The sequence below is a fragment of the Mesoplodon mirus genome (genome assembly GCF_964341445.2).
Source record: "Mesoplodon mirus genome assembly, chromosome: 7".
Taxonomy (NCBI): domain Eukaryota; kingdom Metazoa; phylum Chordata; class Mammalia; order Artiodactyla; family Ziphiidae; genus Mesoplodon; species Mesoplodon mirus.
The window spans coordinates 75,385,868-75,607,283 of record NC_138983.1 but is presented as its reverse complement, the minus strand read 5'-3'; the positions used below and the strand labels follow the sequence as shown (position 1 = coordinate 75,607,283).

Below are 221,416 nucleotides of genomic sequence, written 5' to 3'. Positions count from 1 at the left end.
ACAAGCTCTTTACAGGTAGCACCTAGATGTTTTCTACGATCCACCTTATGAGTTCAATCATTGTAATTATTCTCATTTTTCACATACAAAAATGAAGACTTAGAGAGATTAAGTAATTTGTTCAAATCTTGGTGTGTGCCCTTTCAACTCCATGCTCTGTACCTCTGTGCTTAACAGGCTAGGATGATTTGCCCATATTAAGGGCTCAGATATTGGTTGATAAGTATAATAATCTCATAAAAGGTAAAGTGAAGTAATCTGCTTTGATGTTTATGATGCAGTTTGGTGAATGCACTTAAGTGCCAATAGATGAATAATAAAAGTTAGAAACACACAAAACATAGAGAATAAAAATTCATATATGTATGTCTGTTGGGAACAAAAAATCCTCTTGAATGTCTAACTTCTTAGTAAATATCAGGATATCACATACACATCATTAGGCAGCATCAATGGAGTATCCTCTGTACCCTGCAAGAGGGCACTGTTACAGATGCACAGAAAGAAAATTCATATTTCCTGCACATTATAAATAAGGACATACTATGATCACTCTTTAAGAATGAAGTAATTTGAATTTTTAACTTTTCCTTATCAATTGGTGTATATGAATCATGTTAGGTGAAGAATTATTGGTTGATTGGACATTTTATGTTTTAATTCTTTTCAGAAAACAGTAAACAAATCCCTTTAGGATCAAAATATCACATTCAGCAAATGAGCTATTATACTGAAGAAAGTGATGAATTCAGTAAAGTGTCTGCCATCTAAAATATTGTTATAGAAGAAGTAATTGAAGGAACTGGGAATAGATGACATGAAGCAAGACCAGGAGAGAAGTAGGTGGTCGCTCTAAACTGTTTTAGGAGTTGTCCTATGAAAAAGGGTTTAGACTGTCCCACACTGAAGATTTTAGACCAAGTAGACAGGTTTAGGTTGATAAAAGGATGAATATTTTGACAAGTAGAACCTTTCAACTCTAAAATGGACCGACTGCATTTTAAACTCAAGAACTCCCTGTTACTGAAGTGCTTTAACAGAGGTTGAAGTTAAGCAGTTGGAAAAGGAAGAGCCTTTACAGTGAGAAAATTCTATGATTCTATGGTTTTCAACTCATAAATTTGTGTAGTTCATCCATTTTATTCATTGTATACACTTAAGTATATTGTTCCTTGAAATGGCCATTCAAAGTTGTTTCCTGTGCCACACACTATGAATGCTAAGGTTGGTCCTGTGTAAATCTTACCCCCATTGAATTAGTATTAACCCTAAACAAGCAGCTTTCTTCCATAAGGAAACAAGAAAAGAGGTTCAGAAATGTCCAAACTAAGTTTCTATAAAACGGTGTTATCAAATCTTATTTATCAAAAAACTTCAAACAGGGGCTTCCCTGGTGGCGCAGTGGTTGAAAGTCCACCTGCCGATGCAGGGGACACGGGTTCGTGCCCTGGTCCGGGAAGATCCCACATGCCGCGGAGCGGCTGGGCCCGTGAGCCATGGCCGCTGAGCCTGCACGTCCGGAGCTTGTGCTCCACAACGGAAGAGGCCACAACAGTGAGAGGCCCGCGTACCGCAAAAAAAAAAAAAAAAAAAAAAAAAAAGGGAAGATGCAGACCTGTATGCTTCAGGATTTTCTCACCAAAACCCCACACAATTTCTTTACTATTCCAGCCAAGTATGGCCTAGCCCTACCCTCATCCCTGTTTTTCTTGGTTTAGTAATAAAGAAAGAGATGGAAATAAAGAAGAGATATTAGGTAGAAAGATATAAAATAGTGGGGAAAATAATATAAGTGAAGTCATGTACCACCACCATTTACTAGAAGTGAACTTTCAGCACCAACATTAATATTTTTCCTGTTATATCTGTAAATGATAATAACTAATATGTGCATAACAATTTTCAATTTAATCAAATCTCATTTTTATAACTAACTACTTCGCAACAAGTAACACGCTAACGCAACATCAATAGATGAAAAAAGGTAGTCCCTGGCCCCAAGGAATGTTGCCCAGGAGAACACAGAGATATGTAAAAAATACAATCACAATACAGTGTAGCGAGTGCAACAACCAGGAATGAAGAAATGCAAGGGTAGCAAAAAGGAGCGTGTGATTACAACACTCAAAAGAAGACTGCACAAAAGACATAATATGTAAACTGAGGTTTGAAAAATGAAGTGGGTTGCCCAGGTACCCCATAGGGAGAAAGGAATTCTTGGAGGAGGGAAAAGCATAAATGAAGACAGTGAATTGTTCATATAATCCAGAAGTGAAGTAGGCAATGGCAGGAGAAATGATTGGACACAGGCGTCATGAATACTTGCAGGTCTGCATTTTAGCAAGTCCATTCTAAAGGAAACTTTGAGGATCAACTCGGGGGTGGGGGGCCGCGGTGGGGACAGAACTAGTCATTCCTGCAAGAAACACTGGAACCAGTTTCTACCAACCCACCAATAGAACGACTTCAAAGGCAACATGGTATCACAGAAAGGGTTTGTTTTTTTTTTTTTTTTTTTTTTTTTTAAATTTAATTTAATTTTATTTTTTTGCTTTATAACAAATTTAATCAGTTATACATATACATATGTTTCCATATCCCCTCCCTTTTGCGTCTCCCTCCCACCCTCCCTATCCCACCCCTCCAGGCGGTCACAAAGTACCGAGCTGATCTCCCTGTGCTATGCGGCTGCTTCCCACTAGCTATCTACCTCACGTTTGGTAGTGTATATATGTCCATGCCGCTCTTTCACTTTGTCACAGCTTACCCTTCCCCCTCCCCATATCCTCAAGTCCATTCTCTAGTAGGTCTGTCTTATTCCTGTCTTACCCCTATGTTCTTCATGACATTTTTTTTTTCTTAAATTCCATATATATGTGTTAGCATACAGTATTTGTCTTTCTCTTTCTGACTTACTTCACTCTGTATGACAGACTCTAGGTCTATCCACCTCATTACAAATAGCTCAATTTCGTTTCTTTTTATGGCTGAGTAATATTCCATTGTATATATGTGCCACATCTTCTTTATCCATTCATCCTATGATGGACACTTAGGTTGTTTCCATCTCCGGGCTATTGTAAATAGGGCTGCTATGAACATTTTGGTACATGTCTCTTTTTGAATTATGGTTTTCTCAGGGTATATGCCCAGTAGTGGGATTGCTGGGTCATATGGTAGTTCTATTTGTAGTTTTTTAAGGAACCTCCATACCGTTCTCCATAGCGGCTGTACCAATTCACATTCCCACCAACAGTGCAAGAGTGTTCCCTTTTTTCCACACCCTCTCCAGCATTTATTGTTTCTAGATTTTTTGATGATGGCCATTCTGACTGGTGTGAGATGATATCTCATTGTAGTTTTGATTTGCATTTCTCTAATGAGTAAAGATGTTGAGCATCCTTTCATGTGTTTGTTGGCAGTCTGTATATCTTCTGTGGAGAAATGTCTATTTAGGTCTTCTGCCCATTTTTGGATTGGGTTGTTTGTTTTTTTGTTATTGAGCTGCATGAGCTGCTTATAAATTTTGGAGATTAATCCTTTGTCAGTTGCTTCATTTGCAAATATTTTCTCCCATTCTGAGGGTTGTCTTTTGGTCTTGTTTATGGTTTCCTTTGCTGTGCAAAAGCTTTTAAGTTTCATTAGGTCCCATGTGTTTATTTTTGTCTTTATTTCCATTTCTCTAGGAGGTGGGTCCAAAAGGATCTTGCTGTGATTTATGTCATAGAGTGTTCTGCCTATGTTTTCCTCTAAGAGTTTGATAGTGTCTGGCCTTACATTTAGGTCTTTAATCCATTTTGAGCTTATTTTTGTGTATGGTGTTAGGGAGTGATCTAATCTCATACTTTTACATGTCCCTATCCAGTTTTCCCAGCACCACTTATTGAAGAGACTGTCCTTTCTCCACTGTACATTCCTGCCTCCTTTATCAAAGATAAGGTGACCATATGTCCGTGCGTTTAACTCTGGGCTTTCTATCCTGTTCCATTGATCTATCTTTCTGTTTTTGTGCCAGTAAGAAAGGGTTTGTTTTTTTGTTTGTTTGTTTTTAGTTCATTAGGCCTCACTTAAAATTCTGATTCCACAATGCGTTTGCTTTGGGATCTTGAACAACACTCATAACCTCTGCAAGTCTCAGTGTAGTAAGTTTATGTGATTACCTTCATCTGTAATATCTCTGCGATGCAATTTTAATGGAAACTCAAGTTCAGGTCAAAGACAAGTTTCTCTGTGACTTCTCCTCTGAATTGATTCAAAAGCCGTCTCTCCCGTCCTCATTTGGCTTCTCTTATGGAATCTCATAAAAACTTCTATGACCTCTTTCGGGTTTTTTTGTTGTTGTTGTCTGTTTGTTTGTTTTTTAATTTAAGTATAGTTGATTTACAATGTTGTGTTACTTTCAGGTGTACAGCACAGTGATTCCTTTTTTCACATTCTTTTCCCTTATAAGTTATTACAAAATATTGAGTAGAGTTCCCTGTGCCATAGAGGAGATCCTTGTTGTATCTATTCTATGCCTTCTTTGAATGACCGTAGCACTTGTTGTCTGTATCATTTTTATGTCTCTGGTTGCTTTGTGACTGAAAATGAAAAATTTCTATTTGTTAATGTCCTGCCCTTCCTTAAAAATCTGTTCATTTATGTATTTCATATTTATTGACTACATCTTAGACACCGTGTTAACTGCTGGTTCTAGATGTTAGTAAAATATAGACCTTCCTGCTCAAAAGGTCACAGTATTTGTGGGAAAACAAAAAAATGAACAACCTATGTCTCAAAGAGCTTTGTACTTCCCAAAGAGAACACACCTAGTAGGTACAATAAATACATGTATCATACATAAATGTATAAATAGTTAATGGGATTAAAAACTAGAGATAACTGCTTTTCGATTCTGAGGAAATGATGATTATATTTCACCAGGAGCTCAACACCACTCTGAGAATGAGGGCTTAACCCCCGTCCTGACTCACTGCATCGCTTTTCTGTATAAAAACACACAAGTCTGTACATACGCTCTAGAAACAGGCTTATCTGGCATGAATTTCAGATAGCAAGAAGAAAACTTCAAGAGGTTCAGAGAAGCATCCAGAAGCTCAGATGATTGGCACTAATACAACTTGCTTGACAGGAAAATAGAGCTGTAAATCTCACAAAATTAGATCATCTTTGAAGAATTTCAAAACCTCCTGCTATTAATTGGAAATCCTAGAAGAACCGCTTCTTTTAAAGCACACTGATAATATGCTTTACAGCTTAGTATTCAGAAGCCTATGTTTTGGCTAAGTGAGCTTCAGGAAAGAAGGAAACTTGAGGTTCAGTTCCGTCTACTCTGGAACCTCTGGCCAAGACATCTACTTCTGTGCTCAGCCATCTTATCACCTGTAAAATGGAGGCAACTCTAAGAACACATAGTTACACAGATGCTGCACAGTTTCACGTGTCATTGTCCTCATTTGTTTCAGAAAAACCAGTAACATCTAAGCTACGACTGCAAAGAGTGCAGTGTTCCTTGGGGTCATCTAGTGCAGCTCTGTCAAAGGAAAGAAAAGGAAAGGGGCCTAGAATAACTATAATTTTCCCAAGAGGACACTATTATTTTATGGTAAATCTGAGTCAAGAACCCTGATCTCTTTGATGACATTCCATTGTTCTTTCGTTGGGTTCTGAACAACCCAGAGAAAGAAAGAGAAATAAAACTCGTATGTGCTGTGTCACTGGTACAGGATGTGGCAAGATTGGAATTGGAGAACTACATATTAACAGGTATTTGGGAAATTCTTCAAACTAATTAAGATATATACCAGGTCCATAAAAAACAGTATGTTTTCTCAAGATGATTCTGTGGAATGAACAGAACTGGTAACTGAAGGTGTCTGTGTGCTGCAGTTCCAAACAAGATGGGTGAATGCTTGTCTTCTGGCACCTTGAAGACTCCACCCCAACATACACATTAAAATAAAATTAACCTTTCAACTGGGTCATAGTTAATTCTGCATGTTCTTGTAAGTCAGCAAAATATTTCATATATCATTTAAGTTGTCACTCAGTTTTTTTTTTTGTGGTACGCGGGCCTCTCAGTGTTGTGGCCTCTCCCGCTGTGGAGCACAGGCTCCGGACGTGCAGGCTTAGCGGCCATGGCTCACTGGCCTAGCCGCTCCGTGGCATGTGGGATCTTCCCGGACCGGGGCACGAACCCGTGTCCCCTGCATCGGCAGGCAGACTCTCAACCACTGCGCCACCAGGGAAGCCCCTATCCATTCTTCTCTTGATGACACTTAGGTTGCTTCCATATCTGGGTAATTGTAAATAATGACGCTCTGAACATTGGGGTGCATGTATCTTTTCAAATACATGTTTTTGAAAACACGTGTTTTTGTTTTTTTCGGATTTATACCCAGGAGTTGAGTTTCGAGGTCATATGGTAGTTCTATTTTTAGTTTTCTGAGAACCCTCCATACTGTTTTCCACAGTGGCTGTGCCAGTTTACATTCCTACCAACACTGTACCAGGGTTCCATTTTCTCTAAAAATTGTAAATTTTCTTCCTAGGTGTAATTGAGATGGTAGTTCAATAATAACATAAGATCAGGTGAAGTCTAAAGAAATTTTAGAAAACCTGGATAAAGTAAGAAAACATCTGTTTGCTGGCATCTGAATGTTAGAGAGACACCAAGACATGTGGGCCAAGTTCTGGAGAGAAGGGAAACACAGACGCAAGCTTGACATTTGGTGCAGCTTTTCTCCTTGGGGCATTTGCGGATTCAAATCTTACAGCCTAGGAGCTGAAAAGCCAAGGAGTTCAAAAGACTAACCACAGAAGCTGCTGGCATCCCTTGACTTGTAGGTGCAGCACTCTAGTCCTGCCTCTGTGGTCACTGCCTCCGCCTCTTCTTTGTATATAATCTCCTCCTGTCTCTCACTTATAAGTACACTTACAGATGGCACTTAGGGCGAGGATAGTCTCAACTCAAAATCCTTATATCTGCAAAACTTTACCTTGTAAGGTAACATTCTCAGGTCCCAGGGATTAGAGCCTGAGATCTTTGGGGCCACCAGTCAGCCCACTGTAAGCCCTAAACGTCTTCTCTCCTGAGGAAGGTCTAGGCTGGGCAGAAACCCCGACAGACATCTACCAGAGGCCAGATTGAGAGCCCTTTTAGAAGGTCAATTCTCAGCTCATTTGGAACCTTGCTATTGCCCTTTTTTTTTTCTTTTCTTTTCGGTACGTGGGTCTCTCACTGTTGCGGCCTCTACCGCTGCGGAGCACAGGCTCTGGACGCACAGGCTCAGCAGCCATGGCTCACGGGCCCAGCCGCTCGGTGGCATGTGGGATCCTCCCGGACTGGAGCACGAACCCGTGTCCCCTGCACTGGCAGGCGGACTCTCAACCACTGCGCCACCAAGGAAGCCCTGCCCTTTCTTTTTTCCTCCTGTTTGTCCTCAACAGGGGGAAGCATTAAGAGTAAATGAGGGGCTTCCCTGGTGGTGCAGTGGTTAAGAATCCGCCTGCCAATGCAGGGGACACAGGCTCGAGCCCTGGTCCAGGAAGATCCCACATGCCGCGGAGCAACTAAGCCCGTGCGCCACAACTACTGAGCCTGCGTTCTTGAGCCTGCGAGCCACAACTACTGAAGCCTCCATGCCTAGAGCCTGTGCTCCGCAACAAGAGAAGGCCATGGAATGAGAAGCCCGCGCAATGCAACAAACAGTAGCCCCTGCTCGACACAACTAGAGAAAGCCCGGGCGCAGCAACGAAGACCCAATGCAGCCATAAATTTAAAAAAATATATAATAATAATAAAATAAATGCATTAGCAGATTTTGGGTTTCCTCTCATCGTTAGTGTATTGCTTTCATTCCTAAGACGCTAAAAAATTGGAAACCACTCCACTTACCAGGAACACACTTTGCAACACGGATCCAGGGGAAGCTGTTTTCTTCCGTAGACACTTCATGACCCCGGTTTCCACAACAGCAGGCACTGCTGGCTCTGCCAAGTTGCTGGAGAAGGGCACCTTATCTGCAAAGTCACGAATCCAAATGGGCCCCCCTTGGCAAGGGTGGAAGGAAGTTGTTTGGCTTAGCTTCTTGGGGGATCAGAAGATTGGGAGTTCTGGTGGGGGGACTGCAGGTACCTTGCTGTCCCTTGGTACAACGTCAGGGGAAAGAAAGGTCGCTGGTAGCTTCTCAGAGCTACCAGTTGGGGCTGTGCAGAGCGTCTTAGTAAATGCCATTTTGGTTGCAAATAACAGAAACTCAAACCGGCTGAAGCAAAAAAGGGGACATCTACGGGGAAGAAAAGATGGCTCCTGCCTGTCCAGACTCCTCAGCTTTGCTTGCCCGTTGATTCTCTAACCTTCCGCATTTCCTTTCAGTAAACTCCTTTTCTGTTTAAGTTAGCCACAGGAGATTTCTGTTGGTTGCAACCAGAGAATCTTGAGTGATACAAAAAGTCCTAGTGGAACCCAAGGGCAGGCATTAGAATGGGCCTTTCCAAGGAAAGAAACCAAGAACCAGAAAGTCATCAGGAATCAGGGCAACTTTCTGCATCAGTTGGAATGCCTTCAGCTTTTTTTTTTTTTTTTTTCCTTCATGGAGCTCATAATCCATTCATTTATTCAATAAGCAATTATTGAGTGTCTACCCTGTGCCAGGCACCCTGCTAGGTCTTAGAGTTCCATACAGGTGTAAAATATGCCAAGACCCCTGCCCTCAAGTAGCTCACATTCTAGTGAAGATAAGACATGTGAGCACATAGAGTATATTCACAACACAGAATAAGAAGAGCTATGCCATGGACACATATACACCAGCAAACCTAAAATAGATAGCTAGTGGGAAGCAGCCGCACAGCACAGGGAGATCAGCTCGACGCCCCGCGACCACCTAGAGGTTTGGGACAGGGAGGGCGGGAGGGAGGGAGACGCAGGAGGGAAGAGACATGGGAACACATGCACATGCATAACTGATTCACCCTGCCACAAAGCAGAAACCGACACACCATTGTAAAGCAACTACACTCCAACAAAGATGCAAAAAAAAAAAAAAAACAAGAGCTATGCCAGAGGGATGAAGCATGACTGTCTTCATAGACCTAGAAAGCACAGATGCAATTATCCTGGTAGAGAGGGCCTGGGCAGAGAATCGCAGGTAGGTGAACCTGTGTGCACAGAGAACATGGTGTGTATGAGAAGCTGAAAGTTTGCAACATCCGTGGAGCAAAAGAGTTCTTGCAAAAGTAGTGGGAGACATGGCTGAAGAAATTGGTTGAGGATGAAGCATAAAAAACCCACTGAAGTGTGATCTTTTTTTCCTGAGGAGGCATGGGGGAGCCATGGAAGACTTTTAAGCTGTTTGAGGACATGGTCAATTCTCTGGGTTTCAGAAAAGTCCCTCTGGAGTCTGGAATGTGGTGAAAGCTGGGCTGGACCTTTCACCAGCGGGCATGCTCAGTCGCTCAGGAAAGGTTTTTGCTCTGCCTTGGGAAAATTTTCACGCCGCTCTGGTAGCGGAGCTCGCCCCGCCCACGGCTTCTCCTCACTGGATTGGTTGAACTCAGGGAGGCTACCAGGAGGCCCAGTTGACCTCCCAACTCCACACCCCCGCCCCCGCCCGTTAACGCTCTGGGCGGGCGCTGCCTTCAGCTTTAAATAACAGAAACCTGGATGTGGGTAGATGGTAAAAATTTGGAGCCCCTCCCAAATGAACTCTAGCCATGTGGCTTGCTTTGTCTGATGAGATGTTGGCAAACACATGGCAGGTGGAGACTTGAAAAGTGTGCTTTGGGGCTTTCTCTCTCCTCTTGCTCTTGGAAACCTGTACCCACCACACGTGGCCTGGTCTGGCCTGCTGAGTGATGAGGGACCACACCAGGCAGAATCAGACGTCCCAGATGAGGCCTTTCTAGACCAGGGTTTCTCATTCTCGGTACTATTGACATATTGGATCAAATAAGTCTTGGTTGTGGGCAGCTGTTCTGTGCACTGCAGGATGTTTAGCAGCATCCCTGCCCTCTACCCCGAGATGATAGTATCACCCCCACCCCAGTTTAACAACCAAAGTGTGTCCAGACATTGCCAAATGCCCCCTGGGAGGCAAAATGCCCCCAGTTGAGAACCACTGTCCTAACCCAGCTTGCCTGGCAATGACCAGGCAGGCATGTACGAAGCCACCCTAAACTAGCCCCAGCCAAACCAACCAGACCAGTACAAGTGGCCAGCTTGACGCCTGGAATCATGAGAACCAATAGTCGCCATTTTAAGTCACTAACTTTTGAGTGATTTGCTCCACAGCACAAACAGGTACATCTGACTACAGTGGCTGAAACTGATAGGATTGATTTATTTCTACAACAGGATGTACAGAGGTAGGCAGTTCAGGTACAGTGCAGAGCACAGTGATGCCACTAGGCTCCCACCCAGGCTTTTCATGTCTTTCCACTCCACTGTCCTTTGAGGTGGGCTTTGGTCTCTGGCTTGTTACCTGGTGATCCCCAACATGGCTGCTCCAGCTCCAAGTCCGAGCTCCAGGAGAGGAAAAGGAGACAAGGCAAAGGGACAAAGAGAAAAACTTTCTCCTAGCAAAGCCTTGCCTTTAATTCCAGAAGGGAAGCCCTGCCCAGGGCCTTCACCTGCATGTCACTGGCCAGAACTGAACAACACAGCCAGGTCTAGCTGCAAGGGAGGCTGGGAAATGAGGGCATTTCGCGTGCTGCTTATACAGTAGAGGGAGGCAATGACTAAGGGGCTTGTAGTGTCTGCTGCACTGTCTCACTGGGGGTCGTCTTGGTTTCTTCTTCTTTTTTTTTTTTTTTGCCACACGGTGTGGCTTATGGGATCCTAGCTCCCTGATCAGGGATTGAGTCCGGGCCCTTGGCAGTGAAAGCGCAGGGTGGACTGCCAGGGAATTCCCTGGGTCTTGGTTTCTTGTCTCTACCTGTTGCTTATCTATCCTGGCCATCTCTTTCTAAGACTGGCTTTGTTTCTCCAAACACAGTGGGAGAAATGGCCACCCCAGCTGGGAACTGCATCAAGACTTTTAGCTCCGGGCCATTAATGACCTGTGTGGTAACTCCATGTCCCACTTCCAAATATCAAGGGCACAGGTGCTGATTGGCCCAGCTTGGGTTAGAAGAGAAACCTGATTGGTCTGGCTTGGGTAAAATATCTACTGATCAGCCAGTCAGGTGTGGTCAAGAGAGCAGCAGTAGGTAGGGTAAACCTGGTTGGGGAATGTGCATTCTCAGAGAAAGCGGTGTGTGGCTGAGGAGACACCTAAAGAACCATCTAGTTCAAGGAGTGAAGAAAGGACATTGCCATTGTGGGTTGCAATGTTGATATGATAAAGATGAACACGTCCTTTGAAAGACCTCAAATACAGTGGAGCCACATAGGCATTACATTTAGCTTATGCAAATTCAAATATTTGTATTCAACCAAAATATTTTTTTCCCACACAATTTGGCTTCCAAACATGAGCCAGCTACTTAACTACTGCCTGACCAAGTGATCTTTTCTGGTGCTGGAGATTGCTGTTTTGGATTTTGGGGATATGGTACAGTATAAGTAATATGTTCTTTATGGAAAACTGCTGGGATTTTCAAGATTATTTTTAAGGTCAGGTGATGCTCCCCCTTCTCACTGTGTAAGAAGTACCTTTAGTGGAAGATCATGCAAATCATTTTTCCCATTTCCTTCTAGTTTTAATCAGTATAAAGAATGCATTTGGTTTTAAAATATCAAAATACTTTTATTGTGCCTTTTTAAAAATAAAAAATAAATGATATTCATGTCTTCTGGCTCTTCTTCCTGTTTTATTTGGTGGTCTCTGGCCGTATAAGAAAGGCAGGGAGAGAACAGATGGCTGGAGAGAAGGCAAAAATGAGGGTCTCTTCAAACACCACGGGAAAGGGGTGTGTCCACCTGGGCAGTGTGTGTTCTTTGATGACTGGATACTTGGTCTGTCCTGATGGCCTGGGACTTGACCTACTGGGCTGTCTTGGTGCGGCAGAATGGGCAGCGTGAGATGGAGGTAAGAAACCTGGGTTCCAGACCCAATTCTTGAATTTACTAGCTGTGTGACTTTAGACGGGCCATTTAACCTCTCTGGGCCTCAGCTTCCTCCTTTGTAAAATGGGGAACATAATGCTATTTACCTCCCAGGGCTTGAGAGAGGATTAGACGAGAAGTGTTTTGAACACCGCAGAGCGCCATATAAACATGACTCACTGTTATGGAAGCGATAAAACTGGTTGCTGTTCACATTTATTATAATCAATTCAGATATAAATGCACTATACCATGGCCCCAACAGCCCTGAGGTTACCATTCTGTCCTGTGGCCCCAGTACACGCCCTGGGTTTTCTCAACTGCGGGCTTCTCAGAGCTCCTTGGAGGTGTGACATTTGGGTTTGTCACTACCCAAACACATAATTGTATCTACCAGGCCTAGGAGTCTGAATTTCAAACTTATTCTTCATATGCCTGTGTATGTTTACATTCATAATATCTGTGAAAAGAACCCCTCCCCTCACACACTCCAAAATACAGTATTGTGCAAAATACCAGTCTAGGAAGCAACACACTAGGGTAACAACCTTTAATGTCCTAACAAAGCATCTTAGTAGTTGGACGCAGAAGAGTTACACTGACTCACGGAGGATCACGCGAGGCCCAGCGGGACGACGTTTCTAGTTCCTTCCACCAGGTTTAGAAAACAGAAGGCTCTGGCTGGATTTGCTGGACATTTCTCTCTTCAGCATCTCCCTTCCTTGGTCCATCTTTGGGGTGCCTTTTCTGGCTCCAACCTACAACAAGCAAGAGCAACAAATGCCCAAACTCTATAATTGTAGGGAGATCCCCAAATATTTCTCAAATGGCATTTTTTTTTACTGAAAATAAAATCTTTGTTGTAAAAAATATTTATATATACACATAGACGTGAGCAAAACGAAGGTAAAATGATCCACCATTATCACACTACCCACAGGTAACCTTATTCACATTTTGGTGTACACTCTTCCAGATACACAGATAACGTTTTCTTCTGACATTTGCATCTTTTTTTGAACCAGGAGTTTCTGATGATAGGCAATTTCATTGGGATGGACTTTCTCTCGAAAAGCTGTTACTGAACTGAATGCCTTATGTCTCTGATGTCTTAGGAGGGTAAAATGCAGCATACTCTAGGGGGTCTGTCTAATCCTTTTCTGAGCACTACTCCTGGATCCAGGCAGCCATGTGTGTGACTCTGTCCCTGGTCATAGCTGATCGGGCACTTGGCACAGGCTGGGCTTTTAAGATGGTCACTCCCAGGATTTGGGTTATGGGTTCTAAGATGCTACTTGCTTCCTGGGCTGGTCCTTTGAACTGGGGGACCATGAGGTCATTCCTTCCTGTCACATGACTGGAGAGAGCAGAAATCAGGGGAGACACACAGAGACACAGAGAGGAGATACGGCCTGTGTGTGCGTGTGCGCACGCTTGTGTGTGTGTAAAAGAGATGATGCCTGAGATCTGATGGCTTACCAGTTCTATTTCGAGGCCAGTCTCTCTTTCAGCTCCCAGTTTTTATGAGGCACTCACCCCTATATCCTTAAAAAAGCCCCCTCCACCCCCCTTTTTTTTTTGCGGTACACGGGCCTCTCAGTGTTGTGGCCTCTCCCGTTGCGGAGCACAGGCTCCGGACGTGCAGGCTCAGCGGCCATGGCTCACAGGCCCAGCCGCTCCGCGGCATGTGGGATCTTCCCAGACCGGGGCATGAACCCGTGTCCCCTGCATCGGCAGGCGGACTCTCAAACACTGCGCCACCAGGGAAGCCCAAGGCCCACTCTTGGGGAAGGAGTCGCCCAAGTTACACTTGGCAAGGAACCTGGAGGAAACCTTTCTGTACTGAGGAGATCTTAGACACCAAACTTCTAAGCTCAGGCTGGAGGGCAGGGAGAATGGGAAGCTGGCTCTTTGCTCTTAGCCGAAGCACCATCTGCCCCGCTTCTGTTAAAGCCAGAGGCAGCGTGAAGTTCCAGGGGGTCTCACATCTCAGAGAAGCACAATGTTCCCACAACATCCGGGGCCCATCCCAATATCTCCTCTGCCATTTCACATCCGCAGGTGGTCCTCAGACAAAACCTAGATGTAGGGCAGTTTCTGCCTCCTCCCAGCTCAGTCATATATGTGAGTGAATAAGTAACAAACTTCCAGTCGTTTCCACTTTGCAGGGTGGCAAACGTCTCAGATCAAGTGGGGCCCTCAGGATGCTCTCTATCCTCTTAACATCCTGCTCTGGGGAGTAACCACCTTCTGGTCTTTGCACAAGGATGCTGGTTGAGAAGCTTCTATTTTTCAAATATATCCCTCACCTAGAATATCTTCGTTTCTTCCCATGATAATTTGGTTGCCTCAGCATGACTGTGGCCTTTTATCAAACTTGAATGTCTCCTATCTCATATTCAACCAAAATGTGTTTGGCTTTCTAGCTTCCTGAGAGCTCGCCTCTACTGTCTGCAAAGTGGGAACGTGGACTGGCTTAATTCCAGTTCCAGGGCTGATTTGTCAATGGCAATGTTTCAACATGTTCAAGATTTCATAGTCTTAATTCTCAACTTTGAAGAGAATTCTAGAGGATGCTTCCTTGAAATTTCAGAGAAATGCCACTGGAAATGTATCAGGTTTATTACCTGGAGGTTTATAACCTAAAGGAGGAAAAGCTAGCACTCACCTGGGTGTCAGATCTGCACTGATTCCCAGCTCTCCTACTGAGCTGTGTGGCTCTGGACAAAGAAAGTCTCTGAGCCTCAGACACCTCATCTGTAAATTGGGTATAATAACAACACCCACCCCATAGGGTTGTTGTGAAGCTTAAAAGAGATACTGCACGTCGAGTGTTTGGCTCTGTGCCCGGCACATGCCAAATGCTCAGTACATAATAGATGTGGGATAACTGTCAACTGGGCTTCCTGCTGACGTTCTAGGGTTTTCTCTCTTCTCTCTTCTGGCTCACCTGGAAATGTGAGTTCTGCATCTTTGAGTTCTTCATCAGCTCTCCAAACATTCGTCTCTTTAACACAGAAAGAATATTGACAAAATTTAGCGTATGTTCTTCTTTGCCTTTTGCATCAGAGAAAAATGGATTTTTCTCAACTTTCAGATGCTACCCATTTGGATGGAATGTTGAGCCTTCCTAGGTGAGGAGGTGAGGATAGAGGTCTGCAGAAGGGGGTGTGGCTTTGGGGCAACGCTACACTGTCCTGCTGCACCTTTTAGGGAATCTCTGTTCCAGATTCCAGCAGAGAAGGAGGTGGTCAACCAAGAAGGCTATGAAGGATACTGTATTCTTCTTGGAGGACAGATCTGCTTTAGCTGGAAGCAGAGCCTCCTAGATCAGTGGAAGAGGCTGTAGATGTCCAGTGGCTTTCCACCCAGTGGAAATGTTGAAAGCTCCAGTGGCTAACCTCCCTGGCAGGGACTACAGGGGCCTGTTGGGAAGCCAGCATCACTGAAAACCTGGAGCTTGCCGCTCCCCTGGGGTTTGATTACTATTGCTGACCCTGATCTGCTCAAGACCCTGCACCTCAGGGGCAGCTCATCAAAGAAAGAGCATCCCCTAGGCACTGGAGACACAAAAGTGAGAGGGAACTGGGGTCTCCCTTGCAGACTGACACTCCGCAGGTGAATGTGCAGTGGTGTCAGGAAGGAGACGTTCTCCTAGAGCCCTGAGCATCCACTGGGGTCGCCAACCTGATTCCTACAGCGGCCAGGAAAGTAAAAGAAGTGGGTGAAGTGAGCTGGGGTGGTGGTGGACAGCAGCAAACACATGAGCCCAGGGCCTTTCTAAGGGGCCTGGAAGATGGAGGCTTGTGATGGTGGCTTGTGGGTCTGTGGGCCTAGGGTCGCCAGATCTTCCAAGTTTCCCAGAGAAGCTGGAAATCCAGAGTATTCCAGGAAACTGCCCTATTTTGAAATGTAACTTCAAAAAAAATCCCATGAGCCAAATGGAATATATCTGTGGGCTGCCATCTTGCGACACCTGGTTCAGAACCTCCCTGCTTGGTGTCTAGTTGGTGCTCAGTAAATGTTGGAGGGGTTGCCAGATAAAATACAGGATGCCCAGTTAAATCTGAATTCCAGAATGAAGCCAACAAATTTGTGAGTGTGAATATGCCCCGTGTAATATTTAGGACATTTATACTGAATAGCTTTTGTTGTTTATCTGAAATTAAAATTTAACTGGGCATCGTGTTTTTGGTTTGTTTGTTTTCCCCTAAATCTGGCAACCCTACCGGGTAGTCACAAAACTCAGGGAGGAAATAAGGCTGTCTTTTGGGACAGGGCATAGGTGCTTACAAGACTCTTCCATTCTCCCAGAAGGATGCTAACTCTACCCTCAGAGGACTGTCTGTGAAGGCTGATGGGCCCGTATTGAACTGACAGTTGCCCTCCAGGCATTTTCCGTGGAGAAGACCTCGAGCCTGCAGCCACTCAGTATTTATCACAAACTCAGTTGAGACAATCACTATCCAAATTCCCAGATATTATAAAGCAGGGGTTAGTTTTAAACCAACAGCCTTCTTCTCTCCCACCCCATCCCCCGCCTTTTTTTTTTGCAGAACCGTTTATCCAAGCAAAATCCCATGAGGAACTTGGGGTATAAGATAATGGAGAGCTTCTCTGGCGGGAGAAAGGTGTGTGTGCTTTGAGAGTCACACCTTTCCATGGCACCCAAAGGCTCCAGGGAACCCCAGTTTGAACATTGCTGCAAAATTCCTTCCTGGATTAAGTTCCGTCAGTGGGCAACTGGGCACTGAAGGGCAGAGCCTGGCCCCTGTGCACCTGCTTTTCCTGAACTTTACTGAACACACTGGGATGTGATGAAGGGGGTGCGGGAGGGTCTTCTTCTTTAGCCTTCTTCTATCCGTATGCTGCATAGGCCTGGCCACATGGTTCTACTTCATCATTGTGGGTGGAAGAGTACCACCCCAAGCCCCTCCCATCCCACGCTCCTCCTACACAACATCTACCAATTGTGGGGCTTCCCTGGTGGCGCAGAGGTTGAGAGTCCGCCTGCCGACGCAGGGCACACGGGTTCGTGTCCCGGTCAAGGAGGATCCCACATGCCGCGGAGCGGCTGGGCCCGTGAGCCATGGCCGCTGAGCCTGCGCGTCTGGAGCCTGTGCTCCACAACGGGAGAGGCCACAACAGTGAGAGGCCTGCGTACCGCAAAAACAAACAAACAAACAAAACACACAAGTGGCACGGAGGAAGCCAGAATCTTGAGAATACCTGGGCCCAAGGAAATCTTGGAAGATAGTGAGTTAAAGAGAATAGTGAGGATAATGACGATGGTAGGAGAGGGTGAATGCTTTGTGGTCCTATGTGCTAAGGCTTTTGTATACAAGCTCCCATTGGGAAGGCTACGAGCTAGGTGCCATTTTTATTCTCATCTTAAAGAAGAGGGATCTGAGCTAATTAAGCAGAGGGAAGGTTAGGGGCTTTTCCTGGCTGAGACCACAAGGCAAAGCGGTGGTCACGCCCCCTAGCCAGGACTTGATTGGCTGGAGATTTGATTGGCAGGAGAGCTGAGCGGCTTCTCCTGTCAGAAGCAGCCGGTGCCCTTCAGCCTTTCTTCCACTTCAAGCCCTAAGAAAGGGCTTGCGTGCTTCCCAAGTGGCAACTTCTGTGCATTTAAAAATTTCCTCTTGAAAATCCCAGCCTTAGCCCTTTCACAAAAGGTATCTGGGTCCTTTCTTGGCCGTGGCCTAGTCGTATTCACCAAAGAGAAGAGCGCGTCCCATAAGAGCTGGCGGCTTTGGGAGGACCGGGGAAGGCGTCAGCTGGCAGGAAGCTCCCTGAAAGAAATAGAGGAATCCCCACCCATCCATGAGCTGCCTATTCCTCCCCCTTAGAAACGGGGCTTGTGATGTGCCAGGCACTGCAGGCATTTTGCCATTTAACCCTCCCACTCCCCCACGGAGTAGGCCCCTTGCTAACAGTTTTGGTTGCTTTTGTTGAGGAACCTGGGATACAGAGGTCAAGCCACTTACTCAGGGTCATTCGGGGCAGCGGTGGGGCTTGACCCCTATTTGTTTGACTCCAAATCTGGCCTCTGAACTCTGAGAGACACTGCCGGCTTCTCGAGTGATGTGGGAAGTGGATTCGAGTGAGCACGGCCTGGGCCGCGGTTCCCGTCCCTCTGCCACATGGACAGAGCCACAGACCCAGTTCGCTGTGAAGGCCCAGCATCTTATACCAAGTCTCATTTTCACAGCCAGAGATATTAGTGTGGAAATAGGACTTTTGATTCTTGAAAGGTCTGCTTGGTGAAGAGATGGTCAAACATTAAAACTACAAACTCCATTTTTTTGGGGGGGCAATTCTGAGGCTAAAGATGTGTAATTTCATCTCAGTGCTTCAACACTGCCACCTCTGTGAACGGGTGAAGAGTTTAAAAGTTTCATACAGGAGGCTAAAAAACTAAGGCTCCTTGTGAAAATACTAAGTGTAAAACTTAGAAAAGAGGAATTCTACTTTCTGTTCATTTCTGCTTAAAGACAACGAAGATATACTCCCTGGAAGGAACGGATGCCAAGACAGATGTATACAAGTGCCCTTTAGGATCCAGCAAAACTTTAAAATGTATTATTGTTTTCTTCCTGACAAACAGGCTGGCCTGTCCCTTGCACTGTGTATGAATGAGGCAGCCCATGAATAATGCATGTGAAGCCTGATTATGTAAATCCTCAGGTTTTCAGTACATGACAATGGCTTTTTTTGGGCCCTTCTCTGTCCCATTCTGTGGTCTGGTGTCTCTGCTTTGGGGCCTAGTCTGCCAAGCCCGGGGGGCGGGGGCGGCATTTCGGGGAGGGGTGAGCTCTCCAGAGGGCACATCAAAGGGAAAGTCACAACTCTGTCACTGGCCCAGCTCTCCCTGGCATTGCTTGGTGTGAAAGGAAACTGTCCTCTGCCTGAGGCAGCCCGATGACACATGCAGACTAAGGCCTGTGATGTTTAATTCACAGCAGTGAGCACTGGAAACACCGCATCCAGGCTCCCTCAGAGCAGGACAGCCACTTTTCATTTCTGGGGCTCTAAGCCAGAGAGCCTGCTGTCTGGAAACCTATTGCCTGGAAGGTTCGCAGGATGGAGGGCAGGCTTCTGCAAGGAACTATCTGACCATCACCTCCTGGTTGAGGAGAAGGGCACCCTTCTATGACCTTGGCCTCCTTAGAGCTCATGCAGGCAACAAACATGCACATGCAAATACACACACATGCAAACACACAGCACATACTCACATGTACACAGATACACGCAAGCATGCGTGTACCAATACACAGCCCCAAGTCAGAAAGACTGGAGTACTATTCTGGCTACTCAGAATAGCAAACCCAAATCTTTATTCTCAGAGAGCTTATTCCTCGGTGTATCCCTGGCACCTGGCAGAACAATGAAAATCACAAGCGCCGCCTTTAAAAACACTCGGGCTGTTCACTCAACTGATTGTGGTCATCATTGCAGGAGGCAGGGAAGTCAGATCATGATGCTGGACACCCTTAAGCTCAGTACAGTGCTGTGTGTCAATTATGTCTCAATAAAACTGGTAGAAAAAAGAGTTATCTGGATAGAAAGAACATGATAAAATACACGAATTATCAAAAGTTAAAAAAATACAGACGAGCTAGACTATGAGTCTCAGAAAGCACTGTTCACAACAGCCAGGACATGGAAGCAGCGTAAATGTCGATGGAGGAGTGGATAAAGAAGATGTGGTACAAATATACAGTGGAATACTACTCAGCCATAAAAAAGAGTGAAGTAATGCCATTTGCAGCAACATGGATGGACCTAGAGACTATCATACTATGTGAAGTAAGTCAGACAAAGACAAATATCATATTATATCACTTATATGTGGAATCTAAAAAAAATGATACAAATGAGCTTAGTTACAAAACAGAAAGAGACTCACAAACTTTGAAAACAAACTTATGGTTACCAAAGTGGAAATGTGGTGGGGAGGGATAAATTAGGAGTTTGGGTTTAACATATACACACTATTATATATAAAATATATAATCAACAAGGACCTACTGTATAGCACAGGGAACTCTACTCAATATTCTGTAATAACTTATATGGGAAAAGAATCTGAAAAAGAATAGATATATGTGTATGTATAACTGAATCACTTTGCTGTACACCTGAAACTAACACAACACTGTAAATCAACTATACTCCAATATAAAATAAAAATTAACTTAAAAAAAAAGAAAGTTTAAAAAAATAGAGGCAAGCTAGACTATGAGTCTCAGAGAGGTTAAGCTGACATATATCTATAGAATCTAAAAAAAAAAAATGTTGTGATGAACCTAGGGGCAGGCCAGGAATAAAGACACAGATGTAGAGAATGGACTTGAGGACATGGGGAGGGGGAAGGGTAAGCTGGGACGAAGTGAGAGAGTGGCATGGACATATATACACTACCAAATGTAAAACAGATAGCTAGTGGGAAGCAGCTGCATGGCACAGGGAGATCAGCTCAGTGCTTTGCGACCATCTAGAGGGGTGGGATAAGGAGGGTGTGAGGGAGACACAAGAGGGAGGGATGTGAGGATATACATATGCATATAGCTGATTCACTTTGTTATACAGCAGAAACGAACACCACACTGTAAAGCAATTATACTCCAATAAAGATGTTAAAAAAAAAAGCTGCCTGAAGCCACACAGTAAATGGCAGAACAAGAGTCTAAACCTAAGTCTGCCTAACGCTAAAGCTATTCTGCCACCTTCCTTTGCAATGAGCGAATGCATTCTGTGCTGCCTGGATCCCACTGGGACCTCAGTTGGCTGTTTCTAAAGGGAGCTGAGGGGCAGCCTCAGAGGCTCTGCTCCGAGCAGGGACCTCTCACCTTCTGCTGCCTGATCGCCCTGGTGACCCTCTTCTCCTGGTGCAGCCGCTCTTCCATGTGCGCCAGGGCCTCCTTCAGCGGCGCCTTTTCTTCGGCCTCTCTGAAGATGTCCTTCAGCTTTGCCACCTGTGACTGGTACATCTGAACCGACACTTTGCTCTGCCTGAGCACACAGGAGAGACAAAGTCTCTTTTCTCCTCAGCTTTCTCACTCACCACCAATGCTCCCGACCTGGGAGATCCTCAGAACACTTCCATATATGCCTGGCTTCGCGGTTTCCTTACAAGTGGGGGGGAAGGCTGAAGATGTGGGGACTAGAGGGCAGAATAAATAGCCCATTGGCTGTGGACGTGCAGCATGAAGGGGGCACAGGTTATGCTACCAGCCCCTCCCAATTTCCCAGAGAGGGTGGGGGAACGGATACCACTGAAAATACGATGGAATTATGAAAAGCACACACATGGTGAAACATCAGACACATTTATAAAAGGTGCACCTTATTCCTTAACAGCAGGGTACTTTAACTGTTGCTTTCTTGCCCAGAGACTTGGGTCCATCAGGCCCTGAGTCACCATCCCGCCTCCCCACTCCACACCCAGGCCTCTGTCCTCTTGTCCTGGTCCCTACGGGTCTGCAGCTGCCCCGAGGTTTAGCCTGGAGAATGGAGGCCTGGGCCTTTTGCCGGGGACACGGGCCATACTTGAGCTGTTCAATGTCCTTCTCGTATCGTCTCAAAAGCTCTTCTTTTCTCTGCAGCTGGTTCTTGAGTAGGGTGATCTTATCAAACACCAGGTACAGGTCTCTTTGTCGAAGCTGGTGGACTCTCTCCCTCTCTTTTGGGGAGAGGTGTTTCATGGACACGTGACCTGACATATCTTTGATGTTCAGCATAGTCCCGAGGGTTTTGCTCATATCCAAGTACTACGAGAAAGCATTTCGCAGGTAAGAGGCCTGGCCCAAGACCGCTGGTGGCCCCTTTGAGGAGGCAAACGCCTAATTCTGTTTCATTCATTTTCTGCAGTTGCAGAGAAGAAACACATGCTTTGCAAATGAGTGCATTTGGGGTTTTTAGTACGACTTTCATTTTCCCCCGCATCCATTTACACTATGCCTTTTTGAGAATTGGGGGGAGGGGTGGAGGGGGAATGACAACAGACATAAACATTCATTCTTACTACCCAGTCTTGCAAGGAATTGGGCTCTGCAATTTCCAGCCCATGCTGGGATAGGAGATGGGTCTCGTGGAGCTACTGTAACAACTAAAATGTATGTGGAGTTGATGTTTAAACTACCTGCAGGGCACGCAGGTTTGGACAGGAGGGGACTGATGCTGGGTATACCTACCAGCTTTTCACTAAGATCTAAAGCCTCAGCCACATCCGTTTTCCCTATCTTCTCAGTGGCCATGATGGACCCTGGGCTGGAAAGGCCATTTTGAGGCTGAAATTAAAAAAAAGAAGAAAAACTCTCTTGGCATTCCATTATGATTTTCTACATCCAGAAGAATAACCCAAAGAATAATGGAAGAACTGGAAAGATACTAAAGAATAATTTGAGAGAGTTAATTTTTTTAACATCTTTATTGGAGTATAATTGCTTTACAATGGTGTGTTAGTTTCTGCTGTATCAAAAAGTGAATCAGCTATAGGTATGCATATATCCCCATATCCCCTGCCTCTTGCGTCTCCCTCCCACCCTCCCTATCCCACCCCTCTAGGTAGACACACAGCACCGACCTGCTCTCCCTGTGCGATGCAGCTGCTTCCCACGAGCTATCTATTTTACCTTTGGTAGCGTGTGTGTGTATATATGTCCATGCCAAGAGAGTTGGTTTTAAATCCAGTCTGACTCTGTGAACTGCTTTCTATATGACTGTGTTCCTACCACTTCAGAGCACGACTGCCTTTGAAATGATGCATCACTTATGCCATTCTTTGGCCACCGTCTCGCCTGTCTTCCCTTTAGGCCAGTGGTTCTCAACCGGGGGTGACTCTGTCCACCCTACCCCCTCCAGGACATTTAGCAATGCCTGGACACATTGGTGGTTGTCATAATTGCTGCTGGCGTCTAGTGGGTAGAGGACAAGGATGCTGCTAAACACCCCACGATGCATAGGGCAGTCTCCCAAACAAAGAGTTACCTGGCTCAAAAAATCAGTACCGCTGATGTTGAGAAGACAAGCTCCAGAAAAATGGGGACCATGCGGCTTTTGCTCACTATCTCCCTCCTTGTGCCCAGCATGGCACCTGGCACCGAGTGGTGCATAGTGGGCATGTTTGTTGAATGAACGAATGAAGGTTAAGTGGAAAATAGCCTCCCTCCTTTTTATTAAAGGAATCTCATTTCTGTGCAGCAGAAACCATACCCTCACAAAATTTGGCCCAACCTTCTCCTAGTTCTGGAACCTGGTGGGTGAGCATCACTTCAGACCCTTTCCAGAGACAATGCAGATAGTGTCTGCAGCTGCATCTCCCTAAGACCCCAACCAGCCAGCTGGCTGCTGGAAGCCCAAATGACTGCATGGAATGGCCACCAGTCTGAATAGGTTACCCGATCTGAACGACTACAAATAACCCTAATAAGCCTCCTTAAAAAATAAATTGGCTTTTAATGCTTGCCATGAGCATCTCTTAGCCCTAGCATTTGTTGGCACTACCCTGAAAACCTCTGAGATTAAAAACAAAACAACTAAAAAACTATAATGGCCCCCAAAGTGACTGTGATAGATAAGAGTGGACATATTTGTCTATGTATCTATGGAGATGAGAATAAAAGAGGGTATCTGAAGATGACAATAAACCGGGCAGATCTGCTGCAAAAAGAACCTGAGATGCTGCTCAGTGTCTTCAGCTACCCTGAGCTGCATCCTCTGTACCTCTCCAGACGCCCCCTCTTTTCCTGAGGGGAGGGTCACTAAGGAACAGCCTGGGCTACAGGATCCAAGCACACAGTCCCCACCCGGTCTCTGCAGGCTAGCAGACACACCACCAGGGACACACCCCTGGTGTGTCTTCAATCATTATTCTGTGACCTTGGGTGAGGTACTTGACCTCCTGAAGCCTTACTTTTTCTTATCTGTTAAATGGGGACAATAATAGTAACTATGACACAAGGCTGCTACGATGGTTCAATGACATAAGGCATGGAGCCGGCTGAGCTCAACGCCTGGCACACAGTAAGCAGTTCACAGATGTCAGCTGTTCTTCCTCCTGCTCTTTCCTTTAATTACTGCCAACCTTGGAGGATTGAGAGTTGGGAGGTTTCCTGCTCTGTGGTGTCAGTGGTGGGATGAGGGCTTGTTGCCAAGGGGAAGGTCAATCTTGGAAGCAGGACCATCAGGACGTGAGATCCAGCTGAGCTCCCCACCTGGAGACGGTCCCTCTACTCCCAACCTCAGAGAAGGAAGGTTCGATTTTATCAGGAAGACCAACACGTTTCTGAAGACTCACACCTCTAGACGTGTGAGCAAATGTCTAGAAAAATTGTAGGAGAAAATGCTGGTACAGATAGGATGGCTTTATTATGTTTTCCCAAACCTGGTTTAGACCAGCTGCCACAGCAAGCCACGCTGACCTGAGCTGTCCATTGTCATGTGTCAGTCAAACACCCGATCAAACATCCATTTAGGATACAGGGCACCTTCAACCTAAGAATCAAATTACTTCTGAAAATCCTGGAAAACACAAACTATGCTCCCTAAGAAAGGAAGGTTGTCTTGGATAATACTCTTTAAATACTGTTTGACAATAATAACTATCATCTATTAAAGTGCTCGCTATGAGCTAGGCACTGGGATAAGCACTTTACATAATGATCTCCTTTAATTTTTCCATCATCATTTTACAGCTGGGAAATTGAAGTCCCAGAAAGGTTAGGAGGCTGCCCAAGGTCACCGAGCTTGCAGAGCTGGGATTAGGACACAGGTCTCTGATTCTAGAACTTGTGTCTTCTTAATCATCATGGCTCCCTTTGGCTGCCCTTTATGTGTTCATGTTTTTCAGTTTATAGCAAAAAGCAAATGTTAGGCAAGCTCATGACATACTGTTGTACATTAGCTTGTTGGATATTTTCTGCAGAATATAACATGTGATGTGAAAAGGAGGGCCCAGAGATTGACCTGGCCAGCATCAGTGCAATGCTATATCATGCTGTACATGATGGCAAGCCGCCTTTCTATTCAAACATTGGATTGCTGGTACGGCCAGGCACCGATCAGTCCATACAGGTGCCAGCCCATCAGGGAGGACCTGGCCTCGAACCAATGATGTATACAGTGGTGCCAGGGCACACGGCTCGTGTCTGTCCTCATGCCCACCCTCCCCACGTGTCAGTCAATGCAGAGACAAAGTTTCTTTGGTTACCGTTCCGATCTCTACTCTTGAAAAAGTTGGCAAGTCAGGTTTTACATCCAATATTTTCCGAACATTTTTTTCCATGCCGAGGGTCTTTAAGTTTAGAAATGATCCATCCATGTGGTCCTTGTGATCTATAAAAGAAATAATTTACACTCAAAAGAAAGGCTCAGGAAGAAGTTACTGCATGTAAAAGTCACAGCTGCTATTTACTGGACACTTACCACAGGCCAGTACTAATGAGCTCACCATCCTCCCTTGGCAGGTGAGGCATCGAGGCCCAGAGAGGTGAAATGACTTGTCCAAGGCCACACAGCTCATATGAGGCTGCAGCCTCCCAGGGCGGGGGCACTGAGGGGGAACCTTCGGCCACAGGTGTGAGGATGGACTTGAACCCAGGCTTCTGTGTCCTAGCCCAGGGCTCCACCCAGCAGCAAGCTTGGTTTCTTGAAAGCCCTATTCCCTCTAAACAGGGTATTTATCCTGGGAAGTTCCCCAAGGTTGGTCCTTGCACAGCATCCGTCTATGAAAAAGTCCCAGGGGAGGCACCATCATTCATCTGGTGTGATCACTGCTTGGCTGAGGCCCCACTGGGCGTGGGCACGCATGGGTATGCAGAGTTGGAGGGGATGGCGTGTCAGAATGGAAGAGGTGGTTGGGTGAATGATGCCTCCCCCCCAAAGATGTCTGGGTCCTAATCCTTAGAGCCTATGAACATTACCTGACAGGGCAGAAGGACCTTTGCAGATGTGATGAAGGTAAGGATCTTGAGATGCGGGCTTATCCTGGATTAGCTGGGGGGACCCAATATAGGCGCATGGGTTCTTACAAGAAGCAGACACAGGGAGTCTGACTACAGACAGACAGAGACGGTGATGTGACAGAAGCAGAGAGTTGAAGGTGCTCCTCTGCCGTGAGCCAAGGAAAGCGGGGAATTTTTATTTCCTCGCCTTTTCCAGTCTAGAGACTAGAAAAGGCAAGGAAACGGATTCTTTCCTAGAGCCTCCAGAAGGAACCAGCCCCTTGCCTTTACCTTAGCGAAACTGATTTTGGACCTTTGGCCTCCAGAACTGTAAAAGAATAAATATGAGTTGTGTTAAGCCCCTCAGTTTGTGGTAATTTGTTAGAACAGCCATAGGAAACTAATATGGGGGGTGAAGGCAGGAGGTAGGATGAGAGGTGGGGAAATGCAGTGCATGTTCTGGAAGAGCTTAATTGGGTTAGAGCAGATGATGGGGGAGGGGAGGAGTAGAGGGAAGAGTTGGGATGGAAAGCTGAGTTCAGTTTGTGGCCAGCCTAGAACAGTAGCCTAAAGAGTATAAACTTGATTTAAACATCACTGAAATGTCACGAGTGTGACCTGTGTGCCCGGCCCTCTGCCAAGCAATCAACGCATCACCCCACTGTATTGTCCCGCCATCGCCTCCTTTTACACATGAGGCGGTCGGGCTCTGAGACCTGTGGCTGCTGGACGCCACACAGCTGGCAAATGGCTGAGCCAGGGCTTGGGATCACAGTGGTGTGACTCCAGGGTCTGAGTCACTGCTATTTCAGCTTCTGATGGAGCAGTGAGTTGGCTTAATGAAGGGTGATTTTTTTTTTCAGAAAAATAACCGGGATGTATCAGAGACGAAGGAGCCAGCAGCATTTCTCAGCTGCAGCATCTCGACGTGTTGGGCGGGACAGTCCTCGTCGTGGGAGCCGTCCTGGGCACCGTAGGACGTTTAGCAGCATCCCTGGCCTCCACCTACTGGCTGCCAGGAGCATCACCCACCCAAGCTGTAATTATGAAAGATGAGAGGGTTTCAAGAAAGCAAACCGAGAGGGTTGGGTAGGCCAGAGAGAACATGGCGGGGGGAGCAAGCTGGGGCTTCAGTGCAGGGGGGCCACGTCAGTTGCCAAAGAGGCAAAGACAATGTGGGAAGTTGGTGGTGAGCACACAGGGTGTAATGCACTTCAAGGTCTTAGTGGGACAGGAGTACAAGCAGTAGAAAAGGAGCTAAAGAAGCAGTGGTCCCAGTGAAGATACACCAGCTTGAAGTGCATGTTTGATGACGAGGGAGAAAGATGGAGTGGGAGGCTGTAGACGCTGAAGAAGGAGGTCGTGATTCAGGAGCTTGTGCACAAGGTGGTCTGGGAGGGAGAGAGAAGGGGAGACTCAGGGAGGGAAGAGCTGCATTTGGAAAGAGAACGTAGTGAGGGAAGATGGAGGGAAAGGAGGAAAGGTGGGTGTGGAGAGAGACAGGAGGGGAGCTGAATAGGCTCGTGCCTGGGCCCTTGACCTCTGACAATGCCACTTGCTGAGAATTTCCAGCTTGGAAGAGTGAGAATAATAATATTATAATAATAGCTATTCAGTATTAACCACTTGCCGTGTGCCAGGCACCATGCCAGAAGTTTAACACGTGATATTTTCTGATCATTACAAACAGCCCAGCAAGGAAATGTGTTTGCATTTATAGGTGAGACACAGACGCCCAGCAAGGTTCAGCTATGGAGCTGGTAAGCAGTAGGATCAGAATTCAGACCTAGGTCTCTCATTCTCTTTTTAGAGAGACTAGAGGCTGGAGAGTGAAGGGCTGGGCTGGCTGATGTGAAGGATGCGTGAGGAGAGGGGCACTGGGTGGATCCCGAGATGGCAGAGAAGGGTGATGCAGACTTGGGCTGTTGGAAAGAGGGATTTTCTTCTCTGGGAGAAGCAGCAATTCTTGATTATAGTTCTGGTTACAAAATTTACACATGCCTGTTACACAAATCCAAACAGGGCAGAAACCCATAAAGTGGAAAGTGTCCCCCCGCTGTATCCTCAGTGGCCGGCACACAGTAGGGCTGCAATAAATAGTTGTTGAACGACTGAGGGAAAGTCAAGGCTCACACAGTCTTATCATGCTGGGATAATACTCTCAACACTTTTATGTCTTTTCCTCCAGATTTCTCCTGTGGTTGGATATTGGCATTTGAAAAAAAAAAAAAAAAGAAAAAAAAGGGGAGAACACTGTGCATATTGTATTACAACTTTCTTTTTTTTCACATAAAAATACTGCATATCTTGGATATCTGAGAAAGAGCGATTTTCTATGTATGCAGGGAATCCTTTTATTTGCAACAAAGTCTTGCAGAAATAGACACAATCAACTGAGCTTGCAAAGATAAATGTAAAAAGTCCTTTCTTTCCCTTATCAAAAGAAGCTGAGAAACCAGGCAGGAGGAGAGGGGAGCTGACTTTTAATGTCCTCCTTAGATGTTTCCTGTCTTCCAGTGGGACCACACAGTAATCCTTCACCAATTAGACTTTTTTTTTTTAGGTCGCAGCTTTTTTATTTTTTAATTGAGATATAGTCAATGTAAAATATTGTATGTTTCAGGTGTACAGCATAGTGATTCACAATTTTTAAAGGTTATATTCCATTTATAGTTATTATAAAATATTGGCTATGGGCTTCCCTGGTGGCACAGTGGTTGAGAGTCTGCCTGCTAATGCAGGGGACACGGGTTCGGGCCCTGGTCTGGGAGGATCCCACATGCCGCGGAGCGACTAGGACCGTGAGCCGCAACTACTGAGCCTGCGCGTCTGGAGCCTGTGTTCCGCAACGAGAGAGGCCGCGATAGTGAGAGGCCAGCACACCACAATGAGGAGTGGCCCCCGCTTGCCACAACTAGAGAAAGCCCTCGCAGAGAAACGAAGACCCAAGACAGCCAAAAAAATAAATAAATAAACAAATGTGGGGTTTAAAAAAAAAAAAAGAAAAGAATTAAAAAAAATTAGGAAAAAGTGAAATTAAAAAAAATATATTGGCTATATTCCCTGTGCTGTAAAATATATCATTGTAGCTTATTTATTTTATACATAGTAGTTTGTACCTCTTTTTTTTAAATTGGAGTATAGCTGCTTTACGATGTTGTGTTAGTTTCAACTGTACAGCAACGTGAATCAGCTCTATGTATTCATATATCCCCTCTTTTTTGAATTTCCTTCCCATTCTGGTCACAAAAGGATGGAACGCTTCATGAATTTCCGTGTCATCCTTGCACAGGGGCCATGCTAATCTTCTCTGTATTGTTCCAATTTTAGTATATGTGCTGCTGAAGTGAGCACGGTAGTTTGTTCCTCTTATTTCCCTACCTCTAACTTGTCCCTCCCCCTTTCCCGCTCCCCACTGGTAACCACTAGTTTGTTTTCTATATCTGTGAGTCTATTTCTTTTTTTCTTATATTCACTAGTTTTATTTTTTAGATTCCACATAAAAGTCATATCATACAGTATTTGTCCTTTTCTATCTGACTTATTTCACTAAGCATAGTACCCTCCAAGTCCATCCATGTTGCTGCAAATGGCAAAATTGCATTCTTTTTTATGGCTGTGTAGTATTCCACTGCATATATATATAGATATATATATATATAGATATAGATATAGATATACATATACATATACATATACATATACATATAGATATATCACATCTATTTTTGGGGGGTGGCCACACCATGCAGCTTGTGGGATCTTAGTTCCCCAACCAGGGACTGAACCTGGGCCGTAGCAGTGAAAGCGTCAACTCCTATCCACTGGACCGCCAGGGAATTCCCTACTGCATCTTCTTTATCCACTCATCTGTGGATGGGCACTTAGGTTGCTTTCATGTCTTGGCTATTGTAACTAATGCTGCTATGAACATTGGGGTGCATGTATCTTTTTGAATTAGTGTTTTCCATTTTAGGGGAATAAATACCCAGGAGTGGAATTGCTGGATCATGTGGTAGTTCTATTTTTAGTGTTTTGAGAAACCTTCAAACTGTTTTCCGTAGTGGCCACACCAATTTACATTTCCACCAACAGTGTACAAGGGTTCCCTTTTCTCCATATCCTCGCCAACAGTTGTTATTTGTGTTCTTTTTGGTGACGGCCATTCTGACAGGTGTTAGGTGATATCTTAACCAATCAGATCTTTAGTAGTGACCCCAATCTCCTGGGCTGCTCATGACATGATCCAACAATAGTTACTCAACCTGGATTTCCCTGAGGGATTTATTCCAGGATTTTACAGACCTAGCTCGTTACGTGTGTTTTATCCCTTAGGACAATATTTTAAAAGGCAGGTAGTATGGTGGTTCAGAGCAGGGGCTTTGAGGTCAGAGGGACCTGGATGGAGTCCCAGCTTTACCACTCGGCAGCTAGGAAATGCAGCCCATTGTCAAGAGCCGAGGAAGAAGGCCTGGGAAGAGAACTGAGTGCTCACGGCTAAGAAAATCTGACTAGCTGTCAAATAGAGATGCGGCAGGGGTCACAGGTAAAGGCACCTCGGCGTGAGTAAATCAAGCTGCCCTACCTGTGTGCATACCCATCTGCTTGCCATCCACATTTAGTTCACATTAAATCAACAAGTATTCAAGGCTGATGCGGATGGCAGCTACCGTTTCCTAAGGCTTATGTGTGACCCCATGATTTGGGTACCACGTCGTTTAATCCTCACAACTACCTGGTGAGATCTTAACCCCATTTTATAACCAAGTAAACAGAGGCACACAGAAGTCGAGACCTGCTCACACAATGAGTAAGCGCACACTTGAGAGTCACACCTTAGCAGCTGGTCTCCAAAGCCTGAACTCAGAATTATTCCCTCTAATGCAAATGGGGCTTTGCTGGGGCGAGGCCCGCGGCGCGCATCAGACACCCTTCACTCCAGAGAATGAAACTCTCAGGTTTGTCTCTGTTCAAGTTAACGACAGAACCTGTCCTCTAGGAACTGGGCATGTACCTGGTACCCCTCTGGATCTTCGGAGGGCGTGTGGGGTCACAGAAAAAGCACAAGTGCCAGGATCACAACGACCTCAGTTTGAGTCCTGACCCTACCATGTACCAGCTGTGTGACTCTGAGCAAGTTCCTTAATGTTATTGATACTCAGTTTCCTTACTTGCAAAATAAAGACGACAATAGTACCTGGCTCATTGGGCTGTTGGAAGATGAAAGTACACAGTACACGTAAAACAACTAACACAGTGACAAGTACCGAGGAGGAGTTAAACAAACCATGGTTCCTACCCTCCTCTTAGGAACTGTGAACACACAAGGCTCTTAGGACTGCTTGTGTATGGTGATGAGTGACTGGGGATCCCCTGCTGGCCTCAGTAATGGGAAGTACCTTGAATCACTTATCATGGTGGACTAACACATAAAGAGTTTTTGAGCCAGCTTCTTTTTTTTTTTTTTTTTTTAGTGGTACGTGGGCCTCTCACTGTTGTGGCCTCTCCTGTTGCGGAGCACAGGCTCCGGATGCACAGGTTCAGCGGCCATGGCTCACGGGCCCAGCTGCTCCGCGGCATGTGGGATCTTCCCGGACCGGGGCACGAACCCGTGTCCCCTGCATCGGCAGGCGGACTCTCAACCACTGTGCCACCAGGGAAGCCCCTGATGGCTTAATTTCGCAACCCATGTTTCTTTACGGGAATGTAAGACTAGATTTAGAGACAGAGGCTTCAGTGACTCCTGAAGCCTGGGGAGGGGACAGTGCACACATTGCTTGGCCCCGCTGTTACTAGGATAGAGATCATGGTCTTTCCTTGTTTTAGTTCTGATTTTGAAGAACAGCTAGAACCGTGGGCCACATCTCTCTTGGTTTCACGCACACTCAGACTCTGCCGTGATTACAACGACAGTAATACGGGGGTTGGGGAGGGGTTGGGTTGCCGGGAGCAATGCAGCGCCCCTGTTCTCTACGCTATCGGTGAGGGGCAGGCACTTACAGAAAAGTTCATCTGGATTTTGCCTCTTTTTTTTTTCTTAAACCCCACATTTGTTTATTTATTTATTTTTTTGGCTGTCTTGGGTCTTCGTTTCTGTGAGAGGGCTTTCTCTAGTTGCGACAAGCAGGGGCCACTCTTCATCCCGGTGCGCGGGCCTCTCACTATCGCGGCCTCTCGTTGCGGAGCACAGGCTGCAGACGCGCTGGCTCAGTAGTTGTGGCTCACGGGCCTAGCTGCTCCGCGGCATGTGGGATCCTCCCAGACCAGGGCTCGAACCCGTGTCCCCTGCATTAGCAGGCAGACTCCCAACCACTGTGCCACCAGGGAAGCCTTGCCTTTCTTTTTAAACACGTTTAAAAGAAATTCACACCACCTTCTGGATTACCTTAGACATATCCTGGCTGGGGTTGCTTAATCACCAGAGTTGAAAATCACTCCTCTATTGTCATTCATTATTGTAAGAATGTCAAATTTGCGCAGCCTCTCTGGAGAGCGCTTTGGCAAGTAGTATCAAGGATAAATGTTGGAGTTTCCCAGGTGTGGCCCTGGGCTCTCCCTTCTCATTCAATACTTTCTTCCTAGTGATACCATTCACACGTATGGCTTTAATCACCATCCATCCATCCACCCGTCCATCCATCCCATCTGACTAAGCACCCGCTATGTGGCACATGTTCTTCTGGGTTCCGGGGCCACATCACTGATACGGTTGGATATCCAGGGTGACAGCTGCGTCCTTGGCACCTCACTTTGGATGTCTACAGGCACCTCACACTCATCTTCCCTCTCAAACCTGGTCCTCCTGTGGCATTCTTTACTCTGGATTTTAGTGAAGGAACCACATCTGTACTTTTAACACAAGCCAGAAACCTGGAGACCTGTAGCCCCCTTTCTCTCCATCACTTCCCTTCTAGCCATATCTAACTCCATCACTGAGGCCTGTTGATTCATCTCTTAAATGCCCCTGGAATCTTCTCTCTTGCTCCGTCCCCTCCATTGCCACAGTGAGGGCCACCATCGTGTCTTGTGACAGCCTCCTAACTGCTCTCCCGGGGTTCTGTGCTGGCCACCTTCCTGTACATTTTCCACTCGTGGCCAAGATGACTGTCTCCAAATGCAAGCCTGTTCCATCAGTTCCTTACTTAAAACCTTTCGTGGGCTTCTCTCTGCTCTCAGGTTAAAGCAGAGCTTCTTACCAGTGCTCTGCAAGCCCCCGGCCACACCATGATACAGCCCCTGTGGACCTCCTTCACCAGTCCCTGCCCTCCGCCTCCATTTCTTTTAGTCCCGTGAGTTTTCCATGCTTCCTGCGATCCCACCACGCTGCTCCCTGCACCCAGAATGCCCTCCCCTCCCCTCTTTGGCAAATAACTCCTATGCACCCTGCAGGTGCCCTGCCGTCCCTGACCAGGTCAGAGCCCTGCACTTCTCCTTCAAAGCAACTGTCATGATTAAAGTTTTACATGTGAGTGATTTTTCAGTTAATGCCCCACCCCTATTCCTCCCTGAGACCCTAAGATCTACAAGCGCAGGGAGAGTGCCTGTTAGTTCCCCAATATTTTATTATGAAAGATTTCAAATGTACAGTGAAGAGGGAGGAATTTTACAGCCAACATCCATATACCCCATAACCTGAATTCTACCTGTTTCTGACCCCATTATATTTCCAACCTGCACTGTGCCTGGTATCTAGGAGGCCTGCGATAAATCTTTGTTGAATGAAAGTGGTTCATATCCTTCCACATCTAGGATGATAAAGATAAGATGAACAGGTATGTGTGAATAATATTTATGTCAGCCTCATCTATTAAGTGTGAAAAACTGGAAGCAACTTAAATGCCCATTATAGAGGACTGGCTAAATAAATTACGGTACACCCTTCAGAATGGGGTTCCTTGCCATCAGTGACAGCGATGATGTAGATCTGTGTGTATTGACATGGAAGGGTGCTCCAGATGTACTGTTAGGAATGAAACTAAAGGAAATTGGGTATAATATGACATTATTCTTTTGTAAAGTTAAAAAATCAATACACGTGGATAGGTAGTGCCTATTTTATGCCAGGTACTATTTTAAGTACTTTACATGTATCAATGCATTTTAATCCTCACAAAAATCCTAAGGGGTGAGTATTCCCTATTATCCCCATTTTACAGGTAAAGAAACAGGCACAGAGAGGGGAAGTAACTTGCCTAGAATCACACAGCTCTTTCCATGGGAAAATGCCCTGGAAGTTCCACACAAAATATGATCGTAGTGACGATACCAAACGCTAGCGAGGATGTGAAGCAACAGGAACTCTCATTCATTGTTGGCGGGAACGCAAAACAGCCACTTTGGAAAAGAGTTTTGTGGTTTTCTTAAAAACTAAACGTACTCTACGGACTTCCCTGGTGGCCTAGTGGTTAAGAATCCGCCTGCCAATGCAAGGGACACAGGTTCAAGCCCTGGTCTGGGAAGATCCCACATGCCACGGAGCAACTAAGCCTGTGTGCCACAACTACTGAGCCTGTGCTCTAGAGCCCGTGAGCCACAACTACTGAGCCCGCGTGCCACAACTACTGAAGCCTGCGCACCTAGAGCCCATGCAACGCAACAAGAGAAGCCACTGCAATGAGAAGCCCGTGCACCACAAGGAAGAGTAGCCCCCGCTTGCCGTAACTAGAGAAAGCCCGTGCGCAGCAATGAAGACCCAATGCAGCCAAAAATAAATAAAATAAAATAAATTAATTAAAAAAAAAAACTAAATGTACTCTAACCACATGATTCAGCAACCGCGCCCTTGGTATTTACTCAAAGAAGTTGAAAACATGTCCACACAAAACCCTGCATGTGGACGTTTATGGCAGCTTTATTCATAACTGCCAAAACTTGGAAGCCACCAGGATGTCCTTCAGTAGGTGAATGGATAATGGAATATTATTGGGCACTTAAAAAGAAAAAAAGAGCTATCAAGCCATGAAAAGACTTGGAGGAAATGAAAATGCATATTACTAAATAAAAAAAACTAATCTGAAAAGTTGTATGATTCCAACTACATGATATCCTGGAAAAGGCAAAAACTATGGCGACGGTAAAAAGATCTGTGGTTGCCAGGGGCTGCGGGGGGGCTGGGAGGGAGCACAGAGGATTTTCAGGGCAGTGAAACTATTCTTTTTTTGGGGGGGGATAGGTTCTTTTATTTGGAATAAAAATGTCCAGTTTTGAAAAGAAAAGACGTTATCTTAAAAACTTAAGTCCTCAAACCACAGGTTTCCCCATGACGAGTTGAATTCCTGAACACTGCAGAGGGATTACTGGAGATGTTGATTACTTAAGGCACTAATAGGAAGGCACTGAAGAACAGCAGGGCCAGGCTTCAATCAGACAAACATGCGCTGCCATGGAGGAATTGCATAGGCTGGCTCTGAAGTTGGCTTCTCCTTTGCTTCTTTTTATTTTGTTAAACTTGTAGCTTTACTTTCCTCAGTTTCTAGAATATCAGTTTCTAGATATTTGGGTTTATGGGTTATCATCATTTTGCTTTATTACCACGTCCCTGATCTGTAACTTCACCCACCCCACTTCCCCTCTATGGACTCCACAGGTGGCTTTTAATGAATTCTGCGTACTTTCTATTACTGTGTAGTTACAGAGTGACCTGAGAAGTGAAACTCATAAATCGAGTTGACCTAATACCAGGGCTTTGTGCACAGAATCCACCAATCTGCTCAGAGATGGCCTGATCTGAACCACATCCCCCGCCGTGCTCCCTGGCTTCTGCTTAGGGCAGTAGATTTGGGATCAAAGGCACCTTCAGGACTGGACCATCTTCCCGGTGGAGCATTGTGATTTACAGGGCCTCTGGGTCCTCCCCGGGGTGGGCCTCATTATTGGTGGACCTGCTGGTCTCAGGACTTAATGAAGCTCAGGTTGTTGATGTCTCATCGCAGAAAGAATTCAGTGAGAGACAAAGTGATAGGTAAGACGTGGACTTATTTAGAGAGAAACACACTCCACAGACAGAGCGTGGGCCATCTCAGAAGGCGAGAAAGGCCAGGGCAGTGAAACGATTCTGTATGATATTATAATGGTGGATACATGTCATCACACATTTGTCCAAGTCCAAACCCATAGGATGTACAACACCAAGAGTGACCCCTACACAGCATTGTAAATCAACTACACTCCAATAAAATTAAAATGAAAAAGAGTGAACCCTAATATAAACCATGGACTTTGGGTGATTAGGATGTGTCAATGTAGGTTCATCAGTCCTGACAACTGTACCTCTCTGGTGCTGATGCTGATAAATGGGGGAGGCTGTGTATGAGTGGGGACAGGGGGTACCTGGGAAATCTCTGTATCATCCTCTCAATTTTGCCATGAACATAAAACTGCTCTAAAAAACGTCTCTACTCTATATATGTATATATATGGTTACTTCTGAGAGAGAAGATTTAGCATAATTTCGATTTTTCCTTTTGCCACTGTCACGTCTCATTTTTCTCCAGTAATCACGTCTCACTTGTGTACTTTTTTCCAGGAACACTGCTTCTCAAGTGGTGAAGCAAAGTGAAGTCTGGAGAAGGGAACACTTGGCCACATACCTAAGAAGCCTCCCTCAATAGATGTCCCATCGTGATCAGATTCAACGCAATATTTCAGTCATGTAACTATGTGAGAAAAGAGTTTCAATCACCTTTGTCGGAGCTGGAGAACTGGATCCCCACCTCGTGGAGGAGATGCTCCGTTTCCTCCAGCCAGGACAGTGACAGGCGCAAGATGTCCAGTGCCACCTTCTGGAGCCCTGAGACAGGTGGGCTCACCTGCAGGTGCTGTAGGAGGTCGACCTCCTTCTTCAGCTCATTGCTAGAGCAAGACATTGTCATGCACGCCTGGAAAGAGATGAGGTCGTGAGGAGCCCGGGCACCATCGCCAGAAATACCACCTGACGGTTGTGACCCACACAGAGCAGTGTTCTTGACAGGCCCGTGAAGCAGGCAGAGCCGTATGTTGGCCGCCCTGTGACGGCCCAGTTTTACTTCCCTTTTTCGGGGGGCGGAAGGAAGGAGGCAGCTTTTATTTCACGTGCACTCTAACTGGGACTCTGGATGGACAAATAGACCCTTTGTTTAGGTATAGGCAATTCCAAAGCCAAATTGCCAAGGACGATTTGGCTGAAAGGAGAAGCAAATTTGGTTACAGAATTCCTGCTGAGATCAACACACAAGCTGGTCATAAAGTGCGGTTTCCTGATTTGAAAGAGTGCTGACAAGCCAACATTTGCCCAGACTCCCCAAATAGTAGCTGCATATTTCCAGAGAAAGCAGAAGCAGCTGCCTGATGTGATAAGCTGGATCCCTGCGTGGGGGCCATGAAGTGGGGGCTCTGCCAGACCCTCTGGTCCAATAAGGGTAAGAGCAGCCTTCCACTGCTGGGACAGAAAAGAAAACTGCAAATAAAGAGCAGAAGGTTTCTTTGGTTTCTCTGGAAATAACACGGGGCTGTTTTTTTTCCCCCGGGGTCTGGGGCCTCCCAAAGGCAGTACTTGGAGTGTGTCGGGCAGCTTCTCCTTGGCCACACCAAGTTCACCTGGGAGGCATTTCTGGAGGTCCTTTGTTTTCTGATCTCAAACAGATTTCTCCAACAAGAGAAAAGGTGGACTAAAAGCAGAGCTGGACAATTTCCTGAACAAGGAGCACAGAAATGAGACACAGGGGACATTTGAGGAATGGAGAAGGGGGCACCTGGCAACTGTCTAAGGATGTCTTCAGCTTCTTGATGTTCTGGGTGATTTCCTCCTCTTTGCAGCTGCTGAGCTGGGTCTCCTTCTGCAGGGTCCACTTTTGCTGCCAAACGTTGCTATTGTCCTCTGTGACCCTGCTGCTCTTTTCTGGTAACTGGTGAGAAAAAGAAAAAAAAAAGATTTAAAATGCAGGGTGGGGCTTCCCTGGTGGCGCGGTGGTTGGGAGTCTGCCTGCCGATGCAGGGGATGCGGGTTCAAGCCCTGGTCGGGGAAGATCCCACATGCCGCGGAGCAACTGGGCCTGTGAGCCACAACTACTGAGCCTGCGCGTCTGGAGCCTGTGCTCCGCAACAAGAGAGGCCGCGATAGTGAGAGGCCCGCGCACCGCGATGAAGGGTGGCCCCTGCTCGCCGCAACTGGAGAAAGCCCTCGCACAGAAACGAAGACCCAACCCAGCAAAAATTAATTAATTAATTAATTAAAATGCAGGGTGGCTCTGGGGGGAGGGGACCTGGAGGGCTTCAGCTTAAGCTCGGAGGAGGGAGGTCCTGGCGTGTTTTGGGGTTGGCTCTGGAGCGTGGATATTGGCTCTGTCACCGGGGCATGTTTCCCAGGATCAGAGATGGTGTTTTAAGAGCCAAAGGCCTGTCATGTGGCCACGAGTGTGTTCTAGATTCTTCTGCATTCTGGGAGGGATTCATCACGCTGAGCCTGATGCTGTGGGCTCCTAAAAAGGAGGTCGTCCGAGAGAAGCCCGTGGTATGATCTTGTGACCCGCGCGCTGACACCCAGGATTGGAGAGGATAAACGGAAGGATAATAAGGCATCGTTACAGCCAGAGGCCCACCCTCACTGCCATCCGCCACTTCAGGAGGAACGAGCGAGCGAGGACGCACCGTCCATGCTGAGGCCGCTCCTTTCCTCGAGGGGCTAACGGAGGTACACCGTGCGGGTCTGCCGACCAGACACAGTCCTGGGTGGTTTAATTTGATTTTCACAGAAACACTGCAAGGGAGTTTAACTGGCTTTTACTTGAAAAGCCAGGAAATCCCAGAAAATCAAAACAAATCTTTATGGTGTAGCAACAGTGTGAAAATTATGTGCCACCAACAAAAAACAGGAACATATGCTCCCAGTGTCTGGAGCCCCGGGTCCCTGAAGGAGAAAGTGGGGAAGAGAGACGAGCCTGCTGATTGGAGACGGGTTTGTCCTGGAACGGTTTCACGCGTCCGCAGGTGGCCTTGAGGACCTGACCTCTGAAAAGCTCCAGCTGCAGCACAAAGAAAGGGAAGGGGATGAGGTGAGGGGCGCAGCTGCAGCGGCACGGCTGGGGGAGGCGCCTCCGTCGCTGGGTCTGGGAGAAATCGGTGAGAAGGCTCTGCACGCCTTCAGTGGTCACTATGGGTAATTAACACCTTCACCTCTCACCGGAAGGGGCAGTGCCCACACAAGAGAGGGGGACAGCAGGTTTTAATGACTTTTCAGGTGTGCCCGCCTAACCTAGCCGACGCACACGGTCGGCACACACACGTCTCGGGCTCTCGGAAGAGCCACTTGCTGCCAATTATCCAGTGGGAAGTCCAGGGCCGGGAGCGCTCTTCCGTAATTGCTACGTTGGCACCAGGCTGTGAGATAAACATTGAGGCTGTCAGCCCGGGTAACTCGTGTCATCAGCAAGGGCGCCTGGGGAGAGAAGGAGGAGCTGCCTGCTGCCGTTTTGTGCCTTAGACCTTGTGTCCTGAAGACGACGTCTCCTGTACTCCTCTCCAGGTCCCCGGAGCCTGGTGCAGCGCCTGGCACACAGCAGGCACTCAATAAACGTTCATCGAATGCTTAGAACAGAAACACCTGTCAAGTCAGATGTTCAAAGTCCTCTCCTTCAGTTCAGCCAGTTTTTACTGAGTGCCTCCCTGATGCTGGTGTCTTCATATTACGGATGATGAAACAACGCAGTTAAATTAAGTCAGGGCTTCTAGAATGACGAGTTCAAGATGCCCCAGGCTCATGAGACTTGAACGGCAAAGAAGCCCAAGTTTCTCTGGAAATTTCCCAACGTGATGGCCCTTGGCCTGGGTTTTTGGCTCACTGGCAAAATGTGGTCATGAAAGGCTCTAAAACAGAGCCCTGAAGGACCACAAGGGCCACAGAATCAATGAGAACGTGAACAGGTCCTAAGACACAGGAGTCTGCTGCACACCAGGGAGCTCTGGGAAGCCAAGTAGAGGAATTGTGACTCTCCTAAGGACACCTCTGCAGTCATCCTGCCAGAAGCCAGCTGGGTGATTGGAGGGACTCTGGGTCGTCTGCTGGTTTCATGGCCAAGGGAGGGTCCTAGCTCACCCGAGGAAGAGGTTATGCAGAGGGCCCTGTGGGCAATGGCCCGTGTTATCACCATAGGCGCCCTACAGGACTGCTTGGTGGGGGGTGGGGGTGGGGAGGGACAGGTCCTGCTGGATGGTGGGCTGAGTCCTGTGGTCACTGGCCTGGGGAAGGGCAGGACCTCAGGCCGGGAGCGGGCTGTGGAGACAAGGGGGTGAAGCAGCAAGGCCCAGGCAGCGCAGAGAAGCCTTGTTCGTCCTTTCTCTCTCGAGTCTAGACCTGGAGGAATCTCAGTGTCTCTGAGGGTCTTCCTGCATGACCCCTGGCCAGAGCCATGACCAGGCGCTCGGCAAGTGGCGCAGATCATGCCCTCAAGGCGGGTGTTCGCCGTGGGTGCAGAGTGCCAGCAAGGTGAGGGGTAGCCCAGGTGCACGGAGGGAAGCCCAGGCTGGCGGGCTCTCTGCCTTGCTAAGGGGTCGGCACCCTGCAGGAGAAAGGACACCGGGGGTGATGGTGTGGAAGTTGGTTGAAGAGGCTTTCAAACCTGCCTGAGGGTCAGCATCATCATTTAACTTGTGGGTGCCTCTGAAGTTCAGCGCGTGGGACAAATTCCGGTCACACTGATGGTTCAGGCTTGGATGCTACCAAACTCAAGGGCTTTGGGAGCTGGGCTGGGTGGGACGGAGGGCTCCTTTAAGGATCGTGGTTCTTAACCTTTTTTGGTGGTTTACAAATCCTTCTGAGCATCCAATGAGTGACGAGGTGGACTCACTCTCCCAGAAAAAGAAAAGCACAAACACATACATGCAAAACGTTCTTGGTCCCCCTGGAGCCGTGGCTGCCAGGAGAGGATGCCTTGTGGAGGGGGTCCAAGATGGGCTGCCCTTGGTGGGCTGTGTTCTGGAGGGCCAGTGCCCCGTCTTGGGTTCTCGTTTGCTCTCCCTTAGCCTTTGGTGAAGGCTCGTTTGCATGTTCTGGCCCTCATGTCTGTGCCACGTGTCAGAGGAAGGGCCACTGGGCCATCTTGGGTCAGAGGCCTGGGAAATGGCCCTCTCCCCACCCTGCCCACCTCCACCTGGCATAAGCTGTGGTATTCTGGGTTTTACTTTATTAAGAAAAGTGGCAGGACTTCCCTGGCGCTCCAGTGGTTAAGACTCCATGCAGCCATTGCAGGGGGCACGGGTTCCATCCCTGGTCGGGGAACTAAAATCCTGCAAGCCACGCGGTTCGGCCAAACAAAACAAACAAACAAACAGAAATGTGGCAATTCCCTGGGGACACTGACTGTAGCATCTCTTTGGGGGCCCAGAGGAAGAAAGATCGCTCTAAATGTCAGGACAAAAAATGTGAAGGAGAAAGTGCTAGAAACACCACCGAGGTCAAGAGCTCAAACCCTTCCCAAGAGGGAACTGCACAGCTGGTTCACTGGGGTGGGCCTTGAGCTGGGACTGGCTGCTTGGTCAGGGTCTCAGGCAACAGCAAACACTGGAGTGGGCAGCTTCCCAGAAGGAAAAGCCTCTTTAGTGAAATCCACGGGGACGCGGAAGCCGCACAAAGCCCTGCCCCTGAGATAAGCGGGTGAACTAAGGCAGGCTGTCTTCCTCCTCATTCATCCCTGCCGGCCCCTTGGGTGCGGGATTCCGTGGAGAGCACGGGCCCGTGAAGGGGCTCTGCAGCACGCCTACCTGACCTACTGCCCTTTCCAAATTGGCTTTAATGAGGTTTTCTCTGTTCCTCATTTCTTTCAGCTGAAGCAATTTCCTTCTGGAATCCTGCCGAAGCTTCTCTTCCACCTGAAAGGATGATGAAAGCGTGGGCTTGCTGCTAATGTGATCATCATGCCCTCTGGGGAAACTCTTCTGGGTGGGCTAATGGCAGTGGGGGAGTCCCTGAGGGGTAGGGACAGCTGCAGCCCAGCAGCAGGGGTCACAGGCATGCACAGGGTGGAGGCAAACTCACAGGGAGTTGCCCCCTACGGGAAAGGGCCGAGCTCTGCACCCGGGGCTCAACTATGTTCTACCGCACACACCCATCCCAGCTCGGTCCCTAACAAGCCGTACGACACTCGGAAAGTTATTTCACTGCTCCGTGACTCAGTGTCCTCATCTGTCAAATGGGGATGATGATACTAGTATCACTGCATAGAGTCATTGTGGGGATTCGATGTGTGGAATAGTGCTTAAGGGCTCTGTGAGCGTGTTAAGTACTGTTGTAACCTATGAAAGGTGGACGGGAATGTCCGCCGTGCAGTCTCGTTCTAATAACTCGTGATGGGTACTTGGACATGTTATGATTGGGTTTATTATCATAACTGTTTGTCGTTACCACTTGGAGCACACTCACTGGTGGTAACCTCTCTGGAGGCTTGCCAAAGCAATGTCTATTAAGAACTGCAGCCTGCAAAGGAAGGCGTTTAAAGTGGAGAAGCTTGCCTACTTTTACCCCCTTGCTTGGGTAACAGTCAACGCACGGTAAGCTTGGGCGTGCTCCACGCTACCCTTGGCTGGCCAGTGTAGGCCTCGCAGCTGCTCAATTCTTGGATGCACCTGCTGAGCCCTGGGCCCTGGCACTAACAGGAAATGAGGCAAACACTCGTAAATAAATGGAAAGTTTTTGTGCTGAAACAAATTCACAGGCTGTGTTTTTAGGGATCTGAAGAGGGGGATCACAGGGATTTAATAAAAGACCCAGAAAAGCCCTTAAGAGCTTTCTTCTGAGTCGTGTGGCCCAGTGGAAGAGCCTCTACCCAGCTCCGTTACCTTGGAAAAGTCATCTAAGCTCTCTGGGCCTTAGTTTTCTCCCAGGTCTAAACATGCTCTGACTTCTATTTCAGCAGCCTGTTTCATATGCTGCAAAAGTCAAGTCCAGCCTTGGACTCTGCCCCTGTTTGTGTTCTGCATGAACAGCCCCCGTTCCTGTCCCCAAGCCTCAGAGTCACCTTCAGCAGCTGCCCTGCTCCCTCTCTCACACTCGGGGGTCTCACGCCTGTCCTCCAACCCCTCTCAAATGCAAGCTGGACTGTGACAACTGGCCTCCTCGCCTCAAGTTTAGTTTCTTCCAGTGCAATCTTAACGGTACTGTGAGAGTTACCCTGCTATAAGGCAGCTCTGTCCACCAGAACTTTCTGCAACGGTACAGGTACTCTGAGCGAGGCTGTGTTGTCTAATACGGCAGCCACCAGCCACATCTGGGGATCAAGCACTCGAAATGGGGCTGGTGTGGCGGAGGAACTGAATTAAAATTTTATTTAATTTTCATTAATTTCAGTGTAAACAGTAGCATGTGGCTGTTTGCTATGCCAGGGTAACTGAAGTCAGACAAACCTGGAGTCAGACAAAACCGACTGTGCCATTGGGCTAGTTACTTTACTAGTAACTAGTAGCCTTGACTTTCTCATCTGTAAAATGGAGAGGATGATTTCTAGATCACAGCGCTGTTGTAAAGATTAAGAGGTGAAAAGTTCAGGGTAACGCCTAGTACATGAGAAATTGTAACTCTCATTTTCACCCTAATTACTGTCCACGAATGTCATTGCATCAGTCACTTGTTCAGGAGGCTTAGTAGCTCCCCACTGCCTGTGTGGTACAGAGCCCAAGCGCCTGAACTAAGGCAAAACACCAAGCCAGAGATTCAAGAAGCCCCTACGAACTCTGTACGAGGTAAATAAAACTGGATCCACACCTAGATAAACCATAATAAAACTGCTGGAAATCAAGGAAAAAGACAATCTTAAAAGCAACCGGAGAAAAAGACAGATTATGCAAAGGTACAACAGTTAGGCTTACAGATGACTTCTAAATAGAAATAATAGGAGCCACAAGACAATAGTGACATATCTAATGCTGTATCTAATGTGCTGAAAGAAAAGAATTGCCATTGTAGAATTCAATACGCAGTCAAATGTGTTTTAAGAATGAAGGTTAAATATACATCTCCAGACAGACACACAGGCACATTTGAGAATTTGTCATCAGCAGAGCCACAATGAGGGAAAACATTAAAGGGTATTCTTCAGACACAAGAAAAATGAACCCAGGTGGGTGATCAGAGATGCAGAAAAGACAAGCAACAGTAAGGGTAATGTGTGGATATGATACTGACTATAGAAAAACACTAATAATGTCTTGTGGGGTTTTAACTATCAAGAGGAGTTTAGAAAATGACAGTAATGGCTTATAAATCTGGAGGGGGTAAGTGAAGTTAAGGTGTTTGAAACTCATTGCACTGTCAAGGAGAAGGGCATCATTATCAACTACTATTGCCTCTTGGTAAGTTAAGAATGCAGGGCTTCCCTGGTGGCGCAGCGGTTGAGAGTCTGCCTGCCGATGCAGGGGACATGGGTTCGTGTCCTGGTCCAGGAGGATCCCACATGCCGCAGAGCGGCTGGGCCTGTGAGCCATGGCCACTGAGCCTGTGCGTCCAGAGCCTGTGCTCCACAACGGAAGAGGCCATAACAGTGAGAGGCCCGCGTACCGAAAAAAAAAAAAAAAGAATGCACTTTATAGTCTTCAGGATGACTACTAAGAGAATAGTAGAAGAGTGAAAAACTTAATTAATGTGTGATTTTGGTGAGTCAAGGGTGAATGCTATTGTCTTACTATGACTAAAAGAATAGTAAAAAAGTGAAATATTTCCAAGCTAATAGAGGGGGAAAGTGGAATAAGAGAAAACCATCCACTCAGAAGGAGGCAAGAAAGGAGAGAAGAAGGAACATACCACAGATGGTACATCTGGTATTGAGCAAGAAGGTAGATTTAAACCCCAGTACACGAGTAATTACATAATATAAATGGACTAAAAGTCAAAGATGGTCAAACTGTATTTTGTAAAAATGATACGCTATTTGAAGGCATATGTCTAAAACTTAAGACAAAAATTGACAGAGAACGTATGAAAAAGATAAGGTATGAAAACTCTAACCAACAGAAAGCCAGTGGTGAAGCTAAATGACAAAGGAGACGTTAAGGGAGAAACACTACTAGAGATGAAAAGGGACATTTCATGATGATCTAAAGTTTTGCTCTACAGGAAGTATTAGGATCCTAAATTTATATGCACCTAGTAACACAGCCTCAAAATATATAAAGCAAAAATCGTTCATATTAATATAAGAAACACACAAATTACAAACATGTTGAGATTTTTAAAAACATTCTCAATGATGGAACAAAAAGACAAAAAAAATCAATATGAGAATTTAAGTTGGAACAACATCATTGGCAAACTTGATTTAATGGATCAATTCTTTCTTAGATAATTTCACAATTAAGATTTGAAGGCAGTCTAGGGTAGTGGTTACACACAGGAGCTTTGGAGTCAGGCAGACCTGGATTCAAGTTCTGCCACAACTACTTTATGCAAGTGAACTTGGATAACTTCCTTCACCTCTGTGAGCCTCAGTTTTCCCGACTGTAAAGTGGGGATAATACCAGTATAGACCGCATGGGGTCATTGTGAGGATGAACAGAGATGATGCAGGTGGAGTGCTGGCCCCAGAGTGGTTCCCAGGCCGACCTGTCCCTGCCATACCTTGCTCTTTTCCCGCAGCGTCATAGAGATCAGGCTCTGCTCGGTACTGCTCCTTTTCAGCTCCACCCTGAGCTTCCTCATTTCTTTTTCCATGTCATGGATTTGCTGAAAGAGTTCCAACAACAGGGAAGTCAACTTCACAACTCATTTCATCCGGTTCATTAAGGCAGAAACCTAGTCTGGGATTCGCTTCATTCCTTCCCTTGGGGGACAATTCCACATCTTTGAGGCAAAGTAGACTTTCTTTCAACGGATGCAATGAAAGGGCTGGGTGAGGGAAAATTTGAGTTTCTTTTGAAGATCAGCATGGATCCTGGATTAAACAGTACAAGATACCTATCCACTCATTAGAATCTCTTTCCTTGGGGTATATTTTTGAATTCAATCTAAATAAGGGCTGTTTGGAAGACACAATGGGCACAGTTTGGAAGAAAAGAACAATGACATTTTTCTTTTTTCTCATTTGAGGCAGAGAAGTGTGCTCCTGACAGAGAGAAGAACACACGTCTCCTCCCCCTGTCCCAGGCACCGGGCTTCCCAATGGATGGAAAACGTATGCCTGGTGATGTGCATGAGGGTTCGGGCTGGTACAGGGGGTGAACATTTACATTGAGTGGTCATCTTTTCATTGTATTCATTTTTATGTTCACCTTCCATACAAGGCCAGTGATACATTTGCTTTTTATTTTGTTTTTATGAATTGTTGTAAAATTGAATGTATTTAAGTAAAAATACTTCAAGAAGAGTTGTGTTAATAACAGTGCTCAGGGCCGTGATAAAACTTGTGACAGTGGATCATGAAAGTCTGGGCATCACAAGTCCAGGGGTAGGGACCACGGTGAATTTCTAGCAGCATATGGTGGCCACCTCCTGTCCCTTTCCCCAGGGGAAACCTGATGACGGGCCTTGAGCCAACTGCCCAGAAAATCTGGGGAGAGTGTGTTTTCCATGGTCTTTTCACCCATCTCTTTGAGGCTAGCAAATCAAAGCATTAACACACAAACACCCAGAAAGCCCCAGAGCTTGTGCTAGCTAATGGGCCAAGGAACCCCTCCAAAACCCTCAAGGCCCCAATCTAGGCTTTCAGTGGACACCTAGGGGTCAGGAGGTTCAACGCACGGTTTTGCAGAGTTTTAACTCTTTCTCTTGGGCTTCCCACTTCTCCTTCTGGGCATCTTCCTTCTGTAACTCTTCTTTCAGCACTGAGCACTGTGGAGAAAAAGGACAAGGCCACGGGGGCTTGGCTGGGGGTCCCAAGTAATTGTGTTCACGCGCAGGAGTGTTTCCTGCTGTATAACGCAATCACACCTCTGAATTCTGAGAGGCGAGACCATTTGTGTGATGGGAGCATGGGATCCTGCAGTCGTTCCCAGTTCACCCCTCTCATGAGTTCTGAGGAATAGAGCGTCTAAATTCCTCTTCAAAAGCCAGCAAACTTCACTGCAGGGGAAATCCAGCTTTGTAGAGTCTGGGTACTTAGGGTGCAGGAATTGGGATGTTTTCACGCTGTGAACGGTGAGGGTGGAGGGGGCCGAGGCAGTGAGCTGGGGTCCATCTTAGGGCTCTTGTGCAGGTTGCATCTCAAAGACACAACTGCCCCGACTGGTGTGGAGGGGTAAACGGAGCTGTCTTGCCTGAGGGCGGCTTGGCAACAGGCATTAAGGGCGTAAGCATGGATGTGCCTTCTTTTGACCCAGCAATTCCCACTTTAGGAATGTACCTTAAGGACAATGACTGGAGAAATAAGTAAATCTGTATTTTCAAGGATGCTCTTCACAGAATTGTCAGTATTAGTGGAAGAAAAAAAAAAGAGGAAACAACCCAAGTGTTGTTTAGAACAGCAGACCACTTTATAACACTGGGTACATCCAGGAGAAAGTATGTAGCTTTTAAGACGAATGATAAGAGCGTTGATTTATTAGAATGGAAAAATAATAAGTATTTAAAAATTAAAAAAATGTGCATAGTATAAATTCACTATAAAATGATTGATTGATTGATTTCTAGGCAATATATAGAAACAAGACTGGAAGAACATACATGAAAATATTAACACTGATTTCTCAAGGTAGCATTTCCTCTCCTCTCTTTTTATTTTTTCTTCTCAATGTCATCTACTTATTTTTCTAAAATTAACACACATGATATATGTCATTAAAAAAAAGGCATCTCAAATGTTCACAAGAGCAGTATCCTTGGTGGTGACGAGCCCTTGTGCTATTGGCCAGCACAGTCTAGAGGAGAAGGGACCTCATTCCAAGGTCAACGAGGAAGGGGAAATGGGGACATAAATCATCCAAATGCACTTCAGGAGGTAGAAGAGCCAAGCAGGTGCTGTCTTTGCAGATTCCTTGTACTTAGCACCAGCTCTGCATCCCCTTCCCATCCCCAACACACACACACACACACACACACACACACACACACACACACACATTAAACAGCTATAGCACATGCCTGGGAAGACACTCTGCTTGGGAGAAACGAATGCAGAGGGCTTGGCCAGGCAGCCAACCCAGGGCAGAGGCAGAAGAGCACAACTAAAACCAGCCTCCCACTTCTTGGAAAACGATTTTGTCATCCCCATTTCACACATGGGGAAATGGAGGCCAAATAAGTTACAATAAAAGAAAGCTCTGGGATGGGACCCTGGTCTGTCTGATCCCAAAGCTCGTGCAGTGCCTTTCACCAGCTCCAAACTGGGTATGGTACTACGTACCAGGTATTACTTACTGTGCCTTTTCCTTGGAACCTCAAGACCTGTTCTCACCCCACCCCCATGCAGACCTAGCTATCGGGTAGCCTCTGGGAATCTCTGAGTTGCCACATGAGATGAAAGCTTTGAGGTTTTACCTTGACTCACAGAAACAGGCACATCATGCAAATACTGAGAAATCTTATCCTATAGGGGCAGGATTCTCAAGTTAGCATTGAAGGCAAGATTTGCAAAGGGTCAAAGTTACATGTAAAAAGCTCTTTGCTTGCCTACCACGTTCATCTTCCATAGAGACATTCTACACACTAAAGTCTAAGGAAGAAATGAGCGTCTGCGTGTTTGCATCTGGATCTTCAGACGTTCTGCTGTGAAGACAGTTATGAGAACCAGCGGTGCTGGGGCCACGATGCAGCCGTGTGGTCATCCTTGCTCACAGAGAGATCGTATTCTGTTTAATGTTAAACTTTGCAATGGCAGTATATGCTCATAGGTGGGTTTGTTGCTGGGATTAAACAAACTCATTTATAATAGGGGTTAGAAAATGTTTGCTGGATTTGAAAATCTATTATGCTTCTTCTGAGCCACATACACGCTGTCCTTTGAAAGGCTTCAGAGAAGTTGGCCACCTGCCCAGCAGCTACCCTCCCTGTGTCCTTGGGCACTGGCCTCATCTCACCACCGTGTGTCATGTGACTCCACTGTGTCTGCTTTTTGCAGCTACAATTTGCTGATGACCCGACACTCACTCTGGAGCTGAGGGCTTCGAGCTGGTGATCCTTTTCTTTGTTCTCACTTTTCAGTTGATTCACCTCCTGTTGTAGTTGTTGAACTTGACCATCCTTTACTAACACGTCTCTTTGCAAAGATGACACCATCTCTGTAAAAGAACCAAACCAAACCAAAACAAAAGACTCATGGAGGTGAAAGAGGCAGGAAGGATTATTGGCAACACCATGGCTGTCAGCCAACGTTTGGACAAGACTTTCCAAGCCCGGGCCACCACCGGTGCCCTCCTAGGACTGGGGAGGCTTTTTGCAAGGGTCACAGAGCAGGAATGGGAATGAGAGCAAAGTCCACGGAACAGTGTTTGAGGCTTCAGTGAGAATAAGGGGCAGTCAGCACCAGCGAGAGGAGAAGCCTTTGGGGGCCCCTGTGGGCACAGGCCAGGCAAAGCTGGGAGGAGAGGCCACACCATGGACCTGGGGAACAAAGTCCCAGCACAGGGAAGTTCTAGGAATTCTTCTCCAGAGGCCAGGAGACGGGCGTGTGCCAGAGGGCACTGCTGGACACTATTGATGGGGTGGTTGGTTTCACAGTCCTCTGAGTTTGGAACCCTCTCTACCACTTATTAGCTTGGTGGTCTTGGACAAGCTATTTCACCTCCCACCGTCTGTCCCACACAGAGTTATTGTAAGGGTCAAATGAGACGGTATGCCCCAAGAACACAAAGTGGCTAAATTATGTTTGTTCCATGGCGCCTATTATTTTTCTCAGCAGCCAGCTTCCAAAATGGCCCCAATGATCCCTACCACCTAGAATTCATGCCCCGTGTAGCCCCTCCCACCGTGAATAGGGCTGCCATGGGTCACCAATATGATACTGTGGAAATGACGGACTGTTTCCTCTCAGGCTGGGTCATAAAAGACACTGTGGCCTCCTCTTTGCTCTCTCTCCAATCACTCACTCTGGGGGAAGCCAACTGCTGTGTCGTGACGACACTCAAGCAGCCCTAGAGAGAAGCATGTGTGCTGAGGGACTAAGGCCTCCAGCCAATAGCCACATGAGCAGCCATTCTGAAGGGGGATCCTCCGGCTCCCCCCGAGGCTTTAGATGACATGACTGATGCCCCAGCCGACATCTTGCCTGCAACTCATGAGAACTAAGTCACCCCCCGCTCAAATTCCTGAACTACAGAAACTGGGGGAGATAATAAATATTGGTTGGGGTTTTATCCATTACATTTTGGGGTAACTTGTTATGCAGCAATAGATAACTCCTCCATTACTGTAGTATCATTTTTTTAAAACATCTTTATTGGAGTATAATTGCTTTACAATGGTGTTTTAGTTTCTGCTTTATAACCAAGTGAATCAGTTATGCATATACATATCTCCCCATATCTCTTCCCTCTTGCATTGTAGTATCATTTTGAATAAAAGTGGGAAGAAGGGTGCATAAATGCAGTGGTATTGGGTTATCTCCTACGGTTCTTTTCTTGAAAGAACATCAGGCCCAGTTTTAGTGGTAGGTTTCAATCAAGAATGTCTATGAAATAAAGCACAAAATGCTCCAGAATTTCATTTTAAAAATGAGCTTTGCCTCCAGGACAGAGTTCAGTTACTTGGAAATCCCTCTGGGGCTTGCCACACTTTGAGTGGGTCCAGCCCATCTCAAGCGTTATCCCAACCCAGGCCTGTCCGACTCCCTGATCGGAGAAGGTGGGATCTGAGACAGGCTTGATGCTTGGATGAGGTTTCACTGGCCGACATACGGGAGGAAGGTGAGGACCAGCGAGTTCATCCTTCCATTCCTGGTGCCCAGAACAGCACCTAGCCTGGGGGAGGTGCTCAGAAAATATCTGAGGACATCCCAAGTGAGGGAGGAGAATAAGCAGAGACCTGGGGGCAGCAGGGGGTGGGTGTGGGTGTGATTAAGTTGAAGAGTGAGGCAGAAGAAAAGCACAGATTCATACAGAGATGGGGATTCACGTGCGACTCAATGCTATGCCTGGCTTCTACAGCTGTGGGCATGTTTCCTGCTACGCACTGGCTGCTTTCAGAGTGATGTGCCCCTGCGAGGCTCACTGCCTCCTCCCTGTCACCTGCTTCTCTCTCTCCCCTCGTCTGTGAGTGGCCCCAACCTCTTCAGGTCTCTAGACATGTCAGTTTCTGCTTAAAAACCTCCACTGGATTCCCAACACCCTTGGAATAAAAACCCAGACCCCCCCGACCCTGCCCAGCCCCACAATCCCCTGTTCACTCCACGCAGGCTCGCTTGCCCTTGGCTTGTCCTTGCCCACCTGAAACAGGTCCTCTCTAAAAGAAGGACATAGCGGTGGAGGATACAACATGAACTGGTTAGAATCGGCTAGGTCCAAGGGGGCGTAAGATTCAACTTCCAGGGGAACTGGAGCCCCATTACAGGCTCATTGTAACACATGAGCGAAATGACACACCCATCAGCACCAGGACTGTTCCGAGTCTGACCATAAAGGTCAAAAAGTGGGTGGTGGGGCTTCCCTGGTGGCGCGGTGGTTGAGAGTCCGCCTGCCGATGCAGGGGACACGGGTTCGTGCCCCGGTCCGGGAATATCCCACATGCCGCGTAGCGGCTGGGCCCGTGAGCCATGGCTGCTGAGCCTGCATGTCCGGAGCCTGTGCTCCGCAATGGGAGAGGCCACAACTGTGAGAGGCCCGCGTACAGGAAAAAAAAAAAAAAAGTGGGTGTTGGCCCAATTCCTGGAAATCCCCGCCCCTTCCCCAAAATATTAGAGTTATCCCAATCCTCCCACTCATTAGCCTATAAAATTACCCAGCCCATAAAAACTAACTGCCCCATATTTGGGGGTCTCTAGCCTTCTGAAATGGCCCACACTCTGTCTGTGGAGTGTGTTTCTCTCTAAAGAAATCCACTTCTTACTTTGTCTCTCACTGAATTCTTTCTGCATGAGACATAAAGAACCTGAGCTTTATTAAGTCCCGAGACCAGATGCGTGATCTCGATTAAAAGATAGTGGGTTCTGAGTGGGTTCGTGTCCCAGCCCACGGGTTCAAGTCCCACCTGAGTTCCATGGTTGCACACCCACTAAGCTGGTCCCCCTTGGCCTCCCCCCTTGAAGCGCTGGCCACCACGACACACAGTTTATTTTCTCCACAGCAGCACTGCTCTCTGAAGTGGGCTTGTTTATTCATCCCTTTACTTTTATTGTCTGTAAACCCCTCCCAAATCTGTGAGTACAGGAATCTGACTGTCTTTTTTGGCTCTCCCTCCCCGGAGCCTGGAACGGGGCCTGACACCTAGTAGGAGCTCAAGAAACATGTGGAAGCAATGAAGGAATCCAGGGAATCAAAGCTCAGCCACAGCTGTGCGTTGGCTGCCCCTCTCCCAACCCAAGCCCTTTATCAGGGAACCACCTCTGATCAAATTAGAAAATGGTTTCCCTTGGGCCCAGGTGCACTCGGCTGAAATGGGTGAGACCATGGGTGCCTTAAAGGAGTGACCCCATTTTGTCCACGCTCTAGTTTGCACTCAGGCTGCTTTGTGGAACCACCCAAGCCACAAGGCGACCTGTGTTCTCCCTGGTGGGGCCAGTGCTCAGGAGACCTTGTAGCCAAGAGATACCATTCTCTCAAATATTTACCAGGCCCTGCCCTCGGAACTGGGTGGCAAGAAACCTCCACTGAGGGAGAACTCTAATGCACCGACACGGGTGATCCCTGAGGCTGCACCCAGGTCACGGGCACAGGTGTGCTGGTTGACTGGTGATGTCTGCAGGGGGAGGGCAGAAGCTCTGGGGCCTGAATGCACAAGGGCCTCACCTGACGTGATGGCGGTCTCCCTCCTTAAGTTCTCAGCCTCGTGCTTCAGGGAGGTGATTTCTAAGTTTCTCTCAGACAGGGTCTGGCACAGCACCTGGTTGTAGCCTTGCTGTAGGGCACTGATCTGTGGAAGGAGGCAACACACAGTCAGAGGGGGCCAGCCAGGCCTGCAGGACACGCCGGTACTTCTCCAACGTTGGGCAAAGAGTCGGGTTGATCTTGGATCGGGGTGTTGGGGAAACCAAGGTTTTCCGTTGTCACTAGTGGAAGGGGCAGGAGGGGGCCTGTTCCTTCAGTGACCACCATGTCATCGGTCCTCGAGACACGGACCTTATCTTTGTGGCCACCCAGGGGCTCGGGTGCTGCTGTCTTCCTATGACCTGTGGGTTTTCAGCCATAAATAGACCAGCTGTTGGTTCCAGATCATCCAGCACTGACTGGATGCACAGCAAAGTTCAAAAGCCAGGAGCAGGTTATGAAATGAATTCCCTCTAATGAGAATAGAGGGTAGTTTATACCTCACAGAACACTCCAGAGTTTACAAAGCCCGTTCACACATGCTACACTGATACTCGTCACAGCGTTGCTGAAGGCTGACGTTCCCATTAATGTGCCCATTTTGCAAGGGAGCCAGGTTGAGACTCAGAGAGGCGAGGCCCCCTGCTTGGGATCACGCGGCTGGTCAGACGTGGAGTCTGATTCAAACCCAGTCTTTAGTTGCCTGGTTCCTCCTTCCCAGGTGGCTCTAGGAATGAGCGTGAGAAGTTGGAGGCTGTAAAGCAAGGCATGGACTCGGGAGCCGGACTGTGGCCTTCAAGTCCTGTCTCTGCCAGTTAACGGGCTTTGGGAACACAAGCAGGACACCATATTCTGTTTCCTTTTGTTCAGTCTGCACGCGGGGTGATGGTAGTCCCAACCTGATAGGATTGTGAGAAGTATTTTAATAAGTTAACATGTGTACAAGTGCTCAGATCATGCCTGGCACACGGCACAGGGGGATGAGCTGTGACTGTCCTCTCCTCTACCTACCACGGGGTGTTTTTTTTGTTTTCTTTTCTTTTTTTTTTTTTTTTTTTTGCGGCACGCGGGCCTCTCACTGTTGTGGCCTCTCCCTTTGTGGAGCACAGGCTCCGGACGCGCAGGCTCAGCAGCCATGGCTCACGGGCCCAGCCGCTCCATGGCATGGGGGATCTTCCCGGACCGGGGCACGAACCCATGTCCCCTGCATCGGCAGGCGGACTCTCAACCACTGCGCCACCAGGTAAGCCCTCACGGGGTGTTTTAGCTTCAGCTTCCCTCGTGCGTCTCTGGGGAAGATAGTTGGTAATCTTTTTTTTTTTTTTTTTTTTTCTTTTTGCGGTATGCGGGCCTCTCACTGCCGTGGACTCTCCCGTTGCGGAGCACAGGCTCCGGACGCGCAGGCCCAGCGGCCATGGCTCACGGGCCCAGCTGCTCCGCGGCATATGGGATCCTCCCAGACCGGGGCACGAACCCGTATCCCCTGCATCGGCAGGCGGACTCTCAACCACTGCGCCACCAGGGAGGCCCCGATAGTTGGTAATCTTTATGTGTGCATTTGTAAGCCTTGCCAGGCTCACTTAAACGCCAGTGTGGTTGTTATTAAGAGGAAATACAAGGGCTTCCTTGGTGGTGCAGTGGTTGAGAGTCTGCCTGCCAATGCAGGGGACACGTGTTCATGTCCCGGTCCGGGAAGATCCCACATGCTGCGGAGCGGCTGGGCCCGTAGCCATGGCCCCTGAGCCTGCGCGTCCGAAGCCTGTGCTCCGCACTGGGAGAGACCACAACAGTGAGAGGCATGCGTACCACAAAAAGAAAAAAAAAAAAAAAAAGAGGAAATACAGGAATCGTGGGTGGGAGCACCACAGGCCGGCTCTATCTATGGCTGCTGTGAGCACCCTCTAAATCCATGGATCAGAGCCCCCTCAAGGGCCGGTCCCTCTCCAGGGGTCTAGGTCTACACGTGGGGTGCGGAAGGCTCTCCATCAAATGCAACGTTGGTAAGGGCCCGAAAGTAGCTGCCAGGCCTCGGCCTCCACAGAGCAGGTACCCGAGAGGCCGGGAAAGAGAGCTGGGCCCAGAACCCCCTCCCTCTCGGTCTGATGTGGCCAGACTGCTTGTTCTGAGTGGCCAGGACTTTCCCACTTCAAGGTGCACTGTGGGCCTTTGCCCTGTGATTTTTCAGATGTCAGGCCTCAGTACTCCCACAGGGACCCGTTTACTGGGGCATAAATGCCACGCAATCCGTAGACAGGACAAGAGCTAGCTTGTTTTGCTTTTTTTTTTTTTTTGCTGTACGCGGGCCTCTCACTGTTGTGGCCTCTCCCGTTGTGGGGCACAGGCTCCGGACGCACAGGCTCAGCGGCCATGGCCCACGGGCCCAGCCGCTCTGCGGCATGTGGGATCTTCCCGAACCGGGGCACGAACCTGCGTCCCCTGCATCGGCAAGCGGACTCTCAACCACTGCACCACAAGGGAAGCCCCACTAGCTTATTCTGATAGATCAAAATGGAAGTGACAAGGAGAAGGGTGCAATTTCTTTTCTTTTTTTAAAAATAAATTTATTTATTTTTGGTTGCGTTGGGTCTTTGTTGCGGTGCACAGGCTTATTGCAGCGCCTTCTCTTGTTGCAGAGCATGGGCTCTAAGCACACGGGCTTCAGTAGTTGTGGCACGAGGGACTCAGTAGTTGTGGCGCACGGGCTTAGATGCTCCGCGGCATGTGGGATCTTCCCGGACCAGGGCTCGAGCCCGTGTCCCCTGCACTGGCAGGCGGATTCCTAACCACTGTGCCACCAGGGAAGTCCTGGGTGCAATTTCTTTGTTCTCCTAAGGTAAGGTTGCCAGATTTAGGGGAGGAAAAAAGGATGTTCACTTAAAATAGGATTTCAGATAATGAATAATATTTTAGTGCAAATGTGTCCCATGCAATATTTGGGACACACACTAAATCGAAATTCTAAAATTCAAATTTAACTGGGTGTCCTTACTTTATCTAGCAACCCCACCCGAAGAGAGTTCCTAAACTTCAGTCATTCATATACCACTTTCACTATTTTTCCCATGTCTCTTGGCTAGCCCCACTATAATTTCTTAGCATTTTTCGTAGAAGCAGCTCCCTTTTTAAACTTAAAAACGTGCATTAAACTAAAAATAACTGTTATAAGAGTAAATAGAGACTCAGTATCTTAAATAAAAATAATCCCTCCAAAAGAAGAAATACAGGAATTTCCCTGTTTACCATCAGACCAGGTTGCGGGCATCACACTAAAAAAAAAAAAAAAAAAAGATTGGGGGGAGGTGGTGGGCATGCCCAGGTAATGGAGTTCGGGCGTGCTGATATGGCCACCAGATGGCGCTCACAGCCTTTGGTCTTGGTTTGTGTCCTTGGAAATCTTGTCATTATTACTCTGGTAGAATTAACAGATACGTCAAGGTCTCACAAGTTTTCTGACTCGTTTCATGCACCATCATGGTTCAGAGTCTAGGACATTTGGGGCAGTTACACTTACTTTTTCCCTGGGGCACCTGAGACATTATTGGGGGGGGTCTATGCTAGAAGTTGCGGGGACACAGGTCACTCTGACCCCCACTCTCCCCAAAGCTATACTTTTGCATGTTTGTGCTTTGGAAACTTTGAGTGAAAAAATTCTTTCACATCTTACTTTTCTCTGTTGGGGGGAAATACAACTTTTCCATAAAAGGTCCTTGGAACACTGAAAGTGTTTGTAAGCTCTTCTCAGCTTAATGCTTTTATTTGCATGATACCAGAGATAGAACACACAGAGACAAACTTCCAGAAGGGAAAACATACGTTCCCCTCTAAGACTCCAGTGGTTTTGACAGATTGAAAATATTTCAATCTGAGTGTCAGAGTTTTAGGATTTCGGATTGCTGGAAAACTCCAAAGAGTCTTCAAACCTCTTTGATACTTTTACTATCAAAGTAAATATCCATATTGTTTGTAATGGCATAAATTCCAAGATGTTTAATGTCTGTTAAGCTGTGTAATAAAATGGGCACTGAATCATAAGAAAGTTAAGAGTGCTAGGAGGAGTGATTGTTTCAGGATGATAATTTGGCTTCTAATTAGCACAGGCGTATAAGAGCACATGGAGGTAAGAATTTTCTAGTGATATTGTAGCGGATCGAAGATCTCTGAGAGCAAATCATTATGCACACACCTTCGGGGACCAGGGAAAACACATAAAGTAATCAGAACCATAAATCAACCTGCCATGTGGCTTACACTTCTGGTGGAATGCTCTGCAGGCAGTAGAATACTTAAGAAACTAAAATGTCAGTGGATGAAACTCGATTTGAGTTCAAACCAATGGAGCCTCTGGTTCATATATGCCTTGCTATAAAATATTCTTCTTCAGTTATAAGTGAAGCTCCAGGGGTAGGGGCGGCAACAGCATGATGCATCAGTGTAATTATTTCTAGATAATTTCTTTGTAAAAAAACATTTTTTCCCCCAGATATCGGCAGCCACTTTAAATAAAACTCAAATTGGGACCGGCTGATATTCAAAGATATGTGGAAATTATATAATATTCTATGTCAAATATATTTCAATTATTTAAAAAAAGGTATGTGGGGAATTCCCTGGCAGTCCAGTGGTTAGGACTCTGTGCTTCCACTGCTGGAGGCCTGGGTTTGATCCCTGGTCAGGGAACTAAGATCCTGCAAGGTGCGTGGTACGGCCAAAAATAAAAAAAAAGGTATGTGGGAATAATTCAGCCTCGTACATGTACCTGAAAAAGACATGTCATTTTCTCAGGAAAGCTCTGAAATGGGAGAATAACTGAAAGGAATATTTCAGCAAAATTGGGTTCAGTTCAAGAAAAAGATGCTCATTAATGTGTCAGCTACATGTCAAGGTAGCTGTTTGCACTAATAATTCCTACAGGACCTGTTACTTTCATTGTTTTTTCAAAACCAGGTTTGAAGGAGAGTCATTAGTTCATTTAAATATTAGAGCATGTATTTGTTGACTTGTTTATTCTGTCTCCCTCACTAGAGCATAACAGGGGGAAGGATCATGTCTGTCTTGTTCTCTGCTGAATTCTCAGAGCCTGGAAGAGGGCATGGCACAGGATAGGCCCCCCAAAATATTTCTTTGGATTAATGGACGGATGGATGGATGGATGAATAAAGAACAAACAAACAGCCACAGTCCTAACAGAGTTCTAGAAGGTTACTGCGCCCAACCTTTGCCTTCATGGAGCTTACAGTTTCCTGCTAGAATCTCCTAGGTTCAGCATACACAATCTGTGTCCTTTCTAGAGCACCATTTCTAGGACTGAAACTGTGTACCTAGAATCGGTTACAGAAGGGAAAGACAGTAAACAGAGCACAAGAGAACAAAGGCCCCCAAGCACTGACTACGGTTTTTTTTTCTCTCTCTCTCTTTTTTTAAAATGTTTATTTATTTATTTATACTTTTCTTATTAGTCACCCATTTTATACACATCAGTGTATACATGTAAATCCCAATCTCTCAATTCATCATACCACCATCCCCACCCCCTGCCGTTTTCCCCCCTTGGTGTCCATACGTTTGTTCTCTACATGTGTGTCTCCATTTCTGTTCTGCAAACTGGTTCATCTTTACCATTTTTCTAGGTTCCAAATATATGTGTTAATATATGATATTTGTTCTTCTCTTTCTGACTTACTTCACTCTGTATGGCAGTCTCTAGATGCATCCACGTCTCTACAAATAACCCAATTTTGTTCCTTTTTATGGCTGAGTAATATTCCATTGTACATATGTACCATTTCCTCTTTAACCATTCGTCTGTTGATGGGCATTTAGGTTGCTTCCATGATCTGGCTATTGTAAATAGTACTGCAATGAACATTGGGGTGCATGTGGCTTTTTGAATTATGGTTTTCACTGGGTATATGCCCAGTAGTGGGATTGCTGGGTCCTATGGTAATTCTATTTTTAGTTTTTTAAGGAACCTCCATACTGTTCTCCATAGTGGCTGTATCAATTTACATTCCCACCAACAGTGCAAGACGGTCCCCTTTTCTCCACACCTTCTCCAGCATTTGTTGTTTGTAGATTTTCTGATGATGCCCATTCTAACTGGTGTGAGGTGATACCTCATTGTAGTTTTGATTTGCATTTCTCTAATAATTAATGATGTTGAGCAGCTTTTCATGTGCTTCTTGGCCAGCGGTATATCTTCTTTGGAGAAATGTCTATTTAGGTTTTCTGCCCATTTTTGGATTGGGTTGTTTGTTTTTTTAATATTGAGCTGCATGAGCTCTTTATATATTTTGGAAATTAATCATTTGTCAGTTGCTTCCTTTGCAAATATTTTCTCCCATTCTGAGGGTTGTCTTTTCATCTTGTTTATGGTTTCCTTTGCTGTGCAAAAGCTTTGAAGTTTCATTAGGTCCCATTTGTTTATTTTGGTATTTATTTCCATTACTCTAGGAAGTGGATCAAAAAATATCTTGCTGTGATTTATGTCGAAGAGTGTTCTTCCTATGTTTTCCTCTAAGAATTTTATAGTGTCTGGTCTTACATTTAGGTCTCTAATCCATTTTGAGTTTATTTTTGTGTATGGCATTAGGGAGTGTTCTAATTTCATTCTTTTACATGTAGCTGTCCAGTTTTCCCAGCACCACTTATTGAAGAGACTGTCTTTTCTCCACTGTATATCCTTGCCTCCTTTGTCATAGATTAGTTGACCATAGGTGCGTGGGTTTATCTCTGGGCTTTCTATCCAGTTCCATTGACCTATATTTCTGTTTTTGTGCCAGTACCATATTGTCTTGATTACTGTGGCTTTGTAGTATAGGCTGAATTTAGGGAGTCTGATTCCTCCATCTCCGTTTTTTCCCCTCAAGACTGATTTGGCTATTCGGGGTCTTTTGTGTCTCCACACAAATTTTAAGCTTTTTTGTTCCAGTTCTGTAAAAAATGCCATTGGTAATTTGATAGGGATTGCATTGAATCTGTAGATTGCTTTGGGTAGTATAGCCATTTTCATAATATTGATTCTTCCAATCCAAGAACGTGGTATATCTCTCCATCTGTTGCTATCATCTTTAATTTCTTTCATCAGTGTCTTACAGTTTTCTGCATACAGGTCTTTGTCTTCCTAGGTAGGTTTATTCCTAGCTATTGTATTTTTTGGTTGCAGTGGTACATGGGAGTGTTTCCTTAATTTCTCTTTCAGATTTTTCATCATTAGTGTATAGGAATGCAAGAGATTTCTGTGCATTCATTTTGTGTCCTGCAACTTGACCAAGTTCATTGATTAGCTCTAGTAGATTTCTGGTGGCATCTTTAGGATTCTCTCTGTAGAGTATCCTGTCATCTGCAAACAGTGACAGTTTTACTTCTTCTTTTTCAATTTGGATTCCTTTTATTGCTTTTTCTTCACTGATTGCTGTGGCTAGGACTTCCAAAACTATGTTGAAGAATAGTAGTGAGAGTGGACATCCTTGTCTTGTTCCTGATCTTAGAGGAAATGCTTTCAGTTTTTCACCATTGAGAATGATGTTTGCTGTGGCTTTGTCATATATGGCCTTTAGAATGTTGAAGTAGGCCCTCTATGCCCACTTTCTGGAGAGTTTTTATCATAAATCAGTGTTGAATTTTGTCAAAAGTGTTTTCTGCATCCATTGAGATGATCATATGGTTTTTCTTTTTCAATTTGTTAATATCGTGTATCACATTGATTGATTTGCATATATTGAAGAATCCTTGCCTCTCTGGGATAAATCCCACTTGATCATGGTGTATGATCCTTTTCATGTGTTGTTGGATTCTGTTTGCTAGTATTTTGTTGAGGATTTTTGCATCTATATTCATCAGTGATATTGGTCTGTAATTTTCTTTTTTTGTAGTATCTTTGTCTGGTTTTGGTATCAGGGTGATGGTGGCCTCAGAGAATGAGTTTGGGAGTGTTCCTTCCTCTGCAATTTTTTGGAAGAGTTTGAGAAGGATGGGTGTTAGCTCGTCTCTAAATGTTTGATAGAATTCACCTGTGAAGCCTTCTGGTCCTGGACTTCTGTTTGTTGGAAGATTTTTAATCACACTTTCAATTCCATTACTTGTGATTGGTCTGTTCATATTTTCTATTTCTTCCTGGCTCAGTCTTGAAAGGTTATAACTTTCTAAGAATTTGTTCATGTCTTCTAGGTTGTCCATTTTATTGGCATAGAGTTGCTTGTAGTTGTCTCTTAGGATGCTTTGTATTTCTGCGGTGTCTGTTGTAACTTCTTTTTCCTTTCTAATTTTATTGATTTGAGTCCTCTCCCTCTTTTTCTTGATGAGTCTGGATAATGGTTTATCAATTTTGTTTAACTTCTCAAAGAACCAGCTTTTAGTTTTATTGATCTTTGCTATTGTTTTCTTTGTTTCTATTTCATTTATTTCTGCTCTGATCTTTATGATTTCTTTCCTTCTGCTCACTTTGGGTTTTGTTTGTTCTTCTTTCTCTAGTTCCTTTAGGTGTAACGTTAGATTGTTTATTTGAGATTTTTCTTGTTTCTTGAGGTGGGCTTGTATAGCTATAAACTTCCCTCTAAAACTATGGGATGCTTTTGCTGCATCCCATAGGTTTTGGATCGTCGTGTTTTCATTGTCATTTGTCTCAAGGTATTTTTTGATTTCCTCTTTGATTTCTTCAGTGATCTCTTGGTTATTTAGTAACGTACTGTTTAGCCTCCGTGTGTTTGTGTTTTTTACAGGTTTTTCCCTGTAATTCATTTCTAATCTCATAGCGTTGTGGTCAGAAAAGATGCTTGATATGATTTTAATTTTCTTAAATTTCCTGAGGCTTGATTTTTGACCCAAGACGTGATCTATCCTGGAAAATGTTCCATGCGCACTTGAGAAGAAAGTGCAATCCGCTGTTTTTGGACGGAATGTCCTACAAATATCAATTAAATCTATCTGGTCTATTGTGTCATTTAAAGCTTGTGTTTCCTTATTAATTTTCTCTTTGGATGATCTGTCCATTGGTGTAAGTGAGGTGTTCAAGTCCCCCACTATTATTGTGTTACTGTTGATTTCCTCTTTTAGAGCTGTTAGCAGTTGCCTTATGTATTGAGGTGCTCCTATGCTGGGTGCATATATATTTATAATTGTTATATCTTCTTCTTGGATTGATCCCTTGATCATTACGTAGTGTCCTTCCTTGTCTCTTGTAACATTCTTTATTTTAAAGTCTAATTTATCTGATATGAGTATTGCTACTCCAGCTTTCCTTTGATTTCCATTTGCATGGAATATCTTTTTCCATCCCCTCACTTTCAGTCTGTATGTGTCCCTAGGTCTGAAGTGGGTCTCCTGTAGACAGCATATAGATGGTTCTTGTTTTTGTATCCTTTCAGCAACCCTGTGTCTTTTGGTTGGAGCATTTAATCCATTCGCGTTTAAGGTAATTATCGATATGTATGTTCCTATGACCATTTTCTTAATTGTTTTGGGTTTGTTTTTGTAGGTCCTTTTCTTCTCTTGTGTTTCCCACTTACAGAAGTTCCTTTAACATTTGTTGTAGAGCTGGTTTGGTGGTGCTCAATTCTCTTAGCTTTTGCTTGTCTGTCAAGCTTTTGATTTCTCCATCGAATCTGAATGAGATCCTTGCTGGGTAGAGTAATCTTGGTTGTAGGTTCTTCCCTTTCATCACTTTAAGTATATCATGCCACTCCCTTCTGGCTTGTAGACTTTCTGCTGAGAAATCAGCTGGTAACCTTCTGGGAGTTCCCTTGTATGTTATTTGTCATTTTTCCCTTGCTGCTGTCAATAATTTTTCTTTAATTTTTGCCAAGTTGATTACTATGTGTCTCGGTGTGTTTCTCCTTGGGTTTCTCCTGTATGGGACTCTCTGTGCTTCCTGGACTTGGGTGGCTATTTCCTTTCCGATGTTAGGGAAGTTTTTGACTATAATCTCTTCAATATCTTCTCGGGTCCTGTCTTTCTCTCTTCTCCTTCTGGGACCCGTATAATGTGAATGTTGTTGTGTTTAATGTTGTCCCCGAGGTCTCTTAAGCTGTCTTCATTTCTTTTCATTCTTTTATCTTTATTCTGTTCCGCAGCAGTGAATTCCACCATTCTGTATTCCAGGTCACTTATCCGTTCTTTTGCCCCAGTTATTCTATTGATTCCTTCTAGTGTATTTTTTTTTCAGTTATTGTATTCTTCATCTCTGTTTGTTTGTTCTTGAATTCTTCTAGATCTTTGTTAAACATTTCTTGCATCTTCTGGATCTTTGCCTCCATTCTTTTTCTGAGGTCCAGGATCATCTTCACTATCATTATTCTGAATTCTTTTTCTGGAAGATTGCCTCTCTCCATTTCATTTAGTTGTTTTTCTGGGGTTTTATCTTGTTCCTTCATCTGTTACATAGTCCTCTGCCTTTTCATCTTCGCTGTCTTTCTGTGGATATGGTTTTTGTTCCACAGGCTGCAGGATTGTAGTTCTTCTTGCTGCTGCTGTCTGCCCTCTGGTGGATGAGGCTATCTAAGAGGCTTGTGGAAGTTTCCTGATGGGAGGGACTGGTGCTGGGTAGAGCTGGCTCTTGCAATGGTGGGCAGAGCTCAGTAAAACTTTAATCTGCTTGTCTGCTGATGGGTGGGTTGGTTTCCCTCCCTGTTAGTTATTTGGCCTGAGGTGACCCAACACTGGAGTCTATCCGGGCTCTTTGGTGGGGTTAATGGCATACTCTGGGAGGGCTCATGCCAAGGAATACTTCCCAGAACTTCTGCTGCCAGTGTCCTTGTCCCTTGGTGAGCCACAGCTGCCCCCCGCCTCTGCAGGAGACCCTCCAACACTAGCAGGTAGGTCTGGTTCAGTCTCCTATGGGGGTCACTGCTCCTTCCCCTGGGTCCCAATGCACACACTACTTTGTGTGTGCCCTCCAAGAGTGGAATCTCTCTTTCCCCCAGTCCTGCCGAAGTCCTGCAATCAAATCCCACTAGGCTTCAAAGTCTGATTCTCTAGGAATTCCTCCTCCCATTGCCAGACCTCCAGGTTGGGAAGCCCGATGTTGAGCTCAGAACCTTCACTCCAGTGGGTGGACTTCTGTGGTATAAGTGTTCTCCAGTTTGTGAGTCACCCACCCAGCAGTTATGGGATTTGATTTTATTGGGATTGCGCCCCTCCTACTGTCTCTTTGCGCCTTCTCCTTTGTCTTTGCATGTGGGGTATCTTTTTGGTGAGCTCCAGTGTCTTCCTGTTGATGATTGTTCAGCAGTTAGTTGTGATTCCAGTGTTCTCGAAAGAGGGAGTGAGAACATGTCCTTCTACTCCGCCATGTTGAACCAAATCTGACTACGGTTTTAAGCAGAATTATGCACTGAGGCCAAAATTCATCAATGACCAATTGCTTTTTTATCAACTTTGTTGAGATATAATTTATGAACAAGATCAGTGGCCAATTTTAAAGTAGTTCTTTAAAACTTAAAATTTTTTTTTTTTGGATTTAGTTTCAGGAGGAAGGAAGTTGACTGGTAAATCCAAACATTCTGGGTGGAGAATTTTTGGTGAAATTCCCTATAAATGAACCAGCAGCTGCCTTCAGGGTTTGATAAAGGCCTCAGTGTTTGGAACACTGTGGGGTTCCTTCTCCCCATCTCCAGCTCTTTCTGGCTGGGTCCGGGTGGGTGTGAGAAGTGGTCACTGAAGCGACAGGAGTTGGGTGGAAATGCAAAGTGGGTGTGAAAGCATGAGGTGTACAAGGTGGCAGAGCTGAGCCCAAATCACATCACTGTCTCTCACTTGCTGTGCAAGCTGTAACAAGCTCCTGGGCATCTCTGAGCGTGCCTCAGTCTCCTCATCTGTAGAATGGCATCTGCCAGAAGACTGAAGTTTAAATAGCTAATGAGGGGACTTCCCTCATGGTGCAGTGTTTAAGAATCCCCCTGCCAATGCAGGGGACAGGAGTTCGAGCCCTGGTCCAGGAAGATCCCACATGCTGTGGAGAAACTATGCCCGTGGGCCACAACTACTGAGCCTGCACTCTAGAGTCCATGAGCCACAGCTACTGAAGCCCTCATGCTGCAACTACTGAAGCCCACGTGCCTAGAGCCCATGGTCTGCAGCAAGAGAAGCCACTGAAATGAGAAGCCCACGCACCGCAGTGAAGAGTAGCCCCTGCTCACTGCAACTAGAGAAAGCCCGTGCACAGCAACGAAGACCCAATGCAGCCATAAATAAATACATTAAATAAGTAAATAAATAAATAAATAAGCTAATGCACCCAAAGCACCTGCACCGGGGCCTGAACATGGTAGGCACTTAATCAAATCTAATATTGTTCTTACAAGGCTAGAAACTTGCCAACCCTCCACTCCCTGGATCTGCACTCTTCACCATGCTGTGCTCACTGCCCATTTCTAACTACCCGGGTGGCTCGCCCCAGGCTCTACCTGAGAGCTGTCACCCTGTGTTGTGACCCCAAGGCCCCGACCCACTTGTCTCTGAGCCCTACCTGGTTTTTCAAGCTCTGGATCTCTCTCTGTTGGGCATCGTCCTCTTCATGCAGAACCTGAAACTTGGGCGGGATCACCCTCTCCTTCTGCCTGGAGGTGGCTGTTTCCAACAGCTTCTGCCTCAGGTTGGCCACTTGGTTCTGCAGGCTTGCTATCACGGTGTCTTTGTATTTAGATTCAAGTTCAAAATCGGAGAGACGGCTGACTTCTTTTCCCAGCAGCAGAATTATTTCATCCTGGGTGGAGGACAGATGGGAAATTTACTAGGTGTGGGTCTGGATGTAAGGCTGAGCCCATTTAAAGAAAGACAGGAAAAATATGGTATCATTCTTTGGGAAGGTGAGGGCAGGCAGGGAGGGAAAAAGCAGACTTTCAAGGCTATCTCTGTCACTTGGAAAATCTCATAGAGACAAGAATTGGGTTAAAATGATGTACTTGTATATAGACTCCTGTAATGGATGTCTGTACCTCACAGGTACGGAAACTTTCCTTTCCCCGAGAATTAGACTTTCATATTAAGAACAACCATCCCACTTGGGAACATTTGTTGCTAGAAAGTTTACTTAGAATGATTTCATTTATAATATACAGCCTAGCACACTGGGGACCTAGGAAAGGTACTTAGGAAAACAACATTCTGTTTGACCACTTTCTGCCTATAATGAGGGTTATTTGTTTTAACTTAAAACATTCTGAACTATTTGTTTTCCCTTTCCTCTCTTCTAATATTTCCTGCCTCTTTTGGCTATTCATGTATGAATTTTTTCCAGGTAACTCAATCTGGAAAGTAAATGAGACAGGAATAGTGATTTATTTGCATGGGCTCATGTAAACTTTCGGCTGGAAAAACAAAATTGCTGGTAGACTTTACCCACAGGTATAATTAACCCTGTCCTCCATCTCTCCAGTGAAAAAGCTCTGCAGCCAAAGAATTGGTTAGGTTTTCCAAAAAAGGAAAAAAAAATTCCCCCAAACTTCTCACCAGACGTTATCAATAAAATGTCAGAAAAACTGAAGAAGAAGAAGAAGAAGAAAAAATTCCCCAGAGGCCTTTTCCAAAGCAGTCACAGGAGGAGGTAAACGGGCAATTTCTGGGCCAGCTCATTCCCAGGAGAGCCGTCCAGTCAGCCTCACGACCTGCTAGCTCCGTGACCGGGGGAAGGACAGGGTCTCGCTCATGAGAAAGCCTGTCTGACATTGCCAGCTGCTGCCAGGGGCCTTCCTTTGGGTCCTTGTGAAAGTTGGTGGCAAAACTTCAAGAGAGAGCATCAGACATATTCCCTACTCCTGGGCAGTTTCCCCTGTTTCACCCTGTTATGATCAGCCAGGTGCTTATTCATTTTTCATGCAACAAACATTCATAGGGCAGCAACTAAGTGCCAGGCCCCGTGCCAGTGCTGGAATATAAGAAGTTTGCAGAGGGCAGTGGACAGCTGTGGGTTCTGCTTTCCTGCTGAGGGTCCCTTTGCCCTTCTGGAGGGAGCGTTCCTCCTTCCATGGGGTCTGGGTAGGATTGTCAGTCATGTGCCCTGCTCCTTCCTGTCCCACCTCCCCATGTGCATGTGGCCCAAGCTGGTCAATCAGAGATTTCACACATCGATTACAGAGGGAGAGGATCTTGCCTTCTTTTGGATCATAAACTTTAAATATGTAGGCTTGTTTGCCTGAGTTTGTCTTTTCTGACGCACAAAGCCAGCCTTATGTAGAAAGCCAGACTCTGAGGGAAACAGAGGGGAGAGGTTGGTAGTGGGGAGGTGTTCTGATGACATTATTCAAGCTCCTGGATCTAGCCATACCTGAAGCTAGTGGCCCTTTAAATTTTCCAATAAGTTGAGCTAATCGATGCTCCCCCTCAAGCTAATTTGTTTATTGTCACTTGAAGGAGTCCTGGCAAGTCAGGGTATAAACGACTTATAAAGAGAAAGAATTCTTTCTATTATAAATAGAAAAAATGATAAATGGCTTATAAACATTTTCTATAAATAGAAAAAATTATAGTGGTTGCACTATATTTCCGAGTTAAAATTGAGGCAGGTTGAAAGATGGCAACAAATACTTTGCAGTTTTGCCATCCAGTCTATTTCCCCACCCTCTAGTCTGGGCTGGCCCCGTGACTTGCTTTAACCAATGGAATGGAGTGGAAGTGATGCTGCATGATCTCCAGGCAAGTTCTTACAGGCTGTGCAGCTTCTGCTCTGGCCCCCTGGGAACCCCGAGACCACCGTGCTGTGATGAAAAACCACATGCACAAAGGGGCGCACCAGTCCAGGCGTCCTGGCTGAGGCCCTAGATGTGGGAAGGAGGCCAATGGAGACCGACCACCAAACTGGCCAAGCCAGCGGCTGACTGAGGCCGCATGAGTGAGGCCAGGGGACGCGAGCAAAGGAACCTTCCAGGTCAACCCATAGATTCGGGGAATAATGAATTGCTGTTTGAAGCCGCTAAGTTTTGGGATGGCTTGTTACACAGTGATAAATACAGAATCTGAGTGTGGCTTCTCGCCTTTCTGCAACATTTTTCAGAGTCTGGTCCCAGGATGCCTGGGTTGGAACCCCCTGCCTCCTGAAGGTTTGGATTTCCATGTCTGACAAGAACCCCAGGTAGGTCTGCTCCTCACAAACTCTGAGAATTGCTGCAGGAGCAGGCCCTGGCCCTGAAGGAAAGCGAGATATTATAGACTGCTTCTTTTAGAGTAACTTTCGAGTCGTGTCTAAGTGGGGAGAAATTGACCTGGGCCCTTCCCAGGATGGCTTGAATCCACCTGTTCTGCTCGCATCCCTGCTTTAAACCTCTCTGGTTCTTTAACGAGTCTCTTGGCCCAGGCCTCCCTGACTTCAGGGCTCAATTCCTCCTGCTAGGAACGTGTTTTTGCGTCACTGTTCCATCACTGAAGGTTGACCAAGTGATTACTGTGTGGGAGTTAGAAGTACCCGCTGAGAAGCTAACCAGACCTCGCTTTGAATCCTAACACTGCTCCTTGCATTGGGCAGCCGTGAACACATCACTGAACCTCTCTGAGCTTCAGTTTCCTCATCTGCAAAGTGAGGCTGATAAAATCTATTTTGAAGTTGGTGAAGATTAACGAGCTAATAAATGTCAAGTGCACAGGACATGGCCCAGCACACAGTAGGTGCTCAGTACCTTGTAGTTGTAGATGTTATTTGGGATAAAATGAGCAGTGGCCAAACCTGGCTGAATGTCTTGGGAGGAAGAGGTGGTTTCTTGGAAGTAGGAAAAAGGGACAGTCCTTGAGACACAGAGAACAAGAGGCAGTGGCAATCTCTCCATGGTCCCTCTTGCTGCTGTAGCTCTGTGCTTCCCCGAGACCCCTCACCTTATCATACTGGGCCAGGTCCTGGTCCACAAAAATTTCTCTGTAGGGCTCTGCCCCAGGAATTTCCTCAGCCACTGATTGTTCCGACAGTTCCGCCGCGTTGGTCCACACTAACACACAAGATCAACAGAGAATGCAGAGGAGACTGTGAGTTTCCCCAAAGTCTTAAAAAATATTTTCAGATTAACCTTCACATTCATGAGACTTATGCACTGAAAGCATTACAGGAGGACTGGAAAGGGTAAGAGCTGCCTCATTTCTCTTCCCCAGCATTAACTGCACTGATGCACTGTGGTGTGTCTCTTTCCAGACATTTTTCTATGCTGCATAAGAGCTGAGGACCTTGGGCAAGTCATTTGCTCTCTCTAAGCCTTCGTTTCCACATACATAATTTAGGATCACTGATAGTCTCTGCTATAAAGGGCTATCTGGAGATTAAATAGAATAATTATATAGAGCAGGGGTTGGCAAACTATGGCCCTGCGGCCAAATCTGGCCTTCTGCCTATTTTTGTAAATAAAGTTTTATTGCAACACAGCCACAGTGATTGATTTACATATTATTTATGGCTGCTTCCCAGCTACAAAGGCAGAGCTGACTAGTTGCAGCACAGACCATGTGACCCACAAATCCTAAAGTATTTACTATCTGGCTCTTTACAGGAAAAGTTTGCTGACCCCTCAAGTAGAGCATTTAGCACTAAACATTAGCTATATATTTTTTATTGCAGTCATATCTTTTCAAAAAACAAAAATGCATTTACATGTCAGAGATTCTTATCCAGCTTACTTTTCAGCTAACAATATGAAAAACATCTTCCCATGTCAGTGTTTGAGGCTGTACTGGGTTCTTTTCAAGGGTAGCATTGTGGTCCATTGTCCAAGTGTGCCAAACGTGCTTAACTAGGATCCACTTGATAGACATTTAAGCTTTCCTAATTTTTTTCTTATTTACCCCAATATTACAAGGCCTGTTTATATGACTTTCGGGGAGTATGGCATTGTGTTTGGGGGCCCCACTCTGTATCACATCAGACATCTCGCAATTCACTCACATCAACACTGAATGGTGTAGAAACCATTTTCTTGGTGTAGAAACGTTTGTAAAGATTTCTATAATTCTACTTGTGAAACCACTTGGGCCCAAGCAGCGTATTTTAAATTTCCAAGTGACTATGGTTTCTGGACAGTCACTGCACATTCTTATCTTCCTGTGAAGTGAGAAGCTGAACAAATTGTTTTCAGTAGTGATGAAACTTTAATGAGTATTAACATTAATGATGAATGAAGCACGCACTATCATGTTTGTGGACATTCATCATTTATTCATTTTGCTTCTGCCTTTTTTATTTATGCATTTTAGAATCAAAGATTCCTGCCCCCCAGCCAGGTCTCAAACCTGTTTGTGGACCCCAGAACCTCTAGTGGACATAGCTGATGGCCTGTGGTGCCCAGAGAATACACAGCCTTGCGTGTTGAATGAGCAGCCCTGGCCACAGTGTTTCCTGGGGCACGAGGAACAGAAGGGCCTGGAACTTCAGCAGCTGCCCATTTTCTCTCCCTCCACCTCCCCAACTAGGTCCATGATTAGAAAACTTTTACTTGAAGCTCACTGCCCCCATCTGACTCTCTTGGATCCTGAGCAGCTAAGTCCTAACTGACTATAGCAGCAGTGCCTGATAGAGAAATAAAGGGAGCTACAGAATGCAATTTTCAATTTTCTAGTAGTCGCATTAAAAAGGTAAAAAGGAGAGATGAATTTTTTAATGATCAATTTGATTTAACCCAATACATTAAAAAAACATCATTTCAACACGTAATCAACAAAAAATATGGAGATATTTTATATTCTTTTCCTTCGAGGCATGAAGCCTTTGAAATCTGGGGTTTATTTTACACTGATTGTGTATCTCAATTTGGAAACTGAATTTTCAGGAGGAAGACTTGATCTGTTTTCAGATTCCTCAAGAAATCGGCTCCCACTGGAGGAAGGTACTGCCTGGCCTGTGTCCCCAGGGAGGGCCACGGGGTCTGACCCTAAATGGGCCCCTGTCCAGTCTCAGCTTAGAGTTCTGGCGTCTGATGCCATCTCTAGGGGTGACTCCGGCTGCCTCTACGACCCTGTCGTGGCTGTCTTGAGGGACGCTTCCCTGCAAGATGATGGCCGGAGGGGGGACTTCATCAAACTTACAGAACAGGCTGATCGATGGGGTCCCTTTATTAGGGAAGGTGTGTTTACCGAAAGTCTTTGTGGGGCTAGAATTTGCTCTGAGACTCGCTTTCCTTACACCCAGGCAGGGAGGTGCGGGAGCAGTTACCCCTCACCTGCCCCAAACTTCTTTACCGGCTACTGTTATTTATCAAAAAGAACCTAAGGGCCATGTATGACCAAACCGGCTTAACTCTAGATGCTGGATCCTTCGGAGGTCCCAGTGGGGAGAAGCCCCAGGGAGAGTCGGGAGGGCTGGGGCGGTGGGACGGTGGATATGGGGACGCAGGCACTTTAAGAATTTTCGGGCATGAGCTGTTGGCCAAAGGGCAGGGAAGTTACTTTAATATTTTAACAACCCCCAGCTGTCCTGGTGCGCTCCAATAATCACCAGTCTGCAGCAGGGGCAGTATGTGTGCACCTTAACTGTGTCTTTCAGACATTGTAAGTTGTAAATAAAAGTTAAATAACAATCATGGTTAGGTAATAACTTAATTTTTAAATTTTAATATTTAAAATTTAAATATTAAAATTATTAAAATATTAAAATTTAAATATTAAAATATTAAATATTTTAATATTTACTGAATGTTCGCTATGCACCTGGCGCTGTGCTCAGCACTTACATGCAGGATACGATTTCATCTTCATAACAACCCAGTGAGATAGGCATTATTATTCCCATCTCCATTTTATACGTGAGAGGTATGAGGCACAGAGACGTCAAGTCATCTGCTCAAGGACACACAGCTGGTAAGTGGTAGAGTCAAGGGATGAACCTAAGTTTGTTGGATTCAGAGCCTATGCTTTTAACCACTATGCAGTCAATGTATTGAAGTGGGAAGATGTTTATGATATATTATTGAATTTTAAAAATCAGGTAGGGGGCCTCCCTGGTGGCGCAGTGGTTGAGAGTCCGCCTGCCGATGCAGGGGATACGGGTTCGTGCCCCGGTCTGGGAGGATCCCATATGCCGCGGAGCGGCTGGGCCCGTGAGCCATGGCCGCTGGGCCTGCGCGTCCGGAGCCTGTGCTCCGCAACGGGAGAGGCCACAACGGTGAGAGGCCCGCATACCGCAAAAAGAAAAAAAAAAAAAAAAAAAAAAAAAAATCAGGTAGGGAATTCTTTGGCAGTCCAGTGGTTAGGATTCTGTGCTTCCACTGCAGGGGGCACAGGTTCCATCCCTGGCTGGGGAACAAAGATCCTGCAAGCTGAGCGGCACGGCCAAAAAAAGAAAAAAAAAGAAGGTTACCTATGTTAGGTTCATATGATCCCATTATTGGGAAAAAAAATATATATATATATGAATCAAGATGCTATTTTAATAAGTCGCTCCACATATTTTCTTTTCTCAGTAATTCTTCCCCACCTCCCATGAGCTCTTGCCATTAAGATTTGGCCTTGGAGCTGACGTTTTATTGCCTTGTGGTACAGGAAGGATGAGTATTAACTAGAACAGGGTGAGTTTCCCCCAGGCAAAATGACGTTTTCATTTTTGACAATGTCTGGAGACATTTTTGAGAACCACAGTTAGGGGGGGTGGTGGTGGTGTTGCTACTGGTATCTCTGGTGGGTAGGAGTCAGGGATGCTGCTAAACACTCTACAGTGGACAGGACAGATCCTTCAACAAGGAGTTATGCGACCCACCTGTCACTGTGCCAAGATTGAGAAACCCTGACCTGATCTGCAGTAAATAAATCCTTGGCTTTGGGTTTTCAAATAGAATTTTTCAAGTCTAAAGCAAGGTGACAGTCTAACAGTAAACCAATTTAATTGGAAGAGCCCAGCTTTGCTAAGAGAGGAAAGAGCTTTCTCGGAACCCTTAAAAAGAGGTGTTTTCTGTCAAGAGACAGCATGGAGGACTGGAGCACAGAGTTTTCTCTGAAGCGTGGAGTAGAGAGGCCCAGACAGAAAGGAACTCCCCATGACACGGGAAGATGAAAGTCCTTTTCTGAGGATGGGGAGAGAGTCAGGGGAATGAGGGCAAACGTTTGGAAACATGAGACCTGGCTGAGAGGCTGAGGAGATAGAGCCCAGGTAGATGTGAGGGACTCTAAGCCATACGACTCTTCCTTCATTTCTCCAGGGGGAATCCAAGTCCTTTAGAGAAGCCCCAAATTCAACATGGCACTGGAGAAACCGGTGATTACAGTGGAAAAATTTAAATGGCGGAGTGAAAAAAAGAAAAGAAACAGCCCATGTGCCATGTGTCCAAAGGACGCATTAAAAAAAAAAACCCAAAAACCCTGTATATATGTTCATAAGACAGAACATGATGCATACAACAAAATGAATGAATCTCAGAAATACTATGCTGAGTGAAAAAAGCCTTCCACAAAGGAACATGTACTACATGGTTCTGTGTACTTGAGATTCTAGAACAGGAATATCTAATCCATGGCGGGAAAAGAATTCAGAAGAGTGGGTGCCTCTGGGGCCTGGGGCTGGGAATTGACTGGGGAGGGACATGAGGGAACTTTCTGGGGTGATGGTAATGTTCTATATCTTGATAGGAATTTGGGTTACATAGTTGTGCACGACTGGCAAAACTCAGTGAGCACATTCAAGATCTACACCTTTCAGTGTGTGGTAGGCAGTCTCCAAGATGGCCCCACTGATTCTTGTCTCTTGGTATTCAGACCCCTGCATCATCCTCTGCAATACTGGATGGACTTTATGTTAGTTAGCTTGGGCTGCCATAACAAAACACCACAGGAGGTCTTAACAAAAGAAATTCATTTTCTCACAGTTCTGGAGGCTGGAAGTCCAAGATCAAGGTGTGGGCAGGGTTAGGCCTCTCTCCTTGGCTTGCAGACGGCCACCTTCCTGCTGTGTCCTCACATGCCCTTTTCTCTGTGCACGTGCATCCCTGGCGTCTCTCTCTCTCTTCTTACAAGGACACCAGCCCTTGGATTAGGGCCCACCCAATCATCTCATTTGAACTTACTCATCTATTTCAATACACTATCTCCAAATATGGTCACATTCTGTGATATTGGGATTGAGGCCTCAGCATATGCATTTTGGGGGAATGCAATTCAGTCCGTAACAAAGCTTCTCTATGTAACCAAGGATATTGCAGAAATGACACAGTTTGATTCCTGAGGTTAGATCATAAAAGACATTGCAGCTTCTTCCTCACTCTCTAGGACCACTTGTCTGGAGGAGCTGGCAGCTTGAGGATACTCAAGCAACGTATGGAGAGGTGCACTTAGTGAAGAACTGAGGCCTCTTACCAAAAGCCATGTGAGTGAACCATTCTAGAGGTGGGTCCTCCAGCCCCAGACAAGCCTCCAGAGGACCACAGCCCCAGCCAACACCATTACTGCAACTTCATGAAAAATCCTGAGCAAGAATCCCCCAGCTAAGCCATTCCCAACTTCCTGACGCAGAGAAACTATGAGATAATAAATGTTTACTGTTGTTTTAGGCCATTACATCCTGCAGTAATTTGTTATGCAACAATAAGTAGCAAATACAGGTTTGGGCACCAGGAGTGGTGGAAAATTTAACAAAAACCCTACAATGTGGAGTGGTTTGGGATGGAACAGTGGCCAGAAGCTGGAGGACTTTGGCCAAGAGTCTTTGAGAAAGCCTGAATAGTCTTAGTAGAAGCCCGATGGCCTTTGAGGAGGCAGTGAGGGAAGGGTTCCAGGAAAGTGAGGAAAATGTTACTGGGGTTAAGGGATCCTTGTCAGGTGGTGGCAGAAGGTTTCCTAACACGTTGCCTGTGGTCATGAGGAAGGTAGAAAATGTTTGTGATGAGGCTGAATGGTCTAGCTAGAGAGAGTCCCAGACAGAGTCTTGGAAGGTGCTGCCTGGTTACTTCTTGCTACTTATAGTGAAATGTGAGGGGGAGAGACAGTTAAAGGAAGGGCTGTTAAACCAGGGCAGTGCTCTGGGCTTGAAAATTCCCTGCCTCTCCCGGTGGCAAATGAAATGTAAGAAACAGGTTCTGGGCAAAGATCAAATCAAGGGCACTCTCAAGAAAACACAGTCCAGAGAAGAAGCTGAGGGTGTGGTTGTAAAATCCTTTGTTAAGAATACAGATCCAGGGCAGTGTCCAGGAGAACCCTTCGGTCAAAGAACTGGGCTTCTAAGAAGCTTCTGTCCTTTGTCAGTCTTTGCAGAAGTCCATGGTGGAAGGGCTTGTGACAAAAAAGTCTGTGGGCGTGGTTTTTGCCTAATAGGATGAACCCCAATAAGAAGCACTGCCAACTCAGACTGACAGAGACCCACAAAAGTCAAAGAAGCGTCTGGACAACCAAGCTTCTACAGGCAGGAAGCAGGCTATAAAACTATGCAGCCACATCCATGGGACACCTTTCATAGGAAAGGGAGGACGACTCAGAAGGCGGAACTCAGGGACCTGGGGGCAGAGCCCAGAGCCCTGGAAAGTCATTTCTGGACAAGAGTTGGACTGAAGCCCAATCAAGGAACTGCCGATATTTTCCCAGCTGGACTTCAGAACTGCTTTGGGCCAGGGACTCCTGTGTGTTTCCTGTTTTTCTTCTTTTGGAACAAGAGGAGTGTATGTAGCAGTTATGCTATGTCTGTCCCACCAATATATGCTGGGTGTGTGAGGGACAGACCCTTTGTTCAGAGGTCTTCAGATTTCTGGAAGTAGTACTTGATGAGCTGAATGTAAGGTACTACACCCATGAGCCCCATCTGTACCTGGACTTGATTTAGACGAGATTCTGGAATTTGAGCCGATGCTGTTACTGGGGTGAGATTTTGGGGGGCCTCGGGAGAGAGGAGGAGGAGTGTGAATCATTGAGGACCCGAGGGCAGGCTGTGGTAGCCGGCCTCCAAGATGACTGCTGATAATCCCCACCTCCTGGTCTTCAGGCCCATGTGTAGTCTTCTCCCACACTGGAGGGTGACGCCCTGTGTAACCAGCAGGATATTGCAGCAATGACAGAGCATGACTTCTGAGGCTTAGTCACAAGAGATGTTGCCACTTCCATCTTGTCCTCCAGGATCACTTGCTCAGGAGGAGCAGCTGCTGTGTCATGGGAATGCTCGAGCCACTCTCTGGGGAGGCCCATGTGGTGAGGAGCCGGGGCCTCCTGCTGACAGCCATGTGAGCACACCATCTTGGAAGTGGATCCTGCGGCCCAGGTCAAGCCTTCAGATGACTGCAGCCTTACGAGGGACCCTGAGCCACAGCCATCCTGCTAAGCTGCTGCCAAATTCCTGACCCACAGAAACCGTATAGATGATAACACATGTTTGATTTTTGCTTTAGGCTGCTACGTTTGGGGAGAATTTGTTATGCAATCATGATAACTAATACACATTGTGTGTTCATTTTACATGAAGGAGACAAAAATGTTGAATTCTAGTTAATGGTATATGTGCTAAAGCATTTAGGGGGAGGACTACAGATGTGTGCTATTTATTTTGAAATGCATCCAAAAAATAAGATGGATTAATGCAGGACAAGAAGGATGGGTAGACAGAAATGTAATAAAGAGTACAGCAAAGTGTTAGCGGTAGAATTAGGAGGAGAGCTGTCTCTGTAAAATTCTTTTTGCTTTGCTGTGTGTTTGAAAGTTTTCACATTAAAATGCTGGGGGGAAATGGCTGAGTAATTTCTTAACTTGGGTCGTAGGTACATGAGCATTCCTTAGATGATGATGATGATTATGTAAACTGCAGAGATACCTTTCATTTGCCCCTTAGTCTGTATATTTCAGAATAATAACTATTATTTGAATGGCTGAGGGAAGTGACTAGGTGAGTGGTCCTGAGTGAGACCAGGGAAGGGTGTGGAGGCATCGAGAGACCTGGGGACTCAGAGGGGTCTGGGGCTGGGACGCAGAAAACAGAGAATGGGACCTTCACACCAGTGGCCACAGAAGAAACCTGCGAATCATGCCAGGGACTAAGTCGAGCCAGCTACTCTGCCAGTAAGGCTGGCAAGGCCGAGAGGATGGTGACAGACAGGAAGTCTCCTCCCCAAATGCCATGAGGCCTTCTCGGGGGGAGGGGGGAGAAGGAAACCCTGATGGCTGTGTGTCCCCAAAGTGACCAGGCTGTGAGTGACAGTCACTGAGATAACCAGCCTTAAATTTGACTGAAAAGCGTTAGATTAGATTAGATTGAATACATAACCTCCAGAGAAGTAATTTTCTCCATAAGCCTCAGTCTCCTCTTACCTGTAAAATGGTAATAAAATATTTAAAAACCTCTTAAGGCAAGAGGGATTTCAGTTACCAATACGTCTGTACATCTGAGTCGAAGTATATAAATTTAGATTCTGATACACATTCATATATATTCATATATACGTACAAAAACACACACACACACACACACACACACACTCACCACAGAGGTACCGATGTGTGCAGATGGGCAGACCACAGTCTTGGAGGAGTTTGTACCAAAAAGTCAACAGGGAGAATTCTGGTGATAAGGGTGACAGCTTATCTTTTACTGTTTTCTAACTTTCTGCTTATCCCAATTTTTTCACATTTGATTATGTTCTACTTCAGAACCAGAGAACATAAGCAAAAGCCAGAGAAAGACAAATATCATACCATATTGCTTATATGTGGAATCTAAAAAAAGGTACAAATGAACTTATCTACAAAACAGAGATAGAGTTACAGATGTAGAAAATAAACTTATGGTTACCGGGAATAAGAGGGGGGAGGGATAAATTGGAAGAGAGGGATTGACATACACAATACTATACATAAAGGAGATAACTAAGGACGACCTACTGGATAGCACAGGGAACTCTCCTCAATACTCTGTAATGGTCTATATGGGAAAAGAATCTAAAAAAGAGTGGATACATGTATATGTTGAACAGATTCAGTGTGCTGCATACCTGAAACTAACACAACACTGTAAATCAACTGCACCTCAATAAAAATTTTTAAAAAAAGGGGAAAGCAGAAACTGAGACCCATCCTCCTAGCAAAAGCCCCTCCCCTAAGCCACCAAGGAAGCGCCCATGAGTACCTTGCCTGATGATGGGAACGCTGTGGGCGGCTCTGTCCACCTCGAAGGAGAACATCTTCTTGCTGGCACTCATGGGCTGCCTGTGGGAGGCTGGTGGGACCATGGGGGGCTCGGGGGACCCCTGCGACCAGCTCCTCTGCACTGGCGCTGTCCAGATGCCCGGGTAGAAGGGGGTCTGTGTTGGTGAGGGTGACTGGTTCAGTTGCTGGGTGGCCCAAGGTGGCTGTGGCCTTGGCCAAGGTGCTGGGCCCCTCACCCATGGGAAGGAGACCTGCAGGGGCAGACAAGAGGGTCAGGGGAGGTTACGAGCAGCTGGGGTGGTCTTCACCTTTCTGTCCCGGCGACATAATTGCTGCCCTAGATTTCGGCGTATAAGTCACTTCTCCCAGGAAGCCCTCCCAGACTCCCCAAATTTGGGATGGTGGTCCCCACCATAGGTCACCTTGCACACTATCGCACCACCATTTATTGGGTGCAGCCTTCGTGCCAGGCACCCAGTCAAGAGATTCACATGCATTACCTCATTTAATACCCCTGATGCTCTGTGACGAGCCCGAGGCTGAGCAAGACCTAGTGACTTTCCCAGGATCACAGATTTGGCAGTGAGCGTCTGAGCTGGTACAACGCCACCTCTGAGCTCTGAGAGGCTGACAGCTTTTTGTCTACCTTGCTCAGCACCGTATCCTCAGCTCCTAGAATAAACCCTTGGCACATACACAGTAGGTCCTTAAATACTGGTTGAAAGAATGAATGAACACATCTCCGAGATTCAAGCCCAGCTCTCCAGGACACACACATCCACACTGTGTGTCTCCCTGGCACTCCCATTCCACCTGTTCCCCGAAGCCGAGAGCTCTGGGGTGGCAGGCACCCCAACTGGCTCGCACCCCAACTGGCTCATTAACCTGTGATCCTCAACATCTGCCACATCTGATTCTTGCCAGACGCTCCATAAATATCTATCAAGGGAACCTCTTTTCATCTGATCCAGCGGAAGATGTCTGTAGCTACTTTCATTAGAGAGCACATCAAAATCCATCTATACCGGGAGAAGCAAATGCTGAGAGGTGCTGACACCTGGCTTTGTCTTGGTTAATGCTGTTGTGGCCATCCCTCCCCGAGCCTAGTGGTTAAACCGTGACATCGTGAATGCTACCATTTATTGTAATTACTCACCGATTTCTCGCGATAGCCCTGAAGGGGAGAAGCTCTCCTTATTCCTAGCTTACAAATGAGGCTTGGAGAGGTTAAGGACTTCACCAAGCTCAGGTGGTGGTGGAGAGGGTGGTGGGACTGGGGTTCTGGAAAGCTCTTTCCCTCTCTGTCTCTCTCTCCCTTCTCTGCCCCGCCCCCAGTCTCTTGGCAGAAAAAAACACACTTTTCAAGGAAGAAGCTAAGTTCAAAGGTTTGCCGCCTGTGGCGGTCACGTTTCTCTTTCTGCAGACTGCAGACATGTAATGAGAAACAGGACAGAATGCTTCCAAAATAGGAGCACTGGCAGACAGAACTTCCTATAGCTCCAGCTGGATTGTATTCAAGAGGAAGGTTCTCCACTCACTCAGGTTCCCAAACCAGTCTTTTAGCTACAGTCTTTCCCAGCCAAGTCAAGAATCCGGTGAATTCCCCTGAAGACTTTTTTGGAGTCAGGGAGAACACTGTTCGGGAAAATCAAACTCCAATTGCCTGGTGACACCTGGCCCAGCATCTATGATGACACTGGCCCCGTTGAAACCTTTTTCAGGAACGGACTTGGCAGTGTTCCAGAACTCTGTTACCGTATATGAAGATCCGAATTTCTCTCCACTGTGGGCACCTCGGTCTCCACCTAAGCTTTCTTCCTTTCTCTCCTTTCAGAAGCTGAGGTGTCCTGCTCCTGCCTTGCACTCACTTCTCCATCCATCCGATCCCTTCCCGTCCTCTCCTCTGGGGCTGTCTTGCCTCAATCATTCCTACAACCTTTCCTCATCGATTTAATAAAGATTTATCGAATGAAAGGGCTGAAGGTGGGAAGGGGGAAATTTGAATATGTTTTACCCCCGCCTGATAGAAAACAAATCGAGAGACCACGGGTAGTGTGGAGGAATTCCCTTTTGTGCTGGGATGCTCAGGTAGATGTGCCTCACTGCCCACTAACTGCCAGGGTGCTAAAGGGAGTGCTCATATCTCATGCCTCAAGTGGTTCACTGCCGTAGTGGACAGGCCGCAACCCACCTGGCTCTTCTGGAAATTCCAGGAATCTCCCTCCCAATCTGTTGGCCCATTGCTGTGGGTGGGGCTAAGCAATCAACCAATCACACTCCCTGGACATACTGATTGGTTCAGTGGTGGGACAAGTGATCCAATCAGAGCCAAGGAGACCCAAGAAGACTTGGCTGGACACCAGGATCTGGAGTGACCTGGTGGGACTTCACAATGCAGCCAGCATGAGGGAGTGGAGCCCAGACATGGAGAGAGGGAAGCTGTTTATTTATTTTTCAGATTGTGGTAAATAACCTGCAACATAAAATTTATCATCTTAGCCATTTTAAAGTAAATAGTTCAGTGGTGTTAAGTATTTTCACATTTCTGTGAGATGGATCTCTAGAACTTTTTTGTTTTGCAAAACGTAAACTCTATTAACGATTAGACAACAACTCCCCCTTCCCTCCGCAACCCAGCCCGTGGTGACCAACATTCTGTCTCTATGAATTGGACTACTCTAAGTACCAAGTACCTCAAATAAGTGAAATCACATGGTACTTGTCTTTTTGTGACTGGCGTATTTCACTTAGCATAATGTCCTCAAGGTTCATCCATGTCAGAATTTCCTTCATTTTTAAGGCTAAACAATATTCCATCATACAGTTTAGAGTGTATTTTGTTTATCCATTAAGCGTCACGGACATTTGGATGGTTTCTACCTCTTGGCTATTGTAACTATGCTGCTGTGAACATGGTGGGGAAAATAAGGAAGCTGGTTTTGAGCCTTGGCTCGGGTGCTACCCTGAAGTGCTCCATCCCTGAGGCCGGCTAGAGCTGGTTTCTGTCGCTTGCAGCACACAGAGCCCGAACGATAGGGCCCCTATGGGGAAGGAGCCAAAGATGTGTAAATGCAGCAGACTCCAAGCTCTTCGGGTTTAAAAATTAAAAAATAAAGTGTTTTTTTTTTCTCTGAAGAGTGTTGGTTGAGGGTAGCTTTAGTTGGATGGTTAAAGTGGGTTTTCTCTAGTTTACCAGCTTGCTCTATCACAGGGACGGTCAAGGTTTTCTCAGAAATTGCTGATGGTAACTACAATGAAACAGGCAGGGAGAAAAGCAAACATAAGAAAAAGACTCACATTAAAAGCTAGCTCTGGGCTGTACAGGAAGCATGGGGTCAATGTCAGTTATCAACAAGTCTGTTTTTATTATTTTTTTAGTTTAGATTTAATTTTATTTATTTTTGGCGGTGTTGGGTTTTCGTTGCTATGTGCAGGCTTTCTTTAGTTGCGGCGAGCAGGGGCTACTCCTCGTTGTGGTGCATGGGCTTCTCCTTGCGGTGGCTTCTCTTGTTTCGGAGTGTGGGCTCTAGGCACATGGGCTGCAGTAGCTGGGGCACATGGGCTCAGTAGTTGTGGCTCGTGGGCTCTAGAGCGCAGGCTCAGTAGTTGTGGTGCACGGGCTGTTACTCTGCAACATGTGGGATCTTCCCGGACCAGGGCTCGAACCTGTGTCCCCTGCATTGGCAGGTGGGTTCTTATCCACTGTGTCACCGGGGAAGTCCCCAAGTCTGTTTTTAGAAACTTTAGTTTAAAAATACACGCTAATGGGCCTCCCTGGTGGCGCAGTGGTTGAGAGTCCGCCTGCCGATGCAGGGGATACGGGTTCGTGCCCCGGTCTGGGAGGATCCCATATGCCGCGGAGCGGCTGGGCCCGTGAGCCATGGCCGCTGGGCCTGAGCATCCGGAGCCTGTGCTCCGCAATGGGGGAGGCCACAACAGTGAGAGGCCCGCATACCGCAAAAAAAAAAAAAAAAAATACACGCTAATGCCTTTTCTCTTTCTTTGTGTCTGTTCTCTGACCATATGGTATGTTGCCATGGTTGTTTTTTTTGTTTTGTTTTTGAGATAGCATATGTGATACTCCTGATTTCTTTTCCATACTACCTTTAAAATAGCAAGTTGTCAACCACCTGGATTAACCACGACCACACCACGACTGAATTTATATTAGCTTTAAAAAACACGGGTCAATGATTTACTCAAGAAGTCACTATCCATTTTCTTTCAAATTATCTACTTGTTCTTTGTGTTATTTCTCCAATATCTGCTTCTAACCCTGTAAAGAGTATAAGTTGAACGGGAGACCCTAAAAAAAATTCGAAGTAGTTTGCACATCGAGTGCCTACAGTACACATGAATTCTGCCAGGAAGCCCTGGAGCCTGCAGAGAAGGTGGAAACTTAGACCTTGCCCTTGGAGAGCTTGTTATGTGCTCTGCCATTTGTAAGTCATTGTGGACAATACAACGGCTATGAGCCACTGTGTAGAGAAGCCACAGATGTGCCACAGACTGTGCTGGGCACTTAATGCACGTTATCTCATCTGATCTCCAGAATAATCTTGCAGGAGGCATTTTACCCCTCATTGTGTGGATTAAGAAACTGAAGCTCAGAGAGGTTAAATGACTTGCCCAAGGTCTCACAGCCAGGAAGTGGTGACACTATTGGACTCCAATACCTGTGCTCTTAGGACTTCTAGGTTACTCGAAGTCATGATTTATTACCTGCCTTCCATACTCACAAACGGATCTTAGATGATTGGTTAGTGAATGATAGGATATTTTCCGAGTTAAAAAAAGGAAATGAACATTAGATGGTGTGAAAAACCACAAGACATCACATGGGCTACTTAGAAATGGGATTTTCTAGGAACACTGACAACTGTCTTATGGAAGTGTTATTCATCTGGTACATGCCACGCCCTGGAAGCAGCTCAGAGGACCCCAGCCTCAATCTGGGAAGACCTGTGGTATGTTTACTGCTGTACCAGAGGAGTCCTGGGGTCAGCTGGTACCCGCCCACGAGAACCGATTGTTAAATGTCCAGGAATTTTGCCAACTGGTTGATAAACATAGCCATTAATAAGAATTAACTTACATAAATTTACAATTAAATTATATCAGAAACAAAGGTGATACAAACTTAAAACTCACCCCTTCCTAATTATTTTACTCTATTTTATTATTACCTATGCTCTTGAGGTTATTTCACTCTACTATATGTGTCTGTTGGAAATGCTACACAGTGATGTGTTACCACACCTCTCTTTCCATCTCTGTATTCAGGGATGTGTCATTGGGAGCTTGAAATTGACCGTGGAGGGCGTATTACACGATAGAAATCAGGAAATGCTAGAAATCAGGGCTTGATTTTTAAAAATTATATAAATAGGTTTAATAATGTTGGTTCATGTAGAGTTTGATTTTGTTTCTTTGTTTGTTTTGTTGATTGCCTAGACTTAAGATGGTAATGGAGAAAATGTTAACAATGCAGATTATACAAAAGCATGTTGTGTCTTAGCCATTATGTTATGAATAGAAAAAAAAATTGAGGAAACGTTCTTCGAGTATTTGAAAATTATTATCTGATGCAGCAACAAAGTCACTCATGTCACTGATGAACATGTGAAGTTCTAACGTCTTTCTTTTTTCACTTGTATTATTCATAAATCCAAAATATCCAAAAATACCCACGAGTGCTCAGGTTGGGAACTCTCTCATTCGTCAACTGCAATGAGAAATTGGCTATGGATACAAGAGTTCGGCTAAAGTCAATGAAAGCATTCTGTGAGACTCAGCTGGCTATATAGAATTTACAAGAAAGAGTACTGCATTTCTTGTTACATGGAAAGACTGTGCTACACATACTTTATATCAGTAAACCTTATGCTATGCATCCATGTACTTTACTTTTCCCAGAGAGCTGGTCATTAAATATTTACCAGCCAATCGCTGGCTGTGCTGGCACCCAGCAGAGTGCCTACTACTCATGGTAGGTGTTCGCTGACTGAGCTGAACAGTTGGCAAATATAGTGTAAATAAAAAGCACTTTGATTCTGGGGCTGGGATGGGGAAAATACATGATAAGCCTGGCACATCTTGTAACAGCAGAGAGTAAGGAAGTGCCCAAAATGAAAAGGTGGGGAGATGCTCAAGGACACAGCAACCAAACTGAAAGAGCCCCCAGTGGCCAAGGCTGGAAGAATTTGAGCAAAGTAATAGTTAATGAGTATTGGATTATAACTCAAAGTGTAAAATCAGTATACATGGGTCCATACTGACATAGATACATTAGTGAGTAAATACATAAAGGAGGGAGAAGAGACCGGCTTCCTTACAGAAGAATTTAACATACATAGATGTGGAGCTTAATTCCCACAGTATGGAAGGGCCTGGGGGGTAGGGGTGATGGTGGCGAGCAGGCACACTGACCGCAGCATGGAGGAGCCATGGACCTGGAAAGGCAGAATGGAGACTAGAAAACATGGCCAGTAGAACTCAGAAGCCAGGAGAGGGGGCTACATGGTGCCAGGACAAATGGCCTTTATCTCAACAAGTCCCGGGATGTCACCGTAACTCAGAGACGGATAATAATTCTATGTCCCCAAGAAAAGGGTAAATCATGTACGGGGTTTCAGTGTGAGAAATCAGGGTTATACATTTAGAACACAGAACCGCCAAGTTATACATTATTTTTAGGTTTTGGAACTTAAAAGAATTAAGTCCCTTTGAGCTGTTCAGAAAAGCCATTCGTTTGGGGTTTTCCCAGCTGTGTTAAAGGAGATCTGGCCCATCTAATTTTCCCATTTTCTTGTAAATCTTCAATCTTATGGTTTTTCCTTTCCTTTCAAGTTCTAATCAGCTTCCTGGTCAGTCCATAAAATGGGAAATAGAATCTAATGAGAAAACAGCCGGATTTTTGCAAATAGCTTTTGCTACCCGTAGACTTGGCCTGCTTCAATTCGGTCTTGCCAGATAGAGAGACGGAATGAATGAATGAATGAATGAATGATCATCAACTAAGTTCAGAGAAGGAGCAACGTGGTTCTGATTTGGTAACAAAGGGTGTGGTCTGCCAGAGGAAGCAGGACGTGGCCCGGTTCCTGGCCGGGTCCGGGTTCTGTCTCAGCAGGATGCTAAGGGTTCAGCCCGCGCTCCCGTCTCCACCTCCCCCGATGTCATCTGCATCGCCTGTAGACATCTGGTGACAACACAGCCTCAGGGGTCCTTTTGTGTGAGTTTTTGCTGCGGAGGCCGAGCCTGAGGCTGCCTGCTGCCCCGTGCCCTCCACTTCACTGGTCTCGGGAAATCGCCTTTAATATAAAACACCCAGCCTCAGGAGTTCTCATCACATCAGTAAGTCCCCACAGGACCTGTAAGAGCACAGGGTAGAGGAAATCCTATAAGGTCAGGTAGGAGATGACAAAGCTTGACAAGAAACAGGTTTTGTTCTGAAGGGCACCATGCTCTCTGGTCATTCACTCCGTTGCCGGCTCCTCAAACCCCGGTACAGTAAAGCCACATCCTCCTCAACAACGGGCCCTATTCAGAGGTCCCAGGAATGTGGAAACACCACCCTTCTTGGGGATGGACTACTAAGGCCCCGACTCTGAGCTTCTCATCACACCTGTTCACCACAGGAGAGAAATGAGCAACTCTGCTTCCTTGGAGACTGGCCTGGGACTTTTCCAATGGAAAAGTGGATTATTCGTCATTTTCCTCCCCCCCACATCCCTAGTAGCAAATCCCGTTCGGAAGGCTCCACTTAGGCAATAGGAATGCTTCCTAATGTCATGGACATCTTCTTTGTTTTTGCCTCCCCCGCATCCATTTCTTCCATCTTCTGGATGGGCACCTTAATTTTTTTGCAGGGAAGACACCCTTTCCCTGACAATCCTGAGTCCATAGAATTCTGACCCTTCCACCCCAGGGGTGAGACCATAACCCAGGCCTGGCCAATCAGAGCATTCCTGGCCCCTGGCCTCAGTGATTGGTTCAGGGGAAGCCACGTGATCCAAGCCACTGCCAATGAAGATGCTGGCTCTTTCCCTGGAACTGCTACTTTGTAGGATGCTGGGGCTGCTGGTGGCTACTTTCCTACAGGTGAGGCAAGAGTCTGTCTGAGATTGGGAAGCTAACAGGGAAGAAAGAGTCAGATTCCTGACCATGATTTGGGCGCCTGGATCCAGCTGGGCCTAAGCTGCAGCTTTTGCCCTTTTCAGTTCCATGAGCTTTTTTTTTTTTTTTTTTTTTTGCCTAGGCTAGTTTTAGTTGGTTTTCTGATACTTGCAAACAATCAAATTTCCTGGACAGTATGCTTACTGAGACTTTAGCATAAGCATCACTATGTACTCAGAGTGAAAGTTGTTTTAAAGGTTATGACATGCTCAAATAAAACCCACCAGACTGTCATCATGCACCAAATTTACCTTTCAACTTATAAAAGTAAAGCAGCATCTCCAGAGAAGAATGATTTAAGACCAAGGAATCAATCATAAGACAAGTAGTAAAACGCTGCTTAGAGAAACTTTGATAGATAAATAGTTCTCTAGCTACAGCAGGCTTCAGACTACAAATCCCAAATTTCTGCTTCAAAAGTGACTCAGGGAAGACATTCCATAGTTTTATTTATTTAGCTTTTTGGCCTCGCCGTGCACTTGTGGGATCTTAGTTACCTGACCAGAAATTGAACCCAGGCCCTCAGCAGTGAGAGCACTGAGAGCACTGAGTCCTAACCACTGGACCACCAGGGAATTCCCAACAGTCCACAGTTTTAAAAGAAAACTTTCCAGTTGAAGAAACAGGCAAAATTTGTAATATGCATCCGTTGTATATATAATATGTTAATGTCTAGTATATTTATCAGATCCATGTCAATGTAATTATATTATTACTATATTTGCAAATGCATATATATGTGTATGTATATTTAGAACCACATATTTCCAGCTCTTTTTTAAAGAGGTATTGAAAAGACTGTTAAAAGTTTAGTTTTCCAGCTTGTCTGTTTCTTCTTATTCCTCAGTAAACTTAAGCAATTAACCAGCACATTTCCTGGCACACAGTAAGGCTCAATCTGAGTGAGTTCTTTCTCCCCAGCTCCCCCCTCTATTTTAAGTCCTTCTTTTAGAAACCAAGTCAAATGAAAGAGGCAGTACTGCATAATGTTACAAGCAGAGGCTGGTAAACGTTTTCTGTAGAGCCAGACAGTAAGCATTTCCAGCCCTGTGGGCCATAGGATCTGCCCAGCTTACTCTGCCGTTGTAGCCGACAACACAGGCAATACTGAAATGAATGGGATGGCTGTGTTCCCAGGAAACTTTACAAAAGCAGGCGATGGCCCGCATTGGCCTTGGGCCATAACGTGCCGACCTCGGGTTAAGACCTTGGGATCCGGCGTCACACAGACTCTGGTCCGGCTCCCGGCTCTGCTCCGTCTCTGGGACCCTGACGAGTGTGTCATTTCTGTGCCTTGTCTGTAAGACACAGGGATACCAACAACCATTTCTTAGTCTGTGAGAAGTGGGTGAGATAGTGCACGTGAAATGCTGGGAACACTTCCTGGTCCATAATAAATGAGCATAAAACATTAGCCACCAGGTGTGATCACCATCGTCAAAAAAGGAGAAGAAAGGGCGCAACTGAATTTGTCCAGGAACGGCAGCAATATCCCTGGTAAAGAGTTAGTGGGTGGACTTCCCTGGGGGCGCAGTGGTTAAGAATCCGCCTGCCAATGCAGGGGACAGGGATTCGAGCCCTGGTCCAGGAAGATCCCACATGCCGCGGAGCAACTAAGCCCATGGGCCACAACTACTGAGCCTGTGCTCTAGAGCCCGCGAGCCACAACTACTGAGCCCGCGTGCCACAACTACTGAAGCCCACGCACCTAGAGCCGATGCTCCGCAACAAGAGAAGCCACCGCAAAGAGAAACTCGCGCACTGCAAAGAAGGGTAGCCCCCGCTCGCCGCAACTAGAGAAAGCCCGTGCGCATCAACGAAGACCCAACGCAGCCAAAAATAAATAAATAAAATAAAGAAAATAATTAAAGAAAAAAAGTTAGTGGAGCCAGGGACTTCCCTGGCCGTCCAGTGGTTAAGACTCCACGCTTCCAATGCAGGGGGTGCAGGTTTGATCCCCGGTTGAGGAACTAAGATCCTGCATTGGTATAGCCAAAAAAAAAGTTAGTGGAGCCAAACAAGCAAGGAAGCCAGATAACTGAAAATGCAGTTTCTCCTATTATCAGTGGCTTTCGTTTTTACCCACATAATGAATCATCCCCTGTCAGCGTGTGAAATTGCAGGTTGGACTGGGAAATGCAAGACCTTCCTTAACCGCTGGGCAGTGAAGGACCTGCCTGGGCTCTCACGGCCCCACGATGCTTCGTGCTATTAGGAAAAGGCTCCAAGGGACTCAGGAGAGCCGGCTTTTAATCCTGCCTCTGGATCTATATGACTGATGCCTAACCTCGGGGAAGTCACTGAAACTCTCTGAGCCTCAGTTTATGCCATGATAGGGGTGGTCCCAGGGACCTCTATAAAAACAACTGAAGGGGGAAAGGGGACCTGGGATTAATGAGTAGCTCCTTGGCAGAAATTGGAAATTGAAGCTCAGAAAGGTAAAGCCAGTTGCAGCTGGCATTTCAACTTGGGTCCACCCAACTCCAAAGCCCTTGCTTTCTCGATTGTGTTCTGCAGAGCTTCCCCATTAAAGCAGCAAGGAATATTGGCCGACAGAGGGCGCTCTTCTCGCAAGACAGGACGTCATGACATTGCAGGGACAGAAGACAGTATCCAGGAGCCACGTGGGAGAGTCTGGCTGGACTGGGAACAGGGCAGAGCAGGCTACAGGGAAGGCCAGACACAGGCAGTCATGGGGATGGGGGCTGCCGACAAGGAGCTGTCAACCCCCTCATGGAACAACTCGGCACGTCATTTGTGGCGCCTGGCTTCCTTTTTCATTCTGGCCATTTCCATCAGTTTTGCCGTATTTCAGAACAGAGAAAGACATGATTGATACATACGGGTGACGTGGGTTTCCTTACTCAGCTGCCTTGTAAGAACGGCGCCACTGTGACTAGCACAGCTTGTTTCCACACCTCCTTTCCCAGAGCTCAGAAAGCACGAGTAAAGGCAACAACCAACAAAACCCACAACACGGCAGCACACCTGACTCTGGGACTTCAATTTCCCACGCCTGGTGCCAAGACTCTATGGGATTAATCAACGGTTTCTTCAGGGCATTGCAGATGGCCCTGCGGGTTATGTCCTGCACAGTTTAAGTGGGCGCCATCCACATGGACTACGTTGTGAATGGTGACCCTGGAGTTGTGCAATATGGCAGCCCTAGGTTATACTTTGATGAGAGAGGTATAATTTACAAAGTATGGTCCTGGGGGCTTCCCTGGTGGCGCAGTGGTTGAGAGTCCACCTGCCGATGCAGGGGACACGGGTTTGGGCCCCGGTCCGGGAAGATCCCACATGCCGCGGAGCGGCTGGGCCTGTGAGCCATGGCCGATGAGCCTGCACGTCCGGAGCCTGTGCTCTGCAACGGGAGAAGCCACAACAGTGAGACGCCCGTGACCACAAAAAAAAAAAAAAAAAAGGATGGTCCTGGGCACAACCTGGCTGCCAATGCACTTTGTCAAACAAGAGTTTTTCTTTATATTTTTCCATCTTGTATGTTATTCTATGGGTAATTTATCTGCAAATGTATTATCTGCTAGCGGGGGCAGGTCTTGGGAGGTTTCCCTGTCCAAAAGGACACTTACAAAGGAGGCATCTTGGCTGCTCCATGCTGGTTTGCTTGACTCTAAAGCTGAGGGTTATCATGTGCTTATTAGGTGCCAGACGCTGGACTAAGCAATTTACGCACTTTGCCCACTTAATACCACAGTCACTCAAGGTGGTAGGAACTATTGTTACAGGAGTGGGGACCGAGGCCCTGAGAGGTAGATGATTTGTGCACGTCCAGTATAAAAGCCGGTCAAGAGCAGGGCTGGGACGGCGCTGGAGTCAGCCTGACCTCAGGGCATGTGCTCTAACCACTGAGATATCTGCACACACATCTGGATTCCTAAGCGCCCCACACCTCACCCCCCTCCCCCAGTAAAATGCTGTCACACCCTCCTCTATTGGTTAGGGTCACCACAAAACCTGAACTAAATGCTTTCATTTGGGAACTCTTTGTCGGGAGAAGAACAGTTCTCATCATACTTAATCTGTATGATATCAGGGCAGTCCTCCGTGGAAACTCCATCCAAGGAGGAAACACAGCGCCCTCACCAGGGACCCCAAAATCAATTGGAAACAAGAATAGGCCGGAAGCAAGATGGCCACGAATTTTTTAGAAAAACTGGGCTTCAAAATATTTGATGAGAGATGCTCTTCAATACCTCTCCCTTTTTCCCCTCTTCCTTTCTCTTCTTTTAAACAGCCAGCAGGTTGGAGTCATCAGGAAGTGGAATTTGTAGGAAGGTGTCAGTCAGTCCACAGGCCGCCCTCACACGGACGCTGCAAAGGACCCCTCCATGAATATGAGCGTCATGGATGGAAGCTTCTCAAGCTGGGGACGCCCCGGCAGACAGCGCTTTTGAGAAGATGGGGCTGTGGAGAGTCCTGTAAAGTGCCCTGGGCACAGGCCAGGGGAACACTTGTGCAGCTGCCTGCAGTCAACCGAGGAATGAAGCAAGGTGCAAGTGCGTGTAGGAATAAGAATTGAAAAAATCCGTGCATATTCGAGTGACCGTGAGAGTATGCTTTCCTCGGTGTGAAAACCAGTCAAGGCTACTGCTCCAGCTAGCATCAGACTAAATGGTTTTCTCCCCTCCTTTTTCCGCAAGTGGGGATAGTGTTTAATTTGCACTGACAAGCTGTGTGGCCCTGGGGAAATTACTTAACCTCTCTAAGTTTCGGATTCCTTGTCTGTCAAATGGGGATCATGGGAGGACCCATCTCATAGGTTGCTATGAGCGTGAAATAAGGGAGAGCAGGTGAATTGCTTAGCACAGTGCTGTTCACGTCAGTGATTCCTCCTGCTGCTCTCCTGGTTTCTCTTCTTACAAAACATCTTCTTCCGTCTTATCTACTCAAGGTTAGAGGTCGTCATCACTTTTTCCCACAATTATATAAGAAGCACCTTGTAAAATAAAGTCCCCATTCCATAGTTGTACACCCGTGTTCATAACAAACTTACTCAAAATGGCCAAAAGGTGGAAGCAACCCAAGTGGCCATGGATGGATGAACAGGTAAACAAAATGTGGTGAATCCATACAATGAAATATTCAACTGGAATGAACCATGAGGATATCATACTAAGTGAAATAAGATGGTCACAAAAGGACAAACAATGTAAGGTTCCATTTATATGAGGAACCTAGAATAGTCCAATTCACAGACACAGAAAGCATGGTGGGAGGGGAGGAAGGAAGCAGGGGGTTTGATGTGTTGGGCTTAGAGTTTCAGTTTGGGAAGATGAACAAAGTTCTGAAGATGGATGGGGGTGATGGCTGCACAACAGTGTGAATAGATTTAATGCCACTGTGAACTGTACACTGAAACATGGTTAAGATGGTAAATTTTATGTGTATTTTACCATAATTTTGAAAATTAAAAGTTAAAAACAAACCCCAAAATGAAATACCTCCAAGGTTTCTCCGAGGTTTGGGGTGATAGAAATGGAGGAAAATGTTCTGAGAGCAGGTTGTGGTGATGGCTGCACAACTCCATCAATATATTCAAATTGATTGAATTGGACACTTAAAATGGGTGAAGTTTCTGTTATGTAAATTGTACTTCAGTGAAGCTGTTAAGAGCAAGCAAGCAAACAAACACATGCTGTGATCCGGAGGAAACTTTGGAGGATGAAGGAGCTGTTCACTGTCTTGATTGTGGCTATGGTTTCACAGGTGTACCCATATGTCAAAGCCCATCCACTTACAGACTTTAAACATGTGCTGTTTATTGCATGTCAATTATATCTCAAGAAAGCTGTGTTTTAAAAAGGCAGAAGAGTATTCCATATATAACGAACTCCTTATAATATATTAAACTCCTTAGAATATATTAAACAATATAATTTATTAAACAATGCCCCCTTTGGATGGAAATTTAGGTTTCAAATTTTATGCCCCTATCAATAATATTTCAATAAATATCTTTGTAGGAAAAAAGAAGAAAAAAATGCAGATATTGTTTGCTGCTCCCCCTCTTCTTCTCCCCACGGGCAAGCCACAAAGTCAGAATTTCCCAGGGAGGGGGCCTGGGAACCTGTAATTTTACTGAACATTCCTGAAAATTTCTTGGAATCAGACATGTTGGGGCACATTGAATCAAACTTCATGAACTTGGATTTTCAGGCTTGGGAGTGTGAAATCCCCTTTTCTTTGATCCCTAAAAAATTCTGTAAGTGTTCCATACAGATGATTCTAAATTTCGGTTTCCCTCCTATTGGCGGTGCATCAGAATCATCAGGGAGCTTGTGAGAATGCATATTCCCAGGCCCTACTCCCAGGGAGGATGTGTATGGTTGCCAGATTTCGCATAAATAAAGAAATGAATAAATCAATATATAATAAACTATAGGGTGTCCGTTAAATCTGAATTTCAGATAAACACCAAATAATTTTTTTAGCATAAGTGGTTCCTTGCAATAGTTGGGCCACACCTGTACATAACAATGATTTGTTGCTTCTCTGAAATTCAGATTTAACTGCGTGTCCTGTATTTCATCTGGGAATCCTAAGTATGAGTCCTCAGGCCTGGGGTGAAGCCCAGATCTGCACTGTGGGTCTGCTCCCCACGTGCTTCTCACGAGGGGGATCCTTAGAACCCATGTTGAGAACCCCTGATCAGGTCAACACCTTCTATGTCAGGAGCCCCTCCTCAGGGCGGCCAGTGGATCCCAGTGCATCCCACAAGTGAGCACACTTTAATGTTGGCCCAAGGAGGAAAAGGGGGCTGAGAAGCAGCAGGACAAAACTGCCCCAGGTTTTCAAAGCCAAACGTGGTGGATGCGGTGTCACGGGCCCTGCAGCCTGAGGGACGGTGCTCATCTTCTCTGAGTGAGTATTTAGGGCTGCCTAGGGGACCCACACCCCAGAATTCTGTCTAGATTCTCTAAACTTTATTTATTTATACCCAGCCTCGTCCCAGAAAGGACTTTAAGCCTCGGAGGTCTCAGTCCATGCAGGGTTCTTGGTGCTGGGGAGTGAGGTTAACACGCCGTCTCTCTGGGACACACACGACAGGTATTAATTGTGTGCTCACCACGAATGGGCATTATTCTGGGAGTTTTACAATTAGAACCATCTCATTTAGCCCTCGAGATAAGCCTGCAAGGTCATTGCTGTCGTTGGCCCCATTTTGTAGATGAGGAAACCGAGGTTCAGAGGGGTCCAATGGCTTGTGCAAGAGCGCACCGAGTAGGCCAGTGGCAGAGCTGGGGTTCTGACCCAGGACTGTGTTGCTAACCAGCCCCCATCCTGCCTCCCTACTGAACCAGATACTTCTGGTCACTGAGCTTTGCTGGGCGAATTTTGGGTTACGTTCCGCTTAACCTGGGGCCATACTTTAGGTCCTGATCCCGGGAACATTTCTGATCCGGTGTGATAACAGCTGGCAGGCCTTGAGCGTCTACTCCGGCCAGAGACTTTGACTTTTTATACATAGATACTCTCTCAACGCCCTGCACCGCTGAGAAGACCCAGACCCAGGCATACAGAGAAGCCTGGCCGAGGTCACAAAGCTAGGAAGTTGCAGAGCACTGATCTGTCTAAAAAGGAAGCATCCATCTCTGCATCTTCAAAAGCACACACCTGCTTTCCACCTCCCCTCGCCAAGCTTCACTTTTCAGGAAAATGCTCTCCCTCGGGGCTGGTCCCTAGACAACTCTTGCATGTAATTCCACGAAATGCCCAGAAGAGGGCGCGAGGACTCGCTCTCCCCGGGCACCCACGCGATGGGGCTGAACTTCGCAGAATCGCGAAAGGAAGAGTGACGCGCTCCAGACGAACTCCACCTGTGGCCGTACCCGAGCCCTAGGCTGCACGGAAGGTGACACAACACGGCACCTCTGCACCCCGCCCTCCCCCCCCGCCCCCGCAGGGCCTGGACTCACCGAGGCTGGGTTTTCGATGACCAGTTCGTAGGTCAGCCCTCTGGACCCAAACCTCAGGATGTCTCCGGGTAGGAGCTTCACAGCCACGTTCTGAATGTGGCACTCATTGACGAACGTGCCGTTGCAGGAATTGAAGTCGTGGAGAACAAAGCTGCTTTCGGCCTCATTATATTCAATGAGTGCGTGATGGTTGTCGACGTCTGCAGACTGAAATGCAGAAGGGGGACAGTCAGAGCCAGGAATATCAGGAATAACAAGGAATAACTAGTGCCACTGACACTGGGGGCCCCAATGTGCTAATCACTTCATCTGGCTGGACAGTCACTGCAATCCTCATTTTAAGAGGAGGATGCTGAGGGTCAGAGAGGTTAAGTGACTTGCCTAAGGCCACACAGCTAGTGAGTGGAGGGTCACCAGACCCTGACAGCAGACCCAGACTAGATGCCCAGTTTTGGGGTAGGGCGTCAGGCAACACAGAGGCAAGAGGGAACTCGGGGGGAACTGGCCAGGAATTGGCCACTTGATAGTTCTCTGATCCCATGCAAGTATCCTTTTGGTTGTCCCGAGTGGCAAGACAGCAGAAATGGCCCAACACAAACCAGAAAGGTCAGTTGGCAAGTGACAACTGTCCATTTACTGCAAGTGTTAAAGTGAAGGGGAGGTTTTGTAATAATTGTTGTTTGTTCTATTCATTTTTAAAATAACATGTTTTTTGTAATAATGCAGAAAATGAGAACTAGAGAAAAACACAAAGAAGACATTAAAATCACTTAGACTCCCGTCCCCCAGAGGCAGGCACCGAGAACACGGTGGTTCACATCCTTCCAGTCTTTTCTCTATGCTTACAATCTTTTTAAAAAGTTTAAACACAATTGAGCTCACACCACAAAACATAGTTTTATAACTACCTTTTAAAAGCCTTGGTGTACAATGAAGGTTTTTCCCATGTGCTTAATTATTACTGTTGCTTCTTAAAAGCTAATCAGAATTTATCTAACCAAAGATGATCTATTTTTCAATAGGGGCCCTGGTGTGACCACATTTCCCTCAAAAGAGAGAGACCCCAGACAGTGATTTGTCAGTGGCGTCAGAAACCTCCTGTGTAACCACTTTAATAAGAAGAATGAGCAAAACTCGGCACCAAGGAGGAAATATCACATCCCCCCCGGCCCCGGCGCCCTGGACTATGGGCTGCAGGGCATGCGCGAAGTCTTCTGTCTCCTCAGGACACTGCCTATGAGCCATCCACTCCAGCCTGAGACTTTGCAACTATTTTCTAAGTCACTCTTCTCAGAGTGCCTCATCCAACTTTCATAGAGAGTACTTGGACTTAGAAATCTATACTAATGTCCCACAATATAATTATAACCAATAGCTTTTATTAATAATAGCTTATAGTATATGAATAGATAATAATATAACTGCATATATTAGTAGAATATATTAATGACACATTATGTGTAATTACACAAATGCCAGGAAATTTGCTAAGTGCTTTACTGCATTATCCCGTTTCATCTTCACAATAATTCAAAGGGATACTTCCTCATTTAAAACAAAAATTAATTTTTTATTGAAGTCTAGTTGATTTACAATGTTGTGTTAGTTTCAGGTGTACAGCAAAGTGATTCAGTTATACATATATATAATATCTATTCTTTTTCAGGTTCTTTTCTATCACAGGTTACTGCAAGATATTGAATATAGTTCCCTGTGCTGTACAGTAGGTCCGATAGTTACTCATTTCTTAGATGAGGAAACTGAGGCATAGAACGATTAAGTGTGCCCACAGTCAGCCACTTTGACTCGCTTGGCTTGTTCCCAGGTTTGCCTGATTCAAATGACTGTGCCTTTACCCACTTTTCAAATTCCTACCAAACACTTTGGCACTTAAAATACTGAAACACAAGAAGAAAGCAGGAGTAGCTCTATTAATTTCAGGCAGAGCCAACTTCAGAGGAAGGAAAGTTATCAGGGATAAAGAGAGGCGATACATAGTGATAAAGGGGTCGATTCTCCAAGCAGACATAACAGTCCTTCATTGTATGTACCCAACAATAAAGCATCAAAGTATGGAAGGCAAAAACTGATAGGACTGCAAGGAGAAGCAGATGAATCCATCATGGTAGCTGGAGAGCTCAACAGCCCTCTGTCAGTGACGGGCAGACCCACCAGGCAGAAAATTAGTAAGAATGAAGTTGAACTGAACAGCACTACCATCATCTGGATCTAACTGGCAATCACACAGCTTCATCCCACAGCAACAAAACACACATCCTTCTCAAGCTCCCATGGAACATTCACCAAGCAGACCACATTCCAGGCCACAAAATATACCTCAACAAATGTAAAAGAATAGAAATTATGCAAAGTACGTTTTCAGAACACAATGGAATTAGGCTAGAAACCAATACCAGAAAGACAGCTGGAAAATACCCAAATATTTTCAGATTAAACAACACACCTCTAAATAACAGATGGGTCAAGGAGGGAGTCTCATGGGAAATAAAAATTTATCTTGAGCTAAATGAAAATGAAAATACAACCTATGAAAATTTGCAAGATGCAGTGAAAGCAGTGCTTGGAGGGAAGTTTATGGCATTGAAGGCATACATTTGAAAAGATCTAAGCTTCCACCTTATGAAACTAGAGAAAGAAGAGCAATATAAGCCTACCACAAGCACAAGACAAGAAGCAATGAATGAAATAAAAAGCAGGAAAACAATAGAGAAAAGTCAGCAAAATAAAGAGCTGTTTGGTTTTTTTTTTTTTTTTTTTTGTAAAGATCAATAAAATTGACAAACCTCTAGCAGGATAACCAAGAAAAAAAGAGAGAAGATACAAATTACTCAAATCAGAAATGAAAGCGATGGCATCACTACTGATCTCATGGACACTGAAGGGATAATAAAGGAATATTATGAATAATTCTATGCCCACAGATTTTATAACTTAATGAAGTGGACCATTTCCTTGAAAGACACAATCTACTGAAACTCACACAAGGAGAAATAAATACTCTGAATAGACTCATATCTAGTAAAGAATTTGAATCAATAATGAATAACCTTCCAAAATGGAAAGCACCAGGCCTGGATGGGTTCACTGGTCAATTCTATCAAACATTAAGGAAAGAATGATATCAGTTCTAAATAATCTCTTCCAGAAAATAGAAGAAGAGAGAACACTTCCCAGCTCATTCTGTGAGGCCAAGCTTATTCTAATAGCAAAACCAGATAAAGATATTGCAAAACAGGAAAATTGCAGACCAATACCTCCCATGAACATAGATGCAAAATCCTCAACAAAATATTAGCAAATTGAATCCAGTGATGTATAAAAAGACTTCTACACCACAGTCAAGTGGGATTTATTCCAGGTATGCAAGGCTGGTTCAACATTTGGAAATCAATTAATGTAATCCATCACATCAACAGCGTAGAGAAGAGAAATCGCATTATCATAACAGTAGATGCAAAAAGAGCATTTGACAAAATTAAACACCATCCATGATAAACTAACAAACCACCGAACCACCACAACAACTCTGGGCAAATTAGGGATGGAGGGGAACTTCCTCAACCTGATAAAGTACATCTATAAAAACCCTAAAGCTAACGTCATATTTAATGGTGAGAAACTAGAAACTTTCCAATTAAGATCAGGAATAAGGTGAAGATGTCCCCTTTCACCACTCATTTTCAACATTGTACTGTATGTCCTAGCTAATGCAACAAGGCAAGAAAAGAGAATAAAAGATAGATTGGGAAGGAAAAAGAAATCTTCTTTGGTGAGGTGTTTGTTCAGATCTTTTGCCCATTTTGCAGATGGCATGATTGTCTATGCAGAAAATCCCAAAGAACCGACAGAAAGCCCTCCTGGAACTAATGAGCAATTGTACCCAGGTTGCAGAATACATGATTAATATACAAAAGTCAATTGCTTTCCTATATACCAACAATGAACAAGTGGAATATGAAATTAAAAACACAACACCATTTACATTAGCACCAAAAAAAAAAAATGAAGTACTTAGGAATAAATCTAACAAAATACTTAGCTATATGAAGAGGTATATGAAGAAAACTACAAAATGTTGATGAAAGAAATCAAAGTAGTCTAAATAAATGAAGAGATATTTCATGTTTATTTGAAATTCCTTAATGATATATGATGTTTAACATCTTTTCATATGCTTATTTGACATCTGTAGATTTTCTTTGGTGAGGTGTCTGTTGAGCTCTTTTGCCCATTTTTAAGTTGGGTTGTTTGGTTTCTTATTGTTGATTTTTAAGACTCATTTATATTGTTTATTTATTTATTTTATTGAAATGTAGTCGATTTACAATGTTGTATTAATTTCTGCTGTACAGCAAAGTGATTCAGTTATACATATATATACATTCTTTTTAAAATATTCTTTTCCATTATGCTTTATCACAGGATATTGAATATAGTTCCCTGTGCTCTACAGTAGGACCTTGTTGTTTCTCCATCCTGGATGTAACAGCTCACATCTGCTAACCTCAACCCCCCACTCCATCTCTCCCTCAACCCCCTCCCCCTTGGCAACCACAGTCTGTTCTCTATATCCATGAAGACTCATTGATTTTGGATACATGCTTACAGCATCTTTCTTCATAACTGCCAAAAACTGGAAGCAACCAAGATGTCCTTTAAAAGGTAAATGGATAGACAAATTGTGGTACATCCATACAATGAAATACTAGTGATAAAAATAAATGAGTTATCAAATAACAAAAAAGACATGGAGGAATCTTCAATGCATATTGCTTAGTGAAAGAACCTAGTCTGAAAAGGTTACATACCATATGATTCCAACTGTATGAAATTCTGGAAAAAGTAAAACTATAAGGAGAGTAAAAGATCAGTGCTTGCCAGGGGCACAGGGGCTCTGGGGCTCAGAATGAAGAGGAGGGGCACAGGGGATTTCAGGGCAGTGAAAATATTTTTTATGATACTGTAATGGTGGATACTTGTCACTATACATTTGTCAAAAGGAAAGAACGTACAACGCAAAGAGTGAACCCTAATGTAAACTATGGACTTAGTTAATAATAGCATATCAATATTGGTTCATCAGTTGTAACAAATGTACCGCACTAATGCATGATGTTAATAATAGGGGAAACTGTGTGTATTGGAGGGGTGGATATATGGGAACTCTCTGTATTCTCTGCTCAATTTCCTGTAAACCTAAAACTGTTCAAAAAATAAAGTATTTAAAAAAATGAAAACACATTAGTTCTTTGGAAAATGTCACCCACATCATCTTCATCATCATTGCCATTGATCTTTGTGTCCTTTGAACCTTTGATAACCCATGAATGAGAGAAATTCTGTGTTACATTTTGTTTGTCTCTTGCCAGGCTTCACTGCTTTCAGTTCCTCAAAAACTGTCAAGCCATTATTAAGAAATCAAAGCAAGCAGGAAGTTTTAAATGACTCCACAAATTCGGGTGAGCCTCTACCACATGTTAGGCCAGGAGACAGCTTCCTAGTTTGGCCCTATAATATCACTCGCTCCCTTTACTTGGAAAATTGCTAAATGCTGCTACTGGACAGACGCCCTGCTGCTAATACAGACTGACTCTATAAGCCCCAGCCTACTGAGCTGTCCAACTATGAGATGAACTGTTATTTATTTATTATTATTTTTATTATTATCCTTATCATCCTCTAACATATTTTGAGGGCTTCCTGTGAACTGGGCCCTGCTGAAGCATTTTGTGTGCATTTTTATCATTTAATCTGCATGACAGCCCTAAACAGGGACTCTATTATTATCTCCATCTTAGAGATGAAGAAGCTGAGACTCAAAAGGCGAAGTGAGAGGACAGCATTACCTTGATACCAAACCCAGACAAAGACACTACAAGAAAACTACAGACCAATATCTCTTATGAACACTGATACCACAATCCTCAACAAAATAGGAGGAAACCAAATTCAACAGCACATTAAAAGGATCATACACTATGACCAAGTGGGATTTACTCTTGGAATGCAGACTTGATGGTTCAACATATGAAAATTTATCCATGTAATACATCACATTAACAGAAAGAAGGAAAAAAATGATCATCTCGATTGATGTACAAAAAGCATTTGACAAAATGCAACACTCTTTCATGATAAAAGCACTCAACAAATAGGGAATAGAGGGAAATTACCTCAACATAATAAAGGTCAAATATGAAAGGCCCACAGGTAGCATCATACTCAAAGGTGAAAGACTGAAAGCTTTTCCTCTAATTTCAAGAATAAGATAAGGATACCTGCTTTTGCCACTTCTATTCAACAAAGTGCTGGAAGTCCTAGCCAGAGCAATTAGGCAAGAAAAAGAAATAAAGGCATCCAAATTCGAAAGGAAGAAGTAAAATTATCTCTGTTCACAGGCAACATGATCTTACATGTACAAAATCCTAAAGAGTCCATGAAAAACCACAACCCTCTTAGAACTAAAAAATAACATTCACTAGCAAAATCATAGGACACAAAATCAACACACAAACATCAGCTGTGTTTCTATATGCTCACAATGAACAATCTGAAAAGGAAGTTAAGAAAATAATTTCATTTACAATAGCATCAAAATGAATAACATATTTTGGGATAAATTTAACCAAGGTGGTAAAAGATGTGTACACTGAAAACTACAAAGTGCTGCTGAAAGAAATTAAAGACACAAATAAATGGAAAGACACCCTGTATTCGTGGGTTGGAAGACTTAATATTGTTAAGATGTCATTACTACACAGCAGGATCTACAGATTCAAAATCCCAACAGCAGTTTTGGCAGAAATAGAAAAATCCATCCTAAAATTCATATGGAATCTCAGTGGACCCCAAATAGCCAAAATACTATTGAGAAGGAAAAGCAAAGTTGGAGGTCTCACACTTCCTGATTTCAAAACTTACTGCATACAAAGGTACAGTAATCAAAACAGTGTGATACTGACATAAGGTCAGGCACATAGGCCAATAGAATAGAATAGAGAGCACAGAAATAAAACTTTGCATATATGGTCCAATGATTTTTGACAAGGGTGCCAAGATTATTCAATGGGGAAAGAGCAGTATTTTCAACAAATGATGCTGGGAAAGACTGCAAAAGAATTAAGTTGAACTCTTACCTTACACCATGTATAAAAATTAACTCAAAGTGGATCAAAGACTTAAACAGAGTCTAAAACTATAAAACTTTTAGAGGAAAGCACAGGAGGAAAGCTTTATGACATTGGATTTGGCAATGCATTTTTGGATATGATACCAAAAGCATAGGCAGCAAAAGTAAAAATAGATAAATTCAACTATATCAAAAATTAAAACTTCTGTGAATCAAAGGACACAATAAACAGGGTGAAAGGCCATCTAGAGAATGGGAGAAAATAGTTGCAAAACACAAATCTGAAAAAGGGTTAATATGAAGAATATATAGAGAACTATAACTCAACAACAACAACAAAAAAGAACCCCCAAATAACCTGATCAAATATGGGCAAAGAACTGGAATAGACATTTCTCCAAAGAAGATATATAAATGTCCAACAAGCATATAAAAAGATGCTCAACATTACTAGTCATTAGGGAAATGCAAATCAAAACCACAGTGAGATACCACCTCATACCCATTAGGATGGCTACTATCAAAAACAAACAAACAGCAACAGAAAATAACAAGTGTTGGCAAGGATGTAGAGTAGGGGAACACTTATGCACTGCTGAGAATGTAAAATGGTGCAGCTGATATGGAAAACAGTAGAGCGGCTTCTCAAACAATTTAGAATAAAATTATCATATGATCCAGCAAGTCCACTTCTGGGTATATACCCCAAAGAATTGAAAGCAGGAACTTAAAGAGTTATTTGTACACTCATGTTTATAGTAGCATTATTCACAATTGCCAAAAGGTGGAAGCCACCCAAGTGCCCACTGACTGATGATTGGATAAGCAAAATGTGGTCCATCCATACAGTGGAATATTATTCAGTGTAGGAGGAAGGAAATTCTGACACATGCTACAACATGGATGAACCGTGAGGACATTATGTGAAGTAAGTGTCACAAAAAAGCAAATTTTGTATGATTCCACTGTGTGAGGTACATAAAGTAGTCAAGCTCATAGAAACAAAATAGAACGGGGGTTGCCAGGAGCTGGGGAAGGGGAAACGGGGAATTGTTCTTTAATGGGTACAGTTTCAGTTTTGCAAGATGAAAAATTCTGAGGCTGGTTGCACAACAATGTGAATAACTTACAACTACTGATCTGTACACTTAAAAGTGGTTAAGACGGTAAACTTTATAGGTATTTTACCATGATTTAAAAAATGGCTAAGATGAAGGGACTCACTCAACATCAGGATGCTGGCCCAGGGCAATGTCAGGGTTTGAACCCAAGGCTAATTCCAAAACTTGTACCTTTGATTTGTACCCTGTGATTTTCAGAGTAGAGAGTGATTTAATAATGAGAGAGGAGACAGGCAGGACCTAATATAGAAAACAAGTGCATTTTTTAAGGCTCCTGCATTGAAAATGTCTTTAAAAAGTATATAGTGAGTCCATAAAATATTGAGACGTTTAAACTTCTATTAACAATGACCATCTGCTCTGACGACCCCTGTGCTTTAAGGAAGCCTCCTCGGGAAGCTGACTTAGTTATGACATTGCCCTGAGGTTCACTGACATTGTCGCTGAGGTTCGACGTGTACCTGGAACCGTCCTTTGGAGCTAGGTTTCAACCTTGCATCACCTGGCACTGGGAAGCCCCATCTCAGACCATAACCTCCCACTCCCGGCCTTCCTTATCCTCTGTCTCGTCCTCTCCTTGAGTCACGTAGCCTTTGCTCCCTGTTTGCTCCCTATGGGTAATGCCCTATGCTCACCCAGCCTGGGCCCTGCTCAAGCTCACCAGCTCCTTCAAGTCCATCCTGGCCCCCAAACCCTCCTGCCACCCTCACACTTCTGTCCTGAGGCTGGCCCAGTGCCCTTTGGGCCCCCCAGCCAGCAGGTCCCTGCTCTCAGGCTTTTCATTCTACTTTGACAACAGCCTCCTAGGTCTTCACCTCCTGCACCTGCCTGCATCCTCCGTCTGCTTCTCCCGACCCTCCTCCATCCCTTTACACGGCGCCCTCTGCCCAGCAGGCCCACCTGTGCGGCTACATCCATGGGCTGATGGGCTCCTTGTGTCTGGTTTCTGGTTGGGTTTGGCCAATGGGGGGGTTAGAGATCAGAGCAGGGAGGAGAGAGCTTGGGGTACTTACTCCCCTGGCTTCCATTCTCTGGGGCCACACAGCTTCCCTCAGAGGACTCTACCCAGCCCTCGGGGTCTCCGGGTCCCAGGAAATGCCCCTGCCCCTCACCCCTCAGCTCTGGGGGTGGGAACAGTCCTCACTCATACTAGCTCTGGGCACTGCACTATCCTTTGTGGTTTCTCTGAGCCCTGCCCACTCCCTATGGAGTCCCTTCAGGAAACTCCCCTCCATCACTCCACACCCCTGTGAATGTGCCTTCAGCTCCCTGCCAGGACCTGGACTTCCCAGGCATGGAGAAGCTCCTAGATGGGAACCTCAAGGCTTCTCCTAGCTGCCAAGGGCCTCCGGGTGGTCCTGCCTTCATCCCACCCTGGTCTGGTCCCTCTCCTCAACCATCTCCTCTTCTGCATCCTCACCTTGACAGTGTAACTTCCGTCTAACCTGTGAACGTGCTCACCACCCCCTCGGCCTGGAAATGCCGCCCCTTCCCCCTTCCTTTCCTTTATTGTCAAATGGCTTCAAGAGGTTCCTCTCCCGCTGGGTCCTCAACCCACTGCCATTGCCCTCGGGGGCCTCCTCGGGCTCTCGGCCTCCCTGTGACATGTGACACAGTTGTCAGAGAGAGGCACGTGGCCTGGTGGTTCAGGGGTTGGGGGAGCAGGGCAACGTGGTGGTTATTAGACTGGGCTCGAGTCCAGCTCTCCTACTTCCTAGCAGGGTGACCTTGGGCAAGTGATACCTCAGCTTCCTCATCTGTAAGGTAACAAAAGGACAGTCTTATAAGCTACTGGTGACGTATAAATGATATAATACATACTAAAGCACTTAGAAGAGAACATAGGGCAAATGGGAAATGTTCTCTATTATGAGCAAGAGGATGGGCTCTGGAGTTAGAAAGCCTTGAGTTCAAGTCCCACCTCTGCTACCTTCCAGCTGTGCAGCCTGGGGCATGGTTCTTTGCTTCTCTTTGGTTGCTCCCTGAGCAGCAAAAATGAGTTTGATAAGCTGGGCTTCGTAGGATTGACAAAAGGTACTGCTTGGTGACATGTTCAAAGGAGTGGGATAACATTTTTGAAATTAACTTGTGTGTGTGTGTTTGTGTGTGTGTGTGTGTGTTTTATCTATTTCTTTTAACCTTTTGGTTCTAGGCTATCCCATCCCCCAGCCCCATCTCCCCACTGCCTCCAGAAAGGGATGTAGTGCAGAAATAGTAAAAAAAAAAAAAAATGGGGTTTTCAAAAGAATAAGGATATGAGGAAACGGCCAGGCGCTGGTGAGACGACGGGTCTGGGATTGGAAGGAAAGAAGAAGCTTCTCTGCTTCCCCGTCAGCTGGATCCTTCCTCCCCGGTCTCCCCGGGAGAGCCCTGTGGACCGGCAAGGCCTCAGGAGAGGCTGGTCCTGAAATCAGACTGCCTGAGCGTGGTGCCCAGTGCCCCAGCCTCCCTCTGTGACCTCAGGCAGGATAATCAGCCTATCTGTGCCTCAACGCCCTCATCTGTAAAGTGGGGCAAACAACACTAACCTCCTAAGGATGAAATGAGTTAATACACTCGAAAGTGCCCAGAACAGTACCTGGCACAAAGCAAGCTGTCTCTGTGATGAATACCCTCAGCCTGGCAGCAGCTCTCTGGCTCCCTCACCTCTCTGACTGCTTCCAGGTCTCCACGCCGGGCTCCTCTCCCCTCAGATGTCCGTTTCCTCCTCACTCTGTCCATGGGCTGGGGCCACTGTGCCACCCCCTCGATTCGCAGGTGTGTATTTCCAACCCCTGGTTCATCTCCAGGCCCCAAACTGCCTGGCCGCTTCCGGGATGTTCAGGTGCTCACTCAACCAGTCCTGCTTCCTGCCCTCTTGGTAACGGGATTATCACCTGCCAGCTCATCCAGCCATCTTTCTCCGTGGCCTGTGGCATTGATCCTACTGATTCTTCCAGAAAGCTCTCAGACCAGTCCCAAAGCAACGGTCCAGTCAAGTGGTAGTATTAATGTGCTGGGCAGAATGGTCTCCCAAAGATGCCCATGCCCTGATCCCCAGAACCTGGGAATATGCTCCATGACGTGGCCAAAGGGACTGTGATGATGTCAAGGTTACTAATCAGTGCTCTTAAAAGAGGGAGACTAAGGACTTTCCTGGTGTTGCAGTGGTTAAGAATCCGCCTGCCAATGCAAGAGACACGGGTTCGAGCCCTGGTCCGGGAAGATCCCACATGCCATGGAGCAACAAAGCCCGTGTGCCACAACTACCGAGCCTGCGCTCCAGAGCCCACGAGCCACAACTACTGAATCTGCGTGCCTAGAGCCCGTGCTCCACAACAAGAGAAGCCACTGCAATGAGAAGCCCGTGCACCGCAACAAAGAGTAACCCTCGCTCGCTGCAACTAGAGAAAGCCTGTGCTCAGCAACGAAGACCAAACCCAGCCAAAAACTTTTAAAAAAATTTTTAAAAAGTGGGAGACTATCCTGGGTTATCCAGGTGGGACTAATTGAACTCCACCAGTCCTTATAAGCAGAGGACTTACTCTGGCTGTATTGGAGAGATAAGTGGTGTTTCTTGCTGGGCCCCCATTTAACAGCCCCAATGCTCCTCTTCCTGGGAAAGCACCAGGTCAACGTTTCCTCTTTACCCAAATCCCCCCCTAGATGGCAACACCTCAGTCTGTTGCATGAATGAGGATCACAAGAACATTCATCTCACATTTCACTGACAACCCCATTCTCGATTCCACAGAGTGGAATTTCCCTAGCTTAGTCAATTATCTTGTTATCTCAGTTAACTGAGAATTTCCGATTTAGATATTAGATGTTCCCAAAGCTAAATTTACACTCAAAAAGTGAAGCTTCTGTTTTTAGAAGCTTGAGTCAGCTCAGTCTGAAACTCAGCCCCACCTCCCCCGTCTAGCTGTGTGATTTGGGCCAGTTCCTTAACCTTTCTGAGTCCCATGTCCATGTCATCAAATGAGGATAATAATGATAATAGTAGTTCTCACCTTCACAGGATTTGTTTTGTGGATATAATTCTATAAATATATATACAGAACATACATAGATGATGTATAAAGCCATGTGAGATACAGTAAGTAGTCCATAAATGTATGCTGTAGCTGTTTGTATTATGTATGCTATTCAAAAGATTATGATCTTTCTTTCATATCACATCCATCAGAATGGCTACTATTAAAAAAAAAAGGGAAATAACAAGTGTTGGTGAGGACGCAGGGAAAGTGGAACCCTTGTGCCCTGTTGTGAGAATGTAACTTGGTGCAGCCACTATGGAAAACAGCATGGCAGTTCCTCAAACAATTAAAAATAAAATTATCATATGATCCAGCAAGTCTACTTTTGGGTATATATCCCAAAGAACTGAAAGCAGGGCCTTGAAGAGATATTTATACACCCATGTTCATAGCATTGTTTGCAACAGCCAAAAGGTGGAAACAACCCAAGTGTCCATCAGTAGATGAATGAATAAACAAAATGTGGTGAATCCACACAATGGAATATTATTCAGCCTTAAAAAAGGAAGGAAATTTGGACACATGCTACAGCATGGATGAACATGGAAATTATACTCAGTGAAAGAAGCCAGTCATGAAAAGACAAATACTGTTATGATTCTACTTATATGAGATACCCAGAGTAGCCAAGGTCATAGAGACAGAAAGCAGAACGGTGGTTGCTGGGGGCTGGGATTGGGGGATAAGGGGAGTTGTTGTTTCATGGGTGCAGTTTCAGTTCTGCAAGATTCAAACAGTTCTGGAGATGGATGGGGGTGATGGCTGCACAACAGTGTGAATATATTTAATGCCACTGAACTGCACACTTAATAAAAGTGGTTAAGATGGTAAATTTTATGTTATGCATATCTTACCACAATAAAAAAAAAAAAGAAAAATGAGATCACGATCTAGCCCTTTCCTCTGAACGTTTCCTCTTGGAAGCCCTCCATCTGCTGGTGAGAAACTAGTCCCATCAATTGCTGTGGTGGGTACTGACCAATGAAATCAGCCGCCAGTTCCCAAACAGGGGACAAAACATTCCCTGAGGACTGGTGAGACCAAACAGGTGAACCCCCAGAGCAAGGAGCACTTGGGGAGAAGCCAGGGGTGAGGTGGGGGCGAGGGGGGAGGATGGGAGCACGACCCAGGCAGGAGGACAAGCGTGATGCAGATGGGGAGCCAGCAAGTGCACCCTCCCAGGCCTGTTTCATTCCGTGGATTTCCCCACAGAGAGTCCACCTGTCACCTTATGTCTCAAAATGCAGGTGTTCGCTTAGAATAACAGAAATGTGAATTACACAGGTACCATACTTCACCCCGTAGATCAGTGAACATCCAATGGGGGGTCAGCACCCTAGGCTGGGGAGGGAGTGGGAGATGGGCGTCCACTGCTGGCAGGACACCACATCCGGAAACCTCTGGTGGGAAATTTGGCCATGCCCATCAGAGCTACAGCTGTGTGTGTCCTTTGACAGAGCAGACATACCTGCATGTCCGTGAAATTATGCAAATAATAGGAGAATCCCAGCAGCCTTGTTTAATAATAATAAACAAGATTATGGTGTAGGCTCTGGTTCTTTCCTGAGAGGCAGCCCAGAACTGGCAGGGGCCAGGAAAAGGGACGAGAGTCATCCGGCTGGATGGGATCTGGGGTATGTGTATGAGATCAGTCTGGCTTCACGACCCTCAGATCCCACGCGAGAAGGGCTGACACAGGCTGGAGAGATGGCTAAACCCATGAGAAAGGAGATGCCTGGCAGGACACTGATCACCGAGGGTGAGGTGTGGACACCAGCATTTCATCCCCCTGTCATGTCTGTTCTTTCTTTTTCTCTTCCATCTCCACCTTCCTAGCTGCAGCCCTGCACTGACTTGGGCTGTCCTAGAGCTCAGTCTTCTAGGGATCCTGGGACTTCCCCAGGGTGGGACTGGGGGAGTCCCTGGGGAGGGGGGAGGGTCAGTCAGCCCTTCATTGTTTACCCTTCGCTTCTCTTTTCCTCAAAACAAAGTTTATTGAAAGAATACACACACACACACACACACACACACACACACACAAAGCAGGAGCTCTGCTGATCAAGAACGGAGAGGGAGGGAGCACTGATGGTGGGGTTCTCAAAGTGTGGTCCTGGAACCAACTCCAGGGACTCCATTCCCCCCACCTGAACCTGGGGAGCATATAAATGTGAAGATTCCTGGGCCTTACCCCAAACCCACTGGGTCAGAATGCCTAGGAGTTCATGTTGAACAACCACTCTTAAACATGCGGAAAATCCAACAACCACTGGCTTTGGTGTTTCTTCATTCTGGAAGAACTGAGTCCCTTTCTCAGCACAGTTTAAATAACAGCCACATCCAACTCTAAAGATTACAGTTTACAAGGCACATCAAATCATATAAATTATAACTTGCAAGGTTTAGCTGTGAAATGAGCAAGGCTGAGGCTTTTGAGCCATGTAAAATGGGAGAGGGGAGATTGTGAATAGAGCTCCTGATGGCTCGCCTGCACACAGTAGCTGGGATGTTCACTGGCAGGTCTCCCCCTTGTTTACAATCCTTCAAGCCTTCTTCCCACTGCTTTTCAGATAAAGATCAAAACCCTTATGGTGACATGAAGGAGGCCGACTTGTCCCTTAGCCCTCCTCCTTCCCACTCTGACTTCTGGACGCCCTGGTTTTCTCTCAGTCCCTTGGGTTCACAATATGCTCTTCCACCCCAGGGCCCTTGCACATGCCATTCCCTTCTCCTATTGTCTAGTTAAGTCCTCCTTGTCTTCCATATTCCTTTCCTTTACAGCCCCAATGTTGGAATGGAATTAGTCACACCTTTGTGGGATCATTTGACTTATTTCTCTCTCTCCTGGCAGCTTCCTGATGTCAGGGACCATGTCCAGTTCTGCCATCACTGTACCCCTAGACTTGGCTCGGTGCTGAGGCTCTGGGTAAATACTGTGCAATGAATGAGTGATAGCAACAGTTATCACTGTTGACTATAAACAGTTCTCACTAGCCTGGCTATAAACAGGCTTCCTATTGCCTTAGGGAACCAAACTCCTTACAGGATATAGAAAAAAGTCTGGAGGGTAAAACCCTGCAAATATCAATATTGATATTTCCTTGAGCCAAATGATTACAAGTGACCTTTATTTTCTTCCTTATATTTTCCTTTCTCCCAATTTTTAAAAACAAGAAGCATGTAACTACCTTCCATTATCGGAAAGAGTAAATGATGTCGAAATACTATGATACCAATAGTCAAACAACATGTCAGCCTTGCTGATGAGTAGAAATCTTTAGAAGCATGACTGCCTATTCTTTAGGATTGATCCAAGCAAATAAACAATCTTTTTTATTTGCTAGATGTAACCTCTGGGTAAATGCAATGATGACTTTTTAGTAATATAAATCCCTGAATTTTTTTTTTTTTTTTTTTTTTTTTTTTTTGCGGTACGCGGGCCTCTCACTATTGTGGCCTCTCACGTTGCAGAGCTCAGGCTCCAGACACGCTGGCTCAGCGGCCATGGCTCACGGGCCCAGCCGCTCCGCGGCATGTGGGATATTCCCGGACCGGGCACGAACCCGTGTCCCTTGCATCGGCAGGCGGACTCTCAACCACTTCGCCACCAGGGAAGCCTAGTGACGTATTTCTTAAGCTAAGTCCGAGGAGCAGTAAGCAGTGAATTATTTATATACAATGAATGCAACTCAATTTCTGTCTAGTTAATAACTGTCCTCATTAGTTCCCTTTTCCAAATGGCTTATTAATGTCAGTGGATCCTCATCTCAACCCTGTGCACCTCTGAGGATTCTTCTCAGTCTCTGTTTTAGGAGACCATAATAATGATCATTGTGTCATTCACTGACCACTACATGCCAGGCTCTTTCTATGCATTTCTCACTTAATCCTCAGAATAAACCTGTGAGGTAAGAGGTTTACAGACAGGGAAAAGGAACTCAGAGTGATTAAGTAATTTGGTTGAAGTCACTCAGCCACAAAGTAGCCTAATGAGATTCAAACCCAGCTCTGTCTATCTCCAAAGCCTGTGCTTTTAAAAATTACTACAGTTTTCTAATATCATAGTCCAGTTCAAAACAGAGATCTCTGTCTCTACTTTAGCCAGACAGGAAATAAAACTACCCCAAATCTATGCCTTGTTAGGATAAAGAAGAAACTACAGTTCTTCTTCTTCTTCTTTTTCCTCCCACTTTGCACACTGAACAGATGTTCTGTGTCCTTGAAGGGAGACCATATCATGGAGGAGAATCTCACGGGGACATTCATGGAGTTATCTTTAAATCTGTTGCGTTTACAATAAACATTCACAGAAAACTAGGAATAAAGGGGGAAATTTCTCACTTGGTAAGAACATGTATAAATACCCTACAGCTAACCTCGTACTTAACGGTTAAAGACTGACTTTTTTCCCCTAAGGTCAGGAACAAGTGAATATAAGGATTTATACACTGCTCCTGTTCAGCAGAGTCCTGGAAGTCTTAACCAGGGAAATAAAGACAGGAAAAGAAGATTCAAGGCATTCACATCTCCTTTTCTGAAAGGAGAAATAAAATTGTTCTTATTTGCAGATGACATGATTGTTTATGTATAAAATCCCAAGAAATCTACAAAAGCCCTTATATAAGAAAGTACAGTTAAGGTTCCAAGATACCAAGCAGCATACAAAAATCAACTGTATATCTATATACTGTCAATGAACATGTGGACACCAAAATTAAAAATATAATACCATTTACAATCACTCAAAAAAAAAAAAGAGAGAGATATACTTAAGTGTAAATCTAACAAAACATGTTCAGGACTCGTATGCTGAAAACTACAAAACACTCATGAGAGACACTGAATAAATGGAGAAATATACCATGTTCATGAATTGGAAGACAATGTAGGAGTATATCAATTATTCTCACATTGTTATATAGGATTAAACACAATTCCAATCAAAATTACAGCATGATATTTTGTATATACAGACAGGCTTACACTAAAATGTAAATGGAAAGGCAAAGGAACTAGAATAGGTTAAAAATTTTTTTTAAAGAAAAGTGGGAGGAATCACTCTACCTGATTTAAGACTTACATAGCGACAGTAATCAAGGCTATCTCATAATGGTAGATCCATTATGACAAATAGATCCATGAAACATAATAGGGAACTAAGAAGTAGCCCCCATAGAAAGTATGGCCAGATTATTTTTGACAAACTTGCAAAAGCAATTCAATGGAGAAAGGATAGTCTTTTCAACAAATGGTTCTGGAACAACTAAATATCCACATGGAAGAAAAATGAACTTTGACCTAAATCTCACATCATAAACGACAGTGAACCCAAAATGGTTCATAGATTTAAACATAAAACTATAAAACACTTAGAAGAAAACATAAGAGAAAATCCTCAGGGTCAGGGACCTGGTGGCATGTTCTTAGACATGACACTAAAAGCATGATCTATAAAAGAAAAAATAACTACCTGGACTTCATCAAAAGTTAAAGCTTTTGCTCTGTGAAATACTCTGCTAAGAGAATGAAAAGACAAGCTACGGATGGGAGAAAATATTTGCAAACCATCTATCTGACAAGGGACTCATATCTAAAATACATAAAGAATTCTCAAAACTCAATGGTAAAAAAATTAACAATTCGATTAGAGACACTTAAAAGATATGAAGAGATATTTCACTGAAGAGGATATGCAGAAGGCAAACACGTACATGAAAAGACATTTAACATCACTATCGATTTGGGAAATGCAAGTTAAGACTATGATGAGATACCACTACACACTTACTAAAACAGCTAAAATGAAAAACAGTGTTTATGCTAATTGCTGGTGAGGATGTGTCTCATACATTGCTGGTGGAAATGAAAAATGGTACAGCCATGCTGGATAAGTCTGGCAGTTTCTTTACAAACCGAATCTATATAAACACATATGTTAATCCATGCAATCATACTCCTGAGCATTTATCACAGAGAAATAAAAACTTATGTTCACACAAAAACCTGTATACAAATGTTTATAGTACATTTATTTGTAATAGCCCCAAATGGAAACAAAATGTCCTTCAAAAAGTGAATGGTTAAACATAGGTGATACGTCCATACCGTGGACTATTACTCAGCAATAAAAGAACAAGCTAATAACCTAAATGGATGTCAAGGGCATTACAATGACTAAAAAAAAAAAAAAAAACAATCGCAAAGGTCATAGATAAATGATGAAAATTATAGAGACGGAGAACAGATTAGTGCTTTTCGGAGCGTGGGGACGATGGTGGGAGGAGGAATTGTGACTATAAAAGGAGCATCACAAGGGACATCTCTGATGATGGAATACTCCTATATCCTGAGGGCCACACCCAAATCCACACGTGGTAAAATGGCACAGGACTCCACACATGCTTCGTGCCATTCTCTCTACCATTTGTGCATCTATAATTATTTCAAAATAAAGTTTAAAAAACTCTGTTGAGTGAAGTCTGACAGTGGTCTGCCTTTCACAGTCCTAAAGGGATTCCATTGCATTTCTCTTTCTGCTTCAATATTTTAATCCCTTTCAAAATGTTAAAAGGCTCAAAGCCACTGTTTTTATAATTCCTTACTTACAATTTCTTCCAACTTCCTTGGCTGTCAATGAGCTGGGACTGTGGACCAAGCCACAGCTAATTCAGAGAATGGAATGAAATGAAGTGAGAGAGCACTGAGGCCATGCCCAGGGCTTACCCTGATTTACTACTTGGAGGTACGGGGGCGGGGGAGGGCTCTGAGGGGCCCGTAGTCTCCAGAAGCTCTGGAAAGGGCGAGAGGCCATTGCTCAAGCTGGGCACTTCAGGTGGCCGTGGCTGCCAGACGCAGAGCAGGTGAAGGTCAAGCATCAGCTCTACGCCCACCTTCCAAACCGCGCCATCAGGGTGGGACACTGCACACACAGTCAGCAAAGGACACAGGGCCCATCGCACTTTGCACTGTGCTCATTCTTACCACATGTGCCAGGGAGGCCCAGCACATGCCGGGATTGGTTATTGGTGGCACACCGAGGAAGGCTGGGACTGTTAGCCAGAGGCTGTGCTTTACAAGAGACTGGAGTCCACAGAACAGTAAAGACTTTTGGTGGTGTGAGGGGTAGGGAGGGTCGGGGACTGGCTAGGAAGAGGTCTTACCTCTAAAACAAGGTCTGAATTTTCATGCCTTCCAATCGTAGTGCTTTTATTCAGGACAAAATAGCCTTCTGCACTCTTTAGATAGGCTTTCATATTCTCTGCTTTCCCTATAAAAGGTTTTCAGAAAACAATTTTGTTAGAAAAATACAGTCCTCTAATTATTCAATGTCATATTTAGAATGAATGGAATACACCATAATGTCCACAGGAGAAGTCAGCAGAGGTAGGAGTGGATAGCTGGATTTAACAATGATCACAATGATAATTCCGCACATTTTTAAGACTGTCCTTTTAACAGTGATAGCCGGCATAGATGAGCTTGCTTCTGATCACAAGAGGAAATCCTTTATGTAATTCAGAGCACAAACAAGCAATAGCAAAAAAAAAAAAAACAAACAAACAAATCCGAATTCCACTGATAACCGCTCTCCACCTCCCATTAAGCTTAGTTTGGGGTTAGTTATCTGACAGAATCAAGTACTCAGTGTTACTAACCCACCACTTACTAGCTCTGTGACTCTGGGTGATTTACTTATTCTCTCTCTATGCTTCTGTTTCCTCATCTGTAAAATGGGGCTAATAATACTCTGTATCCCAAAGAGTTTTGTGAGGATTAAATGTGAAGCATCTAGAATGGTGATTGCTACACTAAACACCCATTTGTCCTACTGTGATTGTGACTGTTATTAATCTTGGGCTTCTGAACTTTGACTCAAGAAACCCCAACTTCTACAGAGCTTCTTAAAGTGTGGAAGAGTCAGTCATCAAGGAAATGGGCATTAGAAGATACTTTCTTTTTAAGTCACCGCATTCCTTCATATATTTAGGTTGAAAAAAATGATTTCCAAAGACAAAATATCAAGATTATAGCTTGGCTGTACGGTCAAGACTCTGTACGTATCTTTTGCTGGCATTTTATTAGGAAAATGTCAAACACACAGAAAAGTTGAAAGAAGTGGATGGTGAACTTCTATAGAACCACCACCCAGATTCTACAATCAACATTTTGTTCTATTTGCTTTATCACATATCTACCCATCTATACATTTTATATTTTAATGCATTTCAAAGTAAATCCTATACATGGTTTTAAAATTTATTTATTAATTTTTGGCTGTGTTGGGTCTTCGTTTCTGCGCGAGGGCTTTCTCTAGTTGTGGCAAGCGGGGGCCACTCTTCATCGCGGTGCGCGGGCCTCTCACTATCGCGGCCTCTCTTGTTGTGGAGCACAGGCTCCACATGCGCAAGCTCAGTAGTTGTGGCTCGCGGGCCTAGTTGCTCCGCGGCACGTGGGATCTTCCCAGACCAGGGCTCGAACCCATGTGCCCTGTATTAGCAGGCAGATTCTCAACCACTGCGCCACCAGGGAAGCCCTATACATGTTTTTTATTATTTATTTATTTATTTGTTTATTTATTTATTTTAATTTTTTTTTTTTTTTTTTGCGTTACGCGGGCCTCTCACTGTTGTGGCCTCTCCCGTTGCGGAGCACAGGCTCCGGACGCACAGGCTCAGAGGCCATGGCTCACGGGCCCAGCCGCTCCGCAGCATGTGGGATACTCCAAGACCGGGGCACGAACCCGTGTCCCCTGCATCGGCAGGCAGACTCTCAACCACTGTGCCACCAGGGAAGCCCATATATACATGTGTTTTAAAACATAAAAATTTCAGTGACTTCAGCTGGTTCCAAGATGTTGATGATAATTCACATGATATTGGACTTCTGATCCATCTCAGTGCCATGTCACAGATAGCCTCTTTTCTTTATTTCCTTTTTTTTTTTTTTGGCTCTGTTGGGTCTTCGTTGCTGCATGCGGGCTTTCTCTAGTTGCGGCGAGCGGAGGCTACTCTTCCTCACGGTGCGCAGGCTTCTCACTGCGGTGGCTTCTCCTGTTGGGGAGCATGGGCTGTAGGTGTGCAGGCTTCAGTAGTTGCAGCACGTGGGCTCAGTAGTTGCGGCACTAGGGCCCTAGTTGTGGCTCGCTGGCTCTAGAGTGCAGGCTCAGTTGTGGTGCACTGGCTTAGTTGCTCCGAGGCACGTGGGATCTTCCTGGACCAGGGCTCGAACCCGTGTCCCCTGCATTGGCAGGTGGATTCTTAACTGCTGAGCCACCAGGAAAGTCCCCAAAGTCTCTTTTCAACTGAAAGGTCACTGAAGTGTGAAGTTGTTAAACTGTGGATAAAAACAAAAATCTCTAGGTCTGACCGTAGAGGGTCTCCTGTCTGACTCTGCTTTCCATCAACATCTCCATCATCATTCCATCACTGAATCCCTACTAAGTGCCAGGCACTGGGCTATCCTTTTACACACATGGCCTCTTTTCATCCTCAGAACCACCCTGCGAGGCAGGTGTCAGTATTGTCCCGCTTTACAAATGAGGAAACTGAGACTCAGAGAAGTTAAGGTCACACAGTAGTAAGTGTGTGACAACTCTGGGCCTTTGCATGTAACCAGTGTACAAACCTCCATTGCTGCTGGTGGGGCAGAGTAGGGGTGGGGGAATTGCACTGTCTGCTGACACTTGGGACATGTAATAAAAGAAAGTCCTTGAAACCAGCATTCTATCCTCTGAAAGGAAGACAAGACCCTACCTGGGGGTAAGAGAAATAAAAATAAGCTGGATAGTTTATATTTGTAAACTTTGAGGCCTGTGGATGTCCCACAAATATTGATGCTTTCATATAATGAGAAATACATTTGATTAAGTTCGCTGTCATGTATACAGGGGAAAAGACATTTCCTCTTCCCAAAGAACCATGCTCTGCTGCCTTCAGTTATTAATCTTCAATTGCAGAGGACCATGTTAGCACGCAACACATTCAAGTCTAATTAAGCTAAAATGGAAACTTCCAAGAAATGTCTCTTCTGCAGGAAAACCACAGGAAACGCCACTAATCGAAAACTTAAACTTGGATTATGCACATATTTGTTGTTTAGCTCTCACCCCAGACGTCCCCAAGGCTGGGGTCTTCTCTCTGCTCAGACGTCCCCCTTCGGGGCAACCACCTGACCACTCTGGCTAAAGGCACCCTCAGTCATGTTATTCCCCTGCTAGTTTTCCCCTGCTGTGTTTCCTTCCTTGTACTTATCATTCTCTGACATGTTCTTGTTCCTTTCTTTAGTTATGCTTGCTGTTGGTTTCTCTTTCACTAACATATATGTTCCTGGAAAACCAGGACTGTGTTCATTTTGTTCAGAAGCGATTCTTCATGGGTATGTTGTGTTTGTACCCATCTTCAGAGCAAAGGCATTGAAAGATTTTGTCCTGCACTCACTTTCCGAGGATGCTTGTATGGCAAACAGCCTGGGAGGATAGAGGTAATGTTTCTAATAAAGATAACGGCTCCTTCTGGGGCAAAAGTTGGGCAGGTTTGCTAGCAGCCCCTTTCAAAGATTGCAGTTTCCTGAGTTTGGAGTTCCTTACCTGGGACACAGACCCACTGTGCGCACAGCATCCACACTGGCTGCTCTGCACCACCCCGAGGGACTTTCAGGGCAACAGGAACCAATGTGCATATGCAGCTCTGCTGCCTGTTATGTCGGCTGTGCTGTGAGTAATCAAGTTCTTTGTTTCTGGCCCAGGAGTCTCTTGTCTTCTGCCAGGAACTATAAGCTGGGCAGGCTAACTTACTAACTTTCAAACAGGGTCAAATGTCAGACCCTTTGCAGTTCCTGCCAGTTCTGTGCATTACCCCTTCTCCAGGGTAGGGGGCGGCGGGGGGGCAGAACCTGACACATAGTAGGTGCTTGGGAAACACTTGCTGAGTGAATGAAAATACAAAGGACACCTCAAAGCAAGTCAGTACAGCCAGCTGGCTAGGAAGCTTTGATAGTAACTACCTTTCATTTTTCCTGTCAGTATCTAGCTTACATGACTCCTTGGAAAACCTAAATTCTATCTCTTTAGCTTTTGGATTGGACAATATTTCTCCACCTTCATTTTGCCCTGTGCATCACTTCCTTGCGTGAAAACACTGTCAAAGTAATTTGAATGTGTGGAGCTCTGTGAATTCGTTCTTACTCAGTGCCATGGAGCACCAGCCACAGGAAAGAGCAAAAGGGCTTCAGTCATCTGCGTTCCCCCGACCACTTTGGATGGCTCAGAATTGGGCTATAGGAGCAAACTTTCTTTTGAGGTTTACAGTGGCCTCAAAGTTCCTTAAAGAAGGGGAGTTCAGGTAAGGGGCGGGTGTGTGTGTGTGTGTGTCTCTGACCATTGGGTGGGTGTTGTCCATAAATCATGGGAAACAGGGGTTCCTCTCTTAATCCCAGCTATACCCACAGGACATCCAAGAGCTGGTGCCCAGGAGAGGCTTAAAGCTCCCGTGCCGCCTCCCTTGGGGGGCGAGGTAGGGGCTGCACTTAGGAAGGAACGGCTGGTGTTGGGGCACCTTTTCTGGGGTGCTCCTGGCGACCCGAGCCTGGATCAGAGAGTTCGGACTCGGCTGGCGCCGGGTCCCCTGCCTATCCCAACACCCTTGACCTCGCAGGGCTGGCCTCCTCCGGCCCAGGTTTCCTCCCGCCGCCTCCTCGCGCGCCGCTCTCACCTGGCCTGAGGAAGAAGCCCACGCCTCGTCCTCTGCCAAGAAGCCCTGACCTCCGCCCTGCCGCCCTCCCGCGGAGTCTCCAGGCGACAGCCCGCAGCCCGTGCGCCCGCCCGGCCTTTGTACGAACGTCGCCACGGCAACGCCATTCTGACGGCCGAGCTGGGGAGGGGCGTGGCGTGCGCGGCGCCCGAGGATGAGGGGGAGGTGCGCTGGCAGCACCCGGCCAATTACAGCCCGCTGCAGCGCTGCGAACCCTCCCGGACCTGCCCCCTAGAGGTCCCCAGCCCCGTTTCCAGGATCGGGAAACAGGCTCAGTGTTCACAGAAGTAGCTCCAAGTCTTACAGCGGGGAAGGAGCAGACTCGAGAATCCTTCCTACTGACCTTAGCTCTAGGCTCGGTGCGTTGAGGAGGGGGTGGTCAGGCGTGGGAGGGTAATGGAGCTGAACCACGAGAAGCCTGGAGGTTGGTCCCCCCCCGTCCCACCCGAATCTCTAGTTCTCTCTGTTGTGGAGGAGAAAACAGAGTAAGCTGGGGGACCATCACTTCTGGGGATGGGGGTGGAGATGGGAGATGGGTGCGGTGGAGGGAACGCTTCTGAAAGAATGGAAGATTCTCCCACGTGCTAGGGAAGGGGTATTTACAAGCCCACAGCCTTACTGTTCCTGTCCTTCCCTGTCAAAACTCGCGTTTATTCATTCATGTGTTCTTTACTTCTACAAACATCACCTGAATCCCTACAAGGTCAGACGGTGGCCCCAGTGTTGACCTGGATCAGATCCTTAAGAAATCCCCCCGCACCCCCCATGGGCACGGGGCTGGGGGGATGGAGCGTGTGGAGAAGACATGCAAATGCCAACTATCTCCCCTCACCCCATGTCACCTCTTTTCAGATCAGCCCCTTCTGTCTGGGAGCAGAACAGACCTGCTGACTACCTACAGAATGCCTCATTTCCCTGCCAGGAAATGACTGACAAGGTGCCCCAAGACAAACTCAAAATATTCATCTGAGAAAGATGAAAGATGGCAGACTCCACTCTAGTCAATTAGAAGAAGATATAAGAGAGAAAAATCATGGAAATCGATATGGGATGGAATATATGGTAAAGATGCTCCCACATGCCTAGAGGCTCTTAGAAATGCACATTCCCTGGCACAGACCTCAGAGATTCTGATTAAGCAGCTCTGGAGCATGGTCCAGGAATGAATTTGTTGCATTCTTGCAAATTCCTTGTGCATTTGTTAAAAGCTTGGCAAAACCTCAGGACTTATTCAACCCTGCAGTTGAATGGCAGAGCCCTCCCAGAACTTTTCCCTAGAAATCTCTTCCAGGCCCTCAGTCAGCCTGGAAAGTTCTGCCATTCGACCAGAAAGACCTTAGGAATGTATGAGGAGTGACCACAGAGGCCGGGGCCCTGAGTGGTAACTTCAGAGGAACAGAGAGGGTCAGGCTCAACTCTCCAGGCACATTTCTGCCTCAGGGCCTTTGCAGTTACTGTTTCTTCTCCCTACCAGGCACTTCCCCCAGGGATCTCCTTCAGCTCCTTTAGATTTTTACTCAAGTATCACCCTATTTAAAAGGGTCTTGGAATTCCCTGGCGATCCAGTGTTTAGGACTCGGTGCTTTCACTGCCTGGTTCGATCCCTGGTCGATCCTGCAAGCCCCATGATGCCACCCAAAAAAACAAAACAAAACAAAAAACACACCCCCAAAAACATGAATAACAAAACAAACACCTCACTCTATTGCTCTTCCCTTCATCTTACCACTCCTCTAACATGCTATTTATTTAGTTTTCTTCTCTTATTTGTTGTCAGTCTCCCCACTCCCAACTCCCCCCTGCCCCCAACTTAAGCTCCATGAGGGCAGGGATTTTTTTCTCTTTTGTTCACTGCTGTATCACCAGTACCTAGAACAGTGCCTGAATGAACGAATGAGTGAATGAACAGGGGCAGCCCTTGCCACCCGCCCACAGCCTTGCCTCCTACTCTTGAGCTGCTGAGCTGAACTGTCCTTACCCCAGGACCTAGGCTTCTGTAGCCTTGGCCCTCCCCAGCCCCACCCCCATCTCCATGCTTGTCTTCAGTCTCATCAACATGAGCACAGAACAGCAACCCTGCTCACTGCCAGCCAGACCCTATGGAGCCCATTCAGGCCAGCCTGGAGCCGGAGCCGCTCATGGCCCCCTGATAGGCTTGGGAGAGCATATGTTGCCATTAGTCCATCTCTCGATGAGGAAATACTAAACGCAGAACAAAGCTGACATTCAGGCTCACTGGAGCAGAAATTGCCAAATCTTGATTGGATCCTGCCGCTCCCCACAGGATGCCACAGTCATCTCAAAGGGTGTGTGAAAGTCTAAAAACCCAGTTCCATGTCATCCACTTAAATTTCAAAAACAGAAACTAAAATACCCCAATAACTCATGGCTTTATCATAGCATGTCCTGGGCTGAGTGAGAGTTGTACTTTGCAATGATAGGGTGATCAAAATACTGCACCTGGGGAATTCCCTGGCGGTCCACTGGTTCGGACTTGGTGCTTTCACTGCCATGGCCCGGGTTCAATCCCTGGTGGGGAAATTAAGATCCCGCAAGCCACACGGCATGGCCAAAAAAAAAAAAGAGGTTTCTAGCTTATATGGGCTCCTTGGTGATGCCTGTAATCAATCAATCTTATTGAGCTCTGGGTGGCTACCAAGGCTGTACTGTATCTCAATCAACATCAGGATGCTGGTGTCTGAAAGGCCTGGGTCCATGTCCCAGCTTTGTCATTCCCAGCTGTCCTCCTAATACTGGAGCGAGTGATGTTAACTCCGGGCTTTCCACCCGCAGGGCACTGTCCCAGTCCTTCCTGTGGATCATCTCATTTAATCCTCACCATAACCTGGGGCAGTAGGTGTGTATGAAACACCTGGAACAGGGAGCTCTGCAGAGAAATGCTCAAAAATGTCGTGATGGGTATTATTTCTATCACATCACTCCCACTTGAACAGGAAAATAAGGCTCAAGAGACATGGAGGTATGTGACCAAGGTGACACAGCCAGAAAAGGATTTGAATCTAGATGACTGTGATGGGAAGGTATTTTCCCCGGGGACCACAGGTGACAGGTGTCACAGCCACGAGACACCCATGCTCACCACCTGCTTTCCCTCAGCCCTGAACAATCTGGGCTTCTGGCTGTCCTGAAGTTTGCGCAGTGCCTGCAGCAAGAGGGGGAGGGAGCTGAGGCCAAGAGGGCGTAGCTGGAGCTTGCCAGGGACCTCTCCTGCCACCCACTGGGCTTCTTTCCTGCAGGACCTCTGCCCCATAAAATCTCATTGGGCCACAGTTACCTTCCCTGGGCTGTCCTTGACTGGGAGAGCCCATCCACTGTGCCCCCTCCCGAGATCTGCTTGTTGTCCCCTGCATTCCAACAAGAAATGAATGCTGGCCTCCTGCCTGGAAGAGGTAGGGAGCTTGCCCAGCCTTTAAGGGGTAAGAGAGAGCCAGGGAAAGAGCTGGAACAGGAGAAAGGGAGTGTAAAAGAGAGAGAGAGCTCTCGAAGATCAGGAAGTAGCTAAGCTGTTGAGTAGGTGTCAGATGGGAGAGCAAAGGGCCATTGGAGGCTCCACAGTCCATTCATAACCTGACGCTATGGGCTAAGGAAATGCAGGTTTTTATACACACACACACACACAGGTTCACAAAAATAAATTCAAACCACAAAATCACAGCTGGTCACTGAGGCCTTCTGCAGCCGTGCTCACCCACTTCCCCTGTCAGAAAATGAGAAATCACCCAGGTGTTTTCTCAGATAGAGACAAGGCTGGTTGGGACATTCATCTCTTGCAAATCAGAGCTTTGCCGGGGGCTTCCCTGGTGGCGCAGTGGTTGAGAATCTGCCTGCCAATGCAGGGGACGTGGGTTCGAGCCCTTGTCCGGGAGGATCCCACATGCCGCGGAGCATCTAGGCCCGTGAGCCACAACTACTGAGCCTGCACGTCTGGAGCTTGTGCTCTGCAACAAGAGAGGCCGCGATAGAGAGAGGCCTCTGCACCGTGATGAAGAGTGACCCCCGCTTGCCACAACTGGAGAAAGCCCTCGCACAGAAACGAAGACCCAACACAGCCAAAAATAAATAAATTAATTAATTTAAAAAAATTAAAACAAAAACAAAAAACTACTCTCTCAAAAAAAAAAACAACAACACAGAAAAAAAGCTTTGCCAGGGAGGTCAGTCTGTATGTTCTGTTTGAAAACTGCAGATGAAGGGTGCTGATCCCACCTCTGATCGGCCTGGTTTCGTTTGTTTGTTTGTTTTATTCTGTCTGTACCTCACTTCTCTCACCTGTAAAATGGAGGTAATAACAGCATTGACTGTAAAGACCAAATGGGTTAATATGTGTGAAGTAGTAAACTGTGCCCGATACCACACACTCCTTCTGTGAATGTCCGCGTTGCTGTCTGTCTCTTTGCTTGTTTTTGTTGTTTTCTTGATGATGTGGGAGGACAGCACCATCTCAACCCGATCACGGCCATCCTGGGGAGAACTTTGATTTGCATCGTCTCAGTCCCAACCCAGAGCAAACTTGACCTCAGAACACTCGCATATCATCTTGCTTGTTGCCCAGGGACCTTTCTGGGTGTGGGTGTCAGAGGCAGGCTGAGCTCCCCTGATCGCTGCTAGAGGGATTCTGAGAATCCAGCTGGTCTCTGTGGGGTGGCCCCTGCAGGACAACTCCATAAATTCGACTTGCAGGCATCCAGGCAAATCAACCTCCACTACTTCTTTTTTTTTGAGATTAACAATGAACCATTATGAATGAGGTGAACCAAACTAGCTAATATTTATTGAGGCTTGTTAGGTACCAGCTGCTATGCCATGCACTGTTTTATTTAATTCTTAGCCCAACCCATTTTACAGAGGCGGGCTCAGAAAAGTCAAGTAACTTGCCCAGTTACAAATCTTGTAAGTGATAGGTCCAAGATTCGAACCCTAGCTGTTGGACTCCAGCATATTGTCATTTTTGTAAACTTTTGTTTTCAAAACATAATCTACATCTCGAAAAGAGCACAACTGATAAGTGTACGCTTGAAGAATTTTCACAAAGTGTATGCACCCACCCTAACCAGAACCCAGAACAAGAAGCAGAACATTACCACCCGCCCCCACCCCTCCGAGAAGACTCCCTGTGCTCACTTCTGGTTAGCCCCTCCCGCTTGTCTGACTTCCAATCATAGATTAGTTCTGCTTGTTTTTGAACTTCATGGAAATGGAATCTTACAGATTCCATTCGCTGCCTGGTTTCTTTCACTCAACTATGTGAGGTTCGACCATGTTGTCTGATGTAGCTGTGGTTCATTCATTCTCACTGCTGCATTGCTTTACACTCTGTTATCTATTCCTGCAGAACAAATTATGGCAAACTTAACGGATCCAAAAAACACACACTTATGTCACAGTTTGTGTGGGTCAGGAATCCGGGCACTGCTTAGCTGGGTTCTCTGCTCAGGGTCTCTCCCAGGCTGCAATGAGGGAGGTGGCCAGGGCTGGGGTCTCATCTGAGGCTCAGCTGGGGAAGGACCCTCTTTCCAGTTCATGTGGTGGTTGGCAGGATACAGTTTCCTGAGGGTTGTTAGTTAGTCTGAGGGCCTCACCTCCTTGCTGGCTGTTAGCCAGAGATCCTGCACTGTTTCTTGCCATGTGGGCCTCTCCATAAGGTGGCTTGCTTCATCAAAGCCAGTGAGAGTCCTTAGAGAGAGTCTCCAGGCAAGATGGAAGTTACAATCTTCTGTAACATAATCACAGAAATGACATGCCCATCACCTTTGCAGCATCTACTGATTAGAAATAAGGTACAGTCCTGCCTACTCTCAAGGGGAGGGGACACAGAGGTGTGAACACCAGGGATAATTGGGGGCCGTTGTGTATGCCTTTTGGTCTGCACGTGTGCACATATTTCTTGGGTATATATCTAGGAGTAGAATTTCTGGGTCCCACATACGTCCCGCTTTACGAGATTCTGCCAAACATTTTTCCAAAGTGCAGGTACCCTCTACACTCCCTCAGCAGGCTATGAGCTTCCCAGTTAGAGCACATGCTTTCAATACACTCCTCCCCTCTCTCCTTACAGAAGGGGTGTTTGAGCTGGGGCTCTTCGGGACGACAGGTCCTAATTCTGGGCCCATGTCAGAATCACTGAATTCCCGGGCCGCTTCGCCAGACATTCTGATCATTTGAGGGCTCAGATACAAACTGGAAGGTCCACTCCATAAGGCGAGGATCCCTGTACCCTTGGTGCCCGGAGCAGTACCTGGCAGCAGTACCTGGCAGGTACCAGGGAGCTGGCACTCAATAAATGTTTTTTTGATTAAGTGAATGAGTTTAGGAACTATTGTTCAAGAGATGGGCCCCAGGGCGGGTATAAGCTGCTTAAACGGGAAGGAAACTTTGTTGTGACTGAGGCTGTGTTCATTTTTCTGGGAAGAGGGCTCAGAACCTCAACCAGGTATGTCCCCAACAAAGGTTAAAGGCCGCTGTGATTGGCTACTGTCCGGCTTAGGTATTTTATCACATGAAGAAAGAATTGGTCCCGGGGTAGGTGGCATGGGAACTGTGGACAAGGTCCCATGGTCCTTAGAAGTAAAAAGCGAGACAGTGCTTGCCTGGGGTGGCTCATAAACTGAGACCTTGCTTGTTTTGACCTTTGACCCATGGTAACTCTTTTGGTACATCTAGCCACTGCCTGGCCTCTTGGGACCCTCCCTGTGTCTGTCTGTTGAACAGAAAATTCCAGAAGGCCTCGGTGCCCTGAGTTTCCATCAGGGGCAAGCCAACATGAGCCCTAGCTTTTGAAAAACCGCTTTCAATCCATAGAAAGCCTCCCAGTTTATCTGGTTTGAGATGACCTCATCCTTTGTCACCTTCTCTCTTGTTTTCTGGAGGTTGCTCAGCGTCTTGCTGCTCTCTGCATTCTTTTCTCACGTGAACAGTGCACCTATTTTGGGCATTTTGTCGTTGTTGTTTTGGGTCATTCCCATCACACATTTTTTGTATTCCTTTCCAGTCAGATCAACCTCATGCCTCTCTAGACATTTCTTCTCAGGTTTCCTCTGAATCATTTCGTTTGGTCTAAATATGTCCAGTGTTTCCTCCTTCCTCACTGCACTCCACATAGACCCTCTCTTTTCCCCGGAATAACTGTTCTTTTCTTTCGAATCCCTGACCCAAATCCTCATCTTTCACCATGTTATTTGACTTCTCCTAAGAACTGATTGTTTTTTGAAACTTAAGCCTCAAATATCATCCCTTCTAATCTGCGTCTGAATTTGGATCACGGTCAAGAAGCAGGCGAGACAGGAATGTGGCTGGGTAATTAGGATCCTCAGCAGAAGGGCTGAGTGTTCATCGGGGGGTCAGAGGGGCCTGGGGATGGAGGGAGAGGTATCTTCTTCTGCCTCGGGTAGGGCTTAGGGTGGGGTTGTCAGGAAAGCGCTAAGAAAAAAGGACCCATTTGACTTGAGTTCTGAAGGAAGAGTAGGATTTCCGGAGGTAGAGCAGGGAGAGCAGAGGATAGTCCAGGGAAGGAGCAGTGGGAATGGAGGCTAGAAGATGAGTCATCAGAGACGCTAGGGACAGGAGTACAGAAGGAGAGGGCTGGCCAGGTGCTGAGACCGCACACTGAAGGTCCATGGTCAGCCTTCAGATATGTTTGTCTGGCTTTCCCAACGTGTTAAAAGACTTTTAATTAGTTGCTGAAGGAATAGGCCTCTTTCTGTGGAGTGACAGAGAAACCTATTCAAATTGGCTTCAGCATGAATGCAAATTCACTGGTTACCAAAAATGAAAATTCTAGAGGGAACCTCTGGGTTCAGGCTCAGATGATTTCATGAGGCCTTGGCCTCTCTCCAGCTCTCAGGGATTCTTTGTACCATGTGGACCCAACCTTAGACAGAATCTCTGTATAATGGTCACAGAAAGGCGGCCGAAGCTCCAGCCCTTACATCTTCTCAGCTTTGAATTCCATAGGGAAGGATAGGAGTCTTTTTCCTAAGCTTCCCCCAATGGCCTCACTGCTTCTCATTTTCTCTGGGTGGGTCACAAGCCCATTGCTGAGCCAATTATTGTGGCCCAGGAGACTGCTCTGATTGGCTGAGCTTGAGCCAACATGCCCATCCCTGCAGCCAGAGGTGGAATCAACAGCGTCTCTGAGAAACTGGACTGAGACTAGGAGAAAGGTGTTGTCCCCAAAGGAGGATCATAACGCCATAATATTTTAGAAGAGGTGAATTGTTATTAGGTGACGAAAACCAGATGTCTACCACAGTAGCCAACATGTACAGATCATTAACATCTGGATTTATGCCTTTTTTTGCGAAAATGGGAATATCTGGCAATACCTGGACTCTCTTCTTGTATATAGATCAACAATCTGCTGGGGATGAGTAGAGGCTCCCTCTTTAGATACAGCCTATGTTCTGCCTGCCCAATGCACTGCTCATATTTCCTCTCTGGCTCCTGGAAGCACTTGAATTTTTATTGCCAGCATAATTTGATTCTGTAAAGAAATCTGTTTTTCCCACCAGAATGGAAGAGCCAAATGTACAGGGGTCAAATAGCTCTCCTGTGCTCCCACAAACTCCTGAGGACAAATGCCTGGCCATTTTTAATAGTCTCATTCCTTGCTCATTTTAAAAGCCTTCTTTAAAAAAAAATATTGAATACATAGTGATTTTAGAATCTGTTATCTGATAATTCCAACATCTGAAGTCTTTGGGTGGGAGTGGCAGAGGGGTGGTGTCTCAATGTCTTGTTTGTTGTGTCTGCTTACTCTGGCTCATACTGACTTATTGCTTGGATGTTTATGATCTGTGATCTCATTCTTTTTTTTTTTTTTTTTTTTTTTTCCTTTTTGCGGTACGCGGGCCTCTCACTGTTGTGGCCTCTCCCGTTGCGGAGCACAGGTTCCGGATGCGCAGGCCCAGCGGCCATGGCTCACGGGCCCAGCCGCTCCGCGGCACATGGGATCCTCCCAGACCGGGGCACGAACCCGCATCCCCTGCATCGGCAGGCGGACTCTCAACCACTGCGCCACCAGGGAGGCCCTGTGATCTCATTCTTGATTGAACTTAATCTGTGGGAATCCTGAGGGGTCTGATTCCTGGCTGCTTTTCTCTCGGAAGTCTTTTTTGTTTGTTTCAGCTGGATGCCGGGGATGCTAATAACCTCTGAACACTGACATTTATTTCCTCAACTTGGAGTTTTCCCACTGAATACATGGAGTATAAACTTGAGCCCCAGACCCACGTGGTTACAAACCTTCAGGGTGATCATCATCATCATCAGTATTGTGGCCATTATTAGTTTTCCCCTCCAGAGCCACATTGAAAACTACAGGTTTTCATAGGCTCTCCTTTCTGAAAGTCCAGAAAAAAAATTTTTTTAAGCCCTCCTCTTGCCAGGGTGTGGAGCATCTTTGAGGGTGCCAGCTTAATACAGGCATCTTAGACTTGGTTAGCTCATTTTGCAAAGGCCCAAGGCTTAATCTCCCTTTTCCTGCACTTACTAAAGGCAAAAGGCTTCCTCATTTGCTTATGCTTTGGTTGTAGCTCACTCTGTTTGTGTGTGTGTCTGTATGTTCCTTTGAGATTGCCTACATAAAAATTGTTTTTTATTCTGGGATTTTGGAAACACACACGAAACTAGAGAAGCCTGCGATTAACTCCATGTATTCATCATCCAGCTTCAACATTTTCCCAGTGTTCTCTCATTCTTTTTTCTCCCTTTTTGAGTTTTTTTCTAGGTTAATTTAAAGCAAGTTGTGTCATTTCACCCATAAAGACATCCTAACTGAAAGGACTTTTTTTTCCTTTATATTATCCCCGCCTTGACATGATCACAGCTAAAAATACTTATAATCATTCCTGAATATCATCTAATATTCAGTCCATGCTCACATTTCCTTGATTCTCTCAGAGATATCTTTTTTACTTTTATCTTTGTTAGAATCAGGATCCAGACAAGGTCCACACATTACACTTGGTTGTTATGTCTCTGAAATGTCTTTAATTCTGTAACAGCAACTCCCCGCCCCTGACCTTTTTTATCCCCCAGCCACTGATTTGTTGGAGAAACTGGGTCTTTTGTCCTGGAGAACATTCACATCCTGGATTTGGCTGATCACTTCTTCTTGGTTTCAGTTAACTTGTTCCTCTTTTCCCCATGTTTCCTGTAAACAAATAGTTAGATCTAGAGGTCTGAGGAGATCAAAGTCTTTTTGTTGTCCAGACGCCTTCATAGGCGGTACTGTGTGATCCATCCTGCATCACACAGTGAGCACATAATGTCTGGTCATCCTGTTTTTAACGATATTGAGATTGAATGGTAGGTCCAGTGCTAACAGACTGAGCCATCCATTACAAAGTCCCCAACGGCTTTTATTCCCCCAATAATTAACATTTTTAATTATTCATTATGGTAAAATATACATAATATAACATTTACCATCTTAACCATTTAAAAATATACAGTTCGGGCTTCCCTGGTGGCACAGTGGTTGAGAGTCCGCTTGCCGATGCAGGGGACGCGTGTTCGTGCCCCGGTCCGGGAAGATGCCACATGCCACAGAGCGGCTGGGCCCGTGAGACATGGCCGCTGAGCCTGCGCGTCCAGAGCCTGTGCTCCACAATGGGAGAGGCCACAACAGTGAGAGGCCTGCGTACCGCAAAAACAAACAAACAAACAAAACACACAAGTGGCACAGAGGAAGCCAGAATCTTGAGAATACCTGGGCCCAAGGAAATCTTGGAAGATAGTGAGTTAAAGAGAATAGTGAGGATAATGACGATGGTAGGAGAGCATGTATGCTTTGTGGGCCTATGTACTAAGGGTTTTGTATACAAGCTCCCATTGGGAAGGCTACGAGCTAGGTGCCATTTTTATTCTCATCTTAAAGAAGAGGGATCTGAGCTAATTAAGCAGAGGGAAGGTTAGGGGCTTTTCCTGGCTGAGACCACAAGACAAAGCGGTGGTCACGCGTCCTAGCCAGGACTTGATTGGCTGGAGATTTGATTGGCAGGAGAGCTGAGCGGCTTCTCCTGCCAGAAGCAGCCGCTGCCCTTCAGCCGTTCTTCCACTTCAAGCCCTGAGAAAGGGCTTGCGTGCTTCCCAAGTGGCAACTTCTGTGCATTTAAAAATTTCCTCTTGAAAATCCCAGCCTTAGCCCATTCACAAAAGGTATCTGGGTCCTTTCTTGGCCGTGGCCTAGTCGTATTCACCAAAGAGAAGAGCGCGTCCCATAAGAGCTGGCGGCTTTGGGAGGACCGGGGAAGGCGTCAGCTGGCAGGAAGCTCCCTGAAAGAAATAGAGGAATCCCCACCCATCCATGAGCTGCCTATTCTTCCCCCTTAGAAACGGGGCTTGTGATGTGCCAGGCACTGCAGGCATTTTGCCATTTAACCCTCCCACTCCCCCACGGAGTAGGCCCCTTGCTAACAGTTTTGGTTGCTTTTGTTGAGGAACCTGGGATACAGAGGTCAAGCCACTTACTCAGGGTCATTCGGGGCAGTGGTGGGGCTTGACCCCTATTTGTTTGACTCCAAATCTGGCCTCTGAACTCTGAGAGACACTGCCGGCTTCTCGAGTGATGTGAGAAGTGGATTCGAGTGAGCACGGCCTGGGCAGCGGTTCCCGTCCCTCTGCCACATGGACAGAGCCACAGACCCAGTTCGCTGTGAAGGCCCAGCATCTTATACCAAGTCTCATTTTCACAGCCAGAGATATTAGTGTGGAAATAGGACTTTTGATTCTTGAAAGGTCTGCTTGGTGAAGAGATGGTCAAACATTTAAACTACAAACTCCATTTTTTTTGGGGGGGGGGCAATTCTGAAGCTTAAGATGTGTAATTTCATCTCAGTGCTTCAACCTTGCCACCTCTGTGAACGGGTGAAGAGTTTCAAAGTTTCATACAGGAGGCTAAAAAACTAAGGCTCCTTGTGAAAATACTAAGTGTAAAACTTAGGAAAGAGGAATTCTACTTTCTGTTCTTTTCTGCTTAAAGACAACGAAGATATACTCCCTGGAAGGAACGGATGCCAAGACAGATGTATACAAGTGCCCTTTAGGATCCAGCAAAACTTTCAAATGTATTATTGTTTTCTTCCCGACAAACAGGGATTTCTGACGACATATTAACAACAAGCATGAAATGCAAACCTGAGTCCTGGAGTGAAACCCCCAGGAGCAATGGTGCGATGTATCCAAGGGGGCCACCCTGGTAAGGGAGACACAGAAGGAGGGGGTGTGGAAAAGTGAACATGGGCGGGGGAGGGCAGCAGGTGGGGAGGGAATCCTGTTTCTGCCACTTAGTAGCCAGGGAACGGTACCCTCTGTCAACTCACCTTTCCCCTCTCTCTAAGGGGCTGACACTTGCCAGCATCCCTTGCGGGTTGATGGGAGAGATGAAGCATGTGTGGTGTGGAGCAGGTGCCTGTCCCTTGGTAAGTCTTTCCCCCAGTTGTGAACTCCACGAAGTTGAAAGCTTCTAGCTGTAGCTCTTCTGGGGACCCTGACACAGGTTCAGCTTGGCCATTTCAGACCCTTCTCGGCTGAGGGATGTCCAGCGCCAAACAGGCTGGCATGTCCCTTGCGTTGTGTGTGAATGATGCAGCCCAGGAATAATGCATGTGAAACCTCATTATGTAAATCCTCAGGTTTTCAGTACATGACAATGGCTTTTTTGGGGCCCTTCTCTGTCCCATTTTGTGGTCTGGTGTCTCTGCTTTGGGACCTAGTCTGCCAAGCCCTGGTGGCGGGGGTGGGCACCTTGGGGAGGGGTGAGCTCTCCAGAGGGCACATCAAAGGGAAAGTCACAACTCTGTCACTGGCCCAGCTCTCCCTGGCATTGCTTGGTGTGAAAGGAAACTGTCCTCTGCCTGAGGCAGCCCCATGTCACACACAGACTAAGGCCTGTGATGTTTAATTCAGAGCAGTGAGCACTGGAAACACTGCATCCAGGCTCCCTCAGAGCAGGACAGCCACTTTTCATTTCTGGGGCTCTAAGCCAGAGAGCCTGCTGTCTGGAAACCTATTGCCTGGAAGGTTCGCAGGATGGAGGGCAGGCTTCTGCAAAGAACTATCTGACCATCACCTCCTGGTTGAGGAGAAGGGCACCCTTCTATGACCTTGGCCTCCTTAGAGCTCATGCAGGCAACAAACACACACATACAAATACACACACATGCCAACCCACAGCACATACTCACATGTACACACATACACGCAAGCATGCGTGTACATATACACAGCCCCAAGTCAGAAAGACTGGCGTACTATTCTGGCTACTCAGAAGAGGAAACCCAAATCTTTATTCTCAGAGAGCTTATTCCTCGGTGTATCCCTGGCACCTGGCAGAACAATGAAAATCAGAAGCGCCGCCTTTAAAAACACTCGGGCTGTTCACTCAACTAATTGTGGTCATCTTTTCAGGAGGCAGGGAAGTCAGATCATGATGCTGGACACCCTTAAGCTCAGTACAGTGCTGTGTGTCAATTATGTCTCAATAAAACTGGTAGAAAAAACAGTTATCTGGATAGAAAGAACAAGATAAAATACACGAATTATCAAAAGTTAAAAAAATACAGACGAGCTAGACTATGAGTCTCACAAAGCACTGTTCACAACAGCCAGGACATGGAAGCAGCCTAAATGTCGATGGAGGAGTGGATAAAGAAGATGTGGTACAAATATACAGTGGAATACTACTCAGCCATAAAAAAGAATGAAGTAATGCCATTTGCAGCAACATGGATGGACCTAGAGACTATCATACGATGTGAAGTAAGTCAGACAAAGACAAGTATCATATGATATCACTTATATGTGGAATCTAAAAAAAAATGATACAAATGAGCTTATTTACAAAACAGAAACAGACTCACAGACTTTGAAAACAAACTTATGGTTACCAAAGTGGAAATGTGGTGGGGAGGGATAAATTAGGAGTTTGGGATTAACATATACACACTATTATATATAAAATATGTAATCAACAAGGACCTACTGTATAGCACAGGGAACTCTACTCAATATTCTGTAATAACTTATATGGGAAAAGAATCTGAAAAAGAATAGATATATGTGTATGTATAACTGAATCACTTTGCTGTACACCTGAAACTAACACAACACTGTAAATCAACTATACTCCAATATAAAATAAAAATTAACTTAAAAAAAAAGAAAGTTTAAAAAAATAGAGGCAAGCTAGACTATGAGTCTCAGAGAGGTTAAGCTGACATATATATATAGAATCTAAAAAAAAAAAAATGTTCTGATGAACCTAGGGGCAGGCCAGGAATAAAGACACAGATGTAGAGAATGGACTTGAGGACATGGGGAGGGGGAAGGGTAAGCTGGGACGAAGTGAGAGAGTGGCATGGACATATATACACTACCAAATGTAAAACAGATAGCTAGTGGGAAGCAGCCGCATGGCACAGGGAGAACAGCTCAGTGCTTTGCGACCATCTAGAGGGGTGGGATAAGGAGGGTGTGAGGGAGACACAAGAGGGAGGGATGTGAGGATATACGTATGCATATAGCTGATTCACTTTGTTATACAGCAGAAACGAACACCACACTGTAAAGCAATTATACTCCAATAAAGATGTTAAAAAAAAAAGCTGCCTGAAGCCACACAGTAAATGGCAGAACAAGAGTCTAAACCTAAGTCTGCCTAACGCTAAAGCTATTCTGCCACCTTCCTTTGCAATGAGCGAATGCATTCTGTGCTGCCTGGATCCCACTGGGACCTCAGTTGGCTGTTTCTAAAGGGAGCTGAGGGGCAGCCTCAGAGGCTCTGCTCCGAGCAGGGACCTCTCACCTTCTGCTGCCTGATCGCCCTGGTGACCCTCTTCTCCTGGTGCAGCCGCTCTTCCATGTGCGCCAGGGCCTCCTTCAGCGGCGCCTTTTCTTCGGCCTCTCTGAAGATGTCCTTCAGCTTTGCCACCTGTGACTGGTACATCTGAACCGACACTTTGCTCTGCCTGAGCACACAGGAGAGACAAAGTCTCTTTTCTCCTCAGCTTTCTCACTCACCACCAATGCTCCCGACCTGGGAGATCCTCAGAACACTTCCATATATGCTTGGCTTCGCGGTTTCCTTACAAGTTGGGGGAAGGCTGAAGATGTGGGGACTAGAGGGCAGAATAAATAGCCCATTGGCTGTGGACGTGCAGCATGAAGGGGGCACAGGTTATGCTACCAGCCCCTCCCAATTTCCCAGAGAGGGTGGGGGAACGGATACTACTGAAAATACGATGGAATTACGAAAAGCACACACATGGTGAAACATCAGACACATTTATAAAAGGTGCACCTTATTCCTTAACAGTAGGGTACTTTAACTGCTGCTTTCTTGCCCAGAGACTTGGGTCCATCAGGCCCTGAGTCACCATCCCGCCTCCCCACTCCACACCCAGGCCTCTGTCCTCTTGTCCTGGTCCCTACGGGTCTGCAGCTGCACCGAGGTTTAGCCTGGAGAATGGAGGCCTGGGCCTTTTGCCGGGGACACGGGCCATACTTGAGCTGTTCAATGTCCTTCTCGTATCGTCTCAAAAGCTCCTCTTTCCTCTGCAGCTGGTTCTTGAGTAGGGTGATCTTATCAAACACCAGGTACAGGTCTCTTTGTCGAAGCTGGTGGACTCTCTCCCTCTCTTTTGGGGAGAGGTGTTTCATGGACACGTGACCTGACATATCTTTGATGTTCAGCATAGTCCCGAGGGTTTTGCTCATATCCAAGTACTACGAGAAAGCGTTTCACAGGTAAGAGGCCTGGCCCAAGACCGCTGGTGGCCACTTTGAGGAGGCAAACGTCTAATTCTGTTTCATTCATTTTCTGCAGTTGCAGAGAAGAAACACATGCTTTGCAAATGAGTGCATTTGGGGCTTTTAGTAGGACTTTCATTTTCCCCCGCATCCATTTACACTATGCCTTTTTGAGAATTGGGGGGAGGGGTGGAGGGGGAATGACAACAGACATAAACATTCATTCTTACTACCCAGTCTTGCAAGGAATTGGGCTCTGCAATTTCCAGCCCATGCTGGGATAGGAGATGGGTCTCGTGGAGCTACTGTAACAACTAAACATGTATGTGGCGTTGGTTTTAAACTATCTGCAGGGCACACAGGTTTGGACAGGAGGGGACTGATGCTGGGTATACCTACCAGCTTTTCACTAAGATCTAAAGCGTCAGCCACATCCATTTTCCTTAACTTCTCAGAGACCATGATGGACCTTGGGCTGGAAAGGCCATTTTGAGGCTGAAATAAAACAAAAGAAAAAAACTCACTTGGCATTCCATTATGATTTTCTACATCCAGAAGAATAACCCAAAGAATAATGCAAGAACTGGAAAAAATAATTTGAGAGAGTTGATTTTTTATATCATCTTTATTGGAGTATAATTGCTATACAATGGTGTATGTTCGTTTCTGCTGTATCAAAAAGTGAATCACCTATACGTATCCATATATCCCCATATCCCCTGCCTCTTGCGTCTCCCTCCCACCCTCCCTATCCCACCCCTCTAGGTAGACACACAGCACCGACCTGCTCTCCCTGTGCGATGCAGCTGCTTCCCACGAGCTATCTATTTTACCTTTGGTAGCGTGTGTGTGTATATATGTCCATGCCAAGAGAGTTGGTTTTAAATCCATTCTGACTCTGTGAACTGCTTTCTTTATGACTGTGTTCCTACCCCTTCAGAGCACGACTGCCTTTGAAATGATGCATCACTTGTGCCGTTCTTTGGCCACCGTCTCGTCTGTCTTCCCTTTAGGCCAGTGGTTCTCAACCGGGGGTGACTCTGGCCACCCTACCCCCTCCAGGACATTTAGCAATGCCTGGACACATTTGTGGTTGTCATAATTGCTGCTGGCGTCTAGTGGGTAGAGGACAAGGATGCTGCTAAACACCCCACGATGCATAGGGCAGTCTCCCAAACAAAGAGTTACCTGGCTCAAAAAATCAGTACCGCTGATGTTGAGAAGACAAGCTCCAGAAAAATGGGGACCATGCGGCTTTTGCTCACTATCTCCCTCCTTGTGCCCAGCATGGCACCTGGCAACGAGTGGTGCATAGTGGGCATGTTTGTTGAATGAACGAATGAAGGTTAAGTGGAAAATAGCCTCCCTCCTTTTTATTAAAGGAATCTCATTTCTGTGCAGCAGAAACCATACCCTCACAAAATTTGGCCCAACCTTCTCCTAGCTCTGGAACCTGGTGGGTGGGCATCCCTTCAGAACCTTTCCAGAGACAATGCAGATAGTGTTTGCAGCTGCATCTCCCTAAGACCCCAACCAGCCAGCTGGCTGTTGGAAGCCCAACTGACTGCATGGAAAGGCCACCAGACTGAATAGGGGACCTGATCTGAACGACCACAAATAACCATAATAAGACACCTTAAAAAATAAATTGGCTTTTAATGCTTGCCATGAGCATCTCTTAGCCCTAGCATTTGTTGGCACTACCCTGAAAACCTCTGAGATTTAAAAAAAAACAACTACAAAAATATAAAGGCCCCCAAGTGACTGTGATAGACAAGAGTGGACATATTTGTCTATGTATCTATGGAGATGAGAATAAAAGAGGGTATCTGAAGATGACAATAAACTGGGCAGATCTGCTGCAAAAAGAACCTGAGATGCTGCTCAGTGTCTTCAGCTACCCTGAGCTGCATCCTCTGTACCTCTCCAGACGCCCCCTCTTTTCCTGAGGGGAGGGTCACTAAGGAAGAGCCTGGGCTACAGGATCCAAGCACGCAGTCCCCACCCGGTCTCTGCAGGCTAGCAGACACACCACCAGGGACACACCCCTAGTGTGTCTTCAATCATTATTCTGTGACCTTGGGTGAGGTACTTGACCTCCTGAAGCCTTACTTTTTCTTATCTGTTAAATGGGGACAATAATAGTAACTATGACACAAGGCTGCTACGATGGTTCAATGACATAAGGCATGGAGCCGGCTGAGCTCAACGCCTGGCACACAGTAAGCAGTTCACAGATGTCAGCTATTCTTCCTCCTGCTCTTTCGTTTAATTACTGCCAACCTTGGAGGATTGAGAGTTAGGAGGTTTCCTGCTCTGTGGTGTCAGTGGTGGGATGAGGGCTTGTTGCCAAGGGGAAGGTCAATCTTGGAAGCAGGACCATCAGGACATGAGATCCAGCTGAGCTCCCCACCTGGAGACGGTCCCTCCACTCCCAGCCTCAGAGAAGGAAGGTTCGATTTTATCAGGAAAACCAACACATTTCTGAAGACTCACATCTCTAGACGTGTGAGCAAATGTCTAGAAAAATTGTAGGAGAAAATGCTGGTACAGAGAGGATGGCTTTATTATGTTTTCCAAAAGCTGGTTTAGACCAGCTGCCGCAGCAAGCCACGCTATTCAGAGCTGTCCATTGTCATGTGTCAATCAAACACCCGATCAAACATCCATTTAGGATACAGGGCACCTTCAACCTAACAATCAAATTACTTCTGAAAACCCTGGAAAACACAAACTATGCTCCCTAAGAAAGGAAGGTTTTCTTGGATAATACCCTTTAAATACTGTTTGACAATAATAACTATCATCTATTAAAGTGCTCGCTATGAACTAGGCACTGGGATAAGCACTTTACATAATGATCTCCTTTAATTTTTCCATCATCATTTTACAGCTGGGAAATTGAAGTCCCAGAAAGGTTAGGAGCCTGCCCAAGGTCACAGAGCTTGCAGAGCTGGGATTAGGACACAGGTCTCTGATTCTAGAACTTGTGTCTTCTTAATCATCATGGCTCCCTTCTGCTGCCCTTTATGTGTTCATGTTTTTCAGTTTATAGCAAAAAGCAAATGTTAGGCAAGCTCATGACATAATGTTGTACATTAGCTTGTTGAATCTTTTCTGCAGAATACAACATGTGATGTGAAAAGGAGGGCCCAGAGATTGTCCGGGCCAGCATCAGTGCAATGTTATATCATGCTGTACACGATGGGAAGCCGCCTTTCTATTCAAACATTGGATCACTGGTACGGCCAGGCACCAACCAGTCCATACAGGTGTTAGCCCATCAGGGAGGACCTGGCCTCGAACCAATGATGTATACAGTGGTGCCAGGGCACACGGCTCGTGTCTGTCCTCATGCCCACCCTCCCCACGTGTCAGTCAATGCAGAGACAAAGTTTCTTTGGTTACCGTTCGGATCTCTACTCTTGAAAAAGTTGGCAAGTCAGGTTTTGCATCCAATATTTTCTGAACATTTTTTTCCATCCCGAGGGTCTTTAAGTCTAGAAATGATTCATCCATGTGGTCCTTGTGATCTATAAAAGAAATAATTTACACTCAAAAGAAAGGCTCAGGAAGAAGTTACTGCATGTAAAAGTCACAGCTGCTATTTACTGGACACTTACCACAGGCCAGTACTAATTAGCTCACCATCCTCCCTTGGCAGGTGAGGCATTGAGGCCCAGAGAGGTGAAATGACTTGTCCAAGGCCACACAGCTCATATGAGGCTGCAGCCTCCCAGGGCGGGGGCACTGAGGGGGAACCTTCGGCCACAGGTGTGAGGATGGACTTGAACCCAGGCTTCTGTGTCCTAGCCCAGGGCTCCACCCAGCAGCAAGCTTGGCTTCTTGAAAGCCCTATTCCCTCTAAACAGGGTATTTATCCTGGGAAGTTCCCCAAGGTTGGTCCTTGCACAGCATGCGTCTATGAAAAAGTTTCCACTGGGCCACAGTGAAATAAGAAAAAGAAGGACAAGGTTCTGAGTTTTTCATGAAATCCTGTTTATTTAATATCAAGGCCTGCTCTTGACTCTGAGCTCATGCCTACACATCTATTTTTTTTCCTGCCCATCTTTTTTTTATAACTATGTTTTTTTAGTTATGAAATGATGGGGATAGAAGATGGTGGTCCTGGCAAATTGGTTAGTCCCTAAAGTGAACCCTCAAGTCTGGGGCCCATGGTTCTCAGCACAGAGGGATGACTAAGCAGGAGGAAACTTACTTGACAAGCTGGCCTTCTCAAGTTCTTTAATTCGCGCACGAAGCTCAGATAAGGCCTTTTTCTGACACTGAATGACTTCCTCATGTCGGGACCCTTTGCACTTGGCTCCTAGATCACTGAAGGACTGCTCCTGTGGCCAGAATGGTGAGGACAGCAGCTTTATCAGTGATCACAATCTCACTCTCTTGTATTTGAAGAAACATGAACAAATCATGGATTAGCAGAAACCCTGTCACTTACTTAGTACCTTGGAAAATATCATTACAGGGCTTCAGCAGAGAAGGAATTTAAAAATTTCATTTCGAATACAAAGTCACATCTAGGAAGATTTCCAACTTTCCTACCTACTTAGCATCATTATAAATAAGAGATCCCCCCTATGTTCCCTCCCCATGTTTTATTTCTTTTTTTCTTCTAATGTTCTTCTAAGCTTGGGTTTCCACTTGTTGTCATTCTGGTCTCATCTCTGAACAATCACATCAAATTTGCTCCTGGAGGGGCTTTTTTTTTTTTGCCTGCACCATGAGGCATGCGGGATCTTAGTTCCCTGACCGGGGATCGAAACCGCGCCCCCTGCAGCGGAAGCACAGAGTCTTAATAACTGGAACACCAGGGAAGTCCCTGGAGGGGCTTTTATTTATTTATTTTTTTTCTGCGTTACGTGGGCCTCTCACTCTTGTGGCCTCTCCGGTTGCGGAGCACAGGCTCCGGACACGCAGGCTCAGTGGCCATCGCTCACGGGCCCAGCTGCTCCGCGGCATGTGGGATCCTCCCGGACCAAGGCATGAACCGGTGTCCCCTGCATCGGCAGGCAGACTCTCAACGCACTGCGCCACCAGGGAAGCCCCAGGTGGTTCTTATCGGCCAACTTGGGGAAAACCTTCTTCTCAGACTTTGTGGCTGAAAATGTAGTCTGCAGAGCTGTGCTATCGGTACCAGCTGGGAGCTGTTCAGAAATGCAGAATCCCAGGCTCCCCCCACCCGAGACCTGCTGAGTCACAATCTGCATTTCAACAACATCCACATATGATCCGTGGACACCTTTGAGTTGAGAGGTGCCACTGTAAAGTATCCTCTAATTGGCTGGTTTCTGGAAAAGTAAGTAGCAGTTTTGGCCATGTGTTTCCCCTGATATGCATGAAGAGAAAGACTGAAATACTATTGGTTGGTCTTGCACACACTTAGACACAAACCAGGAGCCGCAGTAACGACTGGGATTTGTATCAATAAAATCAGCTGCGGTATATAAACAAAGTACCATTTCTAGACATTTCAATAACCTTGCCTCTTCAAGTTGATCTTCAAGTTGATCTCTGAGTTTTAGGATTCAAGCTTCATGTTAATTCCTCCTACATCATTCACCCTCTTTAATTAATTTAGTTCCCAACAAGGAGTTGCTGAGATTCCTCCATCTAAGTACATGCCCTCTGTTTCTCATAGGAAAGCCCATTTCATCAGTTTCCAGTAGTAAAGAGAAGGACGGGGACCACCTTACCGATTCCTCTGCCATTAGCTGCTTGACTCTGGCTTTCAGCTTCTCCTCTTGCTGCGGTCTTTCCTCGGTCAGCTTCTCCTTCTCTGCCAGATGCTGCTGTAACTCTTCTTGCAGCAAATACTGCTGAGTTTCCCGAGAACTGTTGATCTTCATCTGAAATGAGGGGAAGGGGAACTGCAGCTGATGGGGGACAGGACTAACGCAGGAGTCATTTCCACTACCTTTGGGGGCGGGACAAAGGTTCACGAAACTTTCTTCAAAACACAGAAAAATGATGCTTAGCTTAGTAACTAATAGCGAAGTAGTAGAGCATCGTGGTTAAAAGCTCAGACTCTAGATCTAGATAGAATCTCAGCTCTAGTTCTTTCTAGACACTTCTTCGTATAGAAAATAAGTGGGTGAACTAAGGCAGGCCGTCTTCCTCCTCATTCATCCCTGCCGGCCGCTTGGGTGCGGGATTCCGTGGAGAGCATGGGCCCGTGAAGGGGCTCTGCAGCACGCCTACCTGACCTACTGCCCTTTCCAAATTGGCTTTAATGAGGTTTGCTCTGTTCCTCATTTCTTTCAGCTGAAGCAATTTCCTTCTGGAATCCTGCCGAAGCTTCTCTTCAACCTGAAAGGATGATGAAACCGAGGGCTTGCTGCTAATGTGATCATCATGCCCTCTGGGGAAACTCTTCTGGGGGGGCTAATGGCAGTGGGGGAGTCCCTGAGGGGTAGGGACAGCTGCAGCCCAGCAGCAGGGGTCACAGGCATGCACAGGGTGGAGGCAAACTCACAGGGAGTTGCCCCCTATGGGAAAGGGCCGAGCTCTGCACCCGGGGCTCAACTATGTTCTACCGCACACACCCATCCCAGCTCGGTCCCTAACCAGCCGTACGACACTCGGAAAGTTACTTCACTGCTCCGTGACTCAGTGTCCTCATCCGTCAAATGGGGATGATGATACTAGTATCACTGCATAGAGTTATTGTGGGGATTCAATGTTTGGAATAGTGCTTAAGGGCTCTGTGAGTGTGTTAAGTACCGTTGTAACCTATGAAAGGTGGACGGGAATGTCCGCCGTACAGTCTCGTTCTAATAACTCGTGATGGGTACTTGGAAATGTTATGATTGGGTTTATTATCATAACTGTTTGTCGTTACCACTTTGAGCACACTCACTGGTGGTAACCTCTCTGGAGGCTTCCTAAAGCAATGTCTATTAAGAATTGCAGCCTGCCAAGGAAGGCCTTTAAAGTGGAGAAGCTTGCCTACTTTTCCCCCCTTGCTTGGGTAACAGTCAACGCACGGTAAGCTTGGGAGTGCTCCACGCTACCCTTGGCTGGCCAGTGTAGGCCTCGCAGCTGCTCAGTTCTTGGATGCACCTGCTGAGCCCTGGGCCCTGGCACTAACAGGAAATGAGGCAAACTCTCGTAAATAAATGGAAAGTTTTTGTGCTGAAACAAATTCACAGGCTGTTTTTTTAGGGATCTGAAGAGGGGGATCACAGGGATGTAATAAAAGACCCAGAAAAGCCCTTAAGAGCTTTCTTCTGAGTAGTGTGGTCCAGTGGAAGAGCCTCTACCCAGCTCCGTTACCTTGGAAAAGTCATCTAAGCTCTCTGGGCCTTAGTTTTCTCCCAGGTCTAAACATGCTCTGACTTCTATGTCAGCAGCCTTTTTCATATGCTGCAAAAGCCAAGTCCAGCCTTGGACTCTGCCCTTATCTGTGCTCTGCATGAACAGCCCCCGTTCCCGTCCCCAAGCCTCAGAGTCACCTTCAACAGCCGCCCTGCTCCCTCTCTCACACTCGGGGGTCTCACGCCTGTCCTCCAACCCCTCTCACATGCAAGCTGGACTGTGACAAGTGGCCTCCTCGCCTCGAGTTTAGTTTCTTCCAGTGCAATCTTAACGGTACTGTGAGAGTTACCCAGCTGTAAGGCAGCTCTGTCCAACAGAACTTTCTGCAATGATACAGGTACTCTGAGCGAGGCTGTGTTGTCTAATATGGCAGCCACCAGGCACATCTGGGGATCGAGCACTCGAAATGGGGATGGTGTGACGGAGGAACTGAACTAAAAATTTTAGTTAATTTTCATTAATTTCAGTGTAAACAGTAGCATGTGGCTGTTTGCTACGCCAGGGTCACTGAAGTCAGACGAACCTGGAGTCAGACAAAACCGACTGTGCCATTGGGCTAGTTACTTTACTAGTAACTAGTAGCCTTGACTTTCTCATCTGTAAAATGGAGAGGATGATTTCTAGATCACAGCGCTGTTGTGAAGATGAAGAGATGAAATGTTCAGGGTAACTCCTAGTACGTGAGAAATTGTAACTACCATTTTCACCCTGATTACTGTCCACGAATGTCATTGCATCAGTCACTTGTTCAGAAGCCTTAGTAGCTCCCCACTGCCTGTGTGGTACAGAGCTCAAGCACCTGAACTAAGGCAAAACACCAAGCCAGGGATTCAAGAAGCCCCTACGAACTCAACGAGGTAAATAAAACTGAATCCACACCTAGATAAACCATAATAAAACTGCTGGAAATCAAGGGAAAAGACAATCTTAAAAGCAACCGGAGAAAAAGACAGATTATGCAAAGGTACAACAGTTAGGCTTACAGATGACTTCTAAATAGAAATAATAGGAGCCACAAGACAATAGTGACATATCTAATGCTGTATCTAATGTGCTGAAAGAAAAGAATTGCCATTGTAGAATTCAATACGCAGTCAAATGTGTTTTAAGAGTGAAGGTTAAATATACATCTCCAGACAGACACACAGGCACATTTGAGAATTTGTCATCAGCAGAGCCACAATGAGGGAAAACATTAAAGGGTATTCTTCAGACACAAGAAAAATGAACCCAGGTGGGTGATCAGAGATGCAGAAAAGACAAGCAACAGTAAGGGTAATGTGTGGATATGATACTGACTATAGAAAAACACTAATAATGTCTTGTGGGGTTTTAAGTATCAAGAGGAGTTTAGAAAATTACAGCAATGGCTTATAAATCTGGAGGGGGTAAGTGAAGTTAAGGTGTTTGAAACTCATTGCACTGTCAAGGAGAAGGGCATAATTATCAACTACTATTGCCTCTTGGTAAGTTAAGAATGCAGGGCTTCCCTGGTGGTGCAGTGGTGGAGAGTCCGCCTGCCGATGCAGGGGACATGGGTTCGTGTTCCGGTCCGGAAGGATCCCACATGCCACGGAGCGGCTGGGCCCGTGAGCCATGGCCGCTGAGCCTGTGCATCCGGAGCCTGTGCTCCACTACAGGAGAGGCCACAACAGTGAGAGGCCCGCGTACCGCAAAAAAAAAAAAAAAAAAAAAGAATGCATATTGTAGTCTTCAGGATGACTACTAAGAGAATAGTAGAAGAGTGAAAAACTTAATTAATGAGTGATTTTGGTGAGTCAAGGATGAATGCTATTGTCTTACTATTACTAAGAGAATAGTAAAAAAGTGAAATATTTCCAAGCTAATAGAGGGGGAAAGTGGAATAAGAGAAAACCATCCACTCAGAAGGAGGCAAGAAAGGAGAGAAAAAGGAACATACCACAGATGGTACATCTGGTATTGAGCAAGAAGGTAGATTTAAACCCCAGTACACGAGTAATTACATAATATAAATGGACTAAAAGTCAAAGATTGTCAAACTGGATTTTGTAAAAATGATACGCTATCTGAAGGCATATGTCTAAACCTTAAGACAAAAATTGACAGAGAACATATGAAAAAGATATGGTATGAAAACTCTAACCAACAGAAAGCCAGTGGTGAAGCTAAATGACAAAGGAGACATTAAGGGAGAAACACTACTAGAGATGAAAAGGGATATTTCATGATGATCTAAAGTTTTGCTCTACAGGAAGTATTAGGATTCTAAATTTATATGCACCTAGTAACACAGCCTCAAAATATATAAAGCAAAAATCGTTCATATTAAAAGAAGAAACACACAAATGACAAACATGTTGAGATTTTTAAAAACATTCTCAATGATGGAACAAAAAGACAAAAAAAAATCAATATGAGAATTTAAGTTGGATCAACATCATTGGCAAACTTGATTTAATGGATCAATTCTTTCTTAGATAATTTCACAATTAAGATCTGAAGGCAGTCTAGGGTTGTGGTTACACACAGGAGCTTTGGAGTCAGGCAGACCTGGATTCAAGTTCTGCCACAACTACTTTATGCAAGTGAACTTGGATAACTTCCTTCACCTCTGTGAGCCCCAGTTTTCCCGACTGTAAAGTGGGGTTAATACCAGTATAGACCGCATGGGGTCATTGTGAGGATGAACAGAGATGATGCAGGTGGAGTGCTGGCCCCAGAGTGGTTCCCAGGCCGACCTGTCCCTGCCATACCTTGCTCTTTTCCCACAGCGTCATAGAGATCAGGCTCTGCTCGGTACTGCTCCTTTTCAGCTCCACCCTGAGCTTCCTCATTTCTTTTTCCATGTCATGGATTTGCTGAAAGAGTTCCAACAACAGGGAAGTCAACTTCACAACTCATTTCATCCGGTTCATTAAGGCAGAAACCTAGTCTGGGATTCGCTTAACTCCTTCCCTTGGGGGACAATTCCACGTATTTGAGGCAAAGTAGACTTTCTTTCAACGGATGCAATGAAAGGGCTGGGTGAGGGAAAATTTGAGTTTCTTTTGAAGATCAGCATGGATCCTGGATTAAACAGTACAAGATACCTATCCACTCATTAGAGTCTCTTTCCTTGGGGCACATTTTTGAGTTCAATCTAAATAAGGGCTGTTTGGAAGACACAATGGGCACAGTTTGGAAGAAAAGAACAATGACATTTTTCTTTTTTCTCATTTGAGGCAGAGAAGTGTGCTCCTGACAGAGAGAAGAACACATGTCTCCTGCTCCCGTCCCAGGCACCGTCCTTCCCAACGGATGGAAAACGTATGCCTGGTGATGTGCACGAGGGTTCGGGCCGGTACAGGGGGTGAACATTTACATTGAGTGGTCATCTTTTCATTGTATTCATTTTTATGTTCACCTTCCATACAAGGCCAGTGATACATTTGCTTTTTATTTTGTTTTTATGAATTGTTGTAAAATTGAATGTATTTAAGTAAAAATACTTCAAGAAGAGTTGTGTTAATAACAGTGCTCAGGGCCGTGATAAAACTTGTGACAGTGGATCATGAAAGTCTGGGCATCACAAGTCCAGGGGTAGGGACCATGGTGAATTTCTAGCAGCATATGGTGGCCACCTCCCATCCCTTTCCCCAGGGGAAACCTGATGAGGGGCCTTGAGCCAACTGCCCAGAAAATCTGGGGAGAGTGTGTTTTCCATGGTCTTTTCACCCATCTCTTTGAGGCCAGCAAATCAAAGAATTAGGAGACTACATTAACAGACAAACACCCAGAAAGCCCCAGAGCTTGTGCTAGCTAATGGGCCAAGGAACCCCTCCAAAACCCTCAAGGCCACAATCTAGGCTTTCAGTGGACACCTAGGGGTCAGGAGGTTCAACGCACGGTTTTGCAGAGTTTTAACTCTTTCTCTTGGGCTTCCCACTTCTCCTTCTGGGCATCTTCCTTCTGTAACTCTTCTTTCAGCACTGAGCACTGTGGAGAAAAAGGACAAGGCCACGGGGGCTTGGCTGGGGGTCCCAAGTACCTGTGTTCATGCCCAGGAGTGTTTCCTGTTGTATAACCCAATCACACCTCTGAATTCTGAGAGGCGAGGTGTGATGGGAGCATGGGATCCTGCAGTCCTTCCCAGTTCACCCCTCTCCTGAGTTCTGAGGAATAGAGCATCTAAGTTCCTCTTCAAAAGCCAGCAAACTTCACTGCAGGGGAAATCCAGCTTTGTAGACTCTGGGTACTTAGGGTGCAGGAATTGGGATGTTTTCACGCTGTGACTGGTGAGGGTGGAGGGGGCCGAGCCAGTGAGCTGGGGTCCATCTTAGGGCTTTTGTGCAGGTTGCATCTCAAAGACACAACTGCCCTGACTGGTGTGGAGGGGTAAACGGAGCTGTCTTGCCCGAGGGCGGCTTGGCAACAGGCATTAAGGGCATAAGGATGGATGTGCCTTCTTTTGACCCAGCAATTCCCACTTTAGGAATGTACCTTAACGACAATGACTGGAGAAATAAGTAAATCTGTAGTTTCAAGGATGCTCTTCACAGAATTGTCAGTAACAGTGGAAGAAAAAAAAAAAAGAGGAAACAACCCAAGTGTTGTTTATAACAGCAGACCACTTTATAACACTGGATACATCCAGGAGAAAGTATGTAGCTTTTAAGACGAATGATAAGAGCGTTGATTTATTAGCACGGGAAAATAGTAAGCATTTAAAAATTTAAAAAATGTGCATAGTATAAATTAACTATAAAATGATTGATTGATTGATTTCTAGGCAATATATAGAAATAAGACTGGAAGAACATACATGAAAATATTAACACTGATTTCTCAAGGTAGCATTTCCTCTCCTCTCTTTTTATTTTTTCTTGTCAATGTCATCTACTTATTTTTCTAAAATTAACACACATGATGTATGTCATTAAAAAAAAGGCATCTCAAATGTTCACAAGAGCAGTACCCTTGGTGATGACGAGCCCTTGTGCTATTGGCCAGCACAGTCTAGAGGAGAAGGGACCTCATTCCAAGGTCAACGAGGAAGGGGAAACGGGGATATAAATCATCCAAATGCACTTCAGGAGGTAGAAGAGCCAAGCAGGTGCTGTCTTTGCAGATTCCTTCTACTTAGCACCAGCTCTGCATCCCCTTCCCGTCCCCAACACACACACACACACACACACACACACACACACACACACACACACACCACATTAAACAGCTATAGCACATGCCTGGGAAGACACTCTGCTTGGGAGAAACGAATGCAGAGGGCTTGGCCAGGCAGCTGACCCGGGGCAGAGGCAGAAGAGCACAATGAAAACCAGCCTCCCACTTCTCAGAAAACGATTTTGTCATCCCCATTTCACAGATGGGGAAATGGAGGCCAAATAAGTTGCAATAAAAGAAAGCTCTGGGATGGGACCCTGGTCTGTCTGATCCCAAAGCTCATGCAGTGCCTTTCACCAGCTCCAAACTGGGTATGGTACTACGTACCAGGTGTTACTTATTGTGCCTTTTCCTTGGAACCTCAAGATCTGTTCTCACCCCACCCCCATGCAGACCTAGCTATCGGGTAGCCTCTGGGAATCTCTGAGTTGCCACCTGAGATGAAAGCTTTGAGGTTTTACCTTGACTCACAGAAACAGGCACATCATGCAAATACTGAGAAACCTTATCCTATAGAGGCAGGATTCTAAAGTTAGCATTGAAGGCAAGATTTGCAAAGGGTCAAAGTTACATGTAAAGAGCTCTTTGCTTGCCTACCTCGTTCATCTTCCATAGAGACATTCTACACACTAAAGTCTAAGGAAGAAATGAGCGTCTGCGTGTTTGCATCTGGATCTTCAGACGTTCTGCTGTGAAGACAGTTATGAGAACCAGCGGTGCTGGGGCCACGATGCACCCGTGTGGTCATCCGTGCTCACAGGGAGATCGTATTCTGTTTAATGTCAAACTTTGCAATGGCAGTATATGCTCATAGGTGTGTTTGTTGCTGGGATTAAACAAACTCATTTATAATAGGGGTTAGAAAATGTTTGCTGGATTTGAAAATCTATTATGCTTCTTCTGAGCCACATACACGCTGTCCTTTGAAAGGCTTCAGAGAAGTTGGCCACCTGCCCAGCAGCTACCCTCCCTGTGTCCTTGGGCACTGGCCTCATCTCACCACCGTGTGTCATGTGACTCCACTGTGTCTGCTTTTCGCAGCTACAATTTGCTGATGACCCGACACTCACTCTGGAGCTGAGGGCTTCGAGCTGGTGATCCTTTTCTTTGTTCTCACTTTTCAGTTGATTCACCTCCTGTTGTAGTTGTTGAACTTGACCATCCTTTACTAACACGTCTCTTTGCAAAGATGACACCATCTCTGTAAAAGAACCAAACCAAACCAAAACAAAAGACTCATGGAGGTCAAAGAGGCAAGAAGGATTCTTGGCAACACCATGGCTCTCAGCCAACGTTCGGACAAGACGTTCAAAACCCGGGCCACCACCAGTGCCCGCCTAGAACTGGGGGGCTTTTTGCAAGGGTCCCAGAGCAGGAATGGGAATGAGAGCAAAGTCCACGGAACAGGGTTTGAGGCTTCAGTGAGAATGAGGGGCAGTCAGCACCAGCGAGAGGAGAAGCCTTTGGGGGCCCCTTGTGGGCACAGGCCAGGCAAAGCCGGGAGGAGAGGCCACACCATGGGCCTGGGGAACAAAGGCCCAGCACAGGGAAGGTCCAGGAATTCTTCTCCAGAGGCCAGGAGACGGGCGTGTGGCAGAGGGCACTGCTGGACACTATTGATGGGGTGGGTGGTTGGTTTCACAGTCCTCTGAGTTTGGACCCCTCTCTACCACTTATTAGCTTGGTGGTCTTGGACAAGCTATTTCACCTCCCACTGTCTGTCCCACACAGAGTTATTGTAAGGGTCAAATGATGCGATATGTCCCAAGAACACAAAGTGGCTAAATTATGTTTGTTCCATGGCGCCTATGATTTTTCTCGGCAGCCAGCTTCCAAAATGGGCCCAATGATCCCTACCACCTAGAATTCATGCCTTGTGTAGCCCCTCCCACCCTGAATAGGGCTGCCATGGGTAACCAATATGATACTCTGGAAATGACGGACTGTTTCCTCTCAGGCTGGGTCATAAAAGACACTGTGGCCTCCTCTTTGCTCTCTCTCCAATCACTCACTCTGGGGGAAGCCAACTGCTGTGTCGTGACGACACTCAAGCAGCCCTAGAGAGAAGCATGTGTGCTGAGGGACTAAGGCCTCCAGCCAATAGCCACATGAGCAGCCATTCTGAAGGGGGATCCTCCGGCTCCCCCCGAGGCTTTAGATGACATGACTGATGCCCCAGCCGACATCTTGCCTGCAACTCATGAGAACTAAGTCACCCCCCGCTCAAATTCCTGAACTACAGAAACTGGGGGAGATAATAAATATTGGTTGGGGTTTTATCCATTACATTTTGGGGTAACTTGTTATGCAGCAATAGATAACTACTCCATTACTGTAGTATCATTTTTTTTTAACATCTTTATTGGAGTATAATTGCTTTACAATGGTGTGTTAGTTTCTGCTTTATAACCAAGTGAATCAGTTATGCATATACATATCTCCCCATATCTCTTCCCTCTTGCATTGTAGTATCATTTTGAATAAAAGTGGGAAGAAGGGTGCATAAATGCAGTGGTATTGGGTTATCTCCTACGGTTCTTTTCTTAAAAGAACATCAGGCCCAGTTTTAGTGGTAGGTTTCAATCAAGAATGTCTATGAAATAAAGCACAAAATGCTCCAGAATTTCAGTTTAAAAATGAGCTTTGCCTCCAGGACACAGTTCAGTTACTTGGAAATCCCTCTGGGGCTTGCCACACTTTGAGTGGGTCCAGCCCATCTCAAGCATTATCCCAACCCAGGTCTGTCCGACTCCCTGATCGGAGAAGGTGGGATCTGAGACAGGCTTGATGCTTGGATGAGGTTTCACTGGCCGACATACGGGAGGAAGGTGAGGACCAGCGAGTTCATCCTTCCATTCCTGGTGCCCAGAACAGCACCTAGCCTGGGGGAGGTGCTCAGAAAATATCTGAGGACATCCCAAGTGAGGGAGGAGAATAAGCAGAGACCTGGGGGCAGCAGGGGGTGGGTGTGGGTGTGATTAAGTTGAAGAGTGAGGCAGAAGAAAAGCACAGATTCATACAGAGATGGGGATTCACGTGCGACTCAATGCTGTGCCTGGCTTCTACAGCTGTGGGCATGTTTCCTGCTACGCGCTGGCTGCCTTCAGAGTGATGTGCCCCTCCGAGGCTCACTGCCTCCTCCCTGTCACCTGCTTCTCTCCCTCCCCTCGTCTGTGAGTGGTCCCATCCTCTTCAGGTCTCTAGGCATGTCAGTTTCGGCTTAAAAAACTCCACTGGATTCCCAACACCCTTGGAATAAAAACCCAGACCCCCCGACCCTGCCCAGCCCCACAATCCTCTGTTCACTCCACGCAGCCTCGCTTGCCCTTGGCTTGTCCTTGCCCACCTGAAACAGGTCCTCTCTAAAAGAAGGACATAGCCGTGGAGGATACAGCATAAACTGGTTAGAATCGGCTAGGTCCAAGGGGGCGTAAGATTCGACTTCCAGTGGAACTGGAGCCCCATTACAGGCTCATTGTAATACATGAGCAAAATGACACACGCACCAGCACCAGGACTGTTCCGAGGCTGAGCATAAAGGTCAAAAAGTGGGTGGTGGGGCTTCCCTGGTGGCGCGGTGGTTGAGAGTCCGCCTGCCGATGCAGGGGACATGGGTTCGTGCCCCGGTCCGGGAAGATCCCACATGCCGTGGAGCGGATGGGCCCGTGAGCCATGGCCACTGAGCCTGCGTGTCCAGAGCCTGTGCTCCGCAACGGGAGAGACCACAACAGCGAGAGGCCCGCATACAGAAAAAAAAAAAAAAAAAAGTGGGTGTTGGCCCAATTCCTGGAAATCCCCGCCTCTTCCCCAAAATATTAGAGTTGTCCCAATCCTCCCACTCATTAGCCTATAAAATTACCCAGCCCATAAAAACTAACCGCCCCATATTTGGGGGCCTCTAGCCTTCTGAGATGGCCCACACTCTGTCTGTGGAGTGTGTTTCTCTCTAAAGAAATCCACTTCTTACTTTGTCTCTCACTGAATTCTTTCTGCGATGAGACATAAAGAACCTGAGCTTTAGTAAGTCCCGAGACCAGATGCATGATCTCGATTAAAAGATAGTGGGTTCTGACTGGGTTCGAGTCCCAGCCCACGGGTTCAAGTCCCACCTGAGTTCCATGGTTGCACACCCACTAAGCTGGTCCCCCTTGGCCTCCCCCCTTGAAGCGCTGGCCACCACGACACACAGTTTATTTTCTCCACAGCACCACTGCTCTCTGAAGTGGGCTTGTTTATTCATCTGTTTACTTTTATTGTCTGTCACCCCCTCCCAAATCTGTGAGTACAGGAATCTGACTGTCTTGCTTGGCTCTCCCTCCCCGGAGCCTGGAACGGGGCCTGACACCTAGAAGGAGCTCAAGAAACATGTGGAAGCAATGAAGGAATCCAGGGAAATCAAAGCTCAGTCACAGCTGTGCATTGGCTGCCCCTCTCCCAACCCAAGCCCTTTATCAGGGAACCACCTCTGATCAAATTAGAAAATGGTTTCCTTTGGGCCCAAGTGCACTCGGCTGAAATGGGTGAGACTATGGGTGCCTTAAAGGAGTGACCCCATTTTGTCCATGCTCTAGTTTGCACTCAGGCTGCTTTGTGGAACCACCCAAGCCACAAGGCGACCTGTGTTCTCCCTGGTGGGGCCAGTGCTCAGGAGACCTTGTAGCCAAGAGATACCATTCTCTCAAATATTTACCAGGCCCTGCCCTCGGAACTGGGTGGCAAGAAACCTCCACTGAGGGAGAACTCTAATGCACCGACACGGGTGATCCCTGAGCCTGCACCCGTGTCACGGGCACAGGTGCGCTGGTTGACTGGTGATGTCTGCAGGGGGAGGGCAGAAGCTCTGGGGCCTGAATGCAGAAGGGCCTCACCTGACGTGATTGCAGCATCCCTCCTTAAGTTCTCGGCCTCGTGCTTCAGGGAGGTGATTTCCAGGGTCTGGCTCAGCACCTGGTTGTAGCCTTGCTGTAGGGCACTGATCTGTGGAAGGAGGCAACACACAGTCAGAGGGGGTCAGCCAGGCCTGCAGGACACGCCGGTACTTCTCCAACGTTGGGCAAAGAGTCGGGCTGATCTTGGATCGGGGTGTTGGGGAAACCAAGGTTTTCAGTTGTCACTAGTGGAAGGGGCAGGAGGGGCCTGTTCCTTCAGTGACCACCATGTCATCGGTCCTCAAGACACGAACCTTATCTTTGTGGCCACCCAGGGGCTCCGGTGCTGCTGTCTTCCTATGACCTGTGGGTTTTCATCCATAAATAGACCAGCTGTTGGTTCCAGATCATCCAGCACTGACTGGATGCACAGCAAAGTTCAAGAGCCGGGAGCAGGTTATGAAATGAATTCCCTCTAATGAGAATAGAGGGTAGTTTATACCTCACAGAACACTCCAGAGTTTACAGAGCCCGTTCACACATGCTACACTGATACTCGTCACAGCGTTGCTGAAGGCTGACGTTCCCATTAATGTGCGCATTTTGCAAGGGAGCCAGGTTGAGACTCAGAGAGGCGAGGCCCCCTGCTCGGGATCACGCGGCTGGTCAGACGTGGAGTCTGATTCAAACCCAGTCTTTAGTTGCCTGGTTCCTCCTTCCCAGGTGGCTCTAGGAATGAGCGTGAGAAGTTGGAGGCTGTAAAGCATGGCATGGACTCGGGAGCCGGACTGTGGCCTTCAAGTCCTGCCTCTGCCAGTTAACGGGCTTTGTGAGCACAAGGAGGACACCATATTCTGTTTCCTTTTGTTCAGTCTGCACGCGGGGTGATGGTAGTCCCAACCTGATAGGATTGTTAGAAGTATTTTAATAAGTTAACATGTGTACAGGTGCTCAGATCAAGCCTGGCACACGGCACAGGGGGATGAGCTATGACGGTCCTCTCCTCTGACTACCCACGGGGTGTTTTCTTTCTTTTGTTTTGGGTTTATTTTGGGTTTTTTTTGCTGTATGCGGGCCTCTCACAGTTGTGGCCTCTCCCATTGCAGAGCACAGGCTCCGGTCGCGCAGGCTCAGCGACCATGGCTCAGGGGCCCAGCTACTCCGCGGCATGTGGTATCTTTCCGGACCGGGGCACGAACCCGTGTCCCCTGCATCGGCAGGTGGACTCTCGACCACTGCGCCACCAGGGAAGCCCTCACGGTGTGTTTTAGCTTCAACTTCCCTCGTCCGTCTCTGGGGAAGGTAGTTGGTAATCTTTATGTGTGCATTTGTAAGCCTTGCCAGGCTCACTTAAATGCCAGTGTGGTTGTTATTAAGAGGAAATACAGGGGCTTCCCTGGTGACGAGGTGGGTGACAGTCCGCCTGCCGATGCAGGTGACGCGGGTTCGTGACCCAGTCCGGGAAGATCCCACATGCCGCGGTGCGGCTGGGTCTGTGGGCCATGGCCGCCGAGCCTGCGCATCCGGAGCCTGTGCCCCGCAATGGGAGAGGCCACAACAGTGAGAGGCCCGCGTACCGCAAAAAAAAAAAATAATAAAAAAATAAAGGAAATACAGGAATCGTGGGTGGGAGCACCACAGGCCGGCTCTATCTATGGCTGCTGTGAGCACCCTCTAAGTCCATGGCTCAGAGCCCCCTCAAGGGCGGGCCCCCCTCCAGGAGTCTAGGTCTACACGTGGGGTGCGGAAGGCTCTCCATCAAATGCAACGTTGGTAAGGGCCCGAAAGTAGCTGCCAGGCCTCGGCCTCCACAGAGCAGGTACCCGAGAGGCCGGGAAAGAGAGCTGGGCCCAGAACCCCCTCCCTCTCGGTCTGATGTGGCCAGACTGCTTGTTCTGAGTGGCCCGGACATTCCCACCTCAAGGTGCACTGTGGGCCTTTGCCCTGTGATTTTTCAGATGTCAGGCCTCAGTACTCCCACAGGGACACGTTTATTGGGGCATAAATGTCAAGCAATCCGTAGACAGGACAAGAGCTAGCTTGTTTTGTTTTTTTTTGTTTTTTTTTTGCTGTACGCGGGCTTCTCACTGTTGTGGCCTCTCCCGTTGTGGAGCACAGGCTCCGGAAGTGCAGGCTCAGTGGCCATGGCCCACGGGCCCAGCCGCTCCGCAGCATGTGGGATCTTCCCAGACCGGGGCACGAACCTGTGTCCCCTGCATCGGCAGGTGGACTGTCAACCACTGCACCACCAGGGAAGCCCCACTAGCTTGTTTTGATAGATCAAAATGGAAGTGACAAGGAGAAGGATGCAATTTCTTTTCCTTTTTTAAAAATAAATTTTATTTATTTATTAATTTATTTTTGGCTGCGTTGGGTCTTTGTTGCGGTGCATAGGCTTATTGCGGCACCTTCTCTTGTTGCGGAGCCTGGGCTCTAAGCACACGGGCTTCAGTAGTTGTGGCACGAGCGCTCAGTAGTTGTGGCGCACAGGCTTACATGCTCCACGGCAGGTGGGATCTTCCCGGACCAGGGCTCGGTCCCGTGTCCCCTGCACTGGCAGGCGGATCCCTAACCCCTGTGCCACCAGGGAAGTCCTGGGTGCAATTTCTTTGTTCTCCTAAGGTAAGGTTGCCAGATTTAGGGGAGGAAAAAAGGATGTTCACTTAAAATAGGATTTCAGATAATGAATAATATTTCAGTGCAAATGTGTCCCATGCAATATTTGGGACACACACTACAACGAAATTCTAAAATTCAAATTTAACTGGGTGTCCTTACTTTATCTGGCAACCCCACCCGAAGAGAGTTCCTAAACTTCAGTCATTCATATACCACTTTCACTATTTTTCCCATGTCTCTTGGCTAGCCCCACTATAATTTCTTAGCGTTTTTCGTAGAAGCAGCTCCCTTTTTAAACTTAAAAACGTGCATTAAATTTAAAATAACTGTTATAAGAGTAAATAGAGACTCAGTGTCTTAAATAAAAATAATCCCTCCAAAAGAAGAAATACAGGAAATTCCCTGTTTACAATCAGACCAGGTTGCGGGCATCACGCTAAAAAAAAAAAAAAAAAAAAAATTGGGGGGAGGTGGTGGGCATGCCCAGGTAATGGAGTTCGGGCGTGCTGATATGGCCACCAGATGGCGCTCACAGCCTTTGGTCTTGGTTTGTATCCTTGGAAATCTTGTCATTATTACTCTGGTAGAATTAACAGAACCGTCAAGGTCTCACAAGTTTTCTGACTCGTTTCATACACCATCATGGTTCAGAGTCTAGGACATTTGGGGCAGTTACACTTACTTTTTCCCTGGGGCACCTGAGACATTATTGGGGGGGGTCTATGCTAGAAGTTGCGGGGACACAGGCCACTCTGACCCCCACTCTCCCCAAGGCTATACTTTTGCATGTTTGTGCTTTGGAAACTTTGAGTGAAAAAATTCTTTCACATCTTACTTTTCTCTGTTGGGGGGAAATACAACTTTTCCATAAAAGGTCCTTGGAACACTGAAAGTGTTTGTAAGCTCTTCTCAGCTTAATGCTTTTATTTGCATGATACCAGAGATAGAACACACAGAGACAAACTTCCAGAAGGGAAAACATACGTTCCCCTCTAAGACTCCAGTGGTTTTGACAGATTGAAAATATTTCAATCTGAGTGTCAGAGTTTTAGGATTTTGGATTGCTGGAAAACTCCAAAGAGTCTTCAAACCTCTTTGATACTTTTACTATCAAAGTAAATATCCATATTGTTTGTAATGGCATAAATTCCAAGATGTTTAATGTCTGTTAAGCTGTGTAATAAAATGGGCACTGAATCATAAGAAAGTTAAGAGTGCTAGGAGGAGTGATTCTTTCAGGATGATAATTTGGTTTCTAATTAGCACAGGCGTATAAGAGCACATGGAGGTAAGAATTTTCTAGTGATACTGTAGCAGATCGAAGATCTCTGAGAGCAAATCATTATGCACACACCTTCGGGGACCAGGGAAAACACATAAAGTAATCAGAACCATAAATCAACCTGCCATGTGGCTTACACTTCTGGTGGAATGCTCTGCAGGCAGTAGAATAGTTAAGAAACTAAAATGTCAGTGGTTGAAACTCGATTTGAGTTCAAACCGATGGAGCCTCTGGTTCATATATGCCTTGCTATAAAATATTCTTCTTCAGTTATAAGTGAAGCTCCAGTGGTAGGGGAGGCAAGAGCATGATGCATCAGTGTAATTATTTCTAGATAATTTCTTTGTAAAAAAACATTTTTTCCCCCAGATATCGGCAGCCACTTTAAATAATACTCAAATTGGGACCGGCTGATATTCAAAGCTATGTGGAAATTATATAATATTCTATGTCAAATATATTTCAATTATTTAAAAAATGGTATGTGGGGAATTCCCTGGCAGTCCAGTGGTTAGGACTCTGTGCTTCCACTGCTGGAGGCCTGGGTTTGATCCCTGGTCAGGGAACTAAGATCCTGCAAGCTGCGTGGTATGGCCAAAAATAAAAAAGGTATGTGGGAATAATTCAGCCTCATCCATGTACCTGAAAAAGACATGTCATTTTCTCAGGAAAGCTCTGAAATGGGAGAATAACTGAAAGGAATATTTCAGCAAAATTGGGTTCAGTTCAAGAAAAAGATGCTCATTAATGTGTCAGCTACATGTCAAGGTAGCTGTTTGCACTAATAATTCCTACAGGACCTGTTACTTTCATTGTTTTTTCAAAACCAGGTTTGAAGGAGAGTCATTAGTTCATTTAAATATTAGAGCATGTATTTGTTGACTTGTTTTTTCTGTCTCCCTCACTAGAGCATAACAGGGGGAAGGATCATGTCTGTCTTGTTCTCTGCTGAATTCTCAGAGCCTGGAAGAGGGCATGGCACGGGATAGGCCCCCCAAAATATTTCTTTGGATTAATGGACGGATGGGTGGATGGATGAATAAAGAACAGACAAACAGACACGGTCCTAACAGAGTTCTAGAAGGTTACTGGGCCCAACCTTTGCCTTCATGGAGCTTACAGTTTCCTGCTAGAATCTCCTAGGTTCACCATACACAATCTGTGTCCTTTCTAGAGCACCATTTCTAGGATTGAAACTGTGTACCTAGAATCGGTTACAGAGGGAAAGACAGTAAACAGAGAACAAGAGAACAAAGGCCCCCAAGCATTGACTATGGTTTTTTTTTTCCTCTCTCCTTTTTAAAAATGTTTATTTATTTATATTTTTCTTATTAGTCACCCATTTTATACACATCAGTGTATACATGTAAATCCCAATCTCTCAATTCATCATACCAACACCACCACCCCCTGCCGCTTTCTCCCCTTGGTGTCCATACGTTTGTTCTCTACATGTGTGTCTCCATTTCTGCTCTGCAAACTGGTTCATCTTTACCATTTTTCTAGGTTCCACATATATGCATTAATATATGATATTTGTTCTTCTCTTTCTGACTTACTTCACTCTGTATGGCAGTCTCTAGATGCATCCACGTCTCTACAAATGACCCAATTTTGTTCCTTTTTATGGCTGAGTAATATTCCATTGTATATATGTACCACTTCCTCTTTAACCATTCGTCCGTCGATGGGCATTTAGGTTGCTTCCATGATCTGGCTGTTGTAAATAGTACTGCAATGAACATTGGGGTGCATGTGGCTTTTTGAATTATGGTTTTTTCTGGGTATATGCCCAGTAGTGGGATTGCTGGGTCCTATGGTAATTCTATTTTTCGTTTTGTAAGGAACCTCCATACTGTTCTCCATCGTGGCTGTATCAATTTACATTCCCACCAACAGTGCAAGACGGTCCCCTTTTCTCCACACCTTCTCCAGCATTTGTTGTTTGTAGATTTTCTGATGATGCCCATTCTAACTGGTGTGAGGTGATACCTCATTGCAGTTTTGATTTGCATTTCTCTAATAATTAATGATGTTGAGCAGCTTTTCATGTGCTTCTTGGCCAGCGGTATATCTTCTTTGGAGAAACGTCTATTTAGGTATTCTGCACATTTTTGGATTGGGTTGTTTGTTTTTTTAATATTGAGCTGCATGAGCTCTTTATATATTTTGGATATTAATCATTTGTCAGTTGCTTCCTTGGCAAATATTTTCCCCCAGTCTGAGGGTTGTCTTTTCATCCTGTTTATGGTTTCCTTTGCTGTGCAAAAGCTTTGAAGTTTCATTAGGTCCCATTTGTTTATTTTTGTATTTATCTCCATTACTCTAGGAAGTGGATCAAAAAATATCTTGCTGTGATTTATGTCAAAGAGTGTTCTTCCTATGTTTTCCTCTAAGAATTTTAGAGTGTCTGGTCTTACATTTAGGTCTCTAATCCGTTTTGAGTTTATTTTTGTGTATGGCGTTAGGGAGTGTTCTAATTTCATTCTTTTACATGTAGCTGTCCAGTTTTCCCAGCACCACTTATTGAAGAGACTGTCTTTTCTCCACTGTATATCCTTGACTCCTTTGTCATAGATTAGTTGACCATAGGTGTGTGGGTTTATCTCTGGGCTTTCTATTCTGTTCCATTGACCTATATTTCTGTTTTTGTGCCAGTACCATATTGTCTTGATTACTGTGGCTTTGTAGTATAGGCTGAAGTTAGGGAGTCTGATTCCTCCAGCTCCATTTTTTTCCTTCAAGACTGCTTTGGCTATTCGGGGTCTTTTGTGTCTCCACACAAATTTTAAGCTTTTCTGTTCTAGTTCTCTAAAAAATGCCATTGGTAATTTGATAGGGATTGCATTGAATCTGTAGATTGCTTTGGGTAGTAGAGTCATTTTCACAATATTGATGCTTCCAATCCAAGAACATGGTATATCTCTCCATCTCTTGCTATCATCTTTAATTGCTTTCATCAGTGTCTTACAGTTTTCTGCATACAGGTCTTTGTCTCCCTAGGTAGGTTTATTCCTAGCTATTGTATTTTTTGGTTGCAGTGGTACATGAGAGTGTTTCCTTAATTTCTCTTTCAGATTTTTCATCATTAGTGTATAGGAATGCAAGAGATTTCTGTGCATTCATTTTGTGTCCTGCAACTTGACCAAGTTCATTGATTAGCTCTAGTAGATTTCTGGTGGCATCTTTAGGATTCTCTCTGTAGAGTATCCTGTCATCTGCAAACAGTGACAGTTTTACTTCTTCTTTTTCAATTTGGATACCTTTTATTGCTTTTTCTTCACTGATTGCTGTGGCTAGGACTTCCAAAACTATGTTGAAGAATAGTAGTGAGAGTGGACATCCTTGTCTTGTTCCTGATCTTAGAGGAAATGCTTTCAGTTTTTCACCATTGAGAATGATGTTTGCTGTGCCTTTGTCATATATGGCCTTTACTATGGTGAAGTAGGTTCCCTCTATGCCCACTTTCTGGAGAGTTTATATCATAAATCAGAGTTGAATTTTGTCAAAAGCTTTTTCTGCATCCATTGAGATGATCATATGGTTTTTCTTTTTCAATTTGTTAATATGGTGTATCACATTGATTGATTTGCATATATTGAAGAATCCTTGCCTCTCTGGGATAAATCCCACTTGATCATGGTGTATGATCCTTTTAATGTGTTGTTGGATTCTGTTTGCTAGTATTTTGTTGAGGATTTTTGCATCTATATTCATCAGTGATATTGGTCTGTAATTTTCTTTTTTTGTAGTATCTTTGTCTGGTTTTGGTATCAGGGTGATGGTGGCCTCAGAGAATGAGTTTGGGAGTGTTCCTTCCTCTGCAATTTTTTGGAAGAGTTTGAGAAAGATGGGTGTTAGCTCGTCTCTAAATGTTTGATAGCATTCACCTGTGAAGCCTTCTGGTCCTGGACTTCTGTTTGTTGGAAGATTTTTAATCACACTTTCAATTTCATTACTTGTGATTGGTCTGTTCATATTTTCTATTTCTTCCTGGTTCAGACTTGAAAGGTTATAACTTTCTAAGAATTTGTTCATGTCTTCCAGGTTGTCCATTTTATTGGCATAGAGTTGCTTGTAGTTGTCTCTTAGGATGCTTTGTATTTCTGCGGTGTCTGTTGTAACTTCTTTTTCCTTTCTAATTTTATTGATTTGAGTCCTCTCCCTCTTTTTCTTGATGAGTCTGGCTAATGGTTTATCAATTTTGTTTAACTTCTCAAAGAACCAGCTTTTAGTTTTATTGATCTTTGCTATTGGTTTCTTTGTTTCTATTTCATTTATTTCTGCTCTGATCTTTATGATTTCTTTCCTTCTGCTAACTTTGGGTTTTGTTTGTTCTTCTTTCTCTAGTTCCTTTAGGTGTAACGTTAGATTGTTTATTTGAGATTTTTCTTGTTTCTTGAGGTGGGCTTGTATAGCTATGAACTTCCCTCTTAGAACTATGGGATGCTTTTGCTGCATCCCATAGGTTTTGGAACGTCATGTTTTCATTGTCATTTGTCTCAAGGTATTTTTTGATTTCCTCTTTGATTTCTTCAGTGATCTCTTGGTTATTTAGTAACGTACTGTTTAGCCTCTATGTGTTTGTGTTTTTTACAGGTTTTTCCCTGTAATTCATTTCTAATCTCATAGCGTTGTGGTCAGAAAAGATGCTTGATATGATTTTAATTTTCTTAAATTTCCTGAGGCTTGATTTTTGACCCAAGACGTGATCTATCCTGGAAAATGTTCCATGCGCACTTGAGAAGAAAGTGTAATCTACTGTTTTAGGATGGAATGTCCTACAAATATCAATTAAATCTATCTGGTCTATTGTGTCATTTAAAGCTTGTGTTTCCTTATTAATTTTCTCTTTGGATGATCTGTCCATTGGTGTAAGTGAGGTGTTCAAGTCCCCCACTATTATTGTGTTACTGTTGATTTCCTCTTTTAGAGCTGTTAGCGATTGCCTTTTGTATTGAGGTGTTCCTATGTTGGGTGCATATATATTTATAATTGTTATATCTTCCTCTTGGATTGATCCCTTGATCATTACGTAGTGTCCTTCCTTGTCTCTTGTAACATTCTTTATTTTAAAGTGTATTTTACCTGATATGAGTATTGCTACTCCAGCTTTCCTTTGATTTCCATTTGCATGGAATATCTTTTTCCATCCCCTCACTTTCAGTCTGTATGTGTCCCTAGGTCTGAAGTGGGTCGCCTGGAGACAGCATATAGATGGGTCTTGTTTTTGTATCCTTTCAGCAACCCTGTGTCTTTTGGTTAGAGCATTTGATCCATTCACATTTAAGGTAATTATCGATATGTATGTTTCTATGACCATTTTCTTAATTGTTTTGGGTTTGTTTTTGTAGGTCCTTTTCTTCTCTTGTGTTTCCCACTTAGAGAAGTTCCTTTAACATTTGTTGTAGAGCTGGTTTGGTGGTGCTCAATTCTCTTAGCTTTTGCTTGTCTGTCAAGCTTTTGATTTCTCCATCGAATCTCAATGAGATCCTTGCTGGGTAGAGTAATCTTGGTTGTAGGTTCTTCCCTTTCATCACTTTAAGTATATCATGCCACTCCCTTCTGGTTGGTAGAGTTTCTGCTGAGAAATCAGCTGTTAAACTTCTGGGAGTTCCCTTGTATGTTATTTGTCATTTTTCCCTTGCTGCTGTCAATAATTTTTCTTTAATTTTTGCCAAGTTGATTACTATGTGTCTCGGTGTGTTTCTCCTTGGGTTTCTCCTGTATGGGACTCTCTGTGCTTCCTGGACTTGGGTGGCTATTTCCTTTCCGATGTTAGGGAAGTTTTTGACTATAATCTCTTCAATATCTTCTCGGGTCCTTTCTCTCTCTCTTCTCCTTCTGGGACCCGTATAATGTGAACGTTGTTGTGTTTAATGTTGTCCCAGAGGTCTCTTAAGCTGTCTTCATTTCTTTTCATTCTTTTTTCTTTATTCTGTTCCGCAGCAGTGAATTCCACCATTCTGTCTTCCAGGTCACTTATCCGTTCTTTTGCCTCAGTTATTCTATTGATTCCTTCTAGTGTGTTTTTTTTTTCAGTTATTGTATTGTTCATCTCTGTTTGTTTGTACTTGAATTCTTCTAGATCTTTGTTAAACATTTCTTGCATCTTCTCGATCTTTGCCTCCATTCTTTTTCTGAGGTCCAGGATCATCTTCACTATCATTATTCTGAATTCTTTTTCTGGAAGGTTGCCTATCTCCATTTCATTTAGTTGTTTTCTGGGGTTTTACCTTGTTCTTTCATCTGTTACATAGCCCTCTGCCTTTTCATCTTTTCTGTCTTTCTGTGAATATTGTTTTTGTTCCACAAGCTGCAGGATTGTAGTTCTTCTTGTTGCTGCTGTCTGCCCTCTGGTGGATGAGGCTATCTAAGAGGCTTGTGGAAGTTTCCTGATAGGAGGGACTGGTGGTGGGTAGAGCTGGCTGTGGCATTGGTAGGCAGAGCTCAGTAAAACTTTAATCTGCTTGTCTGCTGATGGGTGGGTCTGGGTTCCCTCCCTGTTAGTTGTTTGGCCTGAAGTGACCCAACACTGGAGCCTACCCGGGCTCTTTGGTGGGGATAATGGCATACTCTGGGAGGGCTCATGCCAAGGAATACTTCCCAGAACTTCTGCTGCCAGTGTCCTTGTCCCTTGGTGAGCCACAGCTGCCCCCCGCCTCTGCAGGAGACCCACCAACACTAGCAGGTAGGTCTGGTTCAGTCTCCTATGGGGTCACTGCTCCTTCCCCTGGGTCCCAATGCACACACTACTTTGTGTGTGCCCTCCAAGAGTGGAATCGCTCTTTCCCCCAGTCCTGCCAAAGTCCTGCAATCAAATCCCACTAGCCTTCAAAGTCTGAGTCTCTAGGAATTCCTCCTCCCATTGCCGGACCCCCAGGTTGGGAAGCCCGACGTGGGGCTCAGAACCTTCACTCCAGTGGGTGGACTTCTGTGGTATAAGTGTTCTCCAGTTTGTGAGTCACCCACCCAGCAGTGATGGGATTTGATTTCATTGGGATTGCGCCCCTCCTACTGTCTCTTTGCGCCTTCTCCTTTGTCTTTGCATGTGGGGTATCTTTTTTGGTGAGTTCCAGTGTCTTCCTGTCGATGATTGTTCAGCAGTTAGTTGTGATTCCAGTGTTCTCGAAAGAGGGAGTGACAGCATGTCCTTCTACTCCGTCATGTTGAACCAAATCTGACTACGGTTTTAAGCAGAATTATGCACTGAGGCCAAAATTCATCAATTTCCAATTGCTTTTTTATCAACGTTGTTGAGATATAATTTACGTACCAGATCAGTGGCCAATTTTAAAGTAGTTCTTTAAAACTTAAGAAAAATTTTTTTTTTCTTTTGGATTTAGTTTCAGGAGGAAGGAAGTTGACTGGTAAATCCAGACATTCTGGGTGGAGAATTTTTGGTGAAATTCCCTATAAATGAACCAGCAGCTGCCTTCAGGGTTTGATAAAGGCCTCAGTGTTTGGAACACTGTGGGGTTCCTTCTCCCCATCTCCAGCTCTTTCTGGCTGGGTCCGGGTGGGTGTGAGAAGTGGTCACTGAAGCGACAGGAGTTGGGTGGAAATGCAAAGTGGGTGTGAAAGCATGAGGTGTACAAGGTGGCAGAGCTGAGCCCAAATCACATCACTGTCTCTCACTTGCTGTGCAAGCTGTAACAAGCTCCTGGGCATCGCTGAGCGTGCCTCAGTCTCCTCATCTGTAGAATGGCATGTGTCAGAAGACTGAGGTTTAAATAGCTAATGAGGGGACTTCCCTCATGGTGCAGTGTTTAAGAATCCCCCTGCCAATGCAGGGGACAGGAGTTCGAGCCCTGGTCCAGGAAGATCCCACATGCTGTGGAGAAACTATGCCCGTGGGCCACAACTACTGAGCCTGCACTCTAGAGTCCATGAGCCACAGCTACTGAAGCCCTCATGCTGCAACTACTGAAGCCCACGTGCCTAGAGCCCATGCTCTGCAGCAAGAGAAGCCACTGAAATGAGAAGCCCATGCACCACAGTGAAGAGTAGACCCTGCTCACTGCAACTAGAGAAAGCCCGTGCACAGCAACGAAGACCCAATGCAGCCATAAATAAATAAATTAAATAAATTAAATAAATAAATAAATAAATAAATAAATAAGCTAATGCACCCAAAGCACCTGCACCGGGGCCTGAACATGGTAGGCACTTAATCAAATCTAATATTGTTCTTACAAGGCTAGAAACTTGCCAACCCTGCACTCCCTGGAACTGTACTCCTCACCATGCTGTGCTCACTGCCCATTTCTAACTACCTGGGTGGCTCCCCCCAGGCTCTACCTGAGAGCTGTCACCCTGTGTTGTGACCCCAAGGCCCCGACCCACTTGTCTCTGAGCCCTACCTGGTTTTTCAAGCTCTGGATCTCTCTCTGTTGGGCATCGTCCTCTTCATGCAGAACCTGAAACTTGGGCGGGATCACCCTCTCCTTCTGCCTGGAGGCAGCTGTTTCCAACAGCTTCTGGCTCAGGTTGGCCACTTGGTTCTGCAGGCTTGCTATCACGGTGTCTTTGTATTTAGATTCAAGTTCAAAATCGGAGAGACGGCTGACTTCTTTTCCCAGCAGCAGAATTATTTCATCCTGGGTGGAGGCCAGATGGGAAATTTACTAGGTGTGGGTCTGGGTGTAAGGCTGAGCCCATTTAAAGAAAGACAGGAAAAATATGGTATCATTCTTTGGGAAGGTGAGGGCAGGCAGGGAGGGAAAAGGCAGACTTTCAAGGCTATCTCTGTCACTTCGAAAATCTCATAGAGACAAGAATTGGGTTAAAATGAGGTAATTGTATATAGACTCCTGTAATGGATGTCTATACCTCACAGGTACGGACACTTTCCTTTCCCTGAGAATTAGACTTTCATATTAAGAACAACCATCCCACTTGGGAACATTTGTTGCTAGAAAGTTTACTTAGAGTGTTTTCATTTATAATATACAGCCTAGCACACTGGGGACCTAGGAAAGGTAGTTAGGAAAACAACATTCTGTTTGACCACATTCTGCCTATAATGAGGGTTATTTGTTTTAACTTAAAACATTCTTAACTATTTGTTTTCCCTTTCCTCTCTTCTAATATTTCCTGCCTCTTTTGGCTATTCATGTATGAATTTTTTCCAGGTAACTCAATCTGGAAAGTAAATGAGACAGGAATACTGATTTATTTGCATGGGCTCATGTAAACTTTTGGCTGGAAAAACAAAATTGCTGGTAGACTGTACCCACAGGTATAATTAACCCTGTCCTCCATCTCTCCAGTGATAAAGCTCTGCAGCCAAAGAATTGGTTAGGTTTTCCAAAAAAGGAAAAAAAAATTCCCCCAAATTTCTCACCAGACGTTATCAATAAAATGTCAGAAAAACTGAAGAAGAAGAAGAAGAAAAAATTCCCCAGAGGCCTTTTCCAAAGCAGTCATGGGAGGAGGTAAATGGGCAATTTCTGGGCCAGCTCATTCCCAGGAGAGCCGTCCAGTCAGCCTCACGACCTGCTAGCTCCGTGACCTGGGGAAGGACAGGGTCTTGCTCATGAGAAAGCCTGTCTGACATTGCCAGCTGCTGCCAGGGGCCTTCCTTTGGGTCCTTGTGAAAGTTGGTGGCAAAACTTCAAGAGAGAGCATCAGACATATTCCCTACTCCTGGGCAGTTTCCCCTGTTTCACCCTGTTATGATCAGCCAGGTGCTTATTCATTTTTCATGCAACAAACATTCATAGGGCAGCAACTAAGTGCCAGGCCCCGTGCCAGTGCTGGAATATAAGAAGTTTGCAGAGGGCAGTGGACAGCTGTGGGTTCTGCTTTCCTGCTGAGGGTCCCTTTGCCCTTCTGGAGGGAGCGTTCCTCCTTCCATGGGGTCTGGGTAGGATTGTCAGTCATGTGCCCTGCTCCTTCCTGTCCCACCTCCCCATGTGCATGTGGCCCAAGCTGGTCAATCAGAGATTTCACACATCGATTACAGAGGGAGAGCATCTTGCCTTCTTTTGGATCATAAACTTTAAATATGTAGGCTTGTTTGCCTGAGTTTGTCTTTTCTGACACACAAAGCCAGCGTCATGTAGAAAGCCAGACTCTGAGGGAAACAGAGGGGAGAGGTTGGTAGTGAGGAGGTGTTCTGATGACATTATTCAAGCTCCTGGATCTAGCCATACCTGAAGCTAGTGGCCCTTTAAATTTTCCAATAAGTTGAGCTAATCGATGCTCCCCCTCAAGCTAATTTGTTTATTGTCACTTGAAGGAGTCCTGGCAAGTTAGGGTAGAAATGGCTTATAAAGAGAAAGAATTCTTTCTATTATAAATAGAAAAAATGATAAATGGCTTATAAACATTTTCTATAAATAGAAAAAATTATAGTGGTTGCACTATATTTCCGAGTTAAAATTGAGGCAGGTTGAAAAATGGCAACAAATACTTTGCAGTTTTGCCATCCAGTCTATTTCCCCACCCTCTAGTCTGGGCTGGCCCCGTGACTTGCTTTAACCAACGGAATGGAGTGGAAGTGATGCTGCATGATCTCCAGGCAAGTTCTTACAGGCTGTGCAGCTTCTGCTCTGGCCCCCTGGGAACCCTGAGACCACCGTGCTGTGATGAAAAACCACATGCACAAAGGGGCGCACCAGTCCAGGCATCCTGGCTGAGGCCCTAGATGTGGGAAGGAGGCCAATGGAGACCGACCACCAAACTGGCCAAGCCAGCGGCTGACTGAGGCCGCATGAGTGAGGCCAGGGGACGTGAGCAAAGGAACCTTCCAGGTCAACCCATAGATTCTGGGGAATAATGAATTGCTGTTTGAAGCCGCTAAGTTTTGGGATGGCTTGTTACACAGCGATAAATACAGAATCTGAGCGTGGCTTCTCGCCTTTCTGCAACATTTTTCAGAGTCTGGTCCCAGGATGCCTGGGTTGGAACCCCCTGCCTCCTGAAGGTTTGGATTTCCGTGTCTGACAAGAACCCCAGGTAGGTCTGCTCCTCACAAACTCTGAGAATTGCTGCAGGAGCAGGCCCTGGCCCTGAAGGAAAGCGAGATATTATAGACTGCTTCTTTTAGAGTAACTTTCGAGTCGTGTCTAAGTGGGGAGAAATTGACCTGGGCCCTTCCCAGGATGGCTTGAATCCACCTGTTCTGCTCACATCCCTGCTTTAAACCTCTCTGGTTCTTTAACGAGTCTCTCGGCCCACGCCTCCCTGACTTCAGGGCTCAATTCCTCCTGCTAGGAACGTGTTTTTGCGTCACTGTTCCATCACTGAAGGTTGACCAAGTGATTACTGTGTGGGAGTTAGAAGTACCCGCTGAGAAGCTAACCAGACCTCGCTTTGAATCCTAACACTGCTCCTTGCACTGGGCAGCCGTGAACACATCACTGAACCTCTCTGAGCTTCAGTTTCCTCATCTGCAAAGTGAGGCTGATAAAATCTATTTTGAAGTTGGTGAAGATTAACGAGCTAATAAATGTCAAGTGCACAGGACATGGCCCAGCACACAGTAGGTGCTCAGTACCTTGTAGTTGTAGATGTTATTTGGGATAAAATGAGCAGTGGCCAAACCTGGCTGAATGTCTTGGGAGGAAGAGGTGGTTTCTTGGAAGTAGGAAAAAGGGACAGTCCTTGAGACACAGAGAACAAGAGGCAGTGGCAATCTCTCCATGGTCCCTCTTGCTGCTGTAGCTCTGTGCTTCCCCAAGACCCCTCACCTTATCGTGCTGGGACAGGTCCTGGTCCACAAAAATTTCTCTGTAGGGCTCTGCCCCAGGAATTTCCTCGGCCACTGATTGTTCCGACAGTTCCGCCGCGTTGGTCCACACTAACACACAAGATCAACAGAGAATGCAGAGGAGACAGTGAGTTTCCCCAAAGTCTTAAAGAATATTTTCAGATTAACCTTCACATTCATGAGACTTATGCACTGAAAGCATTACAGGAGGACTGGAAAGGGTAAGAGCTGCCTCATTTCTCTTCCCCAGCGTTAACTGCACTGATGCACTGTGGTGTGCCTCTTTCCAGACTTTTTTCTATGCCGCATAAGAGCTGATGACCTTGGGCAAGTCATTTGCTCTTTCTAAGCCTTCGTTTCCACATACATAATTCAGGATCCCTGATAGTCTCTGTTATAAAGGGCTATCTGGAGATTAAATAGAATAATGATATAGAGCAGGGGTTGGCAAACTATGGCCCTGCGGCCAAATCTGGCCTTCTGCCTATGTTTGTAAATAAAGTTTTATTGCAACACAGCCACAGTGATTCATTTACATATTATTTATGGCTGCTTTCCAGCTACAAAGGCAGAGCTGAGTAGTTGCAGCAGAGACCATGTGACCCACAAGTCCTAAAGTATTTACTATCTGGCTCTTTACAGGAAAAGTTTGCTGACCCCTCATGTAGCGCATTTAGCGCTAAACATTAGCTATATTTTTTATTGCAGTCATATCTTGTCAAAAAACAAAAATGCATTTACATGACAGAGATTCTTATCCAGCTTACTTTTCAGCTAACAATATCAAAAACATCTCCCCATGTCAGTATTTGTAGCTGTACTTGGTTCTTTTCCAGGGTAGCATTGTGGTCCATTGTCCAAGTGTGCCAAACGTGTTTAACTAGGATCCACTTGATAGACATTTAAGCTTTCCTATATTTTTTCTTATTTACCCCAGTATTACAAGGCCTTTTTATATGACTTTCAGGGATTATGGCATTGTGTTTGGGGACCCCACTCTGTATCACATCAGACATCTCGCAATTCACTCACATCAACACTGAATACATTTCTTTTTATTGGTGTAGAAACGTTTGTAAAGATTTCTATAATTCTACGTGTGAGATCACTTGGGCCCAAGCAGCATATTTTAAATTTCCAAGCGACTATGGTTTCTGGACAGTCACTGCACATTCTTATCTTCCTGTGAAGTGAGAAACTGAACAAATTGTTTTCAGTGGTGATGAAACTTTAATGAGTATTAACATTAATGATGAATGAAGCACACACTGTCATGTTTGTGGACATTCATCATTTATTCATTTTGCTTCTGTATTTTTTATTTATGCATTTTAGAGTCAAAGATTCCTGCCCCCCAGCCAGGTCTCAAACCTGTTTGTGGACCCCAGAACCTCTAGTGGACATAGCTGATGGCCTGTGGTGCCCAGAGAATGCACAGCCTTGCGTGTTGAATGAGCAGCCCTGGCCACACTGGTTCCTGGGGCACGAGGAACAGAAGGGCCTGGAACTTCAGCAGCTGCCCATTTTCTCTCCCTCCACCTCCCAACTAGGTCCATGATTAGCAAACTTTTATTTGAAGCTCACTGCCCCCATCTGACTCTCTTGGATCCTGAGCAGCTAAGTCCTAACTGACTATAGCAGCAGTGCCTGATAGAGAAATAAAGGGAGCTACAGAATGCAATTTTCAATTTTCTCGTAGTCACGTTAAAAAGGTAAAAAGAAGAGAGGAATTTTTAATGATCAATTTTATTTAACCCAATACATTAAAAAGCATCATTTCAACACGTGATCGACAAAAAATATGGAGATATTTTATATTCTTTTTCTTCGAGGCATGAAGCCTTTGAAATCTGGGGTTTATTTTACACTGATTGCGCATCTCAATTTGGAAACTGAGTTTTCAGGAGGAAGAGTTGATCTGTTTTCAGATTCCTCAAGAAATCGGCTCTCATTGGAGGAAGGTACTGACTGGCCTGTGTCCCCAGGGAGGGCCTCGGGGTCTGACCCTAACTGGGCCCCTGTCCAGTCTCAGCTTAGAGTTCTGGCGTCTGATGCCATCTCTAGGGGTGACTCCGGCTGCCTCTACGACCGTGTCGTGGCTGTCTTGAGGGACGCTTCCCTGCAAGATGATGGCCGGAGGGGGGACTTCATCAATCTTACAGAACAGGCTGATCGATGGGGTCCCTTTACTGGGGAAGGTGTGTTTACTCAAAGTCTTTGTGGGGCTAGAATTTGCTCTGAGACTTGCTTTCCTTACACCCAGGCAGGGAGGTGCGGGAGCAGTTACCCCTCACCTGCCCCAAACTTCTTTACCGGCTACTGTTATTTATCAAAAAGAACCTAAGGGCCATGTATGACCAAACCGGCTTAACTCTAGCTGCTGGATCCTTCGGAGGTCCCAGTGGGGAGAAGCCCCAGGGAGAGTCGGGAGGGCTGGGGCGGTGGGACGGTGGATATGGGGACGCAGGCACTTTAAGAATTTTCGGGCATGAGCTGTTGGCCAAAAGGCAGGGGAGTTACTTTAATATTTTAACAACCCCCAGCTGTCCTGGTGCGCTCCAATAATCACCAGTCTGCACCAGGGGCAGTATGTGTGCACCTTAACTGTGTCTTTCAGACATTGTAAGTTGTAAATAAAAGTTAAATAACAATCATGGTTAGGTAATAACTTAATTTTTAAATTTTAATATTTAAAATTTAAATATTAAAATTTTAAAATATTTAAATTATTAAGATTGTAAAATTTAAAATTTAAATATTAAAATATTAAATATTTTAATATTTACTGAATGTTCGCTATGCACCAGGCGCTGTGCTCAGCACTTACAGGCAGGATACGATTTCGTCTTCATAACAACCCAGTGAGATAGGCATTATTATTCCCATCTCCATTTTATACGTGAGAGATATGAGGCACAGAGACGGCAAGTCACCTGCTCAAGGACACACAGCTGGTAAGTGGTAGAGTCAAGGGATGAACCTAAGTTTGTTGGATTCAGAGCCTATGCTTTTAACCACTATGTAGTCAATGTATTGAAGTGGGAAGATGTTTATGACATATTACTGAATTTTAAAAATCAGGTAGGGAATTCCTTGGCAGTCCAGTGATTAGAATTCTGTGCTTCCACTGCAGGGGGCACAGGTTCCATCCCTGGCTGGGGAACAAAGATCCTGCAAGCTGAGCGGCACGGCTAAAAAAAGAAAAAAAAAGGTTACCTATGTTAGGTTCATATGATCCTATTATTGGGAAAAATATATATATATATGAATCAAGATGCTATTTTAATAAGTCACTCCACATATTTTCTTTTCTCAGTAATTCTTCCCCACCTCCCATGAGCTCTTGCCATTAAGATTTGGCCTTGGAGCTGACGTTTTATTGCCTTGTGGTAAAGGAAGGATGAGTATTAACTAGAACAGGGTGAGTTTTCCCCCAGGCAAAATGACGTTTTCATTTTTGACAACGTCTGGAGACATTTTTGAGAACCACAGTTAGGGGGGGTGGTGGTGTTGCTACTGGTATCTCTGGTGGGTAGGAGTCAGGGATGCTGCTAAACACTCTACAGTGGACAGGACAGATCCTTCAACAAGGAGTTATGCGACCCACCTGTCACTGTGCCAAGATTGAGAAACCCTGACCTGATCTGCAGTAAATAAATCCTTGGCTTTGGGTTTTCAAATAGAATTTTTCAAGTCTAAAGCAAGGTGACAGTCTAACAGTAAACCAATTTAATTGGAAGAGCCCAGCTTTGCTAAGAGAGGAAAGAGCTTTCTCAGAACCCTTAAAAAGAGGTGTTTTCTGTCAAGAGACAGCATGGAGGACTGGAGCACAGAGTTTTCTCTAAAGCGTGCAGTAGAGAGGCCCAGACACAAAGGAACTCCCCATGACACGGGAAGATGAAAGTCCTTTTCTGAGGATGGCGAGAGTGTCAGGGGAACGAGGGCAAACGTTTGGAAACATGAGACCTGGCTGAGAGGCTGAGGAGATAGAGCCCAGGTAGATGTGAGGGACTCTAAGCCATACGACTCATCCTTCATTTCTCCAGGGGGAATCCAAGTCCTTCAGAGAAGCCCCAAGTTCAGCATGGCACTGGAGAAACCAGTGATTACAGTGGAAAAATTTAAATGGCGGAGTGAAAAAAAGAAAAGAAACAGCCCATGTGCCATGTGTCCAAAGGACACATTAAAAAAAAAACCCGGGCCTCCCTGGTGGCGCAGTGGTTGAGAGTCCGCCTGCCGATGCAGGGGATACGGGTTCGTGCCCCGGTCTGGGAGGATCCCATGTGCCGCGGAGCGGCTGGGCCCGTGAGCCATGGCCGCTGGGCCTGCGCTTCCGGAGCCTGTGCTCCGCAGCGGGAGAGGCCACAACAGTGAGAGGCCCGCATACCGCAAAAAAAAAAAAAAACAAAAAACCCCAAAACCCTGTATATATGTTCATAAGACAGAACATGATGCATACAACAAAATGAATGAATCTCAGAAATACTATGCTGAGTGAAAAAAGCCTTCCACAAAGGAACATGTACTACATGGTTCTGTGTACTTGAGATTCTAGAACAGGAATATCTAATCCATGGCGGGAAAAGAATTCAGAAGAGTGGGTGCCTCTGGGGCCTGGGGCTGGGAATTGACTGGGGAGGGACATGAGGGAACTTTCTGGGGTGATGGTAATGTTCTATATCTTGATAGGAATTTGGGTTACATAGGTGTGCACGACTGGCAAAACTCAGTGAGCACATTCAAGATCTACACCTTTCAGGGTGTGGTAGCCAGTCTCCCAGATGGCCCCACTGATTCTTGTCTCCTGGTATTCAGAGCCTTGCATCATCCTCTCCAATACTGGATGGACTTTATATTAGTTAGCTGGGGCTGCCATAACAAAACACCACAGGAGGTCTTAACAAAAGAAATTCATTTTCTCACAGTTCTGGAGGCTGGAAGTCCAAGATCAAGGTGTGGGCAGGGTTAGGCCTCTCTCCTTGGCTTGCAGACGGCCACCTTCCTGCTGTGTCCTCACATGCCCTTTTCTCTGTGCACGTGCATCCCTGGCGTCTCTCTCTCTCTTCTTACAAGGACACCAGCCCTTGGATTAGGGCCCACCCAATCATCTCATTTTAACTTAATCATCTATTTCAATACACTATCTCCAAATATGGTCACATTCTGCGATATTGGGATTGAGGCCTCAGCATATGAATTTTGGGGGAATGCAATTCAGTCCGTAACAAAGCTTCTCTATGTAACCAAGGATATTGCAGAAATGACACAGTTTGATTCCTGAGGTTAGATCATAAAAGACATTGCAGCTTCTGCCTCACTCGCTAGGACCACTTGTCTGGAGGAGCTGGCAGCTTGAGGATGCTCAAGCAACGTATGGAGAGGTGCACTTAGTGAAGAACTGAGGCCTCTTACCAAAAGCCATGGGAGTGACCCATCCTGGAGGTGGGTCCTCCAGCCCCAGACAAGCCCCCAGAGGACCACAGCCCAGCCACCACCATTACTGCCACCTCATGGACAAGCCTGAGCAAGAATCCCCCAGCTAAGCCATTCCCAACTTCCTGCCTCAGAGAAGCTATGAGATAATAAATGTTTACTGTTGTTTTAGGCCATTACATCCTGCAGTAATTTGTTATGCAACAATAACTAGCAAATACAGGTTTGGGCACCAGGAGTGGTGCAAAATTTAACAAAAACCCTACAATGTGGAGTGGTTTGGGATGGAACAGTGGCCAGAAGCTGGAGGACTTTGGCCAAGAGTCTTTGAGAAAGCCTGAATAGTCTTAGGAGAAGCCCGATGGCCTTTGAGGAGGCCGTGAGGGAAGGGTTCCAGGAAAGTGAGGAAAATGTTACTGGGGTTAAGGGATCCTTGTCAGGTGGTGGCAGAAGGTTTCCTAACACGTTGCCTGTGGTCATGAGGAAGGTAGAAAATGTTTGTGATGAGGCTGAGTGGTCAAGCTAAAGAGAGTCCCAGACAGAGTCTTGGAAGGTGCTGCCTGGTTACTTCTTACTACTTATAGTGAAATGTGAGGGGGAGAGACAGTTAAAGGAAGGGCTGTTAAATCAGGGCAATGTTCTGGGCTTGAAAATTCCCTGCCTCTCCAGGTGGCAAATGAAATGTAAGAAACAGGTTCTGGGCAAACATCAAATCAAGGGCGCTCTCAAGAAAACACAGTCCAGAGAAGAAGCTGAGGGTGTGGTTGTAAAATCCTTTGTTAAGAATACAGATCCAGGGCAGTGTCCAAGAGAACCCTTTGGTCAAAGAACTGGGCTTCTAAGAAGCTTCGGTCCTTTGTCAGTCTTTGCAGAAGCCCATGGTGGAAGGGCTTGTGACAAAAAAGTCTGTGGGCGTGGTTTTTGCCTGATAGGATGAACCCCAATAAGAAGCACTGCCAACTCAGACTGACAGAGACCCACAAAAGTCAAAGAAGCGTCTGGACCCCCAAGCTTCTACAGGCAGGAAGCAGGCTATAAAACTATGCAGCCACATCCATGGGACACCTTTCATAGGGAAGGGAGGACGACTCAGAAGGCGGAACTCACGGACCAGGGGCAGAGCCAAGAGCCCTGGAAAGTCATTTCTGGGCAAGAGTTGGACTGAAGCCCAATCAAGGAACTGGCGATATTTTCCCAGCTGGACTTCAGAACTGCTTTGGGCCAGGGACTCCTGTGTGTTTCCTGTTTTTCTTCTTTTGGAACAAGAGGAGTGTATGTAGCAGTGATGCTATGTCTGTCCCACCAATATGTGCTGGGTGTGTGAGGGACAGACCCTTTGTTCAGAGGTCTTCAGATTTCTGGAAGTAGTACTTGATGAGCTGAACGTAACGTACTACACCCATGAGCCCCATCTGTACCTGGACTTGATTTAGACGAGATTCTGGAATTTGAGCCGATGCTGTTACTGGGGTGAGATTTTGGGGGGCCTCGGGAGAGAGGAGGAGGAGTGTGAATCATTGAGGACCCGAGGGCAGGCTGTGGTAGTCGGCCTCCAAGATGACTGCTGATAATCCCCACCTCCTGGTCTTCAGGCCCGTGTGTAGTCTTCTCCCACACTGGAGGGTGACGCCCTGGGTAACCAGCAGGATATTGCAACAATGACAGAGCATGACTTCTGAGGCTTAGTCACAAGAGATGTTGCCATTTCCATCTTGTCCTCCAGGATCACTTGCTCAGGAGGAGCAGCTGCCGTGTCATGGGAACGCTCGAGCCACTCTCTGGGGAGGCCCATGTGGTGAGGAACCGGGGCCTCCTGCTGACACCCATGTGAGCAGCCGTGTTCCAAGTGGATCCTCTGGCCCAGGTCAAGCCTTCAGATGACTGCAGCCTTACGAGGGACCCTGAGCCACAGCCGTCCTGCTAAGCTGCTGCCAAATTCCTGACCCACAGAAACTGTATAGATGATAACACATGTTTGATTTTGCTTTAGGCTGCTACGTTTGGGGAGAATTCGTTATGCAATCATGATAACTAATACACATTCTGTGTTCATTTTACATGAAGGAGACAAAACATGTTGAGTTCTAGTTAATGGTATATGTGCTAAAACATTTAGGGGGAGGACTACAGATGTGTGCTATTTATTTTGAAATGCATCCAAAAAATAAGATGGATTAATGCAGGACAAGAAGGATGGGTAGACAGAAATGTAATAAAGAGTACAGCAAAGTGTTAGTGGTAGAATTAGGAGGAGAGCTGTCTCTGTAAAATTCTTTTTGCTTTGCTGTATGTTTGAACGTTTTCACATTAAAATGCTGGGGTGGGGGCTTCCCTGGTGGCGCAGTGGTTGAGAGTCTGCCTGCCAATGCAGGGGACACTGGTTCGAACCCTGGTCTGGGAAGATCCCACATGCCACGGAGCAGCTGGACCCGTGAGCCACGACTACTGAGCCTGCACGGCTGGAACTTGTGCTCCGCAACAAGAGAGGCCGCGATGGTTAGAGGCCCGCGCACCGCGATGAAGAGTGGCCCCTGCTCGCCGCAGCTGGAGAAAGCCCTCACACAGAAGTGAAGACCCAACACAGCCATAAATAAAGAAATAAAGAATGTGAATTGGTACAGCCACTATGGAGAACGGTATGGAGGTTCCTTAAAAAACTACAAATAGAACTACCATAGGACCCAGCAATCCCACTACTGGGCATATACCCTGAGAAAACCATAATTCAAAAAGAGACATGTACCAAAATGTTCATAGCAGCCCTATTTACAATAGCCCGGAGATGGAAACAACCTAAGTGTCCATCATCGGATGAATGGATAAAGAAGATGTGGCACATATATACAATGGAATATTACTCAGCCATAAAAAGAAATGAAATTGAGCTATTTGTAATGAGGTGGATAGACCTAGAGTCTGTCATACAGAGTGAAGTAAGTCAGAAAGAGAAAGACAAATACTGTATGCTAACACATATATATGGAATTTAAGAAAAAAAAATGTCATGAAGAACATAGGGGTAAGACAGGAATAAAGACACAGACCTACTAGAGAATGGACTTGAGGATATGGGGAGGGGGAAGGGTAAGCTGTGACAAAGTGAAAGAGCGGCATGGACATATATACACTACCAAACGTGAGGTAAATAGCTAGTGGGAAGCAGCCGCATAGCACAGGGAGATCAGCTTGGTACTTTGTGACCGCCTGGAGGGGTGGGATAGGGAGGGTGGGAGGGAGACGCAAAAGGGAGGGGATATGGAAACATATGTATATGTATAACTGATTAAATTTGTTATAAAGCAAAAAAATAAAATTAAATTAAAAAAAAAAAACAAAAAAAAACAAAAAAAAAACAAAAAACAAAAAAAATAAAGAAATAAATAAAATTAAATTAAAAAAAATGCTGGGGGGAAATGGCTGAGTAATTTCTTAACTTGGGTGGTTGGTACATGAGCGTTCCTTAGATGATGATGATGATGATGTAAACTGCAGAGATACCTTTCATTTGCTCCTTAGTCTGTTTATTTCAGGATAATAACTATTATTTGAATGGCTGAGGGAAGTGACTAGGTGAGTGGTCCTGAGTGAGACCAGGGAAGGGTGTGGAGGCATCGAGAGACCTGGGGACTCAGAGGGGTCTGGGGCTGGGACACAGAAAACAGAGAATGGGACCTTCACACCAGTGGCCACAGAAGAAACCTGGGAATCATGCCAGGGACTAAGTCGACCCAGCTACTCTGCCAGTAAGCCTGGCAAGGCCAAGAGGATGGTGACAGACAGGAAGTCTCCTCCCCAAGTGCCATGAGGCCTTCTGGGGGGGAGGGGGGGAGAAGGAAACCCTGATGGCTGTGTGTCCCCAAAGTGACCAGGCTGTGAGTGACAGTCACTGAGATAACCAGCCTTAAATTTGACTGAAAAGCGTTATTTTAGATTAGATTGAATACATAACCTCCGGAGAAGTAATTTTCTCCATAAGCCTCAGTCTCCTCTTACCTGTAAAATGGTAATAAAATATTTAAAAACCTCCTAAGGCAAGAGGGATTTCAGTTACCAATATGTCTGTACATCTGAGTCGAAGTATATAAATTTAGATTCTGATACACATTCATATATATTCATATATATGTACAAACACACACACACACACACACACACACACTCACCACAGAGGTACTGATGTGTGCAGATGGGCAGAGCACAGTCTTGGAGGAGTTTGTACCAAAAAGTCAACAGGGAGAATTCTGGTGATAAGGGTGACAGCTTATCTTTTACTGTTTTCTAACTTTCTGCTTATCCCAATTTTTTCACATTTGATTATGTTCTACTTCAGAACCAGAGAACATAAGCAAAAGCCAGAGAAAGACAAATATCATACCATATTGCTTATATGTGGAATCTAAAAAAAGGTACAAATGAACTTATCTACAAAACAGAGATAGAGTTACAGATGTAGAAAATAAACTTATGGTTACCGGGAATAAGAGGGGGGAGGGATAAATTGGAAGAGAGGGATTGACATACACAATACTATACATAAAAGAGATAACTAAGAAGGACCTACTGGATAGCACAGGGAACTCTCCTCAATACTCTGTAATGGTCTATATGGGAAAAGAATCTAAAAAAGAGTGGATACATGTATATGTTGAACAGATTCAGTGTGCTGCATACCTGAAACTAACACAACACTATAAATCAACTGCACCTCAATAAAAATTTTTAAAAAAAGGGGAAAGCAGAAACTGAGACCCATCCTCCTAGCAAAAGCCCCTCCCCTAAGCCGCCAAGGAAGCACCCATGAGTACCTTGCCTGATGATGGGAACGCTGTGGGCGGCTCTGTCCACCTTGAAGGAGAACATCTTCTCGCTGGCACTCACGGGCCGCCTGTGGGAGGCTGGTGGGACCATGGGGGGCTCGGGGGACCCCTGCGACCAGCTCCTCTGCACTGGCGCTGTCCAGATGCCCGGGTAGAAGGGGGTCTGTGGTGGTGAGGGTGACTGGTTCAGTTGCTGGGTGGCCCAAGGTGGCTGTGGCCTTGGCCAAGGTGCTGGGCCCCTCACCCATGGGAAGGAGACCTGCAGGGGCAGACAAGAGGGTCAGGGGAGGTTACGAGCAGCTGGGGTGGTCTTCACCTTTCTGTCCCGGCGACATAATTGCTGCCCTAGATTTTGGCGTATAAGTCACTTCTCCCAAGAATCCCTCCCACACTCTCCCCAAATTTGGGATGGCGGTCCCCACCATGGTTCACCTTGCACACTATCACACCACCATTTATTGGGTGCAGCCTTCGTGCCAGGCACCCAGTCAAGAGATTCACATGCATTACCTTATTTAATACCCCTGATGCTCTGTGATGAGCCCGAGGCTGAGCAAGACCTAGTGACTTTCCCAGGACCACAGATTTGGCAGTGAGCGTCTGAGCTGGTACAACGCCACCTCTGAGCTCTGAGAGGCTGACAGCTTTTTGTCTACCTTGCTCAGCACCGTATCCTCAGCTCCTAGAATAAACCCTTGGCACATACACAGTAGGTCCTTAAATACTGGTTGAAAGAATGAATGAACACATCTCCGAGATTCAAGCCCAGCTCTCCAGGACACACACATCCACACTGTGTGTCTCCCTGGCACTCCCATTCCACCTGTTCCCCGAAGCCGAGAGCTCTGGGGTGGAAGGCACCCCAACTGGCTCGAAACCCAGCTGGCTCATTAGCCTGTGATCCTCAACATCTGCCACATCTGATTCTTGGCAGACGCTCCATAAATATCTATCGAGGGAACCTTTTTTCATCTGACCCGGCGGAAGATGTCTGTAGCTACTTTCATTAGAGAGCACATCAAAATCCATCTACACCGGGAGAAGTAAATGCTGAGAGGTGCTGACACCTGGCTTTGTCTTGGTTAATGCTGTTGTGGCCGTCCCTCCCCGAGCCTAGTGGTTAAACCGTGACATCGTGAATGCTACCATTTATTGTAATTACTCACCGATTTCTCGCGATAGCCCTGAAGGGGAGGAGCTCTCCTTATTCCTAGCTTACAAATGAGGCTTGGAGAGGTTAAGGACTTCACCAAGCTCAGGTGGTGGTGGAGAGGGTGGTGGGACTGGAGTTCTGGAAAGCTCTTTCCCTCTCTGTCTCTCTCTCCCTTCTCTGCCCCGCCCCCAGTCTCTTGGCAGAAAAAAAACACTTTTCAAGGAAGAAGCTAAGTTCAAAGGTTTGCCGCCTGTGGCGGTCACGTTTCTCTTTCTGCAGACTGCAGACACGCAATGAGAAACAGGACAGAATGCTTCCGAAATAGGAGCACTGGCAGACAGAACTTCCTATAGCTCCAGCTGGATTGTATTCAAGAGGAAGGTTCTCCACTCACTCAGGTTCCCAAACCAGTCTTTTAGCTACAGTCTTTCCCAGCCAAGTCAAGAATCCGGTGAATTCCCCTGAAGACTTTTTTGGAGTCAGGGAGAACACTGTTCGGGAAAATCAAACTCCAATTGCCTGGCGACACCTGGCCCAGCATTTATGACACTGGCCCCGTTGAAACCTGTTTCAGGAACGGACTTGGCAGTGTTCCAGAACTCTGTTACCTTATGTGAAGATTCGAATTTCTCTCCACTGTGGGCACCTCGGTCTCCACCTAAGCTTTCTTCCTTTCTCTCCTTTCAGAAGCTGAGGTGTCCTGCTTCTGCCTTGCACTCACTTCTCCATCCATCCTATCCCTTCCCGTCCTCTCCTCTGGGGCTGTCTTGCCTCAATCATTCCTACAACCTTTCCTCATCGATTTAATAAAGATTTATCGAATGAAAGGGCTGAAGGTGGGAAGGGGGAAATTTGAATATGTTTTACCCCCGCCTGATAGAAAACAAATCGAGAGACCACGGGTAGTATGGAGGAATTCCCTTTTGTGCTGGGATGCTCAGGTAGATGTGCCTCACTGCCCACTAACTGCCAGGGTGCTAAAGGGAGTGCTCATATCTCATGCCTCAAGTGGTTCACTGCCGTAGTGGACAGGCCGCAACCCACCTGGCTCTTCTGGAAATTCCAGGAATCTCCCTCCCAATCTGTCGGCCCATTGCTGTGGGTGGGGCTAAGCAATCAACCAATCACATTCCCTGGACATACTGATTGGTTCAGTGGTGGGACAAGTGATCCAATCAGAGCCAAGGAGACCTAAGAAGACTTGGCTGGACACCAGGATCTGGAGTGACCTGGTGGGACTTCAGAATGCAGCCAGCATGAGGGAGTGGAGCCCAGACATGGAGAGAGGGAAGCTGTTTATTTATTTTTCAGATTGTGGTAAATAACCTGCAACATAAAATTTATCATCTTAGCCATTTTAAAGCATACAGTTCAGTGGTGTTAAGTATAGTCACATTTCTGTGAGATGGATCTCCAGAACTTTTTCGTCTTGCAAAACGTAAACTCTATTAACCATTAGACAACAACTGCCCATTCCCTCCGCCACCCAGCCCGTGGTGACCAACATTCTGTCTCTATGAATTGGACTACTCTAAGTACCAAGTACCTCAAATAAGTGAAATCACATGGTACCTGTCTTTTTGTGACTGGCGTATTTCACTTAGCATAATGCCCTCAAGGTTCATCCATGTTGTAACATGTCAGAATTTCCTTCTTTTATTTTATTATTTTTTTGTGTGTGTGGTAGGCGGGCCTCTCACTGTTGTGGCCTCTCTCGTTGTGGAGCACAGGCTCCGGACGCGCAGGCTCAGCGGCCATGGCTCACGGGCCCGGCCGCTCCGCGGCATGCGGGATCCTCCCGGACTGGGGCATGAACCCGTGTCCCCTGCATCAGCAGGCGGACTCTCAACCACTGCGCCACCAGGGAAGCCCTTCCTTCATTTTTAAGGCTAAATAATATTCCACCATACAGTTTAGAGTGTATTTTTTTTATCCATTAAGCGTCATGGGCACTTGGGTGGTTTCTACCTCATGGCTATTATAACTATGCTGCTGTGAACATGGTGGGGAAAATAAGGAAGCTGGTTTTGAGCACTGGCTGGGGTGCTACCCTGAAGTGCTCCATCCCTGAGGCTGGCTAGAGCTGGTTTCTGTTGCTTGCAGCACACAGAGCCCGAACGATAGGGCCCCTAGTGGGAAGGAGCCAAAGATGTATAAACGCAGCAGAGACTCCAAGCTCTTCGGGTTTAAAAATTTAAAAATAAAGGTTTTTTTTTTTTTTTCTCTGAAGCATGTTGGTTGAGGGTAGCTTTAGTTGGATGGTTAAAGTTGGTTTTCTCTAGTTTCCCGGCTTGCTTTATCAAAGGGAAGGTCAAGGTTTTCTCAGAAATTGCTGCTGGCAACTACAACGATACAGGCAGGGAGAAAAGCAAACATAAGAAGAAGACTCACATTAAAAGCTAGCTCTGGGCTGTACAGGAAGCATGGGGTCAAGGTCAGTTATCAACAAGTTTGTTTTTATTATTTATTTATTTTAGATTTAATTCTATTTATTTTTGTCCGTGTTGGGTTTTCGTTGCTACGTGCAGGCTTTCTTTAGTTGCGGCGAGCGGGGGGCTACTCTTGTTGTGGTGCACAGGCTTCTCCTTGTGGTGGCTTCTCTTGTTTCGGAGTGTGGGCTCTAGGCGCATGGGCTGCAGTAGCTGGGGCACATGGGCTCAGCAGTTGTGGCACGTGGGCTCTAGAGCGCAGGCTCAGTAGTTGTGGCGCATGGGCTTAGTTCCTCCACGACATATGGGATCTTCCCAGACCAGGGCTCAAACCTCTGTCCCCTGCACTGGCAGGTGGATTCTTATCCACTGTGTCACCAGGGAAGTCTTCAAGTCTGTTTTTAGAAACTTTAGTTTAAAAATACACGCTAATGCCTTTTCTCTTTCTTTGTGTCTGTTCTCTGACCATATGGTATGTTGCCATGGTTGGGTTTTTTGTTTTGTTTTTGAGGTAGCATATGTGATACTCCTGATTTCTTTTCCATACTACCTTTAAAATAGCAGGTTGGGGCTTCCCTGGTGGTGCAGTGGTTGAGAGTCCGCCTGCCGATGCAGGGAACACGGGTTCGTGCCCCGGTCCGGGAAGATCCCACATGCCACAGAGCGGCTAGGCCCGTGAGACATGGCCACTGAACCTGCGCGTCTGGAGCCTGTGCTCCGCAACGGGAGAGGCCACAACAGTGAGAGGCCCGTGTACCAAAAAAAAACAAAAAAAAAGCAGGTTGTCAACCACCTGGATTAACCATGACCACATCCACGGCTGAATTTATATTAGCTTTAATAAACACAGGTCAATGATTTACTCAAGAAATCACTATCTATTTTTTTTCAAATTATCTATTTGTTCTTTGTGTTATCTCCCCAATATCTGCTTCTAACCCTGAAAAGAGTATAAGTTGAACGGGAGACCCTAAAAAAAATTCGAAGTAGTTTGCACATCGAGTGCCTACAGTACACATGAATTCTGCCAGGAAGCCCTGGAGCCTGCAGAGAAGGTGGAAACTTAGACCTTGCCCTTGGAGAGCTTGTTATGTGCTCTGCCATTTGTAAGTAATTGTGGACAATACAACGGCTATGAGCCACTGTGTAGAGAAGCCTCAGATGTGCCACAGACTGTGCTGGGCACTTAATGCATGTGGTCTCATCTGATCTCCAGAATAATCTTGCAGGAGGCATTTTACCCCTCATTGTGTGGATTAAGAAACTGAAGCTCAGAGAGGTTAAATGACTTGCCCAACATCTCACGGCCAGGAAGTGGTGACACAATTTGACTCCAATACCTGTGCTTTTAGGACTTCTAGGTTACTCGAAGTCATGATTTATTACCTGCTTTCCATACTCACAAACGGATCTTAGACGATTGGTTAGTGAATGATAGGATATTTTCCAAGTTAAAAAAAGGAAATGAACATTAGATGGTGTGAAAAAACACAAGACATCGCATGGGCTACTTAGAAATGGGATTTTCTAGGAACACTGACAACTGTCTTATGGAAGTGTTATTCATCTGGTACATGCCACGCCCTGGAAGCAGCTCAGAGGACCCCAGCCTCCATCCGGGAAGACCTGCGGTATGTTCACTGCTGTACCAGAGGAGTGCTGGGGCCAGCTGGTACCCGCCCACGAGAACTGATTGTTAAATGTCCAGGAATTTTGCCAACTGGTTGATAAACACAGCCATTAATAAGAATTAACTTACATAAATTTACAATTAAATTATATCAGAAACAATTGGTATACAAACTTAAAAGTCACCCCTTCCTAATTATTTTACTCTATTTTATTATTACCTATGCTCTTGAGGTTATTTCACTCTACTATATGTTTCTGTTGGAAATGTTACATAGTAATGTGTTACCACACCTCTCTTTCCTTCTCTGTATTCAGGGATGTGTCATTGGGAGCTTGAAATTGACCGTGGAGGGCGTATTACACCATACAAATCAGGAAATGTTATAAATGAGGGCTTGGTTTTTAAAAAGTTTTATAAATATGTTTGATAATGGTGGTTCATGTAGAGCTTGATTTTGTTTGTTTGTTTGTTTTGTTGATTGCCTAGACTTAAGACGGTAATGGAGAAAATGTTAACAATGCAGATTATACAAAAGCATGTTGTGTCTTAGCCGTTATGTTATGAATAGAGCAAAAAATTGGGGAAACGTTCTTCCAGTATTTAAAAATTATTATCTGATGCAGCAACAAAGTCACTCATGTCACTGATGAACATGTGAAGTTCTAACGTCTTTCTTTTTTCACTTGTATTATTCATAAATCCAAAATATCCAAAAATACCCACGAGTGCTCAGGTTGGGAACTCTCTCATTCGTCAACTGCAATGAGAAATTGGCTATGGATACAAGAGTTCACCTAAAGTCAATGAAAGCATTCTGTGAGACTCAGCTGGCTATATAGAATTTACAAGAAAGAGTACTGCATTTCTTGTTACATGGAAAGACTGTGCTACACATTCTTTATATCAGTAAACGTTATGCTATGCACCCATGTACTTTACTTTTTCCAGAGAGCTGGTCATTAAATATTTACCAGCAATTTCTGGCTGTGCTGGCACCCAGCAGAGTGCCTACTACTCATGGTAGGTGTTCGCTGACTGAGCTGAACATTTGGCAAATGGAGTGTAAATAAAAAGCACTTTGATTCTGGGGCTGGGATGGGGAAAACACATGTTAAGCCTGGTGCATCTTGTAACAGCAGAGAGTAAGCAAGTGCCCAAAACGAAAAGGTGGGGAGATGCTCAAGGACACAGCAAGCAATCTGAAAGAGCTCCCAGTGGCCAAGGCTGGAAGAATTTGAGCGAAGAAATATTTAATGAGTATTGGATTATAATTCAAAGTGTAAAATCAGTATACATGGATCCATACTGACATAGATACATTAGTGAGTAAATACATAAAGGAGGGAGAAGAGACCGGCTTCCTTACAGAAAAATTTAACATACATAGATGTGGAGCTTAATTCCCATGGTCTGGAAGGGCCTGGGGGGTAGGGGTGATGGTGGCGAGCAGGGACACTGACCGCAGCATGGAGGAGCCATGGACCTGGAAAGACAGAATGGAGACTAGAAAACATGGCCAGTAGATCTCAGAAGCCAGGAGAGGGTGCTACTTGGTGCCAGGACAAATGGCCTTTATCTCAACAGCTACCGGGGTGTCACCGTAACTCAGAGACGGGTAATAATTCTATGTCCCCAAGAAAAGGGTAAATCACGTACGGGGCTTCAGTGTGAGAAATCAGGGTTATACATTTAGAACACAGAACCGCCAAGTTATACATTATTTTTAGGTTTTGGAACTTAAAAGAATTAAGTCCCTTTGAGCTGTTCAGAAAAGCCATTCGTTTGGGGTTTTCCCAGCTGTGTTAAAGGAGATCTGGCCCATCTAATTTTCCCATTTTCTTGTAAATCTTCAATCTTACGGTTTTTCCTTTCCTTTCAAGTTCTAATCAGCTTCCTGGTCAGTCCATAAAATGGGAAATAGAATCTAATGAGAAAACAGCCGAATTTTTGCAAATAGCTTTTGCTACCCCTAGACTTGGCCTGCTTCAATTGGGTCTTGCCAGATAGAGAGACGGAATGAATGAATGAATGAATGATCATCAACTAAGTTCAGAGAAGGAGCAACGTGGTTCTGATTTGGTAACAAAGGGTGTGGTCTGCCAGAGGAAGCAGGACGCGGCCTGGTTCCTGACCGAGTCTGGGTTCTGTCTCAGCAGGATGCTAAGGGTTCAGCCCGCGCTCCCGTCTCCACCTCCCCCGATGTCATCTGCATCGCCTGTAGACATCTGGTGACAACACAGCCTCAGGGGTCCTTTTGTGTGAGTTTCTGCTGCAGAGGCCGAGCCTGAGGCTGTCTGCTGCCCCGTGCCCTCCACTTCACTGGTCTCGGGAAATCGCCTTTGATATAAAACACCCAGCCTCAGGAGTTCTCATCACATCAGTAAGTCCCCACGGGACCTGTAAGAGCACAGGGTAGAGGAAATCCTACAAGGTCAGGTAGGAGATGACAAAGCTTGACCAGAAAGAGGCTTTGTTCTGAAGGGCACCATACTCTCTGGTCATTCACTCAGTTGCCGGCTTCTCAACCCCCGGTACAGTAAAGCCACATCCTCCTCAACAACGGGCCCTATTCAGAGGTCCCAGGAATGTGGAAACATCACCCTTCTTGGGGATGGACAACTAAGGCCCTGACTCTGAGCTTCTCATCACACCAGTTCACCACAGGAGAGAAATGAGCAACTCTGCTTCCTTGGAGACTGGCCTGGGACTTTTCCAATGGAAAAGTGGATTATTCGTCATTTTCCTCCCCCCAGATCCTTAGTGGCAAATCCTGTTAGGAAGGCTCCACTTAGGCAATAGGAATGCTTCCTAATGTCATGGACATCTTCTTTGTTTTTGCCTCCCCTGCATCCATTTCTTCCATCTTCTGGATGGGCACCTTAATTTTTTTTCAGGGAAGACACCCTTTCCCTGACAATCCTGAGTCCATAGAACTCTGACCCTTCCACCCCAGGGGTGAGACCATAAACCAGGCCTGGCCAATCAGAGCATTCCTGGCCCATGGCCTCAGTGATTGGTTCAGGGGAAGCCACGTGATCCAAGCCACTGTCAATGAAGATGCTGGCTCTATCCCTGGAACTGCTACTTTGTAGGGTGCTGGGGCTGCTGGTGGCCACTTTCCTACAGGTGAGGCAAGAGTCTGTCTGAGATTGGGAAGCTAACAGGGAAGAAAGAGTCAGATTCCTGACCATGATTTGGGCGCCTGGATCCAGCTGGGCCTAAGCTGCAGCTTTTGGCCTTTTCAGTTCCATGAGCTTTTTTTTTTTTTTTTTTTTTTTTTTGCCTAGGCTAGTTTTAGTTGGTTTTCTGATACTTGCAAACAATCAAATTTCCTGGACAGTATGCTTACTGAGACTTTAGCATAAGCATCACTATGTACTCAGAGTGAAAGTTGTTTTAAAGGTTATGACATGCTCAAATAAAACCCACCAGACTGTCATCATGCACCAAATTTACCTTTCAACTTATAAAAGTAAAGCAGCATCTCCAGAGAAGAATGATTTAAGACCAAGGAATCAATCATAAGACAAGTAGTAAAACGCTGCTTAGAGAAACTTTGATAGATAAATAGTTCTCTAGCTACAGCAGGCTTCAGACTACAAATCCCAAATTTCTGCTTCAAAAGTGACTCAGGGAAGACATTCCATAGTTTTATTTATTTAGCTTTTTGGCCTCGCCGTGCACTTGTGGGATCTTAGTTACCTGACCAGAAATTGAACCCAGGCCCTCAGCAGTGAGAGCACTGAGAGCACTGAGTCCTAACCACTGGACCACCAGGGAATTCCCAACAGTCCACAGTTTTAAAAGAAAACTTTCCAGTTGAAGAAACAGGCAAAATTTGTAATATGCATCTGTTGTATATATAATATGTTAATGTCTAGTACATTTATCAGATCCATGTCAATGTAATTATATTATTACTATATTTGCAAATGCATATATATGTGTATGTATATTTAGAACCACATATTTCCAGCTCTCTTTTAAAGAGGTATTGAAAAGACTGTTCAAAATTTAGTTTTCCAGCTTGTCTGTTTTTTCTTATTCCTCAGTAAACTTAAGCAATTAACCAGCACATTTCCTGGCACACAGTAAGGCTCAATCTGAGTGAGTTCTTTCTCCCCAGCTCCCCCCTCTATTTTAAGTTCTTCTTTTAGAAACCAAGTCAAATGAAAGAGGCAGTACTGCATAATGTTACAAGCAGAGGCTGGTAAACGTTTTCTGTAGAGCCAGACAGTAAGCATTTCCAGCCCTGTGGGCCATAGGATCTGCCCAGCTTACTCTGCCGTTGTAGCCGACAACACAGGCAATACTGAAATGAATGGGATGGCTGTGTTCCCAGGAAACTTTACAAAAGCAGGCGATGGCCCGCATTGGCCTTGGGCCATAACGTGCCGACCTCGGGTTAAGACCTTGGGATCCGGCGTCACACAGACTCTGGTCCGGCTCCCGGCTCTGCTCCTTCTCTGGGACCCTGACGAGTGTGTCATTTCTGTGCCTTGTCTGTAAGACATAGGGATACTAACAGCCATTTCTTAGTCTGTGAGAAGTGGGTGAGATAGTACACGTGAAATGCTGGGAACACTTCCTGATCCATAATAAATGAGCATAAAACATTAGCCATCAGGTATGATCACCATCGTCAAAAAAGAAGAAGAAAGGGGGCAACTGAATTTGTCCAGGAACGGCAGCAATATCCCTGGTAAAGAGTTAGTGGATGGACTTCCCTGGGGGCGCAGTGGTTAAGAATCCGCCTGCCAATGCAGGGGACAGGGATTCGAGCCCTGGTCCAGGAAGATCCCACATGCCGCGGAGCAACTAAGCCCATGGGCCACAACTACTGAGCCTGTGCTCTAGAGCCCGCGAGCCACAACAACTGAGCCCGCATGCCACAACTACTGAAGCGCATGCACCTAGAGCCCATGCTCCGCAACAAGAGAGGCCACCGCAATGAGAAACCCGCGCACTGCAATGAAGGGTAGCCCCCGCTCGCCGCAACTAGAGAAAGACCGCGCGCATCAATGAAGACCCAACACAGCCAAAAATAAATAAATAAAATAAATAAAATAATTAAAGAAAAAAAGTTAGTGGAGCCAGGGACTTCCCTGGCCGTCCAGTGGTTAAGATTCCACGCTTCCAATGCAGGGGGTGCAGGTTTGATCCCCGGTTGAGGAACTAAGATCCTGCATTGGTGCAGCCAAAAAAAAAGTTAGTGGAGCCAAACAAGCAAGGAAGCCAGATAACTGAAAATGCATTTTCTTCTATTATCAGTGGCTTTCGTTTTTACCCACATAATGAATCATCCCCTGTCAGAGTGTGAAATTGCAGGTTGGACTGGGAATTGCAAGACCTTCCTTAACCGCTGGGCAGTGAAGGACCTGCCTGGGCTCTCACGGCCCCACGATGCTTCGTGCTATTAGGAAAAGCCTCCAAGGGACTCAGGAGAGCTGGCTTTTAATCCTGTCTCTGGATCTATATGACTGATGCCTAACCTTGGGGAAGTCGCTGAAACTCTCTGAGCCTCAGTTTATGCCATGATAGGGGTGGTCCCAGGGACCTCTATAAAAACAACTGAAGGGGGAAAGGGGACCTGGGATTAATGAGTAGCTCCTTGGCAGAAATTGGAAATTGAAGCTCAGAAAGGTAAAGTCAGTTGCAGCTGGCATTTCAACTTGGGTCCATCTAACTCCAAAGGCCTTGCTTTCTCGATTGTGTTCTGCAGAGCTTCCCCATTAAAGCAGCAAGGAATATTGGCCGACAGAGGGCGCTCTTCTCGCAAGACAGGACGTCATGACATTGCAGGGACAGAAGACAGTATCCAGGAGCCACGTGGGAGAGTCTGGCTGGACTGGGAACAGGGCAGAGCAGGCAACAGGGAAGGCCAGACACAGGCAGTCATGGGGATGGGGGCTGCCGACAAGGAGCTGTCAACCCCCTCATGGAACAACTCGGCACGTCATTTGTGGCGCCTGGCTTCCTTTTTCATTCTGGCCATTTCCATCCGTTTTGCCGTATTTCAGAACAGAGAAAGACATGATGGATACATACGGGTGACGTGGGTTTCCTTACTCAGCTGCCTTGTAAGAACGGCGCCACTGTGACTAGCACAGCTTGTTTCCACACCTCCTTTCCCAGAGCTCAGAAAGCACGAGTAAAGGCAACAACCAACAAAACCCACAACACGGCAGCACACCTGACTCTGGGACTTCAATTTCCCACGCCTGGTGCCAAGACTCTATGGGATTAATCAACGGTTGCTTCAGGGCATTGCAGATGGCCCTGCGGGTTATGTCCTGCACAGCTTCAGTGGGCGCCATCCACATGGACTACGTTGTGAATGGTGACCCTGGAGTTGTGCAATATGGCAGCCCTAGGTAATACTTTGATGAGAGAGCTATAATTTACAAAGTATGGTCCTGGGGGCTTCCGTGGTGGCGCAGTGGTTGAGAGTCCACCTGCCGATGCAGGGGACACGGGTTTGTGACCCGGTCCGGGAAGATCCCACATGCCGCAGAGCGGCTGGGCGTGTGAGCCTTGGCCTCTGAGCCTGCACGTACGGAGCCTGTGTTCTGCAACGGGAGAGGCCACAACAGTGAGAGGCACGCGACCGCAAAAAAAAAAAAAAAAAAAAAAGGATGGTCCTGGGCACAACCTGCCTGCCAATGCACTTTGTCAAACGAGAGTTTTTCTTTATATTTTTCCATCTTGTATGTTATTCTATGGGTAATTTATCTGCAAATGTATTTATCTGCTAGTGGGGGCAGGTCTTGGGAGGTTTCCCTGTCCAAAAGGACACTTACAAAGGAGGCATCTTGGCTGCTCCATGCTGGTTTGCTTGACTCTAAAGCTGAGGGTTATCATGTGCTTATTAGGTGCCAGATGCTGGACTAAGCAATTTACGCACTTTGCCCACTTAATACCACAGTCACTCAAGGTGGTAGGAACTACTGTTACAGGAGTGGGGACCGAGGCCCTGAGAGGTAGATGATTTGTGCACGTCCAGTATAAAAGCCGGTCAAGAGCAGGGCTGGGACGGCGCTGGAGTCAGCCTGACCTCAGGGCACGTGCTCTAACCACTATGACATCTGCAAACACATCTGGATTCCTAAGCGCCCCACACCTCACCCCCCTCCCCCAGTAAAATGCTGTCACACCCTCCTCTATTGGTTAGGGTCACCACAAAACCTGAACTAAATGCTTTCATTTGGGAACTCTTTGTCGGGAGAAGAACAGTTCTCATCATACTTAATCTGTATGATATCAGGGCAGTCCTCCGTGGAAACTCCATCCAAGGAGGAAACACAGCGCCCTCACCAGGGACCCCAAAATCAATTGGAAACAAGAATAGGCCGGAAGCAAGAGGGCCACGAATTTTTTAGAAAAACTGGGCTTCAAAATATTTGATGACAGATGCTCTTCAATACCTCTCCCTTTTCCCCTCTTCCTTTCTCTTCTTTTAAATAGCCAGCAGGTTGGGGTCATCAGGAAGTGGAATTTGTAGGAAGGTGTCAGTCAGTCCACAGGCTGCCCTCACACGGACGCTGCAAAGGACCCCTGCATGAATATGAGCATCATGGATGGAAGCTTCTCAAGCTGGGGACGCCCCGGCAGAGAGCACTTTTGAGAAGATGGGGCTGTGGAGAGTCCTGCAAAGTGCCCTGGGCACAGGCCAGGGGAACACTTGTGCAGCTGCCTGCAGTCAACCAAGGAATGAAGCAAGGTGCAAGTGCGTGTAGGAATAAGAATTGAAAAAATCCGTGTATATTCGAGTGACCGTGAGAGTATGCTTTCCTCGGTGTGAAAACCAGTCAAGGCTACTGCTCCAGCTAGCATCAGACTAAATGGTTTTCTCCCATCCTTTTTCCGCAAGTGGGGATAGTGTTTAATTTGCACTGACAAGCTGTGTGGCCCTGGGGAAATTACTTAACCTCTCTGAGTTTCGGATTCCTTGTCTGTAAAATGGGGATCACGGGAGAACCCATCTCATAGGTTGCTGTGAGCGTGAAATAAGGGAGAGCAGGTGAATTGCTTAGCACAGTGCTGTTCACGTCAGTGATTCCTCCTGCTGCTCTCCTGGTTTCTCTTCTTACAAAACATCTTCTTCCGTCTTATCTGCTCAAGGTTAGAGGTCGTCATCACTGTTTCCCACAATTATATAAGAAGCACCTTGTAAAATAAAGTCCCCATTCCATAGTTGTACACCCGTGTTCATAACAAACTTACTCAAAATGGCCAAAAGGTGGAAGCAACCCAAGTGGCCATGGATGGATGAGCAGATAAACAAAATGTGGTGAATCCATACAATGAAATATTCAACTGGAATGAACCATGAGGATATCATACTAAGTGAAATAAGATGATCGCAAAAGGACAAACAATGTAAGATTCCATTTATATGAGGAACCTAGAATAGTCCAATTCACAGACACAGCATGGTGGGAGGGGAGGAAGGAAGCAGGGGGTTTGATTTGATGGCCTTAGAGTTTCAGTTTGGGAAGATGAACAAAGTTCTGATGATGGATGGGGATGATGGCTGCACAACAGTGTGAATAGATTTAATGCCACTGTGAACTGTACACTGAAACATGGTTAAGATGGTAAATTTTATGTGTATTTTACCATAATTTTGAAAATTAAAAGTTAAAAACAAACCCCAAAATGAAATACCTCCAAGGTTTCTCCGAGGTTTGGGGTGATAGAAATGGATGAAAGTGTTCTGAAAGCAGGTTGTGGTGATGGCTGCACAACTCCATCAATATATTCAAATTGATTGAATTGGACACTTCAAATGGGTGAAGTTTCTGTTATGTAAATTGTACTTCAGTGAAGCTGTTAAGAGCAAGCAAGCAAACAAACACTTGCTGTGATCCGGAGGAAACTTTGGAGGATGAAGGAGCTGTTCACTGTCTTGATTGTGGCTATGGTTTCACAGGTGTACCCATATGTCAAAGCCCATCCACTTACAGACTTTAAACATGTGCCGTTTATGGCATGTCAATTATATCTCAAGAAAGCTGTGTTTTAAAAAGGCAGAACAGTATTCCATATATAAACAAACTCCTTATAATATATTAAACTCCTTAGAATATATTAAACAATATAATTTATTAAACAATGCCTCCTTTGGATGGAAATTTAGGTTTCAAATTTTATGCCCCTATCAATAATATTTCAATAAATATCTTTGTAGGAAAAAAAAAGAAAAAAATGCAGATATTATTTGCTGCTCCCCTATTCTTCTCCCCACAGGCAAGCCACAGAGTCAGAATTTCCCAGGGAGGGGGCCTGGGAACCTGTAATTTTACTGAACATTCCTGAAAATTCCTTGGAATCAGACATGTTGGGGCACATTGATTCAAACTTCATGAACTTGGATTTTCAGGCTTGGGAGTGTGAAATCCCCTTTTCTTTGATCCCTAAAAAATTCTGTAAGTGTTCCATACAGATGATTCTAAATTTCGGTTTCCCTCCTATTGGCGGTGCATCAGAATCATCAGGGAGCTTGTGAGAATGCATATTCCCAGGCCCTGCTCCCAGGGAGGATGTGTATGGTTGCCAGATTTCGCATAAATAAAGAAATGAATAAATCAATATATAATAAACTATAGGGTGTCCGTTAAATCTGAAGTTCAGATAAACACCAAATAATTATTTTAGCATAAGTGGTTCCTTGCAATAGTTGGGCCACACCTGTACATAACAATGATTTGTTGCTTCTCTGAAATTCAGATTTAACTGCGTGTCCTGTATTTCATCTGGGAATCCTAAGTATGAGTCCTCAGGCCTGGGGTGAAGCCCAGATCTGCACTGTGGGTCTGCTCCCCACGTGCTTCTCACGAGGGGGATCCTTAGAACCCATGTTGAGAACCCCTGATCAGGTCAACACCTTCTGGGTCAGGAGCCCCTCCTCAGGGCGGCCAGTGGATCCCAGTGCATCCCACAAGTGAGCACACTTTAATGTTGGTCCAAGGAGGAAAAGGGGGCTGAGAAGCAGCAGGAGAAAACTGTCCCAGGTTTTCAAAGCCAAACGTGGTGGATGCGGTGTCACGAGCCCTGCAGCCTGAGGGACGGTGCTCATCTTCTCTGAGTGGGTATTTAGGGCTGCCTAGGGGACCCACACCCAGGATTCTGCCTAGATTCTCTAAACTTTATTTATTTATACCCAGCCTCGTCCCCGAAAGGACTTTAAGCCTCGGAGGTCTCAGTCCATGCAGCGTTCTTGGTGCTGGGGAGTGAGGTTAACACGCCGTCTCTCTGGGACACACACGACAGGTATTAATTGTGTGCTCACCACGAATGGGCATTATTCTGGGAGTTTTACAATTAGAACCATCTCATTTAGCCCTCGAGATAAGCCTGCAAGGTCATTGCTGTCGTTGGCCCCATTTTGTAGATGAGGAAACCGAGGTTCTGAGGGGTCCAATGGTTTGTGCAAGAGTGCACCGAGTAGGCCAGTGGCAGAGCTGGGGTTCTGACCAAGGACTGTGTTGCTAACCAGCCCCCATCCTGCCTCCCTACTGAACCAGATACTTCTGGTCACTGAGCTTTGCTGGGCGAATTTTGGCTTACGTTCCGCTTAACCTGGGGCCATACCTTAGGTCCTGATCCCGGGAACATTTCTGATCCGGTGTGATAACAGCTGGCAGGCCTTGAGCGTCTACTCTGGCCAGAGACTTTGACTTTTTATACATAGATACTCTCTCAACGCCCTGCACCGCTGAGAAGACCCAGACCCAGGCATACAGAGAAGCCTGGCCGAGGTCACAAAGCTAGGAAGTTGCAGAGCACTGATCTGCCTAAAAAGGAAGCATCCATCTCTGCATCTTCAAAAGCACACACTTGCTTTCCACCTCCCCTCGCCAAGCTTCACTTTTCAGGAAAACGCTCTCGCTCCGGGCTGGTCGCTAGGCAACCCTTGCATGTAATTCCACGAAATGCCCAGAAGAGGGCGCGAGGACTCGCTCTCCCCGGGCACCCACGCGATGGGGCTGAACTTCGCAGAATCGCGAAAGGAAGAGTGACGCGCTCCAGACGAACTCCACCTGTGGCCGTACCCGAGCCCTAGGCTGCACGGAAGGTGACACAACACGGCACCTCTGCACCCCACCCCACCCCACCCCCGCAGGGGCCTGGACTCACCGAGGCTGGGTTTTCGATGACCAGTTCGTAGGTCAGCCCTCTGGACCCAAACCTCAGGATGTCTCCGGGTAGGAGCTTCACAGCCACGTTCTGAATGTGGCACTCATTGACGAACGTGCCGTTGCAGGAATTGAAGTCGTGGAGAACAAAGCTGCTTTCGGCCTCATTATATTCAATGAGTGCGTGATGGTTGTCGACGTCTGCAGACTGAAATGCAGAAGGGGGACAGTCAGAGCCAGGAATAACAGGAATAACAAGGAATAACTAGTGCCACTGACACTGGGGGCCCCAATGTGCTAACCACTTCATCTGGCTGGACGGTCACTGCAATCCTCATTTTAAGAGGAGGATGCTGAGGGTCAGAGAGGTTAAGTGACTTGCCTAAGGCCACACAGCTAGTGAGTGGAGGGTCACCAGACCCTGACAGCAGACCCAGAATAGATGCCCAGTTTTGGGGTAGGGCGTCAGGCAACACAGAGGCAAGAGGGAACTCGGGGGGAATTGGCCAGGAATTGGCCACGTGATAGTTCTCTGATCCCATGCAAGTATCCTTTTGGTTGTCCCGAGTGGCAAGACAGCAGAAATGGCCCAACACAAACCAGAAAGGTCAGTTGGCAAGTGACAACTGTCCATTTACTGCAAGTGTTAAAGTTCAGGGGAGGTTTTGTAATAATTGTTGTTTTCATTTGTTTGTTCTATTCATTTTTAAAATAACATGTTTTTTCTAATAATGCAGAAAATGAGAACTAGAGAAAAACACAAAGAAGACATTAAAATCACTTAGACTCCCGTCCCCCAGAGGCAGGCACTGAGAACACGGTGGTTCACATCATTCCAGTCTTTTCTCTATGCTTACAATCTTTTTAAAAAGTTTAAACACGGGCCTCCCTGGTGGCGCAGTGGTTGAGAGTCCGCCTGCCGATGCAGGGGACACGGGTTCGTGCCCCGGTCTGGGAGGATCCCATATGCCGCGGAGCGGCTGGGCCCGTGAGCCATGGCCGCTGAGCCTGCGCGTCCGGAGCCTGTGCTCCGCAACGGGAGAGGCCACAGCAGTGAGAGGCCCGCATACGCAAAAAGAAAAAAAAAAAAAAAGTTTAAACACAATTGAGCTCACACCACAAAACATAGTTTTATAACTACCTTTTAAAAGCCTTGGTGTATAATGAAGGTTTATCCCATGTGATTAATTATTACTGTTGCTTCTTAAAAGCTACTCAGAATTACCAAAGATGATCTATTTTTCAATAGGGGCCCTGGTGTGACCACATTTCCCTCAAAAGAGAGAGACCCCAGACAGTGATTTGTCAGTGGCGTCAGAAACCTCCTGTGTAACCACTTTAATAAGAAGAATGAGCAAAACTCGGCACCAAGGAGGAAATATCACATCCCCCCCTGGCCCCGGCGCCCTGGACTATGGGCTGCAGGGCACGTGCGAAGTCCTCTGTCTTCTCAGGACACTGCCTATGAGCCATCCACTCCAGCCTGAGACTTTGCAAATATTTTCTAAGTCAGTCTTCTCAGAGTGCCTCATCCAACTTTCATAGAGAGTACTTGGACTTAGAAATCTATACTAATGTCCCACCATATAATTATAACCAATAGCTTTTATTAATAATAGCTTATAGTATATGAATAGATAATAATATAACTGCATATATTAGTAGAATATATTAATGACACATTATGTGTAATTACACAAATGTCAGGAAATTTGCTAAGTGCTTTACTGCATTATCCCGTTTCATCTTCACAATAATTCAAAGGGATACTTCCTCATTTCAAAAAAAATTTAATTTTTTATTGAAGTCTAGTTGATTTACAATGTTGTGTTAGTTTCAGGTGTACAGCAAAGTGATTCAGTTATACATATATATAATATCTATTCTTTTTCAGGTTCTTTTCTATCACAGGTTACTGCAAGATATTGAATATAGTTCCCTGTGCTGTACAGTAGGTCCGATAGTTACTCATTTCTTAGATGAGGAAACTGAGGCATAGAACGATTAAGTGTGCCCACAGTCAGCCACTTTGACTTGCTTGGCTTGTTCCCAGGTTTGCCTGATTCAAATGACTGTGCCTTTACCCACTTTTCAAATTCCTACGACACACTTTGGCACTTAAAATACTGAAACACAAGAAGAAAGCAGGAGTAGCTCTATTAATTTCAGGCAGAGCCAACTTCAGAGGAAGGAAAGTTATCAGGGATAAAGAGAGGCGATACATAGTGATAAAGGGGTCGATTCTCCAAGCAGACATAACAGTCCTTCATTGTATGTACCCAACAATACAGCATCAAAGTATGGAAGGCAAAAACTGATAGGACTGCAAGGAGAAGCAGATGAATCCATCATGGTAGCTGGAGACCTCAACAGCCCTCTGTCAGTGACGGGCAGACCCACCAGGCAGAAAATTAGGAAGAATGAAGTTGAACTGAACAGCACTACCATCATCTGGATCTAACTGGCAACCACACAGCTTCATCCCAAGCAACAAAACACACATCCTTCTCAAGCTCCCATGGAACATTCATGAAGCAGACCACATTCCAGGCCACGAAATATACCTCAACAAATGTAAAAGAATAGAAATTATGCAAAGTACGTTTTCAGAACACAACGGAATTAGGCTAGAAACCAATACCAGAAAGACAGCTGGAAAATACCCAAATATTTTCAGATTAAACAACACACCTCTAAATAACAGATGGGTCAAGGAGGGAGTCTCATGGGAAATAAAAATTTATCTTGAGCTAAATGAAAATGAAAATACAACCTATGAAAATTTGCAAGATGCAGTGAAAGCAGTGCTTGGAGGGAAGTTTATGGCATTGAAGGCATACATTTGAAAAGACCTAAGCTTCCACCTTATGAAACTAGAGAAAGAAGAGCAATATAAGCCTACCACAAGCACAAGACAAGAAGCAATGAATGAAATAAAAAGCAGGAAAACAAGAGAGAAAAGTCAGCAAAATAAAGAGCTGTTTGGTCTTTTTTTTTTTTTTTTTGTAAAGATCAATAAAATTGACAAACCTCTAGCAGGATAACCAAGAAAAAAAGAGAGAAGATACAAATTACTCAAATCAGAAATGAGGGCTTCCCTGGTGGCGCAGTTGTTGAGAATCCGCCTGCCGATGCAGGGGACACGGGTTCGTGCCCCGGTCTGGGAAAATCCCACATGCCGCAGAGCAGCTAGGCCCATGAGCCATGGCCGCTGAGCCTGCGCGTCTGGAGCCTGCGCTCCACAACAGGAGAGGCCACAACAGTGAGAGGCCCGCGTACCGCAAAAAAAAAAAAAAAAAAAGAAATGAAAGCGATGGCATCACTACTGATCTCATGGACACTGAAGGGATACTAAAGGAATATTATGAATAATTCTATGCCCACAGATTTTATAAGTTAATGAAGTGGACCATTTCCTTGAAAGACACAATCTACTGAAACTCACACAAGGAGAAATAAATACTCTGAATAGACTCATATCTAGTAAAGAATTTGAATCAATAATGAATAACCTTCCAAAATGGAAAGCACCAGGCCTGGATGGGTTCACTGGTCAACTCTATCAAACATTAAGGAAAGAATGATCCCAGTTCTCAATAATCTCTTCCAGAAAATAGAAGAAGAGAGAACACTTCCCAGCTCATTCTGTGAGGCCAAGCTTATTCTAATAGCAAAACCAGATAAAGATATTGCAAAACAGGAAAATTGCAGACCAATACCTCCCATGAACATAGATGCAAAATCCTCAACAAAATATTAGCAAATTGAATCCAGTGATGTATAAAAAGACTTATACACCACAGTCAAGTGGGATTTATTCCAGGTATGCAAGGCTGGTTCAACATTTGGAAATCAATTAATGTAATCCATCACATCAACAGCGTAGAAAAGAGAAATCGCATTATCATAACAGTAGATGCAAAAAGAGCATTTGACAAAATTAAACACCATCCATGATAAACTAACAAACCACCAAACCACCACAACAACTCTTGGCAAATTAGGGATGGAGGGGAACTTCCTCAACCTGATAAAGTACATCTATAAAAACCCTAAAGCTAACGTCATATTTAATGGTGAGAAACTAGAAACTTTCCAATTAAGATCAGGAATAAGGTGAAGATGTCCCCTTTCACCACGCATTTTCAACATTGTACTGTATCTCCTAGCTAATGCAACAAGGCAAGAAAAGAGAATAAAAGATAGATTGGGAAGGAAAAAGAAATCTTCTTTGGTGAGGTGTTTGTTCAGATCTTTTGCCCATTTTGCAGATGGCATGATTGTCTATGCAGAAAATCCCAAAGAACCGACAGAAAGCCCTCCTGGAACTAATGAGCAATTGTACCCAGGTTGCAGAATACATGATTAATATACAAAAGTCAATTGCTTTCCTATATACCAACAATGAACAAGTGGAATATGAAATTAAAAACACAACACCATTTACATTAGCACCAAAAAAAAAATGAAGTACTTAGGAATAAATCTAACAAAATACTTAGCTATATGAAGAGGTATATGAAGAAAACTACAAAATGTTGATGAAAGAAATCAAAGTAGTCTAAATAAATGAAGAGATATTTCATGTTTATTTGAAATTCCTTAATGATATATGATGTTTAACATCTTTTCATATGCTTATTTGACATCTGTAGATTTTCTTTGGTGAGGTGTCTGTTGAGCTCTTTTGCCCATTTTTAAGTTGGGTTGTTTGGTTTCTTATTGTTGATTTTTAAGACTCATTTATATTGTTTATTTATTTATTTTATTGAAATGTAGTCGATTTACAATGTTGTATTAATTTCTGCTGTACAGCAAAGTGATTCAGTTATACATATATATACATTCTTTTTAAAATATTCTTTTCCATTATGGTTTATCACAGGATATTGAATATAGTTCCCTGTGCTCTACAGTAGGACCTTGTTGTTTCTCCATCCTGGATGTAACAGCTCACATCTGCTAACCTCAACCCCCCACTCCATCTCTCCCTCAACCCCCTCCCCCTTGGCAACCACAGTCTGTTCTCTATATCCATGAAGACTCATTGATTTTGGATACATGCTTACAGCATCTTTATTCATAACTGCCAAAAACTGGAAGCAACCAAGATGTCCTTTAAAAGGTAAATGGATAGACAAATTGTGGTACATCCATACAATGAAATACTAGTGATAAAAATAAATGAGTTATCAAATAACAAAAAAGACATGGAGGAATCTTAAATGCATATTGCTTAGTGAAAGAACCTAGTCTGAAAAGGTTACATACCATATGATTCCAACTGTATTAAATTCTGGAAAAAGTAAAACTATAAGGAGAGTAAAAGATCAGTGCTTGCCAGGGGCACGGGGGCTCTGGGGCTCAGAATGAAGAGGAGGGGCACAGAGGATTTCAGGGCAGTGAAAATATTTTTTATGATACTGTAATGGTGGATACTTGTCACTATACATTTGTCAAAAGGAAAGAACGTACAACGCAAAGAGTGAACCCTAATGTAAACTATGGACTTAGTTAATAATAGCATATCAATATTGGTTCATCAGTTGTAACAAATGTACCGCACTAATGCATGATGTTAATAATAGGGGAAACTGTGTGTATTGGAGGGGTGGATATATGGGAACTCTCTCTATTCTCTGCTCAATTTCCTGTAAACCTAAAACTGTTCAAAAAATAAAGTATTTAAAAAAATGAAAACACATTAGTTCTTTGGAAAATGTCACCCACATCATCTTCATCACCATTGCCATTGATCTTTGTGTCCTTTGAACCTTTGATAACCCATGAATGAGAGAAATTCTGTGTGTTACATTTTGTTTGTCTCTTGCCAGGCTTCACTGCTTTCAGTTCCTCAAAACCTGTCAAGCCATTATTAAGAAATCAAAGCAAGCAGGAAGTTTTAAATGACTCCACAACTTTGGGTGAGCCTCTACCACATGTTAGGCCAGGAGACAGCTTCCTAGTTTGGCCCTATAATATCACTCGCTCCCTTTACTTGGAAAATTGCTAAATGCTGCTACTGTACAGACGCCCTGCTGCTAATACAGACTGACTCTATAAGCCCCAGCCTACTGAGCTGTCCAACTATGAGATGAACTGTTATTTATTTATTATTATTTTTATTATTATCCTTATCATCCTCTAACATATTTTGAGGGCTTCCTGTGAACTGGGCCCTGCTGAAGCATTTTGTGTGCATTTTTATCATTTAATCTGCATGACAGCCCTAAACAGGGACTCTATTATTATCTCCATCTTAGAGATGAAGAAGCTGAGACTCAAAAGGTGAAGTGAGAGGACAGCATTACCTTGATACCAAACCCAGACAAAGACACTACAAGAAAACTACAGACCAATATCTCTTATGAACACTGATACCACAATCCTCAACAAAATAGGAGGAAACCGAATTCAACAGTACATTAAAAGGATCATACACTATGACCAAGTGGGATTTATTCTTGGAATGCAGACTTGATGGTTCAACATATGAAAATTAATCCACGTAATACATCACATTAACAGAAAGAAGGAAAAAAATGATCATCTCGATTGATGTACAAAAAGCATTTGACAAAATGCAACACTCTTTCATGATAAAAGCACTCAACAAACAGGGAATAGAGGGAAATTACCTCAACATAATAAAGGTCAAATATGAAAGGCCCACAGGTAGCATCATACTCAAAGGTGAAAGACTGAAAGCTTTTCCTCTAATTTCAAGAATAAGATAAGGATACCTGCTTTTGCCACTTCTATTCAACAAAGTACTGGAAGTCCTAGCCAGAGCAATTAGGCAAGACAAAGAAATAAAGGCATCCAAATTCGAAAGGAAGAAGTAAAATTATCTCTGTTCACAGGCAACATGATCTTACATGTACAAAATCCTAAAGAGTCCATGAAAAACCACAACCCTCCTAGAACTAATAAATAACGTTCACTAGCAAAATCGTAGGACACAAAATCAACACACAAACATCAGTTGTGTTTCTATATGCTCACAATGAACAATCTGAAAAGGAAGTTAAGAAAATAATTTCATTTACAATAGCATCAAAATGAATAACATATTTTGGGATAAATTTAACCAAGGTGGTAAAAGATGTGTACACTGAAAACTACCAAGTGCTGCTGAAAGAAATTAAAGACACAAATAAATGGAAAGACACCCTGTATTCGTGGGTTGGAAGACTTAAGATTGTTAAGATGTCATTACTACACAGCAGGATCTACAGATTCAAAATCCCAACAGCAGTTTTGGCAGAAATAGAAAAATCCATCCTAAAATTCATATGGAATCTCAGTGGACCCCAAATAGCCAAAATAATCTTGAGAAAGAAAAGCAAAGCTGGAGGTCTCACACTTCCTGATTTCAAAACTTACTGCATACAAAGGTACAGTAATCAAAACAGTGTGATACTGACATAAGGTCAGGCACATAGGCCAATAGAATAGAATAGAGAGCACAGAAATAAAACTTTGCATGTATGGTCCAATGATTTTTGACAAGGGTGCCAAGATTATTCAATGGGGAAAGAGCAGTATTTTCAACAAATGATGCTGGGAAAGACTGCAAAAGAATTAAGTTGAACTCTTACCTTACACCATGTATAAAAATTAACTCAAAGTGGATCAAAGGCTTAAACATAGTCTAAAACTATAAAACTTTTAGAGGAAAGCACAGGAGGAAAGCTTTATGACATTGGATTTGGCAATGCATTATTGGATATGATACCAAAAGCATAGGCAGCAAAAGTAAAAATAGATAAATTCAACTATATCAAAAATTAAAACTTCAGTGAATCAAAGGACACAATAAACAGGGTGAAAGGCCATCTAGAGAATGGGAGAAAATAGTTGCAAAACACAAATCTGAAAAAGGGTTAATATGAAGAATATATAGAGAACTATAACTCAACAACAACAAAAAAAAAGAACCCCCAAATAACTTGATCAAATATGGGCATAGAACTGGAATAGACATTTCTCCAAAGAAGATATATAAATGTCCAACAAGCATATAAAAAGATGCTCAACATTACTAGTCATTAGGGAAATTCAAATCAAAACCACAGTGAGATACCACCTCATACCCATTAGGATGGCTACTATCAAAAACAAACAAACAGCAACAGAAAATAACAAGTGTTGGCAAGGATGTAGAGTAGGGGAACACTTATGCACCGCTGAGAATGTAAAATGGTGCAGCTGATATGGAAAACAGTAGAGCGGCTTCTCAAACAATTTAGAATAAAATTATCATATGATCCAGCAAGTCCACTTCCGGGTATATACCCCAAAGAATTGAAAGCAGGAACTTAAAGAGTTATTTGTACACTCATGTTTATAGTAGCATTATTCACAATTGCCAAAAGGTGGAAGCCACCCAAGTGCCCACTGACTGATGATTGGATAAGCAAAATGTGGTCCATCCATACAGTGGAATATTATTCAGTGTAGGAGGAAGGAAATTCTGACACATGCTACAACATGGATGAACCGTGAGGACATTATGTGAAATAAGTGTCACAAAAAGGCAAATTTTGTATGATTCCACTGTGTGAGGTACATAAAGTAGTCAAGCTCATAGAAACAAAATAGAACGGGGGTTGCCAGGAGCTGGGGAAGCGGAAACGGGGAATTGTTGTTTAATGGGTACAGTTTCAGTTTTGCAAGATGAAAAATTCTGAGGCTGGTTGCACAACAATGTGAATAACTTACAACTACTGATCTGTACACTTAAAAGCGGTTAAGACCGTAAACTTTATAGGTATTTTACCACGATTTAAAAAATGGCTAAGATGAAGGGACTCACTCAACATCAGGATGCTGGCACAGGGCAATGTCAGGGTTTGAACCCAAGGCTAATTCCAAAACTTGTACCTTTGATTTGTACCCTGTGATTTTCAGAGTAGAGAGTGATTTAATAATGAGAGAGGAGACAGGCAGGACCTAATATACAAAACAAGTGCATTTTTTAAGGCTCCTGCATTGAAAATGTCTTTAAAATGTATATAGTGAGTCCATAAAATATTGAGACGTTTAAACTTCTATTAACAATGACCATCTGCTCTGATGACCCCTGTGCTTTAAGGAAGCCTCCTCAGGAAGCTGACTTAGTTATGACATTGCCCTGAGGTTCACTGACATTGTCGCTGAGGTTCGACGTGTACCTGGAACCGTCCTTTGGAGCTAGGTTTCAACCTTGCATCACCTGGCACTGGGAAGCCCCATCTCAGACCATAACCTCCCACTCCCGGCCTTCCTTATCCTCTGTCTCGTCCTCTCCTTGAGTCACGTAGCCTTTGCTCCCTGTTTGCTCCCTATGGGTAATGCCCTATACTCACCCAGCCTGGGCCCTGCTCAAGCTCACCAGCTCCTTCAAGTCCATCCCGGCCCCTAAACCCTCCTGCCACCCTCACACTTCTGTCCTGAGGCTGGCCCAGTGCCTTTTGGGCACCCCAGACAGCAGGTCCCTGCTCTCAGGCTTTTCATTCTACTTTGACAACAGCCTCCTAGGTCTTCACCTCCTGCACCTGCCTGCATCCTCTGTCTGCTTCTCCCGACCCTCCTCCATCCCTTTACACGGCGCCTTCTGCCCAGCAGGCCCACCTGTGCGGCTACATCCATGGGCTGATGGGCTCCTTGTGTCTGGTTTCTTGTTGGGTTTGGCCAATGGGGGGGTTAGATATCAGAGCAGGGAGGAGAGAGCTTGGGGTACTTACTCCCCTGGCTTCCATTCTCTGGGGCCACACAGCTTCCCTCAGAGGACTCTACCCAGCCCTCGGGGTCTCCGGGTCCCAGGAAATGCCCCTGCCCCTCACCCCTCAGCTCTGGGGGTGGGAACAGTCCTCACTCATACTAGCTCTGGGCCCTGCACTATCCTTTGAGGTTTCTCTGAGCCCTGCCCACTCCCTATGGAGTCCCTTCAGGAAACTCCCCTCCATCACTCCACACCCCTTTGAATGTGCCTTCAGCTCCCTGCCAGGACCTGGACTTCCCAGGCATGGAGAAGCTCCTAGATGGGACCTTCAAGGCTTCTCCTAGCTGCCAAGGGCCTCTGGGTGGTCCTGCCTTCATCCCACCCTGGTCTGGTCCCTCTCCTCAACCATCTCCTCTTCTGCATCCTCACCTTGACAGTGTAACTTCCGTCTAACCTGTGAACATGCTCACCACCCCCTCGGCCTGGAAACACCGCCTCTTCCCCCTTCCTTTCCTTTATTGTCAAATGGCTTCAAGAGGTTCCTCTCCCGCTGGGTCCTCAACCCACTGCCATTGCCCTCGGGGGCCTCCTCGGGCTCTCGACCTCCCTGTGACATGTGACACAGTTGTCAGAGAGAGGCACATGGCCTGGTGGTTCAGGGGTTGGGGGAGCAGGGCAACGTGGTGGTTATTAGACTGGGCTCGAGTCCAGCTCTCCTACTTCCTAGCAGGGTGACCTTGGGCAAGTGATACCTCAGCTTCCTCATCTGTAAGGTAACAAAAGGACAGTCTTATAAGCTACTGGTGATGTATAAATGATATAATACATACAAAAGCACTTAGAAGAGAACATAGGGCAAATGGGAAATGTTCTCTATTATGAGCAAGAGGATGGGCTCTGGAGTTAGAAAGCCTTGAGTTCAAGTCCCACCTCTGCTACCTTCCAGCTGTGCAGCCTGGGGCACGGTTCTTTGCTTCTCTTTGGTTGCTCCCTGAGCAGCAAAAATGAGTTTGATAAGCTGGGCTTCGTAGGATTGACAAAAGGTACTGCTTGGTGACATGTTCAAAGGAGTGGGATAACATTTTTGAAATTAACTTGTGTGTGTGTGTTTGTGTGTGTGTGTGTGTGTGTGTTTTATCTATTTCTTTTAACCTTTTGGTTCTAGGCTATCCCATCCCCCAGCCCCATCCCCCCACTGCCTCCAGAAAGGGATGTAGTGCAGAAATAGTAAAAAAAAAAAATGGGGTTTTCAAAAGAATAAGGATATGAGGAAACGGCCAGGCGCTGGTGAGACGACGAGTCTGGGATTGGAAGGAAAGAAGAAGCTTCTCTGCTTCCCCGTCAGCTGGATCCTTCCTCCCCGGTCTCCCCGGGAGAGCCCTGTGGACCGGCAAGGCCTCAGGAGAGGCTGGTCCTGAAATCAGACTGCCCGAGCGTGGTGCCCAGTGCCCCAGCCTCCCTCTGTGACCTCAGGCAGGATACTCAGCCTATCTGTGCCTCAACGCCCTCATCTGTAAAGTGGGGCAAACAACACTAACCTCCTAAGGATGAAATGAGTTAATACACTCGAAAGTGCCCAGAACAGTACCTGGCACAAAGCAAGCTGTCTCTGTGATGAATACCCTCAGCCTGGAAGCAGCTCTCTGGCTCCCTCACCTCTCTGACTGCTTCCAGGTCTCCACGCCGGGCTCCTCTCCCCTCAAATGTCCGTTTCCTCCGCACTCTGTCCATGGGCTGGGGCCACTGTGCCACCCCGTCGATTCGCAGGTGTGTATTTCCAACCCCTGGCTCATCTCCAGACCCCAAACTGCCTGGCTGCTTCCGGGATGTTGAGGTGCTCACTCAACCAGTCCTGCTTCCTCCCCTCTTGGTAACGGTATTATCACCTGCCAGCTCATCCAGCCATCTTTCTCCGTGGCCTGTGGCATTGATCCTACTGATTCTTCCAGAAAGCTCTCAGACCAGTCCCAAAGCAACGGTCCAGTCAGGTGGTAGTATTAATGTGGTGGGCAGAATGGTCTCCCAAAGATGCCCATGCCCTGATCCCCAGAACCTGGGAATATGCTCCATGACGTGGCCAAAGGGACTGTGCCGATGTCAAGGTTACTAATCAGTGCTCTTAAAAGAGGGAGACTAAGGACTTCCCTGGTGTTGCAGTGGTTAAGAATCCGCCTGCCAATGCAAGAGACACGGGTTCGAGCCCTGGTCCGGGAAGATCCCACATGCCATGGAGCAACGAAGCCCGTGTGCCACAACTACCGAACCTGCGCTCCAGAGCCCACGAGCCACAACTACTGAGCCCACGTGCCACAACTACTGAATCTGCGTGCCTAGAGCCCGTGCTCTACAACAAGAAAAGCCACTGCAATGAGAAGCCCGTGCACCGCAACAAAGATTAACCCTCACTCGCTGCAACTAGAGAAAGCCTGTGCTCAGCAACGAAGACCAAACCCAGCCAAAAACTTTTAAAAAATTTTTTTAAAAGTGGGAGGCTATCCTGGGTTATCCAGGTGGGACTAATTGAACTCCACCAGTCCTTATAAGCAGAGAACTTACTCTGGCTGGATTGGAGAGATAAGTGGTGTTTCTTGCTGGGCCCCCACTTAACAGCCCCAATGCTCCTCTTCCTGGGAAAGCACCAGGTCAACGTTTCCTCTTTACCCAAATCCCCCCCTAGATGGCAACACCTCAGTCTGTTGCATGAATGAGGATCACTAGAACATTGATCTCACATTTCACTGACAACCCCCATTCTCCATTCCACAGGGTGGAATTTCCCTAGCTTACTCAATTCTCTTGTTATCTCAGTTAACTGAGAATTTCCCATTTAGATATTAGATGTTCCCAAAGCTAAATTTACACTCAAAAAGTGAAGCTTCTGTTTTTAGAAGCTTGAGTCAGCTCAGTCTGAAACTCAGCCCCACCTCCCCCGTCTAGCTGTGTGATTTGGGCCAGTTCCTTAACCTTTCTGAGTCCCATGTCCATGTCATCAAATGAGGATAATAATGATAATAGTAGTTCTCACCTGCACAGGATTTGTTTTGTGGATATAATTCTATAAATATATATACAGAACATACATAGATGATGTATAAAGCCATGTGAGATACAGTAAGTAGTCCATAAATGTATGCTGTAGCTGTTTGCATTATGTATGCTATTCAAAAGATTATGATCGAAAATTTCTTTCATCTCACATCCATCAGAATGGCTACTATAAAAAAAAAAAGGGAAATAACAAGTGTTGGTGAGGACGCAGGGAAAGTGGAACCCTTGTGCCCTGTTGTGAGAATGTAACTTGGTGCAGCCACTATGGAAAACAGCATGGCAGTTCCTCAAACAATTAAAAATAAAATTATCATATGATCCAGCAAGTCTACTTTTGGGTATATATCCCAAAGAACTGAAAGCAGGGCCTTGAAGAGATATTTATACACCCATGTTCATAGCATTGTTTGCAACAGCCAAAAGGTGGAAACAACCCAAGTGTCCATCAGTAGATGAATGAATAAACAAAATGTGGTGAATCCACACAATGGAATATTATTCAGCCTTAAAAAAGGAAGGAAATTCGGACACATGCTGCAGCATGGATGAACATGGACATTATACTCAGTGAAAGCATGTTATACTCAGTGAAAGAAGCCAGTCATGAAAAGACAAATACTGTTATGATTCTACTTATATGAGATACCCAGAGTAGCCAAGGTCATAGAGACAGAAAGCAGAACGGTGGTTGCTGGGGGCTGGGATGGGGGGACAAGGGGAGTTGTTGTTTCATGGGTGCAGTTTCAGTTCTGCAAGATTCAAAGAGTTCTGGAGATGGATGGGGGTGATGGCTGCACAACAGTGTGAATATATTTAATGCCACTGCACTGCACACTTAATAAAAGTGGTTAAGATGGTAAATTTTATGTTATGCATATCTTACCACAATAAAAAAAAATGAGAAAAATGAGATCACGATCTAGCCCTTTCCTCTGAACTTTTTCCTCTTGGAAGCCCTCCATCTGCTGGTGAGAAACTAGTCCCATCAGTTGCTGTGGTGGGTACTGACCAATGAAACCAGCCGCCAGTTCCCAAACAGGGGACAAAACATTCCCTGAGGACTGGTGAGACCAAACAGGTGAACCCCCAGAGCAAGGAGCACTTGGGGAGAAGCCAAGGGTGAGGTGGGGGTGAGGGGGGAGGATGGGAGCACGACCCAGGCAGGAGGACAAGCGCGATGCAGATGGGGAGCCAGCAAGTGCACCCTCCCAGGCCTGTTTCATTCCGTGGATTTCCCCACAGAGAGTCCACCTGTCACCTTCTGTCTCAAAATGCAGGTGTTCGCTTAGAATAACAGAAATGTGAATTAAAATGACACAGGTACCATACTTCACCCCGTAGATCAGTGAAGATCCAATGGGGGGTCAGCACCCTAGGCTGGGGAGGGAGTGGGAGACGGGCGTCCACTGCTGGCAGGACACCACATCCGGAAACCTCTGGTGGGCAATTTGGCCATGCCCATCAGAGTTACAGCTGTATGTGTCCTTTGACAGAGCAGACATACCTGCACGTCCGTGAAATGATGCAAATAATAGGAGAATCCCAGCAGCCTTGTTTAATAATAATAAACAAGATTATGGTGTAGGCTCTGGTTCTTTTCTGAGAGGGAGCCCAGAACTGGCAGGGGCCAGGAAAAGGGACGAGAGTCATCCGGCTGGATGGGATCTGGGGTGTGTGTATGAGATCAGTCTGGCTTCACGACCCTCAGATCCCACGCTAGAAGGGCTGACACAGGCTGGAGAGATGGCTCCACCCATGAGAAAGGAGATGGCTGGCAGGACACTGATCACCGAGGGTGAGGGGTGGACACCAGCATTTCATCCCCCTGTCATGTCTGTTCTTTCTTTTTCTCTTCCATCTCCACCCTCGTAGCTGCAGCCCTGCGCTGACTTGGGCTGTCCTAGAGCTCAGTCTTCTAGGGATCCTGGGACTTCCCCAGGGTGGGACTGAGGGAGTCCCTGGGGAGGGGTAGGGTCAGTCAGCCCTTCATTGTTTACCCTTCGCTTCTCTTTTCCTCAAAACAAAGTTTATTGAAAGAATACACACACACACACACACACACACACACACAAAAGCAGGAGCTCTGCTGATCAAGAACGGAGAGGGAGGGAGCACTGATGGTGGGGTTCTCAAAGTGTGGTCCTGGAGCCAACTCCAGGGGACTCCATTCCCCCCACCTGAACCTGGGGAGCATATAAATGTGAAGATTCCTGGGCCTTACCCCAAACCCACGGGGTCAGAATGCCTAGGAGTTCATGTTGAACAACCACTCTTAAACATGCGGAAAATCCAAAAACCACTGGCTTTGGTGTTTCTTCATTCTGGAAGAACTGAGTCCCTTTCTCAGCAGAGTTTAAATAACAGCCACATCCAACTCTAAAGATTACAGTTTACAAGGCACAACAAATCATATAAATTATAACTTGCAAGGTTTAACTGTGAAATGAGCAAGGCTGAGGCTTTTGAGCCATGTAAAATGGGAGAGGGGAGATTGTGAATAGAGCTCCTGATGGCTCGCCTGCACACAGCAGCTGGGATGTTCACTGGCAGGTCTCCCCCTTGTTTACAATCCTTCAAGCCTTCTTCCCACTGCTTTTCAGATAAAGATCCAAACCCTTATGGTGACATGAAGGAGGCCGACTTGTCCCTTAGCCCTCCTCCTTCCCACTCTGACTTCTGGACGCCCTGGTTTTCTCTCAGTCCCTTGGGTTCACAATATGCTCTTCCACCTCAGGGCCCTTGCACATGCCATTCCCTTCTCCTATTGTCTAGTTAAGTCCTCCTTGTCTTCCATATTCCTTTCCTTTACAGCCCCAATGTTGGAATGGAATTAGTCACACCTTTGTGGGATCATTTGACTTATTTCTCTCTCTCCTGGCAGCTTCCTGATGTCAGGGACCATGTCCAGTTCTGCCATCACTGTACCCCTAGACTTGGCTCGGTGCTGAGGCTCTGGGTAAATACTGGGCAATGAATGAGTGATAGCAACAGTTATCACTGTTGACTATAAACAGTTCTCACTAGCCTGGCTATAAACAGGCTTCCTATTGCCTTAGGGAACCAAACTCCTTACAGGATATAGAAAAAAGTCTGGAAGGTAAAACCCTGCAAATATCAATATTGATATTTCCCTGAGCCAAATGATTACAAGTGACTTTTATTTTCTTCCTTATATTTTCCTTTCTCCCAATTTTTAAAAACAAGAAGCATGTAACTACCTTCCATTATCGGAAAGAGTAAATGATGTCGAAATACTACGATACCAATAGTCAAAACAACATGTCAGCCTTGCTGATGAGTAGAAATCTTTAGAAGCATGACTGCCTATTCTTTAGGATTGATCCAAGCAAATAAAACAATCTTTTTTATTTGCTAGATGTAACCTCTGGGTAAATGCAATGATGACTTTTTAGTAATATAAATCCCTGAATTTTTTTTTTTTTTTTTTTTTTTTTTCGGTACGCGGGCCTCTCACTGTTGTGGCCTCTCCCGTTGCAGAGCTCAGGCTCCGGACACGCTGGCTCAGCGGCCATGGCTCACGGGCCCAGCCGCTCCGCGGCATGTGGGATATTCCCGGAACGGGCACGAACCCGTGTCCCTTGCATCGGCAGGCGGAATCTCAACCACTTCGCCACCAGGGAAGCCTAGTGACGTATTTCTTAAGCTAAGTCCGAGGAGCAGTCAGCAGTGAATTATTTATATACAATGAACGCAACTCAATTTCTGTCTAGTTAATAACTGTCCTCATTAGTTCCCTTTTCCAAATGGCTTATTAATGTCAGTGGATCCTCATCTCAACCCTGTGCACCTCTGAGGATTCTTCTCAGTCTCTGTTTTATGAGACCATAATAATGATCATTGTGTCATTCACTGAGCACCACATGCCAGGCTCTTTATATGCATTTCTCACTTAATCCTCAGAATAACCCTGTGAGGTAAGAGGTTTACAGACAGGGAAAAGGAGCTCAGAGTGATTAAGTAATTTGGTTGAAGTCACTCAGCCACAAAGTAGCCTAATGAGATTCAAACCCAGCTCTGTCTATCTCCAAAGCCTGTGCTTTTAAAAATTACTACAGTTTTCTAATATCATAGGCCGGTTCAAAACAGAGATCTCTGTCTCTACTTTAGCCAGACAGGAAATAAAACTACCCCAAATCTATGCCTTGTTAGCATAAAGAAGAAACTACAGTTCTTCTTCTTCTTCTTTTTCCTCCCACTTTGCACACTGAACAGATGTTCTGTGTCCTTGAAGGGAGACCATATCATGGAGGAGAATCTCACGGGGACGTTCATGGAGTTATCTTTAAATCTGTTGCGTTTACAATAAACATTCTCAGAAAACTAGGAATAAAGGGGGAAATTTCTCACTTGGTAAGAACATGTATAAATACCCTACAGCTAACCTCGTACTTAACGGTTAAAGACTGACTTTTTTCCCCTAAGGTCAGGAACAAGTGAATATAAGGATTTATACACTGCTCTTGTTCAGCAGAGTCCTGGAAGTCTTAACCAGGGAAATAAAGCAAGGAAAAGAAGATTCAAGGCATTCACATCTCCTTTTCTGAAAGGAGAAATAAAATTGTTCTTATTTGCAGATGACATGATTGTTTATGTATAAAATCCCAAGAAATCTACAAAAGCCCTTATATAAGAAAGTGCAGGGCCTCCCTGGTGGCGCAGTGGTTGAGAGTCCGCCTGCCGATGCAGGGGATACGGGTTCGTGCCCCGGTCTGGGAGGATCCCATATGCCGCGGAGCGGCTGGGCCCGTGAGCCATGGCCGCTGAGCCTGCGCATCCGGAGCCTGTGCTCCGCAACGGGAGAGGCCACAACAGTGAGAGGCCCGCGTACGGAAAAAAAAAAAAAAAAAAAGAAAGTGCAGTTAAGGTTCCAAGATACCAAGAAGCATACAAAAATCAACTGTATTTCTATATACTGTCAATTAACATGTGGACACCAAAATTAAAAATATAATACCATTTACAATCACTCAAAAAAAAAAAGAGAGATATACTTAAGTGTAAATCTAACAAAACATGTTCAGGACTCGTATGCTGAAAACTACAAAACACTCATGAGAGACACTGAATAAATGGAGAAATATACCATGATCATGAATTGGAAGACAATGTAGGAGTATATCAATTATTCTCACATTGTTATATACGATTAAACACAATTCCAATCAAAATTACAGCATGATATTTTGTATATACAGACAGGCTTACACTAAAATGTAAATGGAAAGGCAAAGGAACTAGAATAGGTTAAAAAATTTTTTTAAAGAAAAGTGGGAGGAATCACACTACCTGATTTAAGAGTTACATAGCGACAGTAATCAAGGCTATCTCATAATGGTAGATCCATTATGACAAATAGATCCATGAAACATAATAGGAAACTAAGAAGTAGCCCCCATAGAAAGTATGGCCAGATTATTTTTGACAAACTTGCAAAAGCAATTCAATGGAGAAAGGATAGTCTTTTCAACAAATGGTTCTGGAACAACTAAATATCCACATGGAAGAAAAATGAACTTTGACCTAAATCTCACATCATAAACGACAGTGAACCCAAAATGGTTCATAGATTTAAACATAAAACTATAAAACACTTAGAAGAAAACATAAGAGAAAATCCTCAGGGTCAGGGACCTGGTGGCATGTTCTTAGACATGACACTAAAAGCATGATCTATAAAAGAAAAAATAACTACCTGGACTTCATCAAAAGTTAAAGCTTTTGCTCTGTGAAATACTCTGCTAAGAGAATGAAAAGACAAGCTACGGATGGGAGAAAATATTTGCAAACCATCTATCTGACAAGGGACTCATATCTAAAATACAGAAAGAATTCTCAAAACTCAATGGTAAAAAAATTAACAATTCGATTAGAAATACTTAAAAGATATGAAGAGATATTTCACTGAAGAGGATATGCAGAAGGCAAACACGTACATGAAAAGACATTTAACATCACTATCGATTTGGGAAATGCAAGTTAAGACTATGATGAGATACCACTACACACTTACTAAAACAGCTAAAATGAAAAACAGTGTTTAGGCTAATTGCTGGTGAGGATGTGTCTCACACATTGCTGGTGGAAATGAAAAATGGTACAGCCACGCTGGATAAGCCTGGCAGTTTCTTTACAAACCGAATCTATATAAACACATATGTTAATCCATGCAATCATACTCCTGAGCATTTATCACAGAGAAATAAAAACTTATGTTCACACAAAAACCTGTACACAAATGTTTATGGTACATTTATTTGTAATAGCCCCAAATGGAAACAAAATGTCCTTCAAAAAGTGAATGGTTAAACATAGGTGATACGTCCATACCGTGGACTATTACTCAGCAATAAAAGAACAAGCTAATAACCTAAATGGATGTCAAGGGCATTACAATGACTAAAAAAAAAAAAAAAAATCAATCGCAAAGGTCATAGATAAATGATGAAAATTATAGAGACGGAGAACAGATTAGTGCTTTTCGGAGCGTGGGGACGATGGTGGGAGGAGGAATTGTGACTATAAAAGGAGCATCTCAAGGGACATCTCTGATGATGGAATACTCCTATATCCTGAGGGCCACACCCAAATCCACACGTGGTAAAATGGCACAGGACTCCACACATGCTTCGTGCCATTCTCTCTACCATTTGTGCATCTATAATTATTTCAAAATAAAGTTTAAAAAACTCTGTTGAGTGAAGTCTGAGAGTGGTCTGCCTTTCACAGTCCTAAAGGGATTCCATTGCATTTCTCTTTCTGCTTCAATATTTTAATCCCTTTCAAAATGTTAAAAGGCTCAAAGCCACTGTTTTTATAATTCCTTACTTACAATTTCTTCCAACTTCCTTGGCTGTCAATGAGCTGGGACTGTGGACCAAGCCACAGCTAATTCAGAGAATGGAATGAAATGAAGTGAGAGAGCGCTGAGGCCATGCGCAGGGCTTACCCTGATTTACTACTTGGAGGTACGTGGGCGGGGGAGGGCTCTGAGGGGCCCATAGTCTCCAGAAGCTCTGGAAAGGGCGAGAGGCCATTGCTCAAGCTGGGCACTTCAGGTGGCCGTGGCTGCCACACGCGGAGCAGGTGAAGGTCAAGCATCAGCTCTAAGCCCACCTTCCAAACCACGCCATCAGGGTGGGACACTGCACACACAGTCAGCAAAGGACACAGGGCCCATCGCACTTTGCACTGTGCTCATTCTTACCACATGTGCCAGGGAGACCCAGCACATGCCGGGATTGGTTATTGGTGGCACACCGAGGAAGGCTGGGACTGTTAGCCAGAGGCTGTGCTTTACAAGAGACTGGAGTCCACAGAACAGTAAGGACTTTTGGTGGTGTGAGGGGTAGGGAGGGTCGGGGACTGGCTAGGAAGAGGTCTTACCTCTAAAACAAGGTCTGAATTTTCATGCCTTCCAATCGTAGTGCTTTTATTCAGGACAAAATAGCCTTCTGCACTCTTTAGATAGGCTTTCATATTCTCTGCTTTCCCTATAAAAGGTTTTCAGAAAACAATTTTGTTAGAAAAATACAGTCCTCTAATTATTCAATGTCATATTTAGAATGAATGGAATACACCATAATGTCCACAGGAGAAGTCAGCAGAGGTAGGAGTGGATAGCTGGATTTAACAATGATCACAATGATAATTCCACACATTTTTAAGACTGTCCTTTTAACAGTGATAGCCGGCATAGATGAGCTTGCTTCTGATCACAAGAGGACATCCTTTATGTAACTCAGAGCACAAACAAGCAATAGCAAAAAAAAAAAAACCAAACAAATCTGAATTCCACTGATAACCGCTCTCCACCTCCCATTAAGTTTAGTTTGGGGTTAGTTATCTGACAGAATCAAATACTCAGTGTTACTAACCCACCACTTACTAGCTCTGTGACTCTGAGTGAGTTACTTATTCTCTCTCTATGCCTCTGTTTCCTCATCTGTAAAATGGGGCTAATGATACTCTGTATCCCAAAGAGTTTTGTGAGGATTAAATGTGAAGCATCTAGAATGGTGATTGCTACACTAAACACCCATTTGTCCTACTGTGATTGTGACTGTTATTAATCTTGGGCTTCTGAACTTTGACTCAAGAAACTCCAACTTCTACAGAGCTTCTTAAAGTGTGGAAGAGTCAGTCATCAAGGAAATGGGAATTAGAAGATACTTTCTTTTTAAGTCACCGCATTCCTTCATATATTTAGGTTGAAAAAAAAATGATTTCCAAAGACAAAATATCAAGATTATAGCTTGGCTGTACGGTCAAGACTCTGTACGTATCTTTTCCTGGCATTTTATTAGGAAAATGTCAAACACACAGAAAAGTTGAAAGAAGTGGATGGTGAACTTGTATAGAACCACCACTCAGATTCTACAATCAACATTTTGTTCTATTTGCTTTATCACATATCTACCCATCTATACATTTTATATTTTAATGCATTTCAAAGTAAACCCTATACATGTTTTTAAATTTTATTTATTTATTTTTGGCTGTGTTGGGTCTTCGTTCCTGTGCGAGGGCTTTCTCTAGTTGTGGCAAGCGGGGGCCACTCTTCATCACGGTGCACGGGACTCTCACTATCGCGGCCTCTCTTGTTGTGGAGCACAGGCTCCAGATGCGCAGGCTCAGTAGTTGTGGCTCGCGGGCCTAAATGCTCCGTGGCACGTGGGATCTTCCCAGACCAGGGCTCGAACCCATGTCCCCTGTATTAGCAGGCAGATTCTCAACCACTGCGCCACCAGGGAAGCCCTATACATGTTTTTTATTTTTTATTTATTTATTTATTTATTTATTTTAATTATTATTTTTTTTTTTGCGTTACGCGGGCCTCTCACTGTTGTGGCCTCTCCCGTTGCGGAGCACAGGCTCCGGACGCACAGGCTCAGAGGCCATGGCTCACGGGCCCAGCCGCTCTGCAGCATGTGGGATCCTCCAAGACCGGGGCACGAACCCGTGTCCCCTGCATCGGCAGGCGGACTCTCAACCACTGTGCCACCAGGGAAGCCCATATATACATGTTTTTTAAAACATAAAAATTTCAGTGACTTCAGCTGGTTCCAAGATATTGATGATAATTCACATGATATTTGAATTCTGATCCATCTCAGTGCCATGTCAAAGAAAGTCTCTGTGTGGGGTCTTCGTTGCTGCATGCGGGCTTTCTCTAGTTGCGGCGAGCGGAGGCTACTCTTCCTCACGGTGCGCAGGCTTCTCACTGCGGTGGCTTCTCCTGTTGTGGAGCATGGGCTCCTGGTGTGCAGGCTTCAGTACTTGCAGCACGTGGGCTCAGTAGTTGTGGCACACGGGCCTTACTTGTGGCTCGCTGGCTCTAGAGTGCAGGCTCAGTAGTTGTGGTGCACTGGCTTAGTTGCTCCGAGGCATGTGGGATCTTCCTGGACCAGGGCTCGAACCCGTGTCCCCTGCATTGGCAGGTGGATTCTTAACCGCTGAGCCACCAGGAAAGTCCCCAAAGTCTCTTTTCAACTGAAAGGTCACTGAAGTGTGAAGTTGTTAAACTGTGGATAAAAACAAAATCTCTAGGTCTGACCGTAGAGGGTCTCCTGTCTGGCTCTGCTTTCCATCAACATCTCCATCATCATTCCATCACTGAATCCCTACTAAGTGCCAGGCACTGGGCTATCCTTTTACACACATGGCCTCTTTTCATCCTCAGAACCACCCTGCGAGGCAGGTGTCAGTATTGTCCCGCTTTACAAATGAGGAAACTGAGACTCAGAGAAGTTAAGGTCACACAGTAGTAAGTGTGTGACAACTCTGGGCCTTTGCATGTAACCAGTGTACAAACCTCCATTGCTGCTGGTGGGGCAGAGTAGGGGTGGGGGAATTGCACTGTCTGATGACACTTGGCACATGTAATAAAAGAAAGTCCTTGAAACCAGCATTCTATCCTCTGAAAGGAAGACGAGACCCTACCTGGGGGTAAGAGAAATAAAAATAAGCTGGATAGTTTATATTTGTAAACTTTGAGGCCTGTGGATGTCCCACAAATATTGATGCTTTCATATAATGAGAAATACATTTGATTAAGTTCGCTGTCATGTATACAGGGGAAAAGACATTTCCTCTTCCCAAAGAACCATGCTCTGCTGCCTTCAGTTATTAATCTTCAATTGCAGAGGACCATGTTAGCACGCAACACATTCAAGTCTAATTAAGCTAAAATGGAAACTTCCAAGAAATGTCTCTTCTGCAGGAAAACCACAGGAAAAGCCACTAATCTAAAACTTAAACTTGGATTATGCACATATTTGTTTTTTAGCTCTCACCCCAGACGTCCCCAAGGCTGGGGTCTTCTCTCTGCTCAGACGTCCCCCCTCGGGGCAACCACCTGACCACTCTGGCTAAAGGCACCCTCAGTCATGTTATTCCCCTGCTAGTTTTCCCCTGCTGTGTTTCCTTCCTTGTACTTATCATTCTCTGACATGTTCTTGTTCCTTTCTTTAGTTATGCTTGCTGTTGGTTTCTCTTTCACTAACATATATGTTCCTGGAAAACCAGAACTGTGTTCATTTTGTTCAGAAGCAATTCTTCATGGGTATGTTGTGTTTGTACCCATCTTCAGAGCAAAGGCATTGAAAGATTTTGTCCTGCACTCACTTTCCGAGGATGCTTGTATGGCAAACAGCTTGGGAGGATACAGGTAATGTTTCTAATAAAGATAACGGCTCCTTCTGGGGCAAAAGTTGGGCAGGTTTGCTAGCAGCCCCTTTCAAAGATTGCAGTTTCCTGAGTTTGGAGTTCCTTACCTGGGACACAGACCCACTGTGCGCACAGCATCCACACTGGCTGCTCTGCACCACCCCGAGGGACTTTCAGGGCAACAGGAACCAATGCGCATATGCAGCTCTGCTGCCTGTTATGTCGGCTGTGCTGTGAATAATCAAGTTCTTTGTTTCTGGCCCAGGAGTCTCTTGTCTTCTGCCAGGAACTATAAGCTGGGCAGGCTAACTTACTAACTTTCAAACAGGGTCAAATGTCAGACCCTTTGCAGTTCCTGCCAGTTCTGTGCATTACCCCTTCTCCAGGGTAGGGGGCGGCGGGGGGGCAGAACCTGACACATAGTAGGTGCTTGGGAAACACTTGCTGAGTGAATGAAAATACAAAGGGCACCTCAAAGCAAGTCAGTACAGCCAGCTGGCTAGGAAGCTTTGATAGTAACTACCTTTCATTTTTCCTGTCAGTATCTAGCTTAGATGACTCCTTGGAAAACCTAAATTCTATCTCTTTAGCTTTTGGATTGGACAATATTTCTCCACCTTCATTTTGCCCTGTGCATCACTTCCTTGCGTGAAAACACTGTCAAAGTAATTTGAATGTGTGGAGCTCTGTGAATTCGTTCTTACTCAGTGCCATGGAGCACCAGCCACAGGAAAGAGCAAAAGGGCTTCAGTCATCTGCGTTCCCCCGACCACTTTGGATGGCTCAGAATTGGGCTATAGGAGCAAACTTTCTTTTGAGGTTTACAGTGGCCTCAAAGTTCCTTAAAGAAGGGGAGTTCAGGTAAGGGGCGGGTGTGTGTGTGTGTGTGTGTCTCTGACCATTGGGTGGGTGTTGTCCATAAATCAGGGGAAACAGGGGTTCCTCTCTTAATCCCAGCTATACCCACAGGACATCCAAGAGCTGGTGCCCAGGAGAGGCTTAAAGCTCCCGTGCCGCCTCCCTTGGGGGGCGAGGTAGGGGCTGCACTTAGGAAGGAACGGCTGGTGTTGGGGCACCTTTTCTGGGGTGCTCCTGGCGACCCGAGCCTGGATCAGAGAGTTCGGACTCGGCTGGCGCCGGGTCCCCTGCCTACCCCAACGCCCTTGACCTCGCAGGGCTGGCCTCCTCCGGCCCAGGTTTCCGCCCGCCGCCTCCTCGCGCGCCGCTCTCACCTGGCCTGAGGAAGAAGCCCACGCCTCGTCCTCTGCCAAGAAGCCCTGACCTCCGCCCTGCCGCCCTCCCGCGGAGTCTCCAGGCGACAGCCCGCAGCCCGCGCGCCCGCCCGTCCTTTGTACGAACGTCGCCACGGCAACGCCATTATGACGGCCGAGCTGGGGAGGGGCGTGGCGTGCGCGGCGCCCGAGGATGAGGGGGAGGTGCGCTGGCAGCACCCGGCCAATTACAGCCCGCTGCAGCGCTGCGAGCCCTCCCCGACCTGCCCCCTAGAGGTCCCCAGCCCCGTTTCCAGGATGGGGAAACAGGCTCAGTGTTCACAGAAGTAGCTCCAAGTCTTACAGCGGGGAAGGAGCAGACTCGAGAATCCTTCCTACTGACCTTAGCTCTAGGCTCGGTGCGTTGAGGAGGGGGTGGTCAGGCGTGGGAGGGTAATGGAGCTGAACCACGAGAAGCCTGGAGGTTAGTCCCCCCCGTCCCACCCGAATCTCTAGTTCTCTCTGTTGTGGAGGAGAAAACAGAGTAAGCTGGGGGACCATCACTTCTGGGGATGGGGGTGGAGATGGGAGATAGGTGCGGTGGAAGGAACACTTCTGAAAGAATGGAAGATTCTCCCACGTGCTAGGAAAAGGGTATTTACAAGCCCACAACCTTACTGTTCCTGTCCTTCCCTGTCAAACGCGCGTTTATTCATTCATGTGTTCTTTACTTCTACAAACATCACCTGAGTCCCTACAAGGTCAGACGGTGGCCCCAGTGTTGACCTGGATCAGATCCTTAAGAAACCCCCCCGCACTCCCCATGGGCACGGGGCTGGGGGGATGGAGCGTGTGGAGAAGACATGCAAATGCTAACTATCTCCCCTCACCCCATGTCACCTCTTTTCAGATCAGCCCCTTCTGTCTGGGAGCAGAACAGCCCCGCTGACTACCTACAGAATGCCTCATTTCCCTGCCAGGAAATGACTGACAAGGTGCCCCAAGACAAACTCAAAATATTCATCTGAGAAAGATGAAAGATGGCAGACTCCACTCTAGTCAATTAGAAGAAGATATAAGAGAGAAAAATCATGGAAATCGATATGGGATGGAATATATGGTAAAGATGCTCCCACATGCCTAGAGGCTCTTGGAAATGCACATTCCCTGGCACAGACCTCAGAGATTCTGATTAAGCAGCTCTGGAGCATGGTCCAGGAATGAATTTGTTGCATTCTTGCAAATTCCTTGTGCATTTGTTAAAAGCTTGGCAAAACCTCAGGACTTATTCAACCCTGCAGTTGAATGGCAGAGCCCTCCCAGAACTTTTCCCTAGAAATCTCTTCCAGGCCCTCAGTCAGCCTGGAAGGTTCTGCCATTCCACCAGAAAGACCTTAGGAATGTATGAGGAGTGACCACAGAGGCCGGGGCCCTGAGTGGTAACTTCAGAGGAACAGAGAGGGTCGGGCTCAACTCTCCAGGCACATTTCTGCCTCAGGGCCTTTGCAGTTAATGTTTCTTCTCCCTACAGGGCAATTCCCCCAGGGATCTCCTTCAGCTCCTTTAGATTTTTACTCAAATATCACCCTATTTAAAAGGGTCTTGGAATTCCCTGGTGGTCCAGTGTTTAGGACTCGGTGCTTTCACTGCCTGGTTCGATCCCTGGTCGATCCTGCAAGCCCCATGATGCCACCCAAAAAAACAAAACAAAACAAAAAACACCCCCCAAAAAACATGAAGAACAAAACAAACACCTCACTCTATTGCTCTTCCCTTCATCTTACCACTCCTCTAACATGCTATTTATTTAGTTTCCTTCTCTTATTTTTTGTCAGTCTCCTCACTCCCAACTCCCCCCTGCCCCCCAACTTAAGCTCCATGAGGGCAGGGATTTCTTTTCTCTTTTGTTCACTGCTGTATCACCAGTACCTAGAACAGTGCCTGAATGAACGAATGAGTGAATGAACAGGGCCAACCCTTGCCACCCGCCCACAGCCTTGCCTCCTACTCTTGAGCTGCTGAGCTGAACTGCCCTTACCCCAGGACCTAGGCTTCTGTAGCCTTGGCCCTCCCCAGCCCCACCCCCATCTCCATGCTTGTCTTCAGTCTCATCAACATGAGCACAGAATGCAACCCTGCTCACTGTCAGTCAGACCCTATGGAGCCCATCCAGGCCAGCCTGGAGCCGGAGCTGCCCATGGCCCCCTGATAGGCTTGGGAGAGCATCTGTTACCATTAGTCCATCTCTCGATGAGGAAATACTAAACGGAGAACAAAGCTGACATTCAGGCTCACTGGAGCAGAAATTGCCAAATCTTGATTGGATCCTGCCGCTCCCCACAGGATGCCACAGTCATCTGAAAGGGTGTGTGAAAGTCTAAAAACCCAGTTCAATGTCATCCACTTAAATTTCAAAAACAGAAACTAAAATACCCCAATAACTCATGGCTTTATCATAGCATGTCCTGGGCTGAGTGAGAGTTGTACTTTGCGATGATAGGGTGATCAAAATACTGCACCTGGGGAATTCCCTGGCGGTCCACTGGTTCGGACTTGGTGCTTTCACTGCCATGGCCCGGGTTCAATCCCTGGTGGGGAAATTAAGATCCCGCAAGCCACACGGCATGGCCAAAAAAAAAAAAGAGGTTTCTAGCTTATATGGGCTCCTTGGTGATGCCTGTAATCAATCAATCTTATTGAGCTCTGGGTGGCTACCAAGGCTGTACTGTATCTCCATCAACATCAGGATGTTGGTGTCTGAAAGGCCTGGGTCCATGTCCCAGCTTTGTCATTCCCAGCTGTCCTCCTAATACTGGAGCGAGTGATGTTAACTCCGGGCTTTCCACCCGCAGGGCACTGTCCCAGGCCTTCCTGTAGATCATCTCATTTAATCCTCACCATAACCTGGGGCAGTAGGTGTGTATGAAACACCTGGAACAGGGAGCTCTGCAGAGAAACGCTCAAAAATGTCGTGATGGGTATTATTTCTATCACATCACTCCCACTTGAACAGGAAAATAAGGCTCAAGAGACATGGAGGTATGTGACCAAGGTGACACAGCCAGAAAAGGATTTCAATCTAGATGACTGTGCTGGGAAGGTATTTTCCCCGGGGACCACAGGTGACAGTTGTCACAGCCACGAGACACCCATGCTCACCACCTGCTTTCCCTCAGCCCTGAACAATCTGGGCTTCTGGCTGTCCTGAAGTTTGGGCAGTGCCTGCAGCAAGAGGGGGAGGGAGCTGAGGCCAAGAGGACGTAGCTGGGGCTTGCCAGGGACCTCTCCTGCCACCCACTGGGCTTCTTTCCTGCAGGACCTCTGCCCCATAAAATCTCATTGGGCCGCAGTTACCTTCCCTGGGCTGTCCTTGACTGGGAGAGCCCATTCACTGTGCCCCCTCCCCAGATCTGCTTGTTGTCCCCTGCATTCCAAC

The 221,416-nt window shown here is 45.7% G+C and overlaps 2 protein-coding genes across 2 annotated transcripts; both read right to left on the bottom strand.

The window, feature by feature from the left end:
• Window positions 1–12,690: 12,690 nt before the first annotated feature.
• On the bottom strand, window positions 12,691–117,984 carry LOC309808808 (forkhead-associated domain-containing protein 1-like; the record flags this gene model as incomplete). The annotated part of the gene is made up of 18 exons (XM_082629383.1): window positions 117,958–117,984; window positions 113,410–113,516; window positions 93,963–94,169; window positions 77,831–78,101; window positions 68,644–68,753; window positions 65,309–65,545; window positions 52,831–52,954; window positions 49,040–49,170; window positions 46,697–46,786; window positions 45,578–45,682; window positions 41,734–41,841; window positions 38,916–38,999; window positions 37,731–37,883; window positions 36,678–36,878; window positions 22,252–22,341; window positions 21,608–21,828; window positions 20,908–21,070; window positions 12,691–12,807 (listed from the first exon to the last, which is right to left on the bottom strand). The coding sequence occupies exons 2-18, from the start codon at window positions 113,500–113,502 to the stop codon at window positions 12,691–12,693; spliced, it is 2,505 nt and encodes an 834-aa protein (XP_082485509.1). The 5' UTR covers window positions 113,503–113,516; window positions 117,958–117,984.
• Window positions 117,985–132,787: 14,803 nt separating this feature from the next.
• Window positions 132,788–213,580, bottom strand: LOC309808807 (forkhead-associated domain-containing protein 1-like; the record flags this gene model as incomplete). The annotated part of the gene is made up of 15 exons (XM_082629382.1): window positions 132,788–132,983; window positions 133,520–133,740; window positions 134,164–134,259; window positions 137,173–137,297; window positions 137,984–138,104; window positions 139,990–140,091; window positions 143,835–143,939; window positions 144,967–145,056; window positions 147,312–147,442; window positions 151,110–151,218; window positions 163,374–163,610; window positions 166,707–166,816; window positions 176,965–177,235; window positions 193,331–193,537; window positions 213,488–213,580. 15 exons carry the CDS (start codon window positions 213,578–213,580, stop codon window positions 132,788–132,790), a joined length of 2,214 nt encoding a protein of 737 aa, XP_082485508.1.
• Between the last annotated feature and the right edge of the window lie 7,836 nt (window positions 213,581–221,416).